This window comes from Crinia signifera, chromosome 8 (assembly GCF_055691185.1).
Source record: "Crinia signifera chromosome 8, ASM5569118v1, whole genome shotgun sequence".
NCBI lineage: Eukaryota > Metazoa > Chordata > Amphibia > Anura > Myobatrachidae > Crinia > Crinia signifera.
This window is the reverse complement of record NC_139224.1, coordinates 104,330,708-104,619,065: the sequence shown is the minus strand read 5'-3', so window position 1 is coordinate 104,619,065 and position 288,358 is coordinate 104,330,708. Positions and strand designations below refer to the sequence as shown.

The window sequence follows — 288,358 nt, the reverse complement described above, 5'->3', positions numbered from 1 at the left end:
CATTTATTTATATATAATTTTTATTTATTAAATCACGGCACATTGAGTTTAATTAACACTTCCCTTTTCCCTTCCCTATACTCCCACAAATTGAGATGTGGCATTTCCCCATCTCCTTACATTCTATTTATTGTCACATATCCAATATGACAGAAAAAATAACCACATTGGTACCCACTATAGAACACATTAGATGACATTTTATATACCTAAAAATTGATATTCAACTATATACACCAACTTAATACGATTTTGTTCACTTACAATTGATAATGGGCTGCTAACATCAATAAATACAGTTAGAATTATTCCCAGATCAAATAGATCTCAGAATCAATTCTCTTATAGATAAGGAAATATATGGATATCAGCCAGATCTGACAAGCGACATTAAGAACCCACAGAATGGGACCTAAACTCCGTTGGGATTAATTCCCACTATTTCACAATGTAGCTTCAAGTAAAACATTAAAAGGTAGTTCTTATTTAAGAGGAATTACATCCACTATGAGGAATTAGTGAAAGGGTTTATTTAACGCAAATAGACAACGATGTATGATTCCATTACCAAGTAACAAAGGCATCAGGCGCTTTGACCCGCCCCCTAGCAACAATCACTAGGGAATTCATGTAAATATCCGCTCTGAAGGGTCACTCGGCTTGCCCTGAGGAAGCCGGCACAGCCGGTGAAATACGTATAGGCATATGATGTAGAGTAGTTTCAATATAGGAATGTACCTCTATAATGTTTTGTGATTAATTACTGTGCTCGAATTAACGTTACTACGACTGTGAGATTAAACTGAGTGGCCGGATACACGCTGGGATATCGCAATAGCAATGTTAGGAGATGCGGACAGCGTGCATACCGTGCACGTGTTGAATGGCGACTGCCTGAAACGCTAAAACACTAGTGAATAGCTAGTATAACGCATGAATACTATTGCTAATGTACAGTGAGTGAGGTGTGTGATATAGTATCAGCGCTACATGCTACATACCCCCATTAGCGGGAATTGGTGATTGCCGTGAACGGCTATTTGATGCAGAAGCGTCTCTGTGAAGTGAAGGCGCTGTACTAGTAACAATCACCGCTCCCCCACTCTAAGGCTATAAATTATATACAATAACTAAACACACACACTGACACCTCAGTATCAGTGTCAGGAGGTGTGGGCAACGTGTGTGACATGTGAAAGGGTGAATGGTGGCTATGTGTGACATTGAATACTGACTAATTGACAGCGCAGTGCATAAGCGCTTTTAACAAAAATACAGAAATTTCATGTTACAAACCCCCATTAGCGGGAATTGGTGATTGCTGTGAACGACTATTTGATGCAGAAGCGTCTCTGTGAAGTGAAGGCGCTGTACTAATAACAACCACCGCTCCCCCACTTTAAGGCTGCAAATTTTATATAATAACAAAATACACACACTGACCCTCCAGTATCAGTGTCAGGAGGTGTGGGCAACGTGTGTGCCATATGAAATGGTGAATGGTGGCTATGTGTGACATGAAACACTGATTAAGTGACAGCGCAGTGTATAAGCGCTCTGAATAAAAGTACAGAAATTTCATGCTAAATACCCCCATCAATGGGAACTGGTGATTGCCGCAAAAGGCTATTTGGTGAAGAAGCGTCTCTGAGAGTGAAGGCGCTGTGCTAGTAATAACCACCGCTTCCCCACTTTAAGGCAGCAAAATATATGTAACAACGAAATACACACACTGTCACAACAGTACCAGTGTTAGGAGGTGTGGGTAACGTGTGTGCCATTGAAATGGTGAATGGTGGCTATGTGTGACATGAAACACTGATTAAGTGACAGCGCAGTGTATAAGCGCTCTGAATAAAAGTACAGAAATTTCATGCTACATACCCCCATCAATGGGAACTGGTGATTGCCGCAAAAGGCTATTTGGTGAAGAAGCGTCTCTGAGAGTGAAGGCGCTGTGCTAGTAATAACCACCGCTTCCCCACTTTAAGGCAGCAAAATATATGTGACAACGAAATACACACACTGTCACAACAGTACCAGTGTTAGGAGGTGTGGGTAACGTGTGTGCCATTGAAATGGTGAATGGTGGCTATGTGTGACATCAAACACTGACTGATTGATGCGCAATGTATAAGCGCTTCTAACAAAATTATATAAATTGAAGCACTAATTATCCCACAAACGCAATAAAGAATATATCCCCTACCAACGGAAGTCGACAGGTGCCGCTTGATATATAAATCCAACACGAGTGCAGAGTGATTCCAACAGCTTGAATGTGAAATAAATATCTGGGTGTAAAAACACCAGTATAATTAAGAGTGACACCTCTGCAGACTGTTGCAAATCTACAATAAGAATTACTATGTCTCAATAAGCACTGGAAATATTGTGAACACAAATGATAGGGCACAGATGTCGACACAGCAACGCTGACATAAGGAGATAGTGTGTTTTGTGTGGATCATATTATAAAAACGAATGCAGAACAGTGCATAATTTATTGTATAAACACCTGTACTAAGTCTAAGAGACACCAATAATTGATGCTGTGATAATTAACAGTTGCCTTCTTACGTCAATTTGTATAAGGGCATAATTTTCTGTACCAGCATCCTGTCACAACATAGTACATGTAGACGCTGGCAATAAATACTGAAAACCAGCGCAGAGCGATCCAGACACACGTTTGGAGAATACTGTAAACTGTTCTATAAAGCACCAAGCATCAAAATAGTGTGGCACAGTACTCACCCCCACTAAAACTGTACATTTCGAGCATATCAACACGTAGAACACTGTGTTAATGGGCATGAATTAAAGGTGTCACAGTGTGATAAATTTGAGCCCAACAGCCTCACAGAGAGTAACAGTAATCCCTAAAGTAAGGGATATTAAAACAAAAGTAAATACAAAGCCAGTAATTCACATACTAATAGGAACACCTACATCATAGTTATTTTTAATCACTTTTCTTATCTTTCATCACCCACTATATTATAATGAGAGTATGTGAGTAGCACATCTCTTTTTTAGAGGATATTAATAAAAGCTAAGTTTTAGAGAAGAATTGTATCAGTTGGATGATCTATATACTTACCTGCAGTGTGCACCCACCTTATCTCTACTGATCCCTCCCCCCCCCTTTTTTACATTATAACATGAAGTCTAACATTTACACTGTTTATTGATGTCTCGCTTGTTGACTAATTAAAACCTTCCACATCTGCCTTTCATTTATTTCAAGCTGCTGAAATCATTCTTGAAGTAATCTTATGTAATCTTACTTGAAAAAAGAAGCAGGAAACTTCTGTTGAACATCATGGTCACTCCGTTAAAAAAAATACACCATGGGAATTCTGTCCAGACTTTCACAGGTTAATTTTATCTACAGTACAAAACTCTTGTGTGTGAGAATACAGCTGTGCTCATAAGTTTACATACAATAGCAGAAGTTTTGATTTTCTGGCCATTTGTCAGAGAATATGAATGATCAGTCACAAACTTTTCTTTCACTCATGGTTAGTGGTTGGGTGAAACCATTTATTGTCAAACAACTGTGTTTACTCTTTTTAACCCCTTCCCGACGCAGCATGTTTTTGCCTTCCTGACAGAGGCCTTTTTTTCAAATCTGACATGTATCACTTAAGTGGGGATAACTTTTTTTTGCTTTTACTTATCCCAGTGATTTTGAGATTGTTTTCCCGTGACACATTGTACTTTAAATTAGTGGTAAATTTTGGTCGATACAGTTTTTTTTTTTTTGTGAAAAATACCAAAATGTCGTAAAAAAATGGAACATTTTGCTATTTGCTAATTTTACACATCATACAGTTTAACGCTGCTTTTGGCTGTTCACGTTTGAACAGCCAATCGCAGCGATCGCCCATGACGGGGGGCATCGCTGCCCCCCCTGGGCAATGAGGGAGGATGTCTGCTGTCAGGGACAGCAGACATCGTCCCTCTGTCACCGCGTCTGTAGACGCGGTGGCACTTTGAAGTCATGACGTACATGTACGTCATGTGTCGGGAAGTACATCCCGGCCATGACGTACATGTACGTCAAATGTCGGGAAGGGGATAAATTATAATGACAACAATAACTTCCCAAATGACCCTGATAAAAAGTTTACATACCCTGGAGATTAGGGCCTCATAACATGCACATAAGTTGACACAAACGGGTTTGAATGGTTACTAAAGGTAACCATTCTCACCTGTTATCTGTTTGCTTGTAATCAGTGTGGGTGTATTAAAGGTCAGTGAGTTTCTGGTCTCCTGAAAGACCGTTGCATCATTCATCCAGTGCTGCACTAACGTGTATGCATTCTGAGTCATGTGGAAAGCAAAACAATAGTCAAAGGATCTGCGGGAAAAGGTAATTGAACTGTATAAAACCAGGGAAGGGAAAAAGATATCCAAGCATGTTCAAACGCTAATTAAGAAGTAGAAAATGATGGATTCTGTGGAAACCAAATCACGGTCAGGTAGACCAACAAGAAGTTCAGCCACAACTGCCAGGAAAATTGTTCGGGATGCAAAGAAAAATCCACAAATAGCTTCAGTTGAAATACCATGAAAAAAAATGGTGTGGTTGTTTCAAGATGCACAATAAGGAGGCATTTGAAGAAAAATGGGCTGCATGGTCGAAGAAGAAGGTTATTACTATGCAAATTCCACAAAGCACCCCGCTTACAATACTCCAAACAGCACAGAGACCAGTTTCAACTTTCTGGAAAAAGTCATTTGGAGTGATGAGACCAAAATTTTACTTTTTGGCCACAACTATAAATGTTACATTTGGAAAGGAGTCAACAAGGCCTATGATGAGGGGTACACCATTCCTACTGTGAATCACATAGGTGGATCGCTGATGTTTTGGGGATGTGTGAGCTACAAAGGCACTGGAAACTTGGTCAAAATTGATGGCAAGATGAATGCAGCATGTTATCAGAAAATACTGGAGGAAAATTTGCAGTCATCAATCCGGAAGCTGTGCATGGGACATACTTGGACGTTCCAACATGACAATGATCCAAAACACAAGGCCAAGTCGACCTGTCATGGCTAAAGAAGAATAAAGTGAAGGTTCTGGAGTGGCCATCTCAGTCTCCAGATCTCAAACGTGCAGTTCATGCAAGACAGCCCAAAAATTTACAGGAACTGGAGGCTTTTTGCCAAGAATAATGGGCAGCTTTACCATCTGAGAAAATAAAGAGCCTTAACCCCAACTACCACAAAAGACTTCAAGCTGTCATTGATGTTAAAGGAGGCAATACGCAGTTTAAAGAATTGGGGTATGTAAACTTTTAATCAGGGTCATTTAGGTAGTTTCTGTTGTCATTATGATTTAAAAAGAGTAAACACAGTTGTTTGACAATAAATGGCTTCACCCAACCACTAACCATGAGTGAAAGAAAAGTTTGTGAGTTATCATTCATATTCTCTGACAAATGGCCAGAAAATCAAAAATTCTGCTAGGGTATGTAAACTTATGAGCACAACTGTATATGTACTGTACTGTTTACTAGGGATGGACATCGGATCACGATGGTTTGCAACCATCAATGCTATTGTTGCAAATGCAGTGGTTTTACTATTCAATGGTGTGTTCTGATGTTTACTGCCATCCAATGGTACACATTTGATGTCTCACCCCAAGTCCCATCTCCAGCTGGCCATGCTTTAGAGATTTTGCAAATGCATGGCCATGCTGCAGATGTTTGTGCATGCACAAACAGGACTTTTATTAAGCATGTGCAAAGCATCTGAATTTATTTCTAGACCATTCTTTTGATGTGATGGTCAGTTACCATTGCATCGAAAGTTTCAAGTTCAGCCGTAATTATATGGTGGGTTTCTGATGTCCATCCTTACTATATACCTTCTTGCCATAACATTTTGTTGACCAATGTCCAGTATAAATATTTAATAAATGTACAATTTACTCAAACACATGCTTCCATACATACTGCACCTGCAACTATGATATCCTATGGTGGCACTTCTAATCAAGAAGTCTTATTCTGTGTACTGTATAACTTCTCTTACAAGTAGAATCCAAGGGTTTGGTATGACTCATAGGTCACAATCTAGACATCACATGTTTACTATATTGATATACAGTCAGGGGTTAAAGTGAGGGGCAACGGGGTGGAACTGAGTTCCAACACATCTAATCTTGAGGTGGAACATTTTAACCTCCACATGGCCCTGCACAGTAATTCTCACAGAAAAGCATTCTAGTTTGCAAGGGGATGACAAAAACCCTACCACTGGCCCTGTCAATGTCTAATGGGGGGAGAGGAGGGGGGTAAATAGGTTGCATAGAGAAAGGATTTCCCCCACCTCTGCATGACCACTTTAATCCCTGTGTACAGTACATGATGGAAACTTGGAAAGGTACTTGTTTCCTAGCACGGCCACCACGATTTCTATCGTGGTGGTCGTGTCGGTCGCGTCGGGTGCATACCAAAACGCACACGACGCGACCGACGCGATGTACCCGATTTCTCCATAGGCGTCAATGTTAAATTATTTTAACATTGAAGCCTATGGAGAAATCGGGTCCATCGTGTCCATAGGCTTCAATGTTAATTTTTTTTAACATTGAAACTGAGTCCATTTAACATAGTAAAAAATGGTAAAAGGGCCAATAAGGGCCATTTCTCATTGGCTATGGCCCCGTCATGTGTGTAAAAAATAATGGCCCCCCATTGTGGCCACCACCCCCACGATTAACGCGAACCCGAAGCGTGTCGAGCGCAGCGAGCCCGCGAGGGGCGGCGGTGCGCGTCCTCCGACCTTTTCATTCCCCTACTGTCCACGTCGGCTTGGAGTTGAGAATAGATTAGTGTGGTGAGCGCAGCGAGCCACCGAGCCCGAAGCGTGGCGAGCGCAGCGAGCCCCGCGAGGGGACGCTGATACCTTCACAGATCCCTGCGTCCCCTCGCGGGCTTCACAGGTATCAGCGTCCCCTCGCAGAGCTCGCTGTGCTCGCCACGCTTCGGGCTCGGTGGCTCGCTGCGCTCGCCACACTAATCTATTCTCAACTCCACGCCGACGTGGATAGTAGGGGAATGAAAAGGTCGGAGGACGCGCACCGCCGCCCCTCGCGGGCTCACTGCGCTCGCCACGCTTCGGGTTCGCGTTAATCGTGGGGGTGGCGGCCACAATAGGGGACCATTATTTTTTACACACATGACGGGGCCATAGCCAATGAGAAATGGCCCTTATTTGGCCTTTCCCATTTTTTACTATGTTAAATGGACTCAGTTTCAATGTTAAAATAAATTAACATTGAAGCCTATGGACAAATCGGGTCCATCGCATAGGCTTCAATGTTAAATATTTTAACATTGAAGCCTATGGGGAAATCGTGGGCATCGCGACAAATCGGGTCCATCGCATAGGCTTCAATGTTAAATATGAAAGTGAATCACAGTTGTTACCCAAGGAGGTATATTTCTGCATAAAAAGCTCAGGGTATATCCATAGAAAGTGCCTGATACTCATCTCCCTGCTCTTCTGGTGCTTGTTGTGTTTTGGTTAGGTTGTCCTAGCACTGGGCACTGCTGAGCCCTGCTTCAGTGCTACTGTGGCTCCCCACTCCAGGGTACCCCTGGAGTGCCCCTGTGCCTCCAATGGAGTCATTTTAATTGCAGCCAACACTGCCTGCAAATCCCTGCCTTGTGAGCAGGGCTGTGAGGAGTTAATCAGCCCCAGCTCTCTTACAGGTGAAGGGAGCCTGGTCCCACGGGGATTGGCTGCCCAGGGAGCACGAAGAAAACTGAGGTCGGAGGTCAGAAGCTTCAGCGTGACAGAGAGAGAGGAAGACAGCAGCGTGTAGCAGAGCATGCAGCCTGGAAGAGTGCTGAGAGAAGGAAGCCGTGAGGAGAAGAGCCACGGCACCATTGAAGCCTGACCTGGAAGAAGAGAAGAGGCGATGACCCCTGCGTGCCGAGCGGCACCGAACGGAGTGCCGGAAGAGTGGCTGCTGGCTGCCCATGACAGAGCCGGGTCTTTGTGGCAGCTCCGGCGGTGAGTGACAGCTCGCCCCTGGACAGCAGAGGAGGAGAGCGCTTGTGAAGAGGTCTGGGGGGTCGCGCAAGAAGACACCCACTCCCTGCCACTGATGATTGAGCCTGGGGAAGCCAGGACAACCTGCCGTTGATTGACAGTGGCATCCCAGTCAGCAGAGGATGCGCCACCAGCATCAAGAGAGGGAGAGAAGAGAACTTCAGCCCAGTGTCAGCCCCAGGAGATCGTGACTGGCGGGAGCCGGCAGTGGAGGTAGGGTTACAGGTACCCTGTCTCCCCACTGAGTGACCCTCACCCTGCTGCCCTGGTTAAGCCCATTCCTAAGGCCCACTGACCTAGACACTACCCCTTGAGTCCCTTGTGTCCTGCCACCCCAATGGAATGTGCCCTCAAAGCATCCTAAAGTGATCAGGACAGTCCAGATTAGTTCTCACTGCCAAAGCCTGCTTTTTGCCTTTAAATACAGGAGGTTACCCTAAGGTATGGGAACCTGCTTGTCCCTCTGTGAGGACCATTTTACATTAGTGTGCACACTAAGTTAGTGCCTAATTCTTTGCTTGTGAGGATTTTTCATTGTGGGACCTTTATTCAAACTCAGGAACTATCTTTGCATCTGGGACTACAGTTTAGCACTTATATATAGGGTGTCTAGCACCATTCTGTGTTATAGCATTACAGGTGCAGTGAAGTATTTAAGTGATAATCCTATTCGTATTAATATTATCTTCTTTGAATGTTATCATTCAATGTCTTCCTGGTTGTCATTATTGTGATGTCATTTTATATGCAAACGGTGTCTTTGATTGTCTTTAGTAGAGTTGGTAATGACCGCTGCAGCCTTGGCCATTGAATCATACTGATGTGGTCATTGACTATATTTATTTTCGTTATTTGATGTTTGCACGTATATTTGAATAATACCGCAGCAATTGCACTATGTCTTCTTTTAATAAATATTCATTGCTGCTAACTGTGGTAGAGTTGTCTTTTGTGGGTCTCCTTGGGTTGTGCCATTCCTAAATAATCAAAAATAATATAATATTGACATCTAAATACATTGGATGCGACTATTAGAGACTTACAAATCTATATTTGTTTATGCTGCATTCTTTAAATACCGGACACACTGTATTTTTATGTATATCCTTTTTATTATTTTATAATTATGGTAATTGATTAATTGCTACTACTGATAGGGCCTCCAGCCTTTAAATAGCACCTTGAATGTCAGACAGCATCTGTCTTGAAAAAGTTTCCAGTCAGTGGTTATGAAACGCGTTGACGTAATCTAATTTCCTGTGGGATCCCCAGAGCACTCCACCTGGTCTCTACAAGCTACAAGCTATATTGATTGTGCCAAGCAAATCTTTCAGCTAAGGCACCAGCAGCACTGCCGATACATCTGTCCGTAGAGTGCGGTGGTTACTTTGGTGACAGCATCCAAGTTGACATGTCAGACAGTCCATACCTGTACTGGCAGGAAAAAAAGGTAGTTTGGAAGCCCCTGTACAAACTGGCTCTATTTTACCTGAGTTATCCGACCTATAGTGTGTATTCCGAAATAGTTTTTAGTGCAGTGGGGAACCTGGTCAGTGAGCGGCGAAGGAGGTTGCTTCTGCAAACTGTGAAGAAGATGATGTTTATCAAAATGAATTATCAATTCTTTAATGAGGACCACCAATTGCCTCCAGAGACAACAGAGGGACCTGTGATTGTGGAGTCCAGCGGGGATGAATTGATAATCTTTGAGGATGAGGAAGTACACGCTGAAGGGGGTGAGGAATCAGAGGAGGATGAGGCCATCTTGCCTCTATAGAGCCAGTTTGTGCAGGGAGAGGTGTCTTGCTTCTTTCTTGTGGGGGCCCAAACAAACCAATCATTTTAGTCACAGTCATGTGGCAGACCCTGTCGCTGAAATTATTGGTTTGTTAAAGTGTGCATGTCCTCATTACGTAACATAAGGGTGGGTGGGAGTGCTCAAGGACAATTTCACCTTGCACATCTTTTTTTGACCATTATGTGCTTTGAGGGATTCGTTTTTCAAACTGCCATCCTGTCTGCTGCTGCAGTGCCACTCCTAGAGGAGCCACATGTTTGTGCCACACACTACTGTGGCTTAGCATAGTTAGGCAGCTTCCTTGGTGCATTCATTGGCTTGTCTCTTCCACCTGGGTAAGAAACCTTTGCCCTTTGACAATGTATTTGTGTATTGCTTCCTCTCGCCTAACTTGCTGATAAACAGAAAGTTGCAAATGTGTAGACATTGGACAATCAAGCCGTACAGTGGGGCTATGATTTATTAAACTTTGCTTGTAAGTCAGCTTGTAAGTCTCGCCTAACTTGCTGGAAAAAAGAAAGTTGCTGATTTGCATGGAGCAGATCTCAGTGCTGTCCAAATCATCCGCTGCTCCTTGGCTATACGTATTTAAATACCTATCAACCAATAATGTAAATTCAGCTAACATGTGCATGTCCTATTTCCGCAACATAAGGGTGGGTGGGAGGGCCCAGTGACAATTCCATCTTGCATCACCATTCATTTATCCCACTGCTGAGAGTCATTGATATGTAAGATAAGTGAACTCGTCTTTAATTGCATACAACTGTTTGCACTCCACTTCTTGCTTCGAGAATGTATTGTGAGACTGTTGGTAATAATCACAGAGCTGAGCAATCCCACTGCTGAGCGTCACTGATATGTAAGATAAGTGGACTCGTCTTTATTTGCATAAAACTGTTTGCACTCCACTTCTTGCTTCGACAAACGAGTGGTAATAATCACAGAGCTGAGCAACCAGTTTATCTTATGGATTGCTTTTCATTATTATATGATGCGCTATTTTGATCATTGCTTCTTTTATTGTGGGTGGGCCCAGGGACAATTGCATCTTGCACCTCTCTTTTTGCCATCCCTTTCTGGGGCCTAGTTTTTCAAACAGCCATCCTGTCTGCCGCTACAGTGCCACTCCTTGATGAGCCACGTGTTTGTGCCGCACACTTTTGTGGCTTAGCATAGATATCCAGCTACCTCAGTGCAACCTTTTGCCCTAAAAACAATATTGTGATAGACTGGAAATGAGTGGAAATTAATGATAATGAAGTTAATAATAGTGTAGGAGCAAAAAAAAAAAAAATCAGATCCCAAAACACGAAACACGAAAGTGGTGGTGTTTTGAAACAGATTCAGATGCAAAACACTGCCCGAGATACAGACCCGAAACGCATTTCACGAAACATGAAAAGTGCCCGGTGCACATCCCTAATCTTAATGAAAAAAGTATTTCACCAAAGATTACAAATATATAAAGCTATAGTTAAGATGGAAGTCCTCAAATTAAATTAGTAAATAAATATATTAGACATCATTGTTTGGAGTATATTTAAATGAAACATGAATACTTAAAATGAAACATAATTACCACAGTCAAAATAAATACAATTATGGGACTTACACATGGGGAGATTTTGCTGAGCGATCTGATCGATTCTAGATTGCTCAGAATGCTCAGCAAGATCGCTCAGCACACAGTGCTGCACAGTGATGTGTGCTGAGCAATCTGTCAGGGCCCTGACCATCCCTGACCGGTACTCTAACCAGATTTATCCAGCATGCTCAAACTTATTTACCGGGCGACTTGTGGGGTCTCTCATCACTATCGTCCCTACATACGGAGCAATGTAAGGGCATTTTCTAAGCAATCTAGTCAAATTAAGTCAGATTGCTTAGAAAATGCCTTGAAATCACCCCGTGTGTAGGCCATATTAGAGAGAAATTTACAGTTTTCAAATAAATATAAGTAAAATGAAATATTTAGAAATCTAAATTTATCCAGCACATAGGTAAAATATTTTAATGTAAAGGTTTGGGATTTTTTTTTCATGCGATTCTAAATAAAATCTAGGCCATGATTATATTTCTGGCTACAGCTAACACCAGCCTGTTTGTTTGAGTGACAGCTGGAGGTCAGGGTTATACAGTGTGTAGTCAGCACACCTTGACTGAACCCATTCATTCCCTCTCCTCTACTGGGATTCTCAGGTCGAGCCTGCCAGGCCCTGTAATGTGGAGCCAGCAACAGGGAGTTGTCTCAGAATAGCAGAATTCATTCCTTGGCTGCTGTAGTCACAAAAGGGGCATTTTTCTATCATCTGTAACTGATTCCAAGGCAAACCCCTCTCATACAGAACTTCTTTGTGCGCTGTACAGAGCTAATGTGCTAAGAAGTCAGATGCAGCTATTGGATGAAACATTATGAGAAGACGAACCGGGACTCTGCAACTGTCCTACTGCACAGAGGATACACCCTCCTTGGCCACAGTAGAAGAAACTGATGTACTACTTGCTTTGTAGTGGAAAAGAACTCAACCCATTTCAAAATGATTTTGCAAAAAAGGAAATGAAATCATTAAAAAGAGCTTATGTCACATAAAGATCTGTTTATAAAGGGGAGTGATTCATAGCATTGTAGTACTCTGATAAGTGTTTCTTTCCCTTTGGTATATTTTTTGCTGGCTATTTTAAATCTTACATGTTGCAGTCATTTTTTTTACTGACACCTTATTGAAATATAAGATAAATATGTTAGAATCAGATCCTTTACTGTAGACTTTTCATCGTGATAGGAGCACTTGTAGGAGCTGTCAGTAGGGTTATGGTCATACTTACAGGGCGTGCTTAGCTCAAACCTTTTAAAGAGATCTTTTTTCAAATCTTTGTGCACAACCACTCTATCAATAATATAAATAATGTTAAGAATAAAAATTTTAAATAAGCATTGAATCTCATACAGGAATAATTGTACCCCTGTAGTTATAAGAGATATGCAGGCTTGGGTTTTCTTAAGGAAAATTGTCATAATTCCATCATTGGGTTCTCATGGGTTTTGGATTCTATAAGGACCCTGCGGTGGTAACGTGAGGCCATTTAGCATGCTGCTGTGCTGGCTGCTGGGTTGTGCTGTGCTGTCTCCATTCTATTGTGCCCATTCCTACACTCCTGTCAGTGGCTGCTGGACGCTACTGTCTCTGTTGTGCTGTGAAAAAGACACTAACAGTAGCGCTAGGATCCGATGCACTGAAATGATCATTAAATTAATGAATTAATAAAATATTACTAATCAAAATAGGAATAAATTAATAATATATGACAGTCATATGAGTTGTAGAAAAATAAATTTTTTAACACATTTTCGTGTGAGTGCATCCCTTCTGGTATCTGTTGCAGTATGTTGCTAGCATGCAGGTGGGAGAAGGACACTAGCACATTTACGCAAACAATACTGCTATTTTTATATATCAATTGTCATGGAAGTGTCTAATGTGATTGTTTTGTTTCGCCCAATTGCAGTGTACACTGTTCCTGCCAAATTGAAAAAGCCTAACCGGTTTGATCAAGTAGCTAAAATTATGACATCGAGAGTAGATAGTGGAACATCTCCGCCAATTGGATTTTGATGTCCAAGCAAAGGAGGATAAATATGGACAAATATTTGGAAGCTGAAAGGTGAAATCAACCGACATTTATGTCTCAATTGATGGCTATGCGAGAGAGACAAATGTCCTTTTTAGAACGCACATTTTCACGTGCTTTCCTGCAGCCAGCATAACTTCCCCTACAGCCCCCTAACTACTTACCAAACCCATATGACCATTACACTATAGGGATAAACTTCCTGGAATGTCTAATAACACCCAACCAAACCAGCAGTCACCAGAATACAAAGGGCTCAATTTTAACTACGGCACTAGTGCTACAAGCACAACAGTGACCAACCCGCAAATCCTAGTCACTAGAATTTTCTGTGTACTGGAATTTGACCTAAGGTTGCATACTCTTAAAAAAGAAATCTAAAAGGTTGCCCTTTATTTCTTTAGAAAATCTTTTAAAAGGTTACACTTTATTTCTTTATATTTATGGCTGCATGACTCCCTATAGGAGCAGTCATGTGGTTATGTTTTTTTATAGGGAGTTTTATTATAACAGTGGTTCTCAAAATAGGTCCTCAGCACTCCGCACAGTTAACATTTTCCAGGTCAAAACATGCACTGTGTGGGGTCCTGTGGACTGACTTTCAGAACCTGTGCACTATACTGTAGGTAATGTTTTTAATGTAGTGTGTTACAAAACACCGTTTTATAAAGTGTCAAGAATGTTAAACTTTTTGGGTACAAAGTTTTAATATTGGTCTATTTTCCATGTTTTTGCCTGTTCTTACTCATACACATCTGTATCTTTCATTATGAGAATGTATAACATATATATATATATATATATATATATATATATATATATATATATATATATTACAAATGTAAGAAAATGTTAATGCATCTTTTCATAATAATAGAGCAAAAAAACTTGAAGAGTTTCCTGTTCCCTGTTCATTTTTAAAGACAGCAGCAAGTAAAGGCAGGGCTGATCCACTTTCAATATAAAAGGGCATTACCAGGAAATAACCTGGATTTCCTGGATTAAATTCCCGGATCCTACCTGGGATACTGGTATAAAAGTGATATTAGTGTCCTTCCACAAGTTGTAATTGAGGTGCTCCGTACCACTGGTGAGGTGTGTTGCAGGCTGGTGTACTCCAGAGGGTATGCTGACCCAGGGAAAAACTGCAGAATACGGCTTCACTTAGATGGAGAAAGCCGCTGGAGCTCTGTCCTGTTTGGGAGCATTGCGGCTAGTCCTCATTTGATGTCAACCGGTGGCGTCTCTTCAGTGACTGCTTGAAGATGTTAATAGTGGTTTGATGTAGGGTAGGGGTTGCTCCTGGTAGTCAGTTCAACGCATTTTGTGCATTGATGCACTTTTTCAAGAACAAAACATGTTTTCCTTGAAACAACTTTATTCATTAAAAAAACAAAATGACTAATTTAAAAGGATGTAGTCCATTTGGAAAGAGTGGGAACCATGTGGTCCTTTGATGTGGCTGAATAACCTAAATAAGGTTATTGTTTTATTTGTTTTTATTTGTTTCATAAAAGAATATAATAAAAAAAAAAAAAATATACAAATAGAATTATTTTCCTTTTTTCTTATTATTTTTATATTTAATTATTTTTAATTTATTTTTAATATATTTTTATGGCACAAATAAAAAAAAATAAAACAATGATACAGATGGTACAGTATTGGCACTATCTCTGGAGCATTCTGTTGTTCGGGCTCTCAACCATTCGTCTTTGTTTGGATGCCCAAACACAAAAACGTCCGAGCACGGCTGAACCTCTCCGAAAGGCCCTAATGCTCGCCGAGTGGCCATGATCCTCCCCATTCAGCCCCAATCCTCCCCAAGTGGCATTGAGAAGGATTGGCGACAGGGGCGGTGACAGGAGGATTGGCAACAGGAGGTGGGGGGATTTATCAGCAGTGAGGGGGGATGGTGGTGCGCTAGTGGTTCACTACTGGAAGCCCTTAAGACTAGTAATCAAATAAGTAATAAGTCCTAATATATATAATTATAGTAATAAGTCCTAATCTAGCATCCAGACACTTAAGAACGTGTCAACTGCTTTCTCATTGTAGCTAAACTGAATACTGTATATTCTTGTTTACTGGTTCACCTGCCAACTTATACCCCTTTTACACAAAGCTCATTATCCGGGCTATTGCCATTTCGACCCAGGTTGGCCTCAGTGTAAATAGGCAACTTAAAAATAAACCAGGTTCAAAGACATGGCAATCCAATCTGGGAAATTTTATGAGTTAAACACGGATGAGACCTATGATCGGGTGCAGTTTAAATGGGGAACCCAGGACAGTTTACCTTATCTTAAACCTGAAACCTTAAACAAAACCTGAAATACTGCTATCCAGGGTTATAACAAACATTTTTGTTCTATTTCATATGTGCCTAATGGGCCCATGAATTCAATATGTAACAAAATTGTATGTAACCAAATTGTATGTAATTAACATAAGAGTTGACCTCTTGGCTCTAAAACAAATAAACAAATTGGACTATCTAATTTGTTCACAGAACAGTGAAAGCTGTCATTTGAAATGAGCAAGCCATTTTATGGTGACAAAAGTTGCAATTTTCCCTGAAGTATCTATGTAACTATAGTGGGGAAGCGCCTTATTCAGTAGCCTTTCAGGAGTTGTTCCATAAATCTTTTATATGTACGTATGTATTTTTAGTCCTATGATACATTGTCACTATAATGTCTCTGGGTGGAATGGATGCTGGCAGACCAGGATTCACAGTGCAAGCACAATATCTTAAAGGCTTCCATACACTGGTCTGACTTGTCGGAGGCACAAGTCAGACCAGATTTCCCTCTAACTTTCGCGGCAGCTGACATCAGATTTGGCACTTGATGTGCCATTTTTACATACAATTTATCACATGCAATTTATCATATGTAAAAAAAAAATGACGGGGATTTTATATATTGTGGGTGCTAAAAATGAATCATATGTGTAGCACGTTCATTCTCCCGATCCGATGCACACGGGACCATGTATTGGATACGATGGGATTTCAAACACATGCAAAATTGGCAGATTTCACCCCATTTCTTGACCTAATCAGTTGGCATCGGGTGAAGTTAGCAAAATCACAGTAGTGTATGGGCACCTTAAACTCCCCCCATTCTATGCCAAGAGCTGCTGTAAGACAAAACTTTGCTGCCAGGATCGACAGGTTGCTGCCCTCCAACTGGAAGCGCCAATGTGAGAAAAAAATATCAGCGAATAGCAGAATCAGTGAGTAAAAGCTTAGTCAGAAATTCTGACTGTAAATTGTGAAAAGTGCCCAGTAGCAATGGCTGCTGCTGAGAGTCAGCCGGTACTTGCAGCCATCGCACTCGATGGCAGTGGCCTGTACCTTCCAGAGAAATGGGGATTCTGAAACCACACCCTCCATAAAGCCACACCCATTTTTCGGGACAAGCACCTACAGCACACACCCTGTGTCATAGCGGCAAGTGATGTCTCAGCTGGGAGTATCATAGGAAAACAGTGGAAACTATGGAGAGCACCCAGTAGTAGGGGATGCAGTTAAGATCCCGGCGGTCGGGATCCCGGCGTTCAGAATCCCGACGCCGGAATCCCGACCGCCGAAATGCCGACACTTTCTCCCTCCTGGGGTGTCCACGACACCCCTGGAGGGAGAATATAATAGCATGCCGAGCGTAGCGAGGCACCGGGCCCGCTGCGTGGCGAGCGCAGCGAGCCCGCAAGGGGGGGCGATCCACGTCCCCCCCTTGTCGGCATTTCGGCTGTCGGGATTCCGGCGTCGGGATTCTGAACGCCGGGATCCCGACCGCCGGGATTCAATACTGAATCCAGTAGTAGTGACTGGTGCCCAGAGTGACATAGGAACAGAGTGGAAACTGTGGAGAGTGACCAATTAATAATAATAGGGGGTCACATGTCCAAGGTTCTGGATGTCATCAATTTTTTACCGGGTGAAGCAAATTCTGGTTTTAGCCCTGCTTACTTGGGAAAACGAACATTCTTTGCAGCAGTACCACATGGGACACATTATAGCAGCCTGATAGGGAGAGATGTAATAACATATAGCTAAAGCAATGGTCCGCATTGCCCATGCCAATCATCAGGCCAGATGTATTAAGCCTTGAAGATTGATAAAGTTAAGAGTGTAATACTGTGTACACACGGTGAGATTTAGATTTTGACTATATAGTAAAAATTGAGTGCAGATCGCACAGGTTTTTACCTTGCGATCCCGATGCGCACTCCCGGGACAGCACAAATCGAAAACCAGATAGACAGTGACTATACAGTGCAAATCTAATGTAGATTGTACGAATTGTATGTAGATAGTACTGTAACCCCCCTTCTGACCACTATAGAGATTGTGGGCTACTAATTTACTATGTCTTGATTATGCTACTCATACTTATCCTTCGGTTAAAGGGTTTTTGCCTTTCTGTGTCAGTGCCTCCACCCAAGTAATCGTATATTATAATGGGTCTACTTGGGAAAACCCATAGTGGTGTTGGATAAATGACATTGATATAAATTATACAACTACCTACAATTACATATTCTGTTAGACTGCCTTATCAACCCTGCTCACAGGTAAACAATAGTTGTAATACTTTTATTGGAAGAGTTAATAAAGTTACTTAACATCCAGTTATAGATATAGTTTAAATATGAGTTCTAAATATCTTTAAAGGACATTATAATGATGAATTAATTACCTTATCATAAAAATATAAATATATAAACTTAACAGGTTTACACCCAGACTCCTCACTTCCCATTCCAACTACTGCCACCACTACAGATCCAATGCATTTATACCCATTAGGGTTGTACAACGTGCTTCATACTTCTCAGCACCTGGACAATGCATAGGAGTCCCAGTGCGGTTCCAGATTTCTATACATTTCTATTAACAATATGTAACTAATATATAACTCTGTAAATAACATGAAACCATTATACTGCAGTATAATGATATAAATATTTGGTCTACATATGAGTAGTCAATAGCAAAGCAGTGCACATGTTGGGGCCCTTTTCTTTGAAGACTTGAAAGTATGTAGGAGTTTCTTTAACGTATCTTAGCCTGTTTAGCAGATTTTACTATATAAATGGTCTATGAGTACTGCATATAAAAGTGTGTGGCTACAATCATATCAGGTCACAAGCAGCAAAGCAGACTTGGCAGTTTTGCTCACAAATGTTACCATTATATTGATGTAGTCTTAGCAAATCTCTGTATAAATGTATCTCTTTTATAACACCACTGGCAATTTGGTATATATACCATGCTGTCTTCTGGACCCCCCTCAGCTGTACTCCATTAGGTATACTGGCACACCCTTAGGAGTGTTAGTATAATGCCATGCTGCCTGACATATATTTATAGTACAGTCTAAGACCAGGTAGCTGGTTTATTTAAGAAACTGGTTTCCTTTTGTCTGTACTGCCTTGGTCAATATGAGTACTTGTCTTGTCTATGCATCTTTCCTCTGTTGGCTTGTAAGGTCGGTGCTCTGACAGTGGGCAACCCACAGGCTAAAGTATGTCATAGTCATTTACTTAACCATATGGTGTGTGTAGATGGTGAAATGTCTTGGGGATCTCACCAATCAGCGCTGCCTCTTAGCTCTCCTGCTGCTCTGTCTGTCTCTCCCCTGACTCCTCCTCCTGTGCTTGGCTAGGAAGTAGGTGTGCTATTGGTAGCTCCATCAGACTACACAGCCTACAGACTCTCAGTTTTCTCCCCCCTGTGCCCAGCAGCCTGCTTACAGCTCATGTTTACAGGCCGGCTGCCACTTGGGCACAGGGGGGATGGTGCCAGCACTGGAGCTCACAGCGCTGAGTGAGCCATGACTCATTCATCGCTGCGAAGGCTGTGGGGAGGACACTGCTGATGATGGTCCTCCCTCCCAGCTGCAAGGGAATGCCTGAATTTTCTGGGAGGTGCCCAGAAAATGCCAGTGTGATGCCCCAAATCACCCCTAGGGTGTCAATCATTCTGCAAGCAGTAAGCAAAGTCATAACATGTGCATGAATTTGCAGCCTGGTGAGCGGGTCTGAATGACGCCCCAAATGTGTAACTCAGAGGTTTGTAGCAAGGGGTAAAGCTAGGTCTGATACATAGTAAGCAGACAACAGTTCAAGGGCCTGATTTTGGTTCAATCGCAAAAGCAAATACTCTCTCTAATGGACAAAACCATGTGCACTGCAGGTGGGGCAGATGTAACATGTGCAGAGAGAGTTACATTTTGGTATTTTTTGTTTTTGTTTCTGTGCAGGGTAAATACTGGCTGCTTTATTTTTAGACTGCAATATATAGTAGATATCAGTTTAAAGTATAAACCCCTTTGGCGCGCAATGCCCATGTTTCATTTGGTACTGTGGATTTTGGCTCAATCCATGTGGCAAAATGTGAATTTTGCCCATATCTGTGTGCCATAGTGTGAATTTTGAATCAATCCATGTGCCATAGTGTGAATTTTGGCTCGGTCAGTATAAATTTTGGCTCATTCCATGTGGCATAATGTGTAAAAAGCAAGTACAGTGCAGGTGGGTTATTACTGTGTTGCATGAATTGTATAAGGGGTATACAGATGTAGCGGGGGTCATCTTTGCAGTGGCCGGCTACCGCCAGGGGCGCGCGCGCACAAGACACTCGAGCACACCTTGGCAATGGAACCTGCCGCCGGTCCCCACCACCTCCCCCGCCATCGCAGCCGGTCCCCCTCGCCACCCCGACACCCCCCCCCCCCCCGAACTGGGCAGCGTCTCCCTGAAGCAGAGACGGCAAGGAGACACTGCCCAGCCGGCGTGATACTGGGATGTGCGTGCGTATGAGACGCATGCGCGTCCCAGTCCCTATCTCCGGCGGTCGGTAAACTTAGGTGACCACATAAGAGGTGCTGAAATGTTGGCTACCAAGTCTTGGCTTTCAGTAATTTTTTTATGACTGGAGTGCCGCCTCACCCCGCAAGTATCTTAGGACATCGGTGTCTTGCATCCTGTGGGTGCCGGAATTTGTAATATACAGTATGTATATGTATATTGTGCATTAAACTGCACCAGCACTTTTCTTAATAAGTTTGGAACCTTTTGTGTGCCGCCTACTTTCCTGCAACCGTATAGAATGGACTCACCCCTAAGGAGGTAACCCTGATTTGGGACACCGGAGTGCCAGGGAAGATATTGTGTGTGTGTGTGTATATGTATGTATTTATGTGTATGTGTGTGTATATGTATATATATATATATATATATATATATATATATATATATATATAGCAACAATATGCCGGCACTCGGGTAGATAAGTCAACGGATGGGTGCCTTCCCAAACAAATAATGCAGAGTCCAGTGGGGAGGGGCGGCACTCCAAAAGAAATAATCACGCAATCAGGCAGTCATGAATAGAAGAAAATGTGTATTCTAGCGCCAAGCGCTTTCGGGGAATCACCCCATCCTCAGGGCATCAATACACAGGAGATGCCCTGAGGACGGGGTGATTCCCCGAAAGCGCTTGGCGCTAGAATACACATTTTCTTCTATTCATGACTGCCTGATTGCGTGATTATTTCTTTTGGAGTGCCGCCCCTCCCCACTGGACTATATATATATATATATATATATGTGACTTGAAAACAGTTAATAAACTGAAATGTCGTCAGATGGAGTAGTCATCTCCATTATTCGACCTGTTTTGTTAGTCTGAGTGCCGCACCTCTACCTTGGCTATAAACTGTATATATATGCTATTGCTCTCCTTGGCTGGAGGGAGTGTGCATATATTTTGTCCAATGCTCTCAGGTGATACATGGCCGGCACAGCAGCCCAAAGTCTGTAGCTGCTGCTGGAAGGTAAGTACTTATCTGCACCTTCTATTTTCTCTCTTTTCTGTGCCAGGCCCTTGCATATGCCAACCTCTTTGCCATTTTCCACCCTATACTAAACACTTTGCATTTTTCCTATGCCAGCCCCCTGCTTTTTCCAGGCAAATATAATTAGTTGAAAGTATTTACGCAAATAGAGACACACCCATGAGCAGACCACCCAACCAGAACACTGGTCACGCCCCCCACATTATTAGGTGCTGGCCACAACCCCTATTATTGCGCATAATAGGCCCTTGATCATTTTCAGCTCCAGGCCCATTTAGACCTTGCAATCACAAGCAGGGAAGAACCACCCAGTAAGACTACACTGAGAGCCTATTTGTGAAAGGGAGACTGTGGACTTGGAGTTCAAAGGATAAGGGGGATTGAGGCCAGGACGATCAACACTGTCCATGTCCAAATAAGTTATTCTCAGGCATAGGGATAACTGGGTGAGACCATGTATGATATTAACAACTGTTACCTTTTGAGTGTTTTTCTTTAAAGAGTGGGAGGTGAGTGAACCCTACAGCACACTTGCCTAATTTTGAAAATGAGGTTCAGGGGCATTTTACCATGTGGGCTCACTGGGCAGCAGCCCAGGGACCCTTGATTCTAGGGTCCTTTGAGCAGAGGCATTTGCCCCAGGCCAGTGCCTCCTGAGTTTATTGGTAGGAAGATAGAGGATGCTGTCCAACTGGTCTGATTGTGGTTGACATAGAGGGCTAGATGTACTAAGCTTGAAAATAAACCACCAACCAATCAGCTCCTACCTGTCATTTTTCAAACACAGCCTGTAACATGACAGTTAGGGGCTGATTGATTGGTGGTTTATCACTCTCAGGTGTTGACATTGACCAAGGAAAGTAGCACAATAAATTAGAATTGGGATATATCAAAGCGCTACCCATAAAGTTTTTCTTTTAAAGTGTCTCTCTTCTTTTAATATATTAAAATTTTCATCAAGGATTTTTTCATGCCTTATTTTGTTTCATTCGCTTTCCTGGGCAGAAGTGATACTTTCCTTATGTGCAAGCGTATATGCTGGACGTGAGAGGGCATGGTGAACTGTTGGGTTGCCGTCCCTTTTGCAACTAGCAGTGTGGGGTGATGGGCTGCACTCATGGGAATGCCCTTCATTTTATGGGTGTTCCCATGAAAATTCTGGGCATTTCAATGGAAATTAGGCAGTGATGCGGGTGCCAGGGGGCGGGCAGCGGACATCAGAATGATAAGAATGATTATGACCAGGGAAAAATAAAGAATTGGAGCAGATTTACAGCTTCTACACCTAAAAAAAGACATGATCAATTCACAATATTGGAAACACACAATACACAAACAAGAATACAGATTATCCTTAAAACCATGGCATCAAGACTTACAATAGATACACAACATTGCAGAGATTGAGATCTACGGAAGATCAAGATTAGGCTTTTTTAACTCCAGGAGTGGTCAAAGAATGAGGGAAAACCACCCTAAAAGAGATCATCAAACATGCATCCCCTCTAAAAAGACAATATACCGAAGATGAGGAAAATAGGGCGGCAGGAGTGAGAGAACACAAGAAAAGATCATTACAGGAATGAATCCAGAAGAAAAGGGCATATTTATCCTGTCGAAATATATCCTTACCATAGTTTCATTATTGAGGAGAGGACTATCATTTGCACCTATTGAAGGAATGAACAAATCTGAAACATACATCTACTTGAACAATATTGTTAGAAAACTTACCTTGAAAAGACATTTCGTAAGGAAGGAAATGTGGCCATCAACAATTACTGTATGAGAATATATCTAAATCTGGACTCAAACCAACATCTAAGTTTTATCCAATAAGTCCAACAGCAGTAACATTGTTTTATGAACTAGTAAAGAGAGATCTCTGTGAAAAAGACTCAGAACTGGTAGAGGAAGAGAACCTTACAAATACTGAGATAAAAACTTTGAAAACAACTTCAAGAGAATAAAGAAATAGTTTTAAAACAAGCTGACAAGGGGAGGGGCGTTTGGTTATAACAGACCAGGAGGCATACATAAAGGAAGCCATGAGATTGGAAAAGAATGTCACCAAAAAGTTGAGAGTAAGGCGCTTAAGGGGTGGGTTGTTCAGTCAGCTGCTCACACAAAGAAGGGGGGTCAGTCCCCAAATAACAAGGATATAGAAAAAGCAAAGGGAAATATGTGGAGCGCTCAGAATAAAAAATGTTAATAATAAATATGATCAATTGGGTATCACATAAAAGAAAATTATTTATTTAGTCTCATAAAGTGAGATATATTATCATTGTTTAATGAATAAAAAACTGTAAAATAATGTAAAATGCACAATGAAGTGTACACAATAGCACATAATAAAACACTCAAATAGGGGGTGGAAGGACAATGGAATGATACTTATGCAAGATCCGCTTGTTCCTAATTAGTACTCTCCTCCTGTGGTTGGTTGTGTATTCCACAATGGGGTCCAAGATAAACTGGTAAGATGGGTGTCCATATACCTTGCTGGATTCCTTGTTTTTAATTCCACTTGTGGGAAGAAAAGTTGTTAAACCTCATGTTTGGGATTGGCTCCAAAAGTATGCAGGTGGTGGTGTCCCAATATATAAGTCCAGTCACTTTAGCCAAATTTGGAGAAGGAAAATGGGGAGAGATAGCTGGTCCAGGGGGGGGGGGTAACTGTATAGGGGTCCAATGTCCAACAAGAGAGTGTGGTTTAGCCTCACGTGTTTAGTTGTTCTGAGACAACTTTATAAAAGGTTTTTCTGAGCGCTCCACATACTTCCCTTTGTTTTTTTCTAGAAGCCATGAGATTGTTGAGTGACACATCTTACACCACACTAAGAAGTGATCCCAAAGAATCATAAATTGAGGAAGTAGGTACATTGGTCCTACATGGCCTCCGTATCAATGTAATTACAAAGGAGGAATACCAATATAAATTGAAGTTCAACCCCACTACCCCCATTTTTTACTTCAAGCGGAAGATGTGTAAATCTCTCGTAAATCCACATTGATGACCGATCATAGTAGAGATAGATTCCTTAACATTGAATCTATCAGAATATGTTGATATATTTTTAAATAAATATGTGAAGAACTTACCATCTTATTGTATCTACCATCTGTTACCTGTAAAGACACTTATTAAAGGACCACGATTGATGTACAATCATTAAACACATGCATCGAGCATAAGAAAGGAATACATGCATGTTAAGAATTCCTAGATGAGAACTCATCCCTGACCGATCTTTTATTTGAAATGTGATGCAGTTCAATTTAAGTCATAAATATTTTAAGTTCCTAGATCAATTTTATTTCCAAAAATACGGTACAGCAATGGGGACAATCTTCACACCAAGCTTCGCCAATCTTTTACAGCAATGAGGACAATCTTCGCATCAAGCTTCACCAATCTTTTTTATGGAAAGCTGGGAGAAACTTTTTATCTACAATAATCATGTTATCTTTTATAGGTGATACTTTACTGATATTTTAATTAACTGGTAATGTATCGAGGAACTTTTAAATAATTTTTAAGATATCTAGGGACCAACCAGAAGACTCTGTCATTCACCTCAAATATTAATAAAGATCAAATTTTATATTTTGATCTTGTACTAGTGGGTGAAATAGAAGAAATCATTACCAAGAATTACATCAAGCATGTCGATACCAACAGTTATCTGCATTACAAAAGTGACCATCTAAAAAGATGAAACGAAAACATACCATATTCTCAATTTCATAGTATAATGAGAAATTGCAGCAGAACTAAGGACAGTGATGAACAATTGGAAGAGTACCACAAGAGATTCATGTAGAAAGAATACAATCTAAGAATTTAGAAGGGGCCATTTGCAAAACTAGGAATGTTAACAGAGAGGACCTACTCCCATATAAGGAGAAAAATACACAAAAAATAAAATAAAAGACACAGTAGCCTTCATCACAACTTACAATCACAATGAATCAGCTATTCGAAATTCCCTGAGTAATGATTGGAACATACTTCTTGTGGACCCAGGGCTAAAAGACGTTACCCATAAAACCAGAGGTTATTTTAAAAAAATTGAGGAATCAGAATCAGCTTTATTGGCCAGGTATACTTGCGTATACTAGGAATTAGTTTTGGATTGCTGTGCAACAGCCAGGATAGAAACAAGTAAATCAGTGACAGTACAGATACACATCACACGTACAGATATGCATCAGATGTACACTAATGACAGACAGGGACATGGGGAACATATATTTACAAAGCTGAGCAGCACCCAGGCAGCCATTCAGTGGCACCACTTGGTGGTTGCACCAGCCACATAGGTAGCAAGTAAAACAGTACAGATATAGCACACTACAGGGGTGACACAGGGTACATATTTGGCTAATGGCACAGATCCTAGGCAGCCATCCGCAGTGCCATCTTAATGTTGCTCCTCCCAGGGATGGATCCAGGGGCCATGGTGCATGGGGGAGGGTAGAGCAGCATTCCAGGGGCCCTGGCTTGAGGGAGAGCAAGCATGGGTGGTGGTGGTGGAGAGCCAGCGTGGGCGGTGGTGGTGGCAATGGCAGTGGGGGGAGAGAGTCACTGAGGCCTGGGGCTGGAGTTCCACGCCGCTGCCCTGATGGGTGGGTGATAGACGGGCTCCCGCAATCTGCTCATGCTGGAGGACAGCAGCTGGGGCCTGCAGGCCAGATATCCTTCACTATCACGGCCGGGTGCCGATGGGGGTCGCCACCTCTGGTGGTTGTGTCCGGGGCCGAGCTCTACGCCTGCGGCCGGGTCCTGTGCCGTGTCCTGAACCAGCTCCCCTTCCCCTCGTCACTTCCGTTTCCTTCCTCTGTGCACCTCCTCAGTGTTCATGCGGTGTGCCTGTCACAACTGGGGGGGGGGGATGTCATCGTGTCCTGTGCCAGGTCCTCTTCTCTGCCTTCTCCCCCTCCATCCTCCTCCCACAGGGGCCTTTTCTCCGGGGGCCGAGGATGGAAGCTCTGGTGGATGGGGGCTCGCATGGGTGCGACCATCCCCGGCCTCCACTGGAATCTGAAAGACTTAACGGCACCCAGCTTGATCACTGATATTGTTACTAACAACACATCTATGCCCAAATTTGTGGGCTGTTACAAGTGTGGGAAATGTAACATACTGTATGTAAGTACAGTATGTCGATCCAAATAGAAGAATTTTTTAAGATACCAGAGAAAATAAAGAATTTAAGATAAAGGACTTCACAAATTCCTAACGCCAGTTGAGACTCCACATTCAAGAGCATACCCAAAATAAATTTAAACATTTTATATCCAATCATAATGCAGATCCAGATGGGTTTACTTCAAAGCTATACTGGTGAAACTCTGAGAAAGAGGAGATCTTAACATATTATCAAAACTTGAAATGTTTTGGATCTTCCAACTCCAGACCTTGTACCCCAATGGTTTCAATGACAGTTATGAGATTTTATTTCTTTGCAGGTCAATGTTTATAATTAAAAAAAAAAATCACTGCTTCAATAATATATATCACTAAGTAATACAATAAGTTTATTTCTCTACAGTCAAACCACACTAGGAACACCCAATCCTGTCTGATTTTGGAAGCTAAGCAGTGTTGGGCCAGGGTAGTACTAAAATGAGAGACCATCTTGGAAGACCTGGTGCTGTAGTTTGATAAAATAACAATTATAATATATGGCATAGTCACGTAATGAATATAATTATATATGTAAATTAATCACTGCCCTTATATCACTCATTAACACCAATCATTTCATATTAATATTAACACATTAAATAGTTAATATATTAAAATGATTAAATAAGAAAAAATAATAAGCGTAATATATGACACTTGCACATTAATAATCAAAATAGTCAGCTAAAGAACTAAGTTTAATAATTGACACTTGAACTTTGTAATTATAACTTTGTTAATTGCTGTTGAGAAATATGTTTTAATATATCAGGATAAGATACTTGTTTCTGTTTATTCTGTGTACTACAAACATCCCCATGAAACCGAACCATGTTACAATAGCCGCCGATGTACTATGGACAGCGGACCTCCAGGAACTGTCCGCCACCAATAATCTGCATGCACCAATCATAAATACTTTCTACCTCTAGCACACCCGATGGACGCATGCACAGTACTAGCCATCCTAATCATAAGGAAGGTGGAAGTGTCCAGAGATGACTGCTTAGATATGCCACAAAGTCTGAGTACTATGAAAAGACAATTTTTTTATAATGTACACTATTCGTTTTTCTAAAAATATATATATTTTTACATGTCAATAATGTTTCCAAGTCCATTTGAATATAGGAAAATGTGCAGTATTTGTGTTTTTTAAAAGATAAGTAATCAGGAAGGGATGTCACAATCAATTATCCCTATACATACTGTAGGTATAAATACCTGTTTGGACATAGTTACCAGTACCCCTTGAAGAAGTCTGTAAGACTAAACACGATGGGTGATCCTGCCTCCAGCCATTTAAGATAAGCTATTTATTGAATACGTTACTGTTCTTCTCTTTGATGCATATGGGATGCCTTCCAAAGAATTTAGATATGCAGATAATCTACACTTTCAAATAAAGACAAGAGGCACTCTCCTAATCAATTGTGTAGTAATTAAAACATAAGTGCAAATACAGTCAGGGTGTTGTCAACAGTTTCGAGACCGAAGCCCCTTCCTCTGACGATTACAAGGAAATTGTGCTAGTGCATGAAGACACTTCCACTGACATGCCCTGATATACTCTCTGAAATGGTTCTAGGTCGACATGGATCAAGGTCGACAGGTCATAAGGTCGACACAAGCATTAGGTCGACAGTGTCTAAGTCGACAGTCAAAAGGTCGACATGGGGTTTTTCGCTGTTTTTTGAGCCGACATGTGCCGACAGGCGGTATTTCATGCCCTACCATCCACTAGGGCGTGGTGGGAGAATAAAATAGTGTGCTGAGTACAGCAAGGCATCGTGCCCGAAGCATGGCGAATGAAGCGACTGATGCAAGGGGATGAAGTGCACTGGAAACTGTGTCCATGTCGACTGTGTCGACATTCGGGTAAAAAAACAGTGAAAAACCCCATGTCAACCTTTTGACTGTCGATCTACACACTGTCGACCTAATGCTTGTGTTGACCTATTGACCTGTTGACCTAATTTGATGGTTTGTAAATTGCGTATAAATTTGCGAGTGATAGTGAATAGTGATCCATTTGCAATTCTTCTGCAAATTTACAGAGTGGGTTATTTTCTGTCTGGATAGTGGCAAGTTATTCGCAGTCATCTGCAGCTTTGCAGATCAGTGATCAGGTCTGAATCAGGCTCAGAGTGTAGCATGCAAATAGCAAAATTGAACTTAACTATTTGAGTGCCAACCTCTCTGTGAGAGATGTGCAAAATATTCGCTAAAAATGCCAGCATCGCTCACATTTGTTATGTGTATTCAAATAAAAAATGTGTAAAAAAAAAAGGGTACTTGTTTCCTAGCACGGCGCCTGTCGGGTTGATCGCATGCCTTAAGTTTAAGGTACTTAAGGCATGCGATCGACGCGATGGACCCGATTTCATGTCAATCACCAATGTATTTGCCGGTGAAAGAGAAAATCGCGTTGATCGGGTCCATCGTGGCCCATTATAATGGGACGCGATGTGACCGAGGCGATCAACACGATTTTCCCATAGAGAATAATGTTAAATTATTTTTAAAGTTAAAATTGGGTTGATCAACCCAATTTTACATAGGGAACAATGGGAAATGGGCCAATATGGCCCATTTCTCATTGTATATGGTTAGAAAGTATGGTTAATGCCCCCCAATTGTTAAGGCCACCCCACTATTGATGCCAACCCGAAGTGCGGCGAGCGCAGCGAGCCCACGAGGGGCGGCGGGCCGCGTCCTCCGACCTTTTCATACCCCCACTATCCACATCGGCGTTGTCAGGAACCAGTCTGTTTTTCTGTCAGTTTCTGTTTGGCATTTTGACTCACTGGTGGCCTCCAGTGGCAGGTCTGTTGCCATTACAGCTTTGTATTCTGGGAGCTTAATTTATTCACTAGGCTGTGAGATAATTAAGCTAATCAAGCACTAGCCTGGGAGCTCCGTGAATCTTCAGGTGTAATTAATCACCTGAGCCCTTTATAGGGCAGGTTCCTGCTGTTCTCCTTTGGAAATTCCAGTGCTCTCCTGGTTTCCTGCTTCCAAGTCTGCTTGGTGTGTCATCCAGTCCTGGGCCAGAGCCTGCGCCTGATCCACCTCCCTCTTCTCCCTGTGGGTCACGTAAGTGCTCCTTTGGAGCCCGGTGGTTCTATCTTTTATTATTCATTTGCCCGCCGTGGCTGTTCCCCGCTGTGGGTCCGTCGTTATTCCTTTGTGTCATTTTTCCAGCTGTTCCTCCTGTTTTGTTATTGTCTGTCACCCTAGCTTCCATCAGGCAGGGGTGTTTCCCTTTCCATCTGCAACCGGTTTTGGGGAATCACTTGCCTTTATGTGCCCCTGTTCCGAGATTCCCTATTGTATCTCTTGTGTCTGCGACTGGGTCGCAACTCCCGTCCTTGGCCTGGTGCCGGTAGTCAGGGGTCTTTTTCCAGCTAGGTCCTTTAGCCAGATCATCCTTTTGAGCTACCCCCTGGCGATTGCTCACCCCTTGTCATTACCTAACACCTGGCTGCATCTGGGCAGAGCCGGCCTAACTGGCTCTGTCGAGCGCGGCGGCTACAGGCGAAGCCTAGCACTTGCAGGGGTATTCCATCTGCCCGGGGGACTCAACAGAGTCAGTGTAGGTTTTGCTGTGGCCGTTCTAAACAGCGGTCCCAGCTGCAGGCTCACGCCTGACCTTTTTCCTCCTGCCAGCTGTCGTATCACCCAGAGCCCAGGCGAAAACCATAACAGGCGTGGAGTTGATTTTATATAGTGTAGCGAGCGCAGCGAGCCACCGAGCCCGAAGACTGGCGAGGGGACGCGTATACCTGTGCGCTCGCCACGCTTAGGGCACGGTGGCTCGCTGCGCTCGCTACACTATATAAAATCAACTCCACGCCAACGTGGATAGTGGGGGTATGAAAAGGTCGGAAGACGCGTACCGCCGCCCCTCGTGGGCTCACTGTGCTCGCCACGCTTCGGGTTGGCGTCAATAGTGGGGTGGCGTTAACAATGGGGGGCCATTTCACTCATCGGGGGGGTTGCTATTAAAATGGGGGGTTTTGGGGCTTTTTACATTGAAATCAATGTAAAATCGGGTCTCAGGGACCATTTTACATTGATTCCAATGTAAAAATTGAGTCGATCGCGTCGGTCGCATCGCATGCGATTTGGTTGGCATGCGATGCGATCGACCCGATCAATACAATCAAAATCGTGGGCGCCGTGCTAGGAAACAAGTACCAAAAAAAGATTATATCTCCTATATAAGGTAGACATTACAGGTCATTAAGATTAATAAAAATGTTTGCTTGGCAATTTTCACACCTATTTTGACAAACTTACTTGACACTCAAAGGGTTAAAGAGTGTATCACCAAACTTTTGAACATCTCTTAAACACCTTGCTGAGCAGCAATATGTGATCTGCACTTCATTTTACTACATCTTGCTCATCTCTGCTCAGTAGGTTCACAGGCCTTACAGAATATAAACTGTGCCCCTCAACTGCGTTTCTATAGCCAGCTGTGTTCTAACTGCTTTGGGAAGCACAGATTTAATGGTATCAAGGGAAAACTTGGAAGGTAATGTTAATCGTACTCCTGGCTTTTTACAATGTAACAGTGACATCTAGTGGCCATTACCTATAATACAGAAAATACAAGTCTAACACCAATTTTAGCTGCATTCATGTGCTTCAAACCTTAGCATCCATTTAGACACTTTATTGTTTAATTATAGCAGATTGATAAAAGCTATCTTTTACATTTTCTGACGTGATTCATTTAAAATTTTGCATTTAAACCTTTCCAGGGCATGTTCACAAGTAAATGCTACATTTGTACAGGGGTGTAGCATGAACCCATGGCGCGCTGGATGCTATCCTCCTTACTCAATTCTTCACTTCTTGGTACTTTTCCCCTCACAGTCCCTGAGTTTACAATCTTTCCCTGCTTTTCTAGTCCTATTCTAAATGGTTCCTGCCAAATGGGCTCCTTCTAAAACACCAGCTAGGCGTGGATGTAACATACACATTTTTCTTCATTCCACCCATTCATGCACCCTTAAGCATTATGGTTTTGACATAATAGTAGTTGGTCTGGGGCACGTAGAGCCCACTGGGAATGCAGTGGTAGGGGCCCAGTCTTAGGAGTACAGCCATACTTTCCTACTCTCCTGAATCCTGTGGGAGACAACCAGTTTTTCAGGTAGTCATCTGCACCTCTGGAAGAGTCGACACTCCACCTATATTCTACCCACTTTCTAGTGAAGTGGGCAGAAAGGGGAGATAAATAGGGTAATCTGTGGTCATGATGGGGGGACAGGGCCTAATGATGGGATTTTATGCTAATTGTATAAATTTACCCCTGCCTCTATGGAAATTTGGACCATCATTGTGTTACACTGTGTGGGGGGTGGGGATGGTGATTTAGTTAACCCAGTCCCAATCCCTTCACTACCCACCTGCTTCTCCTTTCTGGGCAGCTAATCCCTGATACTAGAAAATTAGTTGGGCCCTCAAGCAGGGATGTCCCCTGTACCCCAGTGAGTCACTCTGCATGTTGGTGTCACAATACCCTTATTTAACCAGAAGTAGAGGAAATAATTAACATTTAATACTTTCTGGCTTCATCCACTCCATTATGCCAAGTGTGCCGTATAATTCACGGGGTACTGCTCTCTGGGACATTCTAAAACACCTCAAAAGGGCTGTAAAACATTAACGCCATTTTTTATTTTATTTTTATTATTTTTTATATTAATTATTTTTTATTTTTTATTTCTTTATCTTTATTTTATTTTATATTTATTTCCATTTCCTTTTCTATCTCTACTCTCTTGTTCGTCACTCTGTGAAACCCACCTCGACCCCCCTCCCCCCACTTTATTTCCTCCCCATTGTCCCCCAATCAAGCGCCGGTCCATTTTTGCCTCTCCTTAAGCAAATCCCTATACTATCATTGACCACAGGACCTGGCAGCTCCAACACAAGCGCAAATAATGTTTTGTAGGAGCAATTCCTACATATTCCGTTCACCCTCTTGTATTTAAACAGTCTGCAGCTGAATTAGACCATGTCATATAGCTCATCACATATCATACACACACACACAAAAGAAATAAGGTGGAGGAATTATTTTCCGTGAATACCCAGATTTCACAACCACCCATAGAAGAAGAAAGATTCTGCGAACAGTTTTTAAAATGAGAAAAACTATATGTTTCCGAAATAAAACAATGGTGGGAAATAACCACCTTGTCTAAATATTTGGAATAAAATCTTATCCCAAAAGGATTACAAATACAAAAAAAATTGTACATATGTATCAAGCGATACAACTTTCACCACAAAATGGAACAATATTCTATCAAATTGTTCAAGGGAACTTATCTCCATAATCATAGAAGACCGACAAAAATCATTAAAAAACATCAATGAAACCATCAACGAGATAGAGAAGAAATTTGAACCTCTGAACAATATGGAAGATTTCAAAAATTTTATGAAAATGACAAATAGTAAGATGGAAAAAATTGAAGATGGGATAATCTTAACAAAACAAAGAAAATTCCAACGCGATCGAGAAAACAAAGAGAGAGTACATAAGGAACTAAAACCAAACAGATCCGAAAGTAATCAGAGGAAGAAAGGCAATCATACCTATTCCCAATCTAGAAAAGAAACAAAACAGAGAAGACTGTCTACCTATAACCCAAGAAAGAGAAATTACAACAATACATATATCAATCAAGATAACCCTTATAAACTAATAAGAAAATCATTCCATGAAGGAGTATAACAAGCTAAAGAGGAAGAATCATCCAACTTCACAAATCTCCTGAACAAAATTGAGAAAAACAAACAAGAAGAAGGCAAGAAATCCAGGAAAAGACACTATACAGAGGAGATAGAGAGTGAGGAGGAATACGAAGATGATGAGGAAGAAGAAGAAACATCTGTTTTAGAAGCGGTCTGGGAAAACGAAAAACCACCAGACTATGTAAAATCTGCACAAAAAAGGAGAAAAAACAACCCATAAAAAGAACATTAAGAGGAAGAAGAGGAGGTATAAAAAAGAAGACCAATCAAATAAAAATTCCAATAGACCAAAACACAACTGTGTTCAACCTAAGAGAGAGAGTTCTACAACCGGAAGAACTAAAAGTAATAAAGAAGGGACTAAAATTTGCCCCCCATTCAAAAATTGACAAGTTTGAATTATACATCAACACACAGAAGTTTGTGAGAAAACTATGCATAATAAAATGATTTGCGAATAAGAACCAACAAACTGAAATTGAAGATACCGAATTTATACATACAGACTTAAAACCTACCTCAACTTTTTTTCCCACCCACATAAAAGGACCTCATATTGCAACCTTCCAACGATTGATTGAAAATTAAATTTCCAATATCGATGAAAATGAGAAAATCAAATACAACTTCACTAAAGAGGAACAAGAAGCCCTAAAATTTTTTAAAGAAGACCCCTCAATAGTCATCAAACCAGCGGAAAAAGGGGGAGGGGTTGTGGTTTTAAACAGAGAAGACTATGAAAAAGAAGCTGAGAAACTCCTATACGACATAAACACCTATAAAAAATTGGATCACGACCCAACAATTGAATATCAACGCCATCTGTATCAGCAACTTCAAGAAGGTTTACAGCTAGGAATTGTCACACAAAAAGAGCTTAGCTACATCTACACAGAATTTCCAAAAATACCCACCTTTTATCACCTACCTAAAATCCATTAAAATCAGGAAAAACCACCCGGACGTCCAATTGTATCAGGAATCGGGTCAATAACCTCTAACCTCTCAAAATACATAGACCATTTCCTTCAGAACTTGGTGAAACAACAAAAAAGCTACTTGAGAGACACAATGAGCATTCTCCAAACTCTGGACAAACTTGAGTGGAAGGATACATATATACTCTGCTCCAGCGACATAAAATCTTTGTACACAGTGATCAATCACGAAGCAGGATGTGAAGCGACCCGACATTATCTCACAAGCCAATCCTCAGTGTCAAACAGACAAATAAACTTTATAATGGACAACATAGATTACATTTTGAAGCATAATTACTTCTGGTATAACAGTGCTTTCTACAATCAACAACAAGGTACCGCAATGGGGACGTCCTTCGCACCCAGTTATGCAAATTTATTTGTGTCATGGTGGGAGGACACAAAAATTTGGACGAACAATATACACCTTGAAAAAATTGTGTGCTGGAAACGTTACATAGACAACCTATTCTTTGTATGGAACGGAACTCAGGATGAATTGAATATATTCAAGCAATACATGAATGACAACTCACTAAACCTGGAGTTTACAACCGAACATAGCAGAGAGATGGTTGTCTTCCTTGATCTAGAGATCTATATAGAAAAAGAAAAGGTCCAAACAAGAACCCACATAAAAACTGTAAACGGAAACAACATGTTGACCTATAACAGCAATCACCACTACCACTGGATAAACAACATACCAGGGGGACAATTTCGATGACTACGAAGAAATTGCACTGAAGATGACACTTTCAAAACACAAAGTAATGATTTAAAAATTAAATTTCTGCAAAAGGTATATCAAGAACAATTCCTACAAAAACAAATTGAGAAAACAGAAACCCTAAAAAGGGATGAACTAATCAATTATAAAACAAAAACTCCAAAAGACATACTGGTCACATTTATAACAAAATATAACAGCAATTATCGGAACATCGAATCTATGATCAATAAACATTGGCACATTCTGATGCTCGATGAAGAATTAAAACAAAGCTTACCGACCAAACCAAAAATCATTTACAGAAAGGCGAAAAATTTGAAACAAAGTCTAACAAGCAGCTATCTACCCATTCAAGAAACCAAGAAAACAACATCAAAAGGCTTCTTTCACTGTACAGAGTGTATGGGATGTAAGAATCAACACGCCAATACTAAACCCATAAAGAAATTCACATCAAGACAGAATAACAAAAGCTTCCAAATCAAAAATCCCCTATCATGTCACAAGGAAGGAGCCATTTACCTTCTAGAATGCCCTTGTGGCCACCAGTATGTGGGTCAAACAAAAGAAAATTAAAAACAAGGATAACAGAACATCTGTACAATATCAGAAGAGGATTAAAAACTCACAGTGGCCCTTATTCTGGTTGGTGCGGTAATATCCGCGTGCGTTCGTACCGCCGATGTTTTGTGTCTGCGCATGTGCAGAGGCGTCTCTGCGCATGTGCGAGCGGGGCGTACGGCCAAATCCCGCATGAAATGTGAACACTCCGAACAGGGGGTGGAGAGGGGCGTGAAGGGCTATTTGTGCTCATTACCATATGCATACGTTTCATGGGCGTTCCCATGCAAACGCTGGGCATACGTATGGTAATGCGGCCGTGACGCACGTGTAGGGGGCGGACATATGACATCGCCAGATGTCAGCTGCCCGCCCAGATCTCTGCTTTTGCACGGAAAAATGTCCGTGTGGTCTGAGGTTGCGGGAGCTGGTGGACCACTCGGTCCTGCATTCGATGGTCTGCGACCATCGAATGATGGGGGAGGTTCCCTGAGATGGAGGAGGCGTATTCCATAAAAAATACACGTGCGGTCCGTTCGGCCAGCTTCTTACCGCGTACGGACGGAGTTGGCGATCCGTATGGAAGGCGGGGTTTCGCACGCACGGTCCTGGCCGCATATTCGGATCCGGCCGCACCGATCAGAATAAGGGCCAGTGTCTCAGCCCACTTTTTGGAAGTAAATAATCAAGACCCCAAAGGACTGAAATTTCTAGGAATACAGAACTTAGCCCCCAATTGGAGAGGAGACGACCTGGTATCCAGCCTGAAAAAAACTGAAACAAAATGGATATTCCTCTTAGACACCCTTACACCGAAGGGTCTAAATATAGACATTGAGCTAAAGGCATTCCTATGAAAATAAAAAAAATAAAAAAATACCTCAATACCCTGCTCTTTTTCCTTTTCAACCTATTTGCGACTTCAGTGTCTTTCCTACATTTCTTTATGTTTATTTTTACTTTTATTTTTATTTTTATTAATTTTTATTTTTATTTACAATAATTTTCTTTTTTCTTTTTGTTTATTTTTCTTATTTTGTAATTTTATTTATTTTTTACTATTTTTTATATTTTATTTTTTGCAATTTTTGGCGTATAAACAGAACAAACCACTGTTTTAACCTTAGGAAGAACAAACATCTGTTTGCCGCCGAAAACGTGAACTTCCGTTTCCGGTTTTATCAATAAAGTTTTTGCTATATAAAGTGACTTTTATCAAACACAATCCATCCTTGAAAAAGCATCCTAGTGACGTGAAACGTGTTGGATCGTTTTAAAAAGCACCCCCAGGGAAGAAGAAGACTTGTCAGACGCTTCCTCGCTACTTCTACAAGCTGCTGAAGAGACGGTGACGTCACCCGCCGGAGCTCCGACACGCTGGAACCAGCAAACAGCACATTGCCGCTGCATCGCTTGGCTGCACAAGGGAGCTCCAATAACGGACTCCAGGTACTTTAGATAGAGATAGCACAGTACAGGTCAATCTCTGGGACATTCTAAAACACCTCAAAAGGGCTGTAAAACATTAACGCCATTTTTTATTTTATTTTTATTATTTTTTTATATTTATTATTTTTTATTTCTTTATCTTTATTTTATTTTATATTTATTTCCATTTCCTTTTCTATCTCTACTCTCTTGTTCGTCACTCTGTGAAACCCACCTCAACCCCCCCACTTCATTTCCTCCCCATTATCCCCGAATCAAGCGCCGGCCCATTTTTGCCTCTCCTTAAGCAAATCCCTATACCTTTTGAGGCATATAGGGTCTCTTGTTGAGGTGACTTGTGTTAAAGTTATCTTGTAAACCAGAGGAAAGGTTGTGAGGATGCTAGTCACATAAAAGAAACCTTGATGAGACCATAGGGCCTGTTGTTAAGGTCAGTACATGCTCCAGTGTTGGACCACCTGCATTATCGTTGTGAGTGAGGGAATTTGGGCACCGCTTTATTATCCATCCTTGGCATAATAAAGAAACCCTTATGTGCACATAGGGCCTAAAGTAGAGATCAGTACACTGTTGGGTGCCTAGGCATCAGAAAATATATTCGTTAATGCACCTCTAGGAAGTGTTGAAAATGTGGGGGTGGAATGACCCTTTGGTGATATGGGATGCCGGATGAACAATTGAATACCCATACAGACAAAAGTGTTGATGGCTGAATAAAATAAAGTTACAAGGTTATAGATAGGACAGCGCCTGTTGTGTATTTAAAAAAATATATTTTGACCTAGCCCATGTCGACCCAGTTACCTGTTGACCTACGTCCATGTTGACCTTGATGCATGTTGACCGTGATTGGTCGACCTAATGCATGTTAACCTTCAGTCTGTTGATCCTATGATCCATACCCTTTGTGCAGGGAGAGATCATTGGCAGCTTGTTTTGTGGGGGCCGATCAATCCAATCATTTCAGCCACAAGTGTGGCAGTTCCTGTCACTGAAATGATTGGTTTGTGTGGTAGGCCCAAGTATAATTCCAACTTGCATATCTTTTCTTTGCATTATGTGCTCTTTGGGGCATTTTTTGGCATCATTTATAAAGATGATCCTGTCTGCCACTGCAGTGCCACTACTAAATGTGCCACGTGTTTGTGACACCCACTTGTGTCACTTACAGTAGCTTAGTCCTCCAGCTAGCTCGGTGCAACTTTTTGTCCTAAAACAATATTGTGAGCTGTGAGGTGTTCAGAATAGAAATGAGTGGAAGTTAATGTTATTGCAGTTAATAATACTGGCTTAATAGAACTGGCTTTACTTAGATAGGCCAGTATCCTCTTTCCGACAATAATTTCTGACATGGCAAAAACAGGCTAATATTGTGATTTTTGGACAGATGGAATTATCAGACTATCCAATTGTATGCCGTTTTTACGGCGTGGTAGGTTCAGAGCCAGCACTAACCAATTTGATGTGCTAGACAAGATTTAGCTTGGTGCCCCCTAACACCTCCGCTAGTTTGCCTCCGACCCAGCAGAGATCAAAGTACCTACCACTCCACGCCCATATCAATCATATTCCAGAGCCGTTAATTAGAAATTTTTGTGCCCTGTAAGAAAGAAAAGGGTGGTGGAGCGCTCATAAAAATAGGTTTGACCAATTGGGTATTACAAGTAAAAAAAAAAATTATTCTAGCGATTATAACAATAAGAATGTTTAAAAAAAAAAAACAGTTGCATATGATAATATTAAAACATGGTATACACCCCGATTAGGATTGCATGGATAGTTAAACATAAATGCATATAGCACAGAATATCTCACTTGTTCCTATTGGTACTCTCCCGATTAAAGGATCACTGTCTCCCACTTTAGTACTTGCAAGAACTGGAATGGTGGGTGTCCATAGACCTGACTGGAAGCTTTCAAACCTAATCCTGTATGAACTGGATGTAAAGGTTTAGTCCTTAATATAGTATGGCTTCAGTGAGTAGCAGGTGGTGGTGTCCCTTCTGATGTCCAGTGTAAAGATATCCAATAAGTAGAAGTTCTGGGAGAGGGAGAGTTGGTCCAAGTTGAGAAACTTCTTATTTGTAATCCAAGTGGTCAGGGAGTAACGCTTGGCCTGACACGTTTCGTCGTCCACAGACAACTTTTTCAAAGGCATGATATTTTTAAGTGGGCTTCAAATGATTTTGGTCCCGTGAAACTGGGGTGCTTGGTTTCAGAGTAATCTGCCCTCAAAGAACATGAACAGCCATGAAATTACATTTCAGAAATAAAAACTCTGTTTACACACAATATCTCCGGAACCAATTGACCCATATGGACCTTCCTGGTATCAAATTTGGGTTCGAATGAGATCAACCACGAGTGTCTGTGATGCCGCGGGGTGAAATGGCAGCCGTCGGAACCGGGTGGGGGTCAGAATTATCGGGTCCCATGTTATCCTATGGGGAAAATGTTCTAGCTGTGTCTGGCGATATTTCCGGTTCCCGGGGGCTAGCGACACAGGGCTGAGCTCGTTGGAAAGCCCTGGTCCTCAGCTCCAAAATGAGCTATGTCTGAAATGACAGGGGGGCACGTGCCCGGGTCCCCCCCTCCCCCTTGAATCGCCCATGGATGTTGTGATGGCACAATTTGCACTTAATTGTGTAATTGTAGAATGACAGTCTGTGAGCAGTAAGGTGGGGGTAGTGGGTTTGGGGGTGACTGGATACATGGGCGCAATGGGTGTGGGGTGAAGTCTGTGGGTGGGAAGGAGGAGGCAGCCAGTTTGGGGTGAAAGGAAATGTGGGGGCAAAGTCTGTGAGCAGGAAGGTGAGGGTAGCATGTTTAGGGTGACAGGATAAATGGGGACAATGGGTGTGGGGAGATGGGCTGTGAGCAGGAAGGTGAGGGTAGCGGCTTTGGGGTGACAGGATGAATGCGGACGATGTGTGTGGGGAGACGGGCTGTGAGCAGGAAGGTGAGGGTAGTGGGTGTGGGGTGACAAGATGAGTGAGGACAATAACTATTTGGAGATGTGGGGGAAGTGGGTTTGTGGGAATGGTATAAGTGGGCACAATGGCTCTGGGGTGATGGGCTGTGAGCAGGAATGTGTTGCAGTGGCGTAACTATAGCTCTGCAGAGAAATTGGGGGCGCCGCCGGGGGGGCTGTGGGGCTATAGTTACCCGCGGTCTGCGTCTCGTCCGGCTCTCTGTCGGGACCTTCCTGACGTCACGGTCCCGGCCGGCTCCTGCTGCAATGAAAACTGACAATTAGAAAATGGCTGCCCCCATACTGCAGACAGTTTTCTGTCTGCAGTATGGGGGCAGCCATTTTCTAAGAGTCTGTTTTCATTGTAGCAGCAGGAGCCGGCCGGGACCGTGACGTCAGGAAGGTCCCGACAGAGAGCCGGGCGAGACGACGCAGACCGTGGGTAAGAAGGGGGGGCAGGTTAGGTGGGGGGCGCCGAATAAACGTGCGGCGGGGGGGGGGCGCTGAATAGTTAGTTACGCCCCTGATGTGTTGGTAGCATGTGTTGTGTGTGGGGTGTCAGGATGAGTGGGGACAATGGGTGTGGAGTGACATGGTGTGAGCAGTAAGGTGGGGGTGGACAGTATGGGGTGATAGGTTGCGTGGGGACAACGGGTGTGGGGTGTTGGGTTGTGAGTGGGATGGTGGCGATAGCAGGTTTGATGTGACTGGATGAATGGGGACAATGTTAGTGGGGTGACAGGCTGTGGCCATATGCCAGAGAAAGAGGACATGGGTCTTTAGAGGAAAAATAAATAAATAAAATAAATACATGAAAAAGGCCAGATAAAAAATATAATCATAAGAAATGTATATTCAATGGTAAAAGATACGTAACTGCCTGCTGTCGCTTTTCTTGGACAGGCAGCTGTCAGCAGTCCCTATCCTTATTTGGAGCATCCTCTGGTGTGTGTCCATAGAAAAATCCACCAAGGCTGCTTCTACCCATCCCTAAAGGTATGTTTTTCGGGTGCGATGCGTTGAGCACATAATTTTTAAACTAGGTGCGGATCGCATCCCACGCAAATCGCATGCAATGTGATGTAATGCGATCTAGTCCAAAACGCATCCAATTATTGTACCGTGTATAAGCAGCTTAACACAGAGAGCGCGTGCAAGTGACGTCCGCAACATCACATGTGTACAAGAGCTGGGATTCCATTTGTCAGAAGGCGCGGAGGCGGAGCTGTTGGGAGGTCACTCTAGCGTCACCTGCTGGTCCGCGGATCGTCGCAGCTCTCACCACTGTGTGTGCAGGCAACGTGGCATCCTTGGAGACACCCTGCAAAGTCTGCAAACCCCGCACCCACTCGCAGGGTGCCCCAGCATCAGGGCTGCTGTAGTACAGTCAATGAAATTGCCAGTTCTGCTGCTGCATGCTCTCAAGATGAGCCGGCCCTAATCTTGGAAGGCATGCCCCTGAGCATTCCTTATGCCCCAGGCATTTGAATAGTTTGCCTATGTCTAGGGCCGGCTCTGGGTACGTTACCAGTTTGCTGGTGATAACACATGGTATTCAGAATAAGTGTCCAGAACCATGTTTTATTGTGGTAAAGCGTGGCTGATAGGGTTAAATGGGTAGCCCACTAAGTAGTAATTAAACCTTCTCAGCATCCTGATGCTGACACAGTGCTGCCAACAGTGACATTGTTACTTTCAACTTAGTATATTTATTACTCTGAAATACTGTATCAAGCACATATGTGTTTATATTGGGTACATCCAGGGCCGGTGCCACCACTAGGCAGCTTTAGGCATTTGCCTGTGGAGGCATTTGCCTGTGTTAGGCGCTGGGCACTGGAGGGTGGCACTTGGGAGCAGGGCCCCCCGTCGAGCATTGCATCGGTTCATCCCCCCCATGGAGCCAGGTTAGTGCGCCCGCCTCAATACACACACACACCCCGTGGAGCAGGACATCGATGCACGCATCAACCCCGGCCTGTCCGTGCCTGGGTACATCATGGTCATTATTACTACTGCATTGGTTTTTCTCAAATGGACAAAGCGATGCTGCATTACAGGTGGGGAAAATGCCCAGAGAGACTTAGATTTGGGTGGGGTGTGTTCAAATGGAAAACTAAAATCTAAACTGCAGTGTAAAAATAAAGCAGCCAGTATTTACCCTGCACATAACTCACTCAAATCTAACTCTCTCTGCATATGTTACATTTGCACCACCAGAAGTTCAAAGAAGTTCAAATGTGCTCTCCATTCAAGTCTGAATTAGGTCCTATATTTCTGTGTAGTGCACTTGTCATTAAGTCATTAAATCAATATACTGGAACATTCTATATATTATACTGCAAGGAGGCAAATCTCAACATGATATATTTTTATACTTGCTTAAGTTTTCCTTGGCAGTAAGAGAAAGTGACACACTGTCTTGTGTTCTGCAAGTCTACTGTGTAATAACAACACCTACTAAACGTCTGACAATTTCACTTTGTTTTGTTTTTTTAAATAAGAAAATATACTGTAAATTGCATACACTACACAGCTAATCTATCCCAGAACATCTACTCTCGCTATCTCTAACTTTAGTTTTCTCTTCAGTTAACCTTGGAATTTTAATTTTGCCAAGGGAAAATGAGTCGTGACTGCTGCCGAGTTTTCTCCAAGCTCATGAAAATCAGGCTTAATTCCCTTATCAACAAAAGATGTGTTACCAGGAAACAGAACGGTAGCGATCCAACGAAACCTGAGAAATAGTTAATATGAAAGGTCATTTTACTCAGACTAAATAACAATTAAAGTGATTCAAAAGAAAAATGAAAATATGCTGTTATTGAAATTGGTTTTTAGAAAGATTATTATATGCTAAACTTGGTATATCTTATTTAATAGTACAGTACTACTATTAGTTTCATTGTTTAAAATGCCCAATCATGACAAATATCCTGGACCGAATGTAAATTGGGAGCGAGAATCAAAATGTGAGAGATTTTGCATCTTTTACACTGAAAACCAGGTGGTTTGGTGCTTTACAAAAAGGGAAAACTCTCCCAAAATATCTCACTTTTTGATTCTCACACCCTATTACATCCCCTCCCACCCCCACCACCATGTATACTGTATATACACTGTAGTGATATTATATACAGTATATATTACATAATAGCCATCTTATCGATGTTTCAAGGCCATAGACCAGGGGTCTTCAACCCATGGCCCGCCGAGTAGTTTTAGGTGGCCCTCAAGTGAATTGCGTTTTTTTTTTAAATTAAATGCCGTGCTGATTAAAAAAAATATATATCCTTCCACGCGCTGTCCCCTTAAAATCCTTCCGCACGCTGTCCCATTAGCAGTGGGATGCGGCGGAGGTGAATGTGCTGGCTGGAGCGGGTGGGACTGTGGGCGAACATGTGCATTGTGTACTTGCTTACGCAACGCACCCGTCCCACCCATGTCCTTTCAAACAGCCGGGAGACTGGAGTGAGTGTGACAACCGCCGACAGCCGCGCACCTGTCCCTGCCTGCTCCTTGGCTGTTAAGACAGCCGACGCCGCCAGCAGCAGCAGCAGCCCACTGAAGGAGACCTCTGTAAGGGACACTAAGGCAAGTGTCTCAGGAGAGGGTGATGCCGGCTAGCTACCGTGGTGCTGACTAGGGGGGAGAGGGGCTGGCAGTGCAATGTTGCCCTGTGTATGGGGAGGGTACTGACTATGTGGGAGGGGGGCTGGCAGTGCAATGTGGCCCTTTATATAGGGAGGGTGCTGACTATGAGGGAGGGGGGGGGGGCTGGCAGTGCAATGTGGTGCTGACTAAGGGAGGGCTGGCATGCTGTCCAATGCAGTGCTGACTATGGAGGGAAATACTAGGGCATTTTGTGAGGGACACTGCTGGTGGCATTTTATGAGGGACACTACTGGTGGTATTTTGAGAGAGGCACTGCTGGGGGCATCATATGCATCATCATCATAAGCAGGAGTATTGGGGGCTTTATAGTGCAAGGTGCAATGGGCATCATGGTGTGAGGCATAATGTGCAATGGGTGTCACGGTATGTGGCATAATGTGTAATGGGCATCATGGTGTGAGACATAATGTGCAATGGGCATCCTGGTGTGTGGCATATTGTGCAATGGGCATCACGGTGTGTGGCATAATGTGCAATGCGCATCATGGTGTAATGGGCCATCATGTTTATATGTCACTGTGCGGCCTTTAGACAGCCAACTTAAGTGTGGAAGGACAACAACCATTCCTGCGGTAACCAATGTCTGGTCATGCAGGTTGCAAAAGTGAGATGTCAGGTACTTTTTTTCTTGCTAGTTCACACTCTTATTAGACCACGCCCCTTATAATTAGGCCACACCCCTTTTGTGAGCGCGCCTGCGGCGCACGCAATTTCTTAAATATCAAATTATGTATGGGGGGCTGCATTTTTATTCTGTTCGCACTGGGGCCCTAATTGTTTAGAAATAGCAGACTATATATTGGGGGCAGGGTTTATGTGTATGGGCAGCTGTGCCAACTATCTATGTGGGGGCTGTGCTGTCTATCTATTAAGAGCTGTGCTAATACCACAGTAGAGCTTAGTGGCCCTCGGGCTTCGTTGAATTTTTTAATGTGGCCCACACTGTCTTAAAGGTTGAAGACCCCTGCCATAGACCTTTTTCATAAGAACAGATTACAAAGTATCTATAGTGCTGGTGCAGCTGAAATAAACAGAACAAATGAGCATCATACCTTAAATTGCAGTGCATGTGTGTTGCGGACCCAGCGTGTGTGCGTGCGCTTCCGAGGCAGCGTCAGGACTCACCCACTGAAGATGTAAGCCCACTGCTAAGCTGCCCTTGTGTAAGGAACCTCCGGCAGCTGCTTTATTTTCTGGTGTGCCAAACAACCAAAATAAATCTATCTAGATAGATAGATAGATAGATAGATAGATAGATGTACATGTCCATATGTTCTGGCACTCACTGAAAATATAGGTCACTGCTCCTGTTGCCCTCCTCATGTAGGGACTACATGTACCATGTCTCCCATATGTATTGCAGATTGACGGCGGCACTCAGGATAAATAAACACAGGACACCAAGCATAAGACCAGACTTGGTGTTGTGTGTTTATTTATCCTGAGTACCGCCATCAATCTGCAAAATCTATAAATATATATATATATATTTATATATATATATATATATAAATACGCGACCCAGCGGCGGTCAGGCCAAAACGTCCGGCAAGCGAGGCAGCAGAGTGCAAAGGAACAAAAGGACCTAGTGTTTAATTTGTCATCAGTACCCTTATCAGAGGAGGAAACACAGGTCCTGGCAAAAGGTTTATCATTTGTTCCATCTAAACAAATGGATTCCTTCCAGTGGAAGGTAGATACCTTTAGGCCTAATAGATCACTATGCCTAAAGGATTACTTTGGGAAGCAGCCCATGCCCACCAAGCCAGGTCCTGAAGCCACTAATGTACCTCCTAAACTGAAAAGGATAGCACCCAGATCTAAATTTGATCCCATTTCTACTAGTCCAGCTGCGAGAACTTTTACACGATTGATGGAACAACAAGGAGAGGACTTGCATTGGTCCACGGTTGGGACACCAATGTATCATAATCTTACCCCTTACCGCAAAGACATCATTATACGTGGAGCCGATAAAAGCGGTGCTGTGGTGGTCCTAAACGTGGATGACTATAGACAAGAATGTGACCATCTCCTCAGTGATATCTGGACATCTTGATAAAGATCCTACATGGGGTTTCAAATTGGAACTGGACTCTACCCTGAATCAGGCTGTACGCGAGGGTCATATTTAGCTAGAATTGAAGCAGGCGCTTACAGTGGATTACCCTAGGGTTCCACTGTTCTATTCGATCCCTAAGGTACATAAGGGACTCTGGAATCCCCCTGGCCGACCGATTATCTTGGCAAGGGGGTCCCTGTATCATCCGGTATCTGTTTTTTTACATAGCCTGCTTAACCCTTGTGTTCAAGCCTTGCCCTCATACCTAAAGGACACGACCTCCCTGTTGGTTCTGTTGAGGAACCTTCATCTGACCTAGGACCTAACCAAAATGACTTGTCTATGTACCACGGATGTTACTAGCCTCTACACCTGCATCCCTCATGAGTTAACAACTCTCTATACCTTGGTCCACCAATAGCTGTTTTTGAAACTGTTAAATCTGGTTTTAACTAGAAATTATTTTTTACATAACGGTAAATTCTTCATACAGCGGTTTAGGCGTGGCCATGGGGTCGGCAGTGGACCCGGTCTACGCCAATACGTTTATGTATAGTGTGGAACAGAAAGTGTTTTTCCAGGGTAATAGGTTATTGGATGGGGTAGTTTTATACTACTGCTATATTGATGACCTTATTTTTTGGTCTAAAAGTCCAGAGTTATTGGACACACTACTGACTGAACATAATGCCACTGGTAGTTGTATTCAACTGACTTCACACATGGATGCTCACAATGTACAGTTCCTAGATGTGGATATTTCTCTCCACTCAGGGAATTTAACAACGACCCTGTTTACAAAGTTTTACGTCATAATAGTTCACATCCCATTGCAGTAAGACGAAAGCTACCATACTCGCAACTGTTGCGGGTACGTCGTATCATCACTGAGGAGTCATAAGTGCCGGCGGCACTAGACACTATGGTGGACAAGTTTGTCCAGAGGGGATATCCCCGTGCTTCTTTGATACCCATTAGAGACAAAGTATTACACACCAGTAGGGATATACCCTAAGTAGTAAACCCAAACTGGCAACAACATATGCTCTCAAAAAATTTCCATGGGTTAATACATTTTCTATAGATAGCAAACAAACCACCACCCAAGCAAAGAGATAGTGGCCCATAGTCTCCATGGATAAAGATCTTCCTCTGTTACATAAGACACGTTTGATGCCCAGTTATTCCAGATAGGCCAATCTCAAGGACTGCCTGGTCAAACTGGACATCACAGGCTGGGAAAAGGTAGCACCATCTCACTTTCTTACTAGAAAGAACGGATGCTTCAGATGTTTAGGGTGCACCACCTGTAAGACTATGGGGGTGGGTGAAAATTTTAAACACCCTCACACAAACACAAGGTTTTCTCCATCAATTACCCTTTAACTTGCAGTTCTACTTATGTTATATACCTTTTGACTTGCCCTTGCGGGCTGTCCTATGTGGTTAAAACCAAGCGCCAGTTTAAAGAGCGCATGGCCCTACATAGGACAGCCATCAACCAAGCCATTCAGTCTGGCCATAGTGATCAGCCATTTGCCAGACATTGCCTGAGTTACCAACATTCAGTTGGTAATAGGGAATAGGAACAAAGCTTTATTGCAGCGGGAGAGTCGATGGATTTGCACCCTGTGGGCACTTGCACCCAATGGTCTGAATGAGACCTTGGGGTTGCAGTGTTACCTATAGGGGTGTGCATCCATGTGTAAAATTATGTACATATTTTTCTATGTTTTTTTTTTTTTTTTTCATTTTTCATTTTATATTTTTCCTTGATCTGGGGAAATACTATTGTGAGTTACCACTAGTATATGTTAGTATGGCATATAACAATTTATAATGAGTCTGATGATACAGGCAATAAACACTTAGGAGTTATAGGCACCGTGTTTGCTATTGACAAGAGAATTTATATGCCATAGCCTTATAGTATCTATGATCTGTGTAATTTTCTTATGTATTTTCTTATGTGAGCATTAATGTTCTTATATATGCTAAGTTATGGTGTGATACTATATGCACTAGCATGTCAATGTATTAACGCCATACTCTTGCTATTTTTTAGGCATTATGACACTCCAGTTGTAGGGCAAGTAGCTCTGTGCCGTCTGGGGAGCGGAGATTGCAGCCGCACTTCCGGGTCTGGTTGGCCGCACGTCTGGGCTGCGGCTGGTGGAAGTAAGGCATTGTTATACTGCCGCCCACCAGCTACTTCACCCCCGTTCAGCGGCTTCCAGCCAGAGGTGCTGGGGATGGAACCTCATGCTCCTCAGCTGTCGGGCGTGGGGGACAGCTACAGCTGCGGAACACTTCCGGTTCCAGTCGGCGATGTGGTGTGGACCCTTGACCGGCACAGGATTAGTGAGTAATTGGGTTTGGGGCCGGTTTTTATGTCTGTGTGGGTATATATTGTGATATGTGCATTACCTTTTTGTCATGCTGTCTGTCCCTGGCAAAAGGGGGTAACCCCAAAACTGTTGGAGTAAAGGATCCATTTTACCTGCAGTCTGTTGAGTGCTGCCTCTTTCCTGTTCCTATGATTGAGTAAAAGATGAGGCGGCACTCAACAGACTTCAAATAACTAGGTCCTTTAATCCAACCATTTCGGGGTTACCCCCCATCGTCAGGGACAGACAGCATACAATACAAATGGGTAACACAGACACTGCAGTATCAATACCCATACAGAGCCCACCCCTCAAGCAATTACTTACTAACTCCATTCACCTGCCGGGCAAAGGCATCCACCACATGATTGGGACCGGAAAGGTCCTATAGCTGCAGCCATCCCCCACGCCAGACAGCCAGAGAACAAAAGGTCCCATCACCGTCACTCCGGCGGTCAGCCGCCAGCCGGAAGTATAGGTCCAGACGGAAAGCCGTATGCTACTGCATGACTTCCACCCACCACACAGTCCGCGGCCGGCCAACCACAACCCCAAGTGCGACATGCCACAGTGTTCCCCAGACGGAACGGAGATAGCACTCTGACAATCCTATTAGAGATAGAAAAACAATAATAGAAAACATAAACACATAATTAAATATACTATATATAGATTGGATGTGGTGCAGTCAAAAAGTCCTCACCCTGTGGAGACTTACATATTACTGTATTAGACATCCACATCCAAAATAGAAAACTTATATAGACAATTATAATCATGTATGCAGAAAGATTATTATATAACAAAATACAACAAAATACCTGCACACAGATTTCATGTACCACTTACTAAGCATAGACATATATTGATGGTCATAAACAAACCATATATGATTTTTGTTATATAGCAAACACAGGTACTACTTAACTAACCCCAGTGTCAAACTATTTAATTTGAACCAGGTACAATATAGGACCTACTGGGGGTTAACAAACCTACATACACCTCAAGCAAACAAATATGGTGCAGCTGAATGTGCAATGGGGACCAAAGGATATAACATAACAATACGAAGGATCCACACACTAAAGGTAACATTGTAACCCCAAGGTCTCATTGAGACCATTGGGGGCCAAGGTTCCCAGCGTGTAGATCCATCTGCTCTCCCTTTGTAATGAAGCTTTATTTCTGTCCCCACCCCTTAATGATTTGGGAATGTGATCAATAACAATGGAGCGAATGTTATTCACTGAGTGTTGTTGTAATAGACAGAGTCTAGCAAACGGCTGGTCCGAGTGACCTGACTGGAAAGCTTGGTTAATGGCTGTCCTATGTAGGGCCATGCGCTCTTTAAACTGGTGCTGGGTTTTCCCCACATAGGACATGTGAGTAAATAAATAACGTACATTGAACTGCAAGTTAATGGATAGTTAATGGGAACCAGCCTTTGCGTTTGTGGGTGTTTGAAATTTTCGCCTACTAACATTGTTTTGCAAGTAGCACCCCAAGCATCGAAAACACACATTCTTGCTTGTCAGAAAGTGAGTGGGTGCTACTTTATCCCAAACGGTGATGTCCAGTTTCACCAGACGGTCCTTAAGATTGGGCTGCCTGGAGTAACTGGGCATCAGGTGTGTGTTAAATAATAGAGGAAGGTCTTTGTCTGTAAAGACAATGGGCCACCATCTTTTGGCTTGCGCTGTGGTGCCCTTACTGTCCATTGAGAATTTATTTACCCATGGGAATTTACGTCCGGACTCTAATGTGTCCTGATTAGATTTTGGGAGTAGGGGTTGGTCCCTACTCATCTGTAACACTTTGTCACGTATGGGTAATAGTGAGGTGCGTGGATAACCCCATTGGACAAATTTGTCCAACATGGACTCAAGTGCTGCTGGCACTGCAGCTTCCTCTGAGGTAATACGTCGTACCCACAAGAGCTGTGAGTACGGTAAACCTCTTCGTAATGGTAATGGATGGGAGCTATTATGGTGCAAAATGGTGTTCCTGTCAGTGATTTTAGTATAAAGGGCTGTGGTTAAGTGCCCTGAAAGAGAGATATGTCCACATCAAGAAATTGCACATGCTGCACATCTATGTTCGAGGTCAATTGAATAAAACTACCTGAATTATTATGTCTAGACGACAAATCATCCAAAGCATCTGGACTCAGACCAAAAAAACAGAAGGTCATCAATGTAGCGGTAGTATAAAACGACCCCTTCTTTTAACCTATCACCTTGGTTAAACAATTGTTGTTCCACACTGTACATGTATGTATTGGCATAGGCCGGGGCCACAGCTGACCCCTATGGCCACGCTTGACTGCTGTATGAAATATTTGCCATTGTACAAAAAATAATTCCTGGTTAGTACCAGATTTAGTAAATTCAAAAACAGCTCAACAGGTGAACCAAGGTATAAAGGATTATTGGTCAAAAGTAATCTTACCGCCTCCACACCTGCATCATGTGGGATGCAGGTGTAGAGGCTGGTGACATCCGTGGTGCACAGACAGGTAATGGCAGTCAGGTCTTGGGTGAGAAAAAACAGCACAAAAAGCAGCGCTACCAATTAAAGATGAGTGAATCAGATATCAAAAAGTAACAACAATTTATTAAAAACAATAATTAAAAATACACATATATAGCAGCATTAATTATCCCATAGCATATGCATCACAAGTGGGCACAAATGAAATGTGTGCACATAAACATTTGAAATAATGGCAATAAAAGGTGACCAGATCTCACGTGTCGGTATTATACCCCGGCCGGGGTGGAGGATTAAAGTCCCGCACTGTCCACACTAGGTAGTCCCATATGAATTGGCGGAGTCCAGATTAACGGCGGTTTGTATTCCTGTGGGCTCACCGAGGGAGTGGCTGTTGTTATATGAGCCTACCTTCAACCTCGCGGCCAGATATCCAGGTAACGTCCAAGTTGGTGATGAATTAAGCCGTGGACTTCCAGGTGTTGTTTGGGAAAGATGGTGGTCAGGTAATTGGGCAGGAACCTCCAAAGTATAGGTTGAGATCTTGGTATCAAGGGGGGGCCAACGCGTTTCGCTGTCCAAACGTCAGCTTTGTCAAGGCAAAGGTCTTGGGTGAGATGAAGGTCCCTTAATATCACCAACAGTGACGTAGTGTCCTTTAGGTATGCGGGCAAGGCTTTAAAACAAGGGTTCAATAACGAATCCAGAAAAACAGATATTGGATGATAGAGGGACCCCCTGGCCGAAATGATAGGTCGGCCAGGGGGTTCCTCAGACCCTTGTAAATATTCAGAATTTAATAAAATAGAGGAACCTGAGGATATTCAACTGTCAGGGCTTGTTTTAAATCTGGGGAGATGTGTCCATCACGTGATGCTTGATTAAGAATAGAGTCCAGTTCCACCTTGAACCCCAAGTTGGGTCTTTTACAAGAAGGCCATAAGTACTATCGTCACTCAATAGATGGTCACATTCATGACGATAGTCATCCACGTTAAGGACCACCACCACTCCGCCCTTATCGGCACCGTGAATGATGATGTCTTTGCGGGCCAACAGAGATTGCAGGGATAGCTTCTCCATTAGAGTGAGGTTATGATGCGTGGACATCCCAACAGTTGATTGATGTAGATTATCCCCTTGTTGTTCCATTAGACGGTAAAGGTCTTGACCGCTGGACTAATAGAAATCGGATCAAACCTGGATCTGGGTGCTATTCTCTTAAGCTTGGGAGGAATGTCAGTGGTAACAGGAACTTGTGTGTTGGTTATAGGATTTTTACCAAAGTGATCTTTTAACCCCTTACCGACGCAGCCTGTTTTTGCCTTCCTGACAGAGGCCTTTTTTTCAAATCTGACATGTATCACTTAAGTGTCGATAACTTTTTTTTGCTTTTACTTATCCCAGTGATTTTGAGATTGTTTTCTCGTGACACATTGTACTTTAAGTTAGTGGTAAATTTTGGTCGATACAGTCTTTTTTTTTGAAAAATACCAAAATGTCGTAAAAAAATTGAACATTTTGCAATTTGCTAAATGTTAAATTTTCTGCTTGTGAGACAAATAATCATACCACTCAAAATAGTTCATAACTAACATAGACCATATGTAAACTTTATGTTTCATTCATTATTTCAACTTTCTTTTATTTTTTTTGGACACTAGGGGGCAGCAGAGTCAAAATTATATACATAACACAGTAAACGCTGCAATTGGCTGTTCACATTTGAACAGCCAATTGCAACGATCGCTGATCGGGGGGGGGGCATCGCTGCCCCCCCTGGGCAATGAGGGAAGATGTCTGCTGTCAGGGACAGCAGACATCGTCCCTCTGTCACCGCGTCTCTAGACGCGGTGACACTTTAAAGTCATGACGTACATTTACGTCATGTGTCGGGAAGTACATCCCGACCATGACGTAAATGTACGTCAAATGTCGGGAAGGGGTTAAATGTAGAGATCGATTAAATGTAAACGTGTCCACTCTCCATTGGAAGGGATCCATATGCTTTGATGGAATAAAAGAAAGGCCCTTCGCCAAAACCTGCATTTCTACCTCTGAAAGACTGGCTGAGGACAAGTTAAAAACTAGGTCCTTTTGCTCCTCTGACCTCTGGTGCCTCTCTTGCGGGTTGTTTTGGCCTGAGCGCCTTGTCCTCCTCCTGTTGTTGTCATGGGTTCTTTGAGCAGCATTGGCCGAGTTTTGGTTCCTAAAGGGCGTTTGTCACTACTGGTAGTCAAAGGGCCTGAGTCAACTTCACTTTGGGAGGTGCTAGAATCTTCAAGTTCCCCACACCCAGGACGTGGAGTGCGTTTTCTATACGGCCTGGATCTGCCATGTGGGCGGTTGGGATCAAGCCTGTCGTACACACGCTTTTGGTCATAGTCCAACTGGAACTTTTCTCAACTTCTCCCGTTTGAATGCAAGGAGATTAGCTCTGTAACTGTCCATCTGATTTTGTAGCTTCTCTATCCAATTATTGACAGAATCTGACATAAGCACAGGAATATGTGCCTTTTCAAATTGCTCGACTTACTGTTAGTAAATCAATTGCTCACGAGTGGATTCCTCCACTACTAACAAAAGTAAGTCCATGGAGCACTTGTTCAAAACAGCCAACCATCGGCGACAAAAGGAGGCATTTTCCTGCTCGATGGCAGTCGTATTTTTTACGCGGAAACCGCAAGGAATTAACTTACTTCTATAATAATCAGAAAGACTAATGCGGTGATATTTAAAATCACATTCCTTCTTTTTGAGTCGCAGCAGTGTGGTAACATCATCTTCCAGACTGTAAGATGGCTTCTGTTTCTGTGTCAGAGAGGCTGAGTGTCTCTCTGACACCCATCTGGATAATTTCCAGTGCCATTTCCATATCTTGGCTGGCTGTAGTCATGATAGAAAAGAGCCTTATTTGAAGTCTGTTGAATGCCGCCTCATCTTATCCTGTTGTGTTTGGTGGATCCATTTGGACCTCCTTTAGGAAGGCACCCCAGCCATTGTCTGCTTAACACTAAGCTCTATTGGAGTGTTCCTGAGTGCCGGGTTTCCCCGCTTGCTATATATATATATATATATATATATATACTGGCATATGCTCGGCACTCCGGACAAACGATGTATATTACCGTGGTGCCTTCACTGGCATTGGTACACACTGAAATCCCTTTTGGCTTGTAGAGGAGCCTTGGAGAAAAAGAGCGGCACTCACGGATTTGTAGACATAGATATTTATATCATAATTGTGCGATACATCATAGTCTCATTCTAGCGACGTTTCAAGGCAGGATGCCTTTTCATCAGGAGAGACCTAAAGTGCTGGTAGTGCTGGTGGGGGATGCACTACCAGCACTTTAGGTCTCTCCTATATATATATATATATAGTGGAAAGAAAGATATATATATATATATATATATATATATATATATATATATATATATATAGTGGAAAGAAGAATATATATAAATATATGTATGTATATACAGAAATTCACGAGACGGGGCGGCCAGAACAAACGACTCCATACGGGGTCGCAAGCCACCGCTGGCACACAATCACTAATATTTAATTTATCATCCTACGACCTATCTACAAGTGAAACCAGTCTACTCAATAAAGGTTTATCCTTCATTCCCACAGTACAATTTGATCATCTACAGTGGAACGTGGAGAAATCCAGACTACATCGCAATCTTAAACTGAAGGAGTGGTTTGCTTTGCACCCCAGCCCTGTCACCAGTACAAGCAAGAATATTCCAGCACAGCTGAAGAAATTCAAACCTGCTTCAACTTTCGACCCGGTTTCTTACAACCCGAGCATCCGTACCTTCACACGAATCATTGACCAAGAAGTATCCTCACTTACTGATCCGATGCCTCCTGTTCACCCCAATTTGTCTCCAGCAGAGCGTCTTGCATTAAAAACCCTAGCAGCCAATCCGAACCTGATTATCCGGTCTGCAGACAAAGGTGGCAGCATCGTACTTCAAGACCTCTGCGACTATCGCAAGGAAGCTGAATTCCAACTGGCTGATCGCGAGGTTTACTCTCTGCTCTCCAAGGATCCTTCACCTCACTTCAGGCGTTTATTGGCTACATCGCTTAAACAAGCAGTCGACGTGGATCTATTGACTAAGGACGTTAGTGACATTCTTGTACCGGACTTTCCCATTGTTCCATTATTCTACACCTTACCCAAGGTCCACAAAAGCCTTACCAACCCCCCCGGGCGCCCCATTATCGCTGCCCGGGATTCGCTATTCCAGCCGACTGCCATTTTCTTAGACTCTATCCTCCAACCCCTGGTACAATGCGAACCCAGTTTTTTGCTGGATACAGGATCGTTTCTATCCAAACTTAATGCGCTCACCTGCATTCCTGAGGATTGTTGGCTCATTGGATTGGATGTGGTGAGTCTATATTCCTCTATCCCCCATGACTTTGGACTGCATGCCACTAAAACATTCTTACATAACAAAAGCACTTTTTCTGTACCTCAGATTAATGCCATTGCCGATTTACTCGGGGCTGTGCGATGGGAATCAAGCGCAGCTCCGAGCTACGCTAATGTTGTGATGTATGCCATAGAAGATATGTTATTTTACAATAGACCGGAGGTCCTTGCCAATATTGTTTACATGGGTCGTTATATAGATGACGTTTTCATCATTTGGTCATCTACTAAAGAAGCGTTTGCCGCGATCATTGAAGTCCACAACCAATCCACATGTCCCATTAAATTTACCTACTCTGCTAGTCAAAGTCAGATGCAATTTCTGGATGTATCCATCTCACTCTTAAATGGCAACCTAAATACTACATTATATCAAAAACCCACTGATCGCAATCAACCCTTGCTATCCTCCAGCTGCCACCTGCAGAGTCTTAAACGCGGGTTGTCATATTCCCAAATGATCCACATTTTGCGTATAAACAGCGATCATTCTATGGCACTCACACAGATTGAGGCTCTGATGCGTAAATTTCGCAACAGGGGTTATTCTGACAGTATATTACAGAAGGCTAAAACCAAAGCTCTTACTTTGGACCGCACCGCTCTTTTGAGCAAAAAGAATAAACCCCCCACTGAGCCCAAACTACCTTGGGTCAATAAATTTTGCCAGATGTCCCCGTCCATCAATGTCATAACCAAAAAACACTGGCCCATTGTGGCCACTGACACCTCGCTTCCTTTTGCCAATACCTCTCTGATGCCGTGTTACTTCAGGGGTAAAAACCTCAAGGATCTGTTGGTCAAAACCGACATTTCCAAATTGCGCCAGCCTAAGCCCCTAACCAGTTCTTTTCTTACCAGCAGACCTCTAGGCTGCACCCGCTGTGGGTGTGTCACATGCCAATTCATGCTGGCAGGCAGCACCTTCAAGCACCCCCACACCGGTAGATCCATCTCCATTCGCCACCATGTTAATTGTGACACCAACCATGTGGTATACCAGATTCTCTGTCCCTGCGGACTTTCTTACATCGGTAAAACCGAGTGTAAATTTAAGGAGAGGATGGCTGCACATCGGGCAGCAATCCGTAAAGCCATTGTAGCGGGCACCAGCGAACAGCCGGTAGCTCACCATTTTGCGGAATTCTCTCACCCCCTGAATTCCCTACGTTACCGCATCATTGATACGATTCCCCCCTCTATTCGAGGTGGCAACCGGGCCCTGCAATTGTTGCAACGTGAGACCATGTGGATCCACAAATTAGATGTGGTCTCTCCCCGGGGTCTCAATGAAAGTATCTCATACGCATGTTTTCGCTAATTGCATTTATCTTTCATTGTGTTTATGATACTTATGATACATGCGATACATTGTACATTACACTTGCATTGTGGTACTGTTAGCGTATGTTCGCATTCATGTTTGTATTTGCTGGTAATCAGTACTTCTGTTTTCCTCCTCCAGATGCTTGTCTGTTGTCATGGTGATGGTTCATTTGTCATTGCATCGCGTCTGCCACGTGATGACGTCACTGCACGGCGACGAGGCCGGGGGATTGTCCCGCCCTCTCTGCTGCAGCTTCACTTTGCACGGGTGATTGTTAGTAGTATTTAGGTATGGACTCGCTGTATATTTTATATGTATGACTTGAAAAAAGTTGGTTAAATACAACTGAAACGTTGTCCTAACAGTCCTTTGTCGTTTGACTTTATTGGAGTATTGCTCTGGAGTGCCGCACCTTCACCTGTTTTATATATATATATATATATATATAAATGTTACACTCAAACAGCTTAATAAAGACAAAAAGTCAAGTTTGTATTCAGCATTTCAGGGAAGTGATCTCTTCCTTTTATATAGACAAATGTGAAAGCCGCATCTCCTATATATTTGGCTACATCTGTCACTCAAAGTGTGTGTCTGTGTCTATAACGCTCTGTTCCTGGACTTTCCTCTTAATGTGTGATTGCCTTCATCTGTGCTGAACACCTTTCTGAGAAATTAACCTGTTTAAAACAGGTGATGGCAATCATACATTAAGGGGAAGTCTAGAAACAGAGCAATGTGTCCCTCCTGGAGAGGGTCATGTTGGGAGGTATGTGACAGAGAACCAGCCCAGTGAGCCCACAGACAGTGCCAGACACCCACTGCCTTCCCATGTTGCCCAGCACTGCTACTCCACAGCCACCAGGTGAGCCCCCCCCTCCCGCGATTCGCGGCAAAAACACCCGCTCCCCCGCGACCCCCCCTACCGCGATTCGCAGCAAAAACAACCCCGCGACCCCCCCTCCCACGATTCGCTGCAAAAAGAACCCCCCACGACCCCTCCCGCAATTCGCAGCATAACCACCACCCCGCGACCCCCCCCCCCCCGCGAATCGCGGCAAACCCTCCCCCGTGACACCCCCCCCCCCCCCGATTTGCGGAAAAAACACCCCCACCGCGACCTCCCTCCCGCGATTCGCGGCAAAAAGAACCCCCCCGCGACCCCCCCTTGCACGATTGGCGGCACCCCCCCTGCGACCCCCCTCCCGCGATTCGCGGCACCCCCCCCCCCCCCTAAATTCGCAGCAGCCCCAGGATTAAATGGCACATGCAAAACACTGACATGGCTATGGTCGACAATGAAAAAGGTTGACATGAGTTTTTGAAGATTTATTTTTAATTTTTTTAATTTTTTCATATTCATTGTCATGTGTCGACATGGACACCAATGAAGTGGCACACTTATGTCAACATTAACATGTGTTGACCTTTCTGTGTTGATTTTTTCTTGTGGCGATTCGCGTCACACCCCCCGCAACCCCCCCTCCCGCGATTCGCGGCACCCCCCGTGACCCCCCACCTCCCGCAATTCGCGGCAACTCCCCACTGGAACCCCTGTGAACCCCGCCCTCCCGCGATTCGCGGGACCCACCCCCGCGACACCCCCTCCCGCAATTCGCGGCACCCCCCCCCGTGATTCGTGGCAGCTCCAGAATTAAATTGCACATGGAAAACACTGACATGGCTATGGTCGACAATGAAAAAGGTTGACATGAGTTTTTGAAGGTTTTTTTTTCATTTTTTGAATATTTTCATATTCATTCTCATGTGTCGACATGGACACCAATGAAGTGCCACACTTATGTCAACATTTACATGTGTTGACCTTTCTGTGTTGATTTTTTCCTTGTGGCGATTCGCGTCACACCCCCCGCAACCCCCCCTCCGGCGATTCGCAGCACCCCCCCCGCGACCCCCCCCCTCCCGCAATTGGCGGCAACCCCCCACCGGAACCCCCATGAACCCCGCTCTCCCGCGATTCGCGGCACCCACCCCCCGCAACCCCCCCTCCCGAAAATCGCGGCACCCCCCGCGATTCGCGGCAGCCCCAGGATTAAATGGCACATGGAAAACACTGACATGGCTATGGTCGCCAATGAAAAAGGTTGACATGAGTTTTTGAAGTTTTTTTTTTCATTTTTTGAATATTTTCATATTCATTCTCATGTTCATATTCTCACCAATGAAGTGCCACACTTATGTCAACATTTACATGTGTTGACCTTTCTGTGTTGATTTTTTCTTGTGGCGATTTGCGTCACACACCCCCCCCCACAACCCCCACTCCCGCGATTCACGGCACACACACACACACCTCCCCCGCGATTCTCGGCACCCCACCCCGTGACCCCCCCTCCCGTGATTCACGGCACACCCCCGCGACCCCCCTCCCATGATTCGCCGCAACCCCCGCCCCGTAACCCCCCCTCCCGCGATTCGCGGCACCCACCCCCGCGACCCCCCCTCCCGCAATTCGCGGCACCCCCCCCCCCGCGATTCGCGGCAGCTCCAGAATTAAATTGCACATGGAAAACACTGACATGGCTATGGTCGACAATGAAAAAGGTTGACATGAGTTTTTGAAGTTATTTTTTTCATTTTTTGAATGTTTTCATATTCATTCTCATGTGTCGACATGGACACCAATGAAGTGCCACACTTATGTCAGCATTTACATGTGTTGACCTTTCTGTGTTGATTTTTTCTTGTGGCGATTCGCGTCACACCCCCCCACCCCCCGCAACCCCCACTCCCGCGATTCACGGCACACACACACCCCCCCCGCGATTCTCGGCACCCCACCCCGTGACCCCCCCTCCCGTGATTCACGGCACACCCCCCGCGACCCCCCCTACCATGATTCGCCGCAACCCCCGCCCCCGTAACCCCCCTCCCGCGATTTGCGGCAACCCACCCCGCGACCCCCCTCCCGCGATTCTCTGCAATCCCTCCCCTCCCGCGATTCGCAGCATCCACCCCCCCACAACCCCCCCTCCTGCAATTCGCGGCACCCCCGCTACCCCCCCTCCTGCAATTTGCGGCACCCTCCGCGACCCCCCCTCCCGCGATTCGCGGACACCTAAGTTGCAATACAGGGCATCTTTCATACAATTCTAACCATATTTCTCATATACAAACGTTCACAAATTAAGGGGGCGCAGCCCCTTACGACGGTGTGAAGAGCGCCCGTAGGGCGCGATGAATCACCTAGTCTTTGTATAACCTTTTTCTTGCTTGGAACAGGAATAGTAAAACTTGGCACACAATGTACCCTAACAATTCATGTTTTCTAGACATTTAGAATCCTCTACGCCTGTACCCCAGCTACGTGGTCTAGATAATGTGAACTGTCATAGGAGCTTGAGGACTGGGTTTGGCCACCCGGTACTTGTGTACTAGCACGGCGCCCCCGATATCTGGTCGCACAACATATAATTGCATGGCATCGCATGGCATACACCTGATGCACTGCGATGCGATGCAATGCGATTAAAAATTGTATGAGCCCCCTATAGATGTTTATTTGTATAAGCACTCTAATGGGGGCTTACAATGTTAAATGCACCCCCACGCCACCCCCACTATGAACGTGAACCCGAAGCGTGGCGAGCGCGCCGAGCCCGCGAGGGGCGGCCGTACGCGTCTTCCGACCTTTTCATACCCCCACTATCCATGTCGGCTTGTAGTTGCTTTTATGTAGTGTGGCGAGCGCAGCGAGGGGATGCACATTACTTCAGACGTATTACGCGTCCCCTCGTGGGGCTCGCTGCGCTCGCCATGCTTCGGGCTCGGTGGCTCGCTGCGCTCGCCACACTGTATAAAATCAACTCCACGCCGACGTGGATAGTGGAGGTATGCAAAGGTCATAGGATGCGTACCGCTGCCCCTCTCCGGGTTCACGTTCATAGTGGGGGTGGCGTGGGGGTGCATTTAACATTGTAAGCCCCCATTAGGGTGCTTATACAATTTAAAATCGCATCGTATCGCATTGTATGCCATATACAATGGTATACAATTTAAAATTGTATACCATCGGGTGGCAATCGTGTTGCATCGCATCGCATACCATCGCATGCCTTATGGTCTTCGATGCGATGGCCGCCATGCTAGTACACAAGTACCGGCCACCCTTGCTGTAGAAGAGTAGTTGTTAACTCCAGTCCACTAACAGGTTATATTTTATGGATTTCTTTAATTAGGCATTAGCAAGATATTTTGCGGGCATGGTTCAATAAATCTACATTAAAATAGATTGATATCAAAAGATTGAATGGGTCAAAATGTTGACAAGGTGAACACATACATTTCAATGTAATACAGAATGTCTCTGAAAGAGGTATCCTTGCTGAACTTAATGCAAATGGCAAGTAGTGAACTTCTAAGATGCCACCTCCACACTTTCACCCGAGTTGCTGGAAAGTTGGTATTGGTGAGTTGGTGGTACTGGATGCAGTGAGCTGAAGTTTTGGCTAGGGTACTAACGAAACTTGCATCGGCCCAGGTTGAAAAGCATCTACTGGTGTACATCCTCCAGCCTCTACACACACACACAAAAAAAAAACACTTTAAAAGAAGATACACATTAAGGGGTTATTCTGGTTGATTCGCAAGGCTGTAAATTTGCAGCCCTGTGAGTCCACCAAACCCCGCCTTGCGAATGGTTGGCTGGCACCACCCATTCGCAAGCTCAGTTTGCACGCAGGGCAGTCACTTACATATGTGTGCACGCTGGGAAGGAAATGGGTGGGCAGCTGACATCCATAGGCTAATGGGGCCCCGTAACCCTATACCCCTCTCTGCCCCCCACTGGCTGTCCTGGGTGCGTATACCAAGAAAACAGTCTGCTCGCCGTGGATGCACTCACCCTGCGCATGCACACATAACGCCACCATCGGTCCCCATGTGATTGCATTCTGATTGCAAAGCAACCAGAATAAGGGCCTAAATATTGACAGATTATTTGGCATAAAAAGCCAAGTTACTTTAATGTTGTACTGTTTTCAAAAGTACATAATCTTACATTAATAACTAACTAATTCATGATCACATTTTGATCTTCCTTACAGTAAATCACCTGCTAGATATTCCAATTACACCTACACCATATGGTATTTTATTGTGTGATTTAAAAAAAATTGCCTGTTGCCTGTTGGTATTAAGTGAGCACATGCTGGAAATTGCCATTGGCAGATTAATGATGGAGAGCAATATGAAACAGGAAAATATGACATATGTTTCATTTTATGTACTGACAGCAGCGCAAAACCCACTCAAAAGCTATTTAGATTGGAAAACAATGTATTATGGAGCCATTACTTTCATTCCAATGCCTTGAAGCAAATTTCTTACACTGCTGTGTACACAAAGAAATTTAATGTACATTACATTTCCATTTACTTCATATGCTGCTTCTTCCAATATATGTATGGAAATGCAATGACACGTCATAACGTAGCTACCGCTGGCCAGCAGTCTAGCCATGTAACAGTTTCATATAAATTGCAGATGTTCACGGAACAAGAACACAATCATTACTTTTAGAAAAGGGTGTCACTATTCAAGTGGTAAAATCATTCACAAGGTCTGCAGTACAAGCGGAAAGGTATTTTAGCTGGGTACAAATGATCTATGAGCACTTCAATATTCTATTTGCCCTGCTTAGGAAAATCAATAAAAATAAATGTTTAAGCTTGATCTATCCAAGTTGAGTTCTGGATTACATTAATTGTGGAAAACTCCTTTTTTGGCTCCGTGTCCCTAAATGTCTGTGAATGCTCATGAATTTGGATGTAAGATTGCATTTTAATGTATTCAGTCTACTGAGGTGACCTTATATGACCTCCACTTCTGCACTACGGAAAAAATTCAATTGACTGAAAATATTCACTTTCCAGTCGTCTGCTGTAGTTTACAATCACTTTAAAACAGCGTTTCTCATTTATTTTTTCTAATTTCACTGACTTGCTGCTTCCCCATATTGGAGTTCTGCGAACTGCTAAAATTTTTTTCCTAAAGTTAGCCATACACTAGGGGCGTGGCCTGGCAGCCATACTGGACAGCGCCGTAAATCACAGCTTACCCTCCACTACATCATCCCCGGACACTCCTGCCGCCGTCGGAACATCCCCAGACCCTCCCGAGCTAGTTGCAGAGCCGGGGAGGGAGTAAAAACCCTCCTGCAGGCTGCGACGCTTGAGGACTGCTAGCAGCGCCCGCCATCTTGGAAGGCTGCGGCCCAGACGGCGCCCACAAAGACGGAGCTTCTTCCTCCAACCCATGCCGGGACAAAACTAAAGTACAGTTCGGATGCCCTGGTCTCCTCAACGGACCCTCCGACACAGCTAGCAAGCGAAAAAAAAAGGTATCTAACATTTCCTACAAAACGCTGCGGGGCAGTGCCAGAGGTAAAGTACTGGCTTACCCTGAATCAGCAAACAATACCTTCGCTGTTCATTTGGGCTAAATTAGGGCTGTACTAGCTCATAAGGGCTATCTCCATCCTTGTCCCTTGCAGACATAACCCTCCTTACTACTACTACCCAGACCCTCCTCCTGCAATACTAAAGTAAAAAGCAGGGACACTAAGTGAACCACAAAGGTGATTACCGCAGTACAGATAACAACCACTGAAGTCTGCCTGGCCAAAATCTCTTGGCATACACTAGTAAGTAATAACTAGTGACAAATACCTTCAGTTACATAGGAGAGAGGACAGTTTGATATTCACATTATAACCTAAAGGCACGGAGTAAAGAAAACACCCTGTCAAGCTCCCACTCGGACTCGGCTCCTGACTATATATAAGCATAACCGACACTGACTGATATCTGTAATATCTACACTCCCTCTAAACGTTTTCGCCATGGACAGAATCAAATCAACCCCACTGCCCCAACGTTCAGTACAACAGAGTGGGATCCAGGTGAAGAGGGGCCCTGGGAACTCCAAACCCTCTGATACAGAGGCACCTTTCCCTGCACAAAAAAAGCCACCCTTGATAACCATGAGGAAGATACAGAAACGCATCAAACCTCTAACCTCGTCCCGTTAACATATGATGACATGGTGGATGCAATTACCTCAACTATGGCCCCTTTGCTGGCCAAAGCAGTGAGCGATATCACATCCCAACTACAAAATCTCACTCACAGGGTGGACACTGTAGAGAATAATGTAGGAGCTATAGCACATGATCTAGCGGGGGCCATGTGTGAAATAAAAAGGCTTGAGAAGGAAAACTATAACATAACCAATAAACTTGAAGAAATCGAAAACAGGTCAAGAAGGAGTAATTTAAGATTAATAGGCCTCCCGGAATCAGTCAAGGGCCCGGCCCTTGACCTCTTTGTGGGAACTACCCTCCCCCAACTACTCAATGTAAAAGCAGAATGCTCCTCAATGGTCATAGAGAGAGTGCATAGACTGGGTCCCCCTCCACGTCCAGGAGATACCAGGCCTAGAGTCCTAATCTTTAAATGTCTAAGCTACGTACACAAAATGACCATATGGAGGGCTTCGAGGAAAATCCCAAACCTACAGTGGGAAGGCAACAATTTACGACTTTTCCAAGACTTTTCAGCGGAAGTTACAAAAGCCCGTAAAACCTTCTCCCCAGTGTGTAGCAGATTGGTTGCTGACAAAGTTAAATTCGCCTTACTCTACCCTGCAAAATTAAGAATTTTTCACAACGACTCTCAATACGATTTCACTTCACCAGCGGACGCCATTGACTTTCTACGAAGTGAAATTCATCATAATGGGGAAAGCATCGCTGACGCATAGTAATGCCCCTAGGTATAGAGTCAGTATCCTTTAACCTTATGAGGTCTATCTATTTCTTTTGGACACTAAATGAAGATATGTCTTTTTTCTCCTTCGAGTTATCTATAATTGGTAATTAGAGTTTGGTAAAGTAAAACAAAACAAAACAAAAAAAAAAAAAAAACGTAAAAAAAAAAAAAGGGGGGGGAAAGGAAAAATAAGGAAATTACCTTTATTGTATGGCTGACAGATAGAATATGAGGCACACCCTCACCCCTACTCCTTCTTATCCTTTTACCATAACCATATACTCTTTTCTTCTTCACCAATACTCTCCTCACCCTCCCCATTTCTCACCTCTCCCCCCCCCCCCCCATTCTCACCCTCCTCCTATCTATTCATATGATTCAGTCGGTTAGAAGCACCAAAGACAATGCTCTTAAAGCCGGTCCGAGGGGAGCATTACCCCGGATCCATATGTTTAAGTGTGCAGGTCACACTGAAGTTATTTTGCAACTGCTGTTAGTGGGCCGTAGTCTGACAGATGACTACGGGAAGTTAGTTAGCTCAAATACTGAGCTCCAAATGTTTAAATGTAATTTTACTGTATTTTGTTGTCTTGTCTTCCCCTCCCTCATGTGTCTCCCCTCCTTCATGTGCAGCGATGTCTCAGAAACCATAAGAACACTACAAAACAGGTATGTTGGCGGGTCATCTCATCTCCTCTGCACAACATGACAGAATTGAAAATAGGATCCCTCAACGTGGGTGGTTTCAATTCTCCAGCTAAAAGACGAAAGATCTTGGTATATGGGAACAAACTGAAGTTAGATATCATGTATATACAAGAGGCACACCTCATTCCCTCTGAGATGGTAAAACTACAAATGCTTGGATGGAAAATGATAGCCGCAGCAAGCTATAACTCAAAATCTAGAGGGGTAGTTATATTGATAAAAAAGAATATCCCATATGAATTAGTGCAAAAAATAGAAGACCCGGAGGGAAGATATGTAATAGCCCAGATATCCTTACATACGCACCTTTATACCTTATGCAATGTCTACGCCCCCACAACCTATAAAAAATCCTTCTTCCATAGCTTAATTTAGAACCTTACCCCTTTTATAGACACAAAGATGATACTCTGCGGAGATCTTAATTTAACTTCTGACACATACCTAGATAGGTCGAACCACAAAACACGCGCTCCACCTCTCCCAAAACTTGGCATCCCACAATTAGCCACCACATTAAGACTAAAAGATATTTGGAGAGTAATGAACCCTACAACTAGAGAATATACGTGCCAGTCGGCAGCCCACCATACATTCTCAAGGATCGACTATGCTCTGGGGTCGGAGACCTTGCTCCCGAGAGTCACTGCCACTGAGATCGAACCAATCGTAGTTTCCGACCACTCACTTATCTGGTTTACAGTATTAGTGACAGATGAACCATCAGATAGATCTACCTGGCGCTTCCCAAACCACCTTCTCACTTCTACTGTTTTTAAGGACAAATTAAAAAAAGATTGGGAGGAATATTGCCTCAACAACCAGCCACATGCTGATTCCGACCCTGCTCTATTTTGGGTTGCTGCCAAAGCAGTGATGAGAGGGAATATCCTTTCCTATGTCGCTAAATTAAATAAAAATTACTCTTCTACTTTTTTAACACTCCAACAGAAATTAACACAAGCATACGTTAGATACCAACAAAATCCAACAACCACAAATCGGCAACTCTACACAACAGCCAACACACACTTAAATGAATATTTACACAATAGAGACAACAAACATTTATACAGCATTAACTTTCGCTACCATAGTTTTGGTAATAAAACAGGCAAACTATTAACCAACATGCTTAATGGAACCAGGGGCCCGGCCATAGTCCAACCCCTCAGGTTAACAAACGGATCATTGACTTCCTCCAACTCACAAATAGCTCAAGCCCTTAAAGACTTCTACTCTCAATTATATTCTCATGAGCCCCCCACTAATGTATCAGGAAATATCCACGAAGACTTATACACACCACTGTACTCAAAAATAACGTTCCCCAAACTTCCCACAGATAAAACTACAGCTCTTTTAGTCCCTATAACAACAGATGAGGTAGCACAAGTAATAAAAAATCTAAAAAAAGGCAAAGCACCAGGTCCAGACGGATTTGGAAACAGTTTTTATAAAGTGATGGAAAACCAGTTAATCCAACCCCTAACAAAGGCCTTCAACCATATACTGCAAACTAAATCCCTCCCTACTCTTTTCAATGCAGCATTCATTAAAACCCTTCCGAAACCGGGAAGAGATTTGACAAACCCAGGATCGTACAGACCGATCTCTTTGTTAAATTCCGATTACAAGATACTAGCAAAGATTCTAACGGACCGACTAAAACCTTTAATGCCCTTAATAATACATCCTGACCAGACAGGTTTTATAATGGGTAGACAATCAGTAGTGAATGTCCGCAAAGCAATAACAGCTATAAATAAAATGCAAAATTACACGAGCTCCCTCCCACCCGGTATAATAATATCCATTGACGCAGAAAAGGCCTTTGACCTTGTCCAATGGCCCCACTTAAACAAAACAATGAAATTATTCGGTCTCCCTGCGGAATTCATCAGCTTTGTAGAACTGCTATATTCCAAACCCGTCTCCCAAATAGTAAGCAACGGACAGATATCAGACTTCTTCCAACTATTTAAAGGAACCAGACAGGGATGCCCCCTATCCCCCCTTCTGTTCGCCATAGCCATAGAGCCACTAGCCCTTCTCTTACGTCAATCAAAAGAATTTACAGGTATATCTATAAATAGGTATGAGATGAAGTTGTCACTTTTTGCGGATGATATGATCCTTTATGTTACAAATCCTCATACATCAATACCGGCTATTCTATCTTTGATACAAGATTTTAGTCAAATATCCGGATATAAAATTAATTTGGACAAGTCAGAGCTACTCTTCATAGGAAATTATACAGCTGACACGACAAATGCACCCCTTTTTAATAAATTCAAAGTAACCCAGTCCCAAATAAAATATCTAGGGGTAAACATCACAAATAAAACCGAGAACCTCTATAAAGCAAACTATTCACAAATTATTTCAAAAACCCTTGCACTACTAGAAACTTGGAATCAAATACCTCTCTCACTGCTTGGTAGAGCAGCGGTAATTAAGTCCATTATATTCCCCAAAATATTCTATTTTATTCAGCTTCTACCTATGGCCCTGAAACAAGTAGATATACAAAAGATAAACTCAGCACTTTCTAAATACTTGTGGAAGGGAAATAGGGCGAGGATTGCACTGAATAGATTAACCCTACCAAAATCTCATGGAGGACTACGAATACCAGACTTTAAAGCATACACGGCATCAGTCCTATTTAGATATGCAGGGGACTGGTTGTTGGAAAAATCTGTCTACACTGACAACGATTTAGACTGTGCAAATTTCCATCCATATTCACCAGCAGCCTTACTTCACCAGAAATATGTCGATATACCGAAAACGCTGCTAAACAACATCATTTTTAAAGACACTTATCTAAACTGGATCTATCTTCATAAAAAACTTAAACGTGATCCCCATATTTCTCCTTACATTCCGCTATGGGGCAACCCTAGCTTCCCCCCCTCCCTCTCTAACGCTACGATCCTGAAATGGAGACAAAGTGGCTTGTCTCTCGTGACCAAGGTCTTCGACCCAGGCGGTGGGATCCTACCTTTCAGCACACTATCACAAACATACGCTCTACCAAATTCACAGTTGTATCTCTACCTCCAAGTTAGACACTATGCACAAACATTGAACCTTCCATTGAACAGTAACTCACCCCCTCATCCAATCCTCAATATCTTACACTATAGAATCTCAGGGAAATATAGATTAAGCCTACTATACCCCCACCTTATTGAAGCCAACTGCACATTTCAAAACCAAATCCAAAACTTGGGGAAAAAATGGCAACCCGACATTACCTCCATTAATGATACCCCGACAAATAATATAGAAAACTATTGTTCACTAACTAAATACTTGACATCGGCATATCTCCAGGAAACGCACTTAAAATTCATTCACAAATCTTTTATATCCCCAGCCCAAAGGAAATACATGGTAGCAGATGACCCAGGACATTGTTATAAGTGCTCAATGAGCAATGCAAAATTTATGCATTGCTTTTGGGAATGTTCAAAAATACGTAGATTCTGGTACAAAACAATAGCTTATACTAATGCTGTTTTACAAATATCTATAACAATGTCACCAGAGGTATGCCTTCTATTAAATTTCCAATCCGTTAATGTGAATCCTACCTTCACACAAAACACCCCAATACTAGTCTTAATCTTTACTCTGGCAAAAAAACTGATTTTGAAACACTGGATAAAAAAGACAGCACCCAGTATCCATGAATTAAAATCGACATTACTACAACAGTTATATTTTGATCTCAAATCCATTATCCTACAAGAAAATTGCGCTATACATAAATTTCAATCAAAATGGTAACAATATATATCATCTTTAGATCAAGACTCCAGGCATATCCTTTTAAATTATTTCGAGACTTCTTCATGGAGCAGAGTCAACCCCCTGATATCAGAAAGTCTTGCTGAAAATGGAGACCATCACATAATCCCCTAGAGACCCTCCGACTGCGATATGAATATAGGTACGGAAAAGAAAGCTCTTCAAGCACTTTTAGAGATGACAGGGCTCCTGCGTTGATTGGGACCTGCGCGGAGATGAGATGACCCGTTAACTCGTTAACTCGTCAACGCGTTGACGCGACTCGGTGATACGATGGCGCGTTGGCAGGTTGGCGCGATGATATGCTGACAGGATAGAAATGTATATATCTGAAATGACCCAGCCGAACTTTGTTCTACATAACATGAAAGATATTAGGTCAAGAGAACATTGCTAACCACTCCCTCCCCTCCCCCCCCCCCTCTGTCTTCGTAGCTAATTATAATGTTTATAGGTATAGGAGAATACACATCTGTCTACCAGATAGTCAATTGACTATTAAGTATATCAAGCTTAGTTAAAATTATGAGAGAAATAAGCTGAATCTTTATCTGTTAAATATATTTAGCGATGTCATAGCATTGACCACCCTCCTAACGTACTAATCTACATCCTTAAGCACCATTGTAACATCGATAACTGCTGGGATGTAATCAAAAGTTTCTAAATTAGACACTAAGCTAAAAGGATTGGATAATATGAGCCCTAATGCTATTTATACAACCACTCACAGGAATCTTCTGAATCGAAACAAAACCCTCAGATAAGTGATGGTTCAGGCAAAAGCTGATAATAAGTATATAGGACATCAACTAAACACCAGAAGCAACACGGGAGGAGGACGGTCAAAGCAGATCAGTAGTTTAGGTTTAGCCAAGTTACCTCTATAAGTTACACTCAAGTCCGTAGAAAAACGCCCATATTGGACTCCCTTGATTGTATAATCCAAAATCTCCCTATATTTTATTTTCTACTTTACTGTAATCAAAAACACTATGTTCTTGATGTGGATATGAAAGCTCAAACTGCATTGTGTTGTATGTTGCATTCTACTGCCAAATTAATGCTTGAGACTGTACGTATAGACATTTGTATAAGCTCTGTTCAATAATTTGTGAAAAATCAAATAAAAAAGTATTTAAAAAAAAAAAAAATAGTTAGCCATACACTAAACAACTATTGTTCAAAGATGCCAGCTAGTTGATCATATTGACATTCATCATGGCAAAACTGAAAAAATGTCTACATTTACTAGGGATGGCATGGACATCGTCATCCTGATGACCTGATAGATTCTACAATGCTTCCAATAAGTAAGATTTAATGGTGTAACCTAGTGGTGGCTCTTACCCTTTACGCAATGCTGGCACCCTTCCTTCGCTGCCTCTGCTATGTTCTGCCGCGCTCCGAGTCCCCACTCAGGTCTGGTCCCGTCTGCCGGTCCCCTGTACGGGGCAAGCACAAGCGCAGTAAATTCATACATACTGTGCATGCGCTGGCCCAAGCCTCCATGGGTTCCGGTGCATGCATAGTATGGCCTGTGGTACTGCGCATGGGAAGAACACGTTTTGGGGGCTGCTGCGCATTTGCGCACATAGAGGCATCCCAAAGGGAGGAAACACCTCCCAATGGGGCTGCCTTCAGTGACTGGCAGGTCGGACTTCCAATAGGAAGTCACTGCCAGTCACATTGAAGCCAGTGCAGTCTCAAAGACTGCATCTGGCTTCACTGTAGGCAGAGACTGTGGTGGATTTTACCTGGGGGGGCTGCAGCCCATAGGTAAAAACCACAACTGGTGTAACCACATGGGCCGATCTGGCAACCACTGATATCAATTTGATAAAGGTCATAGGGAACTGGCAGGTTTCCAGCATTGGCTGGAAGTGAAGGTCCGGTATGGGTAGTCAGGATCATGATGTATTGAGCAGCATGGCCCTCATTCCAACATAGATTGTGCAGCACAATTGGTTTATACTACTCAGGGACGTGCGGTGAGGTTTGTGGTTGGTGAGGCACTGGCTTGATGGAGCCATAAAAAAAAAAAAAAACATTACCGTTGGTCCAGGCACTGCTTGCAAGCAGCCCAGACAGACCTCCAGCAGAGATCCAGAGCGTCCGGGGACAGGCACCCGGACACAAAACGAGAGCGCCGGCGGGAGGCAGAATAGTGACACCGGGCAGGAGAGGGAAGCGCAGCGTGCGCCGGTGTCCACATAACAGCAGTAGCTGGGAGCCCGGCCTAGCTCCGCCCACTCCCCCCGGCAATATGAGTCCCATTCCCCCCAGCCAGCAATACATGTCCCCGGCACTACAAGTCCCGCTCCCCCCCGCAATACAAGTCCCGCTCCCCCCCACAATACAAGTCCCGCTCCCCCCGCAATACAAGTCCCGCTCCCCCCGCAATACAAGTCCCCGGCAGTACAAGTCCCGCTCCCTCCGCTTCACAAGTCCCCCCGGCAAAACGAGCCGCTCACTTATAAAAATAGTGACTGTGCTATAAACGGCAGGCACCTCACCTATAGAAGAGCCACGGTGACGGTCGGGGACGTGCTTTCTGCCTGTATGACAGCACGCCCTTGTCACTGAGACAGCATCACTGTGCCCAATCACTTCTGTCTCAGTGACAGGGGTGTGCTTTCATATAGGCAGAAAGCACGTCCCTGTCACCGAGGCACTGCTATAGGTGCCGCCTATATGAACTTTCTAAATGAGCTTTAACAGCCTGGTGCTCAGACCTGCCCACTGCCCGCCCCTGTGTCTCTTGCTGCAATACAGACAGCGAGAGGCACCGCTATTGATGCCTCATAAACTAATTTAAAAAAAAAATGGTAAAAATGATTATAATAATACAAAGCATATACTTGTGACACATAATATGTGTCATAAGTATTTTCTTTGAATTGTATTATTATATTAATCATTAATGACAGGGGAGGCTCTGCCTCCCCTGCCTCCCCTGACTGCACGTCCCTGATACTACTCCTACTTTAGATCCTGATGCCACGGGGCAGCACACTGGGATTGAATTGGGATCAGGTGCTCCATAGAAAAGTGTGATTTGCACTTTGGGCCTTATTCTGGTTGAGTCGGATGGTTCCGAATGCGGACGGATGGCCGATGGTTGGTGTTTGTGCAGAGGCTTATCTGCTCATGTGCGAACGCCGTACATGTCCGAATACGGCGTGAATTCTTTGCAGAAAACGATCGGTTGTAGCAATCCGAACAGAGTGTGGAGAGGGGCGTGAAGGGCTATTTGGGCGCATTACCATATGTGTACACCCCGCGTTTCATGGGAGTTCCCATAAAACCGCTGGGCGTACATATGATAATCCGGCCGTGACGCACGTGTGGGGGGGTGGACATATGGCATATCCAGATGCCAGCTGCCCGCCCATATCCCTGCCCACCCATATCCGTGCGTCTCACGCGCGTCCCAGTCTCCTGGCGGGGACGCTGCATGTCCCTGCCCATCTCCGCTTCAGGGAGACAGGCTCCGTTGTCCAAGGGGTGTGCGAGCGTCTCGTGTGCGTGTGTCCCCTTCCTGTAGCCCCCATAGTGTCCCCCTGCTGCTGCAGACAGCATGCTTTCCTTTCTGCCATTTTTCCCCCCTTCAGCCCCCATAGTGTCCCCCTCCTTCTGCAGACAGTACGGACACATTCATGCTGTCTGACTTTCACACACACTGAAGATGGCGCCAGAAGTCTGGCTTTATATAGAGATCCGGTGTCGCGAGAATCCGACGCGGGGTGATGACGTTTTGGCCTCATTTACGATGCGGATTATCGGAGGGATGGACGCGAAGGGCTTGAGAACACCTTGAATAAGGTAAGTTCGGGGAGGGGGGGGGTTCGGATCTCTGGGATCCGAACCCATTCATCTCTACACTGTATAGACCTTTTTTTGTATTTTTAGATATTGATCATATCCCTTTTTAGACACCTCTTCTCCAATGTAAAGATTCTTTACCTGGGTAGTAAAGTGGCTTGATTACACTGTTTTCCCTTGCCTCTATGTCCCTTTTATGCTTGCTTATACCTTAAGGAGATCACATGATCGGAATGAATACAGTTTAATTTAAGCACATAAACGTATTACTGAATATTCAGCTGGAGTTGAGCATAAAGATTAATAAAATAATCCATTGGTAAAATAAATTATTCAAAACGAGTACTTAAAGGTTCTAAAAAGATAGTAAAGTTTGGTGGAACGCATCTGCGTTCCAATTGCCGAATTATAATAACTTTCACCATCGCACCGGAAGTGTATGTGTGACGGTGGGTATAGGAATTGGGAGGGGGAAAAAACAGAGTGTGCACCGGGCAACATTTACCGGCGCACGCAATTCAACTCGCGCATCAGTTCCGAAAGCGTGCACAGAGGGAAAGTTTAACCTAGCGTTGTTTTAGTCACATGAATAAAGATGAGCAGCGCTGATTACAATGTATAAAAATTTATTACATACAATGGTAAAATAATATATAAGGCATTAAAAAGGAACCATATGGTATAAAGGAAAACTGAATGGACCCAATATAGTCACCGGTGTAAATGATGATGAAAGACCTGCTCTGATCCTGGGGGATGGAAAAGTCCTTATTTGCCACTTGGTGGTATCCTGAAGATGTTGGTTTGGACTACAACCGATGGCATAGATAGAATTAGCCTGATCGGGAGTCCCGCTGCTTGTGAGTGGTCAGGTGTCCAGAGATGTTATTGTGGCTTGAGACTTCCAAGATGGTAAATGTCCTGATCAGATGATTGGGCAGGTAGGACAATCCTTTGAAGTGGGAGTCCTTGGAGTGGGAAGAACAGAGGGTCCAGACAGTGTAGGGCACCAACGCGTTTCGCAGTACTACTGACTGCTTTGTCAAGGTGACAAAGCAGTCAGTAGTACTGCGAAACGCGTTGGTGCCCTACACTGTCTGGACCCTCTGTTCTTCCCACTCCAAGGACTCCCACTTCAAAGGATTGTCCTACCTGACCAATCATCTGATCAGGACATTTACCATCTTGGAAGTCTCAAGCCACAATAACATCTCTGGACACCTGACCACTCACAAGCAGCGGGACTCCCGATCAGGCTAATTCCATCTATGCCATCGGTTGTAGTCCAAACCAACATCTTCAGGATACCACCAAGTGGCAAATAAGGACTTTTCCATCCCCCAGGATCAGAGCAGGTCTTTCATCATCATTTACACCGGTGACTATATTGGGTCCATTCAGTTTTCCTTTATACCATATGGTTCATTTTTAATGCCTTATATATTATTTTACCATTGTATGTAATACATTTTTATACATTGTAATCAGCGCTGCTCATCTTTATTCATTTATCCTTTTTTTTCCATTTGGGAGCTGACTACTCCCTTAAGCAGCTGCTGTTCTGAGTAAACAACCATAGGAAGGCGCTCCATACCAACTTTGCTTGGTTTTTCTTCCTTTTGTTTTGGTCACATGACTTTTTGCACAAGACCCGGAATGACGCCTGTTATTGACCAACATATATATATATATATATATATATATATATATATATATATACATTCATACATACACACACACACACACACACACACAAACACACACACACACAAACATGCACATACAACGGGGAAAGTGTGTAAATTATACTGGAATATGACCATATCACTCACTGATAAAATGACATACACTATGACATAAAGATCTCCCTTATCAAACATCTGGGGACAAATATAAAAGCCTCAGAGCTTGGTGGCTGTGGGGTATGTCGGATGCATTGGAGGTTTTTTAAAAGGCAATCACTAACAAAGCATGGTTTTGCCTTGAAAGGAATTGCCCTTTTAATTAAAACCTCCAAATTCAGCCAACATTCCACACATCCGCATAACTTGGACGTTTTTTTTTTAGTCTTTTACATTTTGCCGTATGTCTTGAAAGGAATATGTTGGAAAGCACTTACAAATGAACCACCTTCAACTGAAGGGTGCTGGATGACTGACCTACAGTCGGGATTCTGACAGTCATTACACCAACGTCGGAATCCTGTCTGTTAATACCCTAACAGACTGGCAGCGGCTATTCTCCCTCATGGGGGTCCATGACCCCCATAGAGGGAGAATAGACCAGGTGGGGAGCGTAGCGAGCCACTGTGCCCGCATTGTGGCGAATGCTGGGAGCCCGCAAGGGGCTACGTTATTAGGCTGCATTTTTAGGGGAGCGTCCGGAATAATGAGGAAAACTGGGCGTAAACATGGGCGTACACGGGGGTGTGCACCAAAAATGTATGGTGCTACAACCGCCTCGATCGGCGAATGCATTGTGCATTTTGGGCCAAAAACAGGCGGATGCCAAAGATAGCTCCAGACCACCCCTACAGATACCGTATGAGAGCGAACGCCTGGGTCTGCTAATTAACGCTGATTACTACACCTGAATGTAATAAGCAATGCTGCAGCCTATTAAGTGAAAACCATGATTTCACTACCTGCAAGCCACACACAGCCCTAAAACACATTGGAAGCATATCTTTCTACACTTCTCTACATGTAAAGGTTGTTTTAATTTTAGGTAAGATTTATTCTAAGACCTGCTTATATATGTCAAGGTAGTTATTTTATAACCATCTACACCCATTCAGTAAGTGTTTTTGTATACTTGCAAAAGCAGGACACTCAATTCACAGAAGTCGACTTATGTCAATTTTTTCTCTGTAACACCAACATAACTTTATTTAAAAGTAAAACCAATGTGGGGACACATAGATAGTGATTAAAATGCAACATTAGAACATAATAAATATACATGTAATGAGGGTTAAAATTTTGTTTTATTAAGGTGTTTATTAAGGTACACAATTGAGTTAATAGAAAACAATTATTGAATAACAGTTAGAATAATGTTGTCTTAATTATAGTTGAAAGGCAAGATTAGCAGTGCCATATATGTGAAGGGTATGCCACCGTGCACGGACGTACGCTCACTCTCACGATCGGTGACACACGCTGAGTTTTCCATTGAAAAAAGGTGAGACCCGTCCATGCACTGTGGCGTACGCTCCTATATACGGAAGATGTCGGTGTGAAAACAGATGAGACCCGTCCATATACGGTGGCGTACGCTCTGTTGAACGCCAGTTAACGGTGTCTAAGAGGAGACCCGTCCGTATACGGTGGCGTACTCTCAAGTGTACGCCACTCCCCATTGTCTGTGTTTATGACCTTCCATATGCGGTTGTTCTGTGGGCGGACTTTCGATCACCGTCCACGTACGGGAAACGTACAGTGAAACGGACCGTACGTACGTTGCACCGACTTAACCAGAATAAGGCCCATAGTTAGTACTGTCCCATAATTAAGGCGCATTATTCATATAATCCCACAGTCAACATTTTCAAACAGCTTTCTCAACATCTGTTACGGTACACATATAACAGCTGTAACGGTACACATATTTACAGTATGTGTGAGATACAAATAATAAATGACACCTATGCTACAACCACATCCAATGTGAAGTCCCATAATAATGAAGGCAGATAGCTAATCCCTGAAACTTGCGGGTATAGCAATTCAAGAGGGATCCAAATACCACAAATCTTAATCATATTGGTGCATACCTGGCCGTTCAGATATATGAAAAATTAAATTAAATATATAAAAACTAGAGATGAGTGGGTCCGGATCTTTGAGATCCGAAACCACCCGAACATCGCGATCCGAGTCAGGGTCCGAGCCAATGTTCCCTCTAATTTTACGAAGGCTGTGTGCGGCAAAAGATTTTGGCTGTGCAACTTTTGAAGGAAATGTAAATTTTTGTGCGTCACTTATATATAACTGGAAAATGACGTTCAGCACTTGTGTTAACTTTACTTCAAAATGATAATAAACATTTAAACATTCAAAACACAGCACACAATGTAGTTAATGGGTGAAACACACATTAATTGAGTCCACAACTGCAAAAAGGGACCACTGTTGCTTTGTGCACTCTGTTGTAATGTCTGTGCGCATGCTCGTTGAGTTGTGTGCGCGCGCACGCGCGCACAGCTTAGAGGGAACACTGGTCCGAGCCGACTCGGGAGTTCCAGCCTGAATTCCGGACCGAAAACGAGGCAAAATGTCATCATCGCGTTCGGATTCTCGCGGGATCTGGATTCTATATAAGACGCACGCGCGCCCCGCCATCTTCACTCCATTATAGGAGAGGGAAGAGGGTGGTTGGGATCTGTGCTCTGTGCTGTGCGCTTTTGTTTGGTGCTACAGTGCTCACTCGATTAGGGTCTGCACGCAGGGGCTGCTGACTGTACACAAGTCCAGTGTACAGGGGCTGCAGGGGCTGTGTTCAGTGTGACAGGGGCTGTGTCCAGTGTACAGGGGTTGTGTCCAGTCTACAGGGGCTGTGTACAGGGGTTGTGTCCAGTCTACAGGGGTTGTGTCCAGTGTACAAGGGCTGTGTCCAGTGTACAGGGGCTGTGTACAGGGTGCATTGGCCAGTGTGAATGGGACTGTGTCCAGTGTGACAGGGGCTGTGTCCATTGTCCAGGGGCTGTGTCCAGAGTGACGGCCTGTGTCCAGGGGCAGTGTCCAGTGTGACGGCTGTGTTCAGTGTACAGGAGCTGTGTCCAGAGGCTGTGTCCATTGTCCAGGGGCTGTGTCCAGAGTGACGGCCTGTATCCAGTGTCCAGTGTGACAGCCTGTGTCCAGGGGTAGTGTTCAGTGTGACAGCTGTGTCCAGTGTACAGGAGCTGTGCCCAGGGGCTGTGTCCATTGTCCAGGGGCTGTGTCCAGGGCGATGGGCTGTATTCTGTGTCCAGTGTGACAGCTGTATCCAGTGTACAGGAGCTGTGTCCATTGTCCAGGGGCTGTGTCCAGGGTGACGGCCTGTATCCAGTGTCCAGTGTGACAGCTGTGTCCAGTGTACAGGAGCTGTGTCCAGAGGCTGTGTCCATTGTCCAGGGGCTGTGTCCAGGGTGACGGCCTGTATCCAGTGTCCAGTGTGACGGCCTGTGTCCAGGGGCAGTGTCCAGTGTGACAGCTGTGTCCAGTGTACAGGAGCTGTGTCCAGTGGCTGTGTCCATTGTCCAGGGGCTGTGTCCAGGGTGACGGCCTGTATCCAGTGTCCAGTGTGACGGGCTGTATCCAGTGTCCAGTGTAATGGGCTGTGTCCAGGGGCAGTGTCCAGTGTCCAGGGGCAGTGTCCAGTGTCCAGGGACAGTGTCCAGTGTCCAGGGGCAGTGTCCAGTGTCCAGGGGCAGTGTCCAGTGTGACAGGCTGTGTCCAGTGTAAAGTAAGAAAAATAAATAAAAGTAATAAATAAAATAAAAACACATTTTTGGAGGATGGTGGAGGAGGAAATAGTGGGAGATCAGCAACCTGATAGAAGTGCTGAAGCTACTACCATCAGTCATGACAATGATTGGTTTGTTAAACTGTGCATGTCCTGTATACAACATAAGGGTGGGTAGGAGGGCCCAAGGACAATTTCATCTTGCACCTCTTTGTATTTTTTGCTCTTTGGAGCATTTCTCTTTTTTGGGGTAATTTATTAAACTGCCACCCTGTCTGCCCCTGCAGTGCCGCTCTGCTTCCAAGATGTGCCAGGTTGGAAGTGTAAGGTTCACATGTATGTGATGCCCACTGCTGTCGCTTATCTCAGTCATCCAGCTACCTCAGTATAACCTTTTGGCCCAACTTAAAAATATCTGCAGATGGGTAGGGAATTGGCTATGTAATAGAGAACAAAGAGTGGTTGTGAATGGTACCGTATCAGACATGATACCGGTACTAAGTGGAGTGCCCCAGGGTTCGGTTTTGGGGCCCATTTTGTTTAACATTTTTATTAACGATATTGGGATAGGGTTACTCAGCAATGTATCCATCTTTGCGGACGATACAAAACTTAGCAAAGTCATCAAATCACCAGAAGATGTCACCATGCTTCAAAATGATCTTGCAATTCTAGATGAGTGGGCAAAAAAATGGAAGATGAGGTTCAATGTAGATAAATGTAAGGTTATGCACCTTGGGAGACACAACCAGTGTGCAAATTACAACCTTAGCGGAGAGAAACTGAGTAATTCCATACTTGAAAAGGATCTAGGAGTCCAAATAGACAGCAATCTAGGATGTAGTGCCCATTGTAATGTAGCTACAAAAAAGGCCAACAAAATTCTGGCATGTATTAAGAGGGGAATGGAAACTAGAGACTCAAGGGTAATTATGCCACTATATAAAGCATTGGTGAGACCTCACCTAGAGTACGGAGTACAGTTCTGGGCCCCACACTATAAAAAGGACATCATAGAATTAGAAAAAGTCCAAAGGCGAGCAACAAAGCTTATTAGGGGAATGGAGAATTTAAGCTACGGGGAGAGATTAAGCAATTTGGGACTATTTACATTAGAAAAGAGACGTTTAAGGGGGGACATGCTCAACATGTACAAGTATATCAAGGGCCAATATAAGGAACTGTCACACACCCTATTTTCTACTAGAAAGGAATCTAGGACGCGAGGGCATGAGTATAGATTAGAAGAAAAAAGATTTCATTCAGCTAGTAGAAAGAATTTCTTTACGGTCAGAACAGTCAAACTCTGGAACTCTCTTCCCAGAGAGGTGGTAACGGCTGGCTCATTAAATGCGTTCAAGGCAAAGTTGGACAAACATTTACTGGAGAAAAACATCCATGGGTACAAATAAGAAATATAATTTGTCTGTAAAATACCAGAACCTACCAAATCAGCAATGGATATCTATACCAGGTTGAACTAGATGGACGCAAGTCTTTTTTCAGCCTTACCTACTATGTAACTATGTAACTACAGTAAATGAAAACAATTTTGACTAGAAATGAGTGGAAATAAATATATGTGCAATAAATAATGATAGTCAATTCATATACATAAAAAATATCTAAGAAGAAAAAAGTATATAGCGATAAAATATACAGGGGTTTTCCTTTTTTTTAAAAAGTCAATTAACTTTTTTAAAAAAAAGGAAAACCCCTGTATATTTTATCGCTATATACTTTTTTCTTCTTAGGTATTTTTTATTTATATGAATTGACTATTTATGATTATTTATTGCATAGATCCTTACATGTACATGAATTGTTAAACCTGTCATTTCTTTTTCAACAATAAAATATTTATTTACACACCTAGAAAGTCTAGTGTATTATATTGTTGTACGGTATGTGTGCGCAGGAGTGTCCCCTCACCTCCTTCTTCCATTATATACTTCTTGGGTAGTTCGTAGTTTTACCCTAGACACCCAGCAGCAACCTCAGTGCCAAACCGTCACTCAAAGCGCAGTCAGTGACCCTGTTTCTACATAGAGGTAGAAGGGCCCAGCTGCAAGCTTACAATCTATAGGGATATACAGTAGGAGGGAAACACAAGGACAGGCACCAGTAGTAGTGTATCAGTCCCACCAAGTTGCAAGTCCAAAAGGGAAGCTACATGAGTGTTATGTGTGCGGTACCTAAATTTGATAGGCTTGCCTGAAAAGGTGAGTTTTTAGGGAACGCTTGAAAGTTTGGAGGCTAGAAGAGAGTCTTATTGTGCGTGGAAGGGCATTCCATAGAATGGGTTAATTTGTATCTGAACAGATGGGAGATTATACTCACATAAGTGGATGGTGTATAGCATTCAATTTATTCACCAATATCATCCAATTAGATCAAATATTGGCCCTCATTCAGGTTCATGCGCTCGCATGCACATTCGCAAGCACTCTTACGGAAAAAAACACACGCACGCATCGGGCGAAGGCACGCCTACAGTGCTTGCGAAATCATTCGCACGCAACCATACAAAGAAGGGGGTGGTCTATCGCTGTGCGTACGTGTAACTGGTCGCACGCGCCCACACATTTGCGCACGCACACTCACCTCAAGCTGCTAACGAACATGCTCTACTCCCCAAATGTTAGCAAACCAAATACTAGTATGCACGCAGCAAACATCCACGCACACATCAATTTATAAGGGTGGGATTTGTTTGGTTTTAGCGCATTGGTTTGGTCAAAATAACTTTAGCAACAGAAGAAGTTTGTATCTGCTAACACTTGATTGCTGGTGGTATGCAATCAGAAGTTGTGCTAAGGTAATTGTCTCATGAAATCAACCCTGTATTGGTGTCAATAGTGTGCAGGTGCCATTGATTTAGCCATTGATTTAGCCATTTCGTGCGTGTGTTTGCTCCGTACGAATGAGCACATTACAAGGAGCAAGGTGTGCGAAACGAAAAACCTGCTTTGAGCTGGCGAAAAGTTTTGCGTTGGAGGGGAACAATCCCTCTTGCACTCATGCGAAAGCACTCCCACCACTCATAGTGAATGCTCATGTGTACGCCCATGTGTACGCCCACTTTTGCTCATTTTAATGGTCGCGCCCATGCTAACGCCCACTGCACGCCTACTACCGATGCACTCGTTCGAGAAATCTCCGCGAAAGTTTGCTTGCGAGTATTTTTTAATGACATTGCACATGCGCAGTGCGCTTGCTGCACATGCGCAATGGGGGTTGCAGGGTGAAACGTGCAAATTCGCATGCGTACGCGCCAATGTGAATAAGGGCCATTGTGTCAACATTTAAGAAGGTATTTGGCACTCGGCGATCTGTGTTTCAAGTTAAAGTGAAAAAGACCATAAAATATTTTTTTTTTAAAAGGGGGGAATTTTTATATTTATAAAGTAGTATAAAATAAAATTGCTTAGCTAAGTGTGGAGACAAGGTTAAAAGCTTTTAATTTTATTTTATAATCCTATTTTTGTGTGATATACTTCTCTCTTATTTATCATCTCATTTTTATTCACATATAGTAGTAATACCTAGTGCTAGTAACCTTTTCTCATTGTGTACATCCCAGTTATACATATTTTTTATTCTATAGTATCATCTGATTTTTACTGTTGACTGTGACACCCTTTACTTTATAAATATTAAAATTCCCCCCTTTAAAAAAAAAAAAAAAAAATGTTATGGTCTTTTTCACTTTAACTTGAAACACAGATCGCCGAGTTCCAAATACCTTTTTAAATAACTACTTCCTCCATACAGACGGTCCACCTCCGTCTGTCTCTGGTCTCGTGCAGACACCCATTATTAGTGGGAAGTGTTTTATATTGTATTATTGGACCATTGCCCATTCCCCCTAAGTATCCTTCTAAATGTATCTTTGCGCTGAATTCCATTTCTTTTGTGTATCCATTGTGTCTGAGGAAACCGTCAGAATTTATGGACGGAGAAACGCGTCAAGACTTTATCTGCATTTAAATCCTTCCGACTACCACCATCAGAGATAGCCAAGGCTACCAACGTATTGTTGCCCAGCATCCAGCCGACTGAATTGAACCATACTACCGTTTACCCGACTTGATCTTGGCGGTGTCCCAGCACCATCACAGGTGCAATTTCCATCGCAGAAACCAGGGCGTCTACACCTGTGTCAACTCCCAGCGCCGGCCCCTTCCAACTCGGGGCTACGCTGGCAATGAGTGGACCAAGCGTCACCCGCCATCAGCTGCTTACTCCAGGAGAGGTATAACATCTATAACTGTGTCAGCTCCCAGCGTCGGCTCCCACAACATCGGGGCCACGCTGGTTGTCAGCAGACCAGTTCTCACCTGCTTCAGGAGTGTCTGCTCCCGGTACCGGCTCCCAGTCCATCGGAGCAACACCGGGGGAAGCGGACACGCAGCTACTGGACTGCTGCTACCGTCATCATCAGCCGGTAATATAACCCCATACAAACCTTGTTTCCTAAATTGAATTGGATACATCATAATAACTTCATTTGGAAGTGACATTCATTATATCCATTTGGGAAATCTATATCAAGTTGGCAATTGATCATGAACTTGGGCCATTTTTGGTGCTAGTCGGAATGCATTATATATTTTAAAGTGTATAATTTTTTATTGTGTATATGCATGTATGCATAATTGTGTATTTTAAGGTGTACCTATTATATTAAAAATAATTAAGTAAAAAATCTAATAACAAAAGATCAACACAGTGCGCTCTCTTTATTTTGTGTGTTTTTGTGTCAACATAATAAGCTATAATTCACAGACCTTTTTCAGATAGACACCTGTGTAATTTTCACTGTTGTAGGGAAAGGGGGAATGGGGTGTCGACCAGTGCACAGGTTGGTATCAGAAAGACGGTAACAACGATGGTGTATATGTAATCCACAATGGCTAAATCATTCAAGAGAGGGCATGCTCCCTCTGTACATTTTGGAAGTGGAGGTGCACCCAGGAGAGTAATTATAGTTAGCAAAGGGAAGAAAAAAGACTCTCTCTTTTTTGGGGGCACTCTTTATCTGAAGATTACGTATAGTAATCTATAGTTATCAAAATTATTATGTTAAGGTATAGTAGGAATATGTGGTTAGGCACCCACAGTCAAGTTTGCCAATCTTAAGGCGTATTTTCAAGTATTGGGGCCTCTCTGTGTGAGAGGCTCCTATACTAGAAATCCAAATTATAACGACAATAACTATGCAAATACTGGTAGCAAGTAACTAGTACACGAGGTTAGGGGGAAAAAAAACACAGGCTTTAGTTTTAATGGTCCCCTAGTAGATGAGTGGATAATGTGTTAGTATTTGCTATACAATGGCAGTAACTATGCAAATACTGGTAGTAGATAACTAGTACACAAATTTTTGGGGAAAGCAAACCCACACAATGGATTTTTAAGAAGTCCCTGGGTAAATAAGTAGAAATTAAGATTTAACTTTTAATTTGTAACTTTAAAATTTTAAACTTACAAATTAAAAGTTAAATCTTAATTTCTACTTATTTACCCGGGGACTTCTTAAAACTCCATTGTGTGGGTTTGCTGTCCCCAAAAATTTGTGTACTAGTTATCTACTACCTGTGTAATTTTGACACAGTCATTTCTTTCTTTTGAGCACATGTTATGTGTACACGTTTGTCATTTGTCCGTGATCTTACCTCTATTTTTCACTGTTTATGTTGATCCCCATATCCGAATACAGGGAATATTAAAAGAATACTAATTAAAGTTAAATTTTAAACCAATAATTAGTGCGTTCCCTTTAAACAGTCCTTTCCCTTTCTTGAAATGTTACCAGTTATATCCCTGTTTTAATCCAATAAATACTTGTCTAACCTTAAGTTAAATGTAGTTATTGTATCTGGCAGACAGTTCCATTATTTTACTGTCCTGATCGTAAAAAAAAGCCCTGCCTTCTAAGTGAACTAAACCTTCTCTCCTCCAGTGTAAGTGCATGCTCTCATGTCCTAGTATCCGATTTTGGTGTAAATAGGCTGCCTGATAGATCTTTGTATTGGCCCTTAATATATGTGTACATGTTAAGCATGTCTCATAGTAGGTAAGGCTGAAAAAAGACTTGCGTCCATCTAGTTCAACCTGGTATAGATATCCATTGCTTATTTGGTAGGTTCTGATATTTTACAGACAGATTATATTTCTTATTTGTACCCATGAATGTTTTTCTCCAGTAAATGTTTGTCCAACTTTGCCTTGAACGCATTTAATGAGCCAGCCGTTACCACCTCTCTGGGAAGAGAGTTCCAGAGTTTGACTGTTCTGACCGTAAAGAAATTCTTTCTACTAGCTGAATGAAATTTGTTTTCTTCTAATCTATACTCATGCCCTCGTGTCCAAGATTCCTTTCTAGTAGAAAAAAGGGTGTGTGACAGTTCCTTTTATTGGCCCTTGATATACTTGTACATGTTGAGCATGTCCCCCCTTAAACGTCTCTTTTCCAATGTAAATAGTCCAAACTTACTTAATCTCTCCCTGTAGCTTAAATTCTCCATTCCCCTAATAAGCTTTGTTGCTCGCCTTTGGACTTTTTCTAATTCTATGATGTCCTTTTTATAGTGTGGGGCCCAGAACTGCACTCCGTACTCGAGGTGAGGTCTCACCAATGCTTTATACAGTGGCATAATTACCCTTGAGTCCCTAGTTTCCATTCCCCTCTTAATACATGCCAGAATTTTGTTGGCCTTTTTTGTAGCTACATTACAATGGGCACTACATCCCAGTTTGCTGTCTATTTGGACTCCTAGATCCTTTTCAAGTATGGAATTACCCAGTTACTCTCCGCTAAGGTTGTAACTTGCACACTGGTTGTGTCTCCCAAGGTGCATAACCTTACATTTATCTACATTGAACCTCATCTTCCATTTTTTTGCCCACTCATCTAGAATTGCAAGATTATTTGTTATTACCTGACACTGAGCACTGCACCCCAGTTTTTTTGTAAATTTGAACTCCTAGAGCCTTTTCCGAATCTCCCAAAATGTATAACCTTACAATTTGTCCACATTGAATCATTTTTCATTTTTTTGCCCACTCATCTCTTTTATTGAGACATCCTTAACCGTACTAATCACCCAACACATTATTGTGTCATCCGCAAAGATGGATAAGTATTCCCTCCTCTATATCATAAATGAATAAGTTAAATAAAAGAGACCCAACCACTGATCCCTATGGTACCCCACTTGGTACTGGTATCCAACTGGAAAATTCTCCATTAACCACCTCTCTCTGTTCTCTATACTGCAACCAGCTCCTTACCCAGCTACAGATTTTTACCCCTAGTCCCACCTCCTCCATTTTATCAATCAGACCTTTGCAAAATCCAGGTAGACTATGTCTAATGCATTCCCAAAATGTCAATTCTTGCTGACTTCCTCATAAAAGCTTTTTAGGTTTGTTTCGCACTAACTATTTTTAACAAACCCATGCTGGTTTCCACTTATTATACTATGTCTCTCTGAAAAGTCTTGGATTTTATCTCTTAGAATTCCCTCAAATAATTTCCTCACGATTGATGTTAAGCTTACCTGTTTGCTCAGTCATCTATTTTTCCCTTTTTGAATATTGGTACGACTTTCGCTAATCTCTAGTCCCTTCAGTGAATTCTATGTTTGGTTCTATTGATCTCACCCCATATCTAGCTTCCACAGAATGCTCCTCCCTAGTACTATAAATGGGTCTGGTATGAAACACCAGCGGTCGGAATCCCGGCGGTCAAAATCCCGATGCCGAAATCCCGACAATGCCGACTGGGGGGGGGGCGTGGGACCGCTGACTCACTACACTCGGCATACTATTTTATTCTCCCTCTATGGGTGTCATGGACACCCATATAGGGACAAAGTGCCAGCATTGCAGCAGTCAGGATTCCGGCGTCAGTATTTCTACCGCCGGGATTCCCATCGCCTGCATATTGACCGCATCCTATATAAATACAGAGACAAAAAATGTATTTAACGGTTTATAGTTTATATTAAACAGCTTATATTTATCCTCAGTAATGCTAATTTTGTTTCCGTTGGTTAAGGGCCTATATTGTTTTATAATTTTTATTGCTATTTATGTATTTAGAGAATTTATTGGGATTTGTTTTGCTTTCTTTGGCTATGTGTCTTCATTTTCCCTTTTGGCTACTTTTATAATTCTTTTACAAACTTATTTAAATCCTTTTAATTAGTGAACTCCACCTTGTCCCATTTTCCTTGTTTATCTTGAATTCACACTTCTTATTGTTTACCGCCTCTCTCGCTTTTTTTATTTAACCATAAAGGTGTTTTCCTTGTGATTTAACCCTTATTCCGCTTTGGGATAAATGTGTTTGTGTGTCCAGTAACTTTTGAAAGTTTCCCACATTTCCTCAACATTTTCCCCCTCAAATAAGATATACCAATCTATATTTTAATATATTCCATAAACAGTTAAAAATGTACTTTCCTAAATTAATATTTTAGAAGGTCCTTGTTTTTTTACCAAAGTGGATTGCCAGTGAGACCATGTAGTGATCACTGCTTCCCAGTTGTTCATTTACCTTGGTGTCTGAAACGAAGGGCCTGATTCTGAGCTGCACGGTAACCCCACCGTATTCCCTTGCAACCATGTGAGGGGATGTGTTATGAAAACAGTATGTATCCGCAGTAGGAGAAAACATTCGATGGTCAGTGACCATCGAATGTTTTCTCCTGCCCTCACAAATATGTCAGTGGAGACTGACTTATATTTGTAGGCAGCGGGAAGAAGACAGGGTGGGTGGCTGTTATCATATGAATTCAGCCACCCGCACCCAACACACTTCATCCCACCCGCATTTGCATGGGAACAGTCAGCATTTTCATGGGGACGCTCATGAAATACGGGGCTTTCCCTTGCCCCATTTGTTCTAGAAGTAAAGCTTCCTCTCTTTTTAAAAAAAAAATTTTATTGAAAGTTTTCAAAAGTTACAAATATATCAATCACACTATTACAATTTAAACCATACGTCTTCAAAATGACTGGGCTAGGCCCTAGCACAAAATACATTAGTATATATGTCCTAAGTTAGTATAAAGTAAATTGGACATTATGATACCCATGGAGTTGTCAATGCTAGATTTAAATGCACAGTGGTTTCCAGCCATTAGTTCACAGCATCTTCTTATTGAACAAATATGGACCAGTAACAACTATTTCTATAGTTATACATAAATCACATATACACATAGACGGATAGGGTGGGAACGGTGGGTAAGGGGAGAGGTGAGGAGAGGGAGGTTGAAGGGGTTGGAGTAAGGCTTTCAGGTGACTGGCAAGGATCAACGTGAAGGCATTCAGATATACAATACAGGTCCTACCATTAAATTAGGCAAAAACCCATACCGTACTGGTATTCTAATTTTCTAGAGTTCTAGGGTCTAGGGGTTATCTAAGCTGGAAATGATGTGAGCTTTCGTATTATCGTGTAATGTGTTTATGAATGGTGACCATTTCAAATAAAATTTCCGCAACCCAGACATTTGATCCAATCGTGCGTATTTTCTTTCAAAGAAAAGAAATTGCAAGAGTTTCTTTGTCCAATAAATCAGAATACATTTCCATGCTATGGTAATTGTTGTTATTAATATGGGGATATCACTTTTATTAATAGAGTCCAGACGCCAATGTGCCAAAGAGAGTCCCATGCATGCTGACGGCTCCATCTTCCACCTAACTGAAAGCATTTTGTTAATAAATCCGACAATTTTACACAAAAATCTTCTCAACTTGAAACAGTACCACATGCAGTGAGCAAAGTCCGCTTAAGTGATGCCACATTTGTAGCAGTGGCCCTTTTCTTCGGGTACCATATATTTGTGTACGGTGTAATATAGGCTCTGTGTATGGTGCGAATATACACCTCTTGAAGATATGCAGATTTGAGTGATTTCATAGAATATGTGATATGTCTGCGTTCCACTTCTCAGCCAGCCCACCCCACCGTTCATTTTTGACAAATAATTTGTCTATTAAAAGATTATATATAAATTTTTATTGATATGCTTTAGTGGAAATATATATCAAGAGTGAGTCTATAGTATCTATCTGTGAGCGGATTACAGAGAAAGAAATTTTGGGAATAGTGGCACAGACAGGGGTTAAAGTGAGGGGGAACTGGGTGGAACTGAGTTCCACCACCTCTAATGGTAGGGGGAACTGAGTTCCACCTCCACCATAGCCCTGAACAGTAATTCCAACAGAAAAACCTGTCCCATCGGCTTCTTCTTCTGTCACGGCGTACATAATGTAAAGTTAAGATGAACAACTGTGGGCATTATGTGTATAAGGGGAATTACTGTGTGACTTAATATGAATCAAGGGCACTACATGCGGTGTAATGTGCATACGATTGTGCTACCATGTATGGTGGGACCATTATCCCTTTATGGGTGGTAAGGCACAATTCCCTAGCACTGTTCTCGGCTCTGCCTAATGGGGGTAGGGGGCGGTGTTAGGGGAGCGGAGTTCCACCACCTCTCCAGGACCACTTTAAGCCCTGGGCACAGATGCGGGCCGAGAAGTGTCGCGCTTGATAATACATAAAAAGATGTGACATTGTTAAATCAAATGTAATACCCTGGTACTGCAAGAGTTAATACCACTTAGTTTTATCATGCATAGCTAGGTCTATTTCTTGTGCACTGATTGGGAGAAGTTTAGGGATCAGGCAGTGATCACATGCAAGCCTCCTGCAGAGGGGGAAGACAGGAAGTGTAGTTAGAAAGTAGCAGATTCAGTACAAGTTTGGAGTGAATGGGAGAAGGTGCATGGATGATTGCTGGGGCCATGGGATGGCTAACTGTCATTTCCATGGTCCCCAGCTTTGGAAACAGCAGTCATGAGTTGCACCCCTTCTATGTAGAGAGCAGCAGCACATGTGGGTGCTTTTCTGCAGACAGAGCCGGCCCTAGCCTAAATGACGCCCTAGGCAAGATTTTGGCTGGTGCCCCCTAGCACCGCCACTAGTTCTGCCTCTGACTCTGCTACCCTTTCCCAGCACCATCAACCCTCATCATAGCAGTCATAATTTTGGTACTCCTACCTGCAATATTTTAGATAGAAACAGTGCACACAGTTGATGCGCAGCCCAAACAGGGCTGTGTTCTTGCTGGGAAGGGGCATGGCCACCCAATACTACCCCCAATTCAAATTATGCCACAAAGCAGTGCAACTTTATTCATATTATATCATGCAATGGTGTCCCTTATTCACGTTACATCACACAGTAGTACCACTTTACCTTTAATCATCACATTATTCAAATTATACCCTTAGAAAAAAATCCTGAGAAAATATTGTATTTTAAGCACCACCATGGCCACACTGTAACACAGCACAATGCAGTGTGTGCTGGGTAGAGGAAAAGAGCTGCAGCTGCTGCTGTCACTTAAGACACTGGGCCCTTCCATCAGACTTTGGCCAGGGTAATTTGTACCCCCTACCCCTTTCTCTCGGCACCCCTGATAATACCACACAGTAATGCCCCTTACACATGACACACATTATTAATGTCCTTATAAACCTAATGCCCCTTACACATTATGCCAACCTTTATTAATGCCCTTCATACACATAATGACACACATAATGCCCCTTACACACACTGTATGTTGCACATTATTATTGCCCTTATACACATAATGCCTGTTACACATATGTCGAACATTATTAATACATTTATACATGACACACATAATGCCCCTTACACATATGCCGAACACTTTTGCACAACCAAGCCACCCGCAGACAGCACTCGCACAGCCGCTAACACTGTGACCTCTGTCTCTGCTTGGATACAGATGTTTCCGCATACATCTTGCCTCAATAGGCCATGCAGCTCCTGGCCAGTTCTGCTAACGTTGGGTGCCTTTTTGCTGAAAATTTGTCTTATTTGCATTGTTATGACCAGCACACACAAGGAGCTTCCAATGATTAAAATGATATGCGGCATGCCTATATTCTGTGTGCGCCTGTGTCTGTACCTGCATACGGAATGCTATGTTACAGTGATTTTCATGAATACACTATTTCATATGCAGATACAGCCTCACTCACACACAGAATATAGGCATGCTGCATATCATTTTAATCAGCAGAAGCTGCTGGTGACCCTAAGCATTCCAAATGCCCTAGGCAATTGCCTAGTTTGCCTATGCCTAAGGCCGGCTCTGTCTGCAGAGCAACATGAGGAGAATGCAGACCCTCACAGCACATGTGGGGAATGCTGCCAGTCCCAGCAAGGCACCAGAGAGAGAGAGAGATCGCAGTGTGAGAGCAGCAGTACACAGAGTCCAGTGAGAGGGTGATGCCCACCTGTAGAGGTGCCCTAGAAGAGTGCCAGGTGTGAGTCTCAGGAGAGGACGTATCTGGGTGAGTGGTCGAAGCCACGCGGCATGCTGAGTAGCCCCCCATTGACAAGAGTCCTTGTTACGTATGATAGAGACAGTAACCTGTGATGTGTAGCACTACTGGTCCCAGGATGCCCTGGTATGAACTGCTGTTCGCCATATTTATGCAGCTGCAATTAAGTGATGTGCTGGAGGAGGTGCCTTGATGTAACTGATGTAACCGATATGATTAATGTGCTGGAGGAGGTGGAATGATAAGTGACCTGATGTAACCATTATGCTTTGTGCTGGAGGAGAGTGTTCAGAAGTTTTCCCTGCTTCATCCCTGCTATATGTTAAATAAACTGTTTATTGCTGTTTTATGAGATGGCCTGGCGCCCAATTCTTTCTGCGCTGCACTGACACCTGTAGTCCACTCCCACAATGCAACCGTAATTAAACTCCTGATTATTCAGGGGACCCCCTGGTACCTGTGCCTTACCCATGACCAGCCGGAGGAAAGTAAGTGTGATGAATCATAGCCAGTGACTGCAGGTATGCCATACCTAGTGCCTGTGGGGGGTTTTACACAAATAACTGAGCTAATTCTGAAAAGGATAGTACCTGGCTTCCTCTCTTTATTTTTTTAATGTCAGATGGCTTGTAAAATACCCCTTATAAGTAATTTGTTTGATTTTTTTTTTTTTTTTTTTTTTTGCCATTTCCTATTATGTCTGCCCACACTGGCTCAGTATTATCCTCTATTTGGCCGGAGGCTAGTTCCTGTAAACATGGTTTAAGGTTTGATCTTACATACTATTTACCCTATATTTTCCGAAGGGGGTGTATCCTTCCATGTTGAAAACCCAGTCATGTTTCTCCTTACACAATGTCTCTGTTATCTCAATTATATTGTAGTGGTCCCTTGAGGCCAAGGTTTAAAACTCACCTATCTTGTCTGCTATGCTTCTTGTGTTGGCCAGTAAGCATTTTAGTCTATTTCCCCCTTTTTGCCTCATGAAGGTATTTTGTATCCTGTGTGCATTGGTGACTTCTTGCTATTTCTAATTTTACTCCCCTTCCCCCATCTCCACCATCCAATCACTTACTATTCAGTAAGAGGAGTCCAGCCAGTACTCTAAAAACCCAAAACCTTGCCTACACCATTCCCTTAGTTATACATTTACTGCCTATGGCCCCCATTTATCATTGTTCACATTTACAATGCGATCTGGGCGAAATTATATTACCGCCCAGGATAGCATTGTAAAATGCGATCATTTCGGCCGAATGTATGACCTGGCAGGGACAGGGCTCCGAAAAGAGCCCGTCCGTGCAATGCCTGTAGCCGGAAGCCGGGGGGGGGGGGGGGGGTCTGCGCATGCGCAGTTATGCACTGACCCCCAGGGCCGCTCGGGCAGTGCGATATGTAGCCATAGGCTACAATGGGCTATCGCCATATCTACATATCCCAGCAAGCATTGCAATAGTTTTAGCATGGCCAAATAGTAAAACTGTAGCCTTGCATGCTGGGATGTGTAGTTTACCAACAGCTGGAGGGCCAAAGGTTCCCCATCTCTGGTCTACGGCCTTGATCCCTGAAATAATTTTTAAGGACACCCCACCTGCCTCTAACTCATCATCTGTGCCAACATGCACCATGACCACTTGGTCTTTCCCAGTGCCTCCCTCTGTTGACCCAATCTGCGATATGCTGTACCCGAGCACCCGGAACACAACAGAGGTGATTGCGGACCTGGTAGCAGATTGCTGTTAAGACAGCCACCCTGACTACTATATGGTTTATTAGAAGGTAACCCAGTGACCCTTAAATAGGTACATTTTTAGTTAGCTGTATTAAGGGCATGATTCAGCCTTGATCGGCCAGCTACAAATTTGCAGGCTGGAAGGTTATCGATAGACATCCAGCCCGTTGTACACATGCATGAAGTCATCCTGCGATGAAAGACTACTTTTTTCAATCGTTGGCCATTTGCAATGGGATTGACTTGATTCCAGTGTTTAACCCCTTCATGACAGAGCCAGTTTGTGCCTTCATGACAGAGCCCTTTTTTTCAAATCTGACATGTCTCACTTAAGTGGGGATAACTTTTTTTTGCTTTTACTTATCCCAGTGATTTTGAGATTGTTTTCTCGTGACACATTGTACTTCAAGTTAGTGGTAAATTTGGGTCGATACAGTCTGTGTTTTTTTGTGAAAAATACCAAAATATCGTGAAAAAATGGAAAATTTAGCAATTTGCAAAATGTTAAATTTTCTGCTTGTGAGACAAATAATCATACCACTCAAAATAGTTAATAACTAACATAGACCATATGTCTACTTTATGTTTCCATCATTATTTCAACTTCCTTTTAATTTTTTTGGACACTAGGAGGCTTACAATATGAATAGCAAATTCTCAAATTTTCAAGAAAATTTCAAACACTGATTTTTTTAGGGATCAGTTCAGTTCTGATGTGACTTTGAGGGACTTTTATGTGAGACACCCCCATAAATGATGCCATTTCAAAAACTGCACCCCTCACAGTATTCAAAACAGCATTTTGGAAGTTTGTTAACCCTTTAGGTGTTTCACAGGAATTAAAACAAAGTGTAGGTGAAATTTCAAAATTTCTTTTTTTTTGCAGAGTTTCAATTTTAATACATTTTTCTAACGAATACATTAGATTTTACTAGAGAAATGTGACTAAAAATTGATTCCCCCAATTCTTTTGTTTTCAAAAATATCCTATATGTGGCCCTAGTGTGCACGTTGACCAAACCACAGGCTTCATAATAGAAGGAGCACCTACTTGATTTTGGAGCCTCCTTTTTATGAGATTTTTTTTTAGGCACCATGTAGGTTTCTAGGCACCATAAGTGCTAAAAGTTAGGAACCTCCCCCACAAGTCACCCCATTTTGCAATCTACACCCCTCAGGGAATTCATCTAGGGGTATAGTGTACATTTCAAACCCCCAGGGGTTTCACCAATTTTGGTACAACTGGGATGTGAAAATGGAAAATTACATTTTTTTACACAAACATGCAGTTCTGGCTCAAAATTTTTCATTTTCACAAGGTATGAAGGAGAAAAAGCACCCCAAAATCTGTGCCCCAATTTCTCCCGAGTACGGCAATGCCTCAAATGTGACCAAAAAATACCAGTTGGGTGCATGGCAGGACTCAGAAGGGAAGGAGTGTTTTTTGGATTTTGCAGCACAGATTTTGGTGGAATGAATGGTGGGTGCTATGTTGCACCAATACAGTGGAACCCCCCCACAAGTCACCCCATTTAGCAAAGTACACCCCTCAGGGAATTCATCTAGGGGTATAGTGTACATTTCAAACCCCCAGGGGTTTCACCAATTTTGGTACAACTGGGCTGTGAAAATGAAAAATTACATTTTTTTACACAAACATGCACTTCTGGCTCAAGATTTTTCATTTTCACAAGGAATGAAGGAGACAAAGCACCCCAAAGTCTGTGCCCCAATTTCTCCCGAGTATGGCAATGCCTCACATGTGACCAAAAAATACCAGTTGGGCGCATGGCAGGACTCAGAAGGGAAGGAGTGATTTTTGGATTTTGCAGCTCAGATTCTGGTGGAATTTTGGTGGGTGCTATGTCGCATTAGCAAGACCCCCCAAGCACCAATACAGTGGAACCCCCCCACAAGTCACCCCATTTTGCAAAGTACACCCCTCAGGGAATTCATCTAGGGGTATAGTGTACATTTCAAACCCCCAGGGGTTTCACCAATTTTGGTACAACTGGGCTGTGAAAATGAAAAATTACATTTTTTTACACAAAAATGCAGTTCTGGCTCAAAATTTTTCATTTTCACAAGGAATGAAGGAGACAAAGCACCCCAAAGTCTGTGCCCCAATTTCTCCCGAGTATGGCAATGCCTCACATGTGACCAAAAAATACCAGTTGGGCGCATGGCAGGACTCAGAAGGGAAGGAGTGATTTTTGGATTTTGCAGCTCAGATTCTGGTGGAATTTTGGTGGGTGCTATGTCGCATTAGCAAGACCCCCCAAGCACCAATACAGTGGAACCCCCCCACAAGTCACCCCATTTTGCAAAGTACACCCCTCAGGGAATTCATCTAGGGGTATAGTGTACATTTCAAACCCCCAGGGGTTTCACCAATTTTGATACAAGTGGGCAGTGAAAATGAAAAATTACATTTTTTTACACAAAAATGCAGTTCTGGCTCAAAATTTTTCATTTTCACAAGGAATGAAGGAGACAAAGCACCCCAAAGTCTGTGCCCCAATTTCTCCCGAGTACGGCAATGCCTCACATGTGACCAAAAAATACCAGTTGGGCGCATGGCAGGACTCAGAAGGGAAGGAGTGATTTTTGGATTTTGGAGCACAGATTTTGGTGGAATGAATGGTGGGTGCTATGTTGCATTACCAATACAGTGGAACCCCCCCACAAGTCACCCCATTTTGCAAAGTACACCCCTCAGGGAATTCATCTAGGGGTATAGTGTACATTTCAAACCCCCAGGGGTTTCACCAATTGTGGTACAACTGGGCTGTGAAAATGAAAAATTACATTTTTTTTACACAAAAATGCAGTTCTGGCTCAAAATTTTTCATTTTCACAAGGAATGAAGGAGACAAAGCACCCCAAAGTCTGTGCCCCAATTTCTCCCGAGTACGGCAATGCCTCACATGTGACCAAAAAATACCAGTTGGGTGCATGGCAGGACTCAGAAGGGAAGGAGTGATTTTTGGATTTTGCAGCTCAGATTCTGGTGGAATGAATGGTGGGTGCTATATGGCATTAGCAAGACCCCCGAAGCACGGTGAAATGATGAACCTAATAATCCATAGATGTGTGGTATATTTTGAAACACTCCTTCATACATAGGCCGGGTTTGTCGGGGCAAGTTTCACAGTGGAAAATAGTTTCCTTTCTTATTCCCTTTTTATAGCAAACTTTGCACCTTTTTTGTGTCCTGCCCTTTCTTGCAGTGGAGGGGATTTCGTTGGGAAAATGCTGCCCTGGTACAATACGGGGGCCAGTACTAGAAGTACTGGGACGCTCTGCCTGCTGGTTCCCAAATACTAGGCCCTTTATGACTTCCTCTTGAAAGTGCATAAATGTCCCCCTCTGGCCGGTAGAACGGAATAGCACGTAAGCGTTATACAGTGCCATCTGGATGATATACACGGCCAGCTTCTTGTACCAGATATTTGTTTTCCGCAGGGCACTGTACGGCTTCAGTACCTGATCTGAAAGATCCACTCCGCCCATGTACTTATTGTAATCTAGGATACAATTTGGTTTTGAGGTGTGGGTACTGGTACCTCGTACAGGGATGGAGGTGGTACTGTCTCCATGAATTGTTGTCAGTATAAGGACATCCCTCTTGTCCTTATATTTGACCAACAACATATTTTCGGTGCATATTCCCCTGCTTTCACCCCTTCTTAGTACTTGGGCAATGTGCGTTTTGGGGAGGCCTCTTTGGTTCTTGCGCACAGTACCGCAAGCTGCTGTACCTCTTGAACCAAGGGCCTTAAACAGGGGGATGCTGGTGTAAAAGTTATCCACATAGAGGTGATAACCCTTATCCAGGAAGGGGTGCATTAAATCCCAGACAATTTTTCCACTAACACCTACGAGGGAGGGGGGGCATTCTGGTGGTTCAATTCTTGAATCCTTCCCTTCATATACCCTAAACTTGTGGGTGTACCCTGTGGTGCTTTCACACAGCTTATACATTTTTATGCCATACCTTGCCCTCTTACTGGGAAGGTACTGGCGGAATTTAACCCTTCCTTTAAAATGTATAAGGGACTCGTCGATACTAATACATTTATCAGGGATGTATAGCTCTGCAAATTTGGCACTGAAATGATCAATGACCGGCCTGACTTTGAATAGCCTGTCAAAGGTGGGATCATCTCTGGGTGGGCACTGTGCATTATCGGTGTAATGTATAAATTTATGGATTGCCTCAAAACGAGTCCGGGTCATGGCCATACGGTAAAGTGGGGTGCTGTACAGAACATCTGTACTCCAATATTGCCTAATTTGTGGCTTTTTTACTATGCCCATATGTAACACCAGACCCCAAAACGTCATCATCTCTACTGCATCTACAGGGGTCCACCTAGCAAATGATGACGTGGGGTTTTGAGCAATAAACTGCTGGGCATATAAATTAGTTTGGTCCACCATTAAATTTATAAAATCATCAGAGAAAAATAATTTGAAAAAGTCAATTTCTCTGAGACCTGTTGAATCAAATTGGATTCCTGGGATGGCCAAAAACTCAGGAACCTGGGGCTCAAAATTGTCTGGTGGTGGGGTCCATACGAGATCAATTATTGGGGGGGGGGTCTCAGCTGCTCTACGGGGGCGTCTTTGAGGGGGTCCCTCATCATCAGAGGAGGAAGAGGAGCTTAAGACAAATCCTTCAAATTCCCCGCTTGCCTCACTGGCTGTGTCAGAGTCAGAGGCAAGCATGGCATATGCCTCCTCCACCGAATACATTCTCCTGGATGACTGGGACGACATTTGGGATGACATTTGGGATGCCATTTATATTTTTGTGTTACTGGTAGTGAAATGTTTCAACACGTGTATAGTGTAGGGGGGGGTACAAACTTTATTTCAACCCGGGGGGTATGTAGTGTGTAGTGTGTATGTAGTGCAGAAAAAAAAAAATACAAAAAAAAAAAAATTGAAGGGTTAAAAAAAAAAAAAAATGGAAGGGGTTAAAAAAAAAAATGGAAGGGGTTAAAAAAAAAAAAAATGGAAGGGGTTAAAAAAAAAAAAAATGGAAGGGGTTAAAAAAAAAAAAGGTCCTGCGCCAAAAATTGAGCACAGATGTTGGTCAGTAACGTCCGTCACTGAACAGCGCTCAAAGGCAACAGGAATTTGATCCAAAAAAAAAAAAAATAGATCAACCCTGTGCCGAAAAAGCTGATCAGTGATGTACGTCACTGATCAGCGCACAGTGGCCACAGGACACACACAAAATCACAGTGTGTGTAAAAAAAAAAATGTAAAAAAGACCCCACAGCACTCACAAAATATAAAAAAAGGTGATCAGTGATGCGACACTGATTACCAGTGAGGGGCAGCAGGTGCACAACCTTTGGTGGTACTGACAGGTATATATAAAAAAAAAAACCTCTGTACCCCCAAAAGGTTGCTGATCACCTCAGATATAGTGATCAGCACAAAAGGCGGGGGCAGCAGACACAAAATTTAGCACTCTCTATCACTCTCTGTCACTATATCTCTCTATCTCTCACTATCTATCACTCTATGACACTGCAGCACTGACAGGTATATCTATATATAAAAAAAAACCTGCGCCCCCAAAAAGTTGCTGATCAGTTAATTTATACTGATCAGCACAAAAGGGGGGGCAGCAGTCAGTTATATAAAAAATATATAGCACAATCTGTCACTATCTCTCTATCTCTCTCTCTCTATCTCTCTCTATCTCTCTCTATCTATCTATAGCTCTATCACACTGCAGCAGCACAAAATATAGCACTAGGCCTCTCTATCTCTCTCTATCTCTCTCTATCTCTTTCAGTTATATAAAAAATATATAGCACAATCTGTCACTATCTCTCTCTCTATCTCTCTATCTCTCTCTATCTCTCTCTATCTCTCTATCTATAGCTCTATCACACTGCAGCAGCACAAAATATAGCACTAGGCCTCTCTATCTCTCTCTATCTCTCTCTATCTCTCTCTCTCTAACTCTCTCTCTATCTAATAAATCGCAGCAGCACAAGATGTCACAGGATGTCACAAGATGTCACAAGCATAAGCAATATCAATGATCAGGTAAGTATTTTGGATGGGTTCTGGTCAGTATAGGCGGCAGCTGGGCACGGTGACCGCACTGCACGCTATTCCAGACCGGAATGGCGTCTGCAGTGCAGTCACCGTTAGTTTAAACCCCCCTCCATGGCTGTGATTGGTCCGTCGGTCCGACGGACCAATCACGGCCTTTGGGGGCGGGAGGGGTGAGGTGGGGTGACACCAGTGTCACCCTTACACCCCGCGGTGATTGGTGCTGTACTTTACAGCACCAATCACCTCCGATCCCGTGTCACCGGCGAACGTTATTCGCCGGTGACACAGAAAACGCTGTGAATGGCTGTTCACAATGAACAGCCAATCACAGCGATCGCCGACGGGGGGGCGGCATCGCCGCCCCCCCTGGGCATGCACGGACATGTCTGCTGTCAGGGACAGCAGACATCGTCCCTCTGTCACTGCGTCTCTAGACGCAGTGACAGTTTTAAGCCATGACGTATATATACGTCAACGGTCGGGAAGTACTTCCCGGCCATGACGTATATATACGTCAAATGTCGTGAAGGGGTTAAGGGTGGTTGTCTGGGTGTGCCCAGACGTTTGAAGGGAAGGTGCGTGATGCCAGCTCTGGCTACGATCAGCCTGATTCTATCGCAGCCGCCGAGTAAGTGCATGACTACGCACAAACTGCACACAGTGAAAAAAATTCATTGGATGTTGAGCTACTTTTGCAAATTAATTTGCAGGTATGCGTATGGTTGCAAAGATTTTGGCCTCATTTCAGGCATTTCTCGTTGAACCTTTTTATTTGCCATAGCTACAATATATAGCTATAGTTGTTATTGCTATCTTTATAGCTTTCCTCCAGTTGTCACTCCTTCTGTAGTGTATACACTGGTCGAGTCTCATTTGCACTTTTATACAGACATTACATTCTCATACTAAATAAACAGCATCACTTGTAAGCCAGTGCGTTTTTTTTTTTTTTTTATTATTCTTTGCTGCATCCCATAAAGCAATCGCAAGGTGGCGATGTCGGGTCACTTGTAACGTTAAGACGGCAATGGTTGGCGCTTGGCAGTAGCTCAACAGTAAAGTAAACACAAGATGGCCGCTACACACCACATCTCGCAGATTATCAGGCGGAAATCACGTGGCCTGCACGGAAGTTTTGTGCTTGTTGTGGAGTGGAGAGATGAAGAAATGGAGACTATGGAGAGGAAAACACTGCTGATCCGGCATCTTCCGACAGATTTGAGCTCGGAGGACCAGAGAATTCTGCTGGAGAAGAGCGGAGCTGAGAGCGTTCGCATATGTTCCGGCAGAACCCGCGGGAACTTGGTGAGAGCGAGGTGGAACGTGCAGAGGCTGATTAATGGGATACAGTAGTGGGCGACATATACAGAGTCTGAGGTCAGAGCTGGTTGGGTAGACACGGGCAGAGTTGGGGGGTTAATAACTACTACAGAGGCTGAGGGCAGTGGTCGGTAAAATTACATGGGCTGAGGGGCGTGGTGAGAGACTTATGTGATGGATATGGTGGATACATTTATAAGGGTGCATTTAGTCCCATACCAACTAGAGGATATAAGAACAAAATCTGGAAAAGACACCTGAGTTCTGACCACACACCTGAGAAAACCTGGCGCTGTTCAAAACATGTAAGGCATATCACTGGAAGATGTGTATTTGTCACCCGCCTGCTGCAGGTATAAGAGCTTGCTAGGCTCTGAGTTTGGTAAATAAGGAAAATAAGAGTGTTGGTAGTAGTAAAAAAAATGTGTGTTATATGTATGTATGTGTAATAAAAAATAAAATATAATTTATAAACTATAATGTTTTTGTTTCAGAAACATGTGGCTTATGCAACATACCCAAATAAATTTGCAGCTGCAAAGGTATGTGAACTTATGTACTGCACAGCAACATACATGCCATTGGCTGTAAATAGTTTAAGCTTCATATTTTACATACTGTAGCTGCTGTACAAACATTTTAAGATTTCAAGTGTATACTATCTGTGCTGTGTTGTATCTAGCAATATATGATTTTATTTAATCTGGGGATATTGAATCAAAAAGTGTTCTAATGTTTTTTTCTAGCACCCTTCATCTTCCAAAACCTGTGTAGTTCCTTTTCTCTGCCTGGTGTGTTGCTCTCTGCTGTTGTACTTCTAGCACAGTGCGGTTGTACTTCTAGCACAGTGCGGTTTGTATTTCAGCACTGATTAGCAGTTCTGAACTGTGCTAGATGCACCCCAGGCAAGGTAGAGGAACTGCAAAGGTTTTGGAAGATGCAGGGTGTGCTAGAATTCTGAAGAGTACAAACCATTTTCTCAATGTACTCATGACTTTTAAAATGTGTTTTGTTTTATGCTGTAACTTTTAGCATTTACATTTTCTTCTGCATACACAGGGACTCTGGGTATTGACTTTAGAGTCTGGGCACCAAATAGTTAAAGAATTTCTCCTAGCAGACCCATGCTCCATGTCCGGGACACCCTGCACACATTGCTCCAAATAATTGAAGCCCGTAGCGGTATGCATGGGGATATAAGAGTGGCTCCCTGCTTACCCGGTATCAAACCTTCTTTTTCTAGGAAAAGTAATTTAAAAAGTGGTTGCAAATCAACTGGAAACCCACCTGATAACTCATATGTATGATCCATTCCAATCAGGATTCATGAGAAGACACTGAAACAGCCCTGGAATATATGCTAAACGATCTTCTGATGGCAAGAGACAGAGGGGACTGTTCAATCTTAATCCTTCTGGATCTCTCTGCAGCATTTGATACTGTGGACCATGGGCTTCTAATTGAGTGCCTGAAAAATTTCTGTGGACTGGATGGCACACTAAGCTGGTTCAAATCATTTCACGCTGGCAGGTCAGTGTGTGTCATCTGGAGTATACTCCTCTTCATACGTGCCACTGCCATGCGGTGTCCAATAAGGTTCTTGATTATCCCCCATGCTTTTTGCAGTGTACATACTGCCACTGGGATAAATAATTAGGTGCCATGGCCTGGTCTACCACTGCTATGCAGATAATACAATTGCCCTTTGCTCCGTGCACTGAAAACCGAATAACAACCCAAAATAGTGGTCTAGCTAAACTACAGGAATAAATGAGTGTAAGTTGGCTGCGACTGAATCCTGATAAAACAGAGGTCCTTATGATTGCACCTCAACATCAAAGGACTGGACTGACACTTGGGGGTACAGAAGTACAAAACTCTGATCATGTGTGGAATCTTGGCCTGGTACTGGATGGTGGCTTGACGCTTAAACATCAGATATCAGCCACAATCAAATTCTCATTCTTTCATTTGAGAAACATAGCCAGAATCAAACATTTAATCCTTTCTGAAGATCTGCCAAAAGTCATACATGCATTTGTATCATTTCGTTTGAATTACAGCAATGCACTCTACCTTGGTCTCCCAGCAAAAGATTACAGCTGGTATAAAGCACAGCTGCCAGGCTGTTAACCCAACCTGCCCCGTTCTAGCCACATAAATCCCATTCTCTACTCCCTTCACTGGCTGCCCATAAAATGGCGAATCATTTTCAAGTTTCAACTTACTGAGTTTCAAAGCCCTACATGACCCAGGCCCAAGTTACCGGAAGCAGCTTCTGATTCCATACTTTCCCACCCGATAACTGCGATCTGTAGATTAAGGACTCTTGGCAGTACCTAGGATGTCCCTTAATTCATCTGGGGGTCGAGCTTTTAGCCTTGCAGCTCTGACTTTATGGAACTTGCTTCCCCACACAGTATGAGAGGCCCCCACTCTAGAATACTTGAAAAACAGACTCAATACTTTCCTGTTTACTCAAGCATTTTCTTAAGTATTTTTTTGAAAAGCTTTTGTGTACTGCATTACATTCATTCTGTTAAGCGCCAAAAATCCTATTGGAGAAGGAGCGCTATATAAATAAAATGATCACTGCTGATGTGGAGACCACCAGCGGTACTGGCTGTTGCAGATCTGGGGAGCCCCATTCTCTCCACTAGACCACCATAGCCGTTTTGTAGCAGGGTACTGCTGACTTCATCGGTTGGACAGTGCCCTGGTATCCACAACAGGGGGGACTGACTTTCCCTATTTGTAATTCAGTTAACACTTCCTCTCACTCCTCCCAAAAGAATGCAGGGCAGCCATTTTGAACACATGGCTGTCTTAAGTCATGCTGCAGATGGAAGCATGGGCTCATGTCCCATATACATTGCTCTCAGCAGACCGGTTACAGTTCACTTTCGGAACAACCTAGCAGAGCTGTGCCTTGATTTATAGATCTATAAACGGTGTGATAGCTCTCTATCTATATCTATCAGGCCTTAGCAGAGCTTTCTAATTCTGGGGATATCCTTTTTGACCAGCAGTTGGACAGATATTTTCACTTTGGCGGCGTCTAAGACTGCTTTCTTTCCTTTTTGTGCTTGGGGAGTGGCCATAGGAGAGTTATCGTTCTGTTTCCAAGGTGTGTCCTTGAAGGGACCTATGCACCTTATTTGGTGTTTTAGCTTTTGCTGTTTGGATGGTCTTTTGGATCTTCATCCAAGTAGTGATAGCCCACCTTCTTTGCAGGGGGTCAGAATCCTTCCCTTTCCAGGTGACCTTTAGCTTCTGGCTTAATTTGCCGGAGCTTCTGCAGTCACATGGTTGGAGAATCAATTGTCACAAGTGAAGTTGCACTTGGGTGCTTGACTGAATTCCAGAGTTCAGTGTGTTTTGGAAGATGAAATTTGGCCTTGCAGTTCAGGAATTTGCTTGTTCCTGGCTTTTTCCTGGGTTTCAATCCATCTTCATATGCATCCCTTTAGGATGAACTGTAGCCAGCCTTCTTGTATACATCACTGTCTGACCTCATAAATGCTCTGCAGAATGAATGTGTACAAATTCTCACAGGAACGCTCTAAAATCTTGTGGAAAGCCTTCCAAGAAGAATGGAAGCTCATAGCCGCACAAAGAGTACCAACTCCATACTAAAGAATATGTATTTGAATACAATGTTATTACTGTCCCTGTTTTTGTAATGGACAGGTGCCCGGATACTTTTGTCAATTTGGTGCCCAGACTCTCTAATCTCTCCAAGTTATATCCAGTGTCCTTGTGCCTCCTATGGACTCGAAGAAAACTATTTTAACAAGGTAATAACATAAATAGAAAAATCACAAAGCTTGACTTTTGCAGAGTCCAAGGTGTGCCAAATTGTGCCATACATGGCGCAGCAAAACCAAGATGTATGTGGACACATCTGTATTTGTCGAATTCATTTGGCACTAAAAGGGTTACAAATGCACACCCTTAAAAAAAAAAAATCCCTGGATGTGTTAAACCTGGTTCTAAACTCCAGTATGCCTCCGACTGGTAATGTTTTGTGGATTTCTTTATTCTGCACAGGTAAATATTCATTTTTTTTGCTCTGTCAATAATTATCCAGCCTGTTTCCACAGACCGAAATCCTATAAACATGACCGGTTGAAGGCGCAGTTCATGGAGGTTGGAGTTTAGAACCACTGTTGTAAACCAAGCTCTGGGCCTGATAGAGATTTGAACAAACATATAGTATTTTATTGTGTTTTTGGCTTATCTCCAGGAGGTGCATGCAGGAGACCTTTCAGTAGAAAAGATGCCTCCTGCATGTAGCTACGATTCTAGCATTGTGACTGTCATTGAAGAATGGTAGCAAACATAACGACCATTAAGCCTACTCATCATTGGGCAGAGGAAGTGAAGACTACAAGGCTAAATAGTCTGTGAAGTGAGACCCTGACTCTACTTTCCCAGAAAACGGAGATGGTGTGCCTCCATTTTAGGGAACTTAAGAAATCCCCTTCCCACCTGCTTATTGTTGCTGCTTTTCTGTCAGGCAGCTTAAGGGGAAGAAAAAAAGTATTCACTAGGAATAATCAGGCGCTTGACAATGAGCTGTCTCTGCAGTTTAAGCAGCTGCTTTGATGTGAGGGTAGTCACTCCTCACTTTAAAGAAACAAGAGAAGGGACTCGCACCAGGCGAGTTTAAGCAGCGCTTGTAGCAATGAATAAGACACAATGGTATAAAAAGATACAAATTTTACTAAAAAAGTATACACAATATTACATAATATATGACAATAAAAGAACACAGTAAGGATTAAGGTAGGTAATAAAAGTAAACTGGAATTAACGATTCTTAAAAAAGGTGAATGTCCCCGCCTCAATGAACAATACTGAAAAGGTAAGTATTTTTCCTTGTTTTTAGAAAAATGGGTAAGTGCACATTACCAATAGAGGGTTTCTGGATCCTTTCAAATAAAGATGTAAAGCTGGAAGTCCTCACGATGTATGCGGTGATTTGATGTATTGCCGCTGGAGGTATAAAGCTTAAGGGGAAGTGCAGGAGAGAGGGCCATTCTGTACGGCCACAGACCTATGTTCAGGTCAGAGTCAGGCTCTCTATTAGAGTGGGTGGGAAAGAAAAAACTAAGCGTTGAGGCTGTTAACAAATCACTGGATATTTGCTTGTGTGTATCCATTCACAGGCTCTATCGGTGCTTCACCAACTCACAGTATTGGGTCACACTCTTGTGGTTGAATATGCGAAGGAAGACCACATTCACTTACCAGACCAACCTTCATTCTCCACTAAAAAGAAAAGGTTTGTAGAATTTGTGTTTCCTGTAAATTAAATATAAAGCTGATACAATTTCTAGATAAGAGTAGGAGAGCCCTGGCTATATAGTGTTCCCGCTGGGCTGTTTTAGCAGGGCGCTGCGCCTGGAGTGATTTTTAAAGGGCAAAATGTGTCTTGCCCCTCTAGCAGCACCTTGCTTGAACAGCCTGTTGCCAATGCACACAGAGAAGCCCAGAGCCCATGTGGAAGCCCGGCGCTTCCCTGGCAATTATTTAGGTGGGGCCTGACCCGCCCCCTTTATTGACATTGGCGGGTCAGGGCCGCGCACTTCGGTGACATTGCGGGCCGCACCCTTGACGTCGGCGGGCCAGTACGCCCACTTTTGTGACGTTGTGTCCTGTGCCCGCCCCCTTTGATGTTGGCTGGCCTGGTCTGCCCCTTTCTGCCTCCCGCCCTGCCCAGTTTTTAGAAGGAACACTACTATATAGCAATTTGATTACTATGTATCTTATGTGCACTAAGACTGCCCTCTTTAGTCAGGAATATCTTATTGGACCTACACTTGTAGCGATTTAGGGGTATTTTCTAAGTTCTCACTAGATCGCTTAGAAAATGCCCCTGCATTGCTCAGTGTGTAGGGGCAGCGATTTAATCTCACCCGAGAACACTGGCCCTGATAGATCGCTTAGTACACAGCGCAGATGCTGTGTGCTGAGCAATCTTTTGACTACAAAAAATTTATTTGATGTTAATTTGAAAATACAGATTTTGATAATGTGTCCTACTGCCTTATTTCTTCATCACCAATTTGCATCTTGAAATGGTGGCAATGAAAGCTCAAATAGGGTTTCATAAAATTGATTAGTGTTGGTGATACATATTCTAGTATATCCACTTTCTCTTAAAGAAATTGAATAGTGACTAGATTCCCCCCCTTCACAGCAAGGACCTTGGCAGGGCGCTGGGCAACACAATCATCTGTTGGGAATAGTAACCTATTGCCTGACGCATGTAGGCTTTTACTGTTGGAAGTGAAATAACAGGTAAAAACTAGATTTGGGGCAAACTTACAGTGCTATATGGGTAATTAAATTCTTCCACCATTATATGTCACATCCAGGTCTTTATGGTAGATAGGCTTAGTCCTCTCAGAAGTCTTCTACTTAGCTCATCAAACTGTTGTTTAAACAGTCTGGGGCTAATTCACATTTTGCTTAAAGGGCAATTCTGGGCATGATAATAATTTAATTTCCCTACCTATCTCTTGTCACTTTAAATGGGATATTGAGTGCACATATTGAATCTCCCCCTATGTGGTAGATTAGATGTGTTATAAAGTGTGCTATTATATCTGACCTAATTGAAGCTTCTTAACATTTTAAACAGTGGAGAAAAAGCAGATACAAGTAAAGACTCAAAACTCCCAGATCAGGTCTCCATTGAGAGAGGAATTGCACCTAATCACGGGTTTGTAATTTTTTATTTATTTATATGGTATAGATTAAATATGGTTCTAGAGCTGTAATTTATGCTTTGTTTGCTTTGTCTAATTTGTGACCACATCTTCTCTTGCTGTCGATAATTTGATTTAGTTTCTAGCAAAATGCTACTACTGTATGTACAAAGAAGCTCGAAGTGCACCAACATGAAACTGTTCCTCTACATTGCCTATCTTGTTACTGTAAGCCCCTCCTTGTCATTTGCCGCAGTGGACACTATAAGAGTTGTGGTTCCATTGGGGGGGGGACGGGACTATTGAAATACTTCACTTTATAACACCAACAAAGCACATTTTACAAAGGATAATGCATTAATTCTAATCTCTTTATTACTACCGTCTTTGTCAGGGCTTTCATTAAGGAGGAGGGGGGGGGGGGTATTGTCTGGACTAGTTACATTGGCATATGGGGTCCAGCATCCAATCAGGAACAGCCACCGGTCGACGACTTGGCTCACTGACAGCCGCAAGTTTGTACATTGGGATCATACTGAATATTTGCAGGTAATCCAAGAAACTGGTGTTTTCAGGAAATTTGTTGCAACTATCTATTGCTAAATACAGATATTGCTAGACTCATTGTTGCAGGGATACAGCTACACGTGCTTTTTTAGGGGCCAAACTCAATTGCAGCACACAATTGCCACACACTGTTATTATATGTGCTCAATGTGTTTCTGTGGGAGCCAATTATGCTCACGTGCATGGTGATTGAATCCTAGTAGTTGCTACAAGAGTCCCACAAGGCAATTGCTATGGCAATGATGAGCATGGCAGCATGAACACCCCCCCCCCGCGCTGCTGTTGGCTCCATCGTGTGCGGCATCTGAAGTATGTATGCACTTGACAATGCTGATCCCCCCTCGTCGCCAAATCTGCATCAGCGGGTTCGTCCTAATGTGTTTGGGGCTTAAGATAAAAGTGTAGACCACCAGCTATACTATAAATGCCTCACCACAGTGCTCAATGTGCCATTAATTTTCGTACCCACACTTTGTTAAAATGTCTTTTTTATTCTTTAACCCCTTCACGACATTTGACGTATATATACGTCATGGCCGGGAAGTACTTCCCGACACATGACGTATATATACGTCATGACTTTAAACTGTCACTGCGTCTAGAGACGCAGTGACAGAGGGACGATGTCTGCTGTCCCTGCATGCCCAGGGGGGGCTGCGATGCCGCCCCCCCGTCGGCGATCGCTGTGATTGGCTGTTCAGTGTGAACAGCCATTCACAGCGTTTTCCTGTGTTACCAGCGAATCAGACGCTCGGTAACACAGGTGTCAATCACCGCCGGGCGTCAGGGGGCATGAGGGGGTCATCGGTGACGATGACACCTCACCCCACCCTCACCCCACCTGCCCCCAAGGCTGTGATTGGTCCGTGGGACCCACGGACCAATCACAGCCAAGGCGCGACATTTAAACTAACGGTGACTGCGCTGCAGACGCCATTCCGGTCTGGAATAGCGTGCAGAACGGTCACCGTGCCTGTCTGCCGTGATACCGACCTGATCCTTGCCTAATACTTACCTGATCCTTGCAAATACCTTACCTGATCACTTGATCACTGCTTGTAGCGTGCTGGACGCTTCCTGGATCTGACTTCCTGAGACTTCCTGCTGCTGCTGCAGTGTGATAGAGAGATAGAGAGAGAGATAGAGAGAGATAGAGAGATAGTGACAGAGAGAGCTATATTTTGTGTCTGCTACCCCCCCTTTTTGGGGGTGCAGGGGTTTTATTTTATATATATAACTGTCAGTGCTGCTATAGAGAGATAGAGAGAGATAAAGAGAGATAGAGAGAGATAGAGAGAGAGAGAGAGAGAGAGATAGAGAGAGAGAGATAGAGAGAGAGAGATAGAGAGAGAGAGATAGAGAGAGAGAGATAGAGAGAGAGAGATAGAGAGAGAGAGAGAGAGAGAGAGAGAGAGAGAGAGAGAGAGAGAGAGAGAGAGAGAGAGAGAGTGATAGATAGAGTGATAGATAGAGAGTGTATATTTTGTGTCTGCTACCCCCCCTTTTTGGGGGTGCAGGGGTTTAAATAACTGTCAGTGCTGCTGCTGCAGTGTCATACAGTGATAGATAGTGAGAGTTAGAGAGATAGAGAGATTTGTGTCTGCTACCCCCCCTTTTTGGGGGTGGAGGGGTTTTATTTTATATATATAACTGTCAGTGCTGCTGCAGTGTCATAGAGTGAGAGATAGTGAGAGATAGTGAGAGATAGTGAGAGATAGTGAGAGATAGTGAGAGATAGTGAGAGATAGTGAGAGATAGTGAGAGATAGTGAGAGATAGTGAGAGATAGTGAGAGATAGTGAGAGATAGTGAGAGATAGTGAGAGATAGTGAGAGATAGTGACAGAGAGTGTATATTTTGTGTCTGCTACCCCCGCCTTTTGTGCTGATCACTATATCTGAGGTGATCAGCAACTTTTTGGGGGCGCAGAGGTTTTTTTTTTTTATATATACCTGTCAGTTGCTGCCAGTTGCACTGTCAGTTGCACCAAAGGTTGTGCACCTGCTGCCCCTCACTGGTAATCAGTGTCGCATCACTGATCACCTTTTTTTTTTTTGTGGGTGCTGTGTGGTCTTTTTTTAATTTTTTTTTTTACACACACTGTGATTTTGTGGGTGTCCTGTGGCCACTGTGCGCTGATCAGTGACGTACATCACTGATCAGCTTTTTCGGCACAGGGTTGATCTATTTTTTTTTTTTTTTTTTGATCAAATTCCTGTTGCCTTTAAACGCTGTTCAGTGATGGACGTTACTGACCAACATCTGTGCTCAATTTTTGGCGCAGGACCTTTTTTTTTGTTTTTTTAACCCCTTCAATTTTTTTTTTTTTAACCCCTTCAATTTTTTTTTTTTTGTATAAAGTATACACACTACACACCCCCCGGGTTGAAATAAAGTTTGTACCCCCCCCTACACTATACACGTGTTGAAACATTTCACTACCAGTAACACAAAAATAAAAATGGCATCCCAAATGTCATCCCAAATGTCATCCCAGTCATCCAGAAGAATGTATTCAGTGGAGGAGGCATATGCCATGCTTGCCTCTGACTCTGACACAGCCAGTGATGCAAGCGGGGAATTTGAAGGATTCGTCTTAAGCTCCTCTTCCTCCTCCGGTGATGAGGGACCCCCTCAAAGACGCCCCCGTAGATCAGCTGAGACCCCCCCCCCCAATAATTGATCTAGTATGGACCCCACCACCAGACAATTTTGAGCCCCAGGTTCCTGAGTTTTTGGCCATGCAAGGAATCCAATTTGATTCCACAGGTCTCAGAGAAATTGACTTTTTCAAATTATTTTTCTCTGATGATTTTATAAATTTAATGGTGGACCAAACTAATTTATATGCCCAGCAGTTTATTGCTCAAAACCCCACGTCATCATTTGCAAGGTGGACCCCTGTAGATGCAGTAGAGATGATGACGTTTTGGGGTCTGGTGTTTCATATGGGCATAGTAAAAAAGCCACAAATTAGGCAATATTGGAGTACAGATGTTCTGTACAGCACCCCATTTTACCGTATGGCCATGACTCGGACTCGTTTTGAGGCAATCCATAAATTTATACATTACACCGATAATGCACAGTGCCCACCCAGAGATGATCCCACCTTTGACAGGCTATTCAAAGTCAGGCCGGTCATTGATCATTTCAGTGCCAAATTTGCAGAGCTATACATCCCTGATAAATGTATTAGTATCGACGAGTCCCTTATACATTTTAAAGGAAGGGTTAAATTCCGCCAGTACCTTCCCAGTAAGAGGGCAAGGTATGGCATAAAAATGTATAAGCTGTGTGAAAGCACCACAGGGTACACCCACAAGTTTAGGGTATATGAAGGGAAGGATTCAAGAATTGAACCGCCAGAATGCCCCCCCTCCCTCGTAGGTGTTAGTGGAAAAATTGTCTGGGATTTAGTGCACCCCTTCCTGGATAAAGGTTATCACCTCTATGTGGATAACTTTTACACCAGCATCCCCCTGTTTAAGGCCCTTGGTTCAAGAGGTACAGCAGCTTGCGGTACTGTGCGCAAGAACCAAAGAGGCCTCCCCAAAACGCACATTGCCCAAGTACTAAGAAGGGGTGAAAGCAGGGGAATATGCACCGAAAATATGTTGTTGGTCAAATATAAGGACAAGAGGGATGTCCTTATACTGACAACAATTCATGGAGACAGTACCACCTCCATCCCTGTACGAGGTACCAGTACCCACACCTCAAAACCAAATTGTATCCTAGATTACAATAAGTACATGGGCGGAGTGGATCTTTCAGATCAGGTACTGAAGCCGTAGAGTGCCCTGCGGAAAACAAATATCTGGTACAAGAAGCTGGCCGTGTATATCATCCAGATGGCACTGTATAACGCTTACGTGCTATTCCGTTCTACCGGCCAGAGGGGGACATTTATGCACTTTCAAGAGGAAGTCATAAAGGGCCTAGTATTTGGGAACCAGCAGGCAGAGGGCCCCAGTACTTCTAGTACTGGCCCCCGTATTGTACCAGGGCAGCATTTTCCCAACGAAATCCCCTCCACTGCAAGAAAGGGCAGGACAGAAAAAAGGTGCAAAGTTTGCTATAAAAAGGGAATAAGAAAGGAAACTATTTTCCACTGTGAAACTTGCCCCGACAAACCCGGCCTATGTATAAAGGAGTGTTTCAAAATATACCACACATCTATGGATTATTAGGTTCATCATTTCACCGTGCTTCGGGGGTCTTGCTAATGCCACATAGCACCCACCATTCATTCCACCAGAATCTGAGCTGCAAAATCCAAAAATCACTCCTTCCCTTCTGAGTCCTGCCATGCACCCAACTGGTATTTTTTGGTCACATGTGAGGCATTGCCGTACTCGGGAGAAATTGGGGCACAGACTTTGGGGTGCTTTGTCTCCTTCATTCCTTGTGAAAATGAAAAATTTTGAGCCAGAACTGCATTTTTGTGTAAAAAAAATGTAATTTTTCATTTTCACAGCCCAGTTGTACCACAATTGGTGAAACCCCTGGGGGTTTGAAATGTACACTATACCCCCAGATGAATTCCCTGAGGGGTGTACTTTGCTAAATGGGGTGACTTGTGGGGGGGTTCCACTGTATTGGTGCTTTGGGAGTCTTGCTAATGCAACATAGCACCCACCATTCATTCCACCAGAATCTGAGCTGCAAAATCCAAAAATCACTCCTTCCCTTCTGAGTCCTGCCATGCGCCCAACTGGTATTTTTTGGTCACATGTGAGGCATTGCCGTACTCGGGAGAAATTGGGGCACAGACTTTGGGGTGCTTTGTCTCCTTCATTCCTTGTGAAAATGAAAAATTTTGAGCCAGAACTGCATTTTTGTGTAAAAAAATGTAATTTTTCATTTTCACTGCCCAGTTGTATCAAAATTGGTGAAACCCCTGGGGGTTTGAAATGTACACTATACCCCTAGATGAATTCCCTGAGGGGTGTAGATTGCAAAATGGGGTGACTTGTGGGGGAGGTTCCTAACTTTTAGCACTTATGGTGCCTAGAAACCTACATGGTGCCTAAAAAAAAATCTCATAAAAAGGAGGCTCCAAAATCAAGTAGGTGCTCCTTCTATTATGAAGCCTGTGGTTTGGTCAACGTGCACACTAGGGCCACATATAGGATATTTTTGAAAACAAAAGAATTGGGGGAATCAATTTTTAGTCACATTTCTCTAGTAAAATCTACTGTATTCGTTAGAAAAATGTATTAAAATTGAAACTCTGCAAAAAAAAAGAAATTTTGAAATTTCACCTACACTTTGTTTTAATTCCTGTGAAACACCTAAAGGGTTAACAAACTTCCAAAATGCTGTTTTGAATACTGTGAGGGGTGCAGTTTTTGAAATGGCATCATTTATGGGGGTGTCTCACATAAAAGTCCCTCAAAGTCACATCAGAACTGAACTGATCCCTAAAAAAATCAGTGTTTGAAATTTTCTTGAAAATTTGAGAATTTGCTATTCATATTGTAAGCCTCCTAGTGTCCAAAAAAATTAAAAGGAAGTTGAAATAATGATGGAAACATAAAGTAGACATATGGTCTATGTTAGTTATTAACTATTTTGAGTGGTATGATTATTTGTCTCACAAGCAGAAAATTTAACATTTTGCAAATTGCTAAATTTTCCATTTTTTCACGATATTTTGGTATTTTTCACAAAAAAACACAGACTGTATCGACCCAAATTTACCACTAACTTGAAGTACAATGTGTCACGAGAAAACAATCTCAAAATCACTGGGATAAGTAAAAGCAAAAAAAAGTTATCCCCACTTAAGTGAGACATGTCAGATTTGAAAAAAAGGGCTCTGTCATGAAGGCACAAACTGGCTCTGTCATGAAGGGGTTAAGTGATTCTTTTGGTATAATATACATATGGAGAGAGAGACACAATTGAGTTAAATGACCTTGATCAATTAGGGTTGTGTTTTTTTACATTTGTTTTGAGTTTAATTTGCATACAGATCCGTTTATCATTATTAGGATGTCCAAACAGACTGATAATACTGTTGTGTGACTCTAGAGTTTTAGAACTACTTTCTCTAACAAAAAAATCTGTACTTGTGTAGTTTCACGTTGGCAGTTACGTAGTCAGCGTAGTGTCCCTGTCAGAATCAGCGTAGGGTTCCTGCAGCCAGCGTACTCAGCTTGTGTCTGCAACTGTGTGTACGCACCTAACCGGAGCTTGCGCAGTTAGCGAAGTCAGTCAGCGTTACGCAGTTAGTGTAGTCAGTCAGCGTTGTGTCAGCACTTATTACATTGTGTGGGAACCAATGACAATTTTTCACCTGCCTGACATGACAGGTGTGATGTGTTCCTGAAACAACCCCACGATCCACGTGAGCCCGAAGCGTGGCGAGGGGACCCGGTACACGTCCTCCTGACCTGTCCATACCCCCCACTATCCATGTTGGCGTTGAGTTGATTATATAAAGTGTGGCGAGCCACCGAGCTGAAAGCGTAGCAAGAGGATGCTTCGGATGCCTCGCGGGGCTTGCTACTCTCGCCATTCTTCGGGCCCCGTGGCTCACTGCGCTCGCCACACTTTATAAAGTTGACTCCACACCAAGGTGGATAGTGGGGGTATGAACAGGTCGGGGGGACGTGTACCGTGCTTTGGGCTGACGTGGATAGTGGGGGTTTCAAATGGAGGCACAGCACTTGTTTCCTAGCAGGGCAAATAGCTTAGTGGGCTATTCTGTGTAGTGAAATCGCATTGCATGGCTTTTTGTGCCTTGCGATGTGTGCAATGCGATCTCAGTAGTTAATTTAGTTTATTCACTGCACCCTGACTGAAATCGCACAGCACCTGAGATGAGATCTCAGTAGTTCATATGGTAAAACACCTAAAAAAACACCTAAAACAGCACCACTCTCCACGTCACCCCGAAGCGTGGCGAGCGCAGCGGAACGCATTCTCTGACCTTTTCATACCCCCACTATCCACGTCGGCATGGAGTTGATTTTATATAGTGTGGCGAGCCACCGAGCCCGAAGCGTGGCGAGCGTACGCGGATTACTTTACATATATTCCGCTGCCCCTCGCGGGGCTCACCACGCTTCGGGGTGATGTGGAGAGTGGTGCTGTTTTAGGTGTTTTACCATATGAACTACTGAGATCTCATGCCACAAAAAAGGACCATGCGATGCAATTTCACTCAGAGTGCAGTGAATAAATTAACTAACTACTGAGCGTACGTAGGAAATCTGGGCGCCCTGCTAGGAAACAAGTACCGGAGGCACTTGCCTGTATGTAATATGGAGCACTGGCAAATGCGTGCTTTATATTGTGCATGAGACGCACTTGCCGTCTCCCTGAAGCGGACACGGGCAGGGTTGCCGTACCCTGCCTCACAAATTACTGAGATGCACAAGCGTATGAGATACACAGCCGCCAGAGCAGGGGATTTGGTGGTTACCGGCGCTGCCTGAGAGGCGCTCCCTAGGCTTGCCCGGGGACAGAGCTGCAGCTCGCAGGGACAGTACGGTGACTACGCTGCCTGATGGGGACACTGCGCTGACTACGTAGGGCTGTTGCTTTGACACTACGCTAGGCTGCAGTTGGGCTACACTGACAGCGTAGCCTGCCGCCATGAAACTACACAAGTACCAAAAAATCGGTACTTGTGTATTATCACGGCACCCATCGCATCGCATACCATAAGGCATACGATGGTATGCGATATGTTGTACAATGGCATACAATTTTAAAATTGTATGACATTGTATATGGCATACAATGCGATGGGATGTGATTAAAAATTGTATAAGCACCCTAATGGGTGCTTACAATGTTGAATGCACCCCCACGTCACCCCCCACTATAAACGTGAACCCGAAGCGTGTGCGAGCGGCGGCGGTACGCGTCCTACGACCTTTTCATACCCCCACTATCAAAGTTGATTTTATAAAGTGTGGCGAGCGTACGCGCATAACTTCACAGGTATATGCGTCCCTTCGCGGGGCTCGGTGGCTCGCCACACTATATAAAATCAGCTCCACGCCGACGTGGATAGTGGGGGGTATGAAAAGGTCGTAGGACGCGTACCGCCGCCCCTCGCGGGCTCGCTGTGCTCGCCACGCTTCGGGTTCACGTTTATAGTGGGGGTGCATTTTACATTGTAAGCACCCATTAGGGTGCTTGTACAATTTTTAATCGAATAGTGGTGTAAAATCGCGTCGCATGCCATCGGGTGTATGGCATGCGATGCGATAAAAACATCGCACGACCAACATCGGGGGCGCCGTTATAATACACAAGTACCAAAAAATCTAACAAAACCAAATGTTAATAGCTGTTAATGGTTATATGATTCTGTTTGTAGAGGGAGATTATGTTGTGTGTTTGTGTGTGACCTGCAGCTGCTGGGTGTACCAGATGCGTTCCCAAGGTGTAAAACTGCATATATCTTGTATTTCCATTGGTCACTCCATGTCTAGCTATTATATAATGTGTGCTTGTTAAACATTAATGGAAAATCCAAGGTTTTTCCAGAAAACGATATGGTAAATGGTGTGTGTGCTTTTTTTTTTTTTTCGTAAACAAAAGTATTGGGTAATACAGGGTTTATTACTTTTATTTTGATCTTTGGAATATTAAACGTTTTTCTCATCTTTGGGGGAAATAGAGGTAACAGCCTCTTCTACAAAAATATAGTAAACAAGTATGTTTCTTCTGGCCTTTTAGATGTTTTGTTCTTGAGAGTTGGGGGGAAAAAAGTGGGATTGCAATGAATGGAACGAACAATCAATTGACACAACGGTATCTCCATTAGGTTGGCTCCCCTGGGCTTTGCAGCATAGATTTTTAAATGCACTAATCAATGCTGGAAACCCGTTTTAAAGCACTAAAATGAGACTATATGCAATATTTAATCTGTCATCACATTTTTTGTAAGAACTACTTTATGTTTGTCAGTGAAGAACAAAATACCTGTAGAAAAACTAAAACAATACTAGATGCCAAGATATTCCGTTTGCTTGTTTTGCAGTTATAGTAACTAAACTTTTTATATTTTCTTTTCTAAATCATGTTTTAATGAAAATGCATATTTTCTTCTCAGCCTTGTGTTCCCAATAAGATCCAGTTTGAAATACTTATACCCTCCTCCTACTAGCAGCATTTTGGCAAACATTGCAAATGCTATGGCAAGTGTTCCTAAATTCTACGTGCAGGTAAAACTTTTCTCACTTCTATCTTCCTTCTTTATTTTTTTACTTTAGCTTTGGTACCATCTACAAACTACTGTTCAAAGGTTTGGGTCACTTAGAAATGTCCTTATATTTAAAGAAAATAACTTTATTTTGAATGAAGGTAACATTAAATTAATCAGAAATACACTATACATGATTAATGTGGTAAATGACTAGACTAGCTGCAAATGTTTTTAAAGGAATATCTACATAGGTGTATAGAGGCCCATTTTTCCAGCAACCATCACTCCAATGTTCTAATGGTATATTGTGTTTACTAATCACATTAGAAGACTAATGGATGATTAGAAAACCCTTGTGCAATTGTTAGAACAGCTGAAAATGTTTGCTCGTATCTGGGGAATCACATTTGTGGGTTCAATTATACTCTGAAAATGGCCAGAGAAAAAATTTATGTGAAACGCGACAGTATATTCTGGTTCTTCGAAATTAACGCTATTCCATGCAAGAAATTGCCAAGAAACTGAACATTTCCTGCAACGGTGTATACTACTCCCTCCAGAGAACAGTACAAACAGGCTCTACCCTGAGAAGTGGGGGACCCCAATGCACAACTATGCAAGGAGATAAGTACAATTCAGTATCTATTTTGATGCAGTGAACTGAAGTCACCCCACGCAACCCCTTTCTGTTGCCTGGGTCCTTCTTGGTGTTTCCCAAACACCTGTTTGTGTTTACAGTATTGGTGAATAAGAAAGACCCTTGGCGCAAAGGGTTAGCTGACAAATGTATTTCTTTAAGAAAAGAGATAAAACAAATTTACATTACAGGATCTATGTGGGTAAAAGACATGAAACCCTTCATGAAATAGTACCCGCAAAACTCCAGGGTCAATGTCTAGGGTGAAGAGGCAACTCTGGGATGCTGGTCTTCTAGTCAGTGGCAAAGAAAAATCTATGTCTGATATTGGCCAAGAAAAGGAAAAGCTTAATATGGGCAAAAGAACAAACATTGGACAGAGAAAGATTGGAAAAAAGTGTTATAGATAAACTAATCAAAGTTTGAGGTGTTTGGATCACACAGAAGATCATTTGTGAGACGCAGAACAAGTGAAAACTGGAAAATGCTGGAAGAGTGCCTGACGCCGTCTGTCAAGCCTGCTGTGGAGGCAATGTGATAGCCTGCGGCTGCTTTGGTGCTGGTGAAGTGGGAGATTAGTATAGGGTAAAAAGGGATTTTGAATAAGGAAGGCTATCGCTCCATTTTGCAACATCATACCATGTGGACAGCGCTTGATTGGAGCCAATTTCATCCTCCATCATGACAATGACCCAAAGCACACCTCCCAGATTATGCAAGAACTATAACTAGAGCACAAGCTAGGCAGCTGGTATACTGTCTGTAATGGAGTGGCCAGCACAGTCACCAGATCTTAACCCCTTTGAGCTGCTGTGGGGCAGCTAGACTGTATGGTACGCAGAAATTGATGAGGTTCTTCAGGAAGCGTAGGGTGAAATTTCTTCAGATTACCTCAACAAACTAAGGTCTGCAAATGGAGCATTCTTTGATGAAAGCAAAGTGTGAAGGAAAGAATTATTATTTCAAATAAAAATCATTATTTCTAACCTTGCCAATGTCTTGACTGTATGTTCTATTCATTTTGCAACTCATTTGATAAGTAATTTTCGTGCAAGCATCTAACTCGTCATACTAAGTTTTAGTATAATGCTCTCCTCAATTGATGCACCTATTAAACTATATCAGGAAAGTACAATTTGATAGATATAATCTTGTAATAACTAGTCAAACTTTGTTATATTAGGTGTTACACTTGATGAATAAAATGAACTTACCAGCTCCCTTTGGACCACTTACTGCACAACCACCCCTGGTAAGTATACTCCTGCTGTGTACCATTCTGTGACTGAAGACAATAAAACCTTTCTAATTTTTGGAACTGGTATAACTATCATGATATACTTTTTTTTTTTTTTTTTTTTTTTTTTGTCCTTTCTCTTGTATTCCCACCTAACTCATTCATATGTATGCTTTCCTATAAAAATGCACATGAAAGGCGTCCGAATGAAAGTATAGGTTGATACCAACAAAGTTGAGTCTTATGTAGGTAAGAATATTTTGTCAGGGAGCACATACCAACAGGATCCTCCAGTGATCTGGTAGAACCAGCTTGGATTAGAGTTCTGGTGCAGCTCACTCTCCTCTTCCGCTGTTTTTCTGGTTGTAGACGAAGGTAACAAGTTAGTCATTCCACAGAAATCTTCACTGGTCATTTTACCTTTTTGTTTTTAGCCTGGGGATGGCCTTACTCCCAAGAGGATGGCAAGGTTGTGGAGGAATCCTACTTGGATAGATTTCTCTTAGGTTGATGCGGTGAACTGATATCAAATCCCAAAAATAGGCAAAATAACGGGTAAAAAGTGTGGTCTGAAAGGCATCAGATTTGATTGCAACTTTCTAAAACACTTCAACTAACTCCATTGTGCCAGTGGCTTGCATTGAGATAAATGGCTGGGGAGGCACTGGCTAGTATCAGGTCCAGATTAACAGATGTTGATCCCAAGTGTTCATGTGGACGTTATACAAAAGTGCAGATCTATCCAATTGAAGATAAAGTATGCTTTGCAGATTAATTTGGACTTCCAGCTAGGGTTTTAGATCCTGTTTTCCTCTTGCTGCCTTCAATCTCTGGTAGATAAAGAGAAACATAGTAAGTCATAGCAGTGTTTCTGTTTTGGGCATGATGGCCTTGGCTTATAGTGATTTGGGTCAGCAGCCTTGGACTTTGCCACCTTGATCACTTCTGCTGCATCAGCTACCGCTTTTGTCTTTGTGAAAGCTAGAGAACGATATTTATTTACTATAGGATGCGGAAACCAGTAATTTTCTGATTTGGAGCACAACTATTTAATCCTGATTTGTTAATTTTCTTCAGAAGTGTTAGACTTCAATCCTATGGTCATTACTGTGACGCTCAGGTATCCGGATCTCGGAGCTGATGCAGAGTTTCACTGCATATTTATCTAAGCTCTGCATACACAACCACGAGCAAATGCTATTTTTAAATGAATTCTTTAATAGGTAGATTGTTTGTTTATAAGGGATACATAAGGATGACTAGGGATGCCGGCGATCAGAATACAGATGCCGGCATCCCGATTAAGAAAATCCTAACAGTTGTCAGGTAAAGTATACTTTGCCCTCTCCCTAACAAAATACTGCTACACCCATGCTAATGTTCAGCATCCTGATTGATGTCGGCCTTCCGGGGCTGATCTCCTTGTGCTATTTAGGATTCCAGCATCTATTTTGTGACTTAGTGTCTGATTGCCATAATCATCCCATTTCTAATGCCCTTTTTTTCCATTTCTCAGCTGTGGCAAAATAAATTAATAAACTGTACACTTAAGTACCATTTTGATAGAGTAAGTTAAGCAATGTTGGCTTTTTTGGGGCTTGACCTGTGTATTTATGAAGTAAATCTTGTGTTTTTGTAAGTCTTAACTTGGGAAGTAGAACAACTTGTCTCATACAATAGCAACCCCTTCTTTTTTTATAACAGTATTCAGACTATTTGGCTGCACCTTCACTGTACCCTCCGGTTCCGCCTGACCTCCCGGAGAATCCTCCACTACCAGAGCTAGATGATGACTATGACATGGATGTTTCCAGCAGAGAAGAGTCTGAATATGAAAGCGGTGATGAAGAAGAAAAAGAGATGTAAGTGTTATTGAAATTACATGTACTGAGCAATACAATGGTCCTAGCGCATCCGAAAGTTTTTCCCATACCTTAATTTTTCCTGGACTGTATGTAATTATTTAAAGCTTGCAATGTTAATTTTTACCAGGTCATCAGACCTTGAGTAACCTCTTAGGTACAGCCCTATTGGAAACCTATTTTAAACTTTTATTATCTGGATTTCTGGAGGATGGACCAGCGTTTCATAATATATTATTGAAACTCTTACTTGCCATGTACAGGGTTGCTCGTCTGAAGGAACTGGCCGATCTTCTGCCCAAGAGGCCGAGGCTAAAAAAACAATTGCGTCCACGAAAGAAGATGAAGATTAAGGACCTTATAAGTGTGCCTGCAGCACCACATAGGTGAGTCATGAATGTTTAATCACAGAATTGGTTTGGGGATTTTCCATTCTATTTGCATGACCAAAGCAAGATACCCTACAATACATTAAATTGTCCATCACGTTTGTGCAGGAATATATAATCCTAGTAGATATTGTTTTATTTTTCTTCATTAACTTTCAGCAGGAACAGACCAGTGTGTTTGCTTTTAAAAACATTTACTTTTGTACATCTTAAAAGTTGGCTTAAGACCCATACACACTGGGCGACTTTTAGTTTAAAGCAGCTAAGGTTACTCGTCTGAGCTGCTCTCGGCTTGAAAGCTGCCCAGTGTGTATGGGGCAGCAATGAGCGTTGATGTGCGCTCCCGCATCATCGCTGGCCTGGCCACTCACCTGCAGCAGGGTGGTGGGCGGCTTTCCATAGCTTCCTGTTATAGAAAGTCGTTCACCCCCTGGAAAATTGCCAAAACGGGCAAAAAGTATGTATGGCATTGGACACCATACACGCTGGGCACAAAATCCTGGTGCGTATGGACCTTTACAGTGACTCCTATATAAGCATGCTCGATCAGTCCTATGTTCTGCTTGCTTAATAATATAGTTACTTTTAAACGATATGTCCTCTCTTCTACTTAATAAAATTGTTGTGCAAGACTTATGGTGCATACGCAGCGACCATATTGACAGCGATTGCAGTGTGCATCGGCGATAAATCGCCGGGTGCGCACTCCCGGTTTCAGCCCCTTTATGGTCGCTGGTCGGCGGATCATGCTCCTCTGACTAGCGACTTCCCCTGCCTCTTCTCCCGGAAATGTCCTTTTCATCAGCAACCATCTTTGGTCGCTGGTGAAAAAGGGACACTGAGCAATAAGACTGCTGAGCAATATATTGCCAGGATCATGTTGCTCCATGTGTACACAGCTTAACATATGGTAATAAGTTAAGCATCATTTTAAATTGTTTCAATTGTACACTTTCTTTCTTGCTAAGTCGTTTTTCAGTTATAGTATATTTGTGTCCAAAGTAGTGCGTACAAACTGAGCTATTTTTCCCCAAAGAGCAAGAGATTTTCAGGAGGCGAAAGACTTTGCTGAAAATCTTTCATTATAAAAGGCTATTTGGTACTTATGTAGTATCTGGGCGTCCGATTTAGAAATCGCATCGCATGCAACCAAATCGTATGCGATGCGATGGTCAAGATTTTTCCATAGGATTCAATGTTAAAATGGTCTGAGTCCATTTTAACATAGAATTCAATGGGAAAAAGGGGTCCTTTTCCCACTATCCAAGTGGGCATGGAGTTGGATATAAACCTGTGGCGAGCGTAGCGAGCCACCGAGCCCGAAGCGTAGCGAGCACCGCGAGGGGACACAGAATACTTTTTAAGAAATATGCGTCCCCTCGCGGGGCTCGCCACGCTTCAGGCTCGGTGGCTCGCTGCGCTCGCCACGCTATATAAAATCAACTCTATGCCCACTTGGATAGTGGGGAAATGAACAGGACCTTCTTAACATTGAATCCTATGCAAAATCGCATCGCATCTGATTGTATGCCTTAAGGCAGGCATGTCCAACGTTGGCCCTCCAGATGTTGTGAAACTACACATCCCAGCATGCTTTGCCACAGTTTTGCTATTAGAGAATGCTAAAACTATTGCAAAGCATGCTGGGATGTGTAGTTTCAAAACATCTGGAGGGCCAACGTTGGACATGCCTGCCTTAAGGTAAGGCATACAATCACAAAATCGGACGCCCAGATACTACATAAGTACCGGCTATTTACATAATGAGCTGGGTTTGAGTTGCTCATGCCAGCAATGTATACATTACTGGCCCCACTGTATAGGAATAAGGCGGTAAAGTAAATAGCTTGCTGGACTCTGCCAGCAATTTATATACCTTACCGGTTTTTCTATATACATTGGTGGGCAGTGGTGGCGGTGACATATTCAATGGTGGCTTGCGCCTTTTAGCTTTGCAGGGGCGGTCGGATCGCAAGCCGCCAGGAGGGGATGCACGCGCACGAGACGCACACACATCCCCTTCTAACAGAGCTTCCTCCTGGTCCTCGTTGCTGGTTCCCGACCCTTATGCCAGCAATGTATACGTATATTACTGGCTTAAATATAACACATTGGTGGCCAGCTTGTTGAGCAGGGTGGGGGGGGGGCGGGGCCAGCAGTTAGGGTTGCCTGGCAGTGAGGGGAGCTGTGCTATTTGCTCCGTGTGTTAGGTGGGCAGGGCGAGGATGGACCTTTATCTGTCTATTTATTTATTTATTGTAGCCACGCACAAGCACCTTTGCTGCCTTCTGAGGTCTTTGAGCAGCCATCTATGATAGGCCTGAAAAAAATGGAACTTCATATTCCTGCGGACATACCTGTAGCTACAAAAGGTAAAGAGACCATCTTTATGATATGTGCCAATTATTATTTTTTTCATTAAGTGTAAAAACTTTTTAAACATGGGCCTAATTTTTGTACTTGTGCAGTATTGCACAGCTGCAGAGAAGCGGCTGTGAAATGCAGCTGTAAGGATCTTTAGAATGTGGGAAGCTTTTTACAACACACACTCTGCTTGGCAATTCTAATTAAGTGGAGAAGACGCCTTCATTTTGTGGAACGTTCCAGGTAGTCGCCCCTGCTCTGTCCCTAAAATTATGAAGGGGAGACTGCAAATGTTCACACAGGACTTGTTCTGAACATTCTCAGATTCCCAAAGATCAGATTTGTACATATATCATCAGATTTACGTACAAAACCTATTCAGACCCATGGTGCTAATTTTCACACTTCAGACCAACAGCTATATACCGTTCTCACTGCAGGCAAATTCCCAGGTCTAGCATGTCGACCTGGAAATTTACCTTTTAACAGGTTTTTTTGCAGTGTGAACATGTCGCATACCCGGATCTCATACACGGTTAAAACCCTTCTATTTACCTGTGTTTGAGATCCGGGTATGCAGACACGGGTTTACCCATTCTCACTGCATAAAAACCTGTGTTAAAAGGCAAATAACTGGGTAGAACTTCTTTACCCAGGAATTTGCCTTGCAGTGAGAATGGGGGTCCGTCCCTGCAGTCCCCGGCATTTTAATGCCCGGTAAAAGTAGTGTATTTCTCACTCACTGAGAACACGGTATTATTAATATCTGTTCTTTTGGATTATTTCACAAAATGTGCTACTTTATAAATCACTCAAGATGATAGTATGGTCTTCGTATGAAATTTTCCCTGGTCTTTTCCCCAGAACTCTACTCATTGAGTCTGAAACCAACTCGTGGCCACGCCCCCTTTTCGCTCCCCGGCAGGCGGGACATTAAATCCCGCCTGCGTGTTCTCGGTCGAGCTGACCGAGAACGGGACTGGGTCACGGCGGTCGAGCAAGCTCGACTGCCGTGACCCTGACATTGAATACCCCCCTAAGTCCACAAAAAAAATAAAAAATAGTATTTTTAGGTATTGTCCTTATTGGTCCTGGGGATATGCTTGTTTATTTTAAAAGTAAACTCTCCAGTATGCTTTTATTTTGGTCTTACACCCAAAGATCCATGTTTAGAGACAGACCTAGCACCTGATGAAAGTGAGGAACCTCCTGGATTTGGGAAGATATACCCTTCCTTTTCTCCTAAGTATGAGGAGGAGGATATAGAGGAAGAGGATGATTTGCCCAAGGACTTTATTTCCAGAAGAGAGCTAGAGAAGGGAAGGATTTCTAAAGAAGGTAACTCCAAACTACTAATTTTTCAGAATTCTGTGATCATTCTTTGCCTGATTGTTCACGTTAAAGATCAGTTCATAAGTGGATTTTTTTTTTCAATGAAAATAATTCACTCCCTACATGTTAAATCTTCAGAAGAGATTCATTATTACTCTTAGAAAAAAGTGGCAACCTTTGTCAGATGCAGTTAGTGAATTTTATTTGTAAAACAATTAGGCACAGCATATTGTGTTTAGGCTAAATTTAATGCTTTTTTTTTTTCAGTATAAATTAGTCTGAGCATTGTAAATTAAATTGAATTAATTAGGAATTGCAGTGCTATAGCACAATATTTATGCACTAACTTACTTGGTCCCATTTTTTTTTTTTTTTTCTCCCAGAAATGCGAAAACTATCTGTATTTAAGAGCTATAAACCGGGAGATCCAAATTGCAGACTCTATGTGAAAAACTTATCGAAACAAGTTACTGAAAAGGCAAGAAAAATATCCAGATTTTTTATTATTTTATGTGCTTTATTTATTTTATTGTTTTGTATATTAATACAATATATATGTGTTACTTTTCAACAGGACCTTAAGTTTATATTTGGCAGATTTATAGACTTTTCATCTGAAACTGAAAAAAACATGTGAGTAACCTTAGACTAGCAGGTTTGTATGTACTGTAAAGCCCCATACACACTAGGCAAAATTGTGAACAATATCACCTAGTGTGTACACACCATATCGGTAATGATGCGCTTTAACTTTAGTGATGTAATGTATAGGTATATATAAGCCGTTCTTAATCTAAAGCTACCTGTACATGCTCATTTTGATGGTTATGTTGTGTAAAAATGGATGAATAGGCACTGAAAGACCTGCAGTCCTGATCAGCTCATTCTGTAATTGGTTGGATTCTGATCAGGGCACAGCAGAATATGTAGTTGAATAATGACTATAATATGACAATTTGCGACTACAATCAGGCAGCTCTTATAGGGGTGTATTAGATGAGATGAGCTCCAAATAGCTGTATCTGTGAAAGGGCTACAATCTCTTCTTCCAAAAAATGCTAATTTAAAAAGCTTGCAGGTTTTTCTTGAACAATCACTTGATCACTTTTGGTAGCACACTCTACTTAAAAGTTATAATGTAACCAATTCAGTAGTACAGATGGGTCACGGTCCATCTTTGCGGGGGATGGCGCTGGCGTCGCCAGCCGCCATCCCCCGCCAGCGCCATGGCGATCGTGAGAAGGGGGCGCGCGCGCACGAGAGGCGCGCGCGCCCCCTTCCGACGGCGCTTCCAAACGTTTCCCCGGGTCCCCGCCGGCTTGCCGGCGGTAACCCGGGGTCCCCGCCGCCTGCCCGCATCCCCCCTAACCCCCCCCTAACCCCGTCCGTCTCCCTGAGGCGGAGACGGACAGGGTTTCCGCCACGCTAGCGACGGAGACTGAGACGCGCGTGCGCGTGAGACGCACGCGCGTCTCAGTCTCCTCGCTGGCGAGGCTGCTGGCGGGTCGCCAGCGCATACGTTCTGGCGACCCGCCAGCAAGGATGGACCGTGACCCATCTGTACTTCTGGAATCTTTTGGGCTGTCTGTTCTCACCTCGCTAGGGATCACCAGTGCTAATTGCTTGGCACCTGGAAATCGGCATAAACCATTAGTGTTAAACCCCACCCGAGCTCCTATTGGCCAGGGGAATGGGGGGGGGGGGGGGCTTAACTGTCTAATGGGTTATGCTGATTCAGGAATCGACACTGGCGATCCCTGGGAGATTGATCCAGCACATATATTACGTAAATGATAACCATCTGTCTTGTCCATATGTAGACTTATTGCCTGGCTACCTACTGACTTGACCTAGACATTGTTAATTTTCTCTGTGGATGCTAACCTTAATCTAGCCCTGGGCCAGGATAACCTGTGGATGTAGTGTGAAAGTAAGTCCAGGCATTCTGTGCCAACAATCAGATATATTATGGGTAATGGCTGAGTTAGTACTTTCACAAAACCTGCAGAGTTGTAGGATCAGTGTTTGTAAAGCAAAAACTCAAAATCACTTACTTGTTTTTTAATCCTAACCTGGCAGGTTTGACATTCGCTTGATGAAGGAAGGGAGGATGAAGGGGCAGGCCTTCATGGGCTTTCCCAATGAGGATGTGGCAGCAAAGGCCTTAAAACAAGTCCATGGATACTTACTTTTTGACAAACCTATGGTTATTGTATCCTTTTATGTGATTTGTATAATGAATAAGATTTAGCAGTCTCTCTTTGATTTGAAGCATCACTGTTCAATGAGGACATTTTGTATTACTTAACTTCTGACTTCAATTTGGAATTATTTCACTGGATACTTGTGCTTTTAACCCCTTCAGTAGTGGGGTTGTTTTTTTTAGGGAGCGCTCCCCAGTGGGCCAGTTTTTCCTGGGGAGCGCTCCCTAAAAAAAACCACCGATGTGTCCCCAGGACCGGGCAGCGCTGTTGAACTATGTATCAGGGGATGCACTGTGCATGAACTGTGTATCAGCCGGAGCTGGGCGCTGCCTGGCTCTAAGCAGTGATAATCCCGAAAATTTTCCAGGTTTGCCAGTCTGGGCACTGAAGCACAGCCCGGAAAATTCTCGGGATTACCACTGAAGGGGTTAATGGTTATTTTGTAGTTGATATATGGTTTTCACAGGTAAAATGTTAATCCTGCCTGCCTTTTTTATTGCCTTTGCTGTAAAATATTATTGGTTTTTCTACAAATACAGGTTTTTCTACAAATATTTATTGTTTTTTCTACAAATTGCATTGCATTTTATTGTCTGTCACTGTTTTTCTTGGGATGGGGCTACGACAGCGGCAGTTGAAATGCCTGTGCCAAATTCCCAACCGACTGGCATGAACCGGCAAAGGAATTCTGACCATTTCCATCCAATTGTAGGTTGGGGGGGGGGGGGGTTAGTATTAAACACTAAAACCACAGCATTCTGACCAGGGAACCAAACCCAGAATGCACAGGCATGTTGGTATTTTTACTAAAGTTCAGGTCTCCACTTCTAAAAACCCACATAACCCTTCAACAGGTCTAGCCAACGTGTGGCTATCCAGCTGTTGTGAAACCACAAGCCCCAGCATGCCCTGACACTATTTTACTATTAAGGAGTGTTAAAACAGCTGGAGAGTCACAGGTTGACCAGGCCTGCTTTACAATTTAGGGGGGTATTCATTCCTGGGCCGATTTTTTTTTTTTTTTTTTTTTTTGGCCAGTGCGAAAAATCCAGCATCGTCGAAAACCATGTGGATTGGCAAATTTGCGTGGTTATGGGAATTTTGGCAGGAGTTTTTGCCTCCGTTTTCCCCCAACCCTACTTGCCCCCAAAAAGTGAAACCGTGTTGGCGAAATTGGACTCCTAAACGGACGAAAGCTCCTGTGATTGAATTATTGCTGTTGTTTTACCTGGCCAGGAAATTAACTAACTAACCCTCTTAGTGACCATGTGTGAGAGAAACCATATTGGAAAGTGACCAAAGAAATAATGATCAGGTTTACCAACGGCAGCCAGAAGTGGCAAACTTCAGGTAAATATTGAGCTTTATAGAGAAATGTCAACTGTTGGATCGAATTTTAATCCGTGCTCATGCATCCTGCAGTTTTTTTAATTGTTTTATCTGTTACCCACAATTTTTGAAAATTTTAGCAATAAAATATTTGAGAGAACTTTTGATTCTCTTTCATTAATTTCCTTAAATCGGCAACAGCAATTTGCACGATCTGCACGACCCAAGCCTAATACTGATAAAACACAGACCAAGAGATAAAAGCCAAGGTGAGTTATACAAGAAAGTCCTTCGTATGACGCAGGACCGAGGCAAATTCTCGGGTAAAGATTAGCCTCTGGCAAACTGTTTGTTTATTTAGGACAAAATCCAAATATTGACAGAACTATTTTTTCTCTGCATTCATGTCTGTTAATTCTCAAATGCAGACCACGATTTAACCTGTTTTGTACTTGTATGTATGTATGTATGTATGTATGTATGATCATGAAAAATATGTATGTATGTATGATCATGAAAAATACAGTAATATTTATAAAAATAACTTTTTTTTTTTTTTTTTTTTTGTAATGTAGCAGTTTCATTTTTTTCATCTTGCACCCAGAAGTGGAAAGTAAAGGGGGGAGCTATTATAAAAATGATATTTCAGCAAATTATTTAACGGTTTACCGTTTGTTTAGTGGCGGGGAAAAAACTTGTAAAATGGTCATTCTACTCCAAGATTTTATTAATTTATCAAGAGCCCATGTAGCAGCTGTTTCATACTGTATATGTAATTATTTTGGTAACTACCAGTGAAATTGAGGGGTATTCAATCCAAGCCAATTTTTCCAACAGTTGGAAAATTAGTCACCTTTCAACGACTTTCGGACGAATTAAGATTCAATTTATTCATATTTGTGTCGATTTTGCAACTGCTGGAAAAATCGGTACAATTGGTAAACATGCTGGTCATCAAATTACTCACCGATCCATGTGTGTTAGTGAAAAAGGTGTTGACTTTTTCGACTATTTTCCACGGATACAGATGTGAACCTGCATCTGCGGAAAAACTATTTAAAAGCCGCTGCATTGAATGGGTATGCTAGCCGAAAAATCCAGACGACATTGAATAGACCATAGTCTTTGAAAGAGTCTTCCACTTGGGAAGCAAACTTTTACAATTCAGAGTTGCTTCACTTCAATCTACCATGGAGTACTAAACAGTTTTGTTTCATTCAAACTCATTAAAGGACCTTGACTTTAATATACGTAGAAAGACTTGGCCCTACTGTAATGAAAGTAAAATTGTTCTTTAATGAAGTGAATTCTGTTTTATACAAAAACCTACAGATGTTTCTTCATGTAAGATACCTGGTGAAACTTCTTGAAGGGGTAACTTACTGTAGTTTGTTTGCGTTTCTTGCAGTGGGGCAGATGTATTAAGTCTTAACAAGAGATAACTGCAAGGGTGATAAAGAGAGCCAAACGTCCAGCCAATCCCCTGCTAACCATATCACAGGCTGTGTTTGAAAAAAGCCAGTAAGGTGCCGGTTGGCTGGATGTTTCTCTTTACCCTCGCTTTTATCTCTTGTTAAGGCTTAATACATCTGCCCCAATAGCAGTAAAACACAACTGAAAGTGTACTAGAGACTCTAGGCAACCTTAATTTCACAGGCTACCATTTTAAATACGTACTGTGCAAAGCCTCAGATGAGGCACAGCAGAACGTGGTGTGAGAACGCAATGACCACTGCATCGCAGCCAGTAAATGCTTTCGATGAAAAAATGTGTGGTCCCGGGGACCTATCACTATAAAGTTAGGGTCTTACTCTTCTGTTTGTGGGTTCCATCACAAATTATGCTATTGAGCTAAACCCCCACCCCAGGAAAGACTCAGGGAGAGGGAGAAAAGAGACTAGGGGCAGAGAGGTGAGATGGAGGGGGGAATAAGGATTGAGAGCAAGAGAGGGGGCAGTGGAGAAAGAAAAAGGACAAAGCAGGGGAGAGAGGGTGGATGAGAGAAAAATAGGTGATCGAAAAGGGGACATAGAGAGAGCAGGAAAGAGGTGGGGGGAGGGATGGTGACCTAGTGAGGCAAGAGGATGTGAGGTGCTGGGGGGAGCAAAGGGCTGAGGTAACGGGGGCAAGAGGAAATGGGGTGATAGGAGGAGTGGCTGAGGTGAGAGTGGGTTAGGTGAGTGTTTCTCCCCGACACAGGTCACCCAACAGCCCCACATGATCGGCTGCACTATGTCCCCGGGGACCAGCTCAGTTTGTAAAACAGAGTCCCGGGTTTGCAATTTTTAGAGAAAAATGTGCTATAGCCCATATTTGCTATAGCTGACAGCACTTAATACATGTCTTTAAATTCCATCACACATAGATACAGTATACATATGTTGATCATCAAATTGATCAGTCAGTACAAAGTAGTTTTGTCACTTCTACAGTAGTTTTGCTATACAAATATGATGCATATTTTGACCAAAAAAGACAATTTAAGCAGCCGAGACATCCTATGACCGGACATGGCTATATTGTTTTTTGACGTCACTGAAGATCAGTAGGAGGACACGTCTGTAGGCTTAAAAAAAAAAACTAGATTTCTTCCAGGAAGGCTTTATTACCATATGTCTTGGCAGCGTGCAATATGTCTCTTGTCCAGAATACAGACCATTCAGTGAAAACAGTTGTGCTATTCTTCTCCCTAAAGATGGCCGTGTAACTCCTGTTTGGCATGAAAAGCGTATCCTTTCATGTTGTATCCTTTATGAATTGATTTGCTTAAGCCCCAAAGTTAAATTATAGGAAAATTCAAGCTGTGGTGCTTTGTACTTTTTACTCTGTCAATTTGAAATATGTAGAGTTATAGCTGTTACTTAAACATGTAGGTGGCAAGCATTGTACCACTGTATTATGGTCTCTGGAGCCTTCACAGATGTATATTCAAGGGCAGATAATAGGATTTATTTTTTTTGTACTGTATGTTACATTTTTGCAGGAAGCACAACCGCTACACACCTGTGAACTGAAAAAGACTTCTCAAGTTAGACTTTTATATAGTGTGCCCTTATGCCTCTTGCTCAGTAGGCAGTCCAAATGAATTTTCTAGAGAAGAGGACATGTGTTTGGCTTACTGTGCTTTCCCTTGTAACTGCCTTCTATCTTAATTTCATATTAAGATGTTATAAAAAAAAAATGCATTAAAATAAAACATATGGTTTGTATTTTAGTAAGGGGGAGCACACTGTATGTGGATATATGGACGGTGTAATGGTTAGCATTACTGACTCACAGCACCGAGGTCATGGGTCCGATACCCACCATGGCCCTAAATGTGCAGAGTTTGTATATTCTCCCCGTGTTTGCGTGGGTTTCCTTCGGGTACTCCGGTTTCCTGTCACAATCCAAAAATATACGGGTAGGTCAATTGACTTCCAACAAAATCAACTCTAGAATGTCTGTGTGCATGTACATATGGTAGGGAATATAGATTGTAAGCTCCATTGGGGCAGGGACTGATGTGAATTTTCAACAATACTCTGTAAAGCGCTGTGGAGTATGTATGCGATATATAAGAAACGTAATAAATATACTGATAAATTCATAACATTAAAACCGCTGATGGGGGAATTGAATAGCATTATCCTGTTAAAATAGCCCCGGTCAGAGTGTGGTATATATTAGGTAGCAAGTGAACCCATCGATACATAAAGCTGATGTGTTGGAAGAAGGAAAAAATGGGCAAGCTTAAGGATCTGAACAACTTTGACAAGGGCCTGCTTGTGATGGCTACCTGTCCAGCCACAGCATCTCCAAAAATGTCAGTTCTTGGTTGGGTTTCCCTGTATGTAGTGGTTAGCCTACCAAAAGTGACTCAAGGAAAGACAACCAGTGATATGGTCATGTGCACACAAGGCTTATTGATGTGCTTGGGGAGTGAAGGCTACCAAATCTGATCAGATCACACTAAAGATCTATTATAGTATGAATTACTGGCTATAATAGAAAAGGTGTTGGTACACACAGTGCCTCACAGTTAAAGTACAGATGCTGACCCCTGTCCACCGCCAAAACCGCTACAATGAGCATATGAATATTCGTCTAAACTGGATCATAAAATAATGGAATAAAATGGCCCAGTCTGAAGAAAGATGTTTTTGTTTTACATCATGTTGCTGGCCATGTGCATAGTTTGCTTAGAGAAGATCTGACACCCAGAATACACTATGGAAAAGAGGGCAAGTCAGTGGCGGCATTGTGATTCTGGGAAACCTATTGTTCATATGGGTCATTCTAAAGAACTCTGACTTCAAGCGTGGTACTGTGAAAGGATACCACCTTTGCAATAACCCTAATAGATATTCCATTGTCAACTAAGATTATTAGAAAGTGGAAGGGTTTAGGAAAAACAGCAACTCTGCCACGAAGCGGAAGACCACGTCATCACAGAACAGGATCAACAACCGCTAAGACGCATGGTGCAAAAAGTCACTGCTGATTGAATATCTGAAGAGTTCCAAAACTATGTGGTGGGAGCTTAATGTAATATGGGTTTCCATGGCCGAGCAGCTTGCATGCAAGGCTCACATCACCTAGTCCAATTATAAGCATTGGATGGAGTGGTGTAGAGCACACAGACCCTGAACTGTAGACCAGTGGCAACCTATTATGCGGTGCGACAAACCATGCTTCTGTTTGTCAGTCAGTTGGGTTAGTCTGGGTTTAGCAAAAGCTGAGAGAACATTACCTGCCTGGCTGCATTATGCTAACACTGAAGTTCGGGAGAAGAGATCTAGTGGAATTGGGCAGTTTTTCAGGGGTTAAACTAGGCCTCTTATCTCCAGTGAAGGACAATCTTAAGCTTCAGCATACCAAAACATTTTGAACAACGCTATGCTTCCAGCAATTTGAGAAGGACCTTTTCTATTCCAACATCATTGCACAAATCAAGGATTATAAAGCCATGGTTTGCGTTCAGTGTGGAAGAACTTGACTGGCCTGCACAGAGCCCTCACATCAACGCCATTGAGCACCTTTGGGATGAATTGGATGGTGAGCTGTGCCTTATAGTCCAGCATCCATGTCTGACCTCATAAATGCTCCTTTACAGAATGAATGGACAGAAAAAAAATTGACAAACACTGGAAAATCTGCAGAGCATAACATCACCACCTCCCTGCGTTGTATCTATTGCACACTCCTGACAGTCGGAGTGTTATCTGGCACCTGTACACTTTGGTATCAGACAAAATAGATAAATGATTAAGTTATTTTATATAGCCCACGCATATTATGCAGCACTTTAAAGAGAATATTTGAACATTCACATCAGTCTCTGCCCCAGTGGAGCTTTCAAGTGCACACACATAATTTCTAAAGTTAATCTTGTTGGGAGCCAATTATTCTACCAGTATATTTTTTGGAATGTGGGAGGAAATATATATAATATTCTAGATATGAAGATATACATACATGGCAGCCGTTTAAACTGCTTAATGCAGTTTTCTCTCAGGGGCTAAAACTGACAGTTCCAACATTTAAACAGACAGGGTAAGATTGTGCCAAAATGTTTCAAAGAATTCATGTAGCCACTGATTGGTTGAAGTCAATCAGTGTCTGAGAATAGTTGTACACCCCTAAAAAGGAGAAAATGATTAATGCGCTGTTAATTAATTGGAATAAGAACTGCACAGTCAGTATGTCCATATATCTTAAACTACTAGAGCAGCAGTTCTCAAACTGGCTAATGACTTTTCTAGTCTCAGTCAGTGATTCAAGGAGTCTGAAACCTTTGTTGAATTGTCTGTTATATTAGACGACTCCTATCATTCTACAATGCTGCCATGTATGTGCTGTTAGCTGACTACACATGGGATGTAATGACATTCTGCAGTAACTTGCTGGGGTCCTGTCATTATTTTTATTGTCTGATGGGGTTTTAGAGCAAAATAGTTTGAGGACCCCTGTACTAGAGTAATAACTCCCGTGGACAGTATAAACAAACATTGTTTATTTTTCCTTCTTTTGATACGAATAGACACCTAATAAAGCACGTATACTCTGTATTAGCATGCAGTAACAGCAACCTTGTTCTACAAATAGCAGGTAGCGATAGGTCAGTGAGTGAATGGAGGCACCAGACCGTCAAGGATCATACCTCCGGTGCCTGGAATGTGTGGCATGTCGCACTAGTAGGTGTGAAGACACGGCGGGGCAAGCCTGTTGCTCGCTGCTTAGGAGGACAGGCTGCTTGGTTCCCACAAACAACTGTGGTGTCTATGTGACCGCACCTCCGCAGTGATGGATTATTTATCCTCAGTGGGGTTAGTGCACTGGGCTCCGACAGAGGGGATGGCTGGTGAAAAATGTAACATTATGGGTGATTGTTACAGGTATCATCAGAAGGGTATATGGTGTCAGACCTATGGTGACACCACGGCTGTGTCATGCTGTATAGACTTGAAAAATGGTAAGTCAACATAATTGAGAGACTCTGTGGTTTACTAAGAATAATGATCACAAGGTAATATGTAAGGTTTATTTGCATGGATACACTGGTAACTAAGGTGATGGAGCCATCCTCATCTAGCCCTTTAATAGGATTAAGTGAGTTATAGGATTACTCTGCTAATCCCCTACTGTATTGTTCTGTGTATTGTATTGCAGCTGAGAACAATAGGTCTTGGATAGCAATGGCTCACTATGGCTATCCATAAATGGCTAGATGAGGATGGCTCCATCTGTAGTCAGTGTAACTAAAAAACCCACCCAGATTTGCTTACCATGGGGCCAAACCTCAAAGACCTCCTGGTAAGGAATGAACTCCCGTCTACCTCTAAAGCAGCAGCAGGGTGACTGGTGCTCAGAAGTGGAGTATTCAAATGTGCCGGTTGCACCAACTGCCAATTTCTACTGAATGGCAAAAAGTATACGGTTAGACTGCAATTCTAAATTTGTCATTTACATACTACAATGTCCATGCAAGTTACTATATGGTGGCAAGAAATCCAGGATGCTAAAGGAGTGGATTGGACAGCACTGCTCATCAATCAAAAAAATGTCTACACTCTTCTGACTCCACACTAGACCTGAAAAATCTCAGTTTGTGAGACATTTCATGGAACAAACACCACGTTGGAATACTTAAATGCTTTATTATGAACCATATTGCTCTGTTACGCAGAGGTGGTGACAGACAACCTTTTTTCTACAACAAGAATTATCCTGGATCCATCATCTTGGGACGCTGACACCATTAGGCCTTAATGAAGATTACAAAATGGGATGCTTCCTGTAAATCTAGTATGACATTAACACCTTTGCCAGCACAGTGAACCTCTGTTTGTGACCTTCACAAGAGGCCGCTCATTTGTGACACTCTTGTACATCAGTATGTCTAACCATACCTTAGGCTCATTGGCCATTTCAGTTTGTGAACTGTACTTGGTAGAATGACACACTGCGGTGTCTAGTATGGACTCAATGTCCTGACCAGCATATATACCATGGGTACTTGGGGGCAGCAAGACATTATGGGACCATCAGGGAGAGAAGCCGGACTGGGATCAGGAATCATATGGGGGAAGGAGATGGCGGGAGGGGGGACAGAGACACAGACAAAGTCCTGGGACATAACAAGGGTATAATCGGAGGTAACACTCAGGGTGCATCAGGAATGTCATGTAATAAAATGTTATGTTGTAACAGTCACGTTACCCCATTACAGTTCTTCGGTACAGATGATCTTAGTATACGGGAAGGAGGGAAGGACAGAGGAAGAATTCCCAGAACTATAAATAGGGCAGGCAGTGTGCATGGTGGGGAGGGCTGTAGAGAGTCTACTGAAGGGGAGAGGGGAAAGAGGAAGCTAGTAAAGAATTCAATTGGGTCCTGGGGTGAAACTACTCATAATATTAGAGCCATATCTAAAAATAAACATAAATTAAAATGCTTACTGGCTAATGCAAGAAGCTTAGTGAGTAAAATCGGGGAGCTAGAAACGGTGATCCGTAGAGACGACTACGACATCATTGGTATTACAGAAACATGGTGTAATGAGTCGCATGACTGGGCATTAAACATGGAGGGATATACACTCTACAGGAAAGACAGGGGAAATAGAAGGGGGGGTGGGGGTGTGTGCCTATATGTAAATAACAACTTTGAATTATTCAGGGAAGCCCTAACAGGAATTGGGTGGGAAACAGTTATGGAGGGAAAAAAATGCAGAGGAAATGTGGGATTCTCTAAAAAAGGTGCTTGATTCACTATTGTATACATTCCTAAAGTAAATAAAGGTAAATTCAATTAAAAAAAAAAGCCACCATGGTTGGACAAAAAAGTAAGGTCAGCTATCAACAATAAAACAAGAGCATTTAAATTGTATAAAAATAACTTGAATGAGGAGGCGTTCGCAAAATACAAAGAATCAAACAAAACTTGTAAACGGGTAATCAAAGCAGCTAAAAGATTATATGAAGTACGCATAGCCACTGAAAGCAAAACCAACCCAAAGAAGTTTTTTAAATACATAAATAGTAAACGTTTAATTAAGGAAAACATAGGCCCACTAACTGATACTAGTGGAAAAAGTGTTACTGAGGACAAAGGAAAAGCAAAACTGTTAAATTAGTTCTTCTCATCAGTATTTACTAAGGGAGAGCAGAACATTTACCACAAACGGGACAAATAAGCCAGATCTCATTGTGGATTTCACGCTAAAGGAAATAGTACTGAGGCTAAGCAAACTCAAAACAAATAAATCACCAGGGCCAGATGGGATTCATCCGAGGGTATTAAGGGATAAACTAGCTACCCCCCTACATTATATCTTTAGCAAGTCACTATCGTCAGGTATAGTACCAAAAGATTGGAGAATAGCAGAGGTAGTGCCAATATTCAAAAAAGGAAGATCCCGCTAATTACAGACCCGTTAGTTTAACATCAATTGTGGGTAAAGTATTTGAAGGATTTTTAAGGGATGGTATCCAGGAATATTTAGACCATCACCGTCTACTCAGTACTAACCAACATGGGTTCGTGAAAAATCGTTCATGCCAAACTAATCTACTAGGGTTCTATGAAGAGGTTAGCAAAAACCTCGATAATGGAAATGCTGTAGATGTGATTTTCCTAGATTTCGCTAAAGCATTTGATACTGTCCCACACAAGAGCTTGAGTAATAAAATGGAGAACCTAGGATTGGGTGAAAATATCTGCAGATAGGTAGGGAATTGGCTATGTAATAGAGAACAAAGAGTGGTTGTGAATGGTGCCGTATCAGATACGATACCGGTACTAAGTGGAGTGCCCCAGGGTTCGGTTTTGGGGACCATTATGTTTAACATTTTTATTAATGATATTGGGATAGGGTTACTCAGCAATGTATCCATCTTTGCGGACGATACAATACTTAGCAAAGTCATCAAATCATCAGAAGATGTCACCATGCTTCAAAATGATCTTGCAATTCTAGATGAGTGGGCAAAAAAATGGAAGATGAGGTTCAATGTAGATAAATGTAAGGTTATGCACCTTGGGAGACACAACCAGTGTGCAAGTTACCAGAACCTACCAAATCAGCAATAGATATCTATACCAGGTTGAACTAGATGGAGGCAAGTCTTTTTTCAGCCTTACCTACTATGTAACTATGTATGACACCGCAGTGTGTCCAAGATTTGATTGTATCACTGAACAAGCATGGGACACCGCCATGTGTCCACTGCCTGATATGCTGCTCGGGACCTTTGTATATGTTAAACCTTGGTTTCTAGTTTATCCATGCATATTACTTTTTACATACTGTATTACTTTGTGATCATTTATTCATAGTAAACCACGGAGTATCTAGATTATGTTGACTTACCATTTTACAAGCCTATACAGCAATGAGACAGCCGTGGTGTCCCCATAGAACAAAGAGAAATACCGACCGAGTTTCATGCGCTCCTTCAATGTATGAATTCCAATGTCACTCCATCCTATGTATCATTGATGATTGCTCATGTGACATAAAAAGAGAAACAGCAATATAGTGTGATACCGTAAGTAAAGGGTAATTTACCAATATAGCTATTTGAGATGGGAATCGTACCCTGTATAATTGTCCTCTTAACCCAAAAGTAGACAATATAGGCTTTTAAATGAAAGATAGGTCCTCAAATGGATCCTCCTGTATTCTCCACTTTTATCTAACATGCTGGAACTTCAAAGAAAATATATCCAAATGGTGAAATACCGTTTTAATGAATTAAAAAGTAAATATACAACACAAATGGGTGTAAACAATGGACTATCTCCGGAAATCAATGCCCACTATGCAAAGCAGACAAACACAGCATGAATGGTAAAACGAAGGCATCCCTGGATGCTGGCTGCAGATGTTCAATCCTGATGTTATGTCCAATGTTTACCAGTCCCCTCCGCCTACGTGTTTCAGACTATCTGTCCTTTATCAAGGCATAGAGACTTACCCCCATATCTGGGTATTTATACCCATATGACACATTCCAAAGTAAAACCTATTTCCAGATGTGAACTACTATTCTCTATTAAACCCCTTAGAAAACCGGATTTGGTCTCCTGTGTTTAGCAGCCAGCATCCAGGGACGCCTGAGTTTTACCATTCATGCTGTGTTTGTCCGCTTTGCATAGTGGACGTTGATTTCCGGTGAGAGAGTCCATTGTTTACACCCATTTGTGTTGTATATTTGCTTTTTAATTCATTAAAATGGTATTTCACCAATTGGATATATATTTCTTTGATGTTCCCACATGTTGGAAAAAGTGGAGAATTCAGGAGGATCCATTTGAGGATCTATCTTTCATTTAAAAGCCTGTATTGTCTACTTTTGGTTTTAGTGGATAATTATACAGGGTACGATTCCCATCTCAAATAGCTATACTGGTAAATTACCCTTTATTTACGGTATCACACTATATTGCTGTTTCTCTTTTTATGTCACATGAGCAATCATCAATGATACATAGGATGGAGTGACATTGGAATTCATACATTGAAGGAGCGCATGAAAAACTGTCTGTATTTCTCTGTTTTATGTGTGGGTGTGTGTGGGGACACACCTACTGTACAGGTTAGGCTGCTCTGAAGCGCACTAATTTATCCCAGAAACCACCTTTTGTATCCAGTGGTGTCCCCATAGGTCTGACACCCTATATCATGGGTCCTCAAACTGCGGCCCTCCAGATATTGTGAAACTACAAATCCCAGCATGCCTTGTCAGTTTTAACACTCCCTTATAGCAAAACTGTGGCAAGGCATGCTGGGATTTGTAGTTTCAAAACATCTGGAGGGCCGCAGTTTGAGGACCCATGCCCTATATCCTTCTGATGATACCTGTCACAATCACCCATAATCTTATTTGTCACCAGCCATCCCCTCTGTCGGTGTCCTGTGTACTAACCCCGCTGAGAAAAAGTAATCCATCATTGTGGTTGTGGGGGAACCAAGCTTCCCCCCCCCCCCCACCATCCTGCACTACGGCACATATGGCAGCGAGCAACATGCTTGCCCGCCGTGTCTCCACGCCCACTAGTGCAACATGCTACACATCCCTGGCACTGGAGGTATGATCCCTGATGGTCTGGTGCCTCCATTCACTCGCACTGACAAATCGCTACCTGCTATTTGTAGAACAAGGTTGCTGTCACTGCATGCTATTACACGGAGTGTATGTGCTTTGTTATTATGTGTCTATTTGTTTCTTTTTTCTTTCTTTTGTTACTATGTTTGTTTATACTGTCCACGGGAGTTATTACTCTAGTAATTTAATATATATGGACACGCTGACTATGCAGTTCTTATTCCAATTAACAGCGCATTAATCATTTTCCCTTTTATGGGGGTGTACACCTATTCTGACACTGATTGACTTCATACAGTCAGTGGCTACATGCATTGTTTGAAACCTTTTGGCGCAATCCTCACCTTTCTGTTTAAATGTTGGAACTGCTTGTCTGTTTTAGCCCCTGAGAAAAACTGTGTTTAGCAGTTGAAACGGCTGTCAGGTCGTGTATCTTCATGGCTTGAATAAAATTTTGTTGGACTTTTTAAATTTGGAGTGCCTGTTCTTCTAACTTCTCTTTTTACAAGAGGTGAGTGTGGATATCGATTTATTATGGACTGTGCACTACAAACCGATACCCATTTCTCATTAGATGCTGTAATTGAGTGCAGTGTGTGTACGTGTATAATCCCCTGAATTACACGTCTCTTTAAAATGTATGCAAGTGCAAGCAAAACAGAAGTTTTATATAAACTTTAGAATTGTGTTGTGTTATCAGTTTCCACATGTTTATTTAGGATTCTGTTATGGTTCCTACTCACACAGGTAGGATTTCTGTTTTATACTCAAAAATTTAGAAGGTCATTCATCAGAAGTAGAAGAAAAATCTGGCAAGTTAAAAATATTTAAATGCAATACATAATGTATTAGTGTTCATTCTAGCCCCCGCCATCTTTGAAAACCCATGCAGTTCCTCTTCCCTGCCTGGGGTGTCGCTGTCTGCTGTGGTGTTTCTTGCATCGGTCTGGTTTGCATATCGGTGTTGATATACAGACCACATTGTGCTAGAAGCACTACAGCAGACAGCGACACCCCAGGCAGGGAAGAAGAACTGCATGGGTTTTCAAAAATGGCGTGTGCTAGAATGAACACTATGTATCTTTATTGATTTCACTGGCCAGTCGTTGATCTTCTGTAGTGTTTTAGAGATAACCTATCTATCATATTTCAGGTACAGTAATAAGAAGACCTGTGCTGTTTCAATGCATTGGACCCAGATTGAGAAGCAAAACGTTAATTTCAAAATAATTGACTTCTGGATTGTACATTTTTATAATTTAAAGTTTTTGTTCCTTGTGTAAATAAATTTTATATTGGAGAGAAAGTTTTTTGTTTTTTGTTTGCTAAGTTTTGCTTTCTAGTGGGGTTTTCCAAAGTTACAACCTATAGTTAAGCTGTGCACACACTAAAGCAACCGCCACGTACTATACTATTTCCCTTTAATTAAGAACTAGCCAAATTGAATGTACACATGTTGCAATCTTCCCAACGACTGAACAACATCTTACATTGTTTGGATGCATGCGTTATATCCTTTTTTTACACACTACAGTGACATTCATGCTGCTTTGTTCTAGGGCATGGGTCTTCAACCTGTGGCCCTCCAGATGTTGTGAAACTACATGTTCCAACATGTATTGCCACATTTTTTCCTATGAGAGCATGCCAAAACTGTCAGGGCATGCTGGGACATGTAGTTCTACAACATCTGGAGGGCCACAGGTTGAAGACATGTGTTCTAGGGAATGGTACGAAGGTGATGTCAAATCGGTCCAACATATTTTGTTATCCATTCTGCCTTACATACTGTACCATAGATACCAAATTGCTGGTAATATCGCTAGGTTTAATGTGCAGCTCATAAAACCTGACGTTGCATGCAACTGTGGGAGCACCCATATTGAGTTTACACACTGAGATCTGTAGGCGAAATGTCGATCCAAGTTGGAAACTTTATACATGTAATTCTTCAGTGTTCCCATTCCTGTTTTTTGGGGGGGGTCTTTAACTTTTTTAAATTGTCATAGAGGGACTGATGCACAGATTTATGCAGACTGGCTGTGATTCAAAAGAGGGAAACTTGTTACCAGGGAATGATAAATTAATCTGTCTGTCAAATGGGTCTGGGTCATTGGGTCGACAGCAATTAGGTCAACCACTGTTGGTAAACAGGAAAAAGGTTGACACATGAAAAAAGTTGACATGGTCAAAAGATCGACACAAGCAATAGGTTGACATGAGTTTGGGCTCGCCATGCTTCGGGCACAGTGATTCTCTATGCTCGGCACTCTATAATATTCTTCCTCTATGTCCACGTGAATGATTACGTTTGGAAAAACCGCCTTTTTAAAACAAAAAAAAAGCATAAAAAAAACATGTTGATCCTTTTTCAGGTTTACCTATTGCTTTTGTCGACTTTTTTACCATGTCCACCTTTTTCCTATGTTGACCTTTTGCCCTAGGGGTGGTGTGAAAAAATTCTGATACTCAAGTGTGCCAGGATTCTAAATATTTGGGAACCTTTACTATATGGATAAATTTAAATGAGCTTAAAGCTCATTGGCCCTCCAGATGTTGTGAAACTACATGTTCCAACATGCATTGCCACATTTTTTCCTATAAGAGCATGCCAAAACTGTCAGGGCATGCTGGGAAATGTAGTTTCACAAAATCTGTAGGGCTTAATTTCTCTGATTATGGTGGTCCAATCAGCTCAACCTAGTTCATATTGAAGGGGAGACATTTAGCTACCAGAGGATATGAACTACAAGTTTCTGAGACCCCCACAAGGCTAATGGCAAGTGTTAGAACCCATGGTGGATTTGAATTAATGGGTACAATATAGTCTATGGGGTAAATGTGCCCATTTTGCACCTTGATAGCTCTGGTTTTAGGTGTCCTAGAGACTCTAGGCTAGTACCATATATAAGTGGATACTCTTTCCGACTGACTAGTTTTGATACTGGTAAGGGAAGCGGCAAGCACCCTGTGTAGGGTCACCTCCAATATCTGGCTGCCTCGGCACAATCACCGGACTATGGGGAGGTGACTGAGCAATCCTGGCTCAGGTGGGTCAGTTCCTGCCAGGTGCTCAGCTCCCTGTTACACAGCAGGTGCATCCAAATCTCGACAGCAGTGCAGGTAGGGGACCGGAGCTGCAGGTTGGTCTTTGCAGTGTCTGTGCCTTTGGGCCTTATTCTATACTACACATCCCAGCATGCCTTGCATCAGTTTCAGCATGGCCACATAGCAAAACTAATGCAAAGCTTCCTGGGATGTGTAGTTCATCAACATCTGGAGGGCCGCAATTGCCCAGCCCTGCTGTAAAAGGTTGTTTAATCTTGCTGGTCATATTGTACAGAAGAAGAGTTTCTCTGTCATCTGTCTTAAGGGCTCCACACACAGGGAGATATTAAGCCCTTCTCTGAATGATTTTACATAATTACAATGAATTGCTCAAAAAAGGCAGAGAATCGCTCTGTGTGTGTGTGTGTGTGTGTGTGTGGCACACACACAGCGATTCAAAAGTGCGGCCCCGCAGCCCTAAATCTGCCGTCATTAAATTCCGAACATCGCCGCATAGCAGGCGGTGAGCAAGTGCTCTGAATCTGCTCTGCCTGTACCGCCTTCTGTCTTCACTGTGCGGGTGGGCGCTATACCACCAATGCTTATATATGTTTTGTGATATAGGGGTCCACCACTCCCCAAATTTTACTTTGTAAATCTGACCAGCCTCTTTCTCATCATTTTGGTAAAAGTCCCCACCTTATTTCTATTGGAATCGTCTTTTTTCCATTTGATGTTGTTATCCCATATTTTATGGGTAATTAGTTTTACATACAGTATGTGTGTTTTATGGAAATAAAATAAAGTGTTTTGTGAACGTACTACACTCTCATATTTTTTATATCTTTTCATGTTTTAACATATTGGTGATCCACCGGCTGCCGAACGGGGTCCCGACAGTCATTAACCTGACGTCGGGAACCCGACTGTTAAAACACTGACGGCCGGGTTCCCGACGGCCGTCGGCTATTTTCCCTCGTGGGGGTCCACGACCCCCATAGAGGGAGAATAGAATAGGTGGCGAGCGTAGCTCGCCACCGTGCCCGCAGTGTGGCGAGCGCAGCGAGCCCGCAAGGGGCTTTGTTGCGCTGGCCATGCTGTCTGAGACCAGGCAGTCGGGATCCTGACGTCGGGATAATGACTGTCGGGGTCCCGACTGTCGGTGAATCATACCACACCTGACCCACCGAGGGTGAAGATACCAATAGAAGGGAAGTATTGTTCATACCCTTTTATCCTTTCACATATAATAATTTTCCCCTTCACCACCCCTAACGCATAAAAGAATGGGAGCCAGCACATCCGTGACAAAGAGCCAAACTTTATTTATATCCAAAAACGACAATTAACTAATATCAAAGTTAATGTAAGATCACTAGTGGCATATATAAGGACAATTCAAAAACATGTCATATACCTAATCACAGCATCAAAGATTTGGTTTAAATCCTCCATGTTGTATGCACAGAACAGCTCAACAACTGTTACGGTAGAGATCACCATTGTCTGGAGCCTGTGTATCTAATGTGAGGAAGGCACTTAAGCTGGCCATACATCAGAAAGTTTGATCTTAAGATCGATTGCCCTCGGGGCGTGGCCTAGCGGGCAAACAGGGAAGACGTCCTTTTCGCCTGCTCCTGTGCCCACGCCGAATTAAGGTGCCAATCCGGCCTTACCCGATCACCTGAGGGACCTCAGCACGGTACACAACCTCCTCCCATCTGCCAGAGTACCGGGGACCCGAGCCGCGGAGCCGGACGGTGCCTCCGGGCGCCGTTGCGGCCTAGTCCGCGACGAGAAGCCGGGACCTCCGTTTTGGAAGCGGTTGCCGACGGCGGGCGAAGGAGTTCCCCCTGACGACGCAGACGGACCAGCGGAGGGCGGGGAAGCACGATCCAAGGCACCCCGCCAGGAAGAACACAGCACCGCCGACAGGAGAGCCCGATCCGCCGCGTGACGCCAGAGAGGGTGAGTCGAGCCTGAGACAAGCAGAGTGTCAAACGCGGAGGGAGCGCACGCTGGCGGACGGCTGCAGCGGGGAGACCAGACCACGCGAATAGGTGGAACGCTGACGCCCAAGTCCAACGGAGGTTGGTAACTCCAGGACAGGGAGGCTGGGGGACCTAGCAACTGCCTGACACTAATAGCCCCGCAGGACATAAGCCGACAGAGGGGGTTCCACAGCGGCAACCCTGCAGCCACACAGGGGGGGAGGCAGCCACAGAGACCAACACTAGCAGGCCCAGGACTATCAAACAAAGCCCCCTGATTGAGAGGCTGTGAGGCCAGGACCATCCTCCTCAGCAGATCCGGGGAAGCTGTAGACACCCAGGACAGGAGTAAAGCCCAGACATAATACTGCAGTCTCTGGCGACACTGCAGGAACCCCACAGAGCTGACCTTAGCCCAACCAGGATCCGATTCAGCCCAGAAGGTCCCGTGCCATCCCTAAGGGAAGATAGAGTAACACACCACGTCGGCGGATCAGGGGAAGCCCACCCTACACCCTCGCCCGGCACAGATTGCATGACAGAGGCAGCTGGTCGCCCAGCCAAACCCAGAGCTTACCTTGAGTCAATATTGTGGCCATCTTCCTTGAAAGTACAGGCGGCTCACCTGCACGCGCCTCCACAAGATGATCATGTGATGATTGGCCCCTAAAGGTCCCCAGTCTACCCCTCGCATCATCATAATGCAAACGAAGAAACAGCCTTAACCCCTCGTATGAGTCTGAGATACATGCCCTGAGCCTATAGATTAAGAGTATACAGTTCTTCCCGATTGCCCTACAGAGTCTGTGTCTAGCTTCTAAGACGTGAATATCAAAAAATGCCTCCTAAGAGACCCAAGACACCCAAACCAGTCTCCCAGGTTCCGTTTTTCAGGCCGTCCCCCAGAAGTCAGGGTAGCAAAACGGAGCCCCTTTCCACATCATCCTCCCCGCCCGACCTCACACCGATATCAGACGCCACTCCATCTACTCTAGCCTCTCAACAAAAGCTAGATAGCAGGCCAGAAGTGGCCGACGATGCGGCCTTAACAGTGGGGACCCTCAAACTGCTGCTTAATCAAATGAAGGAGGAGGTTTCATCAGAAATTAGATCATCCCTACAGATCTGCCAGCGTTCTATTGACGAACTAGGAGACCGCACAAATGAGCTGGAAACTAAAATGGGTGAAATAGTTGGCTCCCACAACACCTTTATAGACTCCCACTCGGCACTGGAAGAAGAGGTGGTGGCCCTGCGGGAGAAACTGGTCAACATGGAAGATAGATCACGGAGGAATAACCTCAAAATACGTGGCATTCCAGAGAACATCTCCAACAGCGGCCTCCATGACTACGTCATCAACATCTTCAAAAAGCTATTACCCTCGGTGACCCCTGCTGACCTCTTGTTGGACCGCATACACAGGTTACCGAAGGCGAGGTCTGCGCCCGAGGGTGTCCCTAGAGATGTGTTGATGAGTGCATTTTTTCCATATAAAAGAAGCCCTCCTCAAAGCTGCAAGACCCTCTGCAGACTCTGCTGCGGCCTTGGGGTCGCTTCAGCTATTTGGAGACCTCTCAAGAGATACCCTTATTAAAAGACGCTCCTTCACGCCGGTCACAACGGCCCTACGCAAAGCTAATATAATATACAGATGGGGTTTCCCGACCCGCCTGTTAATACAACGGGAAGGTTCCACAATTGCAGTTTCTTCTGTGGAGGACGGATTGAAATTGGTGTCCAGTTGGAAGCTGCAGGACGCCTCCCCGGAGGCCTCCCCGAGCCAGCGACTTCAGCAGGACTGGTCGCTGGTGGGGTAGCTCCGGAATAGATCAGGGTCCACACACCCCCTTGCTGGACACTTTCCCCCCAGCCACCCTCATCGTTCATAGACTTTAGATGGCAGAACAGAGTCGGGGATATCGGTGGGAGGTGTCCATCCTAAACAGTTTGTCTAAATTTAATGGTCACCTAATGTGGTCTGTGGGCCCTTATGGCCCTCACAAGCTTGGTTTGGCAGGCCCGGCGTGCCCTATACACTCTTCTATTTAGCTGTCACTATAGTTGTAGGAGGTCGGACCCTCACATGCCAGGCTCTTCCTGTTTCAGTTTAAGGGTCACTTAGAAATTGCGTGACTCAGGATTGTTGAAGTTCATTTCCTATGTGTTAAGGTTGAAAAAAAAAAAAGAAAAAAAATACACAGATTAAGGTTTATTGGTTGCTTCACTATATCTGTGTTTGTTCTTTTTTGGTATTTTTCTTTTGTTACCTTTTGCGAGGGGCGACTGGGCCCAAACCCACTACCCCCAAGATACTCAATACGGTTGAGGTGGTCTTGGACAGACCCCTCACTACGACCCCACTTGGGGTCGCCTGTCTATTTCTTCTTTCTGTCTTTTCAACCCCCCCTATCTCATCTCCACCCCATGTGTCTTGCCCTCATGTCTGTCCTTACAGAGTAGCTTATATTGTGAATGTACCTCCATATGCTAAAACTCATCTGGTTAGACGTGACTATAAGCGGGTTCTAGATGTCTTATAAATGATTAATGTTTTGTCTTTGAATGCTAAAGGTTTGAATTCGCCCCAAAAAAGGAAATTGGCGCTGGCTTATTTCCACAAGCAGAAAGCCCATCTCGTTGCCATACAGGAGACTCACTTTATTAAAACAGCACCACCTAGATTCTTTAACCATAGATTTCCCCAATGTTACACGGCCAATGGCCCCCACAAAAAGGCGGGTGTCGCTATACTAGTGTCTGCTAACTGTTCCTTTGAAGTGTCCTCCCAGCATGCAGACCCAGAGGGTAGATTCCTAATATTAGTGGGTAACTTAGAGGGAGTAGAAACCACCCTAGTTTCTTGTTACGCCCCTAACACCAGACAGATTACATTTATTAGAGCTCTCCTCACCACTATACAGAAATACGCCAAAGGCGCATTGTTATTGTTAGGGGACTTCAATATAGTCCCTGACCCAATTATGGACAAATCACATACCCCAGGACATAGAACAGCCCAGCCCCCGGTCCACTCTAAGAAATTCATGCAGCTCATTAAGGAATACGACATGTATGATGTTTGGCGCGCCAGACACCCGGGTGTGAGGGATTACTCCTTTTTCTCCCACCCCCACCGGACATACTCGAGAATTGATCTCGCCTTAGCCGACAAGTGGACCTTAGCCTCCATCCGCAAAGCTGACATACTCCCCATCACCTGGTCCGATCACTCCCCCCTACGTTTGAGGTGGGAACTGACCTCATTCAGGTCTACCCCGGGTCCATGGCGTCTGGGCAGCTTAGCCCTGACTCAAATGGACACTAAGAACTCCATTAGAGATGCCCTATCCCTGTATATCACCACCAACGACCCATCCGATACTAGCATACTCACACACTGGTGCGCCCTAAAGGCTGTAGTGAGAGGTGCGGCAATACAGGCCGCTGCCAGAGCAAAGAAAAAGGAGGCAAGGGAGATGTTGGCGGCAGAGACAGAACTGGTCAAACTAGAAGCAGCCCATAAGAATAACCCCTTGGATGAGGCTATATATGCTGCTCTTGCGCGAACTAGAGATAAGGTCAATGCGTCAGCTTTCAGTGAAGTACAAAAAAATATCTCTAAACTAAACCAGAGCTTCTACCTATTTGGTAACAAGGCGGGGAGATTGCTCGCCAGGAAATTGAGAGGCAGAAGGACCAAGGCAAGAATAGACCTTTTGATAAATGCAAGGGGAGCTAGGGTCACTGACCCCTTCCAAGTAGCAAACACTTTCGCAGAATACTATGCTAAACTGTATAATCTAAGAGAGGACCCCCTTACCCCACAGCCCTCGGAAGCCGACATCACTGCTTTTCTGGACGAAATTGATCTCCCTGGGTTACGGTCCGAAGCCTGCCAAGCCCTTAATGCCCCCTGGTCCCTGCCAGAGGTAGAGGCTGCAATAGACACCCTGCCTAACAACAAGGCCCCGGGTCCAGATGGGTACCCGTCCAACTTCTACAAATGCTTTAAGTCTGAATTAGGCCCGATCTTATTGCAAGTCTTTAACAAGGCCTCTCAATCCGGGGAATTCCCTGGTGAAATGCTCGAGGCTAGGATAGTCACGATCCCCAAACCTGGGAAGCCCTCCACGGCAGTCCAGAACTACAGACCCATCGCCCTATTAAACACAGATTTGAAACTGTACGCAAAATTATTCGCTAATAGGTTGGCCCCGCTGCTCCCCTCCCTGGTAAAAATTGACCAGGTCGGTTTCATACCGGGCAGGCAGGCTCCGGACAACACTCGGAGAGTACTAAATGTAGTTGAAGTATGTGAGCGAGCCCAGTCCCCGTTGTTATTGCTGTCACTAGACGCCGAAAAGGCTTTCAACAGGCTGCATTGGGGATACCTGAGGGAGGTACTGGTACGTTTTGGAATTCAGGGGAGGATGTTAGACTCGATATTCGCTCTTTACTCCCACCCATCTGCGAGAGTGTTTGTGAACGGAACCATCTCTAGTAGCTTCCAGATAACAAACGGCACTAGACAGGGGTGTCCTTTATCCCCTTTAATATTTGTATTAGCTATAGAGCCACTTGCAGAGAAGATCAGGTCGGACAGGCGAATAGTCGGACCAGTCATAGGGAGAATTTTACATAAAATCTGTTTATTTGCGGACGACGTCCTCCTTTGCCTCCAAAAGCTAGACACATCCTTGCCCGCGCTACATGAGATCCTAGATGCGTACTCCGCAATCTCATATTATAAACTTAACACCACCAAGACAGAGGCCTTTCCCCTAAATATACCCGATACAGAGTTAGCTCGCCTGAAAGACCAATATCGGTACGCATGGCAGGGAAGGGCGATTAAATACCTGGGAGTGTTAATATCTCGGGAGACCCACCTGATGGAATGTAATTTCCTGCCGTTGATTGGTGCATTCCAAAAACTAATAACGGAATGGTCCATGCACGAAATTTCGTGGATGGGCAGACTGGCAGCATCCAAAATGGTCCTTCTCCCGAAACTCCTCTACCTATTTCGGTCAATCCCCAGAAAACCTCCCAGGTCTTTATTGTGCAAAATTAACGCCATCTTTACAAAATAAATATGGAAGGGATCACGTCCACGGGTGTCTAAAAAATATTTAGCTCTGCCAAAGGTCCTGGGAGGGGGAGGTTTCCCGGATGTGGAGGTGTATCAAGCCGCGTGCCTATTGAGCCAGGTCGGGGATTGGTACGTCTCCGGATCCTCAAAACCGTGGGTTGTTGTGGAATGCTCGTTAGCCTCTAACATTCCGTTGGTGGACTTACTATGGGTCCCCCTGCGGGCTATCCAGAAAAAATCGGAACTAAGTTCAGCAACAAAGGCTACCTTGGAGGTGTGGCATGGGGCACTCGCCAGTATAGGCGGGCTAAGCCTGCCAAATATAGAGATCTCTCTGGTAGCCATTTTTAAACTTATCCCCAACCTAAATTTGAACCCGTGGATTAACGCAGGGATTTCTACCCTGGGCCAATTAATGCAAGGGGACTCTCTACAGCAGTTTTCTGATCTTCAGGAGAAGTACGGGCTGCCTAAGAGTGAGTTTTACAAGTACCTTCAACTACGCCACTGGCTTATGGCTAACAGGGAGGGCCCGGTACCCATGGTGCCTGCTCCCAAAGTCCTCACCTCTAAGTTAAACAGCAAGTCGCACAAAGGGGGTATTTCACGATGGTATAACTACCTCATCTCCGTAACAAAAAAAGGGAAGCTACCGGTGCAGATCAAGTGGGAGACGGACCTCAATATTTCTCTTAGTGAGGAAGTTTGGGACACTGTTTTCCACACAGGATTTAAAATGTCTAAATGCATTCAACATACGGAAATGTTTTTTAAACTCTGTCATAGATCATATTTTACCCCGACTAGACTACATGCCATTTGGCCAAACGTTTCCCCCCAGTGCTGGAGGAAGTGCGGCAACGTAGGCACACTGCTACATACATTTTGGCAGTGCCCCGTGCTGGCCCCTTTCTGGTCGGAGGTGTCCTTACTGGCTAATACTGTCCTTAGACTCCAGGTCCACCTGACCCCAGTGATGGCTCTTCTCCACTATTCCGAAACACTTTCAGGGGGAGACATATACATACTGAGGCATATCCTTATAGCCGCCAAGGCAGCTATTGGCCGTATGTGGAAGTCGGAGGGGGCGCCTCTGGTTAGTCAGGTAGTGAGCAAGGTGCACAACCACTTCCTATATGAAACAACGAATGCTAGGTACTCAACATCGAAGGCATCGATTCACCTGAAATGGCTCAAGTGGGCAGAGTTTCGAGAAGCACAGGGCCTCACCTTAACTAGAATAGATATATGGGACGGAAACACCTTGACATCTCCCCCGCATTCGCAAGAATAATGGCATATACTTGAACATTCAAGTACCTTTTACATATTGCTACGTGTATAACTTCCCCCCCCTCCCCCCATGTCTTTTTCCCCCAATGTGTCTCTGTAAACCTGTCCTGGTACGGCCCACTTTCCTGTCTCCTTTACCTCCCAGTCTTCTGCACTCTTCTTTCTCTTCCTATCTTATTTCTTTAAGTAAAATTCAGGTCAAACCTCAGCGCAGGTTTAAACCCCTTAGTCGCTTAAATTACCACTAGCCACCTGTACTATGTGATTTGTTATGTGTATATTACTGTATATGTTAATTGCCTTATGATGTTTATACCAAATCTATGTAAGAATTAACTACTTGACCTAATAAAAATTTATTATTGAAAAAAAAGATCGATTGCACTCATGATTGTGTACAATTTCCCTTGAAATCCCCAGCAGTCCTTGGTGCTTTTTGGACACACAATCTACACACAATCCATCATACAATCAGTCATACAATCCATCTGCTGCATGATTTTGTACACAAGATGTGCACACAATCTGCATACAATCAGTCATACAATCCATCTTATGATGGATTGTATGATTGTGTACACAAGATGTGCACACAATCTGCATACAATCCATCTTACAATCAATTGAGATTGTATGATTGGGTACAATATCTTTCTGATGTATGGCCAACTTAAGTAAGCAGAGAGGCTTCAACGGAATACACGTAATCACACTCACTTGTCACTGATCGGCTTATTAGACACATGAATAGAAGTTGCTCAAATTTAAAAACTGCTGGTCAGCCAACCACAATTTCACTGAGAACAAGCCTCCAGTCACTGCCAAAGAGAATTGGATATCACCAGTGTTGCATGTTTCAGACTACGGTCTGTCTGAGCAATCATTAAGCTTACACAGCCGCTAGACACACATACCCACATCATCCTGGTAATACCAGAAGTGTCACAGGTCAGCATGGTAGCGACTGACTTCACTGTTATGCCCGAAATTATGCTACACCTTCCATCAGAAGCTGGAAATAGCATGCCTCTCCAAGGCCATAGCAAGCTGGAAACCGTAACCACATTATTGCATATCACCCTGTTACAATTGCAAATGTGCATACATGGTAGCATTCAAGATGCTCAACGGCCACAATAACTACTCCAGAGACACCAAAGTCAGTGTATAGAGCCAATCCATGATCAGTAGAGACAGTTGTATCTGTCATTATAACCTACCACATTGTTACACTATATACAGTGGGGCATCCACTGATTGTCACTTAGAAGGATGAGAGGTCTGTCATTTCCATCATAGGTACACTTTAACTCTGAGAGACAGAATGTGGTGGTGGGGGGGGGTGGGGGAACAGAAACTCAAATTGTGATTTTTAAACTATTAATTTGTATATTCTTGCAGAAAGTTTTGGGCAATCGAAAACTTAAACTCAGTACTTTGTAATATAACCTCAGTTGGTAAATACTGAGGTCAAATGTCTCCTGTAGTTCTTGACTAGGTTTGCACATACTGTAGTAGGTATTTTGGCCAATTCTTCCATGTAGATCTTCTCTAGATCTATTATGCTTTGGGGCTGTTGCTGGGCAACATGGACTTTCAACTCCCTCCACAGATTTTCAATTGGGTTGAGGGGCTGGAAACTGGCTAGGCCACTCCAGGACCTTAAGATGCTTCTCACAGAGCCATTCCTTAGTTGTCCAGGCGGTGTGTTTGGGGTCACTGTCATGCTGGAAGACCTGGCCACTTTCCATCTTTAATGCTCTTACTGAGGTAAGAAGGTTTTTGGCCAAAATCTCACGCTATATGGCCCCATTCATCCTCTCCTTAATACAGATCAGTTGTCCTGTCCCCTTTGCAGAAAAGCAGCCCCAAAGCATGATGTTTCCACCCCCATGCTTCACAGTGGGTATGGTGTTTATGGTGCTCTCATCTGACCACATGACATTCTCCCAATCCTCCTCTGGATCATCCAGATGGTTACTGGCAAACTTTAGATGGGCCTAGACATGTGCTGGCTTAAGCAGGGGGGACCCTTTGGGCACCGCAAAATTTGAATTAATGACAACATAATGGTAAACTTTGTGACTCAGCTCTCTTGAGGTCATTGACCAGGTCTGCCCGTGTAGTTCTGGTCTGATTCCTTACTGTTCTCAAGATCATTGATACCCATGGAGGCCCAGGTCGAGGGAGATTGTCAGTCATCTTGTATTTCTTCCATTTTTTAATAGTTGAGCCAACAGTTGATCACCAAGCTGCTTCCATTTTGTCCAGTAGCTCATCCCAGCCTTGTGCAGCTCTACAATTTTGTTCCTGGTGTCGTTTGACAGCTGTCTCTTGGCCATGGTGGAGACATTGCAGTCTTACTGTTTGAGGGTGTGGGCAGGTGTCTTTTATACAGATAACCAGTTCAAAGTCTTTTGGGGCCTTGGGGTGCCGTGGAAAAATTCTGATACTCTAGTGTGCCATGATTTTACCTCATTAAGGGAGGGGGCACCTGTGTGCAGGCTAGGATCAGATGCGGCTGTCAGTGGTGCCGCTTGTCACAAGTTGGTTTCCCAGTGCAGATTAGCATGCACTCCTGTGACCGAAGCTGCCCGCAGTGTGGAGAGGCCTTTAATCGCCTGGCTCCGGGTAATATTTGTCCCGGCTGGGAACAAGGCGCTTGTGTCTCAGCTCCCATATACGGCAGGATGCACCTTTTAGTCCTGAGTAAATTACAGGCAGGTTTGGCATCTGTAAAGCGGAGCTATGTCCCACTGGAAATGAAGTATTATTCCACAATTCCTGGTCTCTTGATGCATTTTTATACTATACATATAATATTGGCAGTTTCCTCAGATGACAACCCAGGGTGCAACTGACCCAGTTTGTCAACAATCACAATTTTCTAATTCACAAGCATACATGTTAATTACATCTAAACCTAAAATGCAACAAATTCACCCGAGGGTAAAAAAGTTAGGCCCAATGGAGGGGGGTGTGAGGCCAGCTGCTCAAACTGAAGGGAAAGTCACTACCCAGCATAAGAATTGTATATAATAATAGTAATAATAATAATAATTATATTTATATAGCACTTTCCTCCCAATAGGACTCCAAGTGCTATACCATTGTCTTTACGGCTCAAAATACAAAACATGCTTAACAGTAGATGTCAGTGAAATAATAAATAAGTACGTCTTTAGTCATTTTTAAAGGATTCTACAGTGGGGGCTTCTCGCACTGTGCGAGGAAGAGAGTTCCATGAAGTTGAAAGCTCGACCCCCAGATGAATTCAGGGAGATTCTGGGTACTGTTAGTAGTCCTTCAGTGGATCGTAGTAATCGAATAGGACAGTAAGGAATCAGAACTGCTGCAGGTACCTTGGGCCCTGGTCATGTAGGGCCTTGAAAGTGAGTAAGCCAATCTTGAAAATGATTCACCATTTTACAGGTAGCCAGTGAAGGGAGTAGAGAATGGGAGTTATGTGGCAGGAGCGGGGCTGGTTAGTTAATAGTCTGGAGGCTGCATTTTGTACCAGCTGCAAGCGATTCTTAGTCGTGATGATATATATGCATGTATGACTTTAGGCAGGTCTTCTGAGGGAATTACAGTAAGTGCTTGATTCTGGCTATGTTTCTCAGATGAAAGAATGAGGATTTGATTGTGGCTGACACCTGATGTTTAAGTGTCAGGCCACTATCCAGGACAACACCAAGTTTCCGCACATGGACAAAGCTTTTTAGTGCTGTGCCCCCCAGCGTAAGACCTGTCAGTTGGCTATGCTGCCATCTTGTCCTGTGATTTATAATCAGGACTTCTGTTTTATCTGTGTTCAGTCTCAGCCAACTGGCACTCATCCACTCCTGGAGCTCAGCAAGGCAGCCATTTAAGGTTGTTATTGTGTTATTGGTGCCGGGAGCAAAGGACAGGTACAGTTGTGTATCATCTGCATAGCAGTGGTAGACCAGGCCATGACGTCTGATTATGTCACCCAGTGGAAGCATGTATACTGCAAAAAGCATGGGAGATAGTATATAACCCTGTGGGACACCACAAGACAACTGCACTGATGGCAAAGAGTATACTCTTGATGAAACTCTCTGTGACCTGTAAGGACTGTGCCCCGCAGACCACAGAATTTCTTCAGGTGCTCAGTTAGAATCCCATGGTCAATGGTGTCAAATGCAGCAGAGTGGTCCAGAAGAATTAGGATTGAACAGTGTCCTCTATCCCTTGCATTTAGAAGATCATTGAGCACACATACCAGAGCTGTTTCTGTGCTATGTCTTCTCCTGAATCCTGACTGGAATGGATCATACATGTCATGGTTTGACAGATGGGTCTCTAGTTGAGTTGCAACCACTTTCTCAATAACCTTTCCTAGAAAAGGAAGATTTAATACTGGCCTGTAGTTGGTCATGCAGTCAGGGTCTAATTTAGATTTTTTAAGAAATGGTCTGACTATTGCTTCCTTTAGTAGTTTGGTAAAAACACCTGTCTGCAAAGAGCAATGAACTAATTTTGTGAGTCCAGGGCCGATTATTTCCATACACCCTAAAAGAAGCTTGGATGGGGCAAGGTCCAGATCACAGGAGGAGGGACGCAACAGTCGGGAAATTCCAGCAATGTATTGTACATCCACTTGGTCAAAGATGTCCCATTGGCAGGTGTCTTACACTGCGAATTATTAAGAACAGACCCCACGCCAAGATTTATGAAGGAACGAGCTACTATAAAAAGGCATGAGAGAAAAAATTCCTAATAAACAGGAGTTTGATTATTTATTTACTAGCTGACCCGCCCGGCGTTGCCCGGGAAAACCTTGGGGTTTCTTTTTTTCCAAAATTGCTGAAAAATGTCATCTTACAGTATGCTGTGACAAAGACCTAAGATTGTAATTTGTTATAGATTCCACCATAATGTTAGAATGTGTTTGCATTGATACTCAATGATGGCAATGAAATCAGGTGTGGTGTTGTTGTTTGAAACACAACGCTCCTGAGTTGAAAACTTGTATGTGTTGATGAATTCCACATGCACTCCTGAGATTTAGCACCTACTGTATGACATATCCTCCAACATCTGAGGGTCAGAAATCGGTACAAAATCAGAAAGGGACATGTCCACACCTCAATTTCTATACTTTCAATGGTACAGTTTCTAGGGTGTGTAATTACAGGCGCTGAGTGCATGGGGTCCGGGGTGGGCGTTACTTACTGCGCCATAATTAATTAAAAATTCACTGCTCCCTGCCACTGCCACTCCCCTCACTGAACCTGCCTGCAGCAGTCTCTGAGGTCTGGGGATCTGTAAAGCACATGCACCAAGCATCTCTACCAAACAGTGGGGCAGCCCCTGAGTGTGGGAGCAGGTCCGCGGGCCTGGCCACATGATGTCATGACGCGACGCACACTATCCGCACCACTGTAATGCACCTCTGGGAATGGGTACAATGGGCCAAATTCTTCCCTACACCCGCCGGGCCAATCTACTGATCCAGCCATCACAATCATCAATGGATGCATTGATAAGGTTTGGAGTTTAAGAAGTTGAAGAATAAGACTGAGAAAAAGAATTGCCATGTTACAAAGTGTACAATTTACTCAATAAATCGTGAAAAAAATGTAAGTGTACATAGAAGTACAATCAAGAAATGAAAGTAGGATTAAAAAATAAGTTCTGATTCAAACTGATAATTGTTTGGATGGGGTGGGTTGTGAAACAAATCTATAGGTGAGGGTATGGATATTGTGGGCATAATTGGTGTTTGTTACACCTACAGGGGGCCCTCAATTGATGGGATTTTCACTACAGTGTCACGGTCACAGTGTCACCATAGGGGGATTCCCAATTGGGGTCCAGGTGGTCTTTTAGGGACCCTTTACAATCCTGTAGGTCTCTTCTCCTTGAGCTTACAGTCTCCCTTAATGATAGTCAATCACTGAGGGAGACCGTAGGCTCCAGGAGAAGAGATCAACGGGATTGTAAAGGGGTCCCTAAAAGACCACCTGAACCCCAATTGGAAATCCCCCTACGGTGACACTGTAGTGAAAATTTCTCATCAACTGGGGACCCCCTGTAGGTGTACCAAACACCAATTATGCCCACAATATCCATACCCCCTCCACCTATAGATTTGTTTCGCAACCCACCGCCATCCAAACAATTATCAGTTTGAATCAGAATTTATTTTTTAATCCTACTTTCATTTCTTGATTGTACTGTACTTCTATGTACACATATTTTTTTCACGATTTATTGAGTAAATTGTACACTACAGTATAACGTGACAAATCTTCATCTCAGTCTTATTCTTCAACTTCTTACACTCATAACATTCAAACAAATGCATGCAGGGCTCATGCCCATCGACCAAACATTATCTATGAACCAAAAGAGTCTGGGAAACCCTTAAGGCAGAGCAGTGCCTGATATCCAACTGACTAACAGGGTGAGTGCAGTTTACCCACTTTGTATTGATCAATGGGTGCATTGGCCAGGACAAAGATTTCTCAGTGCAACTGGCTGGGGAGCGCAGTGACAGGCTGGAGGACTGGAGAGACGGATATGGGGAATAAAGTAGAAATGGTACATTAGGTACAGTTTTTATTTGCCGGTACAGACGGTTGAATAAACGGCAAATTATTTTTTATGTGTTCTGTGTGTTGTAGTGTATGTATCTGTCCAATGCGTAAGTGTGTGAGGTGTGCTACGTATATACAGTATGTGTGTGTTGTGTCTTTGTGTATCTGTGCAATGTTTAAGTGTGTGTTTTGTGTGTGTCGTACTGTTTTTTGGTTGTGTGTGGTGAATGTGGGTGTGTGTTGTGCTGTTAGAGGTATGTTATGTGTTGTGTGTATCTGCCCTATGTGTAAGTGCGTAAGGTGTGCTATGTATAAATCTGTGTGTGTGTAGTGTGCTGTGTGTATCTGCAATGTGTAAGGGTGTGTTTTGTGTATTGTACTGTTTTTGGGTGTGTGTTGTAGTGAATGTGGGTGTGTGTTGTCCTGTGAGTGTTGTGTTGTGTGTATCTGCCGAATGTGTAAGTTTTTAATGTGTGCTACGTATATATGTGTGTGTAGTGTGCTTTGCGTATCCTGGCAATGTTTAAGTGTGTGTGTTCTGTGTGTTTGTTGTACTGTTCTTGGGTGTGTGTTGTAGTGTGTATGGATTTGTATTGTACTGCATGTGGAGCATACCTCCCAACATGACCCTCTCTAGGAGGGACACATTGCTCTGTTTCTGGACTTTCCTCTTCATTTATGATTACCATCACCTGTGTTCAGACACCATTCTTATTACTTAACCTGCTCAAAACAGGTGATGGCAATCATACATTCAGAGGGAAGTCCAGAAACAGAGCATTGTGTCCCTCCTGGAGCGGGTCATGTTGGGAGGTATGTGTGGAGTGTAGTGTGTGTGTGTATCTGTCCAATGTGTAAGTGTGTGAGGTGCTTTACGTATAAATGTGTGTGTTGTGTGCTATGTGTGCGTATGTGGTGTACTGTGTGTGTTGTGTGGTCTATGTATATCCTCAATTATTTCCTAATTGTTTAAAGCATTCACCATAATGTTAGAATGTGTCATTCATACTCAATGACAGCAATGAAATCAGGTGTGGAGTTGTTCCTTCGCAAACGGTTTCCCAGATCATCGATCTTTTCCCCAGAACATCAATGAAGGAAAATACTTCAAGGCAAGGGACTGCCATGGGCACTAATTTTGCCCCAGCATACACTAATCTTTTCCTGGCGCAATGGGAGCAAGACACCATTAGGACAAGTATGAAGTAAACCTGATGTTGTTGGCACGTTATATTGATGATGTCATCATCGTATGGAAAGGGGAAGAGAAGGAGTTTATTGAACATATTAATATCAACGATTTGAATCTTGAATTCACGAGTGATATTAGTAAGGACACAATCAATTTTCTGGACCTCAATATCTTCAGACACAAAAATAGCATCGAAACCAAGACCCATATCAAAGCTACAGACTGTAACAGTTATTTAGATGCACAAAGTAACCATCATAAATCCTGGATTAAGAATATTCCAGGAGGTCAGTTTAAAAGGATCAAGCATAACTGCTCTAGACTCCAAGACTACGAGACTTAATCTAAAGAGATAATGCAAAACTTCGTCGAGAAACACTATGATGAATCTACACTTGAATCAGAAAGGAAGAGAACTATGAATATGAACAGAAAAGATCTCTTAGAAAATAAAATCAAGAAAGATGCCCAAATGAACTAGAACGTTATTTTCGGTACTTGTTTCCTAGCACGGCCACCACGATTTCGATCGTGGTGGTCGTGTCGGAAAAAATTGCGTCGGTCGCGTCGGGTGCATACCAAAACGCACACGACGCGATGTACCCGATTTCTCCATAGGCTTCAATGTTAAAATCATTTAACATTGAATACCAAAAAGGTGTCTGAAATTCCAGAGCGCTATCGATAGGCGGCCTTCCTCTCAAATTTTTTAGTATGGTACCCAAAAGAGAAGGAAAAAGCCAATAGTGTGATATGGTTACACTATATAGAACACATCTATAAAACAAGTGAGGTTTTGCTCGTACCACAAAGATTGGTCTACTGAATAGGTAGACAATCACACTTGATTAAGGGGAATCTGGGTTCCACCAATGGATCCGCTTCCTCTCATTAACCCCCAGGTGCAGGTGAAGCTCCGAAAGATGAGAGAAATAATATTTGGTGCAGTACGTTTTAATAACAGACACGCCTTGAAAAAGATTCACTTCGAATCGAAACCGGTCGGCCTGTGACCTGTGACACAAAGGGGACTTCGGTGGACCTTGCCCGATACTCGATACCAGCAGCATTCCGGGGACGCCTGTGGTAACATTTCCATGCGCTGTTTGTCTACATTTACATCTGTAGACATATCTATTCGGTGAGGGTCCTCTGTTATAGTCCTCCTGTGCCATTTTGTTTTTATTTGTTACTGTTATTAAAACGTACTGCACCAAATATTATTTCTCTTATCTTTCGGAGCTTCACCTGCACCTGGGGGTTAATGAGAGGAAGCGGATCCATTGGTGGAACCCAAATTCCCCTCAATCAAGTGTGATTGTCTACCTATTCAGTAGACCAATCTTTGTGGTACGAGCAAAACCTCACTTGTTTTATAGATGTGTTCTATATAGTGTAACCATATCACACTATTGGCTTTTTCCTTCTCTTTTGGGTACCATACTAAAAAATTTGAGAGGAAGGCCGCCTATCGATAGCGCTCTGGAATTTCAGACACCTTTTTGGTATTCAATGTTAAATGATTTTAACATTGAAGCCTATGGAGAAATCGGTACATCGCGTCGTGTGCGTTTTGGTATGCACCCGACGCGACCGACGCAATTTTTTCCGACATGCCTATTGATAGCGCTCTGGAATTTCAGACACCTTTTTGGTATTGTATGTGCTTATGAAGTGGTCCTTCATTGTCTGTTTATCCTAAGCTGCCGTCATTTAGCGCACGATTGATTGGCCTTAAACTTCTGTTCTGCCTATTGCATTTAACATTGAAGCCTATGGAGAAATCGGGTCCATCGCGTCCATGGTGTGCCGACGCGATGGACCCGATTTCTCCATAGGCTTCAATGTTAAATTAACATTGAAACTGAGTACATTTAACATAGGAAAAAAAAGGTAAATGGCCCAATATGGGCCATTTCTCATTGGCTATGGCCCCGGCATGTGTGTAAAAAATAATGGCCCCCCATTGTCGCCGCCACCCCCACGATTGACGCGAACCCGAAGCGTGGCGAGCGCAGCGGTGTGCGTCCTCCGACCTTTTCATTCCCCTACTATCCACGTTGGCGTGGAGTTGAGAATATATAGTGTGGCGAGCATAGCGAGCCACCGAGCCCGAAGCGTGGCGAGCGCACTCGGATACCTGTCAAGCCCAAGAGGGACGCCCCTCGTGAGCTTGACAGGTATCCGCGTCCCCTCGCTGCGCTCGCCACGCTTCGGGCTCGGTGGCTCGCTACACTTTATATTCTCAACTCCACGCCGACGTGGATAGTAGGGGAATGAAAAGGTCGGAGGACGCGCACCGCCACCCCTCGCGGGCTCGCTGCACTCGCCACGCTTCGGGTTCGCGTCAATCGTGGGGGTGGCGGTCACAATGGGGGGCCATTATTTTTTACACACATATGCCAGGGCCATAGCCAATGAGAAATGGCCCATTTCCCATTTTTTCCTATGTTAAATGCACTCATTTTCAATGTTAAAATATTTTAACATTGAAGCCTATGGACAAATCGGGTCCATCGCATAGGCTTCAATGTTAAAATATTTTAACATTGAAGCCTATGGAGAAATCGGGGGCATCGCGTCGGACGCGCATAGGCTTCAATGCTAAAATATTTTAACATTGAAGCCTATGGGGAAATCGCGGGAATCGTGTGCCTTAAAGTTAAGGCACACGATGCCCGCGATTGTGGCCGTGCTAGGAAACAAGTACCTTCTTTTCCTTACAGACTTCTCGACACAAAGCCATTAATTAGAAAAAGATTCTTCGTAAACACTAGCACATACTGTTAACAGATGAAGAACTTCAAGAACATCTATTGAGCCGACCAAAAGTGGTTTATAGAAGAGCAGCAACAGTGAGAAATTCTCTTATTAAAAGTCATCTGCGAGATAAAGAAAAGACAACGATCAAAACGACCTTATTCTCTAGATGTGGCATCTGCATAGCATGCAAAAAGACTTAGACACGCAACACCAAGATAACCAACGAGGTTGAATTGTTTACCAATAAACAGACTTTTAAAATCAAAGACAGAATCACGTGTAATACTAGTGGAGTTATCTATATGCTGCAGTGCCCATGCAGCCTCCAGTATATTGGTAAAACTAAAAGAACGCTACACACTAGAATCCAGGAACACTTATGTAATATTAAGAATAAAAAAGAAAACCATAGCATATCAGTGCATTTTAAAGAGAAACACAGTAATGATCCCAAAAGTCTACTGTTTACAGGTTTGAAGAAGGTAGAATTCCCGTGGAGAGGCGGAGACTTAGACTCCATTCTAGTGAAAGAAGAAACCAAAATGATCTATAATATGACGACCCTTGCCCCAAAAGGTCTCAATATAGATTTTGAGATTGTTCCCTTTCTAAAAGTATAGCTTTATACATCTGGTTTTATCTAATACTATATTTTTCATAAATGTATTATCTTATATACATTATCACTATTTTATTTAAAATTTATATCCGTTCTATGTTTGTTCTTTGTTTGTACGTTTTTATTGTGTAATTTGATTTGATTTTTTCATATATATATTTTTTCTTTATATATACTGCCCCCAACAAAGATGGAGGTCGGAGGTATTAGTGGGCATAAGCAATATATTATAAACTTCAAGCATATAATAGTTTATATAGATCCCATTGTGGAGGGACAAAAAATCCCCATGGCCATACTGCACATTAGGATTCAAATGAATATTCTGTTGACCCCTTTGAATCAGTTTGAGCTTTTTTGAGACCGGAAATTACGTGGCACCCATGATAAAGACATATAGCCACAATCACTATACTATCGGAGGAAGAGACGCAAACATACCCGGATACGCGATCGCCACAGATATGCGGTCGCATGTTACAGTACTATGGTACGGGCGGAAGTGTCGCCAACAATTAGAGCAGAAGTATAATCTGGAGGGGATGCCAATAAAAGGAACGCCAAGGGACCGAGTAAAATATCCTGCTTTACCTGATGAAGCCTTTGACAGGTGAAACGCGTTGATTTACAGGACCATATCGAACCCTCCAGGCTGAGCTTGATGATACAGGAGCATACAGTAGGAGGTAGTGTCTGCCGGCAGACCAGATCGATATCCACTAAGAGCCACCGAATACACGGTAACGCTCTCTGTTCCTTACTGACCCTTTGGTTCCCTCCCTCACAAGTCTTTGCCATTTGTGCTTGTAGTAAGAACTCTACAATATGTTCTGTGTATGAATACTTATTTGAACTTGCCAAACATCCACTGTGATTTGCATTGGCTTAATTGTGGTAGGAGCCCCACCACACATCTTTCTTTTTATATATAAAAAGTCCACTTGCCCTTTGGTTCTTGGAGAGCACACATGCACAGGCGATACTGAGGGGACCTTTTAATCCACCTCCATTTAACTAGAAGGTGTCTGCACCATTTATTTTGAGGTTTGGGAATTAAAGCCCTAATACCAATTTACAGCATTGGCTCAAACCCTAAAGTTTTAAAAGTAGTCCTTTGTTGGAGGTAAGTCAAATAGGCGATTTTGCCAGAATTGGCCACCCTGATCCAGATCAATAAGATCCATCTATCTGGAGGGTCACTCCTTTATTAAAGTCTATTAATGATTGGGATCACATTTGTTGCACATATACGGTTCAGCTACACGATCTGAATAAAGACTGATCATATATTTCTAAAAAAATCTAATTAAGGAACAAGTACTACAGTAATTTACCTTTAGAAGATCCAGCGTGAATAAATCATTCAAATTTCCGTACCAATTAAAAACATCTTTTATTGCTGAAAAGATTAATGTCTAACCCCTGATGAAGTCTCATAAAGGGACGAAACGCGTCGGGTTCTTGGTTTGATCCCTATTCCAAGAAAATTCTTCCAATTCCAAGTGTATTACCTTTTTATAATTTTAATAAATGTTTTATATTTGAAAGAAGTCCTGGTGGATGTTAATTCTACATTGAGTGGAAAGACATTACAAATTGTATTGATGAATTGTATATGGGCGTTTAATAACACTATTGGGTTGTGTATTGGATTGTGTGGATCCCTCTAGTAGGGGATCTAGTGTTAATAGCGACTGCCCCATATCTAGCGCAAGTACCTAGTGATATTGTATTGAGATAGATAGATATATATATATATATATATATATATATATATATATCTATGTATAGTCTGTATTACCCGGCACTCTGAAGACAAAGGTTAACTGCCTGGTTGCTCTCCTGGAAATGTAGTATATGCAGGGGTACCCCCCTTCCCAGAAATGGGGAGGCGGAATGAGGCGGCACTCACAGGACTTGAGATGAAAAAACGCTGGTAGGTTTATTAAAGGTGCATTATAGATTGTCCATAAAATCTACGTTTCAAGGCATCCGCCTCTTCCTCAGGGCAGACAAGTAAGGGTAAGTGCAAGTGCTAAATATATCAAAAATAAAAATTTGGCCGCCTAGCGGCCAATCAGGAGCCGCTAGGCCGCAAGGCGGCCAATAGCGGCATTCGGGGGCAGAGCCGCACGATGTACTCAGAGTACCGTACGGCTCAGCTGTTCGTCTGGTTCGGCTTCTCGGTATTTTTTTTTTGCAAAGACCCCCTTGGACTACGTCGCCCTGGGACAGGTGAGTATAGTTTCCTTCCACAGCTTCCTCCATGGATTTCGTCGGACCCGGACGGCAACGGCGACGGTCGACATGGAGCCAGAAGACGACACAGGACCAGAAGACCAGGACATAAGGACCAGGGCTACCTACGGGATGAAGATAGGTAAGTATTAGTATGTATGGGCTTTGGATGTATTAAACTTTTATTTTAAGTGTGTGTCAGTGTGTTTTATTTTACTATTTTTAATACTGTGGAACTACAAGTGCCAGCGGGCCCTTTAATGCCCCGCAAGCTGGGACTTGTGGTTCTCCAAGTCCCAGCTTGCGGGGGAGGCTTGCTGGGACTCATAGTTCCCCAGTATTAGACAATAGTTTATTATTTTTTTTACACTTTAATCAGCCCGGTGACCACAGCCCAGGGTCACCGGGGACAGCACCAGGCTTCAGCCTGGTCAGGTAAGTCCTGGAGGGGGGGACCCCTTCATTGGGGGGGTCCCCAATCCCCCAGGGCCCCTGGCCAGGCTGACCGGTCAGGGGGTTAATGTTTCGGCCGCATAAGTGTCCCCCGGCTGTGACATTACCCTGCTGGCTGGTTTGGCCTGTGGCTGGTTCTTAAAATACGGGGGACCCCTAGTCATTTTGTCCCCCGTATTTTGGGAACCAGCCCCGGACCTGGGGCTGGTTGTTAAAATTCGGGGAACCCCTATTTGTCGGGTTCCCTGATTTTTAATTACCGGCCCCGGCTCCTTCAGCCTGGTGCTGGTTACAGCTGTGGGGGGGGGACCCCACGCCGTTTTTTAATTTTTTTTTATTTAATTTTTCTATACACTAACACCTGCACGGATCTGACTGATCCGTGCAGGCTAAAGCTAAATACGACAGGAACATCAGGGTGTATTTTCCTGACGTATTTTGGTGCCTGTTTTACACCAGTTAGCAGCCGTATTATCAGTACGGCTTCTTAGTAAATCAGGAACCACCATTCTTTTGAATGGTGATTTCTGTCGTATTCTATCGATGGTGTAGACATTCATATTTGTAAATACAAATACGAATGTCACATCATTAGGAATACGAATTGTTGTATTTTCGGGATTGTAAATCCCGAAAATACAAATGTGTAAAAAATAGGTGTATTTATGCCTACGAATACACCTATTTTTTACGAATCCATTTTCGTAAATTTCCCCCAATATTTATTTGTTATCTAGTCTCCAATAAAATATACCTTTTTAAAAGAAATATTTTTTACATCAAATTATACCGTGTCAACAGTGGAGTTTTTGCACATTTATATCCTAAGTACCCTTCCTATTTGCCTTGTTAAGGGTGTTTCTCTGTAGTACACCCTAGGATTCATTTGCAGCAACCCCACGTATACCAGTAACTCAGCACAGTCTTTTCCCAACTTGTCTTTCAGGTGTCTTACACTGGCAGGCTTGGTATGATGATACTCCTTTGGTGTCACTGTGGGGATTCCAGCCCGGATGATAGCTACTTTATCTGCAAAGAATTTAGCAAACTCAGTGCATCTTGACTGGGAGAGGATTACATCAGGCTGCAGGCATGCTGGTTTGCAAAGCATCTCCACTGTACGGAAAAGCTGAGAGGGTCTATTTTTTGCTGCCATGACCTCATTTGAAGGGAACTTTGCGGGTGATTATTGATTGGTATTTTCCAATGTGTTTGGTTAAATGTAATTTATCCTCTGCCTTTGATAGAAAAGAAAGAAACGTGGAGCGCTGAATAATGAACTGTAGATCAATTGGGTATCACATTCATATATATATATAATATTAAACAATACAAAATTAAAGTGATGCTTGAACAATTTATATAATGACTTTGATTAAAAGAGATCTCATTGGATTATCTGATCAGAAACTTGGGATATAAAAGAAAATTATAAAAATTATACTTATTCGCAGTCACGCTTGTTCCTATGGTTGCTTCCTTATTGGTGATAGCGATTCCCTTTAGTAGCATCCTGAGATGAATGGTGCTAGAGTGTGCGGGTGTCCACAAAACTGACTGGGTTGGTAGCCTGTGATGTCTTATCCAAGTTTGGACTGAGGCTCTGCAGATGGCTGAAGTCCCAATAATAAGCAGGTGGTGGTTGCCAAAAGTAAGATGGTTCCAATTGCACCGTGAGGACTGGGGAATTTAAGAAGGAGCAGGTCCAATCCGGGTTAGATGTTTGTAAATCCCAAGGTCTGTCAGAGTGTGTGTGTGTGTGTGTGTGGGGGGGGGGAGTATTCTGGTTCACTCCTTCTGACAAATTCCTTCTTACATGGACAAAACCATGTGTGCTGCAGGTGTGGCAGATTTAACTTGTGCAGAGAGAATTAGATTTGGGTGAGTTATTTTGTTTCTATGCAGGGAAAATACTGACTGCTTTATTTTTACACTGCAATATAGATCTCACTTTGAAGTAAATCCCCACATAAAATCTAATTCTCTCTGCACAAGTAACATTTACCCCACCTGCAGTGCACATGGTTTTGTCCATCTACGAAGAAATTTGCCAGAAGGAGTGAACCAGAATAAACCCCTGTGTCCTGAGGACACACTCTCTGACAGACCTTGGGATTTACAAACATCTGACTAACCCGGATTGGACCAGCTCCTTCTTACATTCCCCAGTCCTCATGGGATAAGGTCAGTAGGTCTACAACTAGGTTGACAAGCATTGGGTCGACACCACTAGGTCGACATGGGTCTAGGTCGACACAAGCATTAGGTTGACATGGGCTAAGTCGACAGTCACAAGGTCGACATGGAGTTTTTCACTATTTTTTGAGCCGACAGGCGGTATTTCATGCCCTACCATCCACTAGGGCAGTGGTCAGGGAACTCTGTCCTCATTACCCCACACAGTGCATGTTTTGCTGGTAACCCAGCAGGTGCACAGGTGTACTAATTACTCACAGACACATTTTATAAGGTTCGCAGGTGTAGTTAATTATTTCACTTGTGATTCTGTGAGGAGACCTGCAAAACATGCACTGCATGGGGTAATGAGGACCGAGTTCCCTGACCACTGCACTAGGGCGTGGTGGGAGAATAAAACAGTTTGCCGAGCGTAGCGACCCATGTCGACCTAGACCCACGTTGACCTTGACCCATGTCAACCTTAACCCATGTTGACCTTGCTGCATGTCCACCTAGTGGTGTCGACCCAATGCTTGTCGACCTAGTTGTTGTAGACCAAACGATCCACACCCGTCCTCATGGTGCGATTGGAACCATCTTACTTCCTCCTCGTCCGACTCCTCAGAGTCCACATCATCATAATAAGGGTGTTTTTGATCCCATAGCACCAATTTTGCAATTAGGGATCCCTTTACATCCGTTGCCTTCCACTTAATGCCTCTTACTCGACAGATTACATGTAGGGCACGCTTATTCAGGCTTTTGTAGGCTTCTGTTCCTGCCTCCATACTGCTGGCATTCCAAACGTATTGTGACATTTCTCACAACAACTTTTCAGCAAGATACCTGGCTACTGTATGCCAAACTATTTACAAGGTTCTTAGGTGTCCGGTGACACCTCTCACAACCTTACCCAGGGTAAACTGGGACTGAGTGATCCCACTACTGCCACCATTTGTGAAGATATGGATTCTCTGATTACTCAAGTAAACAGTTTAGTAACATGGCAAAAGCCCTTTATTGTAAATATATACACACAGTGCACTATAACAGTAACAATTACCAGCCAGGAAGGTATCTTACTTACTAATGGCCCCCATACACTACGCGATTTGGCCCCGATTTCACCCGATTCTGGAGGATTGGGCAGAGAAATCGGGTGAAATTGGCCAAATTGTGTAGGGTATGACATCTGATCTGATCCGATGCGTGGTCCCGTGCGCATCGGATGAGATCCAGATGTCGGACGGTCTGCACATAAAATTAATCATGTGCAGCCATCTGGGGGAGCATCAGGAGCAGGCTGGCAGTGGGGACCTGTACGGGGAGCGGCACGAGATGTACCAGCAGGCAGGGAGCGGGGACCGCGGCGCAGTGCAGACTCAGAGCAGAGAGACCGGGGGCGCGGCGGGAGAATAGAAAGAAATCCTATAAGCCTTGTAAGCCTGCAGCAGGGCCCTCCTACCTCGATGTCTGTCTGTTGTTACCTAGTTTGTCTTATCACTGTCTACTATTGTAAAGCGCAACGGAATCTGCTGCGCTATATAAGAAACTGTAAATAAATAAATATTCAAAAGACTGGCGGGCGCTGATTGGCTGGGAACACAGCCAATCAGCAACCGCCCAGTCTTTTGAATAGGATGGTTTCTATTCTCCCGCTGCTCTGCGGTCCCCACGGCGAGCGGGAGAATATAAACCACTCCCTGCTCCTGCCGCTCCCCGGACAGGTCCCCACTGCCAGCCTGCTCCTGATGCTCCCCACTCCCAGCCTGCTCCCGCCCCCCTCGGACCGGTCCCCGCTCCCACGGACCGCTAGCTCCCCGGATTTTTACTTGTGATAAATCGCATCTGATTTATCACATGGAAAAAATGGCACATCAAGTGCCACATCTTATCAAGCTCCCCGGGGAGCTGCCGGGGAAGCTCAGGGGAAATCGGGGCTGACTTGTCCTTAGGACAAGTCGCCCTAGTGTATTGGGGCCTTAAGTCCCCACAGTAGTATATGATTACCAATGCTTGCGTTCCTTTGCTACTACAAACTGGCAGTACTTCTGTGTCCCCTGGCTTGGAATACCAGCTCACACAGCGCCCTTCCCCATAAATAGTCCACACAGACGGCACTGCAATGCCTAGTCCGCTTCTGTACGTCAGAAGTCCAACTCCTCTCTCTGCACCTCCTGTGCTAATCTCCCTCCCAGTAGAGTTCACTCCTCTTGTTATACCCAGCACTGTCTATTCATAACCCAGGCAGCTCAATCAGGATGTTAGAGAGTTTGATGAGATGCAGAGACGAACTGTCTGGGTTCCTGTATACAATGGGGTGTACATGATCAGATTACCTGTAGCTCCAAACATACATTGGGTACTACTTATGTTAATCACATCTGATAATCAGGGGACTTAGAACAATGGGCAAATTAACCTATAGTAAATAACACTGTGGCCTAGACTTAACCATATTAACAATTACATTAAGCACAGTATAACCAAATAAAGTACGTATTCCAAATATAACAGGTAAAATATAGCTATACAATATAATATTATACAGAATATAACTAATAACATATTATAATCAAGAAGAGTCCTTGAGCAGGAAAAGGGCTATGAAAGTAACCGCAGTCATCTAACACTGTGCAACACAAGGTCCCGGCTGTGTCGTCACAAGGTTGATATGAGGTTAGGTCAACAGGATCATGAAGTTGACAGGGTCATTAGGTCAACATGGGGAAGGTCAACAGTCAAAATGTCGACATGGGGTTTTCCCCCAATGTTGACACAGTCGACATGGACACTAAAAAAGTGCACCGCGTCCCCTTGAATGGCTCACTGCACTTGCCTTGCTTTGGGCGAGGTGCCTCACTACACTCGGCACACTATTTTACACTCCCACCATTCCCTAGTGGATGGTAGGGCATGAAATGCCGCATTTTGGCACAAAAAAAGTGAAAAACCCCATGTCGAGTCATTAGGTCAACACCGTTGGGTCGACTGGCAACAAGGTCGGCAGGTGTCTAGGTCAACATGGGACAGGGTCGACATGGTTTTAGGTCGACAAATGCGTTAGGTCAACATGGGTTAGGTCGACAGGTCGCAAGGTCGACATGAGTTTTTTCACTGTTTTTTGAGCCAACATGTGCCGACAGGTGGTATTTCATGCCCTACCATCCACTAGGGTGTGGTGGGAGAATAAGATAGTGTGCACAGCGCGAGGGGCTGCGGTTGACATCCAACTGTGTCCATGTCGACTGTGTCAACATTCGGGTCAAAAGAAGGGAAAAAAACATATTGACCTCACAACCTGTCGACCTAACCCATGTTGACCTAATGCATTTGTCCACCGGAACCCATGTTGACCTTGTCCCATGTCGAACTAGACACCTGTTGACCATCACCCATGTTAACCTAGAACCCTGTCGACCCAATGGTGTCATCCTAATGACTGTCGACCTAAGTTGGGTCAACAATACGATCCACACCTGACCTAATGACCCTGTTGACCTTATGACCCTGGCGACCTAACCCCATATTGACCTTGATGCATGTCAACCTTGTGGTGTTGACCTAATTCTTGTTGACCTAATGCTTGCCTATCTAGTGACCGTATCCTGGTAAAATCAGAACTTTTCTGTGGCTCCAGTCAGAGGGTTAATGCTTTGGCAGGGGGGAGCTTGTATAAAAATCCTACCACAGGCTGTGGTAATACCCTGCTGGCTGTCTGGACCCAGTGCTGGTTGTCAAAATACCCATGAGCTGGTTCTGGGTGGGCCCACTTTTTTATTGGTACTTATGTATTATCTGGGCCCCCGCTTTTTCACTGCATGCCACTACTTAAGGCATGCGATGCGATTTTTTATTGTAAAGACCCGATTTTTAATTGTATAGTCAACCATGGGTGATTTCACACCCCCACTATCCAACTACGCATGGAGTTGATTTTATATATTGTGGCAAGCGCAGCGAGCCACCGAGCACGAAGCGTGGCGAGCACAGTGAGCCCCGCGAGGGGCAGTGGATTACTTTACATGTATTCTGCGTCCCCTCGCGGGGCTCGCTGCGCTCACCAGGCTTCGGGCACGGTGGCTCGCTGCACTCGCCACACTATATAAAGTCAACTCCATGCGTAGTTGGATAATGGGGGTATGAAATCACCCATGGGTGATTATACAATTAAAAATCGGGTCTTTACAATGAAAAATCGTGCGCCCAGATATTACATAAGTACTTATTTATTTATTCTTTTTTTTTTTTTTTTTAAACAAGGCAACATTGAACGAATCTGACTGATCCGTGCGATGCTGCCACTTTGTAAGTATTTGGTGGATGTAAATATAGCCACGAAATACGAATGGATATGAGCAGCTACAACATCGGAAAATAGAAATTAGGATTATACAACAGCTTTATAAATTTGTCGTATTCTCCATTCGTATTTGCGGGTTGTGTACGGCCAATTCCGTTCATATTGGGCTCGGCCATATACGATGGTCTTAAGGCCCATACACACTGAGTAACTTTGAGCTGAAAGTCACTCAAAACAGCAGCTCTAAGCCGCAGATGAGAGGCTTTCAGGACAGCTTTGCATAGCGCTCTGCTATGCAACACCGTCCTCCCCCCTCCGTCGGCGCAGGGCAGGGGTAAAGCCGCTCAGTGTGTATGCACTGAGCGGCTTTCCCCGCAGCGATGAATGCGATCATCGCTGTCCATACATGCTGGGCATAGTCGCCTAGTGTGTATGGACCTTAAATAAATTTCCCCCCTTGTATCAACTATCAGAACTGGCTGCTTGCCAAAGTACACTGCACGATTCCTCTCAAATACAGAAATAGAGACTAATCTCCCTGAAGGCTTGGAAACTAAGTATAATAAGCAACAAGTTCTAAATAATAATGCCAGAAATACTTTGTATCTATTTCTGGAATTGTGCTCTGGGCTGTTTGCCAAGATATAGTGTATTCCTCCTCTTAAATATAGAGATTATTTAAAGATATTTAGTGACATTAAATATTATTTTTTTTCGATATTTTCGGCAAAAACGTCCGCATGTTTCTGAAATTGCATATTTAATGAGATGCGAAAAGCGGAAAAAATGCGCATTTTGCCCCGATTTTGCACATTCTGAAGGTGAGATTTTTAGTAACGCCGGAACTCGCATCGAGATTTTTCCCACTATAAAGTATATAAATCGCATATTTAGGGGGATATTCAATCTCCAGCGAGCACCTTCCGTCGTGCTCGTTCTGCCGAGAACAGCCGGGAAGTGACGAGCTGCCGGCTGCAGCTCGCCTCTTCCCGGCCGCAACTCGTGGCCACGCCCCCTTTTCGCTCCCCAGCAGACGGGACATTGAATCCCGCCTGCATGTTCTCGGTCGAGCTGACCAAGAACAGGACTGGGTCGCGGCAGTCGAGCTTGCTTGACCGCCGTGACGCTAACATTGAATACCCCCCTTAATGAGATGCGAAAAAGGGAAATGTTACCAGGTTCTGACAGGCGAATTTGTCAGAACCATGCACAGATCATTGAGATCTGTGCATGGTCCTGTCTTAAAAAATGTGTAAAAGTAATATTTTAAAATAAAAATGGCGTGAGGTCCCCCCTCCTGAGCATAAACAGACCAGAACTCATTGAGCCAGACCTGGTTCCAAAAATATGGGGGATAAAAAGTGTAAGGGTCCCCCGTATTTCTGAAACCAGCCTCCAGGCTTCACCCATCCCACGGCTGTTGCCGACGTCCATGGGAAGTGGACGTTGGCCTGATAGAGTTAAATCATTCATACATAACATTGCTTTATACAGGTGGACTAGAAGTGCCAGCAGGCCTCCCCGCATGCTGGGACTTGGCAATCCATAAGTCCCAGCATGCGGTTCATTAATGGGCCCACTGGGACTTGTAGTCCACCTGTAAAAAGAATGATAAAATAAAACACACACACACACAGAAAAGTACAACTTTATTACACACACACACCTCAATTTTATACCAAAGTACTTACTGAACCAGGGTCCAGCGCAGCCTTCCTCCTCCACAGCCAGCTCACCCCGCACTGACAGCGGGGTGAAACGGCTTCCTCCGGCGCTGATAACAGCTGCTAAAGCGCTGTCCCAGCGCTATAGAGGCTATTAGTGTGGTTGGCTCGATGCGTCTCCATGGAGATGCTTTCAGCCAATCATGCTAATAGCCCTATAGCGCTGGGACACATTTCCTTGAATTTGCACATTTTCATTACTAAAATTGAACATTTTCATGACTAAAAATTTAACATTTTCATGACTAAAAATTGCACATTTTCATGACTAAAAAATCATACATTAACACACTTTATCGCACTTGTTTGCCTGGATTTTGCATTCCATTAAATATGCGTATTCCCTGAAAAAAATGTGTTTTTGAAAATTATTACCCGGTTCCCTGTGTTCTCTTTTTTATCCTCTTATTTTTTAAATGGTATCTTTTGATATTAAATTGGTACTTATGAGTTATCTGGGCGCCCGATTTTTTGATTGAATGCCTTAAGTTAAGGCATACAATCAGATGCGATGCGATGCGATATCGCATCGCATCGCATGCGACCATCGGATGCGATGACCCGATTTTTCCATAGGAATCAATGTTAAAATGGACTGAGTCCATTTTAACATGGAATTCAATGGGAAAAAGGGGTCCTTTTCATACCCCTACTATCCAAGTGGGCATGGAGTTGGATATAAACCTGTGGCGAGCGTAGCGAGCCACCGAGCCCGAAGCGTGGCGAGCGGACGGTATTCTGTGTCCCCTCGCGGGGCTCGCTACGCTAGCCACGCTTCGGGCTCGGTGGCTCGCTACGCTCGCCACAGGTTTATATCCAACTCCATGCCCACTTGGATAGTAGGGGTATGAAAAGGACCCCTTTTTCCCATTGAATTCCATGTTAAAATGGACTCAGTCCATTTTAACATTGATTCCTATGGAAAAATCGGGTCATCGCATCGCATCCGATGGTCGCATGCGATGCGATGCGATGTGCCCGATCCGACCCGATTTAGAAATCGGGCGCCCGGATAACTCATAAGTACCATTAAATTATATATTGACCTATGAACAGGGGTTAAAGTGAGCCCAAATGGGTGGAACTGCATTCCGTCAGTTCCATTTTGCCACGCTGTCCCCGTCTGCAGTGCATCGCTAAAGAAGACGGCTTCATGGCTTAATTGTATTTACCTTAGCCCCCCCGGCAGCTGGCTGAGGGTGATGCCGTATGTGACTTTGACCTCTACCCAATTGCCGGTCCCTCGCCAGGTCCCTGTGTGTCTTCCGCCAGATCTCTCTCCTGGCTAGGCATCAGAACACGATGGTGGAGCTTCCCTCCACCATGCAGCTGTGCATTGAAGTAAGCATTTAAGTCTGCCACTGTCAGCAAAGCACCTTTAGAGTGCACAGGGCTGTTAACCCATGCCACCCCAGGTACTAGCACAGCAATGACCGCTGTGACCCTGGAGGATGTGTACAAATTGGGGATGTTTAATACTTAACATAGAATAAAAATAGAAACAGAGATTATTAAAATTTGAGCATTTCTTTATGTCTATGGGGTCATCCTATTAAATTTTCCCCTATGTAACTTGTATATTTTTTAACCCTCAATGTTTCACCATTAAACTATTTTTTCTCCCTAACGTTCTCTGGGGGTTATTCTGGTTGATTCACAAGGCTGTTAAGGCACAGTAAAACCCATTTGCAGCCTAGGGGGATCCACCCACATCATTCAATGGTCGGCAACCATCGAATGATGGCGACTGTGCACTGATGTAAGTGACTCTCAAGTCACTTACATATGTGTGGACGCTCGCGAGAAAGTGGGCGGGCAACTGATGTCAGCTGGCCGTCCCCCACATCATCAGGGCAATTGCATGAGAATGCCCAGCTTTCTCATGGCAATGCCCATTAAACACTGGTCATTTCCATATGCAAATGGCCCGATCCACTGCCCCACGTCCCTCCAAGCTCCCCTGCCGCACACTTGGGTGCGTGCACCCGGTGAACCCCCTGTTCACCATGGCGGCATGCACCCGGTGTCTACACATGCGCAGAAATGCATCCGTGCATGTGCAGACGCACACCATCGGAACCCTTGAACAAAGGGGTCCAAACAAACGGACCTGAATAAGGTCCTATATTTGAAAGAAACAAAGGGAATTCTATAAGGAATCAAATAAAATTTGAGTTTTAAATATGTCTGCACCACCTCAAAAAAAAAATAAAGAAAAGCTGCGGTCTGACTAGTTGGGAAGTAGAAAGGCAAATTCCAAGTTGTGTGCAGGCGACAAACTCTCGTTTACAATTACGTAGGTGGACTGTTGGAAAGAAGTGGACTGTACCCCAGGGTGCTGATTAGTTTGGGGTGAGTACTGTAACTCTGGTAATGCAGAGTTTGTTGTGTTGATAGGTGAGTAGTGTGTGTGTCTGGGTCATGGTTGCCGGCACTCCTGCATTTTGCAGGAGGCTCCCACTTCAGCCACCAGTCCCTCGGTGCCCAGCAAAGCCCTTCCAATCCCCTGGATTTCCAAAGCCCGGTCTGAAAATCCAGACCGCTCATGCGCAACTCCGGGGTGATGGGGCGGAGCTTAGTATGCATAGTCCCTGTTAGTGTCACCCAGCAGAGCCTCAGCCACCAGGGAGACATTACTAGCAGCCTTGACAGCAGAAGCAGAGCCCTCCTCTCTTCCCCTTACCTGGGAGAAATCCTGGGCCCCGGTACAACAGCGTCACGGGGCCCCCCTGGAGTGCCAAGCAACAGAAAAGAGGTGTGGGCATTAAAGGATATAGGGATGTGTACCACACCATATACCCTTTATGCAACACAATAGTAGACCCTTTATACTTGCCCCTTACACATTATGCTACACAGAATGAGCCAAAATTCACATGGAATGTCTTAAAATTCACATTATGCCACATGGAATGACACAAAATTCTAATTATTCCACACAGATTGAGGCAAAATTCAGCGAGAGTGAGAGGAATGTTGGGGATGCAGGGAGAGAGATGGCGGGGACAAAGGTGCATAGAGCGTGATGGCGGGATGCAGGGAAAGAGACGGTGGTGACGAAGGGCCAGATGGTGGGGACAGAGATGGTGGGGACGCAGGGACAGAGACAAAGTAGGTCTAGAAGGTCATTTCTATGTAGGGGATGGCAACAGAAATCTTGGGGACGGTACACCAATATCAGCATGTGGGAGGCCCGGCGGCAAGCAGGTTCCGGTGTCGGGTATGATGTGGGAGGCCCGGCGGCAAGCAGGTTCTGGCACTGGTGGTCAGCACTGCGGCCTGCGCAGCGTGATCTATGACCGAATCACACAGCGCAGGCCGCACGCCAGGCCGGGAACAGCCGGGCAGTGTCTGAGTGAGTGCTCAGACGCTGCCCGGCATTAGACTGCACATGCGAATGCGTGAGTTGGTGCATGGACACAGCTAACCCCATGCCCGCTCTCCTAGTCCAGTGGTCTCCAACCTTAATTGAGCGACAGCTACTTGTGACAAGAAAAGAAAAAAAAAAGTCCCCGAGAGCTACTAAAATTTGAACAATGCCCCTAATACTATGCCGCACACCGTAATGCCCCAGCGAAATATGCTGCACACTGTAATGCCCGATACATTATGCCACACACCGCCATTTCTCTGAATCATGATGCAGCACACCATAATGCCTATGATACTCTGCTGCACACTGTAATGCCCCTGACACATTATGCTACACATTGCAATACCCCTCACACACCTAATGCATACCTCCCAACTACGGCAGTGGAGAATGGAATATATGTGCTGGCCGCAGGCACGCGTCAAAAAATTTTGGGTGCCGTTTTGTCGCTGTGAGGGCATAGCCAGTGTCTAATTCCCACAGGACCGTCCCAAAAAAATGGGATGTCACACAAAAATCGATACACACTGACCATGCCACACCACGTTGCCCCCCACAGTAAGGCTTCTAATACATTATAAATTACCTGCTTGTTGCCAAGGGAGTTAATGTCCGTTGCCAAGGGGTTAATATGCATTGTCAGGGGTTATTGCTTGTTGTCAAGGGGAGTTAATGTCCGTTGCCAGGGGTTCTTGCTCGTTGCCAAGAGGGGGGTTAATGTCCATTGCTAGGGGTTCTTGCTCGTTGCCAAGGGGTTAATGTACATTGCCAGGGGTTATTGCTTGTTGCCACCGGGTTTATATTTGTTCCCAGGGGTTAATGCTCATTGCCAAGGGGGGTTAATGTACGTTGCCAGGGGTTCTTGCTCTTTGCCAAGGGGGGGTTAATGTCCATTGCAAGGGGTTCTTGCTCATTGCCAAGGGGTTATTAAATGTTGCCAAGGGGTTAATATTTTTTGCCAGGGGTTCTTGCTCGTTGCCAAGGGGGGTTTATTTCCATTGCCAGGGGTTCTAGCTCGTTGCCAAGGGGTTAATATTTGCCCGGCCACCCGCCCGTCAGATGCTGCTGCCCCCTGCTTTACCCTGCCTTCCCCTGCGCACAGCGAGACAGGCGCTAGAAGTAATTTTTCACTTCCAGCATTTCTGACAGGGAGCACAGCCCGGCAGCGTTACCAGGAAGTGCAGAGCTGTGCTTCCTGTCAGACGCTAGAGGTGAACTAGGACTTCTAGCGTCTGGCTCTCCGAGTGCAGGGGAAGGACAGTCAGGGGAAGGCAGGGGCAGCCGCAGCTGACGGGCGGGTGGCCGGACACATGGACGGGCGGACAGGTTCTTGTCCTCCCGACGCACCCGCAGCCCAAAAAATATATTTTAAAGTGTGTGTCTGGACCCGGGCCCCCCTGGCAGGCCTGGGCCCAGGTAAAATGTACCCGCCCCCCCTGCCTCTCGGCGGCCCTGACTATGTGCTGCATGCTGGAGACATCCAGGAAGGGGAGTGCAGCTGGAAGGAGATTGACAGCCCAGGGAGCTCAGAGCTTTACTCAGAGCTTCTTTACTATTTAAAATGGAGCTGTAATGATACAATAGTGTGGGCAGGGGCGGATTTAGGGGTATGGCCGCCCATAGGCACAAACATTTTTGCCGCCCCCTATTAGACATGAGGGGGGCTGGGGGGGGGGAGAGAGAGAGAGATATGTGGGGGAGGGGGGAGGGGAGACATAGATGGAAAGAGAGGAGACTGGAGGGGAGGAGAAAGAGTTAGAGACAGGTAGGGCAGGTGGAGATAGCATAGGAAGAGAGGAGAGTATGTGGAGAGGGAAAAACAGTGAAGAGAGATGGGGCTGGGGGAGACAGAGAGGAGGAGGGAGAGAGAGTGCAGGGGTATGAAAGGCTTCGGACAACACCTTATTCCTCTTAATGTCCCCCACTCCCTCCACCCACCAACCCCAGGCTGCACTGTGCCTTCCCTCATTTCCCTGAGTACCTGAAAGACATGGCAGCAGGTCTCCTGGCTAGCACAGGGTCCGCCGGGTCTTCATTGGCGAGCTCAGCCTTAGGCTACTACCAGCGCGGTAAGGAGTGTGGGACGGAGGTAGCGCCGCCGGCAGTAGTAGAACTCGACCACGGCTCACACTGGCTCTTGTAGCTCCCTCTCACCAGCGCTGGTGAGGGGAGCATGGAGCGGTGGCAGTGGGAGCTTGACCGCAGCAACTCTGCTGGAGGGGAGGATTGTGCAGCGGTACTGAGGAGGCATTACTGACAGGGATAGAACTGTAGCAGGGTGAGTGTGGGACTGCGGCAGCACTGAAGGGGGGGCTGAACTCCATTTAGTGGCTAATCTGAGGTTCTTTTTCTCACCATCCCCCCGCGAGGGGAGCATGGGATGGTGGGAGCGCGGGTGGGACTGCTAGCTTCTGTGTTGAATGGGGGGGGACTGCGCGGCGCCCAGACAGCACTATATTTTTAAAAGTACTTCTAAGGGTGCAGACAGCTGCCGCCCCCAAAAGGGTGCCGCCCCTAGGCACGTGCCTCACATGCCTAGTGACAAATCCAGCCCTGAGTGTGGGCCACATATCCATATAAGATCACGTAAGCATGCTGCACTTAGTAATACCTTACAGTCTTGTTCAGTACTGATCGTGTTTCCTGATTATTGGGAAGCTGCACACATGTTGGACCTGTTCTGCATATATGTAGTCTGGGTCCTGTGATCGCATCTCAGAAATGCTAACACCACTGCCTGATTGACAGACAGAGGTGTTCTCAGGGAAGGACAGCGGTGGGGGCAGATGGTGTTTTGGAAACCAGGAGTGTGTTGTCCCCCTTTTTTCCGGGCATGGTGAGGACAAGGATTGTGCTGTGTATTCTGTTTCCGTGATGTCACATTCCCCCAGCGAGGACAAGCCTGTATAAGGTCGGACTCAGGGTTGCAGCATATACAATTCATACTGAATCAGGCCCTTAATTTACTCCTGCCACTACAGGATACCACCCTGATAGGCAATGGGCACGCCCAAAGGTGGCGCATGTTACGTCCGTTATCGGCGTGCTGCACAAACTCTCACACTCTAGAATATCCCTGAAACTAATTTTCAGAAGTAGGCAAGTATGGTCTGGGTGCTGTTGAGTTTGCAGTGTTGGTAAACTTGCTGGGGTAGTATATACATAGTTACTGCTGATGTTGGTGTGCTGGTAGGTGCTGGAGTATATCTCTGGGTGCTGCTGGGGGTATGGTGAGTGTAACTGGTGGTGATGAAGATAGGGTGTTGGTGAGCAGTAGCATAGCTACATATGTGGCAGACCCCGCAGCGGCTTGGGGGAGCAGCGCCAGTGGGGTCTGTGGTGGGCGCTGCTGGCTGAACTGACAGGTGACCCAGGCAGCAGTGAGCGCTGAGCTGGTCCTGCCCTGTATATATCTAATAAGCGGGGACCCAGTGCAGTGCATATTGAATCGGTGGGTCTCCGCCCTGTGCATATGTAATGAGCGGGTCCCGCTCATTACATATGCAGGGGGTGGGGACCCGCTCATTAAATATGCACTGCACTGGGTCCCCACTCATTAGATATGCACGGAACATAACCAGCTTTATAGATATGTACAGCGCTGGACCAGCTCAGCGCTCACTGCTGCTTGGGTCACCTGTCAGTTCAGCCAGCGGCGCCCATAGTCCATCGCCTCGCCCCTTCTTTGGGGGGGGGGGGGGGTGGGGTGGTATTTTTTTGGGGCTGGGGGGTGAAAAATTTCGAGCTACACCACTGTTGGTGAGAGAGGTGGAGTGTGTCTCTGGATGCTGCTTAGATTGCAGTGAGAGTAATACCCCTTTTACACCAAGGAATAACCCAGGTTGGACCCAGGTCGGACCCAGGTCAATGTTGGTGTAAAAGGGGTCAACCCAGGTCCAGTAACACTGGTCTCCTACCCAGGTCCTGACCAGGGTTGAACACTGGTCGGACCTGGGTCGTGGGCGGTGTAAATGGTCCCAACCCAGGTTGGGACATCCGGGTAGTGCTGAAAGGATACCAGAAGTGCTGGACGCCTTTCCACAGTGCGCTGCAGTGGCAAAAGACAGCAGCCAGGAAGGATACGGGCAGTGAACACAGAAATCATAATTGGATGCAGTATCATTTATATTATTATTATTTTATTTTTTTTTGGGGTGGGGGGGTGAATGGGACTGGGGGGAGCACATGGGAGATTCCGTCTGCTGCTGCAGGGGAAGGGGCTGGGGAGAGCACATGGGTGATGCTGCACATTTATACTGCTATGTGTCCTTGAGCACTGAATAAAAAACTTTTTTAAAAATATTTTACAAAATAAACAAACCAACATTTTTCAATGCTAACTTGTCATGTCTTTTAATTTTTATTCTAAATCATTGATGGAAGGTTGGATGGCAGTTTATCAGTCCTAAAATGGACATTTTTAATTTCATCCATAGGGAAAAGCAGTGCTGACCCAGGTTCAGTGTAAACGGCGCAGACCTGGGTCCGACCTGGGTCCGACCTGGGTCACAGTGCTGTGTAAATGGGGTATGAAGCTGGGTCCAACCCTGGAAACTCCTGTGTTCAAAGACCAGAGTCCGACCAGGGATTTTGGTGTAAAAGGGGTATAACTGTGTTAGTGGTGTCTGGGTTGGCTTGTTGTTAAGGGGGGTCCTCAAACACTATCTTGCCTTGAATAAACTTATGACCCTGCTATAAAACAATTGTTGCCATCCTTATCTGCTGTTCACCATTTTTTAACTGAATCTCCTACTAGGTTTTCAAAAAGGCTGTACGTGTACTATTTTGTGTGTTGGAAAGTGGCTAATTTATTGGATTTCTAAATATTACATATGGGATTAAGAACACAACTGTATATACAATTGTGAACTATATAAGATATGCACAATCTATAATAAACTTTCGGAAGGAAACGTGTCGATACAGATATGAAAAGCAATCTTGTTAAGATAACAGTGAGACATTTTTTGTTAAGAGTCACCTGTTGTTCCTGAGTATTGATTATATGTAATAGGACTCTAAAATGGTATAAAAAGGGAGAGGACTAGATGGCAGGTTACAGTAGAACACACAATGAAGTTCTTACTTCTACTTGTGGCTGTCGGGCTCTGCTCTGCTCAGTACAATCCATATCTTAGGTCTGGCAGAACTTCTATTGTCCACTTGTTTGAATGGCGCTGGGATGACATTGCTGCAGAATGTGAGAGATATCTCGCACCCAATGGATTTGGAGGAGTCCAGGTAAGAGCATCATGATTTGTGTTTATTGCTTATTAGGAAAATAGCAATGGATATATTGAATATCTCTTACTGGTAACGGAACAATAGGACAACAGAGATTCATTCTATAAAGCATATGGCATGAGTCACATGTAGTGTTTTAGATGCACCACTACCAGTAGAGACTTTTGTACTTCTTTGCATCAGAGCCACATACTATACAAAAGTACCTAAATACGACTGTCCATTTAGGTTACTAGTATAGAGAGTATAGTGTGCTTGCTACCTATGACTAGTGTTTTGATTGCAAAGGAATTGGAAAAAAATCTAAGATGAAACAATAGGATGAAGTCAATACACTGCCGGCCGTGATTATGGCGGGCTGAATTCTGACTTTCAGACAGAACCATAGAACAGATTGCCGATGCTGGAATCCCAACCCAAGGTTAGGCACTATGGGGTGTGTTAGGGTTAGGTGGCAGTGTGGAGGGAATAAGTACTTACAAGGGTGGTTAGGGTTAGGCACTAACGGGGGAGGGTTAGGTTTAAGCACTAAGGGGAGATTAGGGAGATAGGGGAGAGGGTTAGAGTACTTACATGGCACCTGTTGAGATGCTCAGCATTGGGATGCTGTCAGTGGTGTGCGGTGGGGTGTGGCAGGTGAGGCACAGCCTTTCCTGTCATACTAGCATATATACCGGCGTTTTGAATTGATAAATTATGTCAAAAATACAAATAATTTATTTTAAAAAATGGTACTTATGTATTATCTGGGCACCCGATTTTTTCCTTGCATGCCACTACTTAAGGCATGCAATGCGATTTTTCATTGTAAAGACCCGATTTTTAATTGTATAGTCAACCATGGGTGATTTCATACCCCCACTATCCAACTAAGCATGGAGTTGATTTTATATAGTGTGGCGAGCGCAGCGAGCCACCGAGCCCGAAGCGTGGCTATATAAAATCAATCGAGCCCGAAGCGTGGCTATATAAAATCAATCGAGCCCGAAGCGTGGCTATATAAAATCAATCGAGCCCGAAGCGTGGCTATATAAAATCAATCGAGCCCGAAGCGTGGCTATATAAAATCAACTCCATGCTTAGTTGGATAGTGGGGGTATGAAATCACCAATGGGTGACTATACAATTAAAAATCGGGTCTTTAGAATGAAAAATCGCATCGCATAAATTGTATGCCACTATATTGTATGTGATGCGATGCGATGAAAAAATCGGGCGCCCAGATATTACATAAGTACAAAAAATTTTTCTTATTTTTATTATTCTAGTAATTTTTATAGTCAAAACTCTGGAGTAAAAAGTCTATGGCAGGTGAGGCAGTGCCTCACCTGGCTACCTTTTCTGCACCTCTTATCAAAACTCAGCGAATCTCCAGCAGTGTATACTGCTGTACATGTGTATGATGCTGGTATGTACCCATCGGCTCATATGTTGTGTGCAAATCTGGCTCTGGTACTTGCCAGGGACTCATGAGCAATTTACCTCACCGCACGTCCATGGATGCCGTTGTCAGTCTTCAGACCCCCAGAATCCCGCCCTCCAGCAAAGCACAATGATGCATGTCAAGATGCATGGTGCATTTTGGTGGTATTGGACCTTTGTCCTTTGCCTTTTTACGTTACATGCATAGTCATTTTGTTGCATTCAGGGCCGGCGCTACCCACTCAGCAGCTCCTGCAAAGCAGGGAGGCGCCATGCTGAAAAGGCGCTGTCTCCCTCCCTGCTCTGCTAAAGCTTCCTCAGCCCTCACTGTCACTGCCTCCTGAACTCCTGCACACCGCCTGCAGCGCCTGTCTGACAGCGGGCGGCAGTATGGAGAGGCTGAGCAGCTCCCTGCACCGCGCACACACTGTCCTCCTCCTTCGACCTGCCCCCTCTTCCTCACGGACACTTGCACTGAGGCATGTAGCGCTGTCTGTGAATGCCTGGATGACTTGTCATGTCCGGATCCGCCCCCTACCCATTGCTCCCTGCGCCTGTCAGCTGTCAATCAAATGATGAACAGGCAGCAGCACCGCCTCCTCTTCCTTCCCTCTTCTCCGTGTGCTGTGCCAGTGCCACTGCAAGTCCTCAACACTCCGCCACCTCTATCTCCTACCCTCTTGCATGCCGTGCAATGCAATGCGATCTAGCCCATAACATATGCGATTCTCTTAGCGTGTATGGGCATCTTTAGTGCCTGCAACATTTTGTGGACACAGCACTGAGATTTTGAATGCATACATGTACATGCACCCGAGATCCTCCATAGGATCGCATGTTGCATACACTCCCACAATCGGGCTGCAGCTTGTTGCAATGGCAATGTAAAAGGGCGCCCTAGCACCGGCCCTGGTTGCATTAGTGATGCAACCAAGTTACACATTTTTGGAGATGCCAAATGGGGCTAATTGGCACTCATTAAGGATAGGGGTATGTGAACACATTTATTAAATGCATCAATATTGTATTAAACTGGGTACACATTGGGACGATGTGTCCCCAGCTAATATGTCGGCCTGACGGACCAACGTTTTGGATCCTGGTTGCACACTGAACATTTTAATGAAGGTCAGATCTACATTTCACTCCTTCTTTCTTTACACATGCAAAGGTCACTCGCTTTATTGCTAAGATTGATGTGCATCACACCAAACTTGGTGATGTCACTAGTAACCGTGGCCAACCGCATACTGAGCATACAAACTGAGAGATACACCTGATATGTTGTTCTGAATGACCCCAAAATGACACACTGGGGGAAATTTACTAATATGAATTCGTAAAAAATAGGGGTATTCGTAGGCAGAAATACACCTATTTTTTACACATTTGTATTTTCAGAAATTCGTATTCTTAAAGATGGGACATTCGTATTTGTATTCACAAATACGAATGTCTACACCATCGATAGGATATGATAGGAATCACCATTCAAAAGAATGGTGGTTCCTGATTTACTAAGCAGCCGTATTGATAATACGACTGCTAATTGGTGTAAAACAGGCACGAAAATACGACAGGAAAATACACCTTGATTGTCCTGTCATATTTGGCTTTAGCCTGCACGGATCAGTCAGATCCGTGCAGGCTTTAGTGTAAAAAAAAATAGAAAAATAAATTTATAACCAGCACCAGGCTGAAAGAGCCGGGGCCGGTAATTAAAAATCAGGAAACCCGACAAATAGGGGTTCCCCGATTTTTAACAACCAGCCCCAGGCTCCAGGTCCGGGGCTGGTTCCCAAAATACGGGGGACAAAATGACTAGGGGTCCCCCGTATTTTAAGAACCAGCCCCAAGCCAAACCAGCCAGCAGGGTAATGCCACAGCCGGGGGGAGACTTTTTATTCCAGTCCCCCTTGCCAAAGCATTAACCCTCTGACCAGTCAGCCTTCCTAGGGGCCCTGGGGGAGTGGGCCCCCCCCCAATAAATGGGTCCCCCCCTCCAGGCAGGGCCGGTGCTAGGCACCCGAGCGTCCCAGGCAGGAGGGGTGCCCCGGCGCTCAACTGCTGGGGGGGTGAGCATGGTCTCTGCCCGGTCACCGGGGGTGTGTGCGCGGTGTCTCTGCCCGGCCGCCGGGGGGGGATTGTGGAGTCTCTGCCTTGCCGGGAGGGGGGTGCGCGGTGTGTCTGCCCGGACGCAGGGGGTGGAACGGTGCGCGGTGTGTCTTCCCAGACATGCCATATGGTTGCCGTGCTGCGCGGGGGGGAGGGGGGAGAGAGTGTTCACTCACCGAACACTGCTTCCCCCTCCGGCTCTCCTGCTCCGCGGTGTGTGTGTGTGTGTGGGGGGGTGATATGTTCGCCGTGCTGCTGGGGGGGGGGGGGAGAGAGTGTTCACTCACCGAACACTTGCTTCTCCCTTTGGCTCTTCTGCTCCGCTGCTGCTGCGGTGGTAGAGCTTTCCAGCTCACTACCGCCCTCCAGTGGCCGGCGCCCTAGGCAAATGCCTAGACCTGCCTAGTGGTGGCGCCGGCCCTGCCTTCAGGACTTACCTGACCAGGCTGAAGCCTGGTGCTGTCCCCGGTGGCCCTGTGCGGTGGCCACCAGGCTGATACTGGTGTAAAAAAATAGATGAATAAACTATTGTTTTAAACTGTGGAACTATGAGTCCCAACAAGCCTCCCCTGCAAGCTGGGACTTGGAGAACCACAAGTCCCAGCCTGCGGGGCATTAAAGGGCCCGCTAGGTCTTGTAGTTCCACAGTAAAAAAAATAGTTCAATAAATACACACTGACACATGAAAAATAAAAGTTTAATACATACATTACACACATACTGATACTTACCTATCTTGATCCCGTAGGTAGGTCCCAGAGTCTTGATCCGGTGCCTTGTCCTGGTTCTGGATCCATGTCGCCATTCTTCAGCATGTCGATTTCCATGTCGGCGTCCGGTCCGGGGTCCGAAGAAATCCATGGTGGACCTGTGGAAGGAAATCCAACTCACCCAGGTCCTCCATGGACGTTCTTCAGGCTTGATCCGATGTAGTCCTTCTATTGGCCGCCTAGCGGCCAATCAGGAGCCAAGAAAGTCGGCTCCTGATTGGCCAGAATTCATTCTGAGTAGAGGCGCAGAGGAGGAAGGATCTCTGCGCCTCTGACAGTCCGCAGCGGGGAGCTTGCCGGAGTCGCCGGCAGCTTGAAGAAGATGCAAGAAAACCTGGACTACATCGGATCAAGCCTGAAGAACTTCCATGGAGGACCTGGGTGAGTTGGATTTCCTTCCACAGGTCCACCATGGATTTCTTCGGACCCCGGACCGGACGCCGAAATGCTGAAGAATGGCGACATGGATCCGGAACCAGGACAAGGCACCGGATCAAGACTCTGGGACCTACCTACGAGATCAAGATAGGTAAGTATCGGTATGTGTGGAATGTGTGTATTAAACTTTTATTTTTCATGTGTCAGTGTGTATTTATTGAACTATTTTTTTTTACTGTGGAACTACAAGACCCAGCGGGCCCTTTAATGCCCCACAGGCTGGGACTTGTGGTTCTCCAAGTCCCAGCTTGCAGGGGAGGCTTGCTGGGACTCATAGTTCCACAGTTTAAAACAATAGTTTATTCATCTATTTTTTTACACCAGTATCAGCTTCAGCCTGGTCAGGTAAGTCCTGGAGGGGGGGGCTTTATTGGGGGGGTCGCCACTCCCCCAGGGCCCCTGGGCAGGCTGACTGGTCACAGGGGGTTAATGCTTTGGCCGGGGGGACTTGTATATAAAGTCTCCCCCCGGCTGTGGCATTACCCTGCCGGCTGGTTTGGCCTGGGGCTGGTTCTTAAAATATGGGGGACCCCTAGTCATTTTGTCCCCCGTATTTTGGGAACCAGCCCCGGACCTGGAGCCTTGGGCTGGTTGTTAAAAATCGGGGAACCCCTATTTGTCGGGTTCCCTGATTTTTAATTACTGTCCCCGGCTCTTTCAGCCTGGTGCTGGTTACAGCTGTGGGGGGGACCCCACGCTGTTTTAAAAAAATATATATATTTATTTTCCTATTTTTTTTACACCTTGCAGCCTGAACGGCCGTGCAGACTGCCTCTACTAATTCGTATTAGCGGCCGTATATATGGCCAGCTAATACGAATTACTATGACATCGGAGGGTTACAAAGCAGTCGTATATGACTGCTTTGTAAATCCCCCTCCGGAACACGACTTTGCATACGACTGAAACAGTCGTATGCAGTCGTAGGGAAAATACAGTACTAATACGAAAAACTAGGTTTTTCATATTAGTAAATTTCCCCCACTATATCAGGTTGATATAAGCTGTAAAATTTGTATTTTACCAATGTGTTGCCAGGCATGTACCTAGAAATATGTCCCCATAACTAAACCTTGAAAGCCCTCAAACCCTGAGCTCCCCCTCCCCCTGCTTTTGTCATTACAATACCCCTTAGGGGCAAGAGAAAGAGGGGTGTGGGAGAGAATGAGTGTGGCATGGGGAGAGAGAGGAGCGAGTTAGAGAGAGTGAGCAGGTTATCATGAAAAAAAAGATGGAATGGGAGAAAGACTGGAGTAAGAGTGAGAGAGAGTTAGGGAGCAAGCGGTAGAGACGCATGACCCAGACTGACGGATGGGCAAAGCACCATATGGCTAACTGATTTGACACTGTGCAAGCACAATAAGTGCCCAGCTTATGGATGCCCCTACTTCTAACGCAAGCACATTTCCAGGTTCTCGAGAACATCCCCGCCTCTCAACCCAGTAAGTAAACTGTCAGGGCCCGAACTCCTGCTGTGGCAACAGTAATAAAAGGAAATGGAAGCATGTTTTTAGAGGGTGCAGAAAGATTGCATTTGGGCCCTCCCCCAAGTCACTGGGCCCCATAGCAGCTGCATCCCCTGCACCCTTTATTGTTTTCCCTCTGCTTGTTGCTGCGCACTTACAGACTTTTACGTTTATTTTGGTCCTAAACAACTCATCTGATAGATATTTTTGCTGTCAAACATTGCATACCTCCCAACTTTTTTTGCAGGCAGGTACAGGTAGGGAACACAAAAAAGGTTGTGTACCAACCTAAATGGGCGCTGTGATGGGCTGAGGTGTGAAGCAGCTACTAAGGGGGGGATTGAGGGTCCCCTGGGATAGATAGGAAATATACAAAAAAATAGTAGCGCTATGTAAAGTAAAAGCAATATCACATTTATTATATAAAATGCACAGATAATTTTAAAATAAATTGGTTAATAAAACAAATGCACCAGCACCTATAGATATTAGTTGCCTGGGGGTAGGGTCCATTCCTATATATGTCGCCTGTTTCCGGAAAAGAAGGAATATCTCTTCAAATAAGGTAGGTAATATTTACCGCAGGTAGTCCCAAATGTGGTTCTTTAATCCTTACTTAGGATGGCATTGAAGCAAGTCCAACAGATGGTTTTTGAGGGTATTTCCTCAGGACTCCATTTAAACGGTCTGTTTGAAGAGTAAAACAATCCGGTGGCGGCTGGTCTGGATCCCAAAAGATGGTGGGTAGCAGGGTTGGCAAGGTTGGCTGGCGATAGGTAGCTGGTGCAAGGTGCCTGACGCGTTTCGCTGCATATAGGAGCAGCTTTATCAAAGGATAGATACAGGTAGGGACATCTTTGTGTGCCTCCAGCACGCCACAGAAATTAGGGGGCGGGGATACATGATAAGGCGGTGTGGCCTATAAATCGCATAATTTTGTGAAGCCATGCTCCGGTTTAACGCCGCTGTGGGGGCATAGCTAGCAGCTCTATTGGCAACAACTTTAAGTTCTTTGTTAAATCTCCCAATTTCAAATAAATACTAAAGAGATGTTTCATTGTGTATACTATGGCCCTCATTCTGGTTGACTTGCAAAGCTGCAGATTTCGCAGCTTTGTGAACTAACCAAACAACACCTGCCACCTGCACGAACATCCGTCCACCCCCCCTTACACACATGTGAATCAATGTTTTGCATAAACATCCATTTGCAGCCTTGTATGCAGGGCCCAAATCATTCGATGGTCGCCGGCCATTGAATGATTTCCTAAGCACTTGCAAATCTAAGTCACTCTCTGTTGACTCAGATTTGCGGTTCCCAGGGATGGAAACAGGGTGGGCAGCTGACATCTGGCACCAGCATCACAGCCAAACTACCATGGGAACGCCCAGCGTTTCATGGGTGACCCATGTCTGTCACCTCACGCCCCCTGCCCACACTGCTCTGTGCGAATGGGCCGGCAAGTATACAAGTTCGCAAGTTGAGCCTGCACAAGCGCATAAATGCTTAAGCGCATGTGCAAAAGCTAAAGATAGGATCAAAATGGGTTCCTATATATCTTACAATTGCTTACTTTTTTATTGCTATTTTTTTTTACAGGTCTCTCCTCCTACCGAGAACTTGGTTGTTACCAATCCCAATAGACCATGGTTTGAGAGATACCAGCCCATCAGCTACAAGCTGTGCAGTCGTTCTGGTACAGAGCAGCAATTCAGAGACATGGTCACCAGATGTAACAATGTTGGGGTATGTACTTTGGAAATTGCTCTTATTACAGAGATTATTATAATGAACCAAATAGAAGTTTTTAAAGCCAGCAACATAACACCTGTAGTTATTACAACATGAAGGACACATGACAAAGTTCTTTCTATATGGATTAGATTAATCTCTATTGCCAACTCATCAATGGCATTAATAATTGAATTACCTCTTAACTAGTTGGTTTACACCTTGTGTAAATATTGTACAGTAGAAGGCCCATATGTAGGAGCTAAATGTATAGAATGTTATTTCACAGCAAAAGGTGTAACTATTGTTGGTAAAATATGTTATGATAGTTCACAGGCCATTGAGTGTGAGAGGAGAAGTTGATCTTCGAAATCTAGTCTGCTACCTTGTGATTGCCTCTGTGTTTGTGCATGTGTGAGAGATGTAGAAAGAAAAGAGAGATGTAGTTTCACTCGCTGCCAATAGATTGCAGTGTTTTGAAAACACAAAGGGACACTAGACATACATATACCTTATACTGCACATTATTATGGTGTATTTTCTACAATTAATTGCTGTTATTAATCTGGTACATTATTATGCATGCACTAGCAGTATTTGCTATATATATTTATTAAGGGCCCAGAAAATGCACTTCGTTTCTAGTGGTTAGCCAAGCGTCTGAACATGGGCCCTTACCACTGCATTACCCCAGATGGCCCTTCATGCCTCAGTCCGACACTGTTTCTACATGTATTATTTCTAAATGAATGCCACCAATTGTGAATCATACTAGTCAAAGGCCTACACAATTTACTATCAGCATCTTCAAAGATCTTAAGGCAAGGGTCTTCAAACTGTGGCCCTCCAGATGTTGTGAAACTACAAATCCCAGCATGCCTTGCCACAGTTTTGCTATAAGGTAGTGTTAAAACTGTGGCAAGGCATGCTGAGGTTTCTAGTTTCACAACATCTGGAGGGCCACAGTTTGAAGTCCCATGTCTTAAGGGGTGTTCTCATGGTGCGATTTTGCTTGCGATTCAATCCCAATTGGATTCAAATGGCAAGCAAAAACGCATTGGATTTGTACTATATAGTACAGATCTGTACTATATAGTCTTGCTTGCACAGTCTATTTTCTATCTGTATTTGATTTCTAAACCACGGAGCCACGCATCGGGGTTCAAATCTGCATTGAATGCGGATGAAAACCATTCGATTTCCACTCAATTTCCATTCTTTCGATTTTGCTTATATAAGCAAAATCAAATATAAATATAGACCAAATCGAATCGTGTGTATGGGGCATTAGAGAATATGCAACCTGAATAAATAATAAGTGTCAGGATCATTAACCTGTTGATCTGGTATAACCCACTTTAGGTAAACATCTATGTTGATGCTATCATCAACCACATGTGTGGAGCTGGAGGTGATCCAAGCAACAGAGCTACATGTGGAACCAGCTTCAATACTGGTACCCAAAGTTTCCCTGCTGTACCATACTCCAATCTGGATTTTAATGATGGCAAGTGTTACACTGGAAGTAAAAACATTGAGAACTACAATGACATTAATCAGGTGAGTTCCTTAACTTTAAAATTAAGGAGGAAGCTGTAAATGAATCCTTTTTTATTAATTCACAATGCTTTTATTATTTTTGTCAATTTAAGTATACATTACAGTTGGAATAGTAATACAGGCAAGAGTGAGATTAATATAGCATCAGTCAGTCTCCGCAGACTGGGGGAAATTTACTAAGATGTGTTTTCTACTTCACATGTGATGTTGCTATGGGAAACCAATCAGAATTTACTTCTTATTTATTTAGCATCCTCTCGAAGATAGTAGAAAGGATCTGATTGGTTGCCCACAGTAACATCACATGAGAAGTAGAATACACATCTTAGTAAATTTCCCCCATTATGTAAGGAAAAAATGTAACAAATAAACAAACATAAAGGGCCAGATGTACCAAGCTTCAAAAAGTGATAACATGTAGAGTGATAAACAACCAGCCAATCAGCTCCTACCTGCCATGTCACAGACTGGGTTTGAAAAATGACAGGTAGCAGCTGATTGGCTGATTGATTATCACTCTCCAATTTACCACTTTTGAAGCTTGATACATCTGGCCCATAATGTGAAATGCCTACTATGCGAAAAATATACTGAACATGCAGACTGGGGGGTGACATACGTAAGGCAGGAGGGGGTGGGTGAAACACATAAAGGTGTATTGAGAGTACATGCAATACATTTTATTATGACATTCTATGCATTGGTTGCATACACCGCATCATATATGGATTCTTCATAATAATAATGCAGCCCATACACGGTCCGTTTTTGCCGGCTCCATTTAGTACTATGCGATGCGCGCTCCCGCGCATCACATAGTACGGTACAAAAAGTATGTGCTGCACATACTTTTTGTACTAGGTACACATCGCATCGGATCACAGTGCATGCACAAGGCATGCACTAGGGATGCGATCCGATGCGATGCGTGCGAATTAAGTGCCGAACGGATCCGCTAAACGGACCGTGTATGGGCACCTTAAGCCTAATAAGGTATTCTAGAAAGACTATGTTACGCAACAGTTAGATGTAAGTGTATTGGAAGATAAGTAATGCAACTAAGATACTCATGAACATACTAACACTTTATCACATCCAAAGAGCCATACCCATAAGATCTGATCGGTATGGTATCTAGAAAAGAAGATATTCGTCCGACTTTAGTGAAGACATAACCAGGGAGTATTGAGATTGTTCTAAATAATTGATATAAACTCCTCCTCATTTAAGGAGAAAGGTCCCCATGGTAGAATGAAGTCCAAGCATCACAGTTAAATGATTCAGTTTTCAGTTCACATCGTGATGAAGCTATTGATGCTGTCCAATGTATAAGGATCAGTTTTTTTGCTAGGGTTAGTATAATTGGCAGTAAGGTGGTATGATACATGGGGGAGGGAGGTAGAGACCAATTCTTGAAGTTGATACACAGACATGATAGGGGGTCTGGGTGTAATTTGACGGAGAGGAGGGTATTGGTATAGTGGATCACCTTGCACCAGAACTTTAACATTTTGGAACAGGACCAAAAACAGTAGAGAAATTTCGCGTTGATCATTTTACATTTACAACATTCTCGGGTAGCCTCAGGGGACATATATTTACTTTGTGCCAGTGTTATATAAAGACGGTAAATCTTCTTAAAGTCTGCCTCTTGTAAGTCAGAGGATTGTAGTATTTTTACTTTTTGTAGTATTTTGTAGTATTTTTTTAAAATTAAGTTTTAATATAATTTGAGAATAAGATTTGTGGAGATGAGATATCTGGGATAACTACTGACCAGGATTGACTTAGGGATTGTAGAGGAGTATCTGTTAATTAAGTAATATGTCTTATATATAATAAGTTTTATATCTGTGGTGATAGAGGATCGTGAATGTCAAAGCAAGGGGGTCAGGTTGAGTAAGTGAGAAAATGGATGGGATTAGAGGGGTTATATAGTGTCGTGCTTGGAGGTACATAAAAGGGAATATACTGTATAGCTGTCTGGGGTGAATAGTTTCGTGGCTAGATCTAAGCCCTTATGACACCAATCAGTTTGAACATGGGGAAGGGGATACTGGGACACCAATCAGTGTAAGATGAGATGAGTAGAGAGGGAGGAAAATTGGGGATTTCCCATATGGCCAAAAAGGGTGTGCATATACATAGTAACATAGTAATTTAGGCTGAAAAAAGACGTTAGTCCATCGAGTTCATCCTATCTGACTTGTAACTACTGACTTGAATAAGATATGATTCCCCTAGTGGCCATAAATGTATCCAGTTTTGATTTAAATTCATTAACAGTAGTTGCTGTAAACCCCCCACCGGCAATGAGTTCCAGAATTTTACTTCTCTAATGGTGAAGAATCCTCTTCTTAATTCAGTACGGAATTGATTTTCCTCTAACCTCAGTACATGCCTGCATGTCCTAAGTATAGGCCTGTTAATGAACAAATCATCTCTCAGTTCCATATAATGTCCAATCCTGTCTTTGAATATACTAATATCACCTCTCAAACTCCGTTTCTCCAGTGTGGAGAAAAGGAATAAATTCCTTTTAGAAGGATTTGCGCTAAGGGAGAGTTCAAGCAGCTTGATGTTATATAGATGGGAGATGTACAATGTTAGACAAGCGCTAAGGAAGAGGGGGTGGGTGGGTACAGTGGATAGAAAGTGGAGTGAAAGAAAAATAGATAAATAAAATTAAAATAAATAAAATAAAAATATAAATAAATAAAAAAATAAAATAAATATAAATAATAAATAAAATAAATATTAAATAAAATAGACCAAACTAATGTTTACACTCCTTATTGGAGTTGTAGAAGCAGTCCAGGTGTTTAAGGAGAGTTAGGCTGGCTTACCCTGCACTATGTATGTTATGCCGCAAGATGCAGCTTTGTAAGTTTCCAGCGGGACTCCGGAGGTTTTCACGAGTGACATCACCTGCCAGCTTTTACCTTGCGCTTGTAAAAATGTATTTTTATTTTATTTGATTTATTTTTATTTTATGTATCTATTTTTCTTTCACTTCACTTTCTATCCACTGTACCCACCCACCCCCTCTTCCTTAGCACTTCTCTAACATTGTACATCTCCGTTTCTCCAGTGAAAACATATTCAGCCTGGTTAACCTACTGTATCTTTGTATTCTAGTGATTCAAAATCTTTTTCTATCTTAATCGCCCTTCTTTGTGCCTGTTTCAATTCATTTATGTCCTTTTTAAGGTGCGGTGCCCAGAACTGAACACAGTATTCCAAGTGTGGTCTCACCAACACCTTGTAAAGAGGCACTATCACATTGGCATCCCTTGAATCCATTCTCCTTTTAATGCATGCCAGTATCCTGTTTGCTTTTGCTGCTGCACTTGAGCAGTGTGCACTATTACCCCATGTTTCATCTATGATGCATATTAAATAAGGTGGTTCCCAATATTGAACCTCGCGGGACTCCACTTTGGACCTTACCCCAGCTGGAATGTATGTTATTTACGGGTATGGGTCATTAGGTCACCAGCATTATGGTCGACAAGCATTAGGTCGACACCAATAGGTCAACATATGTTTAGGTCGACATGAGTTAAGGACATGCAGCAAGTTTGACATGACTTTAGGTCGACACGGTCATTAGGTCGACATGGGTAAGGTTGACAGGGTCATTAGGTCGACATGGGTAAGGTCGACATTGAAAAAGTAGAATTTTTTTTAACTGGAATGTTAACACAGTCAACATAAACACTAAAACATAGCACCAGGCCCAAGGGCTGGTCCTGTTTTCCAAAATACAGAGGACAAAATGAGTTGGGAACCAGCACCAGGCCCAACCAGCCACCAGGGTAATGCCACAGCCTGGGGGAGACTTTTTATACAAGTCCCCCCGACCAAAGCATTAGCCCCCTGACCGGTCAGCCTGGGTCCCCCCTTCAGAATTTACCTGCCCAAGCTAAAGCCTGGGGCTCGCCCCGGTGGCCCTGGGCGGTGGCCACTTTGGTGATTAATGTGTAAAAAAATAGAAGTAAACTATTAGGTTCTGCTGTGAAGTGTAGGGATCCCCATACCAGCGTTTTTCAGTTTTGCCAAGTACAATGATGCCTACTTGGACCGTAGAGGACTCAATCTATGCCAGAGGACCCTGGAATGTATGGATGTGGTTATCCAAGTCCCAGTATGCGGACCAGGCTTGCTGGGACTTGGATAACCACATCCATACATACCAGGGTCCTCTGGCATAGATTGAGTCCTCTACGGTCCAAGTAGGCATCATTGTACTTGGCAAAACTGAAAAACGCTGGTACGGGGATCCCTATATTGATTGAGGAGAAGCCGCAATCTGTTTACATTCTGTGGCTCCTCCCCCAGATAGTGCTATTGGCCACATAGCAGCTAATCAGGAGCCGCTAGGCTGGCAGGCGGCCAATAGCGCAATACTGTAATAGCATATATAAACCTATCATGGAGGTCCAATGCCCCACAATTTAATTGTGGTAAATTAATATATTATCTTATACTTTGTATAATATATATAAATATATATACTTACAGTGTGCAATGTACTTTGTGAGTACCAATAATTTCTACAATAAATATGCAAGTAAACAAACAAACAAGTGTCCAGTGAACAATAAAAACACTCCAGAATATATACAGTGGTTGCAGGAGTTTTCAAGATGGCCTATTTTTCATAGAACTATAAGAAATGTTTGTAGAATGGTAAAGCTCCTGTGCCTTCAGTGTACAAACACTGAAGGCGCAGGAGGTTTACCATTCTACAAACAAGGATTCCTGAAGAGATCTATAAGATTGAGATATTTGCTTTCTTTGAAGTTTTTCATATGATGTTTAGTGTGGAGTTGGTCGCTAGGTATTCAGTGTGGTGGTTGTAGAAGTCATTGCAGGTCTTAGTTAAATGTGTGTGAAATGGTGTGGATAGTGCAAGATATGAAGGAAATCTCCATGTTTTATAACATTTAGAGGTCTGTAAGGAAATTTGAATAAGGGCATGGTTTGAGAGGAGAATGGAGTGTATTGTGGCTCCTTTTACTTGGGGAAAGAGATTGGTGGACACACACATATAATCAATGAGTGGGTATATTATGTAGCGTGCGTCCGAAAGACATGTGTATTCACATTGTATAGAGTAAAGAGCTCTCCTCACATCTAGTAGTTGAAGGGTATTCAATAGGAAGGGTATACCTATCTTGAGGTTACTCCTGGTCTTGGGGGGGGGGATACAATGATCTATCTAAAGTGGTATGGGATGTAAGATTAAAATCATAGAGGAATCAATATGCGGGGTTAGTATTTTGATAAGCAATTTGAAAAATAACTTGGAGTAAACATTTGAAGCATATATTGTACATATGACATAGGGCTTGTTTGCAATACAAACTGAGACCACTAAGTAATGACCCTATGGGTTAGCTTGGACAGAGGGAACTTCAATAAGTAGGGATTTGGATACTAATATGATGATTCCCCTCAATTTAATGTTTAGGGTGCTGAGGCCCGTAGTTTCTCCTTTAACAATTGTAATTTTAACACTTTTGGGGGGTATCGGGTGTGTTTCTTGGAGACAAATTAGATCTAAGGACTGTTTCTGAATGTACAATAATACTGTACCTAATGGCACTTGGCCGGAGAATGGAATCCACCCATGTTAAAAAATAAAAATTTTAATTCAGTCATATGTGTCTGGATGTTGGAGCCATATGAGCAGTGAAGTAGTGGAATGGTCATGTATCACATATTTTAATCTTTGGAAAACATAGGGCGAGAGATGTGGGTGGGGAAACATTTGCACACAAAACAGGAGTGACATAACATCAACATATAGAATTAGTATGGTCAACGTGCTGATTTCAAATTTTACAAATATGACTTTCCGCAAAAGGAGAAAATAAAATGTTGTGAACCAGAAACATTGTTCTTGTAATGGTTGCCGAAATGGAGCATGAACAGAAAGGGACCATAGGCCCATTGTGTGAGTGCCACACTTAACTTGGAGGTCTTGGTAGGGAGTACAGAACAGTGGGTTGAGTCCAGGAATCTGGATAGGGGTAGATAATGAAGCTGTGGAACAGTGAAGCTATGAAAAGGTGATTTGGAGAATGTCAGTACCTGGTCAGTTGAACCTTTGAAGGGGTGGAGCACTTGTGTCAGTTCAACTGATAAATAGGATCCATAAGCGGGTGCTGTAAATGATAATCAAGGTGGAAGGTGTTGATTGTTATTTTGATAACTATCATATATATTAAGGGGATTTTTGGTGATGATCCATTTTTCTCCCTACAAACTTAACCAAAATTAATAAATAATGTACCATTTTAAAGATTAAGTTCTCTGCTTCTGGTGAATTGTTAATTTAGAATTTCACATTCTATTTTTTGTTTAAAATTGATTTTTGGCTCTAGAGTTCTTTCTTTGGATGTGTCGATATGACATGACTAAGATTATCCATTTGAAATAGCTACAATGAAATGGTTCTTCTTTCATCCTACTACAAACCACCAACCTCGCTGTAAAATTAATCGGATTTTATTTGCATGCAAAATTTTCGCATGGGCCAACTAGTTCAATGTATTACTGAAAAATATATTTCCTGGCTCATGAAATTTAATAGTTAATGATTTTCTTGTAATAGTGAAATAATTTAATAGAACTGGCCTTATGAAGAACATTGCTATCCTATAGGTGAGAAACTGCCGTCTGTTGAGTCTCCTGGACCTGGCATTGGAGAAGGATTATGTGCGTGGAAAGATTGCTGACTATTTGAACAATCTCATTAGTATTGGAGTGGCAGGATTCAGACTTGATGCTGCGAAGCACATGTGGCCTGGGGACATCCTGGCTATTGTCAACAGACTGAACAACCTGAACACTAAGTGGTTCGCTAGTGGATCTCGTCCGTATATCTTCCAGGAGGTAAGAAGTGGCACACTAAATGATAAATACTGTACATGAATTTAGGATTTTTTTACATTTATTTGTACATACTTTAGTAATGAAAAAAGAAAAATATATATAAAATGTAATCATAAAATTACATGATTCCTACAGTAATACTTACATGGGTAGAAATAAGTGAAGTCACTACAAAATTTTGCAGGGCACAGGCTACATTACAAAGTCATAAAGTTCCAGCGATACAACATTAACTTATTTAACAGTATTATATAAAAAGTTAAAGTTAATAAATATGTATTGTTTTATTTACAGTTCTTTATCTAAAGAAACTAATTCTAACAAGGAGGGGTATTCAATGTGAGCCTATAATTTAGACAGAAATATGGTACACACCTATTCAATGCTGCTGCAGATTGACAAAAACTGATGCATATTCCACAATCTAACAGTTGTTTTCAACTATGCAGATTTGTCTTTTGAAAAAGAGTCAACCAATCGGATTCTATCTATCATTCCCTAGAATGCAATAGTGGGAATCTGATGAAGCTTTCATTTTTATAAACTTTAGTAAATCTACACCTAGCTTGGCTACCATGTTATTTCTACTCATTTGATTCAAACTAGGAAAATATAAATGCAATGTATTTTTTGTATTTATTGAAAAACAAAAACAAAACTTCCTTCTATTTAATTGCTTGCAATTTCTATGAAAAACTGTTTTTGGACATTATGGGTATATTACTGAAAATTATGTTGGACAGTGACCAACCTGAAAAGTAACAGACTAGGTTTAGGACAGGAGTGAAAAAAAAAGTGTTCAATGGGTCAAACAACAAAAGATGTATTTTTTTGACAGGTGATTGATCTTGGTGGAGAACCCATTACTTCTAGCCAGTATTTTGGAAATGGATGTGTAACAGAATTTAAATATGGAGCCAAACTTGCAAATGTAATTCGCAAGTGGAATGGAGAGAAGATGTCATACCTAAAGTAAGTCCAGGGTACATTGTAATAGTTTGATCATGTACAGCATTCAACATTTTATGTAACAATATTTTATAACTTTCTTATCATTCAGGAACTGGGGAGAAGGCTGGGGATTCATGCAAAGTAATAGAGCCTTGGTGTTTATAGACAACCATGATAACCAAAGAGGTCATGGTGCTGGAGGAGCCTCCATCCTCACCTTTTTTGATGCTCGGTAAGTTGACTCTCTAAACAAATAACTCACTGTTGATTTTGTTGTTTGTAGTACTTACTATGTCATATTTCTGCAGTTTGTACAAAATGGCAGTTGGCTTTATGTTGGCACATCCCTATGGACAAACACGTGTAATGTCAAGTTATCGCTGGAATAGAAACTTTGTGAATGGAAAGGTAAATAAATGATTTAATTTGCTTTGATATCCAATCAACCCAGCTGAATATAGAATACTTCTATGTGGCGCTTGAAAACACATACACAATATGATTTGAAAAAATGAATTTATTACGCAATAATCAGGGCCGGTGCCACCACTAGGCAGGTCTAGGCATTTGCCTAGGGCGCCAGCCACTGGAGGGCGGCAGTTCGCCCCTCGCCCCCCGTGCAAAGGGGTCCATGCCAGCTTCTGACAGAAGCCTGCAGTGGTGTCCTTGGCGCGTTTTGAAAACACTGGCCGCACGGCACACGCTGATTGGCTGAGATTCAGCCAATCAGCGTGCGCTGTGCGGCCAGTGTTTTCAAAACAAAAGCGCTCCTGTCAGACGCCAGCCTGGACCTCCCTGCCCGCTCCCCAGACGGCACAACAGGTACCCCGGCACCTGGGGCGCTCCGGTGCCTTGCCCTGGCAATAATACAAATAAAACAGTAAAATTATGCATAAAAATATACATAAAAACACACCCAATACTCCTGGAGGTTAAATAAAAAATAACATAACATCAATATGCATAAACATCCACAACTACTGGTTGTTGGATATATGGCACGCACTGAGAGGAGTAATTACTCCTCATATACAGATGGAGCGGGTCTCTTCTTTGCAGGGGATGGCGACACTAGCTGCCATCCCTCACCACCCGCCATCTGTATATGCGAAAGGGGACGCGCACGCACGAGATGCGCACTGGTCCCCTTCTGACGGCTTCCCCGGATCCCCATCGGCTTGTCGGCTGTCACCCGGGGTCCCCACCGCCTCCCCGCACCCCCTGTCCGTCTCCCTGAAGCGGAGACGGACAGGATTCCCGTCGCCCCGCCGCCCGGAAACAGAGACGCGCAGATGGACGCCGGGCTGCTGGCGGATCGCCGTGCTGTTGGCGGATCACCAGCGGTGACGTTCTGGCGATTCGCCAGCAAGAGGGAGCCCGGCTCCATCTGTAGTAAGGGCCTTATTCGGGTTTACTCTCAGAGGCAAATTCCTTCTCAAATGGACAAAACCATGTGCACTGCAGGTGGGGCAGATGTAACATGTGCAGAGAGAATTAGATTTGGGTGAGTTATTTTGTTTCTGTGCAGGGAAAATACTGGCTGCTTTATTCTTACACTGCAGTATAGATCTCACTTTGAAGTAAAACCCCACCAAATCTAATTCTCTGCACAAATTACATTTGCCCCACTTGCAGTGCCCATGTTTTTTTCCATTTGAGAAGGAATTTGCCTCTGAGAGTAAACCAGAATAAGGCCCATACTCACAATTGATTAGCTGAATAAGTATTTTATGAAAGGAGACCATGTGTATAATGTAAAATGATTTAGAAATTAGTTTTGGTTGCAATAACCGTGCTGGTTTTTCTTTGAGCACACAAAAATCTAGATGATGATTTAAAGCCTCATTTGCTTTGCTCCAGATCCTTGGTGTCCTGGTTATAATACAGTCAATGCATAGGTTGTTCTGTACAGCTGTATTAATGCGTGGTAATTCTAGGTATCAGGGCTCAGTCACACTGGGTTCCATTATATGGGGGGTATCCTGGAGGTAGACCACGGGGAGTCCGTGCAGTAGTCATCCGCACTCGTCCTTTAGTGTAGCCATGAACCATCTGGTGCAGTGATGGCTTTTTTAGTGCAACTGTATCCATGGTCAGAGAGAGGCCATGGCTGGTCAGTCAGCGGGTGGGCAGCGATGTTTAGGCCCCATCTGACTCTGCAGTTGCTGGTTAAGCATGACCATGTTTGTGGTCAGTGTATGGCTGTAGCAAGTCAATCAGTAGATGGGCAGCAGAAAACAGGCTCCACAGTCTCATATAACCTTTAGATTTGACGTGTTTCACTGCACACAGGGCAGCTTTTTTAAAAAAGGCAGGAAAATGCAGCTGAATATCACTTCTTAGTACAATCTGAAACAAGTTACCACTTACCACCCCTTGCCTAGGAAATAGTGACCAAAGTATAGTTAAAGACGTGCATTTAAAAAATCTTGTACATTTCGTGGTCAATTGTTTCTAACCTCTGCTCTATAGGATATTAATGACTGGATTGGGCCACCTACCAATTCTGATATGTCAACTAAACCAGTGACAATTAATGCAGATTCTACGTGTGGCAATGACTGGGTCTGTGAACACAGATGGCGCCAGATTAAGTGAGTGCTTAAGTGTATATAACGTATTGACCTATTGAGCTGTGCACCATATTGCGCTTATTGAATTTATAGATTTAAACATTTATTTATTTTGTGGTATATGGATTGTAGCAAGAATGTTCTTTTTGTTCTTAGAAACATGGTCATCTTTCGTAACACAGTTAATGGCCAAGGACTCACAAACTGGTGGGATAATGGAGGAAACCAAATTGCTTTTGGCCGTGGAAATAGAGGATATATCATCTTCAATAATGAGACCTCGTGAGTGATGTCACTGCTCAATATGTACCTGCATGTTAGAACATGATCAATATCTCTGCAATAATTTAATGAATAGTTTTCTAGCATGAATGTACACAATTCTTTAGACCACTATACTCTCCAGCTTTTCCTAAGACTACATTTAATTATACTGCTACCTTCAGATGCAAGTCAAAATGCTATTATTCAATTCTTATTATAGTCCTTAAGGACTAAATCTTCAGTCCTTAATATAACTTCAATTTGATGATCTTGATAATTGCCACATTTAATCTGGGCTGCAAGAAGAAAAGTCAAAGAACTACCCATCTCCTTATGGATTAGCATTGACCTGGAGGCCCATTGTTTATACATGAATTCAATGTTTCCTGTAACCCCGAAGATCTTTATTGCAGAAGGTTTTCTTGTACATATTTTTTTTTTCATTCTACTGATCTGATTACATAACAGTATGTAGTTTAATGCTGTTTTTTTTTCAAACTATTATAAGACTACAAGACTCATCAATGTCTCATTAATGTTTCAGAAACATGGATGTCACATTGAACACTGGACTTCCTGCTGGCACATACTGTGATGTCATCTCTGGGCAGAAAGAAGGCACACGTTGTACTGGCACACAGATATCTGTAGGCAGCACTGGCTCAGCTCGTTTCACAATCAGCAGTTCAGCTGCAGACCCATTCATTGCCATCCATGTCAATGCCAAGTTGTAATTTCAGTAGTTGATAAGTGAATATCACTAATAAAGTCTTTCATAACAGTAAATATAACATATGGAGTTTTGTCTTATTTTTGTAATGGCTTTTTCTTTTTACAGAACATGTTTATTTTGCTATTGGTTTGTTGTAGAACTGCATTAAGGCCCTGTATGCTGAGATCTGTGGATCACCTTTGAAAAAGTCAGGCCACACTCTCCTGGACATTGGACCTTTATTTGATATCCCACTTGGAGCAGCTCCCCTTTATCAACCTCCACCTTGGATCCCCATTTTTGTCGCACATTATTCTAACTGGAAACTTCATTCTGGAACACCACCACCTGCTTATTTTTGGAGCCTATCCTGATTGTGAGTCAGGACCATCTTTATCTCACACAAGCAGAAGCAGTTACAAGGAATCCAGTCAGGTCCATGGACACCCACAATACCTGTTCTTACATGGACATTCATTTGGGAGATCATTTGGTTTTATTAAACCCAAGCATTTACATATTATCTTTCACATAGAAAAGCATATAGAAATGCTTGACCCAATCATTATATTTTCTCTGTGAAAACAAAACAGACACAAATTTAGGGCATTTATTTGTGGGGAAGGGGCATAGTGTCCATTATGCACACTGCCAGCTAGAGCCCCTTAGATACTCTGCGACAGGTATAGTCCCTGGGAACACTGCACCAGGTAAGCCCCTAAGACACACTCTGCTTATGCCACATATCATAATGACAATTACACTTTTTGCCACACATGTAATGCCCCTCACCCATTATGTGTGTATATACACTGTGTGTGTGGGGGTGTGCATATACAGTATGTGGTGGGTGTGCATATACAGTATGTGTGTAGTGAGGGTGTGCATATACAATATGTGTGGGGCGATAGAGGGTGTGCCTATACAGTATGTGTGTGTGTGTGTGTGCATATACAGTATGCATGTGGGGTGTGCATATACAGTATGTGGGGTGTGCATATACAATATGTGTGTGTGGGGGGGATGTGTGCATATACAGTATGTATGTGTGTGGAAGGGTGTGCATATTATATACTGTATGTGTGTGTGTGTGTGGGGGGGTGCATATACAGTGTGTGTGTGTGTGTGTGTGTGTGTGTGTGTGTGAGGGTGTGCATATACAGTGTGTGTGTGTGAGTCGATAAGCAGAAGTACCCAGCTCACTGAGTTCACTGTGATTTGTCTCCGGCCTTCCTTGACTTCCGCCGGCGTGTCTGTGTTTGCTGTGTTGTCCGCCTGGAAAAGTGTGTGCTTAAACGGGGCAATGTGATAGAGTAGCGCAGCTGCTAAAAGGACTGGAAGTACATTGGGTCAGCGACGGAGTGAACTCCAGACCACATGATTATTATTATTATAATTTTATTTATAAGGCGCCACAAGTGTTTCGCAGCGCCGTACAAAGGAACAATACAGGGAGACAAAGCTTGGCATAACATTGAATAAATAACAAAAATACAGTACAAATAAAGAGCGCCACAGATCAATACACATTACAGCTTAAATGTAAGTAGTGAGGACTCAATCAACATACAACTAGAGGCTAGATGCCAATGATGGAGATGAGTATGCAGACGAAGATGGTCACTGAGTGTTGGAGTATAGGAGAGCTGTGAGTGACATGTGAAGAGAAGTGGGCTTTGACAACAGGAGGGAAGAGGGCCCTGCTCAGAGGAGCTTACAATCTAGTAGGAAGGGGAGACAGACAGATTACAAGAGGTGCACGCGAGTGGGTGGTGGTTAGATAGCAGGATGTAAAAAGGCAAGGAGTCGGAGAACCAGCTGGTTTATGCAGTTGAAGGGTATGCTTTGATGAATAGGTGAGTTTTCAGTGCCCGTTTGAAGCTTTGGAAGGTCAGGGATAGTCTAATGGAGCGAGGGAGTGCGTTCCACTGAATGGGTGCAGCACGGGCAAAGTCCTGTACTCTAGCATGGGAAGCAGTGATCAGGGTGGAGGAGAGACGACAGTCGTCAGCCGACCGTAGAGGGCTGGAGGGTGTATGAATGGAGATGAGGTTAGAGACATATGGAGCAATGGAATTAGAGATGGCCCTGTATGTGAGTGTGAGGTGTTTGAAGAGGATTCTGTAGGGGAATGGAAGCCAGTGCAGATTTTGTTGAAGGGGAGTGGCAGAATTAGAGCGGCGGGAGAGGAAGATAAGCCTGGCTGCAGCATTGAGGACAGATTGGAGCATCACATGATGAACCTTAAGCCAGGTACAGTAAGTACACTACACTACACTGGAGTCTACCTATACACATCTTAACTCTACCCATACACACACCCCTGCAGCCTAAATGATCATACACATGGTGTGATTTCAGCCCCATTTCTAAGCGATCTGGCAAGATCAATTAGAAATGAGGCACAGAATGCTAAATGTGTATGCTCTGCAGCGATGGTGATACACAGTCCTGCGCGTGACTATTGCTTGCAAGTAAAGCCAGTGCTAACTACCCATACACAGACTCCCACAGCCTAAATCTAACCATACACACACTCCCGCAGCCTAACTCTACCTATACATACACTCCCCGCAGCCTAACTCAACCCATACACACACTCCCGAAGGATAACTCTAACCATACACACCATCCCGCAGCCTAACTCTACCCATACACACACTCCCGCAGCCTAACTCTACCCATACACACACTCCCGCAGCCTAAATCTAACCATACACACACTTCTGCAGCCTAACTCTACCCATACGCACACTCCCGCAGCCTAACTCAACCCATACACACACTCCCGCAGCCTAAATCTAACCATACATACACTATCCGCAGCCTAACTCAACCCATACACACACTCCCTGCAGCCTAACTCTACCCATACACACAGACAAAAAAAAAAAGGGATGAGCAGCGCTGTAATTAGGGTAAAAAGATAGTCAATTGGTTGATCTATCACAAATATTTAATAACTACTATGCAATAAAAGGTACATTTACCAGCAATAAAAATTGATAGCATAAGAATTGGGTCTGTTAATAGACAGTAAAATTGCTAACAATTCCTCACCAACCATCAACCTCTGAAGTACTGGAGAGTCCCGGATATGGAAGTCCAAAGGGAAAAGCTTATTTTCTTAGCATGAGTCCAGGGGGAGAACCACTGTGTTGGAAAAAGGGGACAGGAGTGACCCAAGATGGCACAAATCACCAACTCCTTCCACCGTGCCGCTAGAATAAAGTGATGTCCTCGACCTCCTGGGGTAGCAATGCAATAAGAATTTGTATCCAAGGTTGGAAATCAGGATAGGGTATCCAAATAAAAGTGTCCGGGTTTGGCAATCCAGGAATAAACGGTTGGAGGGATGCAGCAAGGAGTTTCCTTACGCATTTCGCTACACCTGGTAGCTTCATCAAATGATAATCCTTGCATGGGTCTGGCTGGTCTTATATACCTGTATTTACATGGGTCATGTGACCAATTAAGTCTAATTAGACCAACCAATCCATGCAACTAAAGAATAAAATGACGTTTGAGTAGGAGGCAAATGAACTGTAATATATATCATTATTTTTCAGGTTGACAGAATTAAACTATTAAGTTTATTAGCAGTAATATATGGTATATCTAATGAGGTCTGCTGACCCTAGGGGCTCCGGGTCCAAATAATACATCACTTCCGGTTGATAATTCGGCCAAGATGGTAATAAAACAAAATAGAGAGGATACATTTGAAAGAATGAGTGCAGATGGCTTTACTGCCGCACGTGGGTATAGGACTCATGTGTTAATACCTGGGTTTATACTTGATGTGTCTAGTTGGTCGCGTCATTCCTGGACTGACCGAAATTCCTTCTGGGTCTGGTCCAGATGACGCGTCCAACAGGCTGTCTCGACTGGCTCCCCCGAGTACTTCCGGGTCTCTAAAGACGTGACGTGCAGAGTGTGGAAGGAGGCCTGTCCACACGCCGTCAGGTTACTAGGCAACTGAATCCCCGTCTCAATGTTAATTTGGGACAACATTATGTCATGTGGTCACATGGAATAGTGGATTCATTGTTGCTGGATCAGGTTGCTTAGCAACTGGGTTTTGTTCCCGTGAGTGCATTATTATGGTTTTGGTTGTCTAGTAACTGTAGTATGGAGAAGCCATGGTAGGCTCAATTCAGGGAAGGCACTGATGATAAAGTCTGCATAGCTTTCCACATATATCTATAGCTAAATGATAAACAGTTTGGGCATCTCATATCCAATAATCCTTGTAAACATGCTGTTGTATTGCTCATACATATATAATGGTGGAAATTACATGCAGTAGAAGTGGTAATTGGATGACTGTGATCTACCACAAGAATTATTAAGGATTAATAAATCGAAAAAGGGGGAGGGGTTATGAAAAGACACAGGATTAAAATGTGGATATACTTCTTTGGTAGCATTTCCAATTATACTAGATAAATTGGTATAGGGAAAATATAATCTGTAGAAGGAGAGGGGTAGGAACATAATAGTAGGTGTAATAACTCCATATATGGTAGAGATGCACTGTTATGATGTACATATGCATATAGTAGATTGTGGGCATATAATGCCATACTGAGCCTTCTTAGCATAAGATACTGCCTGGTTGGTCATAGGTGCCATCCCCATAGGGGACATTAAGTGTCATGTTAAATGCATATATAAATGCCTTCACAGAAGGCAATAGAAACTTTCCTTGGAAGCAAGACATTTATTATTAATTTAATGTACTGTAACTTCCCCCTGTGGGTATGGTTGGTGTCTCCCCAACCAGAGACTGGCAAATGGATGTAAAAAGGGGACTTGAAGGAAGCTTATGATAGACACAGAAATAAAGTTGGGGAACTCGCGACCAGCGCGAGACCCCATTGAGCCTGCTCAAACAAGGTGCTTGATAAAGTTTTTATGCTCGCGCGGAGAGCGGGCTAAAGGGAGCGCGAGCAGAGAGATATAAAGGACAGCCGTTAAGGCGCGCGGTGTGCCTGAGGAGATCAGAACAGCAGAGCAACGCAGCATAGCGGTGTCAGACAGCGATGCTGGTGTAAAGAAAAGAAGTGCTTTACCGGAGGCTGGAGAGTATAGGAGAGACCCTGGCGGCTCCGGTGTCTGGTGTTGACAGGCGGCATCGGAGGGGAGAAAGCCAGCAGCGTCATTGAGGAGGCGGGCCGCATCGTCACAGGGGCGGCGAAATTACAGGAGGCGGACGGCGGCGCTGGGAAGGAGGCGGCTTGGTGGTGATACTGGCTGTAGAGGCAGGTCTGGGGCGGCATCTGAGTGAAAGGCGCGGCCTGAGTGACAGACAGTCATCATAGGAGTCGGCAGCAGAGACAGAAAAGGAGGAGAATCCTGCAGCGTATTGGAGAAAGAGTGAGTTGTGATCCAGCCCCATAAGCAAACACCTTCCTAGACAAATCCTCACAGGATACACATCCCAGTGCATTCACAGAGGTTAGAGAAGTGATTGACTGTGACACAGCAGTATATGCTGGTTTTCAGAGGGAGTTGAGTACTCCAGCTGTAGTAGTAAGGGAGCAGTGAGGACAGCTGCAGAGTGTCCTATTCATACAAATAGGAAAGAGACATTCCCAGCCAGCTACACTGAGCCAGCTCAGCTTTGACAGCAAAGTACAGGGAGACAGGGATTGCAAGAAACAGCTTGTCACCTATACCTTCTTCCACCACAAAGGCCAACAGCTTACCAGTGATATATATTGCCATCAAAGTAAATATCAGTGCAGTTTTTGTTATATATCAATGAGGGAACTATGTTAGCTGCACCGTAATTGCTAGTGACTTTATAAACCACAAGCTATCTCATTAATATTAAAGAGGAGACAGTATAAGATCCTCCATAGTCACCTTGAACCAGCAGTTACCTCAATAAAACCTAAGTAATATCTAATTTCGCAAGCTTCAAGAGTTATTATTCTACAGCTTTCCACACAGTGCAGTTGAGTATTGGTAGATTCCTGACAGGAAAGTGAGACTAAGTATTAACAAGGACAAGTGAGAGATCGTAAAGTTTTGACACCGTGTGCCGCTTACTTATACCTATATATATATACATCAGGCTAAACCCGGCTAACAAGAAGACAGGGGACGCCTAAAGAGACATTATAACATTCCTAGCTGACACAAGAAAACTACAACAGATCTACTAGAGCCAGGGAAACCCTTCGCAGCATACAGGAGAGAAATTATTTAGTAAGCACAAGAGGCTAAACCCGGCTTTCGTTGGGCCAGGGGACGCCTCCAACAGGATCTTCAGAGTAGGAGATACAGAGTTACAACGACCAAAGTAGGAAGAGTCAGTGCAGGAAATTACAGTCAACTTACCTCTACGCCTATTGTAGTAGGCGTCTAGCAGCTCAACCTAGAATAGAACAGTTCAACTTAGAAACATTTGATATAACGGTTTAGTCACAGTTAGAAAATTCTAAGCTCTATAGAAGTTTACCTTATTGCGCAATAAGTCATAAATAGTTAGTTTGTGTGTTATTACATACTTCACCTACAGTGTAGAATAACTAAGTGTTGTTACATTGACCATTGTTATTCCTAGCGTCAAAGGTAGGATAATATGTTATGTTTATTGTGAGAGACTAACAACCGAGGAATTCAAGTGGAGAACAGACAGGTTCCGGTTTAATAAAAATTTGCATTGAAATGGTAGTGTATTTCATATAATTACTCCTGCGAGAGAAAAGTTACACTGTAATATTGTCTATTTAATACATTGTTCAATGGATAATAAAAGAAAACCAGTCTTTGAAAACTAACGTGTAATCTTTGAAGAAGCAGAAACCATCTACATACTTACCTGGGAAATACGTTCAGTGATTTCACAGTTGGCGTCCACGAACAGGAGACGAAGGAAAAATGTCAAATCCACAAACTCCTGCGTCAACATCCGGAAAAAGGTTCCTACCAACAATAAACCCCTCACCTAATAGTAAAATAAACGCTACAAGGGAAGGAGATGCAACGGATACAGTAAATTCTACTATACGTAAACCGGCATCGATAACCATGCCCTATTACTTTGGGGCACCCTGGCTTCCCACTTATACTGGAGACAGCAAGACAACTGAAACCAATGCGTTCCGCGATTTTAGGGAACAAATTGAGACCATGTTCCAGGTATACAAATTAGATAAAGATCAACAAGTGGAGATTCTTTTGGCTCAATTGAAGGGGTTTGCGAAAAGAGAAGTGAAGTCGTGGCCGGAAAGCCAAAAGAAATCGGCAAAGGACATATTGGACAAGTTGGCAAAGGAGTTCGATGAGAAGACTCTGTCAGAACTTAAAACCCAGTTTTATTCTAGGAAACAACAGCCGCATGAAACACTTAGAGAATATGCTGTAGTATTACAAGAGGCATTCCGGGATATAAAGTTGTGTGCCCCAAAAGAACCAATTGAAGAAGACGAGACCTTAACCAACCAATTCCTAGACGGAATTTATGATGTGAACACCAAAGGACAATTAAAAATGTTACATCGGCAAGAAGCACCCATCAGCTTTTCAAACTTCAAGGAACTGATCAGAAAAGTGTTAGGCGATAAACCCAAAAAGGGGAACGTAATTGTACCTGTTGAAACCACTCTTCAGCAAATTCAATCCACCGCCTCTAAAGACCCTATCACAGAAGATTCATGGGAAGATGTCGAGATACCCTTATTTGGCCCACAGCCCATTAAACAACGAACGGTTGTCCTCCGTGGGGCAGAAGTTGTCCTTTCAGCAGTCCAAGGGGGTGCATCCAGTCATCAAGATTTAAATTGGAAGGAATTGCAAAGTAAATGTTCTATGCTCCAACAATTAAAACACTTCCTGATTTCACAAAGAATCCCCAGCCGGGAAGAACGGCAAAGACTTCCGACTGAATTGGTCCAATTGCTGAGGTACCGAGACAGACTAAGCTTCATCAATGGAGTCCTGGTTAAAAGCAATATAGATCCCTGCACCCATGATCATCTTAACCAGATACTTGTCCCCACGGAACAGCGGACTCAAGTGTTACAAGCTTACCATGACAAAACTGGACATTTCGGGGTCAAGAAAACCGAGAGTGCCATTAGAAAAAATTTCGGTACTCTTTACCTAGCACGGCGCCCATCGCGGGCATCGCGGGTACATTTATGTGTGCCCGCGACGCGACCGACGCGATGCTCACGATTTTCCATTGAAACCCATGTTAAACATGGAAATCGCGTCGGTCGCGTCGCGGCCGGCCATAAATGTGCACACGATGGCCGCGATGCGATGCCCACGATTTGCCATAGGAATTAATGTTAAAAGACCCGATGGACACGATTTTAATGTTAAATGGCTCAATGGACCCGATTTTAGCATAGGAAACAATGTTAAATGGGCCTTAGAGCCCAAATACTTACCCTGAACTCAGAAATGGCCCCCCCAATTTTTTACGCCACCCCACGATCAACGTGAACCCGAAGCGTGGCGAGTGCAGCGAGCCCGCGAGGGGCGGCGGTATGCGTCCTCCGACCTTTTCATACCCCCACTATCCACATCGGCGTGGAGTTGAGAATAGAATAGTGTGGCGAGCGTAGCGAGCCACCGAGCCCGAAGCGTGGCGAGCGCAGCGAGCCCCGCGAGGGGACGCGGATACCTTCACAGCTAGACGCGTCCCCTCGCGGGCTTCACAGGTGTCCGTGGCGACGCGGACACCTGTGAAGCCCGCGAGGGGACGCGTTTACCTGTGAAGGTATCCGCGTCCCCTCGCGGGGCTCGCTGCGCTCGCCACGCTTCGGGCTCGGTGGCTCGCTGCGCTCGCCACACTATTCTATTCTCAACTCCACGCTGACGTGGATAGTGGGGGTATGAAAAGGTCGGAGGACGCGTACCGCCGCCCCTCGCGGGCTCGCTGCGCTCGCCACGCTTCGGGTTCACGTTGATCGTGGGGTGGCGTACAAAATTGGGGGGGCCATTTCAGAGTTCAGGGTCATTATTTGGGCTCTAAGGCCCATTTAACATTGTTTCCTATGCTAAAATCGGGTCCATTGAGCCATTTAACATTAAAATCGTGTCCATCGGGTCTTTTAACATTAATTCCTATGGCAAATCGTGGGCATCGCGTCGCGGCCATCGTGTGCTCATTTATAGCCGGCCGCGACGCGACCGACACGATGTCCATGTTTAACATGGGTTTCAATGGGAAATCGTGAGCATCGCGTCGCGTGCGGGCATGTTTAGCCCGCATACGACGCGACCGACACGATTTTTTACCTCACGATGCCCACGATCAAGATCGTGGGCGCCGTGCTAGGTAAAGAGTACCAAAATTTCTTCTGGGTAGGGCTTCATACCTATGTTGAGAAGTGGATCGAAAAGTGTCCTGCTTGTGCAGTTAAGGCCCATGTGCAACCCGGACAGAAAGCTACATTACAGCCCATTCAAAGTACCTTCCCACTTGAGATAGTAACCTTGGATCACGTCAAGTTGGGGCCCAGTGATGCTGGTTACCAGTATGCCTTAATGATGATGGATCACTACACAAAATTTATGGTGACCGTGCCCGTCCATGATCTGACCGCAAAAGCCATGGCAGAGGCCTTTATGAAGAACTTTGTTAGACCCTACGGGTTTCCAGAACAGATCCTCACGGATCAAGGTTCAGCATTCGAGGCACAATTATTCCAAGAACTATGCAAAACGTATGGGTGTAGAAAGATCAGAACTACGCCCTATCACCCACAATGCAATGGGCTTTGCGAGAGAGCGAACCAGACTTTACTGGGAATGATCCGGGGCTTGTCCACAGCTCAACGGTTAACCTGGCCTTCATTATTGCCCGTACTTACCTACGTGTACAATAATCTTGAGCATGCTTCAACGGGACATACTCCTTACTACTTGCTCTTTGGGCGAAAAGGCAAACTACCAGCGGACTTGGAGCTCAATGCTCTTACTGAAATTCCGAACCCTGCCCAAACTGACTGGGTATTGGAGCACAAACAAAGAATTGATCTTGCTGCCGAAGCTGTTGTCAGGAGAATGGGGGAAGTTCACTATCGCCAAGAAAGGGACTATAATCAGAATGCCAGAGCAGAACCGCTAAAAGTAGGAGACCGAGTTCTGAAGAAAAAGCAACACCGGAACAGTAAATAGGACCCTATCTGGGAAAGTACCCCATACCAAGTTGTTCTTTTACCTTCAACAGAGACTGTAGTATATGGAATCGTGAAAGAGGGAGAGAAAAATGGTGATGTGAAGATGATCCATCGGAATAACCTGAAAATCTATAAGGCTCAGACAGAACAAGACTGCTCCGAAGCAGATCAACACGGAACAGAGGACCTTCAGCGGAACTTGGAGGACTTTTTGCGTGATCCTATGGACTTGTTACTTCTTATGAACGGCTCTGTGCCACCTTGCGGAGTTCGCAGAGTAACGTCGCACCAGTCAAGTGCTGATAGAGCTTCAGAAATCATTCAGCTGCCTGAACTGGCTTTGTTTTATGAGGAAATTGAACCAGATCAAAGACCAGGAAGGCCAGTCAGAAGTACTCGAGGGGTAAAATCCCTCTGATTCAGAGACTGAACATAAATGTTAAAGTAAAGCATGATTTCTGATACAAATGTAAACTTTCTGACTCCGAAAACATGTGATGATTTGCAATGTTAGAAATGTAGATATGTAGTAAATTGATGTTTAAAATTGATAAAGTCCATTGCCTGAGGACATGCAATGATTTACCGGGGAAAAATGTAATAACTCCATATATGGTAGAGATGCACTGTTATGATGTACATATGCATATAGTAGATTGTGGGCATATAATGCCATACTGAGCCTTCTTAGCATAAGATACTGCCTGGTTGGTCATAGGTGCCATCCCCATAGGGGACATTAAGTGTCATGTTAAATGCATATATAAATGCCTTCACAGAAGGCAATAGAAACTTTCCTTGGAAGCAAGACATTTATTATTAATTTAATGTACTGTAACTTCCCACTGTGGGTATGGTTGGTGTCTCCCCAACCAGAGACTGGCAAATGGATGTAAAAAGGGGACTTGAAGGAAGCTTATGATAGACACAGAAATAAAGTTGGGGAACTCGCGACCAGCGCGAGACCCCATTGAGCCTGCTCAAACAAGGTGCTTGATAAAGTTTTTATGCTCGCGCGGAGAGTGGGCTAAAGGGAGCGCGAGCAGAGAGATATAAAGGACAGCCGTTAAGGCGCGCGGTGTGCCTGAGGAGATCAGAACAGCAGAGCAACGCAGCATAGCGGTGTCAGACAGCGATGCTGGTGTAAAGAAAAGAAGTGCTTTACCGGAGGCTGGAGAGTATAGGAGAGACCCTGGCGGCTCCGGTGTCTGGTGTTGACAGGCGGCATCGGAGGGGAGAAAGCCAGCAGCGTCATTGAGGAGGCGGGCCGCATCGTCACAGGGGCGGCGCCATTACAGGAGGCGGACGGCGGCGCTGGGAAGGAGGCGGCTTGGTGGTGATACTGGCTGTAGAGGCAGGTCTGGGGCGGCATCTGAGTGAAAGGCGCGGCCTGAGTGACAGACAGTCATCATAGGAGTCGGCAGCAGAGACAGAAAAGGAGGAGAATCCTGCAGCGTATTGGAGAAAGAGTGAGTTGTGATCCAGCCCCATAAGCAAACACCTTCCTAGACAAATCCTCACAGGATACACATCCCAGTGCATTCACAGAGGTTAGAGAAGTGATTGACTGTGACACAGCAGTATATGCTGGTTTTCAGAGGGAGTTGAGTACTCCAGCTGTAGTAGTAAGGGAGCAGTGAGGACAGCTGCAGAGTGTCCTATTCATACAAATAGGAAAGAGACATTCCCAGCCAGCTACACTGAGCCAGCTCAGCTTTGACAGCAAAGTACAGGGAGACAGGGATTGCAAGAAACAGCTTGTCACCTATACCTTCTTCCACCACAAAGGCCAACAGCTTACCAGTGATATATATTGCCATCAAAGTAAATATCAGTGCAGTTTTTGTTATATATCAATGAGGGAACTATGTTAGCTGCACCGTAATTGCTAGTGACTTTATAAACCACAAGCTATCTCATTAATATTAAAGAGGAGACAGTATAAGATCCTCCATAGTCACCTTGAACCAGCAGTTACCTCAATAAAACCTAAGTAATATCTAATTTCGCAAGCTTCAAGAGTTATTATTCTACAGCTTTCCACACAGTGCAGTTGAGTATTGGTAGATTCCTGACAGGAAAGTGAGACTAAGTATTAACAAGGACAAGTGAGAGATCGTGAAGTTTTGACAGTCTTAATACTGACACCGTGTGCCGCTTACTTATACCTATATATATATACATCAGGCTAAACCCGGCTAACAAGAAGACAGGGGACGCCTAAAGAGACATTATAACATTCCTAGCTGACACAAGGAAACTACAACAGATCTACTAGAGCCAGGGAAACCCTTCGCAGCATACAGGAGAGAAATTATTTAGTAAGCACAAGAGGCTAAACCCGGCTTTCGTTGGGCATGGGGACGCCTCCAACAGGATCTTCAGAGTAGGAGATACAGAGTTACAACGACCAAAGTAGGAAGAGTCAGTGCAGGAAATTACAGTCAACTTACCTCTACGCCTATTGTAGTAGGCGTCTAGCAGCTCAACCTAGAAGAGTTCAACTTAGAAACATTTGATATAATGGTTTAGTCACAGTTAGAAAATTCTAAGCTCTATAGAAGTTTACCTTATTGCGCAATAAGTCATAAATAGTTGGTTTGTGTGTTATTACATACTTCACCTACAGTGTAGAATAACTAAGTGTTGTTACATTGACCATTGTTATTCCTAGCGTCAAAGGTAGGATAATATGTTATGTTTATTGTGAGAGACTAACAACCGAGGAATTCAAGTGGAGAACAGACAGGTTCCGGTTTAATAAAAATTTGTATTGAAATGGTAGTGTATTTCATGTAATTACTCCTGCGAGAGAAAAGTTACACTGTAATATTGTCTATTTAATACATTGTTCAACGGATAATAAAAGAAAACCAGTCTTTGAAAACTAACGTGTAATCTTTGAAGAAGCAGAAACCATCTACATACTTACCTGGGAAATACGTTCAGTGATTTCACATAGGGCTGCAATCATATGTGTTTAGGAAAAAAACATGCTTTATATTTATTATGTATTAGATCACAGAATTCAATACAACTGTTTTGCTGAGGTCCTCCTGATGGACGGTATTTAAAGCGTGCATCCAGAAGACTTCCTGTTTACACAGTTTTTGAAACCTGTCCCCGCCTCTATTGGTCTGTTTCACATGTTCAACCCCAATAACTTCTAAGCTCCTTTTATCAAGAAAGTGTTTGGAGACACTATGAGAGACCAAACGATTTTTTATATTACGACAATGTTCTAAAAATCGTATGCGTAATTTTCTTGTGGTGCGGCCCACATACCTGTAATTGAGGCCGCATCCACATGAAAGTACATAAATGACATACGTGGTATTACAATTCACAAAGCTTTTGATACTTTGTGACTTATCTCCCACTAGTACTTGCAGTGGCGTAACTATAGCACCGCAGCCCCCGCCACCGCGGGGGGGCGCTGTGCATGTGGGGTCGCCGGGGGCTGCGGTGCTATAGTTACACCCCCCCCAATCCCCCGCAGACTTACCTATCTCGCTGGTCCCGGCGGCTCCGTTCTTCTGCTGAGGACCACCACAAAATGGCCGCCCCCATATAGCACACAGTTCTCTGAAACTGTCTGCTGTATGGGGGCGGCCATTTTGTGGTGGTCCTCAGCAGAAGAAGAACGGAGCCGCCGGGACCAGAGCGATAGGTAAGGCTGCAGGGGATTGGGGGGGGTTTGCATGGGCGGCGGGGGATTGGGGGTGCTTGGCGGGGCGGCGGGGGGGGGGGGGGGGGGGGGTGCGCCCCCCCTAACGGCGGGGGGGGGGGGCACCCAAAACTTAGTTACGCCACTGAGTACTTGTGAGGTTTTTTGATTTTTAATGTATGTGCAAGTTATGCATCTTTGTCCCCCACATTTAAAGAATCCTATTGGTTGGGAAGGGAACCAGGATATAGATTTTAAGGTGGCTCGGAGCCAATAAGTTTTTTAAGGAACGATTTTTTCTGAAAATAAAATTGGGTTGAATTGGTATATTGCCTACTAATAATGGATCTTGGAGGAGTATGTTATAATTTTTTCTAATTATACTTTTAAATTCTGCATGTTGTCTATTGAAAGTACCAATGCACACTATTTCTCTTGAGTTCTGTTTGATGGTCTCTTTGTTTTTTCTTTTGGTTTCTAGAAGTGAACTTCTGTCTAAACTCGATACTTCCTTCAGGGCTTTGTCAATCAGGTGTTGGGGATATCCTCTATTTCTGAAAGATGTCGCCATTTCGTTCGCTTGTACTTCGAAGTCACTGTAAGATGAACACTTTCTTCTGAGACGGATCAGTTGCCCTTTCGGTATACTTGTCTTCCAGGGGAGGTAATGCTCGATTCGGAAGTGGAGGTAGACTTGACTGCCGACCTCTTTCACAAAGTTCTTCAAAATGATCTTGTTGTTTTATATGGAGAAGGCCACATCCAGGAAGGAGATCTCAGTGGGGTGAAAAGAGTGAGTGAATTTAAGGTTATAATTATTGGTGTTGAGTGAATTTACAAAAGAGTGCGCCGGCTTTGCATCCCCATCCCAAATCATAAATAGATCGTCTATGTACCGCCCATAGAGGACCAGACTCCCGTCCCAGCCGCCACACTCCCCGCAGCCTGACTCTACCCATACATACATACACTTCCCGCAGCCTAACTCCAGCCATACACACTTTTTAAGTGTTTGATTAGAAAGAATAACAGTTATGTAGATTAGTTTAGAAATATATGGTATTAGATAGAATAAAGGGAAGTACTGTGGCAAATAGAAGGTGGGAAAAAATATTGCATACTGTATTCTAGTTTAGTAAAATGAGGATACAGGATATATGTAGAGGGAGTATTACCCTGACCATGCCCCCTCAAGAGATCACCCTCTCTCACACCCCCCCCCCCCCAGCATAAGCCCTTATAAGCCTTTTAAGCCCTCCTCAGCTGAGGAAGCCGCCGATTCCTATATATAGGTGGAGAAACGTGTACACGTAGCCCTGCAGTCCGTTCACCGCCAGCATATGAGAAGTACTGTCGGGACCCACAGCCTTTGGTAAAAATCTATGGCCAAAGGATAATCATCCATATTGTCCGGAGTGCATCTTTGGTAGTAAGAGGAACTACAACTCTCCACCTGGAAAGTTGTATAAAAACGGCAACTGGAGGAATATAATCCTAATGCGGGACTGGTAATTATGAGAATTCTAGCTTCAAATATTCAAGAACTACATGAGATATAGAAGCTGAGTTCAATTAAGCCATTTTAGCCTCATAATTTTCACTAATAGGTACCATTTCTTGTTTATGTTATATGTTGTGTCTGTCTTGTATTGCCTGTTTAAATCCAATGATAAAGTGCACTACTAAAAATTGCTAATTATGTCTGTTATTGATTAAGTTTTTAATAAATGTATTATTTGTTTAAAACATTGTAATCATTAATTATTACACTGAACACAGCATTAATTATTACACTGAACATAAAACATTGTAATCATTACTTATTGCACTGAACACAGCTGTGCCTCCTATTGTACTGGTTACTAATGTCACTAGCACCCCACGCCTTCTGTTTGACTTAAAGTTACACACCCTTATTTAGGGGAAGCAGCAGTGTACAGTTGAAATATAAGACGTTTCATTCTTTCCGGCACCTGCGCTCCTGTGTGACCCTAGAGTCACTATTGTCCATTATCTTAGTTTTGGGTAAGTCTACTGGTTCTGGTAGCCATCAGAGGTGGTTCTTGGATAGAGCCTGTGGTAACCAAGGTAAACAAGGTTTGTATCACCCTCCAGTAAGCAGGAAGCAAACCTTTCAGGGGGTAATTCAGACCTGCTCACTAGAATTGCTGCCTAGCGAGCGTGGTAAATGCATGCACTCCCCGCCCCAGAATCCCCATGTTACCAAGCTAACGGATGTTTAAGCTTAAACAAGGGTATTGGTACTGCGCTCACCTTCACAGGTACTAAGTATAGCTGATGTTGCTGATCCGTACCTAATGAGATGGGAATGTGCCCCTCTACTGAGTAACTACATTGGAAACCTGCTGAATATATAATCAGATATGTTCCACATGTAGACATGACAAACAGTGATGTCTGGGTAAAGTGCTTGGATTTATTTGATGTGTAAGTATTATTTGATGGTCACTCACCATCGAATGATTTTTCCTCTGCTCAGAATGAAAGGTAAGCTTTTTAACTTTTATTTTTGGGCACTAAGGCAGAAAGCTCTCTTGGGGAATAGCTAATAGAGTTTGGTGTGAATAATGCATTTAATGAAAAAGCTGTATGTTGATTATCGGTGTCTGAATGACCAGATGCAGTAAGATATGTAGAAATAATGAGGTATCAGGATGGGTTTGATACAAATTTGCTTTATTTCTAAATGAGTACTGTAGGATGGCAATGTCAGTAGGTCCATTTTCTTCTCTGGATCTCTTTCTCAACAAGAAAGCGGGTGCCACTGTTCTTTCTCCCTGTTGGTTTGGGGAGAGTTAGTGATGAGGTGTTGGTGGGGTTTGGGTGCTTGTAGTCTCTTCCCAAACCAACAGGGAGAAAGAACAGTGGCACCCGCCGCAGCTTACTGAGACCCGCAGCACGGCCGGAGAACCGGTGACGTCATCAAGCAGCGCTTGAAGAAACGCAGCAGACACAGGAGATAACTTGGACATCGCAGATCTGCTGCACAACACTGCTGGGCACTGACAGTAAGCGCCAGTCACCACCAGGCATCTGGGCAGCGTAGGTGTAATTAAAACACCAAGCATACCCATACCCTCACCACTAAATTTTTAGAAATTGGAAACATAAATAAAACACCTTTCTTTAAACACCTTATCCTCTCATCTGATTTATTTTTACAAACACAATGACACTATTTTTCTGTATAATTAAGGTTTAATTCTCCACACATAGACAGCATTATAGAACAACACATTTAAACAAACAGGCAGCGCCAACTGCTACCGTAGTTACCAGTGAGTGCGAAGTTCATACCCATCCTCGCTAGTTCATCAGAGTTCATCAGAGTTCTGAATTTGCTGCACCACCCCACATTAAATTGAGTAGAGCGCAGTACAACCCCCATCTTTCACAACTGTACTGATCGTTTGTCTAACATGAGATATTGGAATAGTCTAGATTTGAGTTCAGTTACAGAGGGGGATGTTGGTACTATCCAATGGGTCAGTATGAGGTTTTTTGCGAGAGTTAATATGATTATAAGTAGGGGGATATTTTTTGAAAATTGTGGGGGGAAGGACCAGTTGTCGAAGTTAAGGCATAGGCAAGGTAATGGATCAATGGTTACGATGATAGAGAATATTGAGTTTATATAGCTTATAGTCTTACACCAAAATTTTAATATCCTGGAGCAAGACCAGAAGCAGTGGAAGAATCTGGCAGGGAGAGGTAATTTTTAGATAGTATTTGTTTAGTTGAACATTCAAATGCCATAATACTGCCCCTTAGAGAGGCCTTTGCAGTCATCCAGTATATTGAAGGATTACTAGCTAGACTCTCTGCGTTATGAAAATGGAAGTCCTCCCAAGCTTTGGTAAGAAGAGAAACAAATTGTTCAGTGAGTTAAATGGGAAGGAAATCTCCACTCTCTGTGATTGAATTTTTCTTTGGTTAGCAAAATAGTATTTTGGATTAGGGTGTGATCTGATAAAGCTATGGGGTGTATAAGTGAGTCCATAACTTGTGGAAATATAGATGCTGAAACAAAACAAAAATATAGTCGATGCAGGATGGTCAATGTGTGATGGTCCTTGGAAAGACAAGTGTGTTCGCTCTGTGTAGGGTGTGTGGCTCTCCAAGAGTCTACTAGATGAAGAGATCTTAGCAAGAGGGGGACACCTACTCTAGGAAGATGGGTAGTCCTTTTTGGGAAGGACGATCTATCTAATACCGGGAGTGTCGTTAAATTGAAATCTCCACAAATAATCATCGGTATATCTACTTGGGGGGGCTAGAATTTTAATAATTGTAGTAAAAAAGGATTTGTTGCATACGTAAGGTGCATATTCTGAACCAATTAAGTATGGTTTATTTGCTAGGCTGATATTAATAAATAAATATCTGCCTCCTGTGTCTGCTACAGTTTTTGTGACTTGTACAGGAAGGGATTTAGTGGCCAGAATTACCACTCCTCTAGACTTACTATTATATGGGGCTGAGGCTAGTACTTTCCATTTTAACATATGAAGTTTTAAAATATCAGGTGGAAGGAGGTGTGTCTCTTGTAAACAGACTATGTCAAGTGAGGGTTTTTGAAGATAGATCTGTACCTGACGCCTCTTTGCTGGAGAATGAAGTCCTCCTACGTTGAGTGTTCCAATTTTCTTTTCAGTCATATGAGCCGTTTCGCAAGATTATGGGTGAGATTTAATAGGATGAGAGATTCAGAAAGTGAGAGATTTGGTAAGAAATCTCCAGTTTTTTTAAAGCGGCAATCATTTACACTGCAAAACCAGTTTGATTTTGAAGTGTAAATGATTGTAGCTTTAAAAAAACTGGAGATTTATCACCAAATCTCTCACTTTCTGAAACTCTCATCCTATTAAATCTCACCCTATAAGTCTTCCGATTCATCTATTCCAGTTTTGGTTTTGGAGTTTTATCTTCAGGAGGGAGGAGAGAAATAAAGGGTGGGATACACAAGACAAGGGAGACATACAAAACATTGAAAACAGAAAGCATGGTCAACATGCAACTATTGTAGTAACTATAACGACTATCCGCACAATGCAATAGTAAAATTATTAGTATTAACATGATCCCCTAAAAATTGGGATCTATATCAAAATCAGGAATGGGGCATGAGGTAATGCCTTTGCCCTTATGTATTGTTTCTATTATATTAGGTCAGCATCATGAATGGGTTATAAAACAGGGTAGCGTCTCTAGAAATACTGGTGAGGTATGCTGTTTGGGTATGTAGTCTGACCAACCCAAACCCTGTATACTGTTTGGGTATGTAGAAGTGATTGTCTCTCTGATATTTTATTGCTTTGACATCCCAATTAGAATCTTGGTAGAACAGTCTCAATTGCCCAGGGAGTGGCCCTATTCAAGTAAAGTGACGCTGAGTGATGAGCTAAGGTCTATTTTGGGTTGAGGGGGTCTCTTTTCTCTGCATTTTCATTTGGAGGATCATAAATATCTGTTGCGTCAGCAGCAAGTTTTTCACGTAGGAATGCTCTGGCATCTTCAGGGCATGTAAAATCGTAGTGGGCATTAGCAGTGAATATTCTGAGGCGTGCCAATACATAAGCGCTAATTTCTGGCCTTCTGCTACTAGTTTTCTGCAAATTGGTGAGAAAAGCTTACGCTGATTAGATAATTCAACAGAAAAATCTTGAAAAATGCGTATTTTTTTCCCTTCCCATGAAAGATCTTGGTGTTTGCCGGAAGCCTTCCATAATGCAACCTTATGTAAGTAATTCATTCACTGAAACAAGAATTCCCTAGGTCTGGAGGCCGACTGTCTAAGGGGTCCCACTCTACGAATCCTTTCAATAATCATGTCTTTGCATTCCTCAGTGATACCTAATAATTGGGGTAGAGAGACCGCAGCATATGACAATAATGCGGGACCTTTAATTGTTTCAGGTAGTCCCACTACCCATACATTATTACGTGTTGAGCGATTTTCAATATCGTCCAGACGTTCAATATCGTTCCATAGCTGGTAATTTTCTTTTTGTAACTTAATCATAACTGTTTGGACAAGATGCATGTCATGGCATATTGGGGAAAATGTATTAAACCAAGAGATAATTGCAAGGGTGATAAAGAGAGATAAACATCCAGCCAATCAGATCACAACTGCCATGTCACAGTCTGTGTTTGAAAAAAGTCAGCAAAGAGCTGATTGGCTGGACGTTTATCTCTCTTTATCACCCTTGCATTTATCTCTTGTTAAGGCTTAATACATCTGCCCCAATACACCTATCCTGTTCTCTGTATCAGAGACCCTGGAGGTGAGTTGTTGAAGCTGTTGAGTTACTTCTGCTACAGCATTAGACAAAATATGAGTAATTGTGACTTTAATTGCATCCACTATATCTCCGTATGTGGCCAGAGAATCAGGGTTTCTGCGTACCTGTAGTGCGCCTGTGTCTCCGTGTAGTGCTGCTGCTGATTTGGCTGCAGGGGAGATAGGTGCTGAGTCCGGGGCCGGCGCCATGTCGGACTCAGCACGCCTCTTCTCAGGGCGCTGTTGCTGCAGCTTAGTGATGGTCCCTGGTGCTAGGGGTTTCTCCATAGGCACTGCTGGGGTGAGCTACTGCAGGGTACGGGTGTGCAGAGGTCAGTGAGTGGCTCCTAATAGCGGGTGTGTGGGTGGCGGCACGGAACTGCTGCTCCAGCCTGCTCCTCTCATGAGCCCGGAAGCGGAAGTTGGAAAATTAAAATTTTATGACTCTCTACCATCAGAACCTTGGTTTTGCAGTAAGTAAGTAAACCTTGTTTTTTAGCTCTAAAGTCCACATAAAGGGCAATGACTGGACAAGAACATCTCAGCGATCCATCTTGGTATAGCAGTCTAAAGCATTTTTTTACACTGGAGCTATATCTGTGTTTGGTGGCAAGCCACTCAAGCCCAAAAACTAGCCACAATGCAAGCCCCAGGGGGCTGTTTAAAGATGCAAGGAGGGGGGAGTAGTATGCACCACCCCCTTTACTCTCAATCCACAGACAGATGGGAAGCACCACAAGTCTCAGCAGGGTATCACTGTTATTCTCTCTTTGGGTGCCGGAGTGAGGCCCCCCCAATGGAAGGATAGATGCACTCCCAGCCTGTCCCATTCAGTCTTTCCTCAGGCACAGTTGTATAGTGTGGTCCCACCTGCGTTTTCTTGATGCACGTGTTCACTGAAGTTCATGTCTCTTCATGGCTCCCTCCACTGCTAACCACGCAGGGCTAGGCAGATTCTGGCACTTTAGAGCTTGTGGTGTCCACAAGGTAGAAGTGCTGAGAAATCAAAGCACCTCTGTCTCCCGGGCACTCATAGATTGGTGCCACAAGGGTCCCAACAGGTCCATGCTGAGACAGATATCCATACCTAACACAGATGACCTCGTCCTCCACCTGGGTTCAGGTAAGTGAAAGTGGCTTCAGCATGTTTCTGATGCAACACTTGTACCTTCCAGGCATGGAGAGACCTCAGGCAGAAGCATGGTGGTGCATGGCTTCCTAGGCAGCCATTAGGGCCGTCATTGTCAGCGGCCTGACACCGGTGGAAAATAATATTTTCTGAGCAATATTCAATTTAGAAGAATCCTCCCGACAAGACCCATGCAGTGGTGGTGCTCAAAGCTGTAAAAGAGGGTCATGTGAGGAGGATTGAGAGAGATGGATAGCATTTGTCAGAAGCTGTGTTAAAGTATTAGTCCCCCAGGAACATGAATAAGCAAATAAGCAAATTAAACGAATATTACATATCCTCTAGGTAAAGGAAGACACAGTACAAATTAGTAATTTGGTTCACATTCTATGTTTAAATCGCTGAGACATAAAATCCATCATGTATATAAAAAACTAGTGGTATATGCACCAGAAGGGACCCAGACCATACTATTGTATTAGGGAAGTGACATAAAGGCTCCTTTTGTCACAAATTACTGTGAAAACGTAAATATTGTTGCAACTTTGGTCTCACTCATAAGTAACAGAGAAGGTACACTTGCAACAGATGAAACCCCCCCATAGAGAGACTGGTCCAGATTTAATGCCAAAAAGGATGGAATTAATCTCGAGCTCCCATTAGAGCAGGGGTGGGGACCCTCTGGTGATAATTACAACAATCGATTATGATTTGGAAAAATAAATTTAATGAACTCTTCGCTAATGACATAACATAGTGGAAATGTTTAGATGGTTAATGTCTTTACCTCTAATAATTTTGGCCTCACTAACAAAGCAGATGCCTTCTCAAACATTGTCAGGATTTGGGTAAAAAAAACCCTGAAGTTGGAGCCTGCTCAATACTAGACAGAGTAGGGCAGTCTTTCCAGATTAACAAAAAAGACTGCCTGTGAGGACTACAGTATTTACACAGCGCAAATAACCCTCGCAGGCAATCTTTATGTTTGAAAGGTAAACAATTCATAATAATCACCTCAATATTATCCCCAAAAAAATCACTGTAAGCCAATATTGCATTTAAGTAGCACCTTTATGTCTCAGGTTCTGTATAACGTAAAATAATAATCAAATAAGTTATGGAATGTATCCCTATATAGAACATAAGTAATATTACACATTTTTGCATATTATAATGAGCCTAATTCAGCATGGTTTGTTAAGTATAGAAAAAAGCAGTGGCCTGTGATTAAAAAATGATCACCAGGCTGAAAGTGGTGGTCGCAGATGTCCGTGACCTAACGAAAAAAACACCTGGGAATGTCAGCATCTTCACAAACACACAAAGAAGACGCCAAAATGACTGGCTTTCTGTCAATCAATCTGTGACTGCTCTGCAACTGCTATGCGTATGGCCCTTTATTCGCAATATGCGTATGTGCACGTGCAATGCGAACACTGTGCATGAGCAGCCATTCGATAATTGGTTGGACTGTGCTATTCTCAGTTGGGAGTAGCAAAGTAAAGTATAGTGTGAGCAATAAAGCGCTCAGTTACTAGGGTGCATGCGCAGATCTATGATAAAATGAAGTGGCGGGCATTTTTCTGCTATCTGCAGCAGCGCAGCATTGTGGAGTCTGAGCAGACTTCATTGTGAGGCGGTAGGGTTACCACCTTATCCCTTTAATTTTGGACACATATTAATTAAACAGGTTCTGTGGCTGATTAAAACAGGTGTAATAGAGTCTTGAAGCCAGCCACAGAACCTGTGTATTTAATTTGTGTCCTGAATTAAAGAGATGAGGTGGTACCCTACGTGGCAGACATATTTCCAGTGATTTCTGCAGTGCTGCTGTCACTGTTGCTGGACTCCGGAGGGTAGGTTGTAAAAAAAAATGCACCATAAGAAATTTGCCACTGCTTTTATGTTATTCACAACATTAGTAATATCATAAGCGGTACCGTTTTCACATAGGAGAAGGCCCACATGCAGCCTTCTTCATCCTGGCCTTTTCCTCTCTGCTGAATACCACTTAACTGTCCCGATTACAGTGAGACAGTCCCACTATTTTGAGACTGTCCCGCTGTCCCTCCAACAGCTGGAAATGTCCTGCATTCGAGGGGCAGTTGGGGAGAGCCGGAGATCACCGCTACTCTACTCGGCAGTGGAGACTGCTGAAGAGATGCCGTGGAGGAAGCCGAGGCCTTCACAGTTGCTAGGGGAGCACTGGGCACACCCACTAAAATGCTAAAACTGGGGTTAATGGTGTGACGCCACATCCTTCACCCAAGGCCACGCCGCACCTTCATCACAGCAGGTCCCGATTTGGGGAATAAGAAAGTTAGGAGGTTTGCTGCTGGCATTAGCACAGTGCTGCAGATTGGGCTCAGGTACAAAATAACTTCCTAGAAATGCTTCAGGTTGCCAGTGTAAACCATGTCCAGAGACTGTCTTCCTCAGTATGAACTACATGTGTTAATTATTGAGCAAACTTTGCAATCAGTTTGGTACCAGTCCAGTTCCTACTCAGTCTGGTCCTAGTTCTATCCAGATACATGCCTTCCTAATGCCTACTGTACTTATCCTTAGTGTACAAAGTTGCTATTAAGTGTTACAGTGCTATCCAGAGGCATAATGGCTGTTCGGTATCAAGGTGTATCAGTATCAATATTTTTGTTATGTACAGTACCAATTTTTTCCTAGCACATAGTATTTTATTTTATTATTGTACTAGACCACAGGTTCTCATACAACTTGTCATTTATTAAATTATTAAATATAGGGGCGGAATGTAATGCTGACAAAGTTCGGCGGCAGCGCGGGAGACCAGACCAATTTGGATGTTTTTATTTTTAAAGCGGCGATCACTTACAAGGCAAAATCACGCTATCATTAGGCTTACATTTTTGTAGTCGAGATATTAAGTAAAGTAGGTATGTACATAACAATTTCAGATCATTTACAAAGCAAATGGTGAAAACTGCAAATTTTTTACTATGAAAAATTTGAAAGCAATTTCATTTTCTTAATGCTGTTTATGCCTTTTTATATTTGAATGTCATGTATGACTTAACTGTGTGTTATTAAACAGCCGTGAAACAAGATAAACATGATATAACTGTACTTCAAGATGTATATATATATATATATATATATATATATATATATATATATATATATATATATATAAAATATATGATTATATAATAGAAGTGAAAACAATCCATAACCACATTCCCAAGGTGACATGTTCCTTCAATCATCAACATAGTTTACCCTTATGTAACAGTGAGAACTTTTTGTATATATTCACCTGCAGTCCTCAAATGTTGATTAACAGGTGATTAACTGTAATTTTCATGTGGTTCTAAAATGGTATAAAAGGGAGAAGACAAGATGCCAGGTTACAGCAGAAGACAAAATGAAGTTCTTCATTCTACTTGTGGCTGTCGGGCTCTGCTCTGCTCAGTACAATCCATATCTTAGGTCTGGCAGAACTTCCCTTGTCCACTTGTTCGAATGGCGCTGGGATGACATTGCTGCAGAATGTGAGAGATATCTGGCACCAAATGGATATGGAGGTGTCCAGGTAAGAGCATCATGATTTGTGTTTATTGCTTATTAGGAAGGGATACAGTTATATCTCTTACTGGTAGTAGAACAATAAGACAGCAGTGGGAAATGTTATAAAGCAGGTTCAACAAAAAATAATGGTGATCATTATGTAAAATATAAAGAATGCTAACATGAGGGTGATCTGATTACAGCTCTGTGACATGGACATCCTCAAATCTGCATTATATGATAGCATTTATTCACATTATCATGACTTAATAGTACATGATGGCATTGTAGACTAGAATATCATTTTACAAGCATAGGAAAACTACAAAAAGATTTTTTACCTATTTGCATCTGTTATGTGCTTCACCCAAGTCTTTATTAAATTTAATATTTATTTTCTGCAGGGACATACATCATAAAATATTTACTATAATTTTTTTACATAAAAAAACATATAATTTGATGGCAAATAAGCACCTTCTGGCTATTATTGTCCAATTCTCTTTCTCTTCAACCCTTTTTGATCCTTAATTCTTTGTAAGGATAGCCTCATGCCACAAGCATGTTTAAACTGTTTTACTGTCTTACCACTTCTGATGGGAGGCTATCCCACATATGCACTACCATTTCTGTAAAACAAATTTGCCTCATTTTTCCCTTGAACCTATCTTCTTCCAGTTTTGAGGCATGTCCTTGAGTTCTACTACTTCTCTTCCATTGAAGAATGTTTCCCTGCTGTACTTTGTTAATTCCCTTGGCATACCTGTATTTGAAGGTTTCATATCCCCACTTTCCTGTTTCCACTCCAAACTATACATATTAAGATCTTTTAGTCTTTTAATGTAAGTTTTATGATGAAGACCATGCACCATTTTATTTCCCTTCTTTGTACCATTTCTTATGTTTGTATATCCAGAACTGGACACACTATATTAGGTGAGGTCATACCAATGACTTATACAGTGTCATTACAGGTTGAGTGTCCCTTATCTAAATATTTTTTATCCAAATTTTTCCGAAAACCATACATTCCAGAAAGTGAAAAAAAAAATGTATTGCTAAAAGCACTACTGTGGACATCTGTAACAGCACTACAGAGGACATGATATGTAACTGGCACTACTGAGGACATGCTATGAAACTGGCATATATGTACAAGAAAATGATTGCCTGGCATTCAAAGTCAGTGCCTGAGATCGTACACAAACTTTGTTTCATGTTTTGAAACCTTGTTTTATGCACAAATAAAATATATTTGTGTGTATTTTAAGTGTTTTATGTGTTTGTACAACATAAATGCAAGATACCTTAAGATACATCATTGACATATAAAAAATATTCTGAAATACGGAAATCCATTATCCAAAATTCTTCTGGTCCCAAGCATTTTGGATAAGGGATACTTAACCTGTATTATTCTTTCTTTTTTGCTGCTGATTCCTCTCCCTGTGCAACCAAGTGACTCCTAAATCCCTTTCATCCTCTGTAGTGTCCATTATGGTACCCTTGATACTATATTTCATCTTTTTATATATTTTTTTAGACCCAATTGCATTCTTTTGCAATTTTGACATTAAATATAGTTGCCATGTTTGTGCCCATTCCTCTAGTCTACCCCCTCCTGGTTTATCTACCCCATATTATACTTTTGTGTCATCAGCAAAAAGGCATACATTCCATTTAATGCCACTTGCAATGTAACCACATAAAGATATAAAAAAAACTTTTGGTTCTAGTACAAATACCAGTAGTACCCATTGGTAACTATCCCCTCCTATGAATGTACTCCATTTACTACAACTCTCTGTTTCCTATACAGCCTTATATTATTCAATATATTTAATTGGGGCCGTAGACTCTTGCTATGGTCCAGAAAAATGAATAAATGTGTGTGGTTAATTATCAGCAGTAGTATAAAACTGATACACTTGATGTCACAAAAGAAAACAATTGTGAACATTTTGGACAGTATTACAAATACTCTTTACTATTGCTTTTAGCCACAGATATGTCCTCATGCTCATATCCATTTTGAGTAGTATAGTATGAGTCTACAACTAGTGGCAGAGACCATTGTACTTTTTCCCTAGATTTTGCAACCTATTCCTACACAGATGCAAAACTCCCTTATAGTGTACTAGGTACTCAGGATTAGTGTTATTGTTGCAAAGGAATGTGTACAAGATTCACAGATTAAACACAATGATTCATGGCAAGATGCACTGCACAATTTACTCATATCATACCTCTGTCTTTTGATTTTTTTACATTAGTTACCATCTGAGTTGCACACAGCATGCTATGCAGATGCCACTGTACTCATGAATAGTAATTTGTTGCATTCATAATGCAACTAAGCTGCATATTTTTTAGTAAGTCTGTGGACACATGCGTCCAATTGTAATAACCTCTGAGTTCGGCGGCCGTTCGAGATGCCAGATGACCTAGGAGGTTTTAACAATTAACAAGGCAAAACCATGTCTTATAACCGCCCCTTTAAAAAAAAGTCTGTTTGTCCGGCATCCCACATGGCTGCCAAACTCGTAGGCTATTATGTTTGGTCGTTGGTTTGGCTAACTTGCATAATCAGTGGTATACCAAATGGGGCAGTTTGGTGCTACATTATTTAAGGATAGGTGTATGTGAACATATTTTTATTAGTTTTACCACAAAAGTAATGTTATTTATGCTGGAAAATGCTGAAAATATTTAAGGCTATTTTCCCTATATTATAAATGAATCCTATTATATATATATATATATATATATATATATATATATATATATATATATATAAAAAAAGTATTCTTACTGCTGCACACATAATAAGCTTACATTTATTTTGGATTGAAACAACCAACTCTTTCCTGATTAAGAAGTAGCACTATGGGGGGGGGGGGGGGTATTAAACCATCCAACAGGACAACTGGAGTGGAGGTGTTGCCCTTTGCAACCAGTCAAATTATAGATACTATAGATATGTTCTGTATGGCATGTTCTTTAAAATGATAGCTAAAATCTAACTACAGTACTTGCTATAGGCAATAACTCCATTTAACTAATTTCAAAAGTTTGTTAAATATCCCCCTTTTAAAGAAAAACTGAAGGTTTTATTGTGTATATTTTACATTTTACAATTGCTTACTTTATGTTATTGCTGTTTTATTACAGGTCTCTCCTCCTAACGAGAACTTGATTATTACCAGTCCCAACAGACCATGGTGGGAGAGATACCAACCCATCAGCTACAAGCTGTGCAGTCGTTCTGGTACAGAGCAGCAATTCAGAGACATGGTCACCAGATGTAACAATGTTGGGGTATGTCCTTTGGAAAATGCTCTTATTACAGCATGTAGTAAATAAATAATGAATTTAAAAAAGGGTTTAACAAGTCAAATAAAAGTTTTGAAAAGTCAGTAACAAAACACCTACTGTATAGTTCTTGCAAAATGAAGGATGCATAGTGCAGGTCTTTCTCTATAGATAGTAATCGGTGGTTCTCAAACTCTTTAGAACCCTACACAGTTCACGATTTCCCAGTGTCTTTGCAGGAGCACTGTGTATCACCAACTGTCACAATTTAGAAATCCACAGGTGACCTGCAAAAAAATAACTGTGTGAGGTCCTGAAGACCAATTTTAAGAACATGTTAATTAGATTCCAAATCAACAATGGAATTATTCATCTGTGAATATTACAGAAAACCCATAAGTAGGAGGTCAATGTTTAGAATCTTATTTCACAGCAAAAATGGATAACCTTTATTGGAAATATGTTATCATAGTCACAGGTGCTTTAAGACCAAAGGGCCCATGTCAATGCTCCGAACGCGCCTTCTCCTTCTCTTGCAGTAGACTCTGGCATTTTGTCTACCACACATTCCCAGGTCCCCATGAACATGGCCTACATAAAACATGCAAACCCTATAGCATATGTGTGTATCATTCGATAATGGCCATGGTGACAATTTTCTCAGTGACACTTGTAGGTTGCATATAGCTAAATGCTTGCAGGATTTTGTGTTCAACAGTGAGCAGTGTGGGCCCCTTTGTACTTAGGGGTCTGTGTGCATGCATTATAGGTATGCCAATGATGATAGTTCTCTTGATCTTGAGATGAGGCATTGTTTCAATTTCTCCTAGATCACTTCTATCATTTGTAAATAAAATGCTACCAATTGTGAGTCATGTGCACTAATGCCATACTGGTCAAAGGCCTACATCATTTATTGTCATTGACTACAAGTTGAAACCAATAGAAAAGCACAAAGCTAGATTTTAATTCTCAATTTTTTTTTTTTAAACTTAAAGGATAGGTAACCTAAATATTTATTCAAGAAGTGTCAGGATCATTAACCCGTTGATCTGGTGTAACCCACTTTAGGTAAACATCTACGTTGATGCTATCATCAACCACATGTGTGGAGCTGGAGGTGGCTCAGGCACCAGGTCTACATGTGGAAGCAGTTACAATACTGGCACCCAAAGTTTCCCTGCTGTACCATACTCCAATCTGGATTTTAATGATGGCAAGTGTTCCACTGCAAGTAAAAACATTGAGAACTACAATGATGTTAATCAGGTGAGTCACTTTCTTTTCTAAATACTAAGGAGGAAGCTTTAATTAAAACCTAGGAATTATTTTTAATTGTGATACTAATCCGAAGGAACTACACAATTGACATAACTCAACTACTTGTTTGATTATATTAATATTTTGTTCTATAGACACATTTATTTCCATAATAATAATAATAATAATAATAATAATAATAATAATAATAATAATAATAATCATCATACAGTTACATTCTCATTTCTCTGTAATGGTTCTTTTTTTGGAATTATATTTCATACGTGATAAATCAGTTGACTAGAAAATATGTACCCAAGTATATTGTTGGCAAAAACCAATGCCTTTAGTTCTAAGGCGACGATGAGGTACAGATGGGGCCGGTTTTATCTTTGCTGGCGAACCGCCAGCAGCATGCTGGTGGCGATTCGCCAGCAACACGGCGCTCCATCTGACTGAGACGCGCGTGCGTCCCCCACGCACGCGCGTCTCAGTATCCGGGCGGCGGGGCGGCGAGGCGGACGCAATACTGTCCGCCTCCCGCTGGATATGCTGGGGGGGGGACCCGAGGAGGCTGCGGGGGGGGGTGCGGTCGCCCGGTGTGGGCACCAGGCGACCGAGGGCAGCACCGTCAGAAGGGGACGCGCGCTCCCTTTCCGGCATACAGATGGCGGGGATGCAGGTGATGGCGATGGCGACGCCATCGCCATCACCTGCAAAGATGAATCCCGATACATCTGTACTGTAGCAGTAGGACAATTTATTAATTAGTCCATATGATAATTTAACAATTGATTAAATTATTTGGTACTTGTATACTATCACGGCTCCCATCGCATGCCATCGCATGCCATATGTAGTGGCATGCGATGGCATTCGATGCGATGCGATTTTTCCGGGTTTTTACGCATTTGTTGTAAAAATTGCATCGCATGCCATGCGATGCTATGCGATGGCATGCGATTTTGATCACAAATGCATCCAAATGCATTTAAATTACTAGCAAACATGTTAAATGCACCCCAAATGTCTTTTTTCACACTGTACCACCCCCACTATCAACGCGAACCCGAAGTGTGGCGAGCGCGGCGAGCCCGCGAGGGGTGGCGGTACGCGTTCTACGACCTTTTCATACCCCCACTATCCACGTCGGCCTGGAGTTGAGAATAGAAAGTGTGGCGAGCGCAGCGAGCCACCGAGCCCGAAGCGTGGCGAGCGGACGCGGATACCTTCACAGGTATCCGTGTCCCCTCGCGGTATTCACAGCTATCCGTATAGCTTGCCACGCTTCGGGCTCGCTTTCTATTCTCAACTCCATGCCGACGTGGATAGTGGGGGTATGAAAAGGTCGTAGGACGCGTACCGCCGCCCCTCGTGGGCTCGCAGCGCTCGCCACGCTTCGGGTTGGCGTTCATACTGGGGGTGGTACAGTAACAAATGCCCTTTGGGTGCATTTAACATGATTTTAACACATCTCAATGATTTCTGTAAAAAATGGCATCGCATCGCATGCGATGCGATTTTTTCCTATACGATGCCGATCATGGGAGCCGTGATACTACACCAATTATTTTTTTTATTTAGAATAAAATAATAGTTAGAAATGAAGCCAGATCATCCAACTATAAGAACATAACAAATATGCTCATACTGTAATCAAATGATATAAGCATGGCAGTAATGTGTATTACTATTGGCATAATGTACATAACAGTCATGAACATTGTTAAACAGAAAAAAAACCTATATATTTATCCATAAAACATATAACGGCATACTTCTTCATTTCTATGAACAATATGGGTATGGTAATGATAGTAATTATCACTACTGAGGGTGTTACCAACTCCAAGATGCCTAAAGAGAAAATGCATAATACTGCTTAATGGGATCAGTCTGGGTTTGTACAAGGTGCTTATATAGAAGCATTTAACCTAAAGGAACATGACAGGCTAAAAATGTATATCTTCCATTTAAAAAGCATTTTGTACATTTTTCTTTATTGATACTTATTTATTAACAGTTATTTATATAGAGGAAATATATTCCACAGCGTTTTACAGAGAATATTTGAACATTTACATCAGTGGAGCTTATAATCTATATTCCCTACCACATGTACACGCATACACAGACATTCTAGGGTTCATTTTGTTGGGAGCCAATTAATCTGCCAGTATATTTTTGGATTGTGGGAGGAAACTGGAGTACCCAGAGGAAACCCACGCAAGTATGGGGAGAATATACAAACTCTGCACAGTTAGGGCCATGGTGGGAATCATACTCATAACCTTAGTGCTGTGAGGCAGTAATGCTAACCATTACACCATCCGTTCAATCCGGTCTAAAGGTAGAGTTAATAGTTAATAATTGTTTGCATTATCTTGTTATGGTGAAATTATTTAATAGAACTGGCCTTATGAAGAACATTGCTATCCTATAGGTGAGAAACTGCCGTCTGGTGAGCCTCCTGGACCTGGCATTGGAGAAGGATTATGTGCGTGGAAAGATTGCTGACTATTTGAACAATCTCATTAGTATTGGAGTGGCAGGATTCAGACTTGATGCTGCGAAGCACATGTGGCCTGGGGACATCCTGGCTATTGTCAACAGACTGAACAACCTGAACACTAAGTGGTTCGCTAGTGGATCTCGTCCCTATATCTTCCAGGAGGTAAGTAGTGGCACACTAAATAATAAATACATGCATTTAGGATTATTTTCCATTTGTTTTAGTTTGCATATAGAAGTGAAAAAAGAGAGATACGTAAAATATATACATTAAATAACATGATTTGTTATACTTACATGGGTAGAAATAATGAAGTTGCAAGATAATTTTGTGATAGCTGAATTTTGCAGTGCACAGGCCACGTCATAAAGGGCCCAATTCAGGTTAGCTCGGTAAGCTGCGAACATCAGTGCTGAGACGCTGCCGTTCGGAACGCCTGCCCCCCACCACCGAGTCCCCTCAGAGACATGCAAGGGGATGTGTAATGAAAAGCACATCTACTCGCATGCTTCCGCTGCAGGATAAATCATTTGATGATTTTGGACCATCAAATGATTTCTCTTGCCTTCGCAAATAGAAATCAGTGAAAATCAACTTCTATTTTTGTGCACCTGGACGAAGACAGGGCAGGCGGCTGGCATCCTGTGGCATCAGCTGCCCACACGCCCGGCAGGCACTGGCCTGAACCGCGTACCCATGGGAATGCCGTGTTTTCATAGGGATGCCTGTAAAACACTAGGCTCTCCTATGGGCTAGCCCCATTTCCATTACCATCCACCCCTGTCCCTCCCCCACAACAAGCAGCCAAGCAAGTATGTGACTCACTGAGGCAGTTTATCGCTGGCATTTGCACATGCACATAACCAGCCTTGCGAGTACAAAAGATGGCTCTTAGCGAATACCGGTACGCCCACCCCCCATCGCATACTGCTTATGCTCACACTGGCTGCGAATGGATGTTTCACATAAACATCCATTCACAGGCTGTGGGGGGAACACCCACATCATTCTATGTTTGCTGGCCATCTAATGATGTGGAAGGCCTACACACATCTAAGGTAACCGTAGATATGCATGGGCATTCAGCAGGAAGTGGGCAAGCAGCTGACATCTGGTGATGTCAGCTGCCCATCCCCAGAGCCCACGTCACCGGGTGATTTCCATGGGCGATTTGCATATGCACAACATCGGCCCCCGTGTGAATGAATGGCCAGGCGAACAGACCTGAATAGTCTCCAAAATGTGTGTGTGTGTGAAATTTATGTAATGCGAGCAATTCATACAATTTCTGAAATTGATGTTGGAATGTGACCAATATGGAAAGTGACAGACTAGGTTTAGGATAGGAGTGAAAAAAGTGCTAAATGGGTTAACCAGCAAAAGATGTATTTTTTGGCAGGTGATTGATCTTGGTGGAGAACCCATTACTTCTAGCCAGTATTTTGGAAATGGATGTGTAACAGAATTCAAATATGGAGCCAAACTTGGAAATGTCATTCGCAAGTGGAATGGAGAGAAGCTGTCATACCTAAAGTAAGTCCAGGGTACATTGTAATAGTTTGATCATGTACAGCATTCAACATTTTATGTTACAATATTTAATAACTTTCTTATCATCTAGGAACTGGGGAGAAGGCTGGGGATTCATGCAAAGTAATAGAGCCTTGGTGTTTGTAGACAACCATGATAACCAAAGAGGTCATGGTGCTGGAGGAGCCTCCATCCTCACCTTTTTTGATGCTCGGTAAGTTGACTCTCTAAACCACAGGTCTTCAACCTGTGGCCCTCCAGATGTTGTGAAACTACATGTCCCAGCATGCCCTGACAGTTTTGGCATGCTCTTATAGGAAAAAATGTGGCTATGCATGCTGGAACATGTAGTTTCACAACATCTGGAGGGCCACAGGTTGAAGACCCATGCTCTAAACAAATAACTAACTGTTGATTTTGTTGTTTGTAGTATTTACTATTTCATATTTCTGCAGCTTGTACAAAATGGGAGTTGGCTTTATGTTGGCACATCCCTATGGACAAACACGTGTAATGTCAAGTTATCGCTGGAATAGAAACTTTGTGAATGGACAGGTAAATAAATGATTTGCGTTTAAAATAATTTCCTTTCCATGTAAGAGTGTATTTGTTCTATTCATCACTACAGTGTACCAAAGATTCTCCCGAGGGGAATATCACTTCTTTGGACAATCTGAAAAAAGTTACCATCACTTGCCTGGGATATATTGCCCATAGTATAGTTAAAGCCGTGCATTTAAACAAAACTTGGACATTTTATGGTTAATTGGTTCTAACCACTTCTCTATAGGATGCGAATGACTGGATTGGGCCACCTGCCAATTCTGATATGTCAACTAAATCAGTGACCATTAACGCAGACTCTACGTGTGGCAATGACTGGGTCTGTGAACACAGATGGCGCCAGATTAAGTGAGTTCTTTAAGTGTATATAACTTGGTGAGCTGTACTCCATATACAGTAGCTCTTTTTGAAGTTATACATTTATACAGAATGTTCTTTTGTATGTGGTATATGGATTGTATCAAGAATGTTCTTTTTGTTTTTAGAAACATGGTCATATTCCGTAACACAGTTAATGGCCAAGGACTCACAAACTGGTGGGATAATGGAGGAAACCAGATTGCTTTTGGCCGTGGAAATAGAGGATATATCATCTTCAATAATGAGACCTCGTGAGTGATGTTGCTGCTCAATATGTACCTGCATGTTAGAACATGATCAATATCTCTGCAATACTTTAATGAATGGTTTCCTACCATGACTATGTACAATTCTTTGGACCACTAGACTCTGCTGTTTTTCCTCAGAATAAATAGAATTCTGCTACCTTTTACAAGTCAAGCTGCTATTAACATATTCAGCCCCTACTGAACCTTGGATCTCTACCTAATTCCTACATTTAATCTGGGCTGCAAGAATTTGCTTAATAAAATGGATTAGCATTGACCTGAGAGCCCATTGTTTATATATGAAATATACATTTTGTGTAACTCCCATGATATTGATTCATTAATGTTACCTTACTATTTCAGGAACATGGATGTCACTTTGAACACTGGACTTCCTGCTGGCACATACTGTGATGTTATCTCTGGGCAGAAAGAAGGCACACGTTGTACTGGCACACAGATAACTGTTGGCAGCAATGGCTCAGCTCGTTTCACAATCAGCAGTTCAGCTGCAGACCCATTCATTGCCATCCATGTCAATGCCAAGTTGTAATTACACTAGTTGATGAGTGACTATCAGTAATAAATTCTTTCAAAGAGTCAATATAAATTTGTCTTATTTTTCTAATAGCTTTTCCTATTTACAGAGTCATTTAAATTATAATCAACCAAATTGAGTTGCTGCCTCAGACACATTCTGTTTCTCACTCACCATTGCGAATTCGCAACGCTAAGCGATGTTTTGAGACTGCGCATGCACAGCCGCATGGTGTGAGTGGGCCCGGCCAATTGCTTATTCACCGGCCCATTTGCATCTAGCAATACAGGTGCTGGCATGGGGTGATGTCGAGGGGTTGCGTCCATGCGAACGCCCAGTGTTTTATGGGAGTTTCCATGAAAACGCTGGGGGTTCCCATGGAGATGCGCCCGTAACTTGGTAGCACCTCACATTATGTTTAAGAATATGGTGTGCAGTCCAGTCCCCCCCTCTTTCCCAAAATTGCAAAATTCACAGCTGTGCAAGTCAACCTGAATGACCTTTTTTTAATTTATCATATATTTGCTGTCTTAGGTGACAGCAAATATATGATAAACTGTAAAAAAAAATGTTGAAATGAGTTGTATTTCCTTAGTTGGCAAATGTATTCATGTTTATACATTGTAATATTGGTCTGTGAAATGACTACATCTCATATATGAACTAAACAAAAACACAAAACAATAGTAATTAAAGCGCCTCCCTGAACACACAGCAGCCCAGCATACAGCAGTGTGTGTACTGGATTGAGGATAAGAGCTGCTACACCTCCTGTTTCCAAATAACAGGGGGAGGACCAGGGCCCCAACTGGACCCCTCCATCAGACCTGGGCCCATGTAATCAGTATCCATAACTAGCTTCAGGGAGATTATAGTTGGTAGTAGAATTTTGCACAGCGACCCATTGAGGGGGCGTGTCATGCTCCACCCAAAGGGCGTGTCTAGTTCCATATATAGAGAAATTGTGAAAAGAGATTGTGAATGTGGCACCTAGAAGCGTGGGTGTGTACTGCTACATCTGAGAGGAATCTTGTAAAATTACTTATATCCAAATGTAGATGAGCCCCAAAGCAGTTAGTAAGAGCTACTATACTGTAATATAAATGTATCTATCTCTCATTCCTTTTTTCCCCAAACATGTGGGCTAGGTAAAATAAGGGCGATTGCTAGACTAATGAGGGAGAGAGGGAGATTGCTGCTATTTCAGGGAGTCTCCAGCAGAATGCAGGAGGGTAGGCAACTATTTTAGTACCCCTCCCCACTTTTGATGCCCCTGGAAGTGCACAGATAATGCTAAGGCATAGTAATGCTTAAGGAATATACCATACAACTGGTTTTAAATGTTAAAGCAATAACTAGTGTGCTTGGATGATGAAAAGAGAACCAGGTACTGTGTGACTGCAGTGTCCAGCATACACAGATCAAGGATCAAATGTAGAGTATCATGCTGTGGTCAAGGAGAAGGGACATTTGGGATTGGTTTAATTGAAGTACATAAATGAAGAAATGTACCTGGGAAGCAGAGAGCAACTGCTATATGGAATGTAGACTGGAGACATTAAAAGAGTTGGATTAATTGTGAGGGAAGTGGGGATTATAACATTTTAGGGCTGAAGGGTTTGTTATTATTTTTATTATTATTATTATTATTATTATATTATTAGGATTTAAGGCCTGTGGGGGGCTGCATTGTCAATTGGATGAACTTATTTTATAATGAGGGCCTATACATATTTAAATATTCTAGTAAAAATACTTTTTAATTTTATTAAAAATACTTGGTACTTATGTAGTAACTGGGCTGCCGATTTCTAAATCGGGTCGGATCGGGAGATCGCATCGCATCGCATGCGACCATGCGATTCGATGCGATGCGATGCGATGCGATGACCCGATTTTTCCATAGGAATCAATGTTAAAATGGACTGAGTCCATTTTAACATGGAATTCAATGGGAAAAATGGGTCCTTTTCATACCCCTACTATCCAAGTGGGCATGGAGTTGGATATAAACCTGTGGCGAGCGTAGCGAGCCACCGAGCCCGAAGCGTGGCGAGCGAAGCGAGCCCCGCGAGGGGCCGAATACCGTCCCCTCGCGGGGCTCGCTTCGCTCGCCACGCTTCGGGCTCGGTGGCTCGCTACGCTCGCCACAGGTTTATATCCAACTCCATGCCCACTTGGATAGTAGGGGTATGAAAAGGACCCATTTTTCCATAGGAATCATTTTAACATTGATTCCTATGGAAAAATCGGGTCATCGCATCCGATATCGCATCCGATATCGGATGCGATGCGATGCGATATCGCATCGCATCGCATCTGATTGTATGCCTTAACTTAAGGCATACAATCAAAAAATCGGCAGCCCAGATACTACATAAGTACCAAATACTTTTTAAACTTCAGTAATTAAAAACCTCCACAATTTCTGAACTTTGTTGGGAAATTATTATCAGTTAAGTGGTCAATATGCCATGTAGCATAAGATGCCTAGCGTGAGTGAACCTCCAGGTCCTGTGCAACTATGTTCCTAATTGGTATCTTTTTTTTTTCTTAATGAACATGCATCTTATCTGAAATACAATTTAACCCCTTCCCGACATATGACGTACATTTACGTCATATGTCGGTTGCGGGGGAATCAAGCCAGCTCACGGAGTGAGCTGGCTTGAAAGAGAGCAGGTAATGGCTGTATATTACAGCCAGGCACCTGCTCTCACGGCCACGAGCGGCGAGTTCGCCGATCGTAGCCGTTTAACCCTTTAAGCACCGCGGGCAAAGCGCCCGCAGTGCTTAAATAGCTGATCGGAGGGGGGGCGCCCCCCTCCGGCGCCGATCGCGGCCCCCCGCGGCGAGATCGGAGGGTGCCGATCGGTTGCCATGGTAGCCAGGGGTCTAATGTAGACCCCTGTGCTGGCCGTGTCAGCATTCCTATTACATCCTGCCTGAGGCAGGATGTAATAGGAAGTGCTGAAAATCACTATGTTCAGCCATAGAGCTCTATGGCTGAACCTAGTACAGGCGATCGCGCCCCCTAGTGGTCAAGTACACTAGGGGGCCTTGTAGTAAAAGTAAAAAAAAAAAAAAGTTTAAAAAAAAAAAAAAAAAAAAAAAATATTAAAAGTTAAAATCACCCCCCTTTCCCCATTTCACAAATAAAAATAAATAAAAAATAAAAAAAATAAACATATTTGGTATCGCCGCGTTCCTAAACGTCCGATCTATTAAAATATAACATTAGTTATCCCGCACGGTTAAAGGCGTAAACGGAAAAAAGTTTCCAACGCCAAAACTACGTTTTTTGGTCGCATCGCCTAGCCAAAAAAAAAAAACTAAAAGAGATCAGAAAGTCGCCCATATCCCATAATGGTATTAATTAAAAATTACACTTCAGCCCGCAAAAAATGAGCCCTCACCCAGGTCCGTAGGTGGAAAAATAAAAAAGTTATAAGCCGCAGAACATGGCGACGCGACGCAAATTAGAAAAAACGTAAAATTTTCTATTTTTTTTTTAGTGGTAAAACGTATCGAAAACTATTTAAGTTTGGTATCACCGGAATCGTAACGACCCATAGAATAAAGATAACCCATCATTTTAAACGAACTATGAACTCCAAAAAAACCGTAACCAGCGCAAAATTGTGGAATTGCGTTTTTTTTTTTCTTTTTACCCCACATTGAATTATTTCCTGATTCCCCAGAATATTATACGGTATAGTAAATGGTACCATTAAAAAGTACAACTTGTCCCGCAAAAAAAAAGCCCTCATGTGTCTATATAGCCGGAAAATTAGAAAAGTTACGCTTATTTGAACGCGAGGAGGAAAAAAAATAAAAAAGTTAACAAAAAAGGCAATGTCGGGAAGGGGTTAACTGGGATGTACATGGAGACTGCTGACTGATTTAGCATACAGTATGACACTTGTCACGGTATATTGTGTGTGTAGGGGAATAATTTGGCAGACAATTATAGAGTGCGCATGCAATCGGCACGTAATGTGCATGCATAGGGCCATAATGTGATTAAGTCCTGTCACTATTTTATGACCGCTGGCTGTTTGCAAGGCGATTGACAGGAAGTTGGCGTCTGTGGGAGTGCCAAGAAAAATGCTACATGTACCAGAAAATATTCTGGGAGGGTGTAACATCAGCAACAGGCTAAATATGTCTGTTCTTATCATAGCTGCCAAGTCTCTGGCTACTCTGAAGGTGCCCATATACTTATCCGATTTGGTCCAATTTCACCTGATCCTGAATGAACGGGCTGAGTTATCAGCCCCAATCTGATGTGTTTGACATCCCCTCTTACCTGATGTGTAGAAAGACTGATTGGCTGAGAGAATAAACAGCAGGCCAGTCTTCTAAAAATATTTTCAAAAAATTCAGCAACCGCTTTGCACCCCACCGCCTGGCACCCTGCTACAACTCCCTGCAGCTACCAGCTGCCTGGACTCAGCTGCTACCAGCTGCCTGGACTCAGCTGCTACCAACTGCCTGCACTCAGCCGCTACCAAGTGCCAAATCACAACTGAGCCTCCCAGGGAGCTGCTGGGGGAGCTATAGGGCATATTGGTCCAACTTGTACTTAGCAAAAGTCAGACTAGTGTGTGGGGGCCTTAAGCCTGCGATAACTGGTGGCCTACTCCCTGCATCTTCTGGTGTGAAGGGGAGAGAAAACACCCCCGGCCCTTTAACCGGCTATATCTTCGGAACCAACAGACCCATTTACATGAGACCATTATCATATTGAAGAACTTTTAAGTGGGCGTCAAATGATTTTAGTCCCATGAAACTGGGCCCTTTTGTTTCCAAAATAATCTCCCCTCAAGAACATGAACAGCCATGAAATTACAGTTCAGAAATAAAAAAATCAGTTTTCCCACAATATCTCTAGAACCAATTAACCCATATGAACCAGCCTGGTATCAGATTAAAGGCCCAGCGATTTGGGTTCGAATGAGATCAATTTCTGTGATGCCAGGGGGGAACTGGCAGCCGTCGGAACTGTGTGGAGGTTGGAATTAGCAGTTCCCATGTTATCCTATGGGGAAAACATTCCAGCTTCGGCCAGCGATATCTCCGATTCCCAGGGGGCTTGTGACGCGAGACTGGGCTCGTTGGAAATCCCCAGTCCTCATCTACAAAAAGATGAGAGGGGGCATGGAGCTGTAGCTCCATCAGGCTTATTGTTAATCTGGCCCTGACTGGACTACGAAACACAGAAATATGAGGCACAGGAAGGAAGGAGCTTTAGTAGTTAAAACTACTACAGCTAATAATAGTACATTTTAAGCAGCTATCTATGAGGCACAGGGCACACAGGCAGTGGGCGGGAGAGTGAGCATGCGGGCAGGCGGGCCGGGCAGAAGGCCAGACGTGCTCCCATTTCAATTTCCAAGGCTGGAGTGAAGATGGCGCCCGCCTCTATATACGGTTCGTATCTCACGTGAATAGACACTGTTTGCATGTCTATTCACCACTGCTGCTGAGCAGTGAGTAACAGACTCTGAACTGTCCCCACACCTCACGCCCATGTGAGACAGTGTGACAGCTCCCAAAAATGGGAAGGTCCTGTCAAAATTGGGATACATGGGAGCAGGGCCGGTGCTAGGGTGTCCGGCGCCCTCCTGCAAACCATACATTTTGCACCCTTTCACATTGCCATTGCAACAAGCTGCAGCCCGATTGTGGGAGTGTATGCAACATGCGATCCTATGGAGGATCTCGGGTGCATGTACATGTATGCATGCACCATCTCATCAAAATGTTGCAGGCACTAAAGGGGCCCATACATGCTGCAAGAATTGCATACGTTATGGGCTAGATTGCATCGCATCGCACGGCATGCATGCAATGTGTGTGCAATGCAATCCAAAAGCAGTACAAAGAGTATGTGCAACACATCTACAATTATTAAAAAAATTGTTGTAAACATGTATAATAAAAAACTCACTGTTCTTTTACTGTTTCACTCTTGTGCATTCCCTCCTCTTCTATCTGCCTAGGCAGGACGCTGAGGACGCCATTACACCTCTCTCATGACTGAGGGGGAAAGGAGGGGAGAGAAGGAGGAGATGGAAGAAGAGGGGAGGAGATAGAGGGGGCGGAGTGTTGAGGACTGGCAGTGGCACTGGCACAGCACACTGAGAAAAGGGAAGGAAGGGGAGGCGGCACTGCTGCCTGTTCATCATTTGATTGACAGCTGGCAGGCGCAGGGAGCAATGGGTAGGGGGCGCATTAGGACATGACATGTCATACAGGCATTCACAGACAGCGCTACATGCCTCAGCGCAAAAGTCCGTGAGGAAGAGGGGGCAGGTCGCAGGAGGAGAACAGTGTGTGCGGTGCATGGAGATGCTCAGCCTCTCCATACTGCAACCTGCTGACAGACAGGCGCTGTGGGCGGTGTGCAGGAGGCAGTGACAGTGAGGGTGAGGCAGCTTTAGCAGAGCAGGGAGGGAGACAGCGCCTTTTCAGCATGGCGCCTCCCTGCTTTGCAGGAGCTGCTGAGTTGGTAGCACCGACCCTGCCTGGGAGGTTTGTGTAAAGGCATTAGAATACTAAAAAGTGTTACAGATGTAAGAAATAATAAGGGACATCCTGCATATTGAATAAAATCCACTACAGCTGCATAAATGAGGGGGCTGGGTCTGCCTATTTTTGCCTAGAGTGATTGTATGGATTTGTTTATTGAACTGCATTGTGAATTTCTGGACTGTTGCTGCCATACAGTCCATGCCTATATTTCGCTACTTGTGTATTATCACGGCGCCCACAATATTAGGTCGCATGACCAGAGGCGTAGCTAGGGTGGAGCCGGTGGAGCACATGCTCCGGGTGCAGACATGTCACCTGGCGCCGGAGCTCTGCCACCGGCTTCCCCTCCCTGCTCGCCAGCCCTCCAGGATAGCCGCCAGGCACCTTCTACCACCCATTGTGTCAGTCTGACACTGACTTTTTTACAGAGCGGACGCTCACTGCCGCTCCTCAGTGCAGGGAGGAGCTCTCTCTAGCCTCATCCCCACAGCTGTGCGTGTGTTAAGCTCTGCTGCCGCTGTACCCACTCTGGGCTGCAGCGCTGACAGCCTGAAGTCCCATCCCATCATGTCCCTCACTCCCTCCCTCCTTCCGAGCAGCAGGGCCATCTTACTGATTGGGCTTAATGCAGGACTCACTAGATGCCGCCACCCGCCGGTCGAATCTCCAGCTCTGTGGCCACCTTCAAGTTCAGCTAGCAGCTGACAGCTGTTTTCAGTGCGGCGAGGCGACTGGACTGAGCGACTGGAGGGGGAGGAGAAGCCACAATCCCCTCTTCTGATTGCTCCGGACAGGGTGGGGAGGAGGGGCACCAAGCCAGAGAGGCGCTCCCCTTCGCCAGTTATCCCCTGGCCTGCTGGATCCCCGCGCCTGCCCTTAATGACGTGTATGCCCCACTGGAACATGTTTTGCCCTATGCAAAGATGCCTGGCTAGCCCCTCATTTGCCTGATACCAGGCAATCCGTGGCTGTGGGAAGCCCAAGGCTGAGTGCAGCCAGTGCTCTCTCCTCTGCGATCCTCAGCAGCACCTGCTCCTGCACTTTCACAGAGGCAGTGCACAGGTGACTCTGCTCAGTGGCACATCTGCCCAGATAAGCGGGGAAGATAAAATGCTGGCAGTGTGGGGGGCTAATGTGGATGTAAGGTGTGATGCTGCACCCCTCCTGCACCTGTAGATTATGGGAACGTTGGTGCGCTGTGAGCCTGCATCCACGGGGAACATACATATAACCCCCTGACAAAGACCATGTAACCCCCCCCTGGCAAAGAGCATGTAATCCCCTGGGCAGCAAGCATATAAACATACCCCCTGGCAACAAGCATGTAAAACCCCTGGGCAATGAGCATGTAGCCCTCCTAAGCAATGAGCATGTAACTCCCCCAGGCAATGAGCATATAATCTCCCTCGGCAACGCGCATGTAACCCCTGGGCATCAAGCAAAAAAAACCTCCTGGCATAGAGTAAGGATCCCCTGTAACTCCTTGCAACGAGCATGTAGGTAAGTAGCACATGGCAGAATATTCAATGGGCATTACTGTGTGTGTTATAATATGTAATGGGCATTAGGTTGTGTGGTATAATGTGTAATGGCCATCACCCACTGCCCCTCACCCTCACTCACTGCCCATCACCCTCACGCTGCTGTCACCCACTGCCCGTCACCCTCACCCACCACCCTCAAGCTGCTGTCACGCACTCTCCATCACCTTCACACTACGGTGCGTGGTATGATGTTAGGCTTTGCCCCCTTTTTGCCAGGGGGGTCCCACCTACTACAAATCAGGGGCGCGGGGGGGGGCACGAAACATGCCCTTGCTCCGGGCACCGTAGAACCTAGCTACACAACTGCGCACGACATATAATTGCATCGCATGCCATCGCTGCGCTCGCCACGCTTCGGGTTGGCGTATGCTTTTAAGCACACATCACGTTTAATTATGTTATAGAGGGCACTTTTTACATTGAAAAACCCATTAGGGTGCTTATACAATTTTAAATCGCATACCATTGTATATGCAATACAATGGCATACAATGCCATACAATGCGATGGTATACAATTTAAAATTGTATAACATCCAGAGCCGAATTTCCCATTAGGCACGTGAGGCACCGGCCTAGGGGCGGCACATGTTTGGGGGCGGCACTTGGATGCCTGTGATAGTACTGTCAGCCCAAAATGTACCAATAACTGCAAAATATCCACTGTACTGTACTATATTCCATCTTAAATAGAGTGTAAATGGATAGGACATGCAGATACTGCCCCTATAAACTGTCCTACTTAGTAAACATTATTGTTGTGCCTAGGGGCACCCTCATCCCTAAATCCGCCCCTGATAACATCGGCCGCCATCGCGTGACATAGCATCGCATACCATCGCATGCCTTATGGTCTGCGATGCGATGGGTGCCGTGCTAGTACACAAGTACCTATATTTCTCATATTCGGTGTTATATCACCATCTAGTGACTGATGGGAATATTTAGACATTCTCCCACTTATACTGTATACCTTAATATATATATATATATATATATTTTTTTTTTCTCTTTTAATTTTTCTATTTATTTCTTATTGGGACTACTTCCTGCATATACAATGCTAGCAGCACACATCAATGTCTACCAATAATGTTAAAGAATTATCCTCCGCACTACGGTTCGGTAGTGCTGATGTGGAAATAATTTTATTCACTGACCCTGAGAATTCGTGTGCAGGGCCGCCGAGACAGGGGTGGAGCAGGCACAAAATCTTATGTGCCTGATTCCACGTCCCCTCGCTGCGCTCGCTACGCTTCAGGCTCGGTGGCTCGCTGTGCTCGCCACACTATATAAAATCAACTCCATGCCACACTTCAGGTTCACGTTCATAGTGGGGGTGGTGTGGGGGTGCATTTAACATTCTAAGCCCCCATTAGGGTGCTTATACAATTTTAAATCGCATACCATTGTATATGCGTTGGAATGGCATACAATGCCATACAATTCGATGTTATAAATTTAAAATTGTATAATAGGATGCAATGGAAGGTGTTTAGAAATGTTATACTGATCGCGCTTTAGATCAGCTGGGGATCCGGACACAAAATAGGTGACCCTACACCTAAAAAACGGACGAACAACTGGTGGTGTGCCAAAGACACACACAATAGTGTCCAGATCTCCTGCGCTCTGTATGTAGAACAAATATAAGGTGACTATCAAAAATGCTGTTCTTGTCTTAGAAGATTTTTTTCCACCGTGTATACAGAGGTTAGAGCCCTTCACCGTAGGTGTATGGGGAGGATACTGTACATCCCTTATTGGGGATATGCGTCTCCTCTTCTCCGTATCAAAGGACAGCAATCAGCGTTGAATAAAGGTATCTTTCACCACAGTGAAAACAGAGAGGATACCGTACATCCCTTTCAGGAGATATGAGTCTCCTCTTCTCCGCACAAAACGATAGCAATCAGCTTGGGGTAGTAGATAAACAGGCTTCACCAGTCACAAACCGTATTCAGAAATGTGAACATATGGAAGACAAGATATGGCCATATAGTGTAACACTATTTTATTGGGTGTAAACATGCATAAATGGCAAAAGGTGGCTATAAAAACATGAATATATAAAACAGAATGACCGCAGTGGGCAATTACCGGAAGTAGTGGAGAACTAGTTGGAAATAGTCCTCAAATGCGCTCAGAATTAAAAGTCCCGGAAACTTTCAAAGGTGGCACAGCTGAACTCCGGTAAAGCAGGGGGTCCCACGGGTATCCTGCCAGGTGTAACAATTGCCAAGCAAACATTTTTACTCATCATAATGTCCTGTAATGTTAAACTTATAAAGGAAATATATATTTTTTTGACACATTTTCTATTTGAATTTATCTAACAAATGCGAGTGATACTGGCATTTTTAGTGGATATTTTGACCATCTCTCACAGAGATGTTGGCACTCAAAGAGTTGCAAACCAGTACCCCTTTTATGCCAAAAACGCCGAGTCGCACAACGTGCTGATGCTGCGGTCCGCAGGTTGGATGTCCCTCATTCATGTAAACGGGAGCTGGGTTGGATGACCCAGCATACCCATTTACACCACCCTCTACCCAGGTCCTAGCTGTGTTCTACCCAGGTCAGGACCTAGGTAGAATTCCTGTGTAAAGGGACACGGCGTGACCCATTTACGCTGACCCGGGCCTGACCCGGGTTTTTGTGGCAGTGTAAAAGGGACGTAAAAGACCCCATAGAACAGGCATTCCGAACCTCGGTCCTCAAGGCACACTAGGCAGGTTTTAGAGATACAGATGGGGCATGGCTCATCTTTGCAGGGGATGGCGATGGTGACGCCAGCCGCCATCCCCCGCCAGCCGCCATCTGTATTGCGAGAAGGGGACACGCGTGCACGAGAGGTGCGCGCATCCCGATTCCCCCGGGTCACCGCCGGCTTGTCGGCGGTCACCTGGGGTCCCTGCCGCCTGCCCGCACCCCCCCTAACCCTGTCCTTCTCCCTGAAGCAGAGACGGACAAGGTTCCCATCGCCCCGCCGATGGAGATTGAGACGCACGTGCGCGTGAGACGCACGCGCGTCTCAGTCAGATGGCGAGCCAGGCTGCTGGCGGATCGCCAGCGGTGACGTTCTGGCGATTCGCCAGCAAAGAAGAGCCCGGCCCCATCTGTATCCAGGCTTCAGCACAGATGGCTTAATTACTACCTAAGTTATTTTGATTAAACCATCTGTGCTGAAACCTTCACTGCTGGTGTGCCTTTAGCACTGTGGTTGGGAATACCTGCTATAGAAAGTAATCAACAATGTTTTTATAAATCATGAACTAGATCAGAAGGAAGAAAGAATTGAATTGAATTTTACATTTTTTTTGTTTCACAAAATGTTTATCAATGGGGGCAATGCGGATGGTATCCAAAATTGTCTTCCTTTGTCTTTTTTCTACTAATTTGCTATAAAATTGGCTACAACATTCTAGATATCACACATGTTAATCTTAGTCAATCATTCAATCAATCAATCAATCATTTTGGTGTTCTTTAAAGGTGCATATATATACTGTACAATTTTTTTGACCAATTTGGTTGAAAGACATTTCCATTGAACCCAGTCCTAGGCGAAAGATGTTGAAGAAAGATATTGACGACAGACGAATGACGAATGATGATGCGCATACCCGCCAGTTGTTCATCAAGATTGTTCGTCAACTGTGCATGCAGCTCAATTTGGATATCTTTAAAAAAAAGCCTATAAACAGTAGATAGATCTTTCGTCTTTCGTCTGTCGTCAATATCTTTCGTCAAAATCTTTTGTCCAGGACACTGGGTTCAATGGAAATGTCTTTCAACCAAATTGGTCAAAAAAATTGTACAGTGTGTATGCACCTTTAGTTTTTTTAATTTAGATTTTTTGTGCAGCAACTGAGGGTGAGAAGAGAAACAGACACAGTCTACCAAATCAAGTATTTCAGCAACAGGGACTGTCACTTTTGTGGATGAAGTGCTTGGATTTTTTGGGCCCTCACAACTACCAATGGACAGCTAACAGCTTTAAAGGCAGCTAACAGCATTAATTAAAGGAAAAATGCTGCAAGATTAAACTGAACTATGACCCTCTCACATACACTTATTTTGTATGTTAAATAGGACATGCACATTTTAACAATCCAAGAACTTCAGTGACAGGGATACCTTCAGTGACAGGAATTCAGTGACTGAATACCTCTAATTACTAATAAGGAAGATGATGATGGGGGGTGTTAATTACAACAATCTATTATGATTTGATAAAACGAGGGCTGCATAGGCTCAAATGCATTTAAGAGCCTGTGAATGTAGTTATTGTGAAATAAAGTTATTGAAGAATGCAGATTACCTAGGAAAAGCTCAGGAGTGAGTAGCACTTTGAGTCTGGAACTGGAAGCAGAAGCAGATAAGTAGAACAGTACAGTACCTCTCAGCTACAGCTCTTAACATTCTCTCTGTCTGAGGCGGACAGTTGAGATGGTACCGGCACCCCAGCTATGTCCTCCAGGGAGAGGCCCGCAGCTACCCCCTTTCCACCAGCTCTGTGATGTTGGCTGCGGCTACTGACGTGGTGGCTCCAGTTGCAGGGGACCTGGATGACCCCTCCAGCAATGGTGAGCACACTGGTTTTGATACCACGGAGTCCTCTTCCGAGAGGACGGGGTCACCACGGCACCTAAGTTCGCCAAGCTGATAGCAGTAGCCAAAAGGGTGGGGGGAGCTAAATGTACAAAAAAGGGCTAAGGCGCAGGCTAACTCACCGATCTCGACTGACATGGTGCACTGCTCTAACACAACGGTCTCCAGGGGGTTGCGCAATGGCATTAAGGACAAGATTATGAGGGGAAAAATTGGTTGACCTCTTCACCTTAACTGCGGACATGAAGAAGGATTTCGGCAAGGCAAAGAGGGCCTCAGCTCGGGGGAGTTTCCACCATTGGCTTAAAGGCTTTCTGATTTTCGCCTCGTGTTATTTGAGCACCGGGCCCGGGAAACACATGAATGTGGTCCGTTACTTGTCACTACTGGGAAGTAATTTTGGGGGGTAAACCTGGAAGCAGAGCCGGAGGCAAGGGCAGATGTGGGAAGTGCGACAGGGGAGCCAAGTGTGGCTTTCGCCACAAGTGCCGGCTCTGTGGGTCCGGCCGCCCAGCCAAGTCATGTAAGTTCTTTGCCCGGCCCACCAAAATGGGCGAGGCCGGCGCTGGCGGTAAATAAAGCCCCCTCCCCCGTAGTAGTCCCTGAGTTGTCGCGTAGGTTGGTCGGGTACCCTAACGCACACAATGCACAGTTTTTGTTGGACGGTTTTAGTTCTGGTTTTCGTTTGCTCATACCTGACTCTGTTAATGTGGTTTTGCACAGGAACTTAAAGTCGGCTAGGGATTTCCCCGAGGTGGTATGACAGAAGGTACAGGCCAAGGTGAACCTGGGCAGGCAGGTGGGCCCTTTCACAGGTGATCCCCTGCCCGGGATGTGTTACTCACCTTTTGGTGTAGTGCCCAAAATGGCCCCCTGGCAAATTCCGGTTAATACAGCACTTGTCGTACCCCCACGGGGCATCCATTAATGAAACCATTCCTGACGAGTGTTGCAGCATCCACTATCAGCTTTTCGATGAGGTGCATGGCCTGGTCCGGGGTTTTGGCAGTGGCGCACGCATGGTGAAATTGGACATTGAGTCCGCATTTCGCCTTCACCCCGACTCATTTAGGTTTAGGGGTCTCCGTCTTGGGGGCAGCATTTTCATTGACAAATGTCTGCCAATGGGGTGCTCGGTCTCCTGCTCATACTTTGAGAAGTTTAGCACTTTTTTACACTGGTACATCGAAGCTGACTATTTGGATGACTTTCTCTCTGTGGGTCCAGGAGACGGGATACGGTCATATTGTCTACAGCATTTAGGTCTACAAGCATTAGGTCTACACCACTAGGTCGACCTGCATTTAGGTCGACCTGTATTTAGGTCGACATGACTTAGGTTGACAGGGTCATTAGGTCGACAGGGTCATTAGGTCGACTTTTATAAGGTTGACAGGGTCATTAGGTCGACATGGGGAAGGTCTACAGGAAAAAGGTCAACATGGGGTCATTTTACTGTTTTATGAGTCGACATTTGTCGACAGGCGGTATTTCATGCCCTACCATCCACTAGGGCATGGTGGGAGAACAAAATAGTGTGCCCGAAGCATGGCAAGCGCAGCGAGCCATGCGAGGGGACGCGGTGCTATGTTGACTCTGTCAACGCTTGAAAAATATATACATGTCGACTTTTTCACTGTCGACCTAATGATCCTGTCGACCTTATACCTGCCGACCTAATGACCCTGTCGACCTAACACCTGTCGACCTAACACATTCAGTCAGGTTGACCTAAATGGTGTAGACCTAATGCTTGTAGACCTAAATGCCGTCTGACGAATGATCCCATTCCCAGGAGACAGTAGCACATGCGCTGACACCCTCGCGGCGGCCATCAGAATTATGGGCAGCTTAGGGGTACCAATTGCCTCGGACAAAACGGAAGGCCCTACATGGGTGCTGTCCTACCTGGGCATTAATATTGACTCTGCTGCAGGCTGTTGCCGCCTCCCTGGGGACAAGGTCGGCAAGCTGTTAGTGCTAATTGGTGACTGCTTGCATGGGAAGAGGATTCATTTGAGACTACTTCAGTCGCTGCTGGGTTAATTTCATTTTGTTTGCTGTATTTACCTGTGGGTTGGGTGTTTTGTTGCAAATTGGAGAGGGCCAAAGCTGGGGTCAGGTACACACATCACATGGGGGGTTATTCTGATTTACTTGGAAAGGCACATTCACTCTCTAATGGACAAAAACATATGCACTGCAGGTGGGGCAGATGTAACGTGCAGAGAGAGGTAGATTTGGGTGAGTTATTTTGTTTATGTGTAGTCAGAATACTGGCTGCTTTATTTTTACACTGCAATATAGATATCAGTTTGAAGTACACCTCCCCCACCCAAATCTAACTCTCTCTGCACATGTTACATCAGCCCCACCTTCAGTGCATATGGTTTTGTCCATTAGAGAGTGATTGTGCCTTTCAGAGTGAATCAGAATAACCCCCATGGTTAGATTGTCCCGGGAGATGCGTGATGACCTGGTAGTTTGGTCCACAATTCTGGCTTATTTTAATAAGGTGTTAATATGGCCAACAGAGCCCGCCTCTAATTCCAGGCTACAGTTGTTTACTGATGTTGCTGGCTCGGCGGGTTTCGGGGCATATTTTCAGGGCAAATGGTGCGCAGCACCTTGGCTACAGTCGTGGGTTTACCGGGGTTTCACGGATACCTGCTGCTGTTGGAGCTGTTTCCAATTGTAGTCTCAGCAGAGTTATGGTCCACACAGTTGACGGGTAAGAACATAGTGTTCTGGTGCGACAACATAGGGGTTCATGCAATCACCGACCAGCGGTCATCTTCCCCACAGGTGCTCAGATTACTGAGGCATCTGGTGATGCCATGCTTACAGTGCAATATACAGTTTAGGGCTTGGCACTTGCTGGGGGTACTGTAGATAATGGCAGCGGGGACGCGAGTTGGCCCCCAACGCTTACATTGTCCTCGTTCGGTGTGGCAGATTGTGGAGCAGGCATTGTCGTCAGTGTCCCCGTCCACATGCAGGGCATATGCGGCTGCTTGGCGGGACTTGTTGTCATTTCAGGCTTCCCACGAGACGAGTCGGTCGACGGCCGGTTGCTTGCTTTTGTATGGGCGTACTACCAGGAGGGTAGGTCAAAGTTTGCCATGGTAGCCGCGCTAGCCGGGATATCATTTTATTCCCGCTTACATGGCATTTGCGACCCTGCAAAGTCATTTGTGTTAGTCAAGGCTCTAAGACAAGGGTGTCCAAACTTTTTGCGACGAGGGCCAGATTTGGTGAGGTGAAAATGTGTGGGGGCCGACCATTAAGCGTGACATTTTTTGAATCATTAATCACATCAGAACGGTCCCCCACTCTGCCCCAATTCACTTTATGTCCCCCAACCTGCCCCTTCACTGTATATTCCCATGCGTGCCCCCATTCTCTGTTTGTCCTCCACTCTGCCCCCTTCACATTATATTCCCTTGCCTGGCCATCCTTCTCTGTATGAGCTTGCTCATTGAGTGGGAAGCTTGCAGACTAAAGTGAAGCTTGATTACTTAAGTGACTTGTGAGTTGGAAACTGAAGCAGGTGAGTTAGAATACTGAAAAAGGTTTGAACACAGTCTAAATTTTCATATTCTATTTTATTGTAATATATTCATCTTCTTTCTATCTTATTGTAACCTGTTGCTCAATTTTGACATTTAATTCATTTTATCTATATTTTTTCCAACATTGTATTTCATTTTACTCATTCACTATTATTTTCTCTTATCTTTGCCACACATTTATTGCACTCTGTTTCCCTCTTCAAGCCTGCTCACATTTTTCTCACTTTTGACCTTCTCTGTTCCCTTCATCCTCTCACTTGTTGTTTCATACTTAATTGGATTACTCAATCAACCTGATTTTACCCACTTGTCTCCTCTCTGACAGTAGTTCCTTGCCTGTTACCTTCTCTCTCACTCTGTTTTCTACCACATCCTCGCAAATCTACTACAGACGCTGTCTGTCCTCCCAAATCCCTCTGTCTGCTTTCACTAACCTACCCTCTCACCTCTGGTCCTCATGGCTGTTAATCTCTCAACTTCACTTTCTCCAACCGCTCCTCCCCCCTCCCATCCCATACCTATCCTGACCACTCGCCCCCACACCCCCACCCTCCCAACGACCCCCCTCGCTTCTGCAATCCCAAAAACCTTATCCACATAAATACACAACCCACCCCCCCTCTTTCCTGTGCACTATGGAACGCCAGATCCATCTGCAACAAATTCCCTGCCATCCATGACCTATTCATCTCTAGATCATTCCACCTCCTTGCTATCACCGAGACCTGGCTCTCCACCTATGATTCTGTCTCTCCAGCTGCTCTCTCCCACGGTGGCCTCTCTTTCTCTCACACTCCCAGGCCCGACGGTCGCCAAGGTGGCGGCGTGGGTTTTCTCCTCTCAGCCTCATGCACCCACAGTGTCATTCACCCTGAACCATCTCTCCTTTTCTCCTCCTTTGAATCTCACTCTATCCGTCTATACTACCCCTACCACCTCCGTGTCGCTGCAATCTACCGCCCCCCTGGCCCTATCTCCCAATTTCTTGACAACTTCGCCGCCTGGCTTCCACACTTCCTCTCCTCTGACCTGCCATCTGTCATTCTTGGTGACTTTAACATCCCCTTGGATAACCCCGCTGATCCTTGCACCTCCAAACTCCAATCTCTCTGCTCCTCTCTTGGCCTATCTCAGTGGACTACCTCTCCCACCCACATCCAAGGACACTCCCTCGATCTCGTCTTCTCTCGCTCTTGTTCCCTTACTGACTACACTATCTTGGCTTTTCCTCTTTCTGACCATCACCTCATCTCCTTCTCCCTCACTGCTTCCCCCTCTCCCACACCCCCTCCCAAGCACATTGTCTCACGGCATAACGTCAACACACTTGATCTTGCTGCCTTCTCAAACACGCTGTGTCCTCTTCTCGCCCCAATCGTCCTCATGTCCTGCCCGAACCTCGCCGCCTCCCTCTATAATGACACCCTATCTTCGGCATTGGACTCTGCCTGCCCTCCCTCCTCTATCCCCCTTCGATGCTCCAACCACCAACCGTGGCACTCGCCTATCACCCGATTCCTTAAAAAGTGCTCTCGCACTGCTGAGCGCTTCTGGAAGAAATCACGCTCCCTTGCGGATTATCTCCATTTCAAATTCATTCTTTCCTCCTTCAGCTCTGCCCTTGCTCTGGCCAAGGAATCCTACTTTAAGTCCCTTATCCTTTCCCAATCATCCAATCCCCGCAGGCTCTTCGCCACCTTCAACTCCTTGCTCTCCCCCCCTCCTCCAGCTCTTCCGTCCTCCATCGTAGCCGCTGATTTTGCTACCTACTTTTCAACCAAAATCTCCTCTCTCAGGACTGCCATCACTGCTGCCATGACCTCACCCTCTTCCTCCTCCCCTCCTACATCTCCACTCCCCTCCTTCCAACCCCTGTCCTCATTTTACCCCACCACTGCTGCTGAAGTCCACTCTATCCTTCAATCCGCTTCTCCCTCCACCTGCCCGCTCACCTCTTTAATCTTTCCCTATCCTCTGGGATCTTCCCTTCCCATCCAAAGATGATACCCTAATCTATCTCTCCTCCTCCGACCTATCCCCATCACTCCTGTCCAAGGTCTCCGAATGCCTTACGGCCATCTCAGCCTGGATGACCCAACGCTTCCTGAAACTAAACATGGCTAAAACTGAACTTCTAATCTTCCATCCCCCGAACATCCCCTCTTCTCCCACTATCTCCATCAGCATTGGTGAAACCGAGATCACCTCCACCGACCAAACGCACTGCCTCGGTGTCATCATTGACTCCTCCCTCTCTTTCACCCCCCACATTCGTGCTCTCTCACAGTCTTGCCGCTTTCACCTACGCAACATCTCACACATCAGACCATTCCTCTCCACTGACGCGACCAAATTTATCATTCATTCTCTTGTCATCTCCCGCCTTGACTACTGCAACATCCTTCTCTCTGGGCTACCTCTCACCCGCCTAGCACCTCTCCAATCCATTCTTAGCGCTGCTGCTAGGCTCATCTTCCTCTCCCGCCACTCGTTCGTTCGTCCACCCACCTATTTTTAGTATGTTAACTCCTATGAGTAGGGTCCTCCTTCCTCACGTACTCACCCAACCTCTTTACCTCACCTGTGCTCCTGTCCTGTTCTTCCCTTCCTCTACTTCATCTTCAGTCTCCTCGACAATTTTGACACCTACTTCTGAACTGATGCTGATTTTAGTTCTACCAGCTATACCCCTATTCATACTGTATTTTTCAACACACCCTGTACGTTACCTTGTAATTTGTTTTTTGTTTGCTATGTATGGCGCTGCGGACACTTTGCGGCGCCTTATAAATAAACGTACTACTACTACTATGTGCCCCAGCCTGCCCCTCCTTCACTGTATGCCCCCCATTCACTGTATGTTCCCCACTCTGCACCCATTCACTCTGTCCTGTAGCTTGCCCCCTCCCTTCTCTGAATGTCCAGGGGTTGGACGTACACTCACCCGAACGCCGCCAAACACATCTCATTGTGGCGGCCGGCACCTCCTCACTGCTGCAGACAGCAAGGTAAAGGCACACTCGCCAGGACACCACCTTTAGTGTCCTGTGCATCCTGCATCTGATGCTGGGCCACTTGAAATGATGGAACGGGCCACAATTGGCCCCCGATCCGGACTTTGGACATGCCTGCTCTAAGAGGTAGGGCCAGGGTACAGCCAATTGTGCCAGATTCACGCAGGCCCATAGATGAGTAGATTGTAAGCTTGCGAGCAGGGCCCTCCTACATTTTGACTGTCTGTAAATACCCTGTTTTGTTGTATCACTGTCTGCTATTGTAAAGCGCAACGGAATATGCTGCGCTATATAAGAAACTGTTAATAAATAAATGAGTGCATGCTTGGTGATTTGGCTGCTTGTTTGCCCGCCATTGCGGCGAATGCTTTTGAAGTTGCCCTATTTCGGGTCGCTTTGGCTTTTACTTTCTTCAGCACGTTCCGCATTAGCGAGTTAGTGGCAGCTAACAACTGATCCTCCACGTCAGGGCTTTCTCTGGAGGACATGGTCTTCCAAGAGGGGCTCGCGATGTGTAGGATACGTCGGTCTAAAGCTGACCAACTGGGCAAGGGCAGCTGGGTCTCTCTGAGACCTCATGCTGGCAGTGCGAGCTCCCCATTCCTACATGCCAAGGACTATGGGCCTTATTCTAGTTCACTCTTTCTGACAAATTCCTTCTTAGATGGACAAAACCATGTGCACTGCAGGGGGGCAGATGTAACATGTGCAGAAAGATTTAGATTTGGGTGAGTTATTTTTTTTCTGTGCAGGGTAAATACTGACTGCTTTATTTTACACTGCAATATAGATCTCACTTTGAAGTAAAACCCCATCCAAATCTAATTCTCTCTGCACAAGTTACATCTGTCCCACCTGCAGTGCACATGGTTTTGTTCATCTAAGAAGGATTTTGTCAGAAAGAGTGAACTAGAATAAGGCCCTATGTCTCCAGCAGACCCGGGGCTACCAGTCAGTTTTTGGCACATAAGAAGGAGTTGCCTCTTACCCAATTCCAGTTTAAGGCTGTGTTTTTAAGCGTTGTTTGGTGGCCCTGGGGTTAAGTTGAGAAGATTTTGGAACGCATTTGTTCCATACCATGGCAGCTATGTACACAGCAGTGGCAGGGCTTCCTCCGTCCGCCCAGTGGCGTATCTAGTGTAAGGCAGCCCCCGCCACTGCTTGGGGGAGCGAGCGGCAGCGGGGGCTGCGTGGGCGCTGGCACCCGCCTGGGACACTGACAAGGTGTGCCGCCAGTGCTGTGACAAGGGGGAGCTAGGGGCAGTACTGCCGCATACCCCTCGGTGGCTATGGGGAGACAGCACCGCCGGGATCTGCGGGGAGCGCCGCCAAGTTGCTGGCTGCTGTGCAGGGACAGGTCACAGTGCTGCGCCTGCTCCACCGGCACCCCCAGTTCCCTGCTGCCGGGATTTACAGACGCCGACTGTCAGGGGTGGATTGGGCCACCGGGAAGCCGGGAAAACTCCCGGTGGGCCGGGTCCCGCACCACTCCCAGTGGCCGATTTCCAACCAAACCGGGCTGGTACAAGCCGTCCCCTGCATTATATATACTGTGTGTGGCTGTCAGCGCAGCTGCTGCGGCCGCTCTCACAGTCAGAGGCGGGCAGCTCCACCTCCTCGAGCTACTCAGCTGCTGAAGGAAGCGGAGCTGCAGGCTATGACAGTGAGAGCGGCCGCAGATGCCGCACTGATCCTCCTGCAGCCAGCGGTAAGCACAGCGGGGGGAGCGCAAAAGTCAGAGAAGTGCTCCCCTCCGCCGGTTACTGTGCGTTCATTTGTGCAGGGCGGATTTAGGGGAGGGAGGGAGTGAGGCGCGCGCACCCGGGCACGTGTCTCCCTTCATTTCTGACGGCCGGCGCACACTGAAGCATCCCGCAGAACTGTCTAGCTGTGCCAGACTGTTCCCTCACAGTCTCCCCCCTCCCTGGCTTTTACTTCCTATTGCCGGGCCTTGATGTCACAAATTAGTGACTGCCCCGGCGATGCTTCCAGGAGCAGCTTCACAGAGCCAGGCTAGCTACTCACATGGACGGATGACGGCCGGGTCCGCAGGTAACAAGAGGACAGATCCCTGGCTGCCTTAGGTAACTGTACTATTGCGACAGGGCAGGAGGATAGCGGGGGTGGGGAGGTTCAAAGTAACAGTTACACATGTACTCTGGGGATGGCATAGGGTAGAGAGATGTATGCACAGTGATACCTGCCTCTCTCCCCCTGTATTTGTTTCTCTCTCCATCTCTCTCTTCCTCTATCTGTTTCTCTCTCCATCTCTCTCTTCCTCTATCTGTTTCTCTCTCCGTCTCTCTCCAACTCCATCTCTTTCTCCATTTCCAGTTCTTCTCTGCTCTCCATCTCTCTTTGCTTTTTATCTCTTTCTCTGCTCTTCATCACTCTCTCTATCTCTCCCTGTTCTCCATCTCTCTCTCCCCATCTGACTCTCTCCAACTGTCACTGCTGTCCAGCTCTCTGCTCAGCATCTCTCTCCATTTCTCCCTGCACTCCATCTTTCTCTCTTATCTTTCTCTCTCTGCTCTCCATCTCTCTCGGCTCTCCATCTCTCTCGGCTATCCATCTCTCTCGGCTATCCATCTCTCCCTGCTCTCCATCTCTCCCTGCTCTCCATCTCTCTCTGCTCTCCATCTCTCTCTCCGCTCTCCATCTCTCTCTCCGCTATCCATCTCTCTCTCCGCTCTCTCTCTCCGCTCTCCATCTCTCTCGCTTTCGATCTCTCTCTCTGCTCTCCATCTCTCCGTTTTCCATCTTTCCCTGCTCTACATCTCTCCCTCCATCTCTTTTTCCATCTCTCTCTGATCTCCATTTCTCTCTCTCTGCTCTCCATCTCTCTTTTTGTCTATGGTATTCAATGCTGTGGGTGAGCGGTGACAGCGAGCAGAGCTTCCTGCTCGCTGTCACCACTCACCCTGTCAGTATTCAACGCAGCCCCCTCATCCTGTGACGGCAAGGATTTCCCCAGAATGTTGAATAGAGCGAGCAGCCAGCGCGGTTAAACAGCGAGGATCGCTGGTTTTCTGCAATCCTCACTGTTTAACCCCCTCGCCGGCCGCATTGAATACCTGCCTATGTCCCGACTCTCTCTTTTCGCTCTTTATATCTCTCCAGTCTCCATCTACACTTCCCTTTACGCTTTCTGCTCTCCTTTTCTTTCTTCTCTCCTTTTCTATCTCCGCTCTCATTCTTCTCTCTCCCTTCCCTTTCTCTTCCTTCCCATTCTCCTTCCTCATTTCTTTTTCAATCTCTTCCCTCTCTCAGATTTTTTGTTAAACCCCCATGTTTTTTTCTGCCTGTCTCTCCCATTTACTGTATACTTTCCCTTTATTTCTTACCAAACCCAATAAGCCCAATTATACCCCTCTACTCCCTCACATAGAGACCAGATATCTTCTGCATCTCACACAATGCCACTTAATACATCTCTCTTTAAACCATTTTCCACCCTCTCCACATCATCCTCTACTTATCATCCTCTCTTCATCACCCTCTACCTCTCCCTTCAACCCACTCTTGGTCATCCTCTGCCTCTCCGTATTACCCACTGCTTGATTGCTGTCACATCTCTCACTCCCTGTTATCCTCTTTGTCCTCCACAGCTTATCAGTCACCCTCTCTTTCCCCATCTCCACTGGCTCTCACTGTCATTCTATATACTTCCACCATCCATGATTCTGTGAGGCCATGCCCTTTTTCTGAAAGAGTGTGCACCCTGGCACCGCTATCCACCCTTTCCCCTATCATGGTGCCCCCCGGTAATTTTTTATGGATCCGCCCCTGCATGTGTGCAAGTGCCCGAATTCCCCAATCCTTGTGCAGCAGCTGCTAGTAGCGGAGGTGCCACATCCTCATGCGGTGGCGCCTACCCCGCCCGATCCTGGCATTTAAAAAGAATACATACACAGTATAATATCTAATGTAGCGGCGCCTGGGAGGACCCAGCATCCTCCGCAGTCCACTCCTACCTGCTCCTTTCTCATTGAATATAGGGCGTGACGTCATCAAGTTTGCCCGTCATTCAGTGAGGAGCATGCAGAGAGGATCCTTAGAAGAAAGAAGACAGAAGGAGAAGAAAAGAGAGGAAAGACAGAAGCAGGAGTAGAAAGAAGAACAAGCAAATGGTAAGTGAAAGAAAGATCATGTTGGAGGCAGACAGTGGCTGATTTAGAGGGAGGACAGTGCTCCAGTGTAAAAACATAATAATGTCTATGGGTGGGGGCAGAAGCAGCCTGGTTTGTGTGTAACACACAGGGCCGTAACTACTGGTGTGCCAGTGGTGCCTTTCCCTTTGGGCACTGTTTGTCCACCACTGGTGATGAAAATGGCAGATGGGGAGAGGAGGAGAGCGCAGCACAGAGAGCGCTCCTGCTCCCTGGCCCTCTTGGCTGACATTTCAAATATCGTCCTGGCCGCCAGCCAATCAGAGCTAGCGGCCGGTACCAAATTTGAAATGTCTGTTTAGAGGGGAGTAGGAGCATGCTCTGCAATCTCCCCAGCTGTCGGCCTCATCAGCAGCATCAACTCCCCACAGCAGCAGTGAAGATTATAATGTAAGTGGCACTTTTGGGGGCATTATTTGTAAATGGTACTACTTTGGGCATTTGTGAAATGAACTACTGGGGGCATTGTGTGAAGGGCATTTTATAAGGTGCACTACTTTGCGCATTGTGTGTGGGACACTACTGGAGGCATTTCATGTATAAGCAGGAGTACTTGGGCATTACGGTATGTGCCATGTTGTGTAATGGGCATTACGGTGTGTGGTCTAATGCGGCATGGGCACCATGGTGTGTGGTGTAATGTGTAAAGGGCATCATGGTGTGTGGCAGGTTGTGTAATGGGCATTACGGTGTGAAGCATAATGTGTACAGGGCATTACGGTGTACATTTTTGCAATGCTCCTTTTGCGTGCACTAGCCCTGCATGCAATAATTTATACATCTGGGCAATGTAATAAATTATCGCATTGCGGATTGGGACAATTTCATCACATCAGAACTGCATCCGTATAAAAGAGCCCTGTCATCAAACAAACCAGTTTCAGCTGTAAAAGTGTTAGCATCTGCTGAAAAACTGTCCCGCGCCCTTACGAATCGTCCCCCCATCGCCATACCACCCATTCCCCCGCCCTCCATTAGGGCTGCTTCAAAAAATTTCCCGGGCTGGTTTTCCTGCCCAATCTGCCCCTGCCGACTGTATAGAAAAACAGGACAGCTGAGCGACGGCTCAGCTGTCCAATCATGTATCACACAGCAGCCTGCCCTGCAGCACAGTGAATGGCTGGGCAAGCAGGTTACGGAGCAGAAGGAGGCGGGATCCCGACATCAGCGTGACAGTCAGACAGTGTGTGGAGGGATGAAGGAGACAGGTGAGAAGCTATATAAAGTCTGTCTGCCCCATCAACAAGTGTCTCCCCCTCCCGCACTCCAACCCATGCAGCCGACATTTGTGGCCCCCATCCCCCCTTGTGCTCCGACACTCCCGCCGATGTATGGCTGCTCCAGCACTACGCCCGTTATTTGTGCCCTCACAGCCCGGCATCTGTGGCCCCAATCCACCATGCATGGCTCGGCATCAGTGATAGTGACCCCACCATTGTTACAGGGCTACTATGTCCCCTCCTGCCTGCCATTTTTTGTGTCGCTTCCCTGACCCCCCCACCTTGCAAAGGTAGCTGCTTATAATGTGTGTGGGGTGGAGGGAGTGTGTGGGGAGCAGGTTTGGAGTGTATGGTACCTGGACATTTTCTTTTTTTTTGGGGGGGGGGGGGCGCCATAAACAAAATTGGCAGGGGGCAGCAAATTTTATAGTTACGCCACTGTACCTGGACATTTTCTTTTTTTTTTTTGGGGGGGGGGGGGCGCCATAAACAAAATTGGCAGGGGGGAGCAAATTTTATAGTTACGCCACTGCGTCTGCCATTGAGGTGGGAAGGTGGAGATCTTCCACTTATAAATTGTATGTTAGATTAGATAAATTGTAATTTAGCGCCTGTTGCGCCAGCCCAAAAGCTTTGTTTACAATCAGTTCTGGAACAGATAGCATTCCGGAATTGATGGTGTGAAGGGAAGTTTTTTACTTTTTCCTCAGTTTTGGGCTAATTACAATTGACTATCCCGCACAGTTCACCGGAGGTTCTTTAAGGTTTTCACCTTCACTTGGCCTGTTTTCACGGTACTAACTTTCAGTTGTGTTTTACTAATTATTATAATGTATTTTATGATGTTAACCGATAGGTTTTTTATTGCAGCCCCCCTGTCTGCTATGACTCTGGGCAGGGTTTGGTTGTAAGGCATTCCTTTAATTGCATACATCCCTCTTCTGCATGAGCCTCATTTAACCTTTCGTTGCCCCAGCCCCTGCTTTCAGGTGCAGACTTCTCTCATTCTCAGTCCTGCTGGCCTGCTCCTGGCTGCTGCTTCCTGCTGTCTCCCAGCTGCTGCTGGCCTGCCACTTTCACAAAAGAACACTGAGAACTACAAGCAGGCACGGCAGGTCGTTTGCAGAGTTTGGAACAGACGACCCGCGCATGTGCAATAAAAGCACAGGAGCCAGAGACTGAGGCCACAGCACCAGCGGCGGGTACGGCTGTGTGCCTGCATCCCCAGGCCATGCTCACGAACACAGTAGACGGCAGTTGCACACAGTCACATTTGTCCCCCTTGACCCCCCCTGTCACCGGCCCTGGTGTAGCTGACTGCCAAAGCCCATAATTGGGGCCACCAGGTCATGTAGGTTATCCACCTTGGTGGTAACGATTTGGTCAGGAGGACTGGCATCGGCCTCATTCTACAGATTGAGGCTGATTTGTCCCATTTGGTTTCACGCTGGCCAGGGTTGCATGTGATATGGTCTGACATAGTACCCCGATTTCACTGGCGAGGCTGTCGTGATGTGACAGCCATTGAGAGGGCCATTTGGAAGGTGAAGCATGCGGTTTCTAAGCTTGTTGGGTCCTTGGGCGGCAGAGCATTTCGGCATCCTTCTCATGTCAGGGAAACCCCCAGTTTTCACGTGCCGGATGGGGTCCAGTTGTCGGACCCGGGCGTGGCAGTTTTTTCTGCAGGACCTTTTGTACAGGTTAGGGTAGGTTAGTGTAGCATACAATAGGTTTTTATATGTTAACAGTGGCTGGGCCTTGGTTGCACTTGTTACCCTGAGGGGTGTTTTGGAACCTGGGCTGTGGTGAGAAGGCGCTCTCGACCAGTGGTCAAGTGAGGTGTCAGGCGGTCGCTGTGCGGTATTGCACCCACGCCCTTTGCCAAGATGGCTGGTGAGTCCTGCCTCCGTGGGGGTACGTTGGAAATCTGTACCTAACGATTGGGGGTGTTATGGATTGGGGCATTTCAGTCGCCACCATGTTTGGCACCCTGGACTGGAGCTGGTCTCAAGCGTTCTTTCTTTACCATCCCTTTTACAAATAAGGGTCATACCATTTTAAATAAATATATATGAATATTTAAACTTATGCAGTTGGTGTCTGTGTCTTTATTTTAGTATAAGGTGTACGTGTGAGTTATTTCTAGGCCTTATAAAGTTAAGTAAAGATTAAAGGTCAATCAGTATAATTCAGTAGGTGCCTTAGGAAAAATAAATTTCATGAACTCTTCGCAAATTACATAACATACAGTAGGGGAAATGTTTAGATGGTTTATGTCTTTATAATTTTGGCCTCACTCAATACTAGACAGAGTAGGGCAGTCTTTCCAGATAAACAAAAATACTTTTGTCTTTTTTTGCAATGTTTATGTTTACAAGGTAAACAATTGATAATACTCACCTCAATATTATCCAAAAATACAGTAATTACAGTAAATGAGTATTGTATTTAAGTAGAACCTTTATGTCTCAGGTTCTGTATAACGTAAAATAATAATCAAACAAGTTATGGAATGTATCTCTATATAGAACATAAGTAATATTACATCTTTTCTGCATATTACAATGAGCCTAATTCAGCATGGTTTGTTAAGTATAGAAAAAGCAGTTGCCTGTTATTAAAAAAATATCACCAGGCTGAAAGTGGTGGTCGCGGATGTTCGAGAGCTACCCACAAAAAAAACCTGGGAACATTTGCATTTTCACAAACACACATAGAAAATGCCATATTTCTGCCCCTAAAGACTTGCTTCCTGTACATCAAACTTTGATTCCTCTGCAACTGCTATGCGTACGTCCCTTTATTTGCAATATGCATATGTAACACACGGGTAAGTATCAGGTTCAATTTTAGGTAAGTATTTTATTATGAAGCAATTTAATTTCTTTCGGTGAGTTGGTCCATTGTCTTACACCATTCACAGAACATAAGGTATTGCATATAACATCAACATCATTTAAATTTTCACAACAATAAAGGAGAATTTTAACAATGGAAATTTTCTCCGCTATAGTAATTAAAAGTTAATAGCATAAAATTATATCAGCAAATAGATACAAGCGTCTCAATGGCATTAGATCAACAATCTGCAATTTTACAATCATAACAGCAATAACAATTACCTTCTATCTATAAATACAACTTTGCTAAATCGTACTTTAAACGTTAAATTTCAGATTATTAGATTTTAGCTGCAGCTACCTAAAAGACTTAGGAGCAATTGCTTTCTGCTTTCTTTTAGAATGATGCCTTTAGGGCTGTTTCACACAGTACGGTTCCTGCCGCACGGTGAAATCCCGTACGGCCAGGGAGCCGTGCCGCACTCAGCAGTTGTGAATGGACACTATTGTGTCCATTCACACGGGACGGCCACGGCCCGGCCGCACGGCTGCAGCCGGATCCCCCCACTGGAAGGGACGGCTGCCGGGCTGTGGCCATCCCTGCCATTATAAAATTCTGAGTGCGGCGCGGCTCCCTGACCGTACGGGATTTCACCGTGCGGCAGGAACCGTACTGTGTGAAACAGCCCTTACTGTGTCCCTGGCTGCACTTTAATTTCACTTCATACAGTAGATTCCGAAGTAAGAAATTAATGAAGAAGTTGCAGTACTAATAAAGTCACTATATAAAACTTTGGGAGTGTCCTCCCAGTGAGTAGTATACAATAGGTTAACATTAGAAGCTTTGGGGCAGATGTATTAAGCCTGGCGAAGAGATAAACTTGAGATAAAGTGGAGATAAATTGGAAGGAGATAACGCACCAGCCAATCAGCTGTGTTTGAAATATGACAGTTGGAAGTTGATTGGCTGGTGCGTTATCTCTTTCCAATTTATCTCCACATTATCTCAAGTTTATCTCTTCGCAAAGCTTAATACATCTGCCCCTTTGTCTGTAAACTGGTAAAGAACTAGCTAACGATTATAAAGTCTCTTTCCTTTGCTTCCTATCTCTCTCGCAGACTGTAGTAAATAAAGGCTCCTCAATGATGTTTGAATATAATTTTTGTAGTGTATCTCTGGAGATATATGAGCACTTTAAGATAGTCGTAGATTCTCAGTAGCTGCAGTTCATTTAATGTGTCTCTTGGCTGTAAAGTCTCTAGTTAGCTGTCTGCGCTCAATATGTACTGTTTTCCACTCCGCTGTGCGTATTTACTGATAACTGGGGCTCGCTGTCACTACTGTGCTACTACTATCTGTATCTCCGCTGGAAGGCTAGGGCATTTTATGTGTGAGGTTGTCAATCTGGTTGCCTGTTACAGTCCCTTTGGTCATACTGTTTATGGAGCCCTAGGGGTTGAGTGCACTCACCACTCCTCTCTTTTCATATTATAGGCCTCTGCCTACTCTCCACCTCACTGCCTGCCTTCAGGGGAAGCTGCTTCATCACTCTCCACAGGTTCTGCTACACAGTGCCTTTCTGCCTCACTTCAGCTTTCCTCAGCCCTCTCCACAGCACACCAACCACTCTTTCTACTCAGCAGCTCTATTTATAGTCTCTGCTCTGGGGTTTCCTGATGATCAGGGGCTCTGCCAACTGTCAGAGTATATTTTACTTTCTGGAATTTTCCTCCCCTTTAAAGCAGGGTCTATGGTATAGTCCACCCTAATGGGCAATGAGGACAAATCCAATGCCAGATACAGGGGCGGATTGGGAATGAAAACCAGCGGGGGAAATATGTTGAAGCAGGCGATACACGGGGTAAAGGAAGCTGCTGCGCGCCGTAGGCGCCCCAATTGTTGGGGGTGTGACCTAGCGACAAGGGGGTGTGGCCTATTTCAACAAGGCCACGCCCCATTTTCGCTGCTGTGGGGGCATGGCTAGTGGCTCTCTGAGCTGCTGGCTATGTCCCCAGCCCCTCAGGCTGCAGAATAGGCGCATGCGCACAGCGTCTATTCTGCAGCCTGTGGGGCTGGGGAGAAAGAGACAGGGGGGGTGACAGGGGGTCTCCCAACTGTCCCCCCCCTGCCGTGGGACACTAAGTATGGGCCACCTCCCTTTAACACATTATGCACCCTTTTTTGTATCGAAAAACCTGTACACCTTATGCCACACAGTTTGAGCCAATATTCACATTATGACACATGGAATGATCCAAAATTCACAAAATGCCACACAGAATGAGTTAAAAAAATAACATTATGCAGCACCCTATGAGACAAAAATCACATTACGCCAAACAGTATGAGCTAAAGTTCACATTATGCAATGGAATGAGAAGACACAGGGTGAGACGGGGTTGGTGATGAAGGGTGAGAAGGGGGTGACGAGGGATGAGAGTAGAGTGGCAGGGTTGAAGAGGATGCAGGGAGGGAGGGGGGACGGAGGGTGGCGTAGAATGCTGGGAGGGGAGATGGCTGAGGACGAAGGGAGGGAGGACCTATGCAGAGTGGCACAGGACGCAGAGTGTGAGGGGGGCATGGTGGCACAGGATGCAGAGTAGGAGGGGGAACGCAGAGTGGCAGAGGATGCAGGGAGGGGAGTCGCAAAGTGGTGGAGGATGCAGGGAGGGGATACGCAGAGTGGCGTAGGTTGCATGATGGCAAAAGATACAGGGAGGGGGGACGCAGGGTGGCATAGAATGTGGGGTGGTGGAGGATTCAGGTAGTATGGGGGGAAGCAGGGTGGCGTATATATATATATATATATACACACACACACACACACATATATAGAGACAGAACAATTAGTGGCACACACTCGGACTTCCACAGCACAGCATGAAACACAAGGAGTTAACCAACGTCTCGGCGGTTAATCCATTGTCAAGGTGAGAACAATGCATATCACAAAAGCACTTACATTTATACCAGTGGACCGGAACCGAGTCTCGTTCTGTTTGTCCCTCTCTTCGCATGTCTCTGAACAGTACTTCCTGGTTGGTCATGTGGTGCTGCCGTGGCAGCTGAACTCACACGCAACTCCATTGGAGAATCGTGTTGCTAGGCGACAGCGGGGTTAGGGTAAATACAGACGCTAGAGCAGGACCCGGAGAGAATCACCTACAATCAAAATACCAATAAGTTATGAGGTCCAGAATTAATCTGTCAACGTTTCAAAGATTTAATGGATATGCTTCTTCATCAGGACGTAAAAACCTACATACATATATACATACAACATATTTATACATACCCTTCACAGTGCAAATCCCTGACTCTTACGTGCGCACCACGGACCAGGCGGGTGAAGTCACTAGCACGCGCCTGTGCGTTCACCTGACCCGCCGTGACCTCGCCGTTGCTATGGAGATACTTTTCAACAGCACTTCACTCCCGTGTAACGGGCTGAATCAATTAACATAAAAAAGCACCATTTATGTGTCAGCAATATTTATCTCTCATAGTGCTCTTCCGCCAGCAATCACCTTAGTCATATTACACACAAGGCTGAACATAATTCCAACGTACAATTTCTCTTGTCAATGTTTTAGCACTCTCCACTTTATCACAATGTGTGTACTCGTTGCAATACAAAGCTCCTCATGCAGGGAAGATCACATTTAAAGAACCCTCAAAGGCTCCATACTAAAAAGCATACCTTCTAATATAGAGCAAATACATCTGTTGAATGAACAGTTTCCACATAAAAAAAATGAATCACATATACCCTAGACCTATATCAACAGGCAATAAGGCAAATAACCACACAATGGCGGTAATCCGTTATCAACGTTTAAAATGTATTGCATTTTTCTTCAGGATATACAAAGAACAAAAATTTACATACCTTTATAGATAAGTACATACTTATTCGCCGAGGAGGTGTCATCACCTCCTTGGCGAATGGGCGGATACACAGTTCCGTTCCCAGCACGCTGAACCCCCTGTATGTACTTATCTATAAAGGTATGTAAGTTTTTGTTCTTTGTATATCCTGAAGAAAAATGCAATACATTTCAAACATTGATAACGGATTACCGCCATTGTGTGGTTATTTATCTGGATGGAAGTCGTCTGAGTACCGCACCTATTGCCTGTATTATACCCCCTTGTGAAGGCACCAGCTGCAAGCCGCAATTTGTTTTTGGGAGTGCCGAGCCTCTGCACTATATATATATATATATATACCCTAGACCTATATCAACAGGCAATAAGGCAAATAACCACACAATGGCGGTAATCCGTTATCAACGTTTAAAATGTATTGCATTTTTCTTCAGGATATACAAAGAACAAAAATTTACATACCTTTATAGATAAGTACATACTTATTCGCCGAGGAGGTGTCATCACCTCCTTGGCGAATGGGCGGATACACAGTTCCGTTCCCAGCACGCTGAACCCCCTGTATGTACTTATCTATAAAGGTATGTAAGTTTTTGTTCTTTGTATATCCTGAAGAAAAATGCAATACATTTCAAACATTGATAACGGATTACCGCCATTGTGTGGTTATTTATCTGGATGGAAGTCGTCTGAGTACCGCACCTATTGCCTGTATTATACCCCCTTGTGAAGGCACCAGCTGCAAGCCGCAATTTGTTTTTGGGAGTGCCGAGCCTCTGCACTATATATATATATATATATATATATATATATATATATATATATATATATATATATATATATATATATATATACAAACGAAGGTGCGGCACTCACGATCAGTCAAACAATAAACGATATGCTGCCACAGAGGTTCGATCAACGTTTCAAAACTTTATTGTTTTGTCATCAGGATAAAGATAACATGTAACACTGACCTTAATATAGCAGAGAATACACACCATGTGGAAAATGCTGTTTCCTGTGGGCGGGGCTGGGTACCCGCCCCTCAGTCCAGCCTGAATGACATCACTCACTAGGGACGCACTCAGATGACATCACCATCACCATAACAACATGAATACAAAACAAACACACAGGGAATGTCATCAAACACCACTTTACCTGCAATTCTACACACATTGTGTATCTTATCACCTGCCCCTGCAGTATGTATTATGTGGGAAAAACAGAACGCAAACTGAAAGAACGCATGGCGATGCACAGGCACTCTATACGCAGTGCCCTGACAAGTGGGAAAAGCGATCAGCCGGTTGCGAGGCATTTCGCTGTTAAAAAACATCCCCTGTCCAGTCTCAAATATAGAGCCATAGATTGTGTTCCAGCTTCCAAAAGAGGAGGCGACCGTGCGAGAGCACTGTTACGCAAAGAGTCCTGGTGGATTCACCAGTTAGACACGATGTCCCCTCGGGGGTTAAATGAAATGCTACCTCTTGGAATATTTCGTTAAACATGTTTGGTCCTCATGTTCTGTGCATTTTTTGTTCATTTTTTGCTGCTTATTGATTATATATCTCTTGTTCTTTACAGTGCTGGATCATTCCCTGTGTGTTTGTTTTGTATTCATGTTGTTATGGTGATGGTGATGTCATCTGAGTGCGTCCCTAGTGAGTGATGTCATTCAGGCTGGACTGAGGGGCGGGTACCCAGCCCCGCCCACAGGAAACAGCATTTTCCACATGGTGTGTATTCTCTGCTATATTAAGGTCAGTGTTACATGTTATCTTTATCCTGATGACAAAACAATAAAGTTTTGAAACGTTGATCGAACCTCTGTGGCAGCATATCGTTTATTGTTTGACTGATCGTGAGTGCCGCACCTTCGTTTGTATATCACAGCAAGTCCCTGCAGTGAAGGCACCGATCGCTGAGAGGTACTGTTACTGGGAGTGCCGGACCGTCTTCCCTATATATATATATATATATATATATATATATATATATATACATACACATATATATATATATATCTAAGGATGGGGGGTTGTGACCCTGTCTGCGCTGTGGGGTTAGCAGCACCTCTAAATACCTCGCTGTTAATAGAGATTTAGGGAAAACATAGAGAGAGAAAGAAAGTGTAGAGGTGCGCTGATGGCAGTTTCACCAAAACTGTATATATGCACACATATAAAGCAGTAAAAAGTTTTTATTTCATACAATAAAAAGTATATAAAATATGTATTTCATACAGATGTTTGCATCATAAATTTGATGTGAGATACCACTTCCGAGAGACCCTACGCGTTTCGTCCCATAGGGACTTCCTCAGGGGTAACAAGGTATCTAAGATGGTGAAACAATGCCATATAAGAAAATTTGATAATACTGTAGACATATTAAAAACCAAAACATATAGGGAAATGTGCTACAATTATTCTGTAGGAGGAGTTGCCAAGATCGATGAACAAGGACGGAGATGGAGGAGGACAAAAAGGAGGCGACAAGATGGGTGATGGAAAAAAGGAAAGAAATGATAGGGAAGGGTAATTCGTAGGTACACCCTCTCCCATTCACCTCTGTTCTTTGACTGGGAATGCTTATTAAAATTAAAATTACCTACCAAAACATGTATTCTATAACGAATGGTAGGAGTACCAGAGTTGGATCAAACACCCTAGAAACGGGTGTAGGCTGGCAGGATATCTAAAATAATTTTTAAACATTACTATGGAGGTAGGTGGGAAATAAATAGATAAACATATGTATCCTTGGAGTCTAATGTTCAAAAAGACAGATGACTCAATATGTATAGCACTGAACAGGTTTAACACATGTACATACCAAAAATTCAGGATGGATATATAAACTATCCGACTGATGTCTTCACCAGATTTAAATTCTGCAACCCATAAACAATAGGAATTATTATATAGGGTTAAACCATAAGTAACTAACCTTATCAGGTGGAGTTTACACTAAAATGTTCAATTAGGACGTAATGGGTGCCCAACTTCATGAATATGGGGTATGCATATCATGAAAGTAATGTAAATACATTTGTAAAAAAATTAAATATATACACATTCCAGCATAATACATAGTAAAAACAATTTAGATAAATGCTACTAAGTACATGATCTCCAACATGTTTACATATTGTAGCAAGCTAGAACGGCTTTAAGTACTTCATTTTATACATAGTTGCAAGCCAGGTCGGTTTAATGAACCTTGTGGTATACAGGCTAAGATGGATTCACAATACAAATGCCCAAAGTTCTAGTCGCAGCAAAACATATGCTCATGTGGTGTATACATCTAAACACCTCAACACAGGACCAATAGAGTGCAACCAATATAGAGATTAAAGTAGTGAAACTTACCAAGGGGAGTACTGTGTATCTCATCAGTCAGAGAGCGAATGAGTCCTGACTTAATCTGATGGGGTTTAAATCCCCCAGTGTATTGTGACCTCACTTCCTGTGTCTTATTTAGATGGTGATTGGTGGAACGATGTGTGTGTAGGAAAGCATTTATCTTACTCTCCACAAAGTGGATGTGAATAAGCTTATATGCACCACCCTCTTTGTGGTGTTTGAAAGGCCCATTGTTGCACATCCCTGAGTGCTAACCTCTCACACTTTGTGGATTTACTCTTGCAACCTTACGTGTTACTCAACAGATCCCATCTCAAGGATTCTACAAGCATTCTACAGAAACTCCAATTCACCAAATGGCAAGATAACTACTATTGGATCACTGTGGACGTACAAGCCTTGTATTCATCCATTCCCCACCTCAAAGGGATGCAAGCAGTGAAAACAGTACTATCCAGAGATCCTGAAAAATCTGAAAAAGAGATTGATTTCATTTTATCATGTATCAAGTACATTCTGACACACAATTTCTTTGAATTCAACGATAAGTTTTACCTCCAGAAAAACGGAACCGCTATGGGGACTAAATTTGCACCCTCCTATGCCAATCTTTTAATGGGCGTAAGGGAAGAAACGTACATCTATGGATCCGTCTTTGAGCATCATATTCAATTTTTCTACAGATATATCGATGAACTGATTTTTATCTGGGAGGGTGACCTACCAAGCATCACTGAGTTCAATGAGTATCTCCAGAAGAATGATTTCAACCTGAAATTCACTTCTAAAATAGACGCAAATGAGATCGACTTTCTGGATTTAACATTAAAAGGAATATCTGGAGAATTGATTAGCACCAAAACTTTCTTTAAGGAAGTAGACGCAAATAGTTTCATCCCTCACAACAGCTGCCACCACCAGAGATGGATGGATGGAGTGCCGTACGCGCAATTTCTTCGCTTAAGACGAAACTACTCGGAACTCGAAGTCTTTTGACATCGATCCGAAACTCTGAGGAACAGATTCATCGAACGGGGATATGATCCTGTGAAGATCGAAAAAGACAGATCCAGAGCAGCAAATGCCGACCGAAAAGAGCTACTTCGGACTAAGGAGAAGAAGAAAACAAAACAAAAGTCTTGTCCATTCATCACTCAATTCAACAAAGAAAACCATCTCATAAAAAAAAGTATTAGACAAACATTGGCTTATCCTATTGAAGGACCCCATCCTAGAGTCGAATTTACCGCCACGGCCAAATGTTGTCTTCAGAAGAGCACCCAACTTGAAGAACTTAGTAGCCCCCAGTCAATTTCACCCAAAGAAAGATAAGCCTGAATCAAATAAACACTTCCTGGCTGACATCAGTAGATGCACACCCTGTATGAGATGCATCTGTTGCAAACATCTGGAGAAACAACCTTTCAAATGGAAATGCTGTTGTTCAATTAAATAATCCACCAATCACCATCTAAATAAGACACAGGAAGTGAGGTCACAATACACTGGGGGATTTAAACCCCATCAGATTAAGTCAGGACTCATTCGCTCTCTGACTGATGAGATACACAGTACTCCCCTTGGTAAATTTCACTACTTTAATCTCTATATTGGTTGCACTCTATTGGTCCTGTATTGAGTTGTTTAGATGTATACACCACATGAGCCTATATTTTGCTGCAACTAGAACTTTGGGCATTTGTATTGTGAATCCATCTTAGCCTGTATACCACAAGGTTCATTAAACCGACCTGGCTTGCAACTATGTATAAAATGAAGTACTTAAAGCCGTTCTAGCTTGCTACAATATGTAAACATGTTGGTGATCATGTACTTAGTACCATTTATCTAAATTGTTTTTACTATGTATTATGCTGGAATGTGTATATATTTAATTTTTTTTACAAATGTATTTACATTACTTTCATGATATGCATACCCCATATTCATGAAGTTGGGCACCCAGTACGTCCTAATTAAACATTTTAGTGTAAACTCCACCTGATAAGGTTAGTTACTTATGGTTTAACCCTATATAATAATTTCTATTGTTTATGGGTTGCAGAATTTAAATCTGGTGAAGACATCAGTCGGATAGTTTATATATCCATCCTGAATTTTTGGTATGTACATGTGTTAAACCTGTTCAGTGCTATACATATTGAGTCATCTGTCTTTTTGAACATTAGACTCCAAGGATACATATGTTTATCTATTTATTTCCCACCTACCTCCATAGTAATGTTTAAAAATTATTTTAGATATCCTGCCAGCCTACACCCGTTTCTAGGGTGTTTGATCCAACTCTGGTACTCCTACCATTCGTTATAGAATACATGTTTTGGTAGGTAATTTTAATTTAAATTTTAATAAGCATTCCCAGGCAAAGAACACAGGTGAATGGGAGAGGGTGTACCTACGAATTACCCTTCCCTATCATTTCTTTCCTTCTTTCCATCACCCATCTTGTCGCCTCCTTTTTGTCCTCCTCCATCTCCGTCCTTCATCATCGATCTTGGCAACTCCTCCTACAGAATAATTGTAGCACATTTCCCTATATGTTTTGGTTTTTAATATGTCTACAGTATTATCAAATTTTCTTATATGGCATTGTTTCACCATCTTAGATACCTTGTTACCCCTGAGGAAGTCCCTATGGGACGAAACGCGTAGGGTCTCTCGGAAGTGGTATCTCACATCAAATTTATGATGCAAACATCTGTATAAAATACATATTTTATATACTTTTTATTGTATGAAATAAAAACTTTTTACTGCTTTATATGTGTGCATATATACAGTTTTGGTGAAACTGCCATCAGCGCACCTCTACACTTTCTTTCTCTACATATATATATATATATATATATATATATATATATATATATATATATATACACATACATATATATACACACATATATATATATATATATATACACACATATATATATATATATATATATATATATATTATACATACATACACTAGTCTACTTCACTGAGGGCTGAGGCCACACATTATTTCTTCCATTTCTTGCATGTTTAATTACCCTCCTCGAGTGGCCGCCCCCTCATCTGCTGAATGTGACTATGTTTTGCTGCCAGCCTGGCTGCCTGCTTCTTCCGCCGCCGCCATCCATCGGATCCAGCCCAGCGGCGCAAATTAGTCCTGCGCTCTGCTGCTGGATCACGTGGGCAGCCATCCTATCATCCGGAACGCGGTAGCAGCTACGTGCGCGCGCATGCGCACCAGCCCTTCCGCGGCCATTTTAACTGTGGCAGCACTCGAGGCCAGCCGCGGCCATCTTGGATCAGAGCAAAATGCACGAAGATGCCGCGGCCGGCACTGTAAAGGAGGGAGGGCGGCCTTTTACACTCCAAATATGCCGGCCCACCGGGAAACAGCCCGGTTTCCCGGTAGGCCAATCCGCCCCTGGCCAGATACATGCCTTCCCAATGCCTACTGTACCTATCCTTAGTGTACTAAGTTGCTATTAAGTGTTACAGTGCTATCCAGAGGCATAATGGCTGTTCGGTATCAAGGTGTATCAGTATTAATATTTTTGCTATGTACAAATACAATTATTTTCCTAGCACATAGAATTTTCTTTTATTCTTGTACTAGATCACACGTTCTCATACAACTTGTCATTTATTCAATTATTAAATATAGGGATCGGCGGCAGTGCGGGATGCCAGACGAATTCCGATTTTTTTTTAAAGGGGTGATCTCTTACAAGGCAAAATCACGCTATCATTAGGCTTACATTTTTGTAGTCGAGATATTAGGTAAAGTAGGTATGTACATAACAATATTTCAGATCATTTACAAACCAAATGGTGAAAACTGCAAATTTTTGAATATGAAGAATTTGGAAGCATTTTCATTTTCTTAATGTTGGTTATATCTTTTTATATTTGAATGTCATTTATGACTTAACTGTGTGTTTTAAACAGCCGTGAAACAAGATAAACATTATATCACTGTACTTTAAGATATGATATATATATATATATATATATATATATATATATATATATATATATATATATATATTATTATATAATAGAAGTGAAAACAATCCATAACCACATTCCCAAGGTGACATGTTCCTTCAATCATCAACATAGTTTACCCTTATGTAACAGTGAGAACTTTTTGTATATATTCACCTGCAGTCCTCAAATGTTGATTAACAGGTGATTAACTGTAATTTTCACATGGTTCTAAAATGGTATAAAAGGGAGAAGACAAGATGCCAGGTTACAGCAGAAGACAAAATGAAGTTCTTCATTCTACTTGTGGCTGTCGGGCTCTGCTCTGCTCAGTACAATCCATATCTTAGGTCTGGCAGAACTTCTCTTGTCCACTTGTTTGAATGGCGCTGGGATGACATTGCTGCAGAATGTGAGAGATATCTGGCACCCAATGGATACGGAGGTGTCCAGGTAAGAGCATCATGATTTGTTTTTATTGCTTATTAGAAAGGGATACAGTTAATGGGTGGCATGTACTAAGCCGAAAGTGCGTCAAAACCCCCGTTTTACTGCATTTTCAAATTTACCATACTGTCTGCACCGTCTTCGGCGGGCAGGGTATTGCCACCTTTGGGTGGTGATACCCTATAGAAGCCTATGGGCTTCTATCGCCGCCCACTGCCCGGCGTCCGCACCCCCCACCCCATGCTCCGTGCTGCTCCTCCTCTCCCAGCAGCATGTCACAGCCGGGAATGTCCTTCCGGCTGCAGAGGGAGGAGGAGACGCCGGGGATGCCGCATAGCCCAGCAGGTGACGGAGAGCCCCCGCAAACCACATCACAGGTATCGTGGGGGGGCAATCATTTTAGGTTTTTCACCTATTTGCATCTATTATGTGCTTCATCCAAGTCTTTATTAAATTTAATATTTATTTTCTGCAGGTACATGTACATAATAAAATATTTACTATAACTTTAATACATAAAAACATAGAATTTGATGGCAAATAAGAACCTCCTGGCTATCATTGCCCAATTCTCTTTTTGTTCAACCCTTTTTGATCCTTAATTCTTTGTAAGGATAGCCTTATACCCATCACAAACATGTTTAAACTTTTTTACAGTCTTACCACTTCTGATGGGAGGCTATTCCACGTATGCACTACAATTTCTGTAAAACGAATTTGTCTCAATTTTCCCCTGAACCTACAGTATCTTCTTCCAATTTTGAGGCATGTACTTGAATTCTACTACTTCTCTTCCATTGAAGAATGTTTCCATGCTGTACTTTGTTAACACCCTTGGTATATTTGAAAGTTTCAAGTGCCCACTTACCTGTTTCTACTCCAAACTATAAATATTATGATCTTTTGGTCTTTCCATGTAAGTTTTATGATGTAGACCATGCACCATTTTATTGCCCTTCTTTGTACCGTTTCTAATGTTTGAATATCCAGAACTGGACACACTATTTTAGGTGAGGTCATACAATGACTTATACAGTGTCATTACAGGTTGAGTATCTCTTATCCAAATATCCATTATCCAAATTAATCTGAAAACCATACATTCCAGAAAGTGGGGGAAAAAATGTCTTGCTAAAAGCACTACTGGGGACATTTGTAACAACACTACAGAGGACATGATATGTAACTGGCACTAAATATGTGCAAAACAATGATTGCTTGGCATTCAAATTCATTGCCTGAGATTATACACAAACTTTGTTTCATGTTTTGAAACCTCTTTTTATGCACACATAAAATATATTTGTGTGTATTTCAAGTGTTTGATGTGTTTGTACAATATAAATGCAAGATACCTTAAGATACATCATTGACATATAAAAATATTCTGAAACACGGAGTAATCCATTATCCAAATTTCTTCTGGTCCCAAGCATTTTGGATAAGGGATACTCAACCTGTATTACTTCTTTCTTTTTTGCTGCTGATTCCTCTCCCTGTGCAACAAAGTGACTTCTTTGGATTTTTTTATGGAACCAATTGCATGTTTTTGCAATTTTGACATTAACTGTAGTTGCCATGTTTGTGCCCATTCCTCTAGTCTACCCCTCGTGGTTTATCTACCCCATATTATACTTTTTGTCTCATCAGCAAAAATTCATATATTCCATTTAATGCCACGTGCAATGTAACCACACAAAGATATATATAAAAAAAAAACATTGGTTCTAGTACAAATACCGGTAGTACTCCACTGGTAACTTTCCCCTCCTGTGAATGTACTCCAGTTACTAAAACTCTGTTTCCTATACATCCTTATATTTTATTTGAGGCCATAGACTCCTGCTATGGTCCAGAAAATTAAATAAATGTGTGTAGTTAATTATCTGAATTCGTATAAAACTGATACACATTTTGGACATTATTGCATTTGTTAGGACTTTACTATTGCTTTTAGCCACAGATTTTATGGCATCATTATCATATCCATTTTGAGTAGTATGGTATGAGCAATGACAATTGTACTTTTTCCCTAGATTTTGCATCCTATTACTAAACGCAGGCATAAGTGGTACTCGGGATTAGTGTTATTGTGGTAAAGGAATGTGCACAAAATCACAGATTAAACACAATAATTCATGGCAAGATGCATTGCACAATTTGCTCATATCAGACCTCTGTCCTTTGCTTTTTTACATTAGTTACCATCTGAGTTGCACACACAGGGCCGCCGTCAGGGGTGTGCTATGGGGACTTCTGTCTCGGGCCCTTCCACTCTGACATAGAAGAGAGGGCCAGGGCTGGTCTATCGAAAAGTGCCGCCCACATCTTGTCTCCAGGAGTAGACCCCCGGCAGCTGCATAGCACTGTGTCCCGTCACTGTAGCCAGCAGTGATTGGGCAGCTGCAGCACACTTTCTTTATGTACTCACTGTTTAAATGCTGCTCAGGCAGTGTATGTGCAGCCTTTATGGTCCTGTCAGCAATTCAGTTAGAGAGTCTCCTCTGCACACTGGTCTCCAGCAGCTGAACTCCGTGTCCTGGCACTGTAGGGAAAAAGCAAAAACGAAATTATTCGTTTAAGCCAGGCATGTCCAAACTATGGCTCTCTAGCTGTTGTGAAACTACACATCCCAGCATGCCTTGCAATAGTTTTAGCATTCCCTAATAGCAAAACTGTTGCAAGGCATGATGGGACTTGTAGTTTCACAACAGCTGGAGGGCCATAGTTTGGACATGCCTGGTTTAAGATACACATCGATGGTGGGAAACCATCTGGTTCTCCCCCATCGATGGCAAAACTGTTCGACATTGGCCATAAACCATCGATGATTTCTAATCATCGAGGGTCAATGGCCATCCCTACTTCTGTGACGGAAAAGGCAGCTGAGAAACAAGGTCAGTGGTTGTTATTGAGGGTCACAACTTAAATAAATATATATTGTTTAAGTGGGGGTAGGGGTAAAAGTTATATAGTGAGAGCAGGGGCACAGTTTATATATAGAAATTAATGGGGGTCAGGAAGCACAACTGAAAAATGCAAGGGGGCATGTACCATAGCTTCAGTTACCCCGTTGCCTGCTGCCTGCCTCTTGAACAAAGTGCAGTTGGCAAGCCCCCACGGGACACAGAGAGCCCCCACTTACCGTGCAACGTGATGACATAGCCGCGCCATTGAGCAGACCGCAGAGGATCAGCCATCCAGGGGAGAGCTGCCTAATTTAACAGTCCCGGGCCCCACAATTTCTGATGGCAGGCCTGTGCACACAGCATGCTATACAGATGCCACTGTACTCATGAATATGAAAATATTTAAGGCTTTGCTTGTGTGACTTTCCATAAATACACCACTGTATTTGTTCCCTATATTATAAATAAGTCATATTATACAACAAAAATGTATTCTTATTGCTGTGCACATAATAGACTTACATTTATTTTGGATCTAAACAACTAACTATTTCCTGCACTATGGGGGGGGGGGGGGGGGGGGGTCATTAAACCATCCAACAGGACAACTGGAGTGGAGGTGTTGCCCATTGCAACCAGTCAAATTATAGATACTATAGATATGTTCGGTATGGCATGTTCTTTAAAATGATAGCTAAAATCTAACTACAGTACTTGCTATAGGCAATAACTCCATTTAACTCATTTCAAAAGTTTGTTAAATCTCCCCCTTTTAAAGAAATACTGAAGGTTTTATTGTGTATATTTTACATTTTACAATTGCTTACTTTATGTTATTGCTGTTTTATTACAGGTCTCTCCTCCTAACGAGAACTTGATTATTACCAGTCCCAACAGACCATGGTGGGAGAGATACCAGCCCATCAGCTACAAGCTGTGCAGTCGTTCTGGTACAGAGCAGCAATTCAGAGACATGGTCACCAGATGTAACAATGTTGGGGTATGTCCTTTGGAAAATGCTCTTATTACAGCATGTAGTAAATAAATAATGAATTTAAAAAAGGGATTAACAAGTCAAATAAAAGTTTTGAAAAGTCAGTAACAAAACACCTACTGTATAGTTCTTGCAAAATGAGGATCCATAATCCAGGTCTTTTTCTATGGATAGTAATCGGTGGTTCTCAAACTCTGCCTTTAGAGCTCTACACAGTTCACGCTTTCCCAGTGTCTTTACAGGAGCACTGTGTATCACCAACTGTCACAATTTAGAAATCCACAGACCTTGAAAAAATGAACTGTGTGAGGTCCTGAAGACCAAATTTAAGAACATGTTAATTAGATTAATATTTGTTCCAAATCATCACTGGAATTATTAATCTGTGAATATTACGGAAAACCCATAAGTAGGAGGTCAACGTTTAGAATCTTATTTCACAGCAAATATGGATAACTTTCATTGCAAAAAATGGGTGAAATTTAATAGGATCCAAATTTGTGACTTTTGCAATAAAACGCAAAAACCGTCCGAAATCTCACTCGCACATTTTTTAGGGTGCGATTTCTGGGGGGAAAAAACACACTTTTTGCAGCAAATTCGTACATTTTGAAACAGCGATTTTTATTCACAATTCAATTTGCATCCAGATGTTTTCTCATTATAAAGTATACAACTCGCAAATTTAATGGGATGTGATTTTTGGTAAACTTACTAAAAATCGCAAAAATAGACCAGGTTCTGACCGGCGAATTGACAGAACCATGCACAGATCATTGAGATCTGTGCATGGTTTTGTGTTAAAATGTGTAAAAGATTTTTTTTTTTTAAATGGCGTGGGGTCCCCCCTACTGAGCATAATCAGCCCCGGGCTCGTTGAGCCGGACCTGGTTCCAAAATACAGGTGAGAAAAAGTGTAGGGGTCCTCCTGTATTTCTGAAACTAGCCCAAGACTCTTGGACCGGTCCTGGTTCCAATAATACGGGGGGACAAAAAACTGTGGGTCCCCCATATTTTAGAACAGCTCCAACAGCCTGCAGTGTCATGTCACAGCCAGGGGTCACTTTTTACATAAGGTCCCCCAGCCGTATCATGCTCACCGTGGCTGGTCAGCCCTGGATGGGATACCTGGGGGAGGTAATTGCTACCAATTGTGAGTCATGTGCACTAATGCCATACTGGTCAATCGCCTACATTATTTATTGTCAGTGACTACAAGTTGAAACCAATAGAAAAGGACAGAGCTAGATTGTAATTCTCTTTTTTTGTAAGAACTTAAAGGATATGTAACCAGAATATTTATTCAAGAAGTGTCAAGATCATTAACCCATTGATCTGGTGTAACCCACTTTAGGTAAACATCTATGTTGATGCTATCATCAACCACATGTGTGGAGCTGGAGGTGGCTCAGGCACCAGGTCTACATGTGGAAGCAGTTACAATACTGGCACCCAAAGTTTCCCTGCTGTACCATACTCCAATCTGGATTTTAATGATGCCAAGTGTTCCACTGCAAGTAAAAACATTGAGAACTACAATGACGTTAATCAGGTGAATCATTTTTAACTGTTGTGATACTATTACAAAGGGACTACACAATTGACATAACTAAACTACTTGTTTGATTATATTAATATTTTGCTCTATAGACACATGTATTTTATTAATAATAATAATAATAATAATAATAATAATAATAATAATAATAATAATAATAATCATACAGTTGCATTTTCATTTCTCTGTAATGGTTCTTTTTTTGGAATTATATTTCATATGTGATAAATCAGTTGACAAGAAAATATGTACCCAAATATATTGTTGCCAAAAACCAATGCCTTTAGGTCTCAGGCGACGATGAGGTACTGTAGCAGTAGGACAATTGTATAATTAGTCCATATGATAATTGAACAATTGATGAAATTCTTTTTTTTTTTTTTTTATAAAATAATAGTTAGAAATGAAGCCAGATCATCCAACTATAAGAACATGTAACAAATATGCACATACTGTAACCAAATGCATGATATAAGCATGGCAGTAATGTGTATTACCATTGGCATTATGTACATACTGTAACAGTCATGAACATTGTTAAACAGAAAAAAGACCTATGTATTTATCCATAAAATATATAACTGCATACTTCGTCATTTCTATGAACAATATGGGTATGGTAATGATAGTAATTATGTGCTATTGCGGGTGTTACCAACTCCAAGATGACTAAAGAGAAAATGCATAATACTGCTTAATGGGATCAGTCTGGTTTGTACAAGGTGCTCATATAGAAGCATTTAACCTAAAGGAACATGATACGATAAAAATGTATATATTCCATAGTTTAAAAAAGCATTTTGTACATTTTTCTTTATTGATATTTATTTATTAACAGTTATTTATATAGAGGTGTGGCAAATATATCACCATTGGAAACCAGTGGTAGACTTAGGCGCTAATATACCCTTAAATTTGAAAAAATATTTTTGTAATAATTAATATAACATAATATTAATAAGCAGCAGCTTTAAAAAATGCACTAGTGCCAGTGCAAATGAGTGTCAAGCCAGAGACCAGGTTTAAACCTAGACTCGGAGCTTGCACAAAGTAATACCGATTACCCAAAAGGAAATGTGAAAACTGCGCTCACTTGTGAAAATCCAAATCTGATACACCATGGAGGAGAGCACATGTATAGTAATAGGAATGGAGACTGTTTCAAGAAAAATAATTCATATACTGTACAACTTATTTTTATACATAAAAATATTATTAAACTAGGCAGCCACCTATAAAACCAAAATACAAAATAATAATGAAAAAATAGTAATAATGTATGTGTACACTTTAAGAGCAATGGGTGACATTCTATGGAATGCGATTTGCCTTTTTTTGCGTTAATTAGACAGCAAAATGGCGATATCGCATTTTTCCTTAAAATCGCAAATTTAATGGGATGCGCTAGGGGACTGAAATCGCATATTATGTGCGTTAAGGTATGCGGACTAAAAGTGCGAGATTATTTCGCATTTTTATCGCATCCAGATGTTTTCGTACAGAACAGTATACAACTCGCTTATTTAATGCAATGCGCATTTGCAAATCGCATTTTTTAGGTGTCTAATTAACGGACTTATTTCAGACCAGGGTCTGTTTGGCGAATTAGCCAGAACCCTGCACAGAACGCAATGTTCTGTGCAGGGTTCTGGTGTTAAAAATAACGGTTAAAATAAAATAAAAACGCGCGCAGGGTCCCCTGCCCGAGCATAACCAGCCCCGGACTCACTGAGCCGGTGCTGGTGACATAAAATCAGGGTCCCCGACAAATCGGGGTCCCCTTGATTTCATGAAACCAGCACCAGGCTCAAGGTCCGGCGCTGGTTCCCAAAATACGGGGGACAAAATGACTAGGGGTCCCCCGTATTTTAAGAACCAGCACCGGACACAACCAGCCAGCAGGGTAATGCCCCAGCCGGGGGACACTTATTATATAAGCTCCCGCGGCCAAAGCATTAACCCCCTGGCTGGTCAGCATGGGCAGGGGTCCTGGGGAAGTGGGGACCCCCTCAATGAAGGGGTCCCCCCCCTCCAGGACTTACCAGCCCATGCTGATAGTCCGGGGCTGTCCCCGATGCCCCTGGGCGGTGGGCATCGGGCTGATGGATTGTGTAAAAAAAAGAATAAAAACTATTGTTTTTTACTGGCGAACTATGAGTCCCAGCAAGCCTACCCCGCATGCTGAAACTTGGAGAACCACAAGTCCCAGCATGCGGGGCATTAAAGGGCCCGCTGGCACTTGTAGTTCAACAGTAGAAAAAATAGTTAACAAAAACACACTGACACACTGTAAAATAAAAGTTTAATACACACATAACACACATACACGGATACTTACCTACCTTGAGCCCGTAGGTCGGTCCCTGGATCCTGGGTCCGGGCTCCAGGGCAGAAGAGTCCGGTTCCGGGGCCTTGGTCCTGGTTCCGGGGCTGGTCCTGGGGTTCCGGGGCTCCTGGGCTGAAGAATCCGGGGTCCAGGATCCGAGGTAGTCCCCAGGGGTACCTAAGGAAGCAAATCCTACTCACCTGGTCCCAGGCGACGACCTCGGCATCCTCTCCGGTGACAGCGCTGCTCTCATCTGGTACCCGGCTCGCAGGACTTTGACAGGCGCAGAGATGTTTCCTCCTCGGCGTCTCTGGACAGAATGATTTCTGGCCAATCAGGAGCCGAGAAAGTCGGCTCCTGATTGGCCAGAAATCATTCTGAAAACAGACGCCGAGGAAGGAACATCTCTGCTCTAGATGCGCAGACATGAAAATCGCACATTTTCAGGACTAAAGACAGCGCACCAATTCGCCGCAAATCGCACCTCTTCGCACTTTTCAGCCTCCAAAACGCATCACATTAAATATGCGAATTATGACTGAAAAGTGCGATTTCAAAAAGTGTGATTTGCGGCGATGTGGTGCGCTAAAAAAAGATGCGCATTTAGGTAAAACCATAGAATGTCACCCCATATATCTAAAACATATACAGTATATATGAGGAAGCTTGGTATTCAATGATAATATAAATATACAGCTTTCAATTTTTTTTCTGGAAGGTACTATAAACTTGCTTATAATAAGGATGGATGTTTTGCCAAGTTGTTATCTGTAGTATTGCGGAACACAAAGTTTTTTTGAAAGTAAGTTGGCCACTTTATAAGGGCAAGTAATTCATACTACACCTGTGCTGCCGTGTGATGGAGTCCTGCACCGTGTGGCTGTGGAGTGTCCCGCCTGGAGGAGACTGACGGAAGTAGCCAACTTACTTTAAAAAAAATTGTGTTCGGCAATACTACAAATAACAACTTGGCAAGGGTGTGGTATGGGACTCCGACAGTCGGGATCCCGACAGTCATTATCCCGACGTCGGGATCCCGACTGGCCAGAGTCAGACAGCATGGCGAGTGCAAAAAAGCCCCTTGCGGGCTCGCTGCGCTCGCCACGCTGCGGGCACGGTGGCTCGCTACGCGAGCCACCTATTCTATTCTCCCTCTATGGGGGTCGTGGACCCCCACGAGGTAAAAAAACGGGTGGCCGTCTGCGTTTTGACAGTCGGGATCCCGACGTCGGGTAAATGATTGTCGGGATCCCGACTGTCGGGAGCCCATCCGGCACCCCTTGGCAAAACATCCATCCTTATTATAAGCAAGTTTATAGTACCTTCCAGGCAAAAATTGAAAGCTGTATATTTATATTATCATTGAATACCAAGCTTCCTCATATATATTTTATGTTTTATAAATATTGCTCTTGAAGTGTACACATACATTATTACTATTTTTTCATTACATTTTTTTATTTTGTATTTATAGGTGGCCGCCTAGATTAATAATATTTTTATGTATCAAAATAAATTGTATATGAATTATTTTTCTTGAAACAGTCTCCATTCCTATTACTATACATGTGCTCTCCTCCATGGTGTATCAGATTTGGATTTTCACAAATTAGCACAGTTTTCACATTTCCTTTTGGGTAATCAGTATTTATATAGAGGAAATATATTCCGCAGCGTTTTACAGAGAATATTTGAATATTTACATCAGTGGAGTTTACAATCTATATTCCCCACCACATGTACACGCACACGCAGACATTCTAGGGTTAATTTTGTTAGAAACCAATTCATCTGCCAGTATATTTTTGGATTGTGGGAGGAAACCTGAGTACCTGGAGTAAACCCACACAAGTACGGGGAGAATATACAAACTCAGCACAGTTAGGGCCATGGTGGGAATCAAACACATAACCTCAGTGAGGCAGTAATGCTAACCATTACACCATCCATTCAATCAAGTACAACTTAATCTATTACTGAAGGATACATTTTGTGGCTATTGCCAAAATAATAGTTAATAATTGTTTGCATTATCTTGTTATGGTGAAATAATTTAATAGAACTGGCCTTATGAAGAGCATTGCTATCCTATAGGTGAGAAACTGCCGTCTGGTGAGCCTCCTGGACCTGGCATTGGAGAAGGATTATGTGCGTGGAAAGATTGCTGACTATTTGAACAATCTCATTAGTATTGGAGTGGCAGGATTCAGACTTGATGCTGCGAAGCACATGTGGCCTGGAGACATCCTGGCTATTGTCAACAGACTGAACAACCTGAACACTAAGTGGTTCGCTAGTGGATCTCGTCCCTATATCTTCCAGGAGGTAAGAAGTGGCACACTAAATAATAAATACATGAATTTAGGATTATTTTCCATTTTTTTTAGTTTGCATATAGAAGTGAAAAAAGAGAGATACGTAAAATATAAACATTAAATGACATGATTTGTCTACATAATTTTGTGATAGCAGAATTTTGCAGTGCACAGGCCACGTCACAAAGGTACAAATGGCCCAATTCAGGTTGGCTCGGTAAGCTGCGGACATCAGAGCTGAGACGACGCCATTCTGAATACCCGCCCCCCCATCAGGGATTCCCCTCGGTGACTTGCAAGGGGATGTGTAACGAAAAACACATCCACTCGCATGCTTCTGCTGCAGGAGAAATCAAATGATTTTTCTTGCCGTCTCAAATAGAAGTCAGTGAAAACTGACTTTTATTGGCATGCACCTGGACCAGGGCCGGATTATAATGGAGGCACAAGGGGTCAGTGCCCCTGGGCCCCCCATTAGCTAGGGGCCCTCTGTGGTTGGCATGCTTTTTTTTTTTTTTTTTTTTAGCCACAGGTTTTGTGCATGGGAGAGGGGTAGTGCTGCAGCTTCACCTATCTGCCAATGTGACAATGATTAATGGTGCTGAGCATCAGGAGCCAAGGCACACTGATTGCACAAGTGTGCAGTGCATTACTGGGAGTTGACTAAGTCCCATGAGACTTTGCACAAGAGGGCAGAGGCTGAGAGGTTTGTGATGAGCTCTGATTAGTGCAGCTTAGTCATGGGAGGGTTTTTAATCAAAGGCAGCACTAGGACTGTGAGGTCTCCTACAGAGTAAGTTGCAATGGGACAAACACAGGCTTTTCATATGGTATGTATTTATGTGTGAGTGTGTGTATGTATATATATATATATATATATATATATATATATATATATATATATATGCAGTTACCCATTGACCAAGTTTATACTGCCTTTACTCTGTGTTTTGACAGTGTAATATTCTCCCATGCAGTGTGCAGCCAGTAATGACAAGTGCAAGGGGCCCCCCCTAGCTAAAGTACCCCGGGCCCCCCGAATGCTTAATCTGGCACTAGCCTGGACATAGATGGGGCAGGTGGCTGGCATCCTGTGGCGTCAGTTGCCCACTCCCCCGTGTACCCATGGGAGTGCCATGTTTTCATAGGGATGCCGAAAAAAACACTGGGTGTTCCCATTGGCTAGCCCCCATTTCCATCACCGTCCGCCCCCGGCCATACCCTGCAACGAGCAGCCAGGCGAATATGTGACTCAATGAGGCAGTTCATTGCTGACATTTGCACAGCAACATACAGTTACCAAGCTTGCACATGCGCAGACCCCCAAATATCAGAATGGGGTTAAATTTGCCCCGTTCTGAATAAACCTGAATAAGGCCCAAAGTTCCAGCAATGTATGCAACGTTAACATATTACCATTCAAATATTGTATAAAATAATAACATTTCTGAAAATGACAAATACATGTGTATTTATGGTAATTTACCTGAAGAAAGTTATTCTAACATAGAGACTATGTCAGAATAGCTGGATTTGATTGTGGTCAGAGAAAGATTTGCACACCTCTTCTCGCAGCATGGTGTAGATAATATGATCCTTAGAAATTCTTCTGGGATGCAATACTACCTCATGCACCTAAGGTGAATTAGAACCCATTCACAAATTGTACAAATGGTTGCACTGCGATATCAGTTAAAGCAGCTCAGTAAAAAAAAGGCAAAATTTAATGTGGTTAAATGATCGTAATAATATATGATATGTGTAATAAAATAAAGGGGGAAAAAAGGGTGAAGAAAGAAGAAAAGAAAAGAAGAAAAAGCAGTACTTGTGTAGTTTCATGGCGGCAGTTATGTAGTTAGCGTAGTATCCCTGTCAGAATCAGCGTAGTGTTCCCGCGGTCAGCGTAGTCAGCTAACTCATGTAGTTTCACAGCGGCAGTTACGTAGTCAGTGTAGTGTCCCTG

At 43.7% G+C, this 288,358-nt stretch overlaps 4 protein-coding genes and 1 pseudogene across 8 annotated transcripts in view; all 5 read left to right on the top strand.

Annotated features, from left to right (window-relative positions):
* The first annotated feature begins 26,931 nt into the window (after positions 1–26,931).
* On the top strand, positions 26,932–27,050 carry LOC146029316 (5S ribosomal RNA; annotated as a pseudogene).
* A 72,264-nt stretch (positions 27,051–99,314) lies between these two features.
* Positions 99,315–165,318, top strand: RNPC3 (RNA binding region (RNP1, RRM) containing 3). 4 transcript variants are annotated; one of them, XM_083156916.1, is made up of 15 exons: positions 99,315–99,563; positions 100,073–100,120; positions 104,750–104,865; positions 106,228–106,308; positions 115,940–116,051; positions 117,853–117,921; positions 119,611–119,768; positions 120,032–120,154; positions 122,420–122,529; positions 123,683–123,859; positions 124,237–124,331; positions 124,428–124,486; positions 125,933–126,065; positions 127,588–127,655; positions 165,182–165,318. In XM_083156916.1, the coding sequence occupies exons 1-14, from the start codon at positions 99,330–99,332 to the stop codon at positions 127,645–127,647; spliced, it is 1,575 nt and encodes a 524-aa protein (XP_083013042.1). In that variant the 5' UTR covers positions 99,315–99,329; the 3' UTR covers positions 127,648–127,655; positions 165,182–165,318. The 4 variants fall into 4 exon arrangements, with proteins under 4 accessions (XP_083013042.1, XP_083013041.1, XP_083013043.1 ...); XM_083156915.1 differs by lacking the exon at positions 165,182–165,318 and adding an exon at positions 140,131–140,283; XM_083156917.1 differs by lacking the exon at positions 165,182–165,318 and adding an exon at positions 130,082–133,013 and having other exon boundaries at positions 123,695–123,859.
* Positions 165,286–202,042, top strand: LOC146026330 (pancreatic alpha-amylase-like). 2 transcript variants are annotated; one of them, XM_083156918.1, is made up of 10 exons: positions 165,286–165,417; positions 188,869–189,015; positions 190,363–190,560; positions 197,233–197,463; positions 198,302–198,435; positions 198,524–198,646; positions 198,723–198,822; positions 200,887–201,008; positions 201,144–201,269; positions 201,796–202,042. In XM_083156918.1, exons 2-10 carry the CDS (start codon positions 188,989–188,991, stop codon positions 201,983–201,985), a joined length of 1,251 nt encoding a protein of 416 aa, XP_083013044.1. In that variant the 5' UTR covers positions 165,286–165,417; positions 188,869–188,988; the 3' UTR covers positions 201,986–202,042. The 2 variants fall into 2 exon arrangements, with proteins under 2 accessions (XP_083013044.1, XP_083013045.1); XM_083156919.1 differs by lacking the exon at positions 165,286–165,417 and adding an exon at positions 180,429–181,054.
* Positions 202,043–226,608: 24,566 nt separating this feature from the next.
* Positions 226,609–237,110, top strand: LOC146027063 (pancreatic alpha-amylase-like). Its single transcript, XM_083158066.1, has 10 exons — positions 226,609–226,776; positions 229,923–230,069; positions 231,135–231,332; positions 233,767–233,997; positions 235,235–235,368; positions 235,457–235,579; positions 235,821–235,920; positions 236,156–236,277; positions 236,415–236,540; positions 236,901–237,110. Exons 1-10 carry the CDS (start codon positions 226,609–226,611, stop codon positions 237,088–237,090), a joined length of 1,539 nt encoding a protein of 512 aa, XP_083014192.1. The 3' UTR covers positions 237,091–237,110.
* A 38,999-nt stretch (positions 237,111–276,109) lies between these two features.
* The window catches only part of LOC146027062 (pancreatic alpha-amylase-like), a 16,916-nt gene continuing 4,667 nt past the window's right edge, over positions 276,110–288,358 (top strand). Inside the window, exons 1-4 of the mRNA XM_083158065.1 lie at positions 276,110–276,299; positions 280,056–280,202; positions 281,551–281,748; positions 286,175–286,405. Coding sequence (XP_083014191.1) covers positions 276,132–276,299; positions 280,056–280,202; positions 281,551–281,748; positions 286,175–286,405 — 744 coding nt within the window. The 5' untranslated portion in view covers positions 276,110–276,131. The remainder of the gene's footprint in view (positions 276,300–280,055; positions 280,203–281,550; positions 281,749–286,174; positions 286,406–288,358) is intronic.

Coding starts and splice junctions, on each gene's coding strand:
- RNPC3 (XM_083156916.1), top strand. CDS start 99,330: ATGGCCGCTACACACCACATCTCGCAGATTATCAGGCGGAAATCACGT. Junction 104,866..106,227: donor TTCTCCACTAAAAAGAAAAG/GTTTGTAGAATT, acceptor CATTTTAAACAG/TGGAGAAAAAGCAGATACAA. Junction 124,332..124,427: donor CGAAACAAGTTACTGAAAAG/GCAAGAAAAATA, acceptor ACTTTTCAACAG/GACCTTAAGTTTATATTTGG.
- LOC146026330 (XM_083156919.1), top strand. CDS start 180,887: ATGAAGTTCTTACTTCTACTTGTGGCTGTCGGGCTCTGCTCTGCTCAG. Junction 190,561..197,232: donor ACTACAATGACATTAATCAG/GTGAGTTCCTTA, acceptor GCTATCCTATAG/GTGAGAAACTGCCGTCTGTT. Junction 198,436..198,523: donor GAGAAGATGTCATACCTAAA/GTAAGTCCAGGG, acceptor CTTATCATTCAG/GAACTGGGGAGAAGGCTGGG.
- LOC146027063 (XM_083158066.1), top strand. CDS start 226,609: ATGAAGTTCTTCATTCTACTTGTGGCTGTCGGGCTCTGCTCTGCTCAG. Junction 231,333..233,766: donor ACTACAATGATGTTAATCAG/GTGAGTCACTTT, acceptor GCTATCCTATAG/GTGAGAAACTGCCGTCTGGT. Junction 235,580..235,820: donor CTCACCTTTTTTGATGCTCG/GTAAGTTGACTC, acceptor ATATTTCTGCAG/CTTGTACAAAATGGGAGTTG.